The sequence below is a fragment of the Macaca fascicularis genome, chromosome X (genome assembly GCF_037993035.2).
Source record: "Macaca fascicularis isolate 582-1 chromosome X, T2T-MFA8v1.1".
Taxonomy (NCBI): Eukaryota; Metazoa; Chordata; class Mammalia; order Primates; family Cercopithecidae; genus Macaca; species Macaca fascicularis.
In genome coordinates this window covers 54160239-54416604 of record NC_088395.1, presented here as the reverse complement: position 1 = coordinate 54416604, position 256366 = coordinate 54160239, and the positions used below count along the sequence as shown (strand labels likewise).

General features: G+C 41.6%; 1 protein-coding gene, 1 non-coding gene and 1 pseudogene across 11 annotated transcripts; 1 reads left to right on the top strand and 2 right to left on the bottom strand.

The window, feature by feature from the left end:
• Positions 1–43531: 43531 nt before the first annotated feature.
• Positions 43532–43675, bottom strand: LOC123571541 (U2 spliceosomal RNA; annotated as a pseudogene).
• Positions 43676–75757: 32082 nt separating this feature from the next.
• WNK3 (WNK lysine deficient protein kinase 3) lies at positions 75758–247884 on the top strand. Of its 10 annotated transcripts, none has more exons than XM_074029851.1 (23): positions 75758–75956; positions 99832–100487; positions 122848–123020; positions 124824–125044; positions 126065–126222; positions 132296–132384; positions 136095–136314; positions 139633–139927; positions 141165–141358; positions 141453–141602; positions 174169–174230; positions 177921–178068; positions 179724–179840; positions 189206–189361; positions 189443–189494; positions 190756–190893; positions 191254–192191; positions 201395–201485; positions 202020–202150; positions 202966–203576; positions 207785–207996; positions 238563–238765; positions 242084–242490. In XM_074029851.1, exons 2-23 carry the CDS (start codon positions 99951–99953, stop codon positions 242408–242410), a joined length of 5223 nt encoding a protein of 1740 aa, XP_073885952.1. In that variant the 5' UTR covers positions 75758–75956; positions 99832–99950; the 3' UTR covers positions 242411–242490. The 10 variants fall into 10 exon arrangements, with proteins under 10 accessions (XP_073885952.1, XP_015299021.3, XP_065394086.1 ...); XM_015443535.4 differs by having other exon boundaries at positions 201395–201626; XM_065538014.2 differs by lacking the exon at positions 75758–75956 and adding an exon at positions 75981–76084 and having other exon boundaries at positions 201395–201626.
• On the bottom strand, positions 90044–90150 carry LOC123571560 (U6 spliceosomal RNA). The gene has a single exon (XR_006695696.1). It is a non-coding gene; the product is annotated as a U6 spliceosomal RNA (small nuclear RNA).
• Positions 247885–256366: the final 8482 nt, after the last annotated feature.

Below are 256366 nucleotides of genomic sequence, written 5' to 3'. Positions count from 1 at the left end.
AAGAAAGGAGATAATAAATATTAGAACAGAAATAAATGAAATAGAGAATTGAAAAACAATAGAGAAAAGAAAAAACAGTGAAAGCAAAAGTCAGTTGTTGTTTTTGTTTGTTTGTTTGTTTGTTTTTAGATGGAGTCTGGCACTGTCACCCAGGCTGAAGTGCAGTGGTGCAATCTCAGCTCACTACAACCTCCCCCACGTTCAAAAGAGTCTCCTGCCTCAACCTCCAGAGTCGCTGGGATTACAGGCACATGCCACCATGCCCCTCTACTAAAAATTTTTGTATTTTTAGTAGAGACAGGGTTACACCATGTTGACCAGGCTGGTCTCGAACTCCTGACCTCAAGTGATCTGCCCACCTCAGCCTTCCCAAGTGTTTGGATTAGAGGCGTGAGTCACCGGACCTGGGTGGTTATTGTTTTTTAGAGATGAAGTCTTTTTTTGTTGCCCAGGCTGGAATGCAATGGCACAAACATTGCTCACTGCAGCCTCAAACTCCTGGGCTCAAAGGACCCTCCTGCCTCCGCCTCCTGATTAGCTGGGACTACAGGAATAGGCCACCCTGCCTGGGTAGTGTGTGTGTGTGTGTGTGTGTGTGTGTGTGTGTGTGTTGGGAGGAGGTGTCTCACTTTGTTGCCCAGGCTGGTCTTGAACTCCTGGTTTCAAGCGATCCACCTGCCTCGCCTCTCAAAATCCTGGGATTACAGGCGTGAGCAACTGCACCTGGCCAAGTCAGTTATTTGAAAAGATCAACAAAATTTACAAACCTTTAGCTAGACTGAGGAAGAAATAAAAGAAAGAAGACTCAAATTACTGAAATCAGGAATGAAAGAGGACGTATAATTACCGACCAGTCAAAAAAGACCACATATTGTATGATACCATTTATATGAAATATACAGAATAGGTAAATCTATAGAGACAGAAAACAGATGAATGGTTGCCCAGGGCTTGGATGGGGAAAGAATAGAGTGTGACTTCTGAATGGCTTCAGGGCTACTTTTGGGGGTGTTGAAAGTGTTCTAAAAATTAGATGAGGTAATGGTTGCTGTTATGAGCTAAATTGTGTCCACCACCCCCCAAATTCATATGTAGAAACCCTAATCCCCAGTACCTCAGAATGTGACCGTATTGGGAGATAGAGCCTTTAAAAAGGTGATTAAGGTAAAATGAGGTTGTATGGGTGGACCCTAATCCATTATGACTGATGTCCTTATAAAGAAAGGGAGATTAGAACTCGGTGCAATGGCTCAGATTGCTTGAGGCCAGGAGTTCAAGACCATCCTGTGCAACGAAGCAAGACCCCCATCTCTACAAAAAAAAAAAAAAAATTTTTAATTAGCTGGGTATGATGGCTATAGTCCCAGTTTCTCAGGAGGCTGAGGAGGGAGGATCACTTGAGTCCAGGAGATTGAGGCTGCCGTGAGCCATGATTGTACCACTGCACTCCAGCATGAACGACAGAACAAGCCCCGTCTCAAAAACAAAAAAACAACAAAATATAATAATAAGAGGAGATGAGGACACAGGCAAAGAGGGACACCAGAGAGGTGTATACACTGGGACAACTATGTGAACACACAGTGAGAAAGCTAAGGAGAAAGCCAAGGAGCAAATCAGAAGAAACTATACTAAAAGCCATTGAATTGCACACTTTACTTATTTGTTGATTTATTGATGAAAGTATTTCCTTAAAATTAGAAATCTAATTTACAAATTACAAATTTTTAAAAACTGACAAATGTCACAAACATCTTCTAACCCAGAAAAATAAAATGTTATTTTGTTTTTGTTTTGTAGAGGCAAGGTTTCACCATGTTGGCTAGGTTGTTCTCAAACTCCTGACCTCAGGTGAGCCGCCTGCCTCAGCATCCCAAAGTGCTGGGATTACAGGCGTGAGCCACCATGCCCGGCCAAAATAAAATACTCTTATTAATTACCTGATTCACCTCTCTACTAATTTTTCTACATTTTTTGATATCAAAGAGTTTATAGAACTCTTCATATGACAAGTATTTTATATTTTCTAGAGAGAACACAAAGAATTCAATTGATTTCAATTCAGTTGGGTAAAATTTTTTATTATTGGTATTTTAGAAAAGTTTCAATTTCACAACTCATTATTAGTAATGTACATTTTAAGCTTTTTGTCAAACTTGGGAAAATTTCTAGTTTCTTTTACATGTGAGCTGTAAGATTTCAGGTTATTTTAACTTCTCTTGCGCAGTGACAACTCTTAAACGCTCTTTAAATAGACCAGGCTCAATAACCAAAGACCTGGAAGTGGCCTGTGCAAGTGTGGGGCCCTGAGGCTTAAGACTGATTAGTTCTACAATAAATCTATCTCTGTGCAATGCCCAGGGAGAAAGGAGCACAGGGACTCATGGGAGTTCAGCAGAGGGTCCCTGACCCAGCCTTGGGGGTTGTGGCAGGCCTCTCGGAGGAGATGACACATGTGCTGATTTTTAAAGTTTGAGTAGAATTTTGCTGGGTGATGGGGAGTGTGTGTGTATGGGGGTGGAAGGTGTTACTGAAAGGAGGAAAGAGCCTTCTGTGCAGGGGAAAAAATGTGTGCAAATACACAGAGGCAGGAAGCAACATGGTATGTGATGATAATTAGAGTAGTTCCAGACTGAGAACCTCAGGGGCATAGCCTCCTCAGTAGCTCCAGAGACTCAATTTTTGTAGAGTCAGCAACATAGATTGAGTTCAGAGAGGCCCAAATGAAGATATTGAAAACCTCAGTTCAAGTTCCCACAGTCTGAGGCCTCAAACATACACAGAGAGAATAGGCCTGCTAGATATCCCCACACTTGGAGTCCCTCTCCGGGTTGTAACAAACCAAGGCCTCTGAATGAACCCTGAGATTTAGCTTTGAGACTGAAGTCCAAGGCCGAGTATCCTAAGTACCAAACGTCTTCACCTTTTTTGTGACTTGAACTCCCATTGGCAATCTGGTAAAGTCAATATAACTCTTCACAGAATGTTTTTATTTTATTTTAAAATTTCTGAGGCAGGAGAATCGCTTGAACTCGGGAGGTGGAGGTTTCAGTGAGCCGAGATCGTGCCACTGCACTCCAGCCTGGGCCACAGAGCCAGATTCCGTCTCAAAAAAAAAAAAAAAAAAATTCTTTTGCAGAGACCAGGTTCTTACTATGTTGCTCAGGCTGGTCTCAAACTCCTGGGCTTAAGTAATCCTCCCTCAGCCTCCGAAAGTGCTGGGAATACAGGCATGAGCCTAGCCCAGAATAATGTTTCTAAATGCATACAATAAAATATAGGTTCACAAAGGAAGTCAAGTATGGTAAAATACAGTTATCAAAATATTACAAAAACACCATTCCAAATTGCATATTTGTTTCCCAATTTTAAAATTGCAATCAGGCCAGGTACGGTGGCTCACGCCTGTACTTCCAGCACTTCAGGAGGCCAAGGCAGGCGATCACCTGAGGTCAGGAGTGCGAGACCAGCCTGACTAAAATGCTGAAACCCTGTCTCTACTAAAAATACAGAAATTAGTCGGGCATGGTGGTGCACAGCTGTAGTCCCAGCTACTCTACTCAGGAGGCTGAAGCAGGGGAATTTCTTGAACTCGGAGGCAGAGGTTGCAGTGAGCTGACATGGCATCACTGCACTCCAGCCTGGGCAACAGAGTGAGAATCCATAAAAATTAAAAAATAAAAAATAAGGAAGGAAGGGAGGGAGGGAGGGAAGAAAGATACAGACACCCCAAAATTCTATGCATAATGCTTTATAAGTCCATGTATCCCAAACTCAGCTCTCAGTATGACACCTCAGGCTGAGCTACAAGATTAAAATGCAGGTTGAACCACCACATTGAATGTGCAGAGGATGCTTCCAGATAGAAAATTTCAGCCGGGTGCAGTGGCTCACGCCTGTAATCCCAGCACTTTGGGAGGCCAAGGCGGGTAGATCACGGGGTCAGGAGTTCAAGACCAGCCTGGCCAACATAGTGAAACCCTGTCTCTACTAAAAATACAAAAATTAGCCGGGCGTGGTGGTGCGTGCCTGTAGTTCCAGCTACTCAGGAGGCTGAGGCAGGAGAATCTCTTGAACCTGGGAGGTGGAGGTTGCAGTAAGCCGAGATCACACCACTGCACTCTAGCTTGGGCAACAGAGTGAGACTTTGTCTCAAAAAAGAAAAGAAAAGAAAATTTCAGATTAGGACCAAGCCTGGGATCCCAAGACAGAGCCCACCAGACAGACATCCCTAGGTGAGGCCATCACATCCATATCTCCTAGGCTTGACCTCAGGCTAAAATCTCCAGACTGGGCTTCTAGTACCTGAGCAGACTGAGCTCTGAAACTGGCACTTACTCAGTGAGAGGCTTAGTCATATGTCAGACAAAATATCAGGCTCCCATATCAAATCTTCTCCCAACTGAAACACTAGAATGAGTGTCTCAAGAGCGAACCATCTGGGCAGATTCCTTGAGTCCAGGAGTTTGAGACGAGCCTGGGCAACATGGCAAAACCCTGTCTCTGAAAAAAATACAAAAATTAGCAGGACATGGTGGGACATGCCTGCGGTCTCCAAGCTACCCTGGAGGCTGAGGTTGGAGGATCAGCTTGACCCCAGGAGGCGGAGGTTGCAGTGAGCAGAGGTGGCAGCACTGCACTCCAGCATGGGTGACAGAGCCAGATCCCTGTCTCAAAAAAAAAAAAAAAAGAGTGAACCATCAACATGCAAACCCTCAACCTTAAAGTCATGTCCCCATAATGCCCATAATGAGCCTCTAGGTAGAGCCATGGGACTGAGTCCCCAAACTTAGCTCCTTGAAGGAGTATGGGGACTGGGACTGATATCCTGCAAGTGGGCCCAGGGTGAGTTCCCAGAAGGACCCATCACATACTAAAGCCACAAACTCGTCCTCCCCGCTGAAAGTGTAGACTGAGCCCATGTTCTGAAACAGCTTCCCTCAGACTGAAAACCTAATGTCTGAACTTGGAAATAACATGCCCAAGGTCGGGCGCAGTGGCTCATGCCTGTAATCCGAGCACTTTGCGAGGCCGAGGCGGGCAGATCACTTGAGGTCAGGAGTTCGAGACCAGCCTGGCCAACATGGTGAAAACCCATCTCTACTAAAAATACAAAACTTAGCCAGGCGTGGTGGCAGGCGCCTGTAGTTCCAGCTACTTGGGAGGCTGAGGCAGGAGAATTGCTTGAACCTGGGAGGCAGAGGTTGCAGTGAGTTGAGGTCACGCCACTGCACTCCAGCCTGGGCGACACAGCGAGACTCTGTCTAAAAAAAAAAAAAAAAAAAAAAAAAAAGTGAAAACATTATCCAGACGTGGTGGCGCTTGCCTGTAGTCCCAGCTACTCGGCAGGCTGAGGCAGGAGAATCGCTTGAACCCGGGAGGCAGAGGTTGCAGTGAGCCGAGATCGTGCCACTGCACTCCAGCCTGGGTGACAGAGTGAGACTCCATCTCAAAAAAAAAAAAAAAAAAAAGCCCAAAATGAGCCCTAGACGGAATCCTCAGAGAGAACCGCCGGTATGCACCTATGGTAGCCATGAGATTTCATCTCACAGACCTTAAGCTACAGGGAATGAAATTAATCAAGGGCCCCAGCTGCTGTACTGAAATCCACCCCCGTATTTGCGCAGACATTGCTTGCCATCATCAGCTGAGTGCCAAAAACTACCAATAACTGAGTGTAGCAGGGATACTTTGGCAACTTTGGCTCAAAGAATCCTGGATAATTGCTTGAGCCCAGGAGTTCAAAACCAGCCTGGGCAACGTGGTGGGACCCTGTCTACAGAAAATCAAAAAATTAGCTGGGCATGGTGGCGCACTCCTATAGTCCCAGCTACACTTGGGAGGCTGAGGTGGAAGGAGTGCTTGAGTCAGGGAGTTCGAGGCTGCAGTGAGTCGTGATCTTGCCACTGCACTCCAGCCTGGGCAACAGAGTGAGACCCTATCTGAAAAAAAATTCTTTTTAATGGAAGAAAGGAGCAGTTTCTTAGGACTGCTTTTTTTTTTTTTTTTTCCCAAGACAGAGTCTCACTCTGTTGCCAGGCTGGAGTGCAGTGGCGTAATCCGGGCTCACTGCAACCTCCACCTCCTGGGTTCAAGTGATTCTCCTGCCTCAGCCTCCTAAGTAGCTGATATTACAGGCACATGCCACCACACCCGGCTAATTTTTGTATTTGTAGTAGAGACGGGGTTTCACCATATTAGCCAAGATGGTCTCGATCTCTTGACCTTGTGATCCACCCCCGCCTTGGCCTGCCAAAGTGCTGGGATTACAGGTGTGAGCCACCACGCCCGGCCAGGACTGCTTTCACATAAGAGAAATAAAAGGTTTGAGCCAGATTCGATGGCTCACACCTGTAATCCCAGCACTCTGGGAGGCCAAGGTGGGAGGATCACTTGAGCCCAGGAGTTTGAGACCAGCCTGGGCAACAGGGAGACCCTGTCTCTACAAAAAATAAAAATAAAAATAATAAGCAGATATGACTAATTTACTGGCATGGCACATGGTTATAGTCCCAGCTACTCTGGAGGCTGAGGTGGGAGGATTGCTTGAGCCCAGGAGGTCTAGGCTGCAGAGAGCAATGATCGAAACAGAGTGAAACTCTGTCTCAAACAAAAAAAAAAAAAAAGAAAAGAAAAGAAAAGAAAAATAGAAAAATAGAGGTTTCTATCTTGTTTAAGCCATCATTATTTGTTGTCTCTTTGTTATGTGCCATCACATCTGATGCCAGCTGAGCCCTCTTGAGTGAGTCAATGCCTGAGCTCACTCAGAACTCACTCGGAACTCCCAGACTTCTCTGAGGAGTTTGAGTGCCGCTGGGCGCGGTGGCTCACGCCTGTAATCCCAGCACTTTGGGAGGCCGAGGCGGGCAGATCATTTGTGGTCCGGAGTTCAAGCCAGCCTGGCCAGCATGGTGAAACCCCGTCTCTACTAAAAATACAAAAATTAGCCAGGCGTGGTAGTGTGCACCTGTAATCCCAGCTACTTAAGAGGCTGAGGCGGGAGAATCACTTGAACCTGGGAGGCGGGGGTTGCTGTGAGCCAAGATCGTTCCACTGCACTCCAGCCTGGGCGACAGAGCGAGACTCCGTCTCAAAACAAAACAAAACAAAAAAGTCTGAATGCCTATGCTGAGCATCCAACAGTGAGTGATCTAGACAGAGCTCCTGATTGACTAATACAATGAGATTGATCTCAGGTATACCAGTGCCTGAGCCTCTGAACAGACTACCAAAAAGCAGGTGGCCCAAACAGTTTCTAGACCAAACCCCTAAAATGATTTCCCCAGAGTTCCCTGAAGAAGCTCCCCAAGCTGAGTATAACAGACTCAGTTTGCAGAATTAAGTTTCAGATCCCCATACTAAAGCAATACTCTGAGCTCTGCAGAAGAAAGTCATACTACCAACCTTAGAATGAACCTTGGATGGAGCACCAACCTGTCATATCCAGAATGAGCCCCTTGACTGTGCCTAGCAGATAGAGTACCCCTCGCAGTCAGAGCCTCCAAACTGAGTTCTACAGACTAAAATTCCCAGGTAGAGTTCTCTGAAACTGATCTGCCAAACTGAAGTCACAAATTGAGTCCTTCAGGCTAGGACCTCAGACTAACTGATCTACAATAACAGCCCTTAGTGGTCACTCAGGTTGCTCAGATTGAACCCAAGTATAGGCCTCCAGAGTGAGTGCCTAGAATAGGCCCCCAAACTGATACCCCAGGTTGAAATCTCTAGAAGAAGCCCCTATCGGGAAACTGAGATAACCACTGACAATGTTGAAACTTATCTGAACCCTGTATTCCTGGAAATCAGCCATGGTCAAAAAATTCCCCAACCCTTCTATAGGTCTGTATCTGAAAACAAAACAAAACAAAACAAAACAAAGATAAATGATTAATAAAAATAAAAAATAGGTTGGGCATGGTGGCTGACGCCTGTAATCCCAACACTTTGGGAGGCTGAGGCAGGCGATCACTTGAGGTTCGAGATCAGCCTGGCCAACATGGTGAAACCCCATCTCTACTAAAAATAGAAAAAATTAGCTGGGCCTGGTGGCATGCACCTGCAGTCCTAGCTACTCGAAAGGCTGAGGCAGGAGAATCACTTGAACCAGAGAGGTGGAGGCTGCAGTGAGCCAAGATCATGCCACTGCACTCCAGCTTGGGTGACAGAGTGAGACTCTGTCTCAAAAAATAAAAATAAAATAAAATAAGAAAAAAATAAGAAAAATCCCCCACCCTTTTGCTCTCCAGAAAGGGCTCACCACAGAGGACCTCTCTACTCCCACATAGGCCAAGATAAGACTCACCTTCACCTTTCCTCAATGACTCAGAAAAGACCTGTCTTTATCCTTCCTCATTGCCCCAAAAGACTCCTAGACTGTCAACCCTTGTCTACTTGCCTCCATAAAATTCCAGTCCCCTTCCTTTTCTTTGAGATGCTTCTCAATAGTGTATGGTCTCCCTATTGCAATAGCCTGAATAAAATAATCTCAATTGTCCACTGCATTTTACCTTTTACACCACCAGACTCCATCTTTACACCTAGATATGTTGTACTCAGATCCTCAGAGAAACTACCTAATTTATTCACTCATTCTTTAAATATTGATTGAATGCTGACTATGTGCTAAGCACTGGGGAGCCAATAAGACAGACAAAGGCTCTGCTTCCATAGGACTTATATTTGAGTGAGGATAAAGGTGGAGGGAGGGTGGTCAGGGAAGGCACTTCTGAGGATGTAACATTTAAGGTAGGCCAGGCGCAGTGGCTCACGCCTGTAATCCCAACACTTTGGGAGGCCAAGGTGGGTGGATCGTATGAGGTCAGGAGTTTGAGACCAACCTAGCCGACATGGTGAAACCCCATCTCTACTAAAAATACAAAAATTAGCCAGGCATGGTGGCCTGTGCCTGTAATCTCAGCTACTGGGAAGGCTGAGGCGGGAGAATCACTTGAACCTGGGAGGCAGAGGTTGCAGTGAGCCAGGATCAAGCCACTGCACTCCAGCCTGGGTGACAGAACAAGAGTCCATCTCAAAACAAACAAACAAACAAAAACATTTAAGGTGTGCTCAGATGTAGAGCCAGAGAAAGAAGGTTCCAAGAAAAGGAAAGAGCAAACACAAAGGCCAGGGTGATAGTGCTTAGTATGAGAGGGAAAGAGCTACAGGAGATGAGGCGAATGCCACAGGCAGGCAAGAAGTTTGAATTTTATTTTAAATACAATGGAAAATCTTCTATGCCAGGGAATGAAGACATCTGACTTTTATTTTTGAAAGATCACTTTGTCTATTATATGGAGAAGGAATTATAGAAGGGCGTAAGTAGAAGCAGAGAGACCACTGGGAAGCTACTATAATAGTTGAAACAAGCCAGGCACAGTGACTCATGCCCATAATCACAGCACTTCGGGAGGCTGAGGCGGGTGGATCACCTGAGGTCAGGAGTTTGAAACCAGCCTGGCCAAAATGGTGAAACCCCATCTCTACTAAAAATACAAAAAAAAAAAAAAATTAGCCAGGAGTAGTGGTGCACACCTGTAATCCCAGCTACTCAGGAGCCTGAGGCAGGAGAATCGCTTGAACCTGGGAGGCAGAGGTTGCAGTGAGCCGAGATTGCGCCACTGCACTCCAGCCTGGGCAACAGAGTGAGACCCCATCTCAAAAAAAAAAAAAAAAGTTCAAACAAGAGACAATGGTGGTTTGGTGTAGATTAGAGATAGTGGAGACAGAGAGATATGGACAAATTCAGGATAAATTTTAGAGGTAGAACCAATAGCACTCTATAATAAGTTGAGTGTAAAGGAGGTGATAGAAGAGATGATTCTCAGTTTTCTAGTTCAGTAACTACTGGTTATACAGATGGGAGAAGGTGAGAGGAGGGAAGGACTTGGGGAAGAATATCAAGATTTCTGCTCTAGACATGTTCAATTTGAGGTGCTTGTGAGATAATCCAGTGGAGATAGATGATAAGGAGGCAGTTCGTTCTACAAGCTCAGAGAACTTCAACATTTAGATGTCAGCAAAGGAGACTGAGAAGAAACACGTGTTTCTAGGAGGGATTGTTGATTGCCAGATGCTACTGAAAGGACAAGTAGGATGAGGAAAAAAAAAACAAAAACCTGTCTGTTGGATTTGACATGACATCTTTGGTGACTTTGACAAGAATAGGTTCTATGGAGTGGTATGAAGCTAGGCTGCAGTTGGTTGAAGAGTGGGAGATGAAGTGGAGAGAGTAATATGTAGCTTACATCTGGAGAAGGTTTGCATGAGAGGAGCAGAGAAATAGGCAGTAGTAGGAAGAGCTCATGGTATTCAAGGGAGCTCTTAAAGATGGTATATCGACCAGGCCCGGTGGCTCACACCTGTAATCCCAGCACTTTGGGAGGCCAAGGCGGGGGGTGGATCACCTGAGGTCAGAAGTTCGAGACAAGCCTGGCCAACATGGTGAAATCCCATCTCTACTAAAAATACAAAAATTAGCCGGGCGTGTTGGCAGGTGCCTATAATCCCATCTTGGGAGGCTGAGGCAGAAGAATCGCTTGAATCCAGGAGGTGGAGGTTGCAGTGAGCCAAGACCGCACCATTGCACTCCAGCCTAGGCAACAAGAGCAAAACTCCATCTCCAAAAAAAAAGAGATGATACATAATAGAGCACATGCATGTGATGATGAGAATGGGCTCAAAGAGGAGAAACTGGTGATGCAGGAGACATGAGAGTCACCTAAGGAGCAAAGATTTTGGGTAGATGAGGAGTGCCAAATGCCAAAATAGAGGGACTGGTCTTTAATATTAGGAGGGACAGTTCCTCCATGTGAGAAGTCAGAAGAAGAGGAGGTTGCGTGCAGAGAGGATTGTAGATTTCATGGTGAGAGAAGGAAATTCCCATTTGAATGTTGTGTCTACCTACCTTCTTTTTTTTTTTTTTTTTTGAGACAGGGTCTCACTTTGTCACCCAGGCTAGAGTTCAGTGGCACCATCATAGCTCACTGTAAGCTCGAACTCCTGGGCTTAAGTGATCCTCACAAGCTCACCTTAGCCTCCCAAGTAGCTAGGACTACAGGTGTGTGTCACTGTGCCCAACTCTACCTTCTTTTTTTTTTTTGAGACGGAGTCTCGGACTGTCGCCTGGGCTGGAGTGCAATAGGGCAATCTCGGCTCACTGCAATCTCCGTCTCCTGGGTTCAAGCGATTCCCCTGCCTCAGTCTCCTGAATAACTGGGATTATAGGCGCACACCACCACACCCGGCTAATTTTTGGTATTTTTAATAGAGATGGGGTTTCACTTTTTTGGCCAGAGTGGTCTCGAACTCCTGACCTCGTGATACTCCCGCCTTGGCCTAACCAAAGTACTGGGATTACAGGCGTAAGCCACCGTGTCCAGCCCAGCTCTACCTTCTTAATGAAGGGTGTTGTGAGGCCATCAACTGAAAGTGAGGACAGAGCCTGGGATGAGCACAGTTTGGGAGGAGAGGAGGAGGTATGAAATAGTTATACCTGGCCGGGTGCGGTGGCTCACGCCTGTAATCCCAGCACTTTGGGAAGCCAAGGTGGGCAGATCACCTGAGGTCAGGAACTCGAGACCAGCCATGATCAACATGGTGAAACCCCATCTCAACTGAAAATAGAAAAATTAGTCAGGCGTGGTGGTGCACACCTGTAGTCCCAGCTACTTGGGAGACTGAGGCAGGAGAATCACCTCAACCCAGGAGGCAGAGGTTGCAGTGAGCTGAGATTGCACCACTGCACTCCAGCCTGGGCAACAGAGCAGGACCCTGTCTCAAAAAAAAAAAAAAAAAAAAAATAGTTATCTCTGAGAGTGGAGAGGTGATCATAGCAGGATTGCTATGAGTCCCGGGTACTAATACTTATTTGAGGTCTGCAATCAATACTTTATAGTGGAAATCATTGGCTTGTGTTGGTTTTTTGTTTGTTTGTTTGTTTGTTTGTTTCGTTTTCTCTAACAGCATTCAGCTGCTCTCTTGTAGAGGTAGAGAGTAACCTGGGTTGTGTTTGGCCAGATGAGTATAAAGATGAGACAGATGGGCTGTGTTTGTTTTCTATGCTGTGTAACAAGTTACCACAAAGTTAGAGACATAAAACAACACACATGTGTTACCTCACAGTTTCTGTGTGTCAAGAGTCAGAGAACAAATTATCTGGGTCCTCTTTTTCAGGGTCTAACTAGGCTGCATCGTGGGTGTCAACTGGGGCTACAGTCTCATCAGAGGCTTAACTAGGGAAAATATCTGCTTCCAAGCTCCCTCAGACTGTTGGAATAATTCATCTTTTGTTTCTTTAATATCTCCTGTATCATATCAAGGAAGAATTAATCTTGAAGCTATAGGACCGAGGTCCTCATTTTCTTGCTAGCTTTCATCCAGAGTTTGCCTCTCAACAGCAAGTAATGAGTTTCTTGCCACGTGGCCCTCTGATAACTTGGCAGCTTATTTTTTCAAAGCTGACAAAAGAGAGTCTCTGTAACTCCAGTATACCAAGATGGAGTCTCAGCAAACTGACATCCCATCACCTTTGCCATATTCTATTGTTTTTTATTTGTTTATTTATTTTGTAAAAACAGAGTCTTGCTATGTTTTCCAGGCTGGTGTTAAACTCCTGGGCTCAAAAGATCCTCCCACCTCAGCCTCCCAAAGCGCTGGGATTACAGGTATGAGCCACTGCACCTGGCCTGCCATATTCTAGAAGGCTAGAAACAAGTCACAGGTTCTGCTGACACTCCAGAAGATAAGATTACATAGGACATAAGCACCAGGTGGTGGGGATTACTGGAGGTCACTTTAGCATCTGTTGGCCACAAGGGCTAGAATAGTAAGGATGTTTGCAAGAGAGTGATTATAATGATGAATAATGAAATCTAAGCTGAGTGTATTAGTTTTCTATTGCCACATAACCAATTACCACAAATTTAACAGCTGTAAAAAAAACACACATATTGTCTCCCAGTTTCCATGGGTTAGAAATCCGTGCACAGCTTAACTGAATTCTCTGTTCAGGGTCACACAGGCTGCAATCAAGATGTTGTCCAGGACTACAGCGTCATATGAGGTTTGGGTCCTCTTTCAAACTCACATGGTTGTTGGCAGAATTTAGCTCTTCGTGGTTGTAGAACTAAGGCCCTCAGACCCTAGGAGCCGCCTGCCATGTGGCCATCTCCATAGGTAGTACACAATAGCATAGCAGCTTCTCGCTCTTCAAGGCCATCAGTTTGAGTTCTTTGCATGCTAGCAAGATGGAGCCATAGCTGTATCTAGAGAGAGAGAGAGAGAGAGGTAGGGGCAGGGCAAATCAGAGGAGTGAAATCTTATCATCCTGGCCATATTCTATCGGTTAGAAGCAAGTCACAATGCCCACCCCCTTCAAGGGAAGGGGGATTATACAGGGCATAATAACGGGGTAGAGATACTATGGGGGTCATCAGATAATTCTGCCCACCATACTGGGTAAGGAGGGAAGTGAGGACATGAGGGGACTGAGGGGCAGTTAGTTAAAAGGTGATGGGACCTGCCTTTTACAGGCTCACGCCTGTAATCACAGCACTTTGGGAGGCTGAGGCGGGCGGATCAGGGCGTCAGGAGATCGAGATCATCCTGGCCAACATGGTGAAACCCCGCCTCTACTAAAAATAAATAAATAAAAGAAATAGCCAGGGGTGGTGGTGCATGCCTGTAGTCGCAGCTACTCGGGAGGCTGAGGCAGGAGAATTGCTTGAACCCAGGAGGCAGAGGTTGCAGTGAGCTGAGATGGTGCCACTGCACTCCAGCCTGGCGACAGAGCGAGACTCCATCTGAAAAAAAAAAAAAAAAAAAAAGTCCATTCATTCATTTCAGGAGTGGTGTCTGGGAAAACTCATTAATAAGTCTCACTATTATCAAGTTCCCTTGGTAGTTGAATGGCTTCTGTCTGTCCAACCTTCCTTTTAATCTTGTGAGTTCTCCTTGTAGCCTTGAAATAATTCCCTTCTTCCTTAAGGTAGACAGGGCCATTTTCTGTTACTTGCAAACAAAGAATCCTGACTAAACCCCACAGTTACAAATATGGAGATGAGGCTGGGCTGGACTTCTGCTAAGCTTGCCGGAATGATTTGGAGGGAAGCTTCCCAGAATAACATGCTGAATTCTAATTAATGAAGTGTTACAGGTTCAAGTTTTGCTATGAGTGGATGTATTAAATTACTATGTGGGCCGGCAATGGCAAATGGCAGCTCACCCCTGTAATTCCAGCACTTCGGGAGGCTGCGGTGAGCGGATCACTTGAGCTCAGGAGTTTGAGAAGAGGCCTAAGCAACATGGCGAGACCCCATCTCTAAAAAAAAAAAAAAAATAGATAGATAGATAGATAGATAGATAGATAGATAGATAGATAGATAGAAATATCGCTCTCTATATATAAAATTAGCCAGGCCTGGTGACATGTGCTTATAATCTCAGCTACCTGAGAGGCTGAGGTGGGAGGATCACTTGAACTTTGGGCGTGGGTGGGTGTCAAGGCTGCAGTGAGCCATGATTGTGGTACTGCAGTCCAACTGGGTGACAGAGCAAGACCCTGTCTCCAAAAAATAAACATAAAAAATAATTTTTTTGGCCAGGCGTGGTGGCTCACGCTTGTAATCCCAGCACCTTGGGAAGTCGAGGCAGGAAGATCACTTGAGGTCAGGAGTTTGAGACCAGCCTGGCCAACATGGAGAAACCCCGTCTCTACTAAAAATACAAAAAATTAGCCAGGCGTGGTGGCGCATGCCTGTAATCCCAGCTACTCAGGAGGCTGAGGCAGGAGATTCGGTTGAACCCAGGAGGCAGAGATTGTGGTGAGCCAAGATCGTGCCATTGCACTCCAACCTGGGCAATAAGAGCAAAACTCCGTCTCAAAAAAAATAAATAATAATAATAATTTTTTGAGATTAAGGGAGGAGACCACTCCTCATATTGTCTTATGCCCAATTTCTGCCTCCAAAGAAAGAAAAAGTAAAAACTAAAAGGCAGAAATGAAATCCACAAGCAGGCAGCCCAGCGCCACACCCTGGGCCTGGTAAAGATCGACCCCTGACCTAATGGGTTATGTTATCTATAGATTACAGACATTGTATAGAAAAGCACTGTGAAAATCCCTAACTTATTTTGTTCCGATCTAATTACTGGTGCATGCAGCCCCCAGTCACGTACCCCCTGCTTGCTCAATCGATCATGACCCTCTCACGCGCACCCCCTTAGAGTTGTGAACCCTTAAAAGGGACAGAAATTGCTCACTCGGGGAGCTTGGCTCTTGAGACAGGAGTCTTGCTGATGCCCCCGGCCGAATAAACCCCTTCCTTCTTTAACTCGGTGTCTGAGGAGTTTTGTCTGCGGCTCGTCCTGCTACAAGATGGAGTCTCGCTCTGTCAACCAGGCTAGAGTGCAGTGGCATAATCTCGACTCACTGCAACCTCCATCTCCTGGGTTCAAGTGATTCTCCTGCCTCAGCCTCCCAAGTAGCTGGGATTACAGGTGCCCACCACCACACCCGGCTAATTTTTGTATTTTTAGTAAAGATGGGGTTTCACCATGTTTGCCAGGCTGGTCTCAAACTCCTGACCTCAAGTGATCCACCTGCCTTGGCCTCCCAAAGTGCTGGGATTTACAGGTGTAGGCCACCATGCCTGGCCAAAAATAAAAAAATAAATTACTATGTGATATGGAATAATAAGCCCATTGTAAACCAAAGTTTGAGTGGACATAATATACTATTTGCTATCAGAAAATTTTTGGAGCCTTGGAGACAAAGCCATTTGGATAACACGTTGGCCAGCCTGGGAGCACCTATTATGAGAACAGTGGGGGCAAGCAAAGCGCACCCAGATTTTTGTTTCCTCCACTATGTAATCTGCTTCATACCCAATAAGGCCCCAGTTGGAAACTCCTTGAGTGTTCTGTTACCTTGCCTGGGAGAAATAGGAGCTCAACAGTTCCTGAAATTCTCAGCTGCTGGCCTCATCCACAATGATGCCCGTGTCTCCACGCATTCGTTCCATTTCTGAGAACCAGGGCCTTCATGTAGATTAACCCTCACAGAGATGTTAAGTCTGCTTTTGTTTTGTTTGATGAATCCCTAGGGAATGGAAAGAGGGATGTTCTATGATGGGCAAACAATTGCCTTAATCTGAACCTAGTGCCTTTGAGACAGTGAGATCTCTGAGAAGAGCTGAGTGTATGCCCAGAAAGACTGGTCACTCAGGGTCATTCATCCCAAAGATTTAGAGGCCTTCCGTTTTAAACCCCTGAACTTCACTTTCTTGGGGAACCTGTGAAGGACCTCACTGATCTGTACTGGAAGGTGGGGGTCAGCAAAGCTTTGCTCTGTGGTAGACCAGCAGTACCAGATAGAAGCGGACTGGTGTTCAATAGCGACATTTTGTGGCAATGGGGCAAAATGGCAGGCATGGCAGTGGCAGCCTTACCCCACCCCCCACCCACCACCCCCAACCCCTGACCCCACCTCCCCGTGCAGCGCTGAGGGTTAGACATCAAGGCGACCTCCTTTGCAGATTGTGTAAATTCCTGGATAAACCAGAGGAAGAGAAGAGCCAAAGAAAGTGGTACTAAACTTTTTTTTTTTTTTAAGACGGAGTCTCATTCTGTCGCCCAGGCTGGAGTGCAGTGACGCAATCTTCGCCTTCCGGTTCACGCCATTCTCCCGCCTCAGCCTCCCGAGTAGCTGGGACTACAGGTGCCCGCCACCATGTCCGGCTAATGTTTTTTGTATTTTTAGTAGAGACGGAGTTTCACCGTGTTAGCCAGGATGGTCTTGATCTCCTGACCTCGTGATCCGCCTGCCTCGGCCTCCCAAAGTGCTGGGATTACAGGCGTGAGCCACCTCACCCGGGCAGAAAGTGGTACTAAACTTATTACTACACTGGCCTCTGAAGGCTCAAGCCAGTTTTCATTTAATTCAGAGAATTAGAAAATATGTAACTGGGCTGGGCGCGGTGGCCACCGTGCCCTACTAATTTTTCTATCTGTAGTAGAGATGGGGTTTCACCATGTTGGCCAGGCTGATCTCGAACCCCTGAGCTCAAATGATCTGCCTACCTTGGCCTCCCAAAGTGCTGGGATTACAGGTGTGAGCCACTGTGCCCGGCCAGGATTTCTCTTTTGCACAAAGTACGTTTTGTGCAACAACTTTTGTTCAAAAGCCTAAGTTAGAAGCAAAACAAAACAAAAGCTGAACATTATCTACATCTTTCTCTTACGTTCCTTTTCTAACAATCCTTGTTGGCCGGGCGCGGTGGCTCAAGCCTGTAATCCCAGCACTTTGGGAGGCCGAGACGGGCGGATCACGAGGTCAGGAGATCGAGACCATCCTGGCGAACACGGTGAAACCCCGTCTCTACTAAAAAATACAAAAAAAAAAAAAACTAGCCGGGCGAGGTGGCGGGCGCCTGTGGTCCCAGCTACTCGGGAGGCTGAGGCAGGAGAATGGTGTAAACCCGGGAGGCGGAGCTTGCAGTGAGCTGAGATCCGGCCACTGCACTCCAGCCTGGGCGACAGAGCGAGACTCCGTCTCAAAAAAAAAAAAAAAAAAAAAAAAAAATCCTTGTTGTAGAAGCAACAGTGTACTATTGTGTTGAATAGTGACCCCTCCAAATGTGTGTCTACCCAGAACCTGTGAATTTGACCTCATTCGGAAATATGTATTCAAGTTAAGATGAGGTCACATTGGATTAGGGTGAGTCATAAATCCAATGATCGGTGTCCTTGTAAGAAGAGTGGATTTTGTTCAGCTTTGCCCTGGACTGAGAAAGAAAAAAAAGAGTAAATTTTGGACAAGATACAAGAAAACAGGCAGGGCACGGTCGTTCTTGCCTGTAATCCCAGCACTTTGGGAGGCCGAGGCGGATCACTTGAGGTCAGGAGTTTGAGACCAGCCTGGCCAACAGGGTGAAACCCCATTTCTACTAAAAAATACAAAATTAGCGGGGTGTGGTGGCACGCACCTGTAACCCCACTTACTCAGGAGCCTGAGGCAGAAGAATGGCTTGAACCCAGGAGGCAGAGGTTGCAGTGAGCCGAGATTACACCACTGCACTCCAGCCTGAATGACAGAGCAAGACTCCATCTCAAAAAGAAAAAGAAAAAAAAGATAAAAGAAAAAAGACACACAGGGAGATAGCCATGTGAAGATGGAGGCAATGATTGGAGTAATGCATGTAGAAGCCAAGGATTGCTGGAAACCACCAGAAGCTGGGAAAAAGGTATGGAGCAGACTCTCCCTCAGAGCCTCCTTAAGTCACAAACTCTGCCAACACCTTGATTTTGGACTTCTGGTTTTCTGAACTATGGGGAATACATTTCTGGGTTTTTGTTTGTTTTGGTTTTTTTTTTTTAATTATTATTATTATTATTATTTTTAGATGGAGTTTCACTCTTGTTGCCCAGGCTCTGGAGTGCAATAGCGTGGTCTCAGCTCACTGCAACCTCTGCCTCCCAGGTTCAAGCCATTCTCCTGCCTAGGCCTCCTGAGTGGCTGGGATTACAGGCATGTGCCACCACGCCCAGCTAATTTTTTTGTGTTTTTAGCAGAGACAGGGTTTCTCCATGTTGGTCAGGCTGGTCTCGAACTCCCGACCTCAGGTGATCCGCCCACCTTGGCCTCCAAAGTGCTGGGATTACAGGCATGAGCCACTGTGCCAGGCCTAAATTTCTATTGTTTTAAGCCACCCAGTTTGTGATACCTTTTTTTTAATGCCCACTCCTGCCCCAGAATTGTATACTTCTTTTTATGACAGCCCTAGGAAATGAGTACAAACATGGATGCCCTTGTTTCCTGATTGAAGAACCAGGAAAGGTAAGGCAGAAAAGGACAGCACAAAGATTAAGATTTCAAAATCTCATCCTGAGATTCTTAGCATGGCCTACCACCTTGTTAATCAGGGTAGGTCTGAGGAAGCGACAACATTACAGTTTAGGAAGGGCTGGCCCACCAGTCCCAGTGGCTCATGCCTGTAATCCCAGCATTTTGGGAGGCTGAGGTGGGAGGATAGCTTGAGGTCAAGAGTTGGAGACCAGCCTGGGCAACATGGCAAAACCCTGTCTCTACAAAAAAAAAAAAATGCAAACATTAGCTGAGTGTGGTGGCTTCTGCCTGTAGTTCCAGTTACTCGGGAGGCTGAGGTGGGAGGATTGCTTGAGCCCGGGAGGTGGATGCTGCAGTGAGCCATGATCACACCACTGCACTGCAGTCTGGGCAACAGAGTAATACTCTGTCTCAAATTAAAAAAAATGTAAAAAAAGAAATAAAAGAGTGGCCCAAAGGAAATTTTAACATGTGCTACAACATGAGCGAACTTTGAGGACGTCATGGTAAATGAAATAAGCCAGTAACAAAAAGAGAAAGACTAAGTCAAGCAGGGTGGTTCATGCTTGTAATACCAGTATTTTGGGAAGCCAAGGCGGGAGGATCCCTTGAGGCCAGGAGTTCGAGACGGGCCTGGGCAACATAGAGACTTCATCTCTTTTTTTTTTTTTTTTTTTTTGAGGCGGAGTCTCGCTCTGCCGCCCAGGCTGGAGTGCAGTGGCGCGATCTCGGCTCACTGCAAGCTCCGCCTCCCGGGTTCCCGCCATTCTCCTGCCTCAGCCTCCCGAGTAGCTGGGACTACAGGCGCCACCACCACGCCCGGCTAATTTTTTTGTATTTTTAGTGGAGACGGGGTTTCATTGTGTTAGCCAGGATGGTCTCGATCTCCTGACCTCGTGATCCGCCCGTCTCGGCCTCCCAAAGTGCTGGGATTACAGGCTTGAGCCACCGCGCCCGGCCGAGACTTCATCTCTTAAAAAAAAAACAAAATAAAAGTCAAAGACTGCATATTCCACATATATGAGGTACGTAGAATAATCAAAATCATAGAGATAGAAAGTAGAATGGTGGTTACCAGGGACTAGGGGGAGGGAAGAATGGGGAGTTGTTTAATGGGCACAAAATTTCAGTTTTATAAGAGGAAGATAGTTCTGGAGATGGTTGCACAACAATGTGAATGCACTTAATGCCATTAAACTGTACACTTAAAAATGGTTAAGCGGGGGAGTATATATTCAGGACAATTTGAATCTATGCTTCTATAAAAAAAATTTACAGAAAAAATTGTTAAAATGGTAGCTTTTATATTATGTGTATTTTATCACAATTTTAAAAAGTTTTAAAGAAGCCTGGCCTACACAGCCACTTCTGGCCCTTGCCACCTCTGTAGCCTCATTTGGCCTCCTCCCCCTCACTTTGTTCCCCAACAATCAGGGAACAATCTGTTCCCCTGGGCGTACTGTTCACCTCTGGACCTTGATAAGATGTTCTTTCTGCCTCAAATGTTCCTCCCACCCTTTTGCCTAATGTCAAATGTCCCTTTCTCAGGGCAAACCTTTCCTGACACTGAAGACCAGCTTGTGGCCCAACTGTACATTCTCATGGTATCCTGTACTTTTTCTTCCTAGCATTTATTGCAGTTAAATACTTGTACAATTGATTATTTAATGTTTATATCTCCAACTAGAATGTCAGTTCCACAAAGACAGGGACTGTGTCTATTTTGTTTACTGCTATATTCTGTTAGAACAGTTAGATACTCAGTAAACATTTGCTGACTGTCTGAATAGATGACCTACTTATTGCTGGTGCAAGCTCCTCACATTCTACAATCCAGAGCCTGTGAGCCTCAGCCTTGTGGATCCAGAAACCTGACTTTGAAGAACACACAGAGCTGATTCAACTCAGAGCTGGGCCACACAAGCAAACTGTACACTTGATTACTCCACAAAGAATATGCCATTAAATTAATTATGGAGTGGCTCCCTGGTTGAGTAGAGGAACAGAGCCAAGAGAGAGCTCATAGCTCACTGTAGCCTCAAACCCCCAAGCTCAAGCAATCCTCCCACCTCAGCCTCCCAAAGTGTTGGTATTACAGGCATGAGCCACCATGCCCAACCAAGATGGAGAGTCTTGAGTGCTATTTGCTTGATGAAACAAAATGAAACAGTGGTGATTGGAATATTCCTGTTTCTGACCCTGCATCTCCATTAAGGTTGTTGGTTGTGAACAGCAGAAATCAACTCTGGCTAGAGAATTATTGGATGGCTATTAAGTGCTTGTAGAACCCATGTGTGGCTGGAGGAGCAGGCTTCAGACTGGGGAGGAAATAAAGGGAGCTGCAGGAATAAAGAATGAACAATTTGGACGTGGCACGGTGGCTCACACCTGTAATCCCAGCACTATTGGGAAGCCGAAGTGGGTGGATCACTTGAGCCCAGGAGTTCAAGACCAGCTTAGGCAACATAGTGAGACCCCATCTCTACAAAAAATTTTAAAAATCAGCTGGGTGTGGTGGCGTGTGCCTGTAATCTTAGCTACTTGGGAGGCTGAGTGGGAGGATCACCTGAGCCCGGGAAATCGAGGCTGCAGTGAGCTGAGATCATGCCACTTCACTCCAGCCTGGGTGACAGAGCAAGACCCTGTGAAAGAGAGAGAGAGAGAAGAAAGAAAGAGAGAGAGAGAAGAAAGAAAGAAAGAAAGAAAGAAAGAAAGAAAGAAAGAAAGAAAGAAAGAAAGAAAGAAAGAGAGAGGAAGGAAAGAAAGAGAGAGAGAAGGAGGGAAGGAGGGAAAGGAAGAAGGAAAAGAAAGAAAGAGAAAGGAAGAAAAAGAAAGAAAGAAAGAAAAGAAAGAAAGAAGGAAAGAGGGAAGAGTGAACAACTTAACACCTTTCCCTCCATCCTTGTATCCTTTGCTCACGATTCAAAGATAGCATCTGGTTGGCTAACCTTAGGTTATATGCCTGCTCCTCTCAACACACCAGGAAGAGAAGAGGTAAGATCTTGCCTCTTGCCTACTCAGGGTTTTCCTTTTTTTTTTTTTTTTTTTTTTTTTTTTTTTTTTTTTTTTGAGACAGGGTCTGACTCTGTCGCCCCAAGCTGGAGTCCAGTGGCACAATCTCGGCTCACTGCAGTCTCAATCTCCTGGGCTCAAGGAATCCTCCTGCCTCAGCCTCTCGAGTAGCTGGGACTACAGGCACATGCCACTATGCCCAGCTATTTTTTCTATTTTTTGTAAAGATGGGGTTTCACCATGTTGCCCAGGCTGGTCTTGAAATCCTGAGTTCAAGTGATCTGCCTGCCTCAGCCTCCCAAAATGCTGGGATTACAGGCATGAGCCACTGTGCCTGGCCCTGTGTGTTTCTTTTTAACATCAAGGACACATTTCCCAGAACACCATCCCCCAGAGGAACCTATTTCTGTCTCATGAGTCAGGACAGTGTCACATTCCCCCACAGGAATGGGACCCCCATAATTTGCTTAAGCCAATAATTCTCAAACTTCTTGGCTTTAGGACATCTTTATACTCTTAAAAATTATTGAGGACCTAAAAGAGCTTTTGTGTGTGTGAGTGATAGCTGCCAGTTTTTATATTGTAATAAACTAAGAATGAGAAATTTAGGCCAAGCACAACAGCTCATGTCTGTAATCCCACAGTTTTGGAGGCTGAGGCAGGAAGATCATGTGGGACCAGGAGTTTGAGACCAGCCTAGGCAACATAGTGAGACCCTATCTCTACAAAAAAATTATTTAAAAATAGCCAGGCATGGTGGTGTGTGCCTGTAGTCCCAGCTACTTGGGAGACTGAGGTAGGAGGATTGCTTGGGCCCTGGGAGATCAAGGCTGCAGTGAGCTGTCATTGCACCACTTTATTCCAGCCTGGCTGACAGAGCAAGACCCTAGCTCAAACAAATAAAAATTCAGGGAGTACATGTGCAGGTTCCTTACCTGGGTATATTTAGTGATGCTGAGATTTGGGATATGATTGATCCTGTCACCCAGGTACTGAGCATAGCATCCCATAGTTAGTTTTTCAACCCTTGCCCCCTCCCTCCCCCCTCTAGTAGTCCCCAGTGTCTATTGTTGCCATCTTTATGTCCATGAATATCCATCATTTAGCTCCCATTTATAACTGGGAACGTGTGGTATTTGTTTTTCTGTTCCTGTATTAATTAGCTTAGGACAATGTCCTTCAGTTGCATTCATATTGCTGCAAAGGATATGATTTCATTCTTTTTTATGGCCGTGTAGTATTCCATGGTGTATATGTACCGCATTTTTTTAATCCAATCCACTGTTGATGGGCACACAGGTTGATTCCATGTCTTTGCTATTGTGAATAAAAGCACACATTCTATTAATGTCAGAGTGATGACATCATATGTCATGTAACCTCTGAAAAACTCCATATACTTGTGAAAGAATGAGAGTGAAAATTCAAGACAAACAATGTCATGAGAAGAGTTTTGAATTCACAGTCTGAAAAAGTCTTGTAGATCCCCAAGGATTCCCAGATCATACTTGGAGAACTACTGGTTTAAATCAATTAGGACTTAGTCCTGAATCCCACAGGGGAAGGGTGGGCACTGGAACCAAAGCAGGATGCTGACAGCTTAGAAGAAGGGAGTAACTTACAAGGCCTGCTACAGTGGGGTCAGAAAGAATTCTACAAAGGCAACCACGGTACGGTTAGGAAGAGGGAGAAGTGAATCTGGGCAAACAACAATCAACAAGCAATGTTATCAAATCCCTTTCGCCTGGATAGGCCTACCCACACTCTACTGATTCAGTGTCTCTCCTTTTCAAGGCTGGGCACAGCTGGGAGCAGAGGCTCATGCCTGTAATCCCAGCACTTTGAGAAGCCAAAGTAGAAGACTGACTTGAGTCTAGGCGTTCCAGACCACCCTGTGCAACATAGCGAGACACCATCTCCACCAAAAATAAAAAATAATTTGAAAAATCAAGGCTGGCCACACTTGTTTGTGGAACTATCCTTCCTTCAGATGTGTTTATAGTTCTGATGAATCTGTGCAGGCATTTGCCCCCCTCACATTACATATTGATTTCATTAGACCAGTGTTTCCTAACTAGCAGCCAGCGAAGAACCACCTTAGAATGTTTTCCAAGACCAAGTGCCACCTTGGCTATTATTTACTTAATCTTCATCTTTAAATCAACTTTATTCATTTCAAAAAGAACATTTTATTCACCACCTACCCCGCTGATTGAAAGCCTCTTTAAGCTTCTTCAAGGAGTTGCAGGAAAAATGATCCACCAGACTATTGACTCTTCATTAGAATCACATTTGTGTGTGGGTTAAATTGGCTTTAAAAGCTTTTCTGTTTTCATTGTCTTATCAGATGCTGTGGTCCACAGCAAACCAAGTGTTTAAAAGATGCGGTTTCTTAGAACAGTTTTCATTCCTAGAAAGTCAAACCAAGCTCTTAGACCATCATTAGTTGCATCTGGGGCAGGACAAAAGAGGAAGTTTTAAATTCCTTTGTTTCACTTTTCCCCTCCAAAATGAATGGCCAAAAAGAAAGCTGCAAGTGTAACGCCCCTTTTTCCTGCTACCCCTCCCTCTCGGTCCCTCCAGAGGGTCGGCCTTTTTCCGGCCCCAGTGGTGGGAGGCCCCAGCATCTCAGAACAGCTGCGGGACTTCCAGACTCTGAGAGGTTGCTCATCCTTAAACGTGGGGTCGGGGAGGAAAGGTACAGTGGGAATGAGGAGGACACGGAACCATAGGGCACTGGAGGCAGGGCAGGTGGGGCAAGGGGACAAGAGAGGAGAGGAGCAGGCAGAACCAAAAACCAACCCATCAAAGGGAGGGAGAAGAGAGACAGCAAAGCAGTAATCTGCATCACACAGAGAGAGAAAGGGGACAGCACAGAAGGAGGCGAGGAAGGAGGAAAGGTTAGAGAAAAACAAAGGGAAGGAGAGACAGAAGAAAAAAGAAGAAAAGAAAGGGGAAAGAAAAGTGGATGGAACAGTCTCCTCTAACCCTGCTGGGGAAGGATCACAGTGGTTTGAGTACCACCCAAATGAACTTTCTTAGGACAACATCTTTTCTGTTCTGTCCACATCCTTGCAATGCACCTAGCTGTTGCCTCCTCCTATAAATCCGGGGGGCTCGGCCGGGCGCGGTGGCTCACGTCTGTAATCCCAGCACTTTGGGAGGCTGAGGCGGTTGGATCACCTGAGGTCAGGAGTTCGAGACCAGCCTGGCCAATATGGCGAAACCCCCTCTCTACTAAAAATACAAAAATCAGCCGGGCGTGGCGGCACACACCTGTAGTCTCAACTACTTGGGAGGCTGAGACAGGAGAATCGCTTCAACCCAGGAGGTGGAGGTTGCAGTGAGCTGAGATCAGGCCATTGCACTCCAGAGCCTGGGTGACAGAGCGAGACTCTGTCTCAAAAAAAAAAAAAAAAAAAAAAAATTCTGGGGGGCTCTGGGGGAGCCATGCAGGTTTTGAGCAAGAGAAGAACGTATTTAAAGCTTCAGGAGGCCGGGCGTGGTGGCTCACACTTGTAATCCCAGCACTTTGAGAGTCCGAGGCGGGCGGATCACTAGGTCAGGAGATTAAGACCATCCTGGTTAACACGGTGAAACCCTGTCTCTACTAAAAACACAAAAATTAGCCGGGCATGGTGGCGGGCACCTGTAGTCCCAGCTACTGGGTAGGCTGGAGGCGGGAGAATGGCGTGAACCCGGGAGGCCGAGCTTGCAGTGAGCGGAGTCGCGCCACTGCACTCCAGCCTGGGCGACAGAGCAAGACTCCGTCTCAAAAAAAAAAAAAAAAAAAAAAAAAACACAGAAATTAGCTGGACATGGTGGTGGTACATGCCTGTAGTCCCAGCTACTCAGGAGGCTGAGGCAGGAGAATCGCTTGAACCGGGAGGCGGAGGTTGCAGTGAGCCGAGATTGCGCCACTGCACTCCAGCCTGGGCAACAAAGCGAGACTCAGTCTCAAACACACACACACACAAAACACCAAAAAAAATTTTTTTTTCAGGAAATTTAAGGTTCAGGAAGACTAGGTCAGGCAACAAGGAGACCAAAGGCAGAGCAACAAGCTGGGAGCTCTTCTAGAAGTCCTGGCAAAAAGGATGAGAACTGGACTAAGGGGACAGTTAGGAGAGAAAGGCACTGCAACATCACCATACCCGCAATTATATGGCCAGCTTTCCAACAGTTTCCCTCACATCCACGGTTTCATTCCATTTGATCCAAAAACCTTTTATCTGCAGGGAACATTACTCATATGGTACAAATGAAGAAACTATGTCTCAGAAAGGAAACAATTTGTCTAAGATTCCTCAGTGAGTCCACGGAGGAACTTGGGCTAGGGCTGAAGAATTCTGTGTGTCCACTAACTGCCAAGCCCAATCTAGCTGCTTGGAACATATATTTGATCATTACGACAAATTAATATCCTCATATTGCACAGTTTACACAGAAGCACAACTGCTCCCAGACTCCCTTGAGAGCTCAGCCTATTGGCTGCCAACCTTCCTGGGAGCCAAAGCTTCCTGGGGGCTATAGCATCTTTCCAAGAGAAGAGAAACCCTCTCCACAATTCCCAGAGTAGCCACCCCAACTTCTCCCTTGGGTGAATTGCTTAGGGCCAGAATGAGTCTGAGCCCACATGTTTGGTGGACGTTACAGCTGTTCTCAGAGAAGCAATAACACTCCATTTTCCCAGGGCTAGGACTGAGCCCCAGGGCTAAGTATATTCTCAGCATTTCCCTTGTGCATTTGCCTCCCTCCACCCCGCTACCACCCTGATCCAAGCCATCATCTCTCGTCTGCATTGCCACAACAGCCTTCTACCAGTCTCTGTGATCAAGGCTGTAGATAGTTCTGTGGTTTGTGCATATCTGGTTAAGGGCCCCAGTAGGGGCTGAAATCCAGTCTGCACTCTGGTGCCAAGCCATGAACCTCGGTGTGGGGCTACATCTGCAGGAGGAAGAGGTATCTTTCTCTTTAGACAAGGGCCCTTCTTTTTTTTTTTTTTTTTTTTTTTTGAGACAGAATCTTGCTCTGTCACCAGGCTGGAGTGCAGTGGCGCGATCTCGGCTCACCACAACCTCTGACTCCCTGGTTCAAGCGATTCTCCTGCCTCAGCCTCCCAAGTAGCTGGGATTATAGGTGCATGCCACCAGGCCCAGCTAATTTTTTTTTTTTTTTTTTTTTTTTTTTTGTATTTTTAGTAGAGACGGGGTTTCACCATGTTGGTCAGGCTGGTCTTGAACTCCTGGCCTCGTGATCCGCCCACCTTGGCATCCCAAAGTGCTGGGATTACAGGTGTGAGCCACTGCCCCTGGCAACAAGGGCCCTTCTTTCCAAGCCAAGTACCATGGGGCTATGTCCACCCAGAGGAAGCACCTTTTCAAAGTCACACAATGATAGACAAATAGCACTTAAAGCAACCCTGCTCCCGCTTCCACCTTTGCTCCCTATAGTTTAGTAGGCAACCAAAGGTGTCCTGTGTAAAGCAAAGTCGATCAAATCCCTCCCCTGTTAAAAATCCTCCTATGGCTCCCACCTCACTCAGAGTCAAAATCAAAGTCCTGGCCAGACTCAGTGGTTCATGCCTGTCATCCCAACACTTTGGGAGGTGGAGGCAAGCAGATCACCTGAAGTCAGGAGTTTGAAACCCGCCTGGCCAACATGGCGAAACCCTGTCTCTATTAAAAATACAAAAAAAAAAAAAAAATTAGCAAGGCGTGGTGGTGGGCGCCTGTAATCCCAGCTACTCGGGAGGCTGAGGCAAGAGAATTGCTTGAACCTGGGAGGCAGAGGTTGCAGTGAGCTGAGATTGCACCACTGCACTCCAGCCTGGATGACAGAGTGAGACTGCATTTCAAAAGAAAAGAAAAGAAATCAAAGTCCTTATAGTAGTCTGTAAGATCACACATGATCTGGCCTCCCAATAACTCTCTGAACTTTTCTTTTTTCTTTAATGTGTTCCCATCGTTAAGCAATCTCTCCAATACGACTTCCTATCCCAGTCACACCGGCCTTGTTTCTGTTTCTTAAACATATTAAACTCATCCCATCTAGGGTTTTTATACTTGCTTTTCCTTTTGCCTGGAATTATTTTCCTCCAGATATCCACAGCACTGATGCCTTATGCTTCAGGTCTCAGCTCAAATGTCATCTCTTTAAATAGGCCTTCCCCAACTTCTTTATTTAATGCTGTGTTCCCCACTCCACCCACAATGTACCACTCCATTACTTTGTCATGTTTTATTTTCTTCATATAACTTATTACTCTCTGAGTGTGTTTATTTATTATCTGTCTTGCCCAGTGAAATGTAAGCTCATGAGAGCCAAGAATATGTCTGTCTTGTAGAGTATTGTGTCACAGTATCTAGAACAGTGCCTGACCCAAAGCAGGTACTGAAGAAGTTTTTGTTGAATGAATGAATCTATGACTTTTCTCTGATAACCAGAAGTGCAACCTCAGCTAGGGGGTCCCCTACAATAAACTCACACACACTGGGGAATAAAGCTGATACTTAGGGAACAGACTTAGGATATCCTAGGTTCTATGAGTCCCACAATAGAGCCCAGAGCACAAGTTCTTTTGATTCTTTATCTGTAGGAATGGGTAGGAAAAAGTGTTTGTGATACCATTGAAATTGCAGGGAACAGTCTTACTTCCAAAATTTCTTCCATCATTGCATCAAAGTCCTAAGAGTGAGCCAAATTTGGGTCAAGTGCCCATACCATGTCTATACCAGGGATCAGGTAAATAAAAGATCTGGCCCCTTCAGCTTTTGTAATGGGAGCCAGCAGCGGGAAGCAGGTGTTAGGAATTCCCCTCTTGCCAAGACTACACACAGTGGAAAGTATGAAATTGGATAGCCCCAAAAAGAACAACTGTCATGTTTTTAGGCGATGAACTGGGAGCCTCAGTCTGAAGCAACGACTTGACAATTTCCATGAGGAAGTAGAAGGGGGATGCTTAAAGGTATTGGCTGGTATAGCCATCTCTGCAGGAAATGCAAAGCCAAAGCCACATTGAGTGTTAAAGCTGGTCAAGTAATATTTACTTTTATTTACTTATTTTTTTACTTAAATACCTAATACAATGTAAGGTTAAGTAATGTTTATGTCCTTTGTGGGAAGCAGGAAGGCTATAGAGTTCATCTGCTACCAAGTTGAAGATGAATCTCTTCTGGGGGGATTTTTCTTTAAAGCTCTTTCATTTAAAAAATCATTTAGGCCAGTCGCAGTGGCTCATGCCTGTAATCCTAGCACTTTGGGAGGCCGAGGCAGGCGAATCATGGGGTCAGGAGTTTGAGACCATCCTGGCTAACACGGTGAAACTCCATCTCTACTCGGGAGGCTGAGGCAGGAGAATCGCTTGAACCCGGGAAGCAGAGGTTACAGTGAGTCAAGATTGTGCCACTATACTCCAGCCTGGGCGACAGAGTGAGACTCCATCTCAAAAAAAAAAAAACCTTTAGATTTGTTTAAAATCCTGGCTGGGCACGGTGGCTCACATCTGTAATCCCGGCACTTTGGGAGGCCGAGGCAGGCGGATCACGAAATCAGGAGATCGAGACCATCCTGGCTAACACGGTGAAACCCCGTCTCTACTAAAAACACAAAAATTAGCCGGGTGTGGTGGCAGGCGCCTGTGGTCCCAACTACTCAGGAGTCTGAGGCAGGAGAATGGCATCAACCTGGGAGGTGGAGCTTGCAGTGAACCGAGATCTCACCACTGCACTCCAGCCTGGGCAATAGAGCAAGACTCCGTCTCAAAAAAAAAAATTAAAAAATAATTGTTTAAAATCCTGAATCTCTTTGGGCAGAGCACTTAAAAAACAATAAAAATGAAAGATTTTTTTTTTTCTTTTTTGAGATAGGGGCTGGCTCTGTCACTCAGTCTGGAGTGCAGTGGTGCAATCTTGGCTCACTGCCACCTCTGCCTCCCAGGTTCAAGCCATCCCCCCACCTCAGCCTCCCACATAACTGAGGGACCACAGCCTCATGCCACCACACCCAGCTAATTTTTGAATTTTTTGTAGAGATGGGGTTTTTTTCCCTGTTGCCAAGGCTGGTCTTAAACTCCTGAGCTCAAGCAATCTGCCTGCCTTGGCCTTCCAAGTGCTGGGATTACAGGCATGAACCACCATGCCCGGCCAGAAAATGTTTTTAAAATGAAAAGAAAGAAAAAAAAGAAATTTTTTAAAAATCCTGAATCTCAGGGACCCAGAATTAAATTGTTTCACTCAATCATTGTGGCAGACAGACCCTAAGGATGACCTCCAAAGATTCCCACCTCCTGACGTCTGTGCTTTTGTATCACTTCTTTTTGAATATAGGCAGACTTGCTTCTCACCAATAGAACATGGAAACGCTGATGGGTTGTCACTGCTTTCATTAGGTAACATAATATGGCAAAGGTGATGGGATGTCACTTAAAACATAACATTATATTATATATGACTCCACCTTAGAAGACTGGGATTAGAGACCTCTTCCTTGAGCCAGCAACTGTAGTGCAGCCTCATGAGACTCTAGAGAATCCAGCTAAGTTGTGCCCAGAACCTTGACCCACAGAAACAGACAATAAATGTGTGTTGTCTTAAGCCACAAACTTCATGGTAGTTTGTTACACAGCAGTAGAAAACTAATACAATTAGGCCGGGTACGGTGGCTCATGCCTATAATCCCAGCATTTTGGGAGGCCGAGGTGGGCAGATCACTTGAGGTCAAGAGTTCGAGACCAGCCTGGCCAACATGGCAAAACCCCATCTCTACTAAAAATACTAAAATTATCCGGGCATGGTGGTGCACACCTGTAATCCCAGATACTTGGGAGGCTGAGGCAGGAGAATCACTTGACCCCAGGAGGCAGAGGTTGCAGTGAGCTGAGCTCGCAACACTGCACTGCACTCCAGCCTGGGCGACAGAGTGAGCCTCCATCTCAAAAAAAAAAAGGAAGAAAGAAAGCTAAAACAATCATACTCCTTAGCTAGTGGTCTCATCATCAACCTAGACATGGTACCACAAGGGAATAATAATAGCACCTTCCTTATAAGGCTATTATAGCGATACCATTAGTTTAATCTTGCAAATGACTTAGAACAGTCTGTGGTACATACATCAGTGTTTTTAAGCTGTTTTCCGCAAGACCCTTTTATTTACTTCTGTCTCTTTTTTTCCATCTTTTGTGATAAAATACACATAACACAAAATTTACCATTTCAAAGTATTCAGGTCAGTGATGTTATGTACAACCGTTATCATGTTCATCACCTCAAACAGAAACCTCATGCCCATTAAGCAATCACTCCCCACTCCCTCCTCCCCTCAGCTGCTAAAACCAGAAATATGCTTTCTGTCTCTATGAGTTTGCCTATTCTGGATATTTCATATAAATGGAATCATATAATACGTGGCCTTTCATGGCTGTTTTCTTTCATGTCACACGTTTTCAAGGTTCATCCATGTTGTAGCATGTGTCAGTGCTTCATTCCCTTTTATGGCTGAATTATATTCTATTGTATGGACATAAATTTTGTTTATCCATTCATCCGTTCATAGACATTTGAGATGTTTCTACCTTTTGGCTTTTGTGAATAGTGCTGCTGTGAATATTCATGCGCAACACTTACTTTCAATTATTTTGGGTACGTACCTAGGAGTGGAATTGCTGGGACATATGATAATTCTTTTTAACCTGTTGAGGAACCCAAACTGTTTTCCACAGTGGCTGCGCCATTTTACATTCCCACCAGCAACGTACAAGTGTTCCAGTTTCTCCACATCATCACCAAAAATTGTTGCTTTCTGTTTTGTTTGTTTGTTTGTTTTTATGGTCATCCTAGTAGGTAGGAAGTAATATTTCATTGTGGTTCTGATTTACATTTCCCTATGCCTGATGATGTTGAGCATTTTTTCATGTGCTCATTGGCCATTTATATATCTTATTTGGAGAACTGTCTATTCGAACCTGTTGCCCATTTTTAGGTGGATGATGATGATGATTATTATTATTATTATTTGAGACAGGGTCTTGCTCTGTTGCCCAGACTGGAGTGCAGTGGTGTAATCATAGCTGACTGCAGCCTCAACCTCCTGGACTCAAGTGATCTTCCCACCTCAGCCTCCTGAGTAGTTGGGATCACAGGTGCATGCCACCACACCCAGCTTTAAAAAAAAAAATGTAGATATGAGGTCTCATTATGTTGCCTGGGCTGGTCTTGAACTCCTGGGCTCAAGCAATTCTCCTGCCTCAGCCTCCCAAAATGCTGGGATTACAGGCAGGAACTACCGTGCCGGCCCATTTTTAGTTGGATTGTTTATCTTTCTGCTGTTGAGCTGTAGGAGTTTGTTATATATTCTGGATGCTAGTCCCTTATCAGATATGTGATTTAAAAGTATTTTCTCCCACTCTGTGGGTTGTCTTTTTACTTCCTTTTTTACTGTAATAGAGATAGGGTCTCACTCTGTCACTGAGGCTGGAATGCAGTGGTGCAATCACAGCTCACTGCAGCCTTGAGCTCCTGGGCTCAAACATCCTGCCTCAGCCTCCCAAGTAGATGGGACTACAGGCATTTCTAGGCTCAAGCGATCCTTCCACTTTGTCCTCCCAAAGTGCTGGGATTATGGGTGTCAGCCATGGTGCATGACTTCCACCTCTCCTTGATTATAGCATTTGCCTCTCTCCAGTTTCCTCTTCCAGTCCACCTGATACAATGGCCACTGCCAGCTGTGTCCTGGTAAATGTTTAATAAACTCTCTAGAAAAAAAGAAACCCTGATTTGTAGCATTTGCTGATTTCCATGGTGTAAATATTCCCATTATGACCAATTTCAAGCCACTAACATGATGTCAGTTAGCTTGCAAAATTCCTGACATTCTAACAAATGTCTTTCTTGGGAGTCGGTAGAAGCCAGCTCCAAAAAATCACTGACACAGTTGAATTATTGTAGCATGCAAATTTACCAGATCACTTCACTGATTAAAACCTTTCCATTTTCGGCCGGGCGCGGTGGCTCAAGCCTGTAATCCCAGCACTTTGGGAGGCCGAGACGGGCGGATCACGAGGTCAGCAGATCGAGACCATCCTGGCTAACACGGTGAAACCCCGTCTCTACTAAAAAATACAAAAAACTAGCCGGGCGAGGTGGCGGGCGCCTGTAGTCCCAGCTACTCGGGAGGCTGAGGCAGGAGAATGGCGTGAACCCGGGAGGCGGAGCTTGCAGTGAGCTGAGATCCGGCCACTGCACTCCAGCCTGGGCGACAGAGCGAGACTCCATCTCAAAAAAAAAAAAAAAAAAAAAAAAAAAACCTTTCCATTTTCATCTGTGGAATGAAACTGGAAAAAAAAAAATGCAAAACCTTTCAATAACTCTACCTCTCCCACAGGATAAATACCCAAGTTGTTCAGCCCGGCATTCACATTTCTTTGGGATTTACCCATTATGGATTTCACCATCCTCATCTCATAAACCACCCAAACTACCACCCTGATGCCCCACCACTTTTGAATGGCTCAACATTCTGGGTTTTTGTTTTGTTTTGTTTTTTTTGAAACTGAGTCTCTCTCTGTCGCCCAGGCTGGAGTGTAGTGGTGCAATCTCTGCTCACTGCAACCTCCGCCTCCTGGGTTCAAGCGATTCTCTTGCCTCAGCCTCCCAAGTAGCTGGGACTACAGGTGTGCGCCACCATGCCCGGCTAATTTTTGTATTTTTAGGAGAGGCAGGGTTTTGCTATGTTGGCCAGGCTGGTCTCGAACTCCTGACCTCGTGATCTGCCCGCCTCAGCCTCCCAAAATGCTGGGATTACAGGTGTGAGCCACTGTGCCCAGCCAGCTCAACATTCTTATATTCACTAGGTTGTTTTTGTTTTTCTTTCACACCTTTGTATCTTTTCTCTTGCTTCTTTCTGTACCTGGTGAACACCTATTTATTTTTCCAGACTCATCTGATGCCCTCAGGTAGAACTAGACATTTCCATGTTGAAATCCATTGAGGCCTCTATCATAGCACCTGTAACTTCTTGCACCATCTGTTCCTTTATATTTCTTTCTCTGAGACCAGCCTGTGAAGCTACTTGAGAATGGACAGTCTCATTCATCTCCCTAACACCTCAGACCACAGCCTGGTCTATAGGTACCATTTAATAAGTAGTTATCAGAGGAATGTAGATCTGGACTAAGACTTGAGGAGGAGTTAAGAGTTGGCTAAACAGACAAGAGGGAATTGCAGGTGAGAGAACAATGTGTGCAAATATACAAAGGTATAAGCACACACTCCAGCTCCTTGGAAGGCAAGGAGTGTGTATGCCCTTGAGGAGTTTTTATTTTTATTTTTTTAATTTTTAATTTTTTTGAGGCAGAGTCTTGCTCTGTTGCCCAGTCTGGAGTGCAGCCGCATGATAGCTCACTGCAACCTCCGCCTCCCAGGTTCAAGGGATCCTCCTGCCTCAGCCCCAATAGTAGCTGGGATTACAGGCACGCGTCACCATGCCTGGCTAGTTTTTGTATTTTTAGTAGAGACGGGGTTTCACCATGTTGGCCAAGCTGGTCTCGAACTCCTAACCTCAGGTGATCCACCTGCCTCGGCCTCCCAAAGTGTTGGGATTACAGGCATGAGCCACTGTGCCTGGCCTTGAAGAGTTTTTAAAATCTTACTTTGAATAAGTAGATGAAAAAGTGAATTGTGAGTCTATCACACTGTGGACTTCAATGGTTAATAGTAACAAGTACTGCGATACTTTTCCTCCCAACCCCCTGTCTGATCTGCCAAGGGTACAGGAAGAGTGCTGTTTCATTTCTTTCTTTCTTTATTTTTTGGAGACAGAGTCTCACTCTGTCACCCAGGCTGGAGTGCAGTGGTGCCATCTTGTCTCACTGCAACCTCCGCCTCCCAGGTTCAGGTGATTCTCCTGCCTCAGCCTCCTGAGTAGCTGGGACTACAGGTGCCTGCCACCACGCCCAGCTAATGTTTTGTATTTTAGTAGAGATGGGGTTTCACCATATTAGCCAAGATGGTCTCGATCTTCTGACCTTGTGATCCACCCGCCTGGCCTCCCAAAGTGCTGGGATTACAGGCGTGAGCCACCACACCTGGCTGTATTTTTTTTTTTTTTTTTTTTTTTTGATACAGGGTCTCACTCTGTCGCCAGGCTGGAGTGCAGTGGCAAGATCATGGCTCACTGTAGCCTCGACCTCCCAGCCTCAAGCAATCCTCCCACCTCAGCCTCCTAAGTAGCTGGGACTACAGTCACATGCCACCACGCCTGGCTAATTTTACTGTTTGTAAAGACAGTGTCGCCATATTGCCCAGCTGGTCTCGAACTCCTGAGCTTAAGCAATCCTCTCATCTCGGCCTCCCGAAGTGCAGGGATTACAGGCATCAGCCACCTTGCCAGGCTCTTGCTGTTCTCTTGATTTGGGAAAGTACAAATGTTCCTTCTCCTCTTGCTTTTCTTAGTAGTGATTCCCAAGATTTCTTAGTGTAGATGGTGAGAAGTGGACAGACTTAGGATATATTTTGGAGATGAGGGTAAGAGGCTTTAATAACAGACTTGAGTCCAAAGGACAGAGAAGTATTAAGGATGACTCTTAGGGTTTTAGTTCAAACAACTGAAAGGATGGAGTTGCCATTAACCTGGTTGGGTAAGACTGAAGGAGGAATAGGTTTGTGGTAGTAGGAAGATCAGGACTCTATTTTAGACATGCTAAATTAGGGAAGCCTATGAGACATCCAAGTGGAAAGTTCCAGCAGGCAGTTGAACATACAAGTGTGAGGTGGTTCACACCCATAATCCCAGCACTTCGGGAGGCCAAGGCAGGCGGATCACCTGAGGTCAGGACTTTGAGACCAGCCTGGTCAACATGGTGAAATCCCATCTCTACTAAAAGTACAAAAATTAGTCAGGCGTGGTAGTGGGCACCTGTAATCCCAGCTACTCAGGAAAATTGCTTGAACCCGGGAGGCGGAGGTCGCGGTGAGCCGAGATCGTGCCATTGCACTCCAGCCTGGGCAACAAGTGCTAGACTCTGTCTCAAAAAATTAGAAAATAAAATAAAATTAAAAAAAAATAATAAAATAACAAAAATAACAAAAATAAAATAAAATAACAAATAAAAAAGCCAAAACCCTGTCCCTACTAAAAGTTTTTAAAAATTAGCCACACAAGAATCGCTTGAACCTGGGAAACAGAGATTGCAGTGAGCCGAGAGAGAGATATATATGTGTGTGTGTGTGTGTATATATATGTGTATGTGTGTGTGTGTGTATATGTATGTATGTGTGTGTATAAATGTATGTATGTGTGTGTGTGTATGTATGTGTATGTATATATATGTATGTATATATACATATATATACATACACATACATACACACAGACACACGTGTGGCATTCAGTCAAAGCTAGGAGTGCCTATTTGGGAGTAATCAGCATATAGATGGTAGTTAAAGTCCTAGGATTGCAGGAGATTACCTGGAAAATTTTATGTTTAAGGACTGAGCCCTAAACACTCCAAAGTTCAGAGGCTGATTAAAGGAACCAGAATCAGCATAAGACGGTGTAAAGGAACAGCCAGTTGAGATAAGACAAACACCATGAGGCCAGGCTCGGTGGCTCATACCTTAATCCCAGCACTTTGGGAGGCTGAGGCAGGATCCGATTGCTTGAGCCTAGGAGTTGGAGACCAGCCTGAGCAGCATGGCAAAACCCCATCTCTACAACAAATACAAAAAATTAGCCGGTATAGTGGTATGCACGCCTGTAGTCCCAGCTACTCGGGAGGCTGTGGTGGGAGAATTGCTTGAACTCAGGAGGTGGAGGTTGCAGTGAGCCGAGATCACACCACTAAACTCCAGCCTGGGCAACAGAGCAAGACCCTGTCTCAAAAAAAAAAAAAAAAAAAAAAAGACAAACCCCATGAGCTTTCAGTGTCATGTAGACTAAGAGAAGAAAGTATTCTAAGACTGAAATAATCAACTCTGCTGAATGTTTGTAAATTGTTGAGTAAAATGAGGATAAAGAAGCAGTGAATGTAGCTGGCAACCTAGAGATCACTGGTGAATTTGCCAAGAAAAATTGCAGTGAAGGGATGGGGGCCAACATCTACTTAGCATGAGCTGAGGAAAAAAAGGAATGTGACATCAATCCTACAACCCCACCTGGAACTACGGTATGTTAGTGTATATTAGCCAAGATCTTTGTTTCTTCTTGGGTGGCAGTGTAGAATATCATACAGATTGAGAGTACAGACTTTATTTTATTTATTTTATTTTATTTTTTAAGTCAGGGTCTTGTTCCGTGCAGGGGTGTGATCCTAGCTCACTGCAGCCTCAACCTCCCAGGCTCAAGTGATCCTCCCACCTCAGCCTCCCGAGTAGCTTCGACTACAGACACACGCCACCGCATCTGGCTAATTTTTGTAGAGATGGGGTCTGGCTATGTTCGCCAGGCTGGTCTCAAACTCCTGGGCTCAAACATCCCATCTTGGCCTCCCAAAGTGCTGGGATTAAGGGTGTGAGCCACCACACCTGGCAAGAGAGCACAGACTTCAGAGTCAGACTGTCTGGTTCTAGTTCTGACTTAGTACTTGTAAGTATGTACTTAGTAGTATGATCTTGGGAAAATAACTTCCCCTCTCTGTGCACCAGTTTCTTAATTTATAAAGTCAACATAGGTTATTGTGAGATATACATAAATTAGTCTGTATGACATACTTAGAACAGTGCCTGGCTCTTTTTTTTTTTTTTTTTTGAGTCAGAGTCTTGCTCTTTCACCCAGGCTGAAGTGCAGTGGTGTGATCTCAGCTCACTGCAACCTCTGCCTCCCAGGTTGAAGCGATTCTCCTGCCTCAGCCTCCTGAGTAGCTGGGACTTCAGGCACGCACCACCATGCTCAGCTAATTTTTGTATTTTTTAGTAGAGACAGGGTTTCACCATATTGGCCAGGTTGGTCTTGAACTCCTGACCTCGTGATCCGCCCACCTCAGCCTCCCAAAGTGCTGGGATTGCAGGCATGAGCCACTTCTCCCGGCCCAGTGCCTGGCTCTTAATATGTGCTTTTTAAAAAGGTAAATCTGATTAGAATTTTATTTTTACCTTTCAGATAGGTCTCTGGATTGAGGTCCTGGAGGCAGGCTTCTAGTCCTACTTCTACCACAGACGCCCTGAATGATCATGGGTAATTTACTTAACAAAAAAGCAGGCCGGGCACAGTGGCTCATGCCTATAATCCCAGCACTTTGGGAAGTCAAGGCAGGAGGATCACTTGAGCTCAGGAATTCAAGACCAGCCTGGGCAACATAGTGAAAACTCGTCTTTACTAAAAATCAAGATAAAATACATAAAAATAAATAAACATTATAAAGAGGGTGAGTGGAAGATTTTAGAGATGACGGATAGGTTTATGGCATAGATTGCAGTAGTGGCTTCACAGGTGTATACTTACCTCCAAATTCATCAAATTGTATACATTAAATATGCATAGCTTTTTGTGCGTCAATTACACTTCAATAAAGTAGTTAAAAAATAAAATGATTTTTTAAAAAAGTCAAAAACGAAAGATTTTTAGAAATCTAAGAACATAGACTAAATTTCAAGCTATCTAAATGGCAACTTACAGTAAATTCAGATTCTTTATATTTGACCTACATCTGTCTAAAACTATTCTTATAACCCTTTCTATGATGTTTTGTCCTCCCTCCCCACCATTTAGTCCTTCAGTATTAAAAATACTACGTAAACATTTATTATGGAACCAGATATCTAGGTAATTCAATCATTCTCCTGTTTTCATTTATCTTTCTTTCTTTTTTTTTTTTTTTTTTTTTTTTTGAGATGAAGTCTTTCTCTTTCGCCCAGGCTGGAGTGCAGTGGCACGATCTCAGCTCACTGCAACCTCCACCTCCCAGGTTCAAGCAATCCTCCTGCCTCAGCCCCGCTAGTAGCTGGGATTATAGGCATGCACCACCATGCCTGGGTAATTTTTGTATTTTTAGTAGAGATAAAATTCCTCACCTGAGGTAAGGAATTCAAGACCAGCCTGGCCAACATGGTGAAACCCCATCTCTACTAAAAATACAAAATTTAGCTTGTAATCCCAGCACTTTGGGAGGCCGAGAAGGGTGGATCACTTGAGGTCAGGAGTTTGAGACTAGCCTGGCCAACACGGCGAAACCCTGTCTCCACTAAAAATACAAAAATTAGCCAGGTTTGGTGGTGGGCGCCTGTAATCCCAGCTACTTGGGAGGCTGAGGCATGAGAATCGCTTGAACCCGAGAGGTGGAGGTTGTAGTGAACCAGGATCATGCCACTGCACTCCAGCCTGGATGACGGAGCGAGACTCTATCTTGGAAAAAAAAAAAAGAGAGAAATCAGATTTCATCCTTACACTAACTATATCATGTCGTTCAAAAATCCAACTCCATGCTTCTTAATCACTTAAAAATAAAGGCAAAACTTTGAAAAAGAAACAAAAAATAGCAGCCCCTGATATTCAGAAACTGGCTTAACACTCAGAGGTAGGCTATGTTATTCTCCTATTTAGACATAAACAATCTCACAGAATATCAACCTCAAACAAGTTTATTCTGAGACCATGAAAAAAATGAGACAAATCAAGGTCACTTCATAATTTTGTCTAAGCACTGTGCCACCCACAGTGAGTGGAGACCGCACCACTGCACTCCAACCTGGGCGACAGAGTGAGACCTCATCTCAAAAAAAAAAAAAAAGACAGATGCAAGTTAATAGTAATTTTCTAGTTTTTAAATGGGCGCAGTGGCTCACGCCTGTAATCCCAGCACTTTGGGAGGCAGAGGCGGGCGGATCACGTCTCTACTAAAAATACAAAACAAACAAACAAACAAACAAACAAACAAATTAGCCGGGCGTGGTGGCGGGCACCTGTAGTCCCAGCTACTCAGGAGGCTGAGGCAGTAGGATGGCGTGAATCCAGGAGGCGGAGCTTGCAATGAGCCGAGATGGGGCCACAGCACTCCAGTCTGGGCGACAGAGCGAGACTCCATCTCAAAAAAAAAAAAAAAAAAAAAAAATGGTGTTTATTATTAAGCTTTATAATTTAAATAACGAATTACAAATATTCTTTCATATACGTCAAATATTATTTTATTTTAAACATTTTAAAAAGTAGGCCAGGTTGGTCGGGTATGGTGGCTCACGCCTGTAATCCCAGCACTTTGGGAGGCCGAGGCGGGCGGATCACGAGGTCAGGAAATCGAGACGATCTGGCTAACGTGGTGAAACCCTGTCTCTACTAAAAATACAAAAAAATTAGCCGGGCGTGGTGGCGGGCGCCTGTAGTCCCAGCTACTCGGGAGGCTGAGACAGGAGAATGGTGTGAACCCGGGAGGCGGAGCTTGCAGTGAGCCGAGATCAGGCCACTGCACTCCAGCCTGGGAGATAGAATGAGGCTCCATCTCAAAAAAAAAGCAGGCCAGGCATGGTGGCTCACACCTGTAATTCCAGCACTTCCAGACACCTAGGTGGGAGGAGGATTGCTTGAGTTTGGGAGTTCAAGACCAGTCTGGGCAACATAGTGAGACCCCATCTCAAAAAAATAAATTAAAAAATAAAGAAAAAATTGTTTTAGGCCAGGCGAGGTGGCTCATGCCTGTAATCCTAGCACTTTGGGAGGCCAAGGCAGGTGGATCACCTGAGGTCAGGAGTTCAAGACCAGCCTGTCCAACATTGTGAAACCCCATCTCTACTAAAATACAGAAATTAGCCGGGCATGATGTTGGGTGCCTGTAATCCCAGCTACTCGGGAGGCTGAGACGGGAGAATCACTTGAGCCGGGGAGACGGCGGTTGCAGTGAGCCAAGATCGTACCACTGCACTCCAGCCTGGGCAGCTAAGCGACACTCCGTCTCAAAAAAAAAAAAGTTTTTAATTAGCTGGCCTTGGTGGTACACACTTCTAGTTCCAGCTACTCAGGAGGCTGAGGTGGGACTGCTGAGGTGGTCTGAGGTTCATTTGAACCTGGAAGGTCGAGGCTGCAGTAAGCTGTGTTCATGCTACTGCACTCCAGCCTGGGCAAGAGAGTGAGACCCGGTCTCAAATAAATAAAATAAAAAAAAAAAAAAATTACGAGTATTTTAAACTTCATATTATAAAAATTAAGAGCATTTTTTAGATCTAATGAAAGCAACAAAGTTCATTTAGTTTTAATGGAAAGGAAAAATACAGAAGGAAGAAAAGTTTGGTGAGCTCCTAAGAGGATCAAGAAAAGGAATACAATTCAAGGGGGAAAAAAAAAACCTTCCATTTTAAACCATGTTATTATTTTAATCCTAGATCATTCAGGAAGCTATGCTGGCTGAAACTGGAATTTATTAAGAAGATTACACTTTCACCTGCAGTTCACATCAAGTCATTTCCATCCGTGTTCCATGATTACATCTTTAAATAGGTTTTAATGATCCCCCTTCTCAATTCAATCTCAAAAGCCAGAAACTGCCACATAAAGAAGTAGATACAGGCTGGCCACGGTGGCTCACGCCTGTAATCTCAGCACTTTGGGAGGCCGAGGCTGGCGGATCACCTGAGGTCAGGAGTTCGAGACCAGCCTGCCCAACATAGTGAAACCCTGTCTCTACTAAAAATACAAAAATTAGCTGGGCATGGTGGCAGGCGCCTGTAATTTCAGCTACTAAGGAGGCTGAGGCAGGAGAATCGCTTGAACCTAGGAGGTGGAGGTTGCAGTAAGCTGAGATCGCACCATTGTACTCTAGCCTAGGTGACAGAGTGAGACTCCATCTCAAAAAAAAAAAAAAAAAAAAAAGAAGAAGAAGAAGTTTACACAGCTACTTCTGCTGGGGCAGGAGCCTGGAATCAATCTTCGTTAAATTCTTGGGGCTTCCCTAAATGGTTCTGGGGTCTTATGTAATGCCAAACCTTGGAAAGGTGTTGAGGAGGATCGTTTATCCTCACAGGTTATCACTGAGGTACATTGTTCACTGGCATTTTTAGATTGGTAGGCTCTCTGTGGCTTCTGCGCCATGCTTGGGACACAGAAATTTCTTACAATACATGTCAACACGGGCCTTGCATTCCTAGTCCCCACATTCATTAAGCAGCTATTCCTCTGTGAGCCCTTACTAAGAATCTGTGAGAAGTCAGGTCCAGTTCCCCAGCTGACATTTCTCCCCTTCACCCAGCAACCCAAGGGACATCTCTTTATAATCTGATGAGAGCCCCATTCTCCTTCAAACCCAATTCTCCTTAAAGTGCTTGGGCTTTTAGAAAAGAGATTGGGCTGGGCGCGGTGGCTCATGCCTGTAATCTCAGCACTTTGGAAGGCCGAGGCGGGAGGTTCACCTGAGGTCAGGAGTTTGAGACCAGCCTGGGCAACAGGGTGAAACTCTGTCTCTACTAAAAACACAAAAATTAGCTACGCCTGGTGGTGTGTGCCTATAATCCCAACTACCCAGGAGGCTGATGCAGGAGAGAATTGCTGGAACCCGGGAGGCAGAGGCTGTGGTGAGCCGAGATTGCGCCACTGTACTCCAGCCTGGGAGACAGAGCAAGACCCTGTCTCAAAAAAAAAAAAAAAAGAAAAAAAGAAAAGAAAAGAAAAAGAAAGCTCAGGCCGGGCACAGTGGCTCACACCTGTAATCCCAGCACTTTGGGAGGCCGAGGTGGGTGGATCACTTGAGGTCAGGAGTTCAAGACTAGCCTGGCCAACATGGCGAAACCCTGTCTCTAATAAAAATACAAAAATTAGCCAGGCACAGTGGTAGGTGCCTGTAATCCCAGTTACTTGGGAGGCTGAGGCAGGAGAATCACTTGAGCCTAGGAGGCGGAGGTTGCAGTAAGCCGAGACCATGCCATTGCACTCCAGCCTCCCAGAGCGAGACTCTGTCATTAAAAAAAAAAAGAAAAGAAAAGAAAGCTCAAATATCCTGCAAGCTAATCTGCTTTCAGCTGGGTCACATACTTCCTAGAAGGTAATAAAACACAGAGCCTGCTACTTGCTAGAAAGGGAGAAAGAAAGGGTAAAATACAGGGAGGAGAAAAGCCTAATATTTAAAAATATTATCTGCAAATTGGCAAAGATTTTTTAAACAGGACAAAAAAAGTGCTAACCATTGAAGGAACAAATGATAAATTGGACTTGATTGAAATGAATAACTGCTCTTCCTCCTGCTTTGGCCATGTAAAACATATCTCCTTCCTTGGCCGGGTGCAGTGGCTCACGCCTGTAATCCCAGCACTTTGGGAGGCCGAGGCGGGCGGATCATGAGGTCAGGAGATCAAGACCATCCTGGCTAACACGATGAAACCCGGTCTCTACTAAAAATATAAAAATTAGCTGGGCGTGGTGGTGGGCGCCTGTAGTCCCAGCTACTCAGGAGGCTGAAGCAGGAGAATGGTGTGAACCCGGGAGGCGGAGGTTGCAGTGAGCCGAGATCTCACCACTGCACTCCAGCCTGGGCGACAGAGCGAGACTCCGTCTCAAAAAAAAAAGAAAACACACACACACACACTACCTCCTTCCTCTTCACCTTCCACCATGATCGTAAGTTTCCTGAGGCCTCCCCAGTTGTGCTTCCTGTACAGTGTACAGAACTGTGAGCCAATTAAACCTTCTTTCTTCATAAATTAAAAGAAAGAACTGCTATTTAACAAAATACACTATTTAACAAAAGAGAGTGAAAAGGCAAGACAGAGAGGGAGATGTTTCAAATACATATATCCAAGGAAGGATCTGTATCCAGAATACAAAAATGAAAGTGAAGATAATCCAATCAAAACGACTTAAAACCAATGCTTCATATTTCTACACTTGATCTTAGCCAAAAGGCTGAGAAGCAAACTATTTCAACACACAACAACATGGAAGACTTACAAACACAACGTTGAGTTAAAGAAGCCAGACAGGCCAGGCGCAGTGGCTCATGCCTGCAATCCCAGCACTTTGGGAGGCCGAGGCAGGCAAATCACCTGAGGTCGGGAGTTCAAGACCAGCCTGACCAACATGGAGAAACCCCATCTCTACTAAAAATATAAAATTAGCTGTGCGTGGTGGCACATGCCTGTAATCCCGGCTACGAGAGAGGCTGAGGCAGGAGAATCGCTTGAACCCGGGAGGCAGAGGTTGTGGTGAGCCAAGATCATGCCATTGCACTCCAGCCTGGGCAACAAGAGCAAAATTCTGTCTCAAAAAAAAGCCAGACATAAGAGTACATACTGTACATACTGTATGATTCCGTTCATATAAAATTCTAAAAGAGGGAAAATTAAGCTTTGGTCAGGATAGTGGTTACTTTTGAGATGAGCAGTGACTGGGAGGACACATGATGAGAAGGGCTTCTGGGGGATTGGTCACTACTCATCCATGTTGTTAACTGGAATTCTGAGCACATATGTAGGTTTTTTTCGTTTTTTTGTTTGTTTGTTTGTTTGTTTTTTGAGACAGAGTCTTGCTCTGTCGCCCAGGCTGGAGTGCCGTGGCAAGATCTCGGCTCACTGCAACCACTGCATCCTGGGTTCAAGTGATTCTCCTGCCTCAGCCTCCTGAGTAGCTAGGATTACAGGCGTGCACCACCATACCCGGCTGATTTTTGTATCTTTAGTAGAGACGGGGTTTCACCACATTGATCCGGCTGTTACCGAGCTCCTGACCTCGTGATCCACGTGCCTCGGCCTCCCAAAATGCTGGGATTACAGGCATGAGCCACTGCGCCGGGCCACATATGTAGGTTTTTATGAAATGTGGCGGCCTGCCACTCACTGGGAAACTTGCTCCATCCCTACATCAGCTGGAAGTGAGAGACAGCAATTGGTTTCAGTCTCCTTACCAAACTTCGCTTGATTCCCAATCCCACCCTCCTCCAAGCAAATTGCAAATAAATTTTTTCTTTTCTTTCTTTTCTCATTCTCCAGATTCTCAATTCACACCTCCAACTAAACAGGAAATGCTGACTTCATTGCTTTTAAAAAATCAAATATGCTTTTTATAGAAAAGTCAATCAACAAAGAACAAACAAAGCAACAAGAACCCCAAAATCCCACATCCAGGAGTAACCAGAGTTAACAATTGGTGAAGTTTATTTTTATTTTTTTTGAGATGGAGTCTCACTCTGTCACCCAGGCTGGAGTGCAGTGGTGCGATCTCAGGTCACTGCAACCTCTGCCTCCCAGGTTAAAGCGATTGTCCTACCTCGGCCTCCCAAGTAGCTGGGACTACAGGCGTGCGCCATCAAGCCTGGCTACTTTTTTTGTATTTTTAGTAGAGACGGGGTTTCACCATGTTGGCCAGGTTGGTTTCAAACTCCTGACCTCAGGTGATCTGCCCTCCTTGGCCTCCCATTTTGGGATTACAGGCATGAGCCACTGTGCCCGGCCTTGGTGAAGTTTCTATTGGATATAATCTTTTTTTTTTCTTTTTTTACATCTGTGTTCATGATCTTATAGGATATATTCTAACATATATGTATTATTTTATATATATATATATATTTTTAGTATATATATAGGATATATTCTAATAGCCAGAAGGATATAGATGAGTGGATGGATCATAGCTGTATGGGGGAAAATTTTATTAAAAAATTAAGATGGGCATGGTGGTTCATGCCTGTAATTCCAGCACTTTGGGAGTCTGGGCAGGAGGATTGCTTGAGTCCAGGAGTTTGCCAGCCTGGGCAACATAGCATAAACCAAAAAGTATTTGAGACAAGTCACAATCAATTTAGACGTTTATTTTGCTAAGGTTAAGGACATGCCATAATATAACCTCAGGAGGTCCTGAGAACATGTGCCCAAGGTGGTTGAGCTACACAACTTGGTTTTATACATTTTAGGGAGACATAAGACATCAATCAATACATGTAAGATGTACATTGGTTGGGTCCAGAAAGGCAGGACAAGTCGAAGGTCCAGGTCATAGATGGATTCAAAGATTTCCTGATTGGTAATTCCTTGAAAGAGTTTATCTAAAGACCTGGAATCAATAGATGGGAGTGTCTGGGTTATGATAAGGGGTTATGGAGACCAAGGTTTTTATTATGCAGATGAAGCCTCCAGGTAGCAGGCTTCAGAGATAATAGACTATAAATGTTTCTTATTAGACTTAAAGAGGTGCCATACTCTTAGTTAATTGTCTCCTGGATGGGCGGGAGAAGATCTAGAAAGGGTAGAGGATTCACTACAGTATGTAGATTGTCCCCACAAGAAGCAGCTTTGCAGGGCCATGCCATTTCAAAATATGTCAAATAAATATATTGGTGGGGAAATACTTTGATTTCTTTTAGAGCCTGCTATCTGTCATGTTGGTATCTTATTGCTATAAAGAGTCTGCTTTGTCAGTCTTAAGGCCTCTGTTGTTGTTTTTCTTTTTTTTTTTCTTTTTTCTTTTTTTTTTGAGACAGAGTCTTGCTTTGTTGCCCAGGCTGGAGTGCAGTGGAGTGATCTCCACTCACTGCAAGCTCCACCTCCCGGGTTCACGCCATTCTCCTGCCTCAGCCTCTGGAGTAGCTGGAACTACAGGTGCCCACCACCACGCCCGGCTAATTTTTTGTATTTTTAGTAGAGACAGGGTTTCACTATGTTAGCCAGGATGGTCTCGATCTCCTGACCTCGTGATGCACCTGCCTCGGCCTCCCAAAGTGCTGGGATTACAGGCGTGAGCCACCGCAGGCATGGCTGGTGGGTGCCTGTAATCCCAGCTACTCAGGAGGCTGAGGCAGGAGAATGGCATGAACCCAGGAGGTGGAGTTTGCAGTGAGTGGAGATCACGCCACTGCACTCTCAGACTGGGTGACAGTGTGAGACTCCGTCTCAAAAAAAAAAAAGCCAGGCATGGTGGCATATGCCTGTAGTCCCAGCTACTTGGGAGACTGAGTTGGGAGGATCACTTAAGCCCAGAAGGCCAAGGCTGCAGTGAGCTGAGATTGAGTCACTGCACTCCAGCCTGGGTAACAGACCAAGACCCTGTCTAAAAAGAGTGGGAAAATTATATGAACAGATAATGCACACAGAATGAAACACAAAAGAGCCAATAAACATATGAAAAGATGGTAAATCTTACTAGTAATCAGGAAAATTAAAAGTAGAATGACACAGAGTAAAGGAGATGGGACTTATTCTCACTTCAAAGCAATTTGATTGGTAATATTTCACAACCATCATATTGGCAAAATTAATTTTTTTTTTTTTTTTGAGACAGAGTTTCGCTCTCGTTGCCCAGGCTGGAATGCAATGGCACAATCTTGGCTCACTGCAACCTCTGCCTCCCAGGTTCAAACGATTCTCCTGCCTCAGCTTCCCGGGTAGCTGGGATTACAGGCATGCGCCACCACACCCAGCTAATTTTGTATTTTTAGTAGAGATGGGGTTTCTCCATATTGGTCAGGCTGGTCTCATACTCCTGACCTCAGATGATCCACCCGCCTTGGCCTCCCAAAGTGCTGGGATTACAGGCATGAGCCACTGTGCCTAGCCTAATTTTTTTTTTTTTTTTTTTTTTTGAGACAGGGTCTCACTCTGTCACCCAGGCTGAAGCGCAGCGGCACGATCTTGGCTCACTGCAACCTCCGCCTCCCCTGTTCAAGCAATTCTCCTGCCTCAGCCTCCTGAGTAGCTGGGACTACAGACGCGTGCTACCATGCCTGGCTAATTTTCATATTTTTTGGTGGATACAGGGTTTCCCTGTGTTGGCTTGGCTGGTCTCAAACTCCTGGCCTCAAGTGATCCACCCGCCTTGGCCTCCCAAAGCTCTGGGATTACAGACGCGATCCACTGAGCCCAGTCAAAATTAATAAAATTAGACCGGGCGCGGTGGCTCAAGCCTGTAATCCCAGCACTTTGGGAGGCCGAGGCGGGCGGATCATGAGGTCAGGAGATCGAGACTATCCTGGCTAACATGGTGAAACCCCGTCTTTACTAAAAATACAAAAAACTAGCCGGGCGTGGTGGCGGGCGCCTGTAGTCTCAGCTACTTGGGAGGCTGAGGCGGGAGAATGGCGTGAACCCGGGAGGCGGAGCTTGCAGTGAGCCGAGATCACGCCACTGCACTCCAGCCTGGGAGACACAGCGAGACTCCGTTTCAAAAAAAAAAAAAAAAAAAATTAATAAAATTAAAAAAAAATTAATTAACTCTGGTAATACCAAGTATTTGTGAGAAAGTGAAGAAAAGGGAACTCAGATGTTAATGTTGGGAGTATAAATTGGTACAACCATTCTGGAGATTAATTCAGCAATACCTAGTAAAATTAGATCCATGGCAAGATAAATTAAAACACATGTCCAGAAAAAGACTTATAAGAATGTTCATAGCTGTTGTATTATCCACTGCTACATAACAAATTACCCCAAAACTTAGCAGCTTAAAACAACAAATATTTATATTATCTCACAGTTTCTGTGGATCCAGACATGACTGAGCTGAATACCTGTGCTTCAAGGTGTCTCGGGGTTGCAATCAAGGCATCATCTGGGATTATGGGCTGATCTGAAGGCATGAAGGGGTGGATCTACAAGGCCATACATACCAGGGGGCGGGAATCATTTGGGGCCACTTTGAAGGTTGCCTACCACACAGCTTTATTCATAACAGCGCCAAACTGGAAACAGCTTAGATGTCCATCAATATGAGAACAGATAAACAAACTATGGTATATTCATATAACAAAATACTATCCAATAGTATAAAGGTTGAATGGGCCAGACACAGTGGCTCACGCCTGTAATCCCAGCACTTTGGGAGGCCAAGGTAGGTGATTCGCTTGAGTCCAGGGGTTTGAGACCAGCCTGGGTGACACGACGAAACCTCGCCTCTACAAAAAATACAAAAATTAGCCAGGCGTCATGAGGCGCATTTGTAGGCCCAGCTACTTGGGAGGCTGAGGCAGGACGATCATTCAAGCCCAGGAGATGGAGGTTGCAGTGAGCCAAGATCGCACCACTATACTTCAAGCCTGGGTGACAGAGCAAGACCCTGTCTCAAAGAAAAAAAAAAAAAAAAAAAAGACTGAGAACAAGAAGTTTACACTAAATAAATAATACATAGTATATGATTCGATTTATATGAAGTTCTATAACAGACAAAACTGCTAATTTCTTGTGGGAAAAAAATCAGAATAGTGGTTGCCCACAGTGTCTGGGGGCTGGAGGCGGAGGCTGGATAATTTTTCTTTTTTTGATACAGAATTTTGCTCTGTCACCCAGGTTGTAGTGCAGTGGCACAAACACCTCATTGCAGCCTCAAGCTCCTCAGATCAAGCAGGCCTCCCACCTCAGCCTCTTGAGTAGCTAGGACTACAGGCATACTCCACCATACCCCAATAATTCTTTTTTTTTTTTTTTTTGGCCAGGCATGGTGACTCACGCCTGTAATCCCAGCACTCTGGGCAACCGAGGCGGGCAGATCACCTGAGGTCAGGAACTCAAGACCAGCCTGGCCAACACAGTGAAACCCGTCTCTATTAAAAAAAATACAAAAATTAGCCAGGCATGATGGTGTACGCCTGTAATCCCAGTTACTTGGGAGGCTGAGGCACAAGAATTGCTTGAACCTGGGAGATGGAGGTTGCAGTGAGCCGAGATTGCATCACTGCACTCCAGCCTGGGCAACAGAGCTAGACTCTGTCTTTAAAAAAACAATTATTATTATTATTATTATTATTATTGTAGAGGCAAAGTCTCACTATGTTTCTCAGCCTGGCCTCTAACTCCTGGGCTCAAACAATCCTCCCACCTCGCCTCCCAAAGTGGTGGGATTACAGGCATGAGCCACCATGCCTGGCTAGGGATGGATGATTGAGAAGAGGTGTGAAATAACTTTCTGGGTTGATGTTAATGTTCTGTGTCTTGATAGGGGTTTGGTAAATTCAGGTACATTTATTCAAGTTCACTGAATCAATCACCACTTAAGATTTGTGCTTTTTTTTTTTTTTTTTTTTTTTTTGAGATGGAGTCTCACTCTGTTGTCCAGGCCAGTGTGTGCAGTGGTGTGATCTTGGCTCACTGCAACCTCTGCCTCCCGGTTTCAAGCCATTCTCCTGCCTCAGCCTCCCGAGTAGCTGGGATTACGGTGCCCACCACCACGCCTGGGTAATTTTTGTATTTTTAGTAGAGACAGGGGTTTCACCATGTTGGCCAGGCTGGTCTCGAACTCCTGACCTCAGGTGATCTGCCTACCTCGGCCTCCCAAAGTGCTGGGATTACAGGTGTGAGCCACTGTGCCCTGCCTCAACTTTCAATATAAGGAGTCTAAGGCTTAAGATTAAATAGTTTAACAAATATTGTATATGCTAGTAGATCCAAAAGGTCTAACAGCAGAGCTCACACTCTTGACCACTCTGCTTTAGAGTTTGTTGTTTTTGTTTTGTTTTGTTTTGAGACAGGGTCTCACTCTGTCACCCACGCTGGAGTGCAGTGGCACGATGTTGGCTCACTGCAACCTCTGCCTCCTGGGTTCAAGCAGTTCTCATGCCTCAGCCTTCCAAGTAGCTGGGATCACAGGCACATGCCACCACGCCTGATCTGCTTTAGATATTGTCTGTCACCTCATTAGCCTTGTGGATTGGTGTCTGAACCCTGTAGAGAAAGAGGTTTCAGGCAGAATATGAGGAGCTGATTTTACAAGGGACGCTATAAGGCACAGGGGGACAAAAGTGGAGGAGGTGGAACTTCTATACAGAAGACGGCGTAATTCTAGCAGCTCAAACATTGAAAGCAGGAAGAGATATAACCCTTGACAAAATGCTGGTGTTTAGTGAGTGTTGGCCTCTGTTGTGAGTTGAATTGTGCGCTGCAAAAAGACAGGTTGGAATCCTAACCCCCTCTCTGTCTTTACCTGTGAATGTGACCTTATTTGGACACAGGGCCTTTGCAGATGTAATCAAGTTAAGATGAGGTCAAACTGGATACTCCTCTCTCTTGCCCTTACATGTTGTTAGGTAATTCAGGGGATAGATGAGATGACCCAAATCCTTGGCCTATAACCTCTGCAGATTCCTGAAAGAGGTATGTCTCAAAAAAAAAAAAAAAGAAAGAAAGAAAAGAAAAGAAAAGAAAAAATAAAAGAAAAATCATTTGGCTAGTTCTCTTAGTTATATAAATTGAAGGCAAGAAGGCACTCTCAGGCAAGGAATAACTGTAATTTTTTCTTTTGTTTTCTTTTTATTTTTGAGACAGAGTCTCGCTCTGTTGCCCAGGCTAGAGTGCAGTGGCGTGATGTTGGCTCACTGCAACCTCTGCCTCCTGGGTTCAAGCGATCCTTCCATCTCAGCCTCCTGAGTAGTCGAGATTACAGGTATGAGTCACCTTACCTGGCCCTTTTTCCTTTGTATAGCAATTTTCAGAGTTCTGGAGAGTCTTGGGGAGAGAGTGGGTGAATTTGCATAAGAAAGCAAGAGGATTTCTGAGAAGGAAGGGGCCAAGAATCCAATCTCTTCTTCCATAAGACATAAAGTTTTGAAAATCTGTTGGGGTGGCAATAAAGGACACTAGTGGTCTCAAAGAAGAAATTACCTTAGGCCGAGTGCAGTTACTCACATCTGTAATCCCAGCATTTTGGGAGGCCGAGGTGGGAGGACATAGTGAAACTCCATCTCAAAAAAAGAAAAGAAAGAAGGAAAAGAGGCAAGGCGAGGGCTGAGGTGGGAGGACATAGTGAAACTCCATCTCAAAAAAAACAAGAAGGAAAGAGGCGCAGCGTGGCGAGAGAGGCCGAGGTAGGCAGATCACTTGAGGCCAGGAGTTCGAGACCAGCCTGGCAAACATGGCAAAACCCCATCTCTACTAAAAATACGAAAATTAGGCAGCCATGGTAGCACAAGCCAGTAGTCCCAGCTACTCGGGAAGCTGAGGCAGGAGAATCGCTTGAACCCAGGAGGCAGAGGTTGCAGTGAGCCAAGACTGTGCCACTGCACTCCAGCTTGGGTGACAGAGTGAGAGTCTGTCTGAAAGAAAGAGAGAGAGAAGAAAGAGAGAAAAATAAAGAAAGAAAGAAAAAGAAAGAAAAGAAAAGAAGGCAGAAAAGAAAAGAAAAGATTACCTTGAAGGCAGCAAGAATCTGGGCTAATTATCTGAGCTCAACACTAGAGCCTAAGGGCTCTTGGGGGGTTGGGATGTTTCTGTTTAAAGCACCAGGACAGAACCTGGCAGGTACAGTGGTGTATTTTGAGGATCAACAACAGCTGAGCATGAAGAATTAACTTAAAGAGCTGTAACCTTGGTATTCTAAACCCTTGCACTGTGCAGGACCTGTAGGAAAAGCAGCAGTGCTAGTGGAATGACTGGACTTTCTCACAAGACTTTATAAACTCTGTATAGAGTTTATAAATAAGACTCATTATCCTGGAATGAATAAGTACCTACAGTTCTTTACCAAGTTAAGAGGAATAGAGGCCTCAAAAGGAAAACAACTTCCTATTAATAAAAGCCAACGCATGCTTAAACAATTAATAGGAAAAAGGAGACAAACAGCCATTATTTATATTCTTAAGTGGTGACACTGATCAAAATTTCACTCAATTAATATTATTAAGTGCCTATATGCATCAGGCATTGTACCAGACTCTAGAACTATGGTGGTGTGCAAAAGAGACATGATTCCTGTGCTCTTTGAACTTACTATCTTGTAGGGAAGACAGACATCAAACAGACTGGATGAAAACTTGGTTTCTTATTAGCTGATTCAGTTCATGTGGCCCAAACATGGTCCCCCAAACTCCAACTTTATATCCTTATCAGTTCTGTACCTGTAGCTAGCTAACTGGAGTGTGTCTGAGTCCTCTTCCAAATTCTTAGGGAAGAGAAGATGATTTCCTCAGCTTACGTTGGGTGTCTACCCTGGTCCATTCAGCTGTAGCCTGGGAATGAGGTAACAACGAAGGCCCGTTACCCACTCAGTGGGGTTATGCGAAGGCTCTGTGAGAAGTGAATATAGGGGAGGGCAATTGAAAACAATGGACCTGCTATCTAACCCAGCTCTACATACTGGATTTCACAATGTGTCTCAAGTAACTACAATGACTTATCACAATCAATAACCAATAACATTTAATAATATCGTCTTTTCCATGAGCAAGTTAATCTTTTCTTCCCAAGAAAAAATTAAAGCTCCAGGCCGGGCACAGTGCTCACATCTGTAATCCCAGCACTTTGGGAGGCCGAGGCAGGTGGATCACTTGAGGCCAGGAGATCAAGACTAGCCTGGGCAACATGGTGAAACCCCGTCTCTACTAAAAATACAAAAATTAGCCAGGTGTGCTGGTGCACACATGTAGTCCCAGCTACTCAGGAGGCTGAGGCACGAGAATTGCTTGAACTCGGGAGGTGGAGGTTGCAGTGAGCCGAGATGGCACCAAGATCGTGCCACTGCACTCCAGCCTGAGTGACAGAGCGAGACTCTGTCTCAGAAAAGAAAAGAAAAGAAAGAAAGAGAGAAAGAAAGAAAGAAAGAAAGAAAGAAAGAAAAAGAAAGAAAGAAAGAAAGAAAGAAAAGAAAAGAAAAGAAAATGAAAGCTCCAAATGTATCCAGGCATCTTATCTCTCATCTGGTTGCCTGATGGTGGCCTAAATTCCTAATTCTGTTGCTATGGTGTGGGCTATCTTCCACCACTGCTGTTTTGTTTGGCCTTGGGAAGTTCTTAGGAAGGGGAGAGGCCTAGCTCTTGCTGAGATAAAGCTGAGGGTTGCCTTGGTTTTCCCCACCCTGAGATGTGTCAGATAGCAACATCCACAAACTGGCAGATATCTCCCTAAGCACAAAAGAGATCATTAGGCCCCTTTCCATGATCTTTGCCCAGCCACCAAACCTCCACGAAATATTGAGAGACATTCACTATCATATTTCAGATAGTAAGCAGAGGTATTGGCATCACCATATTATGTGTGCCTATAACAGGCTGTTGAGCTACAATAAATATTAATTGTGTTGAGGAAAAACATTGCAATGCAGGATCAGGAAGATCTTCAAATCTTAACCCAGGAAGAGGAGCTAAAGCATATATGCACCACAGGGAGCCTAAAAAGAATGAATCTTTCCAGCTCAAGGTCTAAACTAGAGACTGGCCAGCAGGGTGCGGTGGCTCACATCTGTAATCCCAGCACTTTGGGAGGCTGAGGCAGGCAGGTCACTTGAGGTCAGGAGTTTGAGATCAGCCTGGCCAACACGGTGAAATCCCATCTCTACTGAAAATACAAAAATCAGTTGGGCGTGGTGGTGGACACCTGTAATCCCAGCTACTCAGGAGGCTGAGGCAGGAGAATCTCTTTAACCTGGGAGGCGGAGGTTGCAGTGAGCTGAGATTGCACCACTGTACTCTATTGCCTGGGCAATAGAGAGAGACTCAGACTCAAATAAATAAATAAATAAAAAGATTTTAAAAAATAGAGACTGGACAATTGAGCTCCTTGGTACTTCCCTCTGGGCTCATAACCTGGGTTCTGTCCCTCTTGATTGTACTACCCAGACTATGGTGGTAGGAGGCATAGAGAAAACCAAACCCAAATAACAGAGCTCCTTTTCATAAGGCTTAGAGCAGTGGTTCTCAACCAGGAGGGATTTTGTCCCCTTCCTCCTATGCCCAGAGGACATTTGGCAATGCTTGGAGGCATTTTCTGTTGTCACAACTCTGTGTGTGTGTGTGTGTGTGTGTGTGTGTGTTGCAGGGGGTGCTATTGGCATCTACTTGGTAGAGGCCAGAGATGCTGCTAAACACCCTGTAATGCACAGGGAAGCCCCACAACAAAAATATCAATAGTATTGAGGTTGAGAAAGCTTGGCTTAGAGGGCTTAGAGAAGAACATGCCTTACTCTCACCCCTCAATTCCAGGCTTCCAATCTTTTGGACTCCCTTGAAGTTCCCACTTAGTCTGCTCAGTGAAGAATGATGGTCTAGAGGTGGACATTTCTACTCCTCCACCTGCACAGGAGGAAAGGCACAATCCAACAAGTTAGAGAACGATGTCCAAGCAAGGGGAAGGCCAAGATTGCCAATAGAGATATGCCAATGAGCTTCAAATCGGTGACATGAAAAAAAAGAAAGAAAATACAGATATGCCAAAATAGAGATCCCCATAGCAACAGCTTTTTAACTCTCAGTTATTACCTGATAAAGCTCTACTGCCAAGAAAGTGGTTCAATTATGCGTCCTCAAACCCTATCACAATACCTCCATTTTGACAGCAGATGGGAATAAGGAAAACTTGAATTCTTAAAAAAACAATTTAGGTCTCACTATGTTGCCCAGGCTGGTCTTGAGATCCTGAGCTCAAAGGATCCTCCCTTTTCATCCTCCCAAAGTGCTGGGATTACAGGCATGAGCCACCGCACCTAACCAAGTTGAACTCTTCCTACTAACCCAAGTAAGTTCAAGCTTCCAAAGTTTGCCTCCACTTAGTCCCAGCTACTCAGGAGGCTGAGGCAGGAGAATGGCGTGGAACCTGGGAGGTGGAGCTTGCAGTGAGCCCAGATCGCCCCACTGCACTCCAGCCTGAGCGACAAAGTGAGACTCCGTCTCAAAAAAATAAAATAAAATAAAATAAAAAATAAAAAAATTAGCCCAGCATGGTGGTGTACACCTATAATCCCAGCTACTCAGGAGGCTGAGGCACAAGAATTGCTTGAACCTGGGAGGTGGAGGTTGCAGTGAGCCGAGATCGCACCACTGCACTCCAGCCTGGGTGGCAGAGTGAGACTCTGTCTCAAAAAAATAAAGCAAGAAAAAGGTACAATGTAATGGTGAAAGAAATGGAGAAAATGTTTACATTTTGGACTGAGAATCAGTAGGTTGCTGATATATACAGGCTTCCAGAATCAAAGATGAGTTCACAGCTCCACAGAGCTATTGATTGGGGCAGAGCTTCTTACACACAATGCTATCAAACAAAAAAGAAGGCTGGTGTTTAATTTCATTTGGACAAATTTGTCAAGAGAGTGAAAAAGACACCTCAAAGTCCGCATGAAGAGTCCCTGCTCAATCCTTTGAGAATAATTATCACCAAGTCCTTCTTCTAAACATTAAAACCAAAAATGTTTGAAGAACTGCTGGCCGAAAATTTTCAAAATCTGTTAAACATTACAAAACCACACATCTTTTTCTGAGCTCCTGTGAGTTCAAGCATTGGGACTAGGGCTAACCCTCTATCCTAGGTTCCCATATCAAGTTGAAAAATTAATAAGTTTAAGGAATAAATGAACCTTATTATTTTCCAAATATCCAACAAATATTTGCTGAGGTCCATAGGAGAAATAACAGTTATTTATTTATTGTTATTTTTTTTGAGACAGAGTCTCACTCTGTTGCCCAGGCTGGAGTGCGGTGGTGCGATCTCAGTTCACTGCAACCTCTGCCTCCCGGGTTCAAGTGATTCTCCTGCCTCAGCCTCCTGAGTAGCTGGGATTACAGGCACACGCCACCACACCCGGCTAATTTTGTATTTTTAGTAGAGCAGGGTTTCATCATGTTAGCCAGGCTGGTCTGGAACTCTCGACCTCAGGTGATCAGCCCACCTCAGCCCTCCCGAAATGCTGGGATTATAGGCCTGAGCCACCGTGGCTGGCAAGTGTAAGGCTTACTTGTGAAGGCAGCTTCTGTAACCAATAGGTTATATTATTGTTTCCAACAAGAAGTCTGCTATCATCCTTATTATTATTCTATACAGAAAGTGTCTTTTTTCACAAACTGCTTTCAAATTTTTCTCTTTATCATTGATTTTAGGCAATTTGATTATGCCATGCTGTTATATGTAAAATGTTTATTTAGAAACAGAATGCTTGCTCCCTGGTGCTGCAAAGAAATAGCACTTGAACATAAATTTAATTTTCTTAGCAAGGCAATTTTTACTTAGCAAGGCAAAATTTTCAACAAATTTGAAAAAATTTCAGCCATTAGTTCTTTAAATAATTTTATGATCCCTTCTATCTTTCTGGGACTCCAATAACATGTATATTAGGCCCCATGAAATTGTCTCACAGCTCACTGATGCTCTGTTTATTTTTTTCAGCCTTTCTTCTCTGGGTGTTTCACTTTCAATAGTTTCTATTACTAGGTCTTCAAGTTCACAATCTTTTTTACTGCAACATATAATTTTCTGTTAATTTCCCCAGTATATTTTTCATCTCAGACAATTAATTTTTCATCTCTAGAAGTTCAGTTTGGGTCTTTAAAAAATATATTCCATGTTTCTCCTTTAACATGCTCACTCTTTGACTGGACATGGTGGCTCACACCTGTAGTCCCAGCACTTTGGGAGGCTGAGGCGGGCGGATCACCTGACAATAGGGGTTTGAGTCCAGCCTGGCCAATATGGTGAAACCCTGTCTCTACTAAAAATAGAAAAATTAGGTGGGCGTGGTGGTGGGCACCTGTAATCCCAGCTACTCAGGAGGCTGAGATGGGAGGATCACTTGAACTTGGGAGGCGGAGGTTGCAGTGAGCCGAGATCATGCCATTGCACTCCAGCCTGGGCAATAGAGTAAGACTCCATCTCAAAAACAAAAACAAAAACAAAAAAACACCTCACTCCTCTTCTACTTTTTTCAACATGTAAAATATATTTATAACAGCTATTTAAATACTTTTTTTAAGGTGTCATTTCTTGGTCTGTTTATATTGATTGGTTTTTCTGGAGTATTGGTTGCATTTTCCTGCTATTGTGCATGCCTGATAATTTTTTTTTTTTTTTTTTTTTTTTGAGACAGAGTTTTGCTCTTGTTGCCCAGGCTGGAGTACAGTGGCACGATCAGCTCACTGCAACTTCCACCTCCCAGGTTCAAGTGATTATCCTGCTTTAGCCTCCCAAGTAGCTGGGATTACAGGCACCTGCCACTACACCCGGCTAATTTTTTGTATTTTTAGTAGAGACGGGGTTTCATCATGTTGGTCTGACTGGTCTCAAACTCCTGACCTCAGGTGATCCACCTGCCTAGGCCTCCCAAAGTGCTGGGATTACAGGGATGAGACACTGTGCCCGCCCAATTTGTTGTTTTTTGAGACAGGGTTTCATTCTGTTGCCCAGGCTGGTCTTGAATTCCTGGCTCAAGCAATCCTCCCATCTCAGCCTCCTGAGTAGCTGAGATTATAGGTATGCACTACCACACCCAGCTGCCTGATACTTTTTATTTAATTATTATATTTTATTTTATTATTACTCTTATTTTTGAGACAGAGTCTCGCTCTGTAGCCCAGGCTGGAGTACAGTGGCGCCATCTCGGCTCACTGCAAGCTCTGCCTCCTGGGTTCACGCCATTCTCCCACCTCAGCCTCCCGAGTAGCTGGGACTACAGGCGCCCACCACCATGCCCGGCTAACTTTTTGTATTTTTAGTAGAGACAGGGTTTCACCATGTTAGCCAGGATGGTCTCGATCTTCTGACCTTGTGATCCGCCTGCCTCAGCCTCCCAAAGTGCTGGGATTACAGGTGTGAGCCACCGCGCCTGGCCCTAATTATTATATTTTATTTTATTTTAATTAATTAATTAATTAATTTTTTTTTTTTTGAGACAGAGTCTCACTCTGTCACCCAGGCTGGAGTGCAGTGGCTGGATCTCGGTTCACTGCAAGCTCTGCCTCCCGGGTTTACGCCATTCTCCTGCCTCAGCCTCCCGAGTAGCTGGGACTACAGGCACCCGCCACCTCGCTTGGCTAGTTTTTTTGTATTTTTTAGTAGAGACGGAGTTTCACCGTGTTAGCCAGGATGGTCTGGATCTCCTGACCTCGTGATCCGCCCGTCTCGGCCTCCCAAAGTGCTGGGATTACAGGCTTGAGCCACCGCGCCTGGCCAATTATTATATTTTAAAGGTGTCAAGGGCTGACTTTCAACAGCTCACGACAAGAGAGCTGCTCTGCTACATATATAAAACCCCAACCCAGACTTGATAATTTTTAAAAAAATGTTTATTCATTCAAAGACTCTCACATCATTTTTCTTACTTTTTTTGCCCTCTAGTTATATTGGCTTTGAGTTCTTTTTTTTTTATTTTTTATTTTTTTTGAGACAGAGTCTTGCTCTGTTGCCCAGGCTGGAGTGCAGTGGCAGGATCTCGGCTCACTGCAACCTCCGCATCCTGGGTTCAAGCGATTCTCTTGCCTTAGCCTCCGGAGTAGCTGGGATTACAGGTGCCTGCCACCACGCCCGGCTAATTTTTTGTATTTTTAGTAGAGTTGGAGTTTCACCATGTTGGCCAGGATGGTCTTGATCTCCTGACCTTGTGATCCACCCGCCTCAACCTCCTAAAGTGCTGGGATTACAGGTGTGAGCCACCGCGCCCGGCTCCAGACCTGATAATCTTTTTTTTTTTTTTTTTTTTGAGACGGAGTCTCGCTCTGTCGCCCAGGCTGGAGTGCAGTGACGCAATCTTGGCTCACTGCAAGCTCCACCTCCGGGGTTCACGCCATTCTCCTGCCTCAGCCTCCCCAGTAGCTGGGACTACAGGCGCCCGCCACCATGCCCAGCTAATTTGTTTTGTATTTTTAGTAGAGTCGAGGTTTCACCTGTGTTAGCCAGGATGGTCTCGATCTCCTGACGTCATGATCCGCCCACCTTGGCCTCCCAAAGTGCTGGGATTACAGGTGTGAGCCACCGCGCCCGGCCAGACCTGATAATTTTTTACTGGACACCAGACATGAATTTTATGAATTTTATGAATTTTACCATGTTGGGTTCTGGCTTTTAGTTATTTTTATTCCTTTAAATTATTTTGAGCTTGTTTTTGGATACCATTAAGTACTTTAAAACAATTTATCCATTTGAGCCTTGTTTTCAAGCATTGTAGATGGACCAGAGTAGTCTTTAGGACTAATTTTGCCTTACTGCTGAAGCAATACCTCCTCTGAGTACTTTTCCTGATGCCCCATGTTATTACAAGGTTTTTCTACTCTGACTCTTGGAAATAATAATTATCCCAGCTCTGCATCACCCCCAATAATTTTTATCAATTTTTTTCAGGGATCTTTTTCCTCTGCCTTGGATAAGATCCTCATACACATGTGCTGATCAGTACACTGCTGGAGACTCCGTGCAGGTCTTTGGAGCTCTTCCTCTGTTCAGCTCTCTACTTTCCATGCAGTTCTTCCTTCTTTGGTATTCTACTTTATGAATTCTAGCAATTGTGGCTTCTCTGAATCCTTAGCTCCATCTCCTCAACTTAGGGAGCTCCATTAAGATTTCCCCTTGGCCAGGTGTGGTGTCTCACGCCTGTTATCCCAGCACTTTGGGAGGCTGAGGTGGAAGTGGGAAGATCATTTGAACCCAGGAGTTCTAGACCAGCCTGGGCAACATTGGGAGACCCTGTCTCTGCAAAGAAAAAAAAAAGCCAGATATGGTGGCACACACTTTTGTAATCTCAGCTACTCAGGAGGCTGAGGCAGGAGGATTGCTTGAGCCCAGGCTTAAGGCTTAAGCCTTGAGTTGAGGCTGCAGTGAACCATGATTTCGCCACTGCACTCCAGCCTGGGTGACAGAGCAAAACCCTGTCTTACAAAATAAAAATAAAAAGGATTCCCCCTATCTGCACTGTGGCCTGTAAACTCTCTCCAAGGGTAAGCAGGGCCAATCATAGAACTACTTCACTTGTGGCCGGGCAGGGTGGCTCACGCCTATAGTCCCAGCACTTTGGGAGGCCGTAGGCGAGCAGATCACGAGGTCACGACTTTGAGACCAGCCTGGCCAACATGGTGAAACCCTGTCTCTACTAAAAATACAAAAATTAGCCGGGCGCAGTCACAAGTGCCTGTAATCCTAGCTAGTTGGGAGGCTACGGTAGGAGAATCGTTTGAACCCGAGAGGCAGAGGTTGCAGTGAGCTGAGATTGTGCCACTGCACTCCAGCCTGGGCGACAGGGTAAGACTCCATCTCAAAAAAAAAAAAAAAAAAAAAAAAAGCAGCACTCAAGCCTTATGGTGTAGTTTATTTATTTATTTAGTTGTTGTTGTTGTTGTTGTTTGAGACAAAGTCTCACCCTGTTGCCCAGGCTGGAGTGCAGTGGCGCAATCTCGGCTCACTGCAACCTCCACCTCCGGGGTTGAAGCGATTCTCCTGCCTCAGCCTCCTGAGTAGCTGGGATTACAGGCGCTTGCCACCACGTCTGGGTAATTGTTTTTTTTGAGACGGAATTTCGTTCTTGTTGCTCAGGCTGGAGTGCAATGGTGTAATCTCCACTCACCGCAACCTCCATCTCCCAGGTTCAAGTGATTCTCCTGCCTCAGCCTCCCTAGTAGCTGGGATTACAGATATGTGCCACCACATCCAGCTAATTTTGTATTTTTAGTAGAGACAAGGTTTCCCCATGTTGGTCAGGCTGGTCTCGAACTCCCGACCTCAGGTGATCTGCCCGCCCTGGCCTCCCAAAGTGCTGGGATTATAGGCATGAGCCACCACGCCTGGCCCGGCTAATTTTTCTATTTTTAGTGGAGACAGGGTTTCGCTGTGTTGGCCAGGCTGGTGGCGAACTTGTGACCTCAGGTGATCCACTCATCTCAGTCTCCCAAAGTGCCAGGATTACAGGTGTGAGCCACGGTGCCCGGCTTTTATGGTGTGGTTTAGATCTATGTAAGCAACATCATAGAGATCTGGCAGCAAGAAGCACAAACTCATCTAATTCCAGAACAGATTTCAGGACTGGTCTCTGAGAAGGAGGGGGACAGGTAAGAGAAAGGCTGAGCCCACAGTTCAATGCATAGAACAGATTATATAGATGATAACAAGCCAGTAGATCACCAAAACTGGGAAACCAGATGAGAAATAAATTTTAGACACCAATTTTGAGAAAGGAGGATGCAAAGATATTAGACCCTGCCTGGGTCTAACATCTTAGCTTATGCACTAATACCCTATGAATGAATGAATAAATTCCTGAGTGCCTGTAGCACTTACTGTCAGCAACATGCATGTGATAATTAGATGTTCAGTACCTTATGATCATTCTTGATTTATTATTCACTTATTTGTTCCTTATCTCTTTATCTGCATTCTAAGTCCACCAAAGGCATAAACTGTAATTGCGTGCTTCTCTCTTTCTTTCTTTCCTTCCTTCCTTCCTTCCTTCCTTTCTTCCTTCCTTCCTTTCTCTCTCTCTCTCTCTCTCTCTCTCTTTTTTCTTTTTTGACACCGAGTTTCGCTCTTGTTGCCCAGGCTGGAGTGCAATGCCACAATCTCGGCTCATGGCAACCTCTGCCTCCCAGGTTCAAGTGATTATCCTGCCTCAGCCTCCCGAGTAGCTGGGATGACAGTAATACGCCACCACACCCAGCTAATTTTTTTGTATTTTTGGTAGAGACGGGGTTTCTCCATGTTGGTCAGGCTGGTCTTGAGCTCCCGACCTCAGGTGATCCACCTTCCTCAGCCTCCCAAAGGGCTGGGATTACAGGTGTGAGCCACCATGCCCAGCTTGTGTGCTTCTCTTTCTTATAAGTAGCAGCATTAGTATAATTATTTTGCCCAGGTTTCCTGATTCTCAGTTCAATACTTTTTAAAAACTGTATTACTTAACCAGCACTCTTTTTTTTTTTTTAAACATACCCCTAACATGAAGCTCATTAACCAGCATTCTTGACAGAAATAGTTTACCGAGGTAATGTACACGTATTCCTTGGCATATGCAAGGATGTATTCTTGAAAAGGCATGCATGGCTTAAAACCGTGCAAATCAAAAGCAATTTTCTCTCAAGAAATTATGGTAAAAGACTTCATTATGCCATTTCCATTTTGGCTAGGTAAAATTTTTGCTACAGAAGTAACATGTGCAAACCATGAGTTAACCATTATTTAAATTATTCTGTGGACTCTCAAAATTTTCCTCAGGTCAACAGGTATAACAGGTATAAATATAACTCATTATTAAAAAAAAATTTTTTTTTTTGAGACGGAGTCTTGCTCTGTCGCCCAGGCTGGAGTGCAGTGGCAACATCTCGGCTCACTGCAAGCTCCACTTCCCTGGTTCACGCCATTCTCCTGCCTCAGCTTCCTGAGTAGCTGGGACTACAGGTGCCCGCCACCACGCCCGACTAATTTTTTTGTATTTTTAGTAGAGACGGGGTTTCACTGTGTTAGCCAGATGGTCTCGATCTCCTGACATCGTGATCTGCCTGCCTCAGCCTCCCAAAGTGCTGGGATTACAGGCGTGAGCCACCGCACCTGGCCTATTTAAAAAAATTTTAAGCGTATTTTATATGCTTTAATGTGGATGTACCACAATTTATTCAACCATTTCCCTCTTGATGGGCATGCAGGTTTCTTGGTACTTTTATTTTTCATTTTGTTTTATTATTATTGTTTTTTGAGACGGAGTCTTGCTCTGTTGCCCAGGCTGGAATGCAGTGGCATGATCTCAGCTCACGTCAACCTCCACCTCCTGGGTTTAAGCAATTCTCCTGCTTCAGCCTCCTGAGTAGCTGGGACTACAGGCATGCACCACCACGCCCAGCTAATTTTTGTATTTCTAGTGGAGACGGGGTTTCACCATTTGGCTAGACTGGTCTCGAACTCCTGACCTCAGGTGATCCGTGCGCCTCGGCCTCCCAAGGTGCTGCGATCACAGGCATGAGCCACCACGCCTGGCCTCTTAGTACTTTTATTCCTTACTCCGAACAGCTCAGTCAGAGGGTAAATATATGTAGCAGACACAGTGGTTGTCTAATCAGCTGGCATTCTCACCCTCCTTTCCTGCTAACAGAATGCTAATTTTGTTCAGGTATTAGGCAGAGAACCCTGATCTTGAGAAAGGTGGTCTTACTCCCTGGCCTAATGTCATCAGTTATGGCAAAGGAGATATATAGGTAAGTGTCTTTTTTTTTTTTTTTTGACAGACTCTTACTCTGTTGCCCAGGCTAGAGTGCAGTGGCACGATCTTGGCTCACTACAACCTCCACTTCCGGGGTTTAAGCAATTCTCCAGTCTCAGTCCCCTGAGTAGCTGGGACTACAGGCATGTGCCACCATGTCTGGCTAATTTTTGTATTTTTAGTAGAGACGGGGTTTCACCATGTTGGCTAGGCTGGCCTCAAACTCCTGACCTCAGGTTATCCACCTGTCTTGGCCTCCCAAAGTGCTGGGATTATAGGCATGAGCCACGGCACCCGGCCAGTTTCTTGAGGGATACCTGGAAAAAAGGGCTTTCCCTGAAAACAGGAGAGTGGCATCTCTCTTGCTTCCCTGGCCACTGCCATACCTTCACCCACTTTACTGCCTTTGAATGCGGTTATGATCTCCAGATTCAGCAGCCCATCTTGCAAGCATGAAGCAAAAAGCCTAGGGACAAGTACCCTGAAAAGGACTTTAAAAAATAAAAAGTAAAAAGCCTAAGGACAAAAAGGCAACATGCCGGACTAGATTCAGAGAGCTTCCAGACAGCTTCAGCACTTGGAGTTTCATGGAAGGTGGCAAAGGGAGAGGGCATGGAAGTTCTGGGCCCCTTCTGATACCTCACCCTATGCATCTCTTCATCTGTATCACTCATAAATCTTGAAGCCTAAAATATCCACGGTGTCTTAAGTGAAGTCAAAGAAACACTGTAACGGGGATGGCAATATCCAGAAGAGTTCCATAATGAAATGGAAATGGCTTACACAGGATGATGCTACCTGGGGAATGCAAGGAGGAGACACTCAGGAGCAGGGAGCCTCTTTTCCCCTAGGGAAGACTCTGGAACTGTGTAAGAAGCAGATGGATTCTTCAGTGCCCTATATACAGCTCCCAACTGACTGACAAAGAGCTGCTGGGTTTGTGGATGACAGTTCCAAGGTGAACAGACAACATCCTATTTGGGAGGATGCCACGATCGAAGAAGGTAAAAACAAACCAGTATGTGGGCTGAATTGCATGCTATTTTCCTAGCAGTGATGGAAGAATTGAACATTGATAAAAGCCCCTGTGTTTGGATTTTTACTCACTCCTGGGCAGTGTCCAATGGCCTGGTTATATACTCAGGCAGGAGGGCAATGGAAATGTGGCCTATTAAGGGGATGCCCACATGGGGCACAGCCCTGTGGAAATTTGAGGGGTGCATTAAAGTAGAACATGTCGCCAGGCGTGCATTAAAGTAGAACATGTCGCCAGGCGTGGTGACTCATGCCTGTAATCCCAGCACTTTGGGAGGCTGAGGCGGGCAGATCACTTGAGGTCAGGAGTTTGAGACCCGCCTGGCCAACATGATGAAACCCCATCTCTACTAAAAATACAAAAATTAGCCGGGCGGGGTACTGGGCGCCTGTAGTTCCAGCTACTTGAGAGGCTGAGGCATGAAAATCACTTGAGCCTGGGAGGCGGAGGTTGTAGTGAGCCGAGATCGCACCACTGCACTCCAGCCTGGGCGACAGAATGAGACTCTGTCTAAAAAAATAAATTAATTAAATTAAATTTAAACAAGATTTTAAAAAGTAGAACATGTCAATGGCCATCACAATAACTCCCTTTTGTTTTGGAACGTGATTAGAATCATCAAGCAGCTATCCTTATGTGCTCATTTAAGGCGAACACCTGGGTCAAGAAATGATTGGATATCAGGATTCTATAGCAATGCAGAAATGGGCTGAATTGAGACATATTCCTTTTGCACCCTCTCAGGCACATAATGCCAATTAAGAACTGTTCTGTATGCCACAAAAGAGACAGAGACTGCCAATGACTATGTGGCAGATTCCCTGGTGAAAAGGCCCTGAACATAGTTGACAAGTCAGACTAATGCTGGTAGCCCTGGAGGGCTACAAATGGATCCTGATAGGTTGGACTTTGCTTACTTGGTAGAATATGCAAATGCCCAGAGTGCTATGGAAAAACCAGGACAGAAGGTATTGCATGGATTTCGATGGCCATCCATCATTTCTTCAGCCCAAGGAACACTGTACAGCCCATAATGCCCAACAATGGGCACAGAGACACCCTCCTCTGAGTAGTAGTTTGATAGAGTCAAAAACAAAGTCACTAGAAGAAAAAATAATTTCATAGAGATGGAGAACTGGCAATCGAAAGATTGGTTATCTAAAAGGGAGAGGGATAAAGGCATGAGGGGCTGACTTACACGCCTTTCATGAGTGTGTGCTCACACTCAGCATGAATGGAACTAAAGGAGTGTCCGCACTAGAGATTCTTCTGTTTTTCTGGTAGATCCGGGGAAGAGGGGATGGGAAAGGATCCCAGTATGACGATGCAATTCTTGCCAAGGGAGGAGTACAGTGGTATAACAACTATATATTTTTTTTTCTTCCGCATATCACCTCAACTTTAAAAAAAAATTTCCTCTCCTTGATGCAGTGGTCATAGGACCAGGTCTGCAACTATAAATGCTAGAAGTAGGGATGATTCCTAAGAAACCTCATGTTTGGCCAGGCATGGTGGCTCATGCCTGTAATCCCAGCACTTTGGGAGGCTGAGGCAGGAGGATCACTTGAGGTCAGGAGTTTGAGGTTGCAATTAACCATGGTCATGCAAAAATAAATAAATAAAAATGAGCTGTTGTTGATCTGAAGCGAGAAAATAAATTAAGTAAAAAGAAAATAGCTGGGCTGGGCATGGTGGCTCACGCCTGTAATCCCAGCACTTTGGGAGGCTGAGGCGGGCAGGTCACCTGAGGTTAGGAGTTAGAGACCAGCCTGGCCAACATGGTGAAACCCCATTTCTACTAAGAATACAAAAAAATTAGCCAGGTGTGGTGGCAGACGCCTATAATCCCAGCTACTTGGGAGGCTGAGGCATGAGAATTGCTTGAACTTGGGAGGCAGAGGTTACAGTGGGCCAAGATCGTGCCACTGCACTCCAGCCTGGGTGACAGAGACTCTGTCTCAAAAAAAAAGAAAGAAAGAAAAAAGAAAATAACTGAAAAAACACAAAGGTGGAAAAATTTGGGAATAAGTGAAGAGAAAGATAAATAGTAGCTGGGGCTAAAAGAATAAATAAATGGGTTATATAATGAGGGAAATCCAATACTACATTAACACCTTGACACCTTGATTGTCACATACAAGACCAACAACAACAAAAAAGAGATACATTAGCACTTTGAAGGACAAGAGATGACATTGTCTCCTAGCTCACTTACCCCAGATGCCTGAAACAGTTATGTTTGCCAAGACCACTCCTGCTTTTGGAACCTAACAAGATCGAATGGAAGCCTGCAAACCTGAGTGAGCTCACCCTAGAAGACATATTTATACAATATGATGAACTAGACTGACTATTAATGATTGAATGAGATTCTAGTAATATGGCAGTATCTTTTGAATTATATATCCCTTTTTTTTTCCTTTTTGACACAGTCTCCCTCTGTCACCCAGGCTGGAGTACGGTGGTGCCATCTTAGCTCACTGCAATCTCCGCCTACCAGGTTCAAGCGATTCTCCTGCCTCAGTTACCCGAACAACTGGGATCCTCCCGCCTCAGCCTCCCAAAGTCCTGGGATTACAGGCGTGAGCCACCACACCAGGCTGGGTTTCCTGTTTTTTTTAAGGAAGAATACTATTCCATTGTGTATATACTACATTTTCTTTATCCACTCATCCATTGATGGGCACTTAGATTGATTCCATGTCTTGACTATTGTAAATAATGCTGCAATGAACATGGGAATGCAGATATCTCTTTGATACACTGATTTCATTTTCTTTGGATATATACTTGGTAATGGGATTACAGAATCATATAATAATCCTGCTTTTAACTTTTTAAAGATTTTTTTTTTTTGCCTCTATAAGAGATTGGGTCTTGCTATGTTGCCCAGGCTGGTCTTGTACTCCTAGGCTCAAGCAGTCTTCCTGCTTTGGCCTCCCAAAGTGCTAGAATTACAGGCATGAGCCACTGTGCTTGGCCCTATTTTTAATTTTTTGAGAAACCTCCCTACCATTTTCCATAATGTCTGTACTAATTTACATTTCCACTAACAGTGTGCAAAGGGTTCCTTTTCTCTACATCTTCTCCAACACTTGCTATCTTTCATTTTGTTGATTATAGCCATTCTAACAGGTATGAGGTGAAGCCTAGGTTCTTTTATTTATTTATTTTTAAAAATGGGATACATGTGCAGAACGTGCAAGTCTGTTACATAGGTATACGTGTGCCATGGTGGTTTGCCGCACCTATTGACCCGTCCTCTAAGTTCCCTCACCTCACTGCCTACCCCGCAACAGGCCCTGGTGTGTGTTGTTCCCCTCTCTGTGTCCATGTGTTCTCAGTGTTCAACTCCCACTTATGAGTGAGAACATGCAGTGTTCGGTTTTCTGTTTCTGTGTTAGTTTGCTGAGGATGATGGCTTCCAGCTTCATCCATGTCCCTGCAAAGGACATGATCTCATTCCTTTGTATGGCTGCATAGTATTCCATGGTGTGTGTGTACCACATTTCCTTTATGCAGTCTATCACTGATAGGCATTTGGGTTGGTCCCATGTCTTTGCTATTGTAAATAGTGCTGCAATAAACATACGAGGGCATGTGTCTTTACAGTACAATGACTTATATTCCTTTGGGTATGCATGTGTCTTTATGGTACAATGATTTATATTCCTTTGGGTATATACCCAGTAATGGGATTGCTGGGTCAAATGGTATTTCTGGTTCTAGATCCTTGAGGAATCGCCATACTGTCTTCCACAATGGTTGAATCAATTTACATTCCCACCAACAGTGTAAAAACATTCCTATTTCTCCACAGCCTCACCAGCATCTATTGTTTCCTGACTTGTTAATAATTGCCATTCTGACTGGCGTGAGATGGCATCTCATTGTGGTTTTGATTTGCATTTCTCTGATGATCAGTGATGTTGAGTTTTTTTCATATGTTTGTTGGCTGTGTGAATGTCTTCTTTTGAGAAGTGTCTATTCATATCCTTTGCCCACTTTTTGATGCGGTTTTTTGTTCTTTTCTTGTAAATGTGTTTATGTGCCTTGTAAATTCTGGATGTTAGACCTTTTCTCAGATGGGTAGATTGCAAACATTTTCTCCCATTCCATAGGTTGCCTGTTCATTCTCATAATGGTTTCTTTTGCTGTGCAGAAGCTCTTTAGTTTAATTAGATCCCATTTGTCAATTTTGGCTTTTGTTGCAACTGCTTTTGGCATTTTTGTCATGAAGTCTTTGCCCATGCCTATGTCCTGAATGGTATTGTCTAGGTTTTCTTCTAGGGGTTCTATGGTTTTGGGTTTTACATTTGAGTCTTTAACCCATCTTGAGTTAATTTTTGTGTAAAGTGTAAGGAAGGGGTCCAGTTTCAGTTTTCTGCATATGGCTAGCTAGTTTTCCCAGCAGCATTGACTAAATAGGAGATCCTTTCCCTATTGCTTGTTTTTGTCAGGCTTGTTGAAGATGGTTGTAGATGTGTGGTGTTATTTCTGAGGTCTCTGTTCTGCTCCATTGGTCTATATGTCTGTTTTGGTTACTGTAGTACTGTAGCCTTGTAGTATAGTTTTTTTTTTTTTTTTTTTTTTAAGGCAGAGCCTTGCTCTGTTGCCCAGGCTGGAGTACAATGGTGAGATCTTGGCTCACTGCAACCTCCGCCTCCCTCAAGCAATTCTTCTGCCTCCCAGAAGCAATTCTTCTGCCTCTGCCTCCTGAGTAGTTGGGACCACAGGCATGCACCACCATGCCTGACTAATTTTTGTATTTTTAGTAGAGACAAGGTTTCACTACATTGGCCATGCTGGTCTTGAACTCTTGACCTCAGGTGATCCGCATGCCCCGGGGCCTCCCAAAGTGCTGGGATTACAGGTGTGAGCCACCACACCCAGCCAACCTTATAGTACAGTTTGAAGTCAGGTAGCATGATGTCTCCAGCTTTGTTCTTTTTGCTTAGGATTGTCTTGTGAAGCCCAGGTTCTTAATGAACTTGTTGAACAGCTGATCCAATGTTAGCATTGGGACATAGAATGTCCCTCTAGATTTCTTATTATGTGAGAAAGAAAACAAACCTCTATTTGTTTAAGCTACTATTAGTCAGATTTTCTGTTGCTTGCAGCCCAAACCATTCTGAACTAATACTATAGATTTTAAATTTTATTAGATTCTTCCAGATTACTTTGCAAACAACAAAAAAAGATAATAGTGATTCATACTCCTAGCAGTAATGGATGCATGCAGGAAAATGGACATTCATCAGGATTTTTTTTTTTTTTTTTTTTTTTGAGACAGAGCCCCCCTCTCTGTTGCCCAAGCTGGAGTGCAGTGACATGAATACAGCTCACTGCAGTCTCGACCTCCTGGGCTCAAGCAATCCTTCCACCTCAGCCACCCAAGCACCACCACAACCAGCTAATTTTTTTTTTTTTTTTTTTTGTAGAGATGGGGTTCTCAGTATGTCACCCAGGCTGGTCTTGAACTCCTGTTCCTGGCCTCATCTGGAGTTTAATTTGTATATAGTATAAGGTAGGAACCTAGTTTTGCTTACTTCTTGCTGGATAACCAATTTTTAAAGCACCATTTATTAAATAAGCTGTCTTTTTGCACATAATTGAAATTGAGATTTATTTATATTTTCTGTAGTTATTATTTTTATTTATTTTTTGACGAAGTGTCACTCTGTAGCCCAGGCTGGAGTGCAGTGGTGCGATCTCGGCTTACTGCAACCTCCGCCTCCCGGGTTCAAGCAATTCTCCTGCCTCAGCCTCCTGAGTAGCTGGGATTACAGCCACGCATCCGCGTGCCACTGCACCTGGCTAATTTTTTGTATATTTAGTAGAGACGGGGTTTCACCATGGTGGCCAGGCTGGTCTTGAACTCCCAACCTCAGGTAATCCACCCGCCTCGGCCTCCCAAACTGCTAGGATTACAGGCATGAACCACTGTGCCCAGCCTATTGCTTTTAATTTCTCTATCTTCCTCACCCTCTTCCCCAACCCCAACCCAGGTTTTATTGTTTTAGGGGAAGGGATGTGGCAAGAGACTAAGAGCAGATTTTACTTGCCCATCTCTGTTTTTGTGTTTCGAAAGCCCAAGTCCTTAGGGGAAGAGGGTTAGTGTGTAGTCAAATTGTCTTGGCCAGAAAATATAAAGGGAGAATGATTTTATCCACCCTAAAGAGAGATTCTAGCCCCTCCTACCTGCTAGGTCTGAGGATAATATAATGCTATCAGGGAGATCCTTGGGTTCCAGGTAGAAAGGACCTGTGTCCTGCTTCCTGGCATCATCCCTGGGTAGACAGCAAAACGTGAGAGAAAAGAGGCTGTTCTAGGCAACTTTAACAAAAATTCCCAAGCCACTGGGAGGGACCCAGTGTAACAAGGGCCTGCCATACCATAAAGGAACACTATGGGATAAGGCAATGAACCTCTGACTGCTAACCTGTGTGGCCACATAGCCAAAATTTTTTTTTTTCATTTCGCAGCCTGGTCTTGAACACCTGAGCTCAAGCAATCCTCCTGCCTCAGCCTCTCAAAGTGCTGAGATGACAGGCTTGAGCCACAGTGCCTGGCTATGATTAAGGATTTAATGGACCTCTGTTCCCAGGTCTTAGCACCGTGGCTTGAACCTGAGATGGAGGAACATCAAGAATAATACAGGTTATTTTCCAACCCCAAGGAATCGGGGATATTGGAGTCAAAAGTTAAATGGAATCATAGACAAGAAAGATGCAACAAAAAATGTTTAAGAGCATGGACTCTGAACTAAACTAACTGGTTTAGTTCTAGCTCTGAAACTTACTTGCTGTGTTACTGTGAGCAAGTTATTTAATTTCTTTGTGCCTTGGTTTACTAATTTGAAAACTGATGTTAATAATGGCACTTACCTCATAGGATTCAATGGGCTTGTATAAAGCACATAGTAAATGCTATTGGATTATTAGCTGACATCATTATTATTATTATTACTATTATTATTATTATACACCTTAGTGGGTAGACTACAATTCATACCTGCTACATGAGGGATTTGTGACAAGACTGTTTTGAAAGACTATTACAGACTATTGGAATAGATGCAGAGAGTCCGTAGAAGGAATGGAGAGAGGGAGAGAGGAAGAAAGGCAGGTCAGCAAATGAAGCCTGGTTAGTTAGCCCAGCAGACTGAAGTTTCTGATTCTCAAAAGAATATACTATGTCAGATTGTACATTTCTTAAAGAACTGATCTTCTTCTGGAGAGGGAGGGGCTGTTACAGCAACCCCAACTCAGGCTCTGTAGTCTGGCCACATGGGAATTTTGCAGAGGAGTTAAGATCTTGGACACTTTGCAAGTTTTGGAGAAGTGATGTGGGCTTAGTCATCTGTAGGCATTCTGAGAGTCAGTTGTCAAGGCAAAGGCATTTACCTTAAGATTGCCCCCTGATGGCTCAGCGCGGTGGCTCAAGCCTGTAATCCCAGCCTCAGTTCGAGATCGTCAGGAATTTGAGACCAGCCTGACCAACAAGGTGAAACCCCGTCTCCACTAATACAAAACTTAGCCGGGGGTGGTGGCGCGTGCCTGTAATCCCAGCTACTCTGGAGGCTGAGGCAGGAGAATCGCTTGAACCCAGGAGGCGGAAGTTGCAGTGAGCCAAGATTGCGCCACTGAACGCCAGCCTGGACGATAGAGCAAGACTCCGTCTCAAAAAAAAAAAAAAGATTGCCCCCTGATATATGCTCTGGGCACATGTGGAAAGATTGCATCTAGGAAGAAGAGACTAGACTAATAGCAAGGCTGGAGAAATTGCACTATCCAGCCTGAAATGTGGAGTGTTTCTAAGTCAGTCACTAAGACAAAGATAGCTGTTCACTTCTGAGTATGCCCTTACTCAAGGGATACCCAACTTGTTCTGGGAGGAAAGAGAACCTTCTGGGAGGATATTAATAACCCTAAGATGATCCTGGTGAGAAATTCCCCTAGTGGAAAGACTTGCCTGGAGAAAAGATCACCCAGACATCCAAGCCCTGGGAATTACTGCCTTGAACACAGGCACCTGGATGAGAAGTACACTTTCCCTTGCTGGGATGCTAAGATTTAATAGAGGGAGAATGTGGCTCAGTATTATTTAGATAATATAGATAGATTTTTTTTCTTTCCTGTATTTTTCTTTTTCTCTACCTGTCCCTTCCCCCAAAATAACATCGCTTTGTGGTGTACCTCAGGGGAGGGAGGTGGCAAGGCAGGAAAACAAATACTCTGTCACTCTTTCTGGTTTCTGTGTTCCCAAAACATAAGTCCTTAAGGAAGGGGTATTAGGGTGTAGGGGCAGAGACCAAGTATCTGGACCAGAAAACTAGAAGAAAGAGTTGCACAAACCTAAAAAATGATTCTTCTCTTCCTCACTCCCCTCTCCTTGGGAGGAAGAGACAACAAGAGCAGAGAGAGATATCTGTGAGAGCACAAGCAGCATTGATTAGCCTCAGCTTCCCAGGAGCAACAACTAGATAATGGGGAAGACTCAAGAGAGGAAGGGCTGTGTGGAATGTCTAGGTAGATGGCCCAATACCTATTGGGACTTCGTGAAAAATTCTGTGCCCCAAGTGTGGCAGAGACATTGGAGAGGACCACAGCACTGGAAAGGACCCATGTGGGCAGAGGGCTCAGCACAAACTGCCAGGATCTAAATAACTAGAGGCAGATATCCTTACTCCACTTACACTTACACTCATGCCTGGGCACTACCTAAGATCCCCAAACTGTGGCATCACTTGGGTTAAGGGAAATGAACATCAAGAATGATGGACATTGTTTACCTCCCCGCCCCAATAACCTGGTTAAAAAGAGGTCACGGGGTCAGAAATTAAGTTCCAGAAACAGTCACAACTCTACCCATGGTTGCAGTAGTCAGCTAACTACAAACTTTGAGGTTCATTTCAGCTCCATCTTGTTGACTGCAAAAGTTACCATCCTGTGTGGTAGGAAAGAGACCAACAGATAGTAGGACCATAAAACTAGCCTCCTACCCCCACTCTTGTGGGATTCCGGGGTTTAAAAAAGATTCCAGTGAAATCTTTTGTAATTTATTGGCACCAGAGCCTCTAGAAAAAAATGAATTAGATTATTGAAAGGATGCTTTCCTGGAACAATGTAAAACCAAATTACAAATAGTTAATATAAATCAAAATTTCTGTTTGATGAGTAGGAACATTGCAAACGTCACTTGAGAGTCAGTGGAAACCAGTAGGTAGGAAAGGAATGTTCCCTGTCATACCTTGGTGATTAGCTAGAATTGCCCGCTCCCCTTTCTGCCTACAGTGGCATTTGTGCTGAGTTACAGACCAGATTGTCCCAAATAGAAAAGCACATATGTCAATAAAAGGTCTAAATTGAGAAGGACCTGTATTTGGATGGGGAGCTGACTTCTTTGATTTTCAGATTTCTAAAGGTCATAAAAGTCACTCTACTCAATAGTTTTTTTTTTTTTTTTAACAAGTATTCAACTATCAAAGAGGTACTGCTCAAAAGAATTAACATCTAAGCAGATTGAAGGGCTAACATTTCCAAGTATTGAATTTATTCAGTACCTACATCATCAGGCTCAGAGACAAGAGAAGAGGAGCAGGTCACAACTGAGCTAGATGCCTTGCTTTTCATAAAGGTGATGTGTGTGGTAGTGGTGGGAATAGGGTGACACTGAGAAATACAAATGGTGGCCACAAGTTTCTAGTCGCCATCTCATGGGAGTCAGGACCTACAAAGACTTGGGATAAATTGGTAACCTTTGAAACTTTGAAACTGCCCCTTAGTGGTGGTTCAGCTACTCTTTCCTCTGTTTTTGGTTGACACTAGTCAACCAATCAACAGGAAAAAGAGACTATCTTCAGGGACAGTGAGGAAAGGAGCGTGGGAGACCCCATCCATTTTTCAGCTAATTGAGACTTCAGAGACCCTTAAGGTAGAATGGTGAAGCTATTTGGAGAAACCACACCTTGCTCTTTCAAATCGGCCAGGAAGAAAGATCTCCACCGGTCTAGTGGCTGGACTCCATAGCCCTATTGTTTCCTCAGCGTCTCCCTTCATTGTCAAAATGGAAAGATGGGAGTTTAAATGTATTAAGGGCATGGTCCGGTTTCCTTACATGTTCTGGCAATATTGAAATTAGTAAGGAAGGGGCAGAGGCAAGAGACAGGGCTACAAGGCCTCCCACCATTATACTCAACACCGCCCCCCCCTTACAAAGTCAAACCATTACACTTTATTTGGACTTTGGAAACCTGAGTTAAATTTATTGATTGTGCTGTTTTAAAGAGCTGAAAAAGACTGAGATTTCTGAGGCCTACGGCAAGAAAAGAAAAATAGGTAGTGGAGAGGGGATAACTCAGTGATAGGGCCGAGGCTGGAGGGCTGAAAGCATTAGTCTGATATTTCCCACACAGCCTCCCAGCTTGAGGGGCATTCAAAAAGAATGCCCTGCCCTTTAGCTGCGCCACCAGATGACTCCCGGGAGATTGAAAAATGTCTCGGCTCTGGAAAGAGCACACCTAGGTTCAAGTTCTAACTCCACAAATAGTATTAACTTGAGCAATTCATGTCCATTTCCCCTCCTGAGCCTCAGTTTCCTCCTCTGTCGGGCCGGGGTTATTCATGGGAGAATGACAGAAACAATTCTATACTGCTCCTGGCATAGCACAGGAAGCAGTTTGAAGCCGCTGCGCCGAGGCTAACATGTATCGAAAGCTCGAAGGAAGCAGCATTCACTACCAGCTAGACGATCTGTGAGTTTTTCAAGGAGGTGGCGGGTGGGAGACAGAGAGAGCCAGTCTCAGTTGGAGGCAGCCTTTCCGCATGCGCGCGGTCTAGAAGCCTGGCGGCGGCGAGGGGGCGGGACCAGGTTTCTGAAGGGGTTGCTATGGCACCGAGGGGCCGGGGAGGTTCACCGAACCCTTAAAAGCATTGCTCCCTCCCCCACCTGCCACCATCAGGGCCGAGGGCCATTGTTCCGGGCAAAATGGCGTCGGTAATCCCCCTCCCGGTCAGAGGCCTGAGTAAAACTGAGGGTGGGAGTCTGACCATAGGTGGGAAGAAAAACTACAATTCCCAGGGTACATCGCACCGGCCTGCGAGGCGCAGGGCACGTGCCCAGGCCTAGCGGTTACATGCCGTCAAAAATCAGTTTCATAGCTTCCCTTTCTCATCCCTGCTTTGGTCGTTTCCCAGCCCCCCCGCGCGCGCACTGCGGTCCTGGGGGTCGGGGGGAACATGCCGTGGCTGTTGCCCCCGCAACGTAACTGGGAGGCCAGTATTTGTAAATCTGTGCTTCGACTTCTAATCCCAAAGCCGGCAGGTATGGGTCTCGCGAGAAAGCCCGGGAGTTGGAAAAAGGGAGTTAGGGGTGGCGGACGAAAAGGTGCCGGCGGGTATCACCTCCTAACAGCGGTGCTACCGCATTCAGAGGCTCGCGAAGACCCAAGGGTGGGCAGTGGGGGGCTAGGAAGTAGTGTGTGCTTGGACTTTTCTTCTTCTTCTCTGAGGGGAGAGGGTAGAGCAGCTGAGAGAGCGAGAGGGCTTCGGAACACACAGGAGGTGTCGCGCGTGCTTCCTCTAAGAGGTTTTCTCTTTGCAAGGGGGAGAAGCCTTTCTCCTCGACGCGCATCCCTGTCTCCCGCGGCGCCGAGGGGGCGGGAGGCGTGCGCGCGCACTCGTTGGCTGGCCACTCGGCACCTCGCCGCGATAGAGGCGGTTCCGAGTTGGGGCTGCTCCGTTGGCTTTCTCCGCCCCTCCCCCTCTGCTGTTCTCCCCTCCCTTCCCCGCCCCCCTCCGCCCCTCTCTCCTACCCGTCCGAATTCCCTGGCTGGAGTACGCGTGCGTCTGCTCAGCTCCGGGCCGAGCGCGAGCTTGGGCTCGTACCCTGCTCCCCTCTCTCCGCCCGCTCTTTACCTACCGGCCGTAGCTGGCCCGGTGGGCTTGCGGGGAGACGCTCGCGCGCGCAAGCGCACACGACGCGGAGCGGAGCTCGAGACATCGAGGAGAGGAGTAAGAAGCATCGGAGGAGGCGATCGAGGAGGAGGCGGTGTGTGTGTATGTTTCTGTTCTACGGTGTGGCTCGTCGTGGGGCGAGAGGAGGCTCAAGAGAGGGCGAGGGAGAAGCGAAAAGAGTCAGAGTCTCCTCCTCTGCGAGAGCCTCTAATCTGGTGAGGGTCCCGGGCCGGCCGGGGCGCTAGGAGAGAGGGAGGAGGCCGGGGGGCGTGTCTGGGATCGGGCTGAGAGATGAATGGGCCAGGGATGAATGGAGGGAGGCAGCGGCGGCCAAGAGTCTGTTAGGAGTAAGCGCCCTAGCGGGGGGCGGCTTGACCGAGGCAGGGTGAGTGCGTTCACCAGTCGGTACCGGACGAGGTCGGGCTCGGGGCTAAGGGGCTGTCGAAACCGCTGAATAGGCGGAGAGGAAAATGAAAAGGGGGAAAGTGGGGAAGGGCAGGTTTGAGGCTGAGGTGCGGTTTTTGTTTTGTTTTGTTTTTTGTTTTTGATTTTTTTTTTTTTTGGTTGTTGTTGAGGGGTGACAACTTTGGGAGCTGATGGAAGACCAGGGGACGGGGAAGGTGAGGAGGATACAGGAGGGGGACCAGGATACGGTTGACAAAGGACTGAGTGATCACTTAAGTGAGATTGAAGCTACTGAAAGGGAAGATCGCTTCGGGTGTGGGAAGTTCAGTTGTATTGATGGGAATAGGATGAAGGAAAGAGTAGATTTAATTAAGAGGTTCAGCTAATGTGTGAGGGACTGGATGGGGTGAGGAATATTGCTGGCTTGTTGTGTAAATGTGTTAGGTTCAAGGAGATTCTGAGGTGTTATTTGGGAAGGGGTAGTGTGTGTTGTGTGACTGACAGGTTGGGGATGGGGAGGAGATGGTATGATAGGTGAGGATGAAAGTGGTGAGGTGGCTTCACTGTACTGAAAGAGGTTTTGTTTGACTAGTTAAGAGTGGTGAAACATTTATATAATGAGGTGTGGGTGGAAATCCTGCACGTGTGTATCTCCGTATCTTGGGAGTTGAGAGACTTTGTTAAAATGAGACTGAACCCTCAAAACAGATGCGAGTAGTATGGCTATTTTTTCTTAAGAGTTACTGTTGATTGAGACAATTATATGAATAAAACAGCCTTTGAGTTGTGAAAATCTTCTGCATAGTAGTGATTATATCCAATTTTTGGAGATATCGTTGTCTGTTTTTCATCTATAGTAAGTTGTAATACCAAGAGAACTTTTGAAGAGGTCTTAGTATGTGACAGAGCAGCAGGTGTCTTTTAGAGTTTCTATCCTTTGGATTGATGTGTTTAAAAATTGTTTAAACTCGACAGCTCAAGGGAAAGATACCTTGCATTAAAGGATAGCAAAAATGCACTAAAGCTTAGCCGGGCGTGGTGGAGCATGCCTGTAATCCCAGCTACTTGGGAGGCTGAGGCAGAAGAATCTGTTGAACCCGGGAGGCAGAGGTTGCAGCTAGCCAAGATTGTGCCACTGCACTCTAGCCTGGGCGACAGAGTGAGACTCTGTCTTAAAAAATCCACTAAAGCTGACTTTGAACTAAAATAATTGTACATGATTTTTTTGGTCATTCCGAATTTATCTTGTTTGAAAATTGGCATTCGCTTTTTGGTGTGAGTTTAAATTACAACAGATTACGTGAACATTTTGTTCTGTGAATACTTATCTTCTGATAAGGATGTCTTGTCCTGGTCTCATTCTGTTCTGGGTCAAGATTAATGGTTATGGATTTTAATGTTTTGTGATTATTTTTTACAAATTTTACTGATATATATTTAGTTTTCTTGGAAATGTTGCAAACTTGAGAACATTCCCATGCTGTTTTTCTTTTATTCTGCTTTGATATTGGAAAGAGTGTAATCCTTGTTTAGGCTACCCACAGTTCGAATACAGAAGGTCATATTCTGTTCATAGTCTCTCAGATTGAGATGAATACTTAATGTATTAAATAGTACAGTAGAAGTATAAAGGCACTATAAAAGCCTGGAAATGTTGCACTAACTCAACCAGGCAAGGCGATCTCCCAGTTTTTTGAACTCGATGTTTCTAGAGTGAAGGGCATTCACATTTTGGGTCTTGAAAGTGTAAGCATGGTATATTTGGAGAATGGAATGAGATAAGGCTGGAATCTTAGGTTGAGGCTGGGGTGAATTAGGAACTCTTGATTGTTTAAGAAGGGGAATAACAAACAGATTTATGGTGTTTCTGCCTTTGCTTCTGATGTCCCCCTCTACCTGGAATGCTTTCTCTCCCCCTTCTCTTGAATTTGAACTCATGCTTTTAAAACTTAACATCTGTCACCAGCTATTCCTGAAAGCCTTTCCTGGTTTCCCTTTCTTCCTTTTCAAAAACTCCACCAAGCTACGTTAGGTCTCCCTCTTTAGAGTTCTGTCATACCTTGTACATAATTTTATTACGGCACTTCGGTTGGGAGGCAGGTAGGAAAGGCATTTTTCTCCTTCTATCTGAAAGAGAAATGAAGCCCAGAAAAACAAGACTTGCCCTAGTAACTGGTGGGCCCCGGAATTCTGACTTCTAGACCATTGTTGATCTTCATATCACAGGTTTACGTTTGCTTATATAATTATAGTTTTAAGAGTTAGATTTCTGTAGCGTTGACTTAACTTTCTTCCATAGAGTTTCTGTTTTTACTGTATTGTTCATTGCTGAGCCAGTAAATGATAAAGCCAGTGGCTGCAAAGAACCAGAGTAGACAGAAGTAAGGAAAATAATGGTTATTATTATTATTTTTTAGAGAGAGTCTCGCTCTGTCACCCAGGCTGGAGTGCAGCAGCGTGATCTTGGCTTACTGCAACCCCCGCCTCCCAGGTTCAAGCAATTCTCCTGCCTCAGCCTCCCTAGTAGCTGGGATTACAGGCACGTGCCACCATGCCTGGCTTATTTTTGTATTTTTAGTAGAGATGGGGTTTCCCCATGTTGGCCAGACTGGTCTCAAACTCCTGACCTCAAGTGATCCGCCCACTTCAGCCTCTCAGAGTGCTGGGATTACAGGCATGAGTCACCGCGCCCGGCCGCTATCAGATTTCTAGTCAGATAATTGAAATAAAAATAATTAACAGAGGGCTTAATTTTTTTTTATTTTTAAATAATACTTATTAGTATATTTAACTGATTTTTAAAAAAATAATTATTTTATTATTTTTTAAGTTCTGGGGTACATGTGCAGGATGTGCAGGTTTGTTACATAGATAAACGTGTGCCATGGTGGTTTGCTGCACCTATCAACCCATCACCCAGGTATTAAGCCCAGCATGAGGTGGCTCTTTTCCCTAGTACTCTCCCCTCCTTCCGCCTCCCCGACAGGCCACAGTTAACTGTTGTTCCTGGAGGGCTTACATTTTTGTGTATGTTTTTGTGGTGAAGGAATTGTGTATAAGAAAAAAAAAGACCCTCCTTTCTCAGTCTCTCAATATAAGTAGACGAGCTCTATTTACAGATATACTTGATTTTGTCTCTTGGCCAAAAGCCAGAATTCTTTCAAACGAGTGGGTCTTTTCCATCTTTGTTTGAGATCATAACATTTATGATGCCGTTAGGAGACATTTGATGACTAAAAAACATCTATAAGACATTCATTCAGAAATTTTAAAGCTTCAAAAGTAGAATTGATACAATTTTTAATTGTTTTGATAGAGCTTGTTATGAGATTTGGTTTGGCAAATGTTGAGATTGACTCACTGCAGAAATGAGTTTAAATGCCCTTTTAGGGATATATTTTTCTCATTAACTTTTTTTTTTTTTTTTTTTTTGAGACAGTTTTGCTCTGTCACCCAGGCTGGAGTGCAGTGGTGCGATCTCGGCTCACTGCAACCTCTGCCTCCCAGGTTCAAGCTATTCTCCTGCCTCAGCCTCCCAAGGAGCTGGGATTATAGGTGCATGCCACCATGCCTGGCTAATTTTTGTATTTTTAGTATAGACGGGGTTTCATCATATTGGCCAGGCTGGTCTCGAACTCTTGACCTTGTGATCCACCTTCCTTGGCCTCCCAAAGTGCTGGGATTACAAGCGTGAGCCCCTGTGCCCGGCCGAAAGAAATGAAGTACATTGTTTTCTGTGTTTTAGCATGGTGACTTTTCTTTTTGAGACGGAGTCTCCGTCACCCAGGCTGGAGTGCAATAGTGCCATCTCAGCTCACTGCAACCTCTGCCTCCAGAGTTCAAACGATTCTCCTGCCTCAGCCTCCTGAGTATTTGGGATTACAGGTGCCTGCCACTACACCTGGCTAATTTTTGTATTTTTAGAAGAGACAGGGTTTCACAATGTTAGCCAGGCTGTTAGCATAGTAACTTTAAAAAATTGTGATAAAATTAATGTAACATAAATTTACCATTTTAACCGTTTTATTTTATTTTATTTTATTTATTTTGAGACGGAGTCTCTCTCTGTCACCCAGGCTGGAGTGCAGTGGCATGATCTTGGCTCACTGCAACCTCTGCCTCCTGTGTTCAAGTGATTCTCCTGCCTCAGCCTCCCAAATAGCTGGGATTACAGATATGCACCACCACGCCTGGCTAATTTTTGTATTTTTAGTAGAGACAGGGTTTCTCCATGTTGGTCAGGCTGGTCTCCAACTCCTCACCTCAGGTGATCTGCCTGTCTTGACTTCCCAAAGAGCTGGGATTACAGGCATGAGCCACTGTGCCTGGCCCCATTTTAACCATTTTAAAGTGTACAGTTGTACAGTGGCATTAGGTAACTTCATGATGTTGTGCAGCTAACACCACCTCAAAAGGAAATTCTGTACCCAGTAAGCAGTCACTCCCTATTCTCCCTTCCTCCAAGTCCCAGGTTACCATTAATATTTGCCTATTCTGGATATTTCACGTAAATGGAATCATATAATATATGACCTTTTGTGTCTGGCTTTCATTCAGCATGTTTTTGAGATTCATCTGTGTTGTGGCATGTAGCATTACTTTATTCCCTTTTATGGCTGAGTATTATTCCTTTCTATGGATATATCATATTTTGTTTATCCATTTATCAGTTCATGGATATTTGGGATGTTTCTACCTTTTGGCTTTTATGAATAGTGCTGCTATGAATATCTGCCTGCAAGTTTTTGTTTGAATACCTGTTTTCATTTATTTTGGGTATACCTAGGAGCACAACTGCTAGGTCTTATGTAATCCTATGTTATGTTTTGTTTTGAGACAGGGCTCTGTTGCCCAGGCTGGAGTACAGTGGCATGATCATGGCTTAGTGCAGTTTCAACCACCCAGGCTGAGGCAGTCCTCCCACCTCAGCCTCCTGAGTAGCTGGGACTATAGGTGTGTGCCACCATGCCCCACACCAGGCTAATTTTTTACTTTTGGTAGAGACAAGGTCTCCCTACGTTGCCCAGGCTGGTCATAAACTGAACTCAAGTGATCCTCCTGCCTTAGCCTCTCAAAATACTGGGGTTACAGGCATGAACCACTGTCCCCGGCCCTATGTTTAACTTGTTGAGAAACCACCAAACTGTTTTCCATAACAGTTGCACCAATTATCATTGCCATCAGCCATGTATGAGGGTTCCATTTCTCCACATCCTCACCAACACTTACTTGTTGCTTTCTGTTTTTTACTTGTTTTTTAAAAAAATATTTTTATTTATTTTTCTTTCTAAATAGCCATCATAATGGGTATGAACTGGTATCTCATTGTGGTTTTGAATTGTATTTCCCTAATGATATTGGGCAGCTTCTCATGGCTTGTTGACTATTTGTATTTCTTCTTTTTTTTTTTTGAGACGGAGTCTCGCTCTGTCACCCAGGCTGGAGTGCAGTGGCCGGATCTCAGCTCACTGCAAGCTCCGCCTCCCGGATTTACGCCATTCTCCTGCCTCAGCCTCCCGAGTAGCTGGGACTACAGGCGCCTGCCACCTCGCCCGGCTAAGTTTTTGTATTTTTAGTAGAGACGGGGTTTCACTGTGTTAGCCAGGATGGTCTCGATCTCCTGACCTCGTGATCCGCCCGTCTCAGCCTCCCAAAGTGCTGGTATTACAGGCTTGAGCCACCGCGCCCGGCCGACTATTTGTATTTCTTCTTTGGAGAGATGTCTATTTAAGTTCTTTGCCCATTAAAAAATGTGGTTGGTTGTCTTTTTATTGTTGAGTTGTAAGAATTTTTTAAAAAATATATAGTCTAGATACTAGACCCTAATCAGATATGTGATTTGCAAACAGTTTCTTCCATTCCGTGAGTTGTCTTTCTGCTTTATTTTATTGTTTTGTTTTGTTTTGTTTTGTTTTTGAGACGCAGTCTCACTCTGTCACCCAGGCTGGAGTGCAGTGGTGAGATCTCAGCTCATTGCAACATCTGCCTCCCAGGTTCAGGCAATTCTTGTGCCTCAGCCTCCCGAGTTGCTGGGACTACAGGTGCATGCCACCACGCCCAGCTAGTTTTTGTATTTTTGGTAGAGGTGGGGTTTTGCCATGTTAGCCAGGCTGGTCTCGAACTCCTGACCTCAGATGATCCACCCGCCTTGGCCTCCCAAAGTGCTAGAATTACAGGTGTGAGCCACCGCATCCAGCCAGTATTTTGTTTTATTGTAAAAATAGAGATGAGATTTTGCTATGTTGCCCAAACAGGTCTCAAACTCCTGAGCTCAAGCGATCCTCCTGCCTCAGCCTCCCAAAGTGTTGGGATTACAGGTATGAGCCACCGCGCCTGGCCTTTTTAACTGATTCTTTTGTACAGATTGTTAATGGGCAACTCTTCTTTAAAGAATTAAAGTAATACAGCATTAGATTAAAACACCTTTTAACCAAACTTCCTGCCCTCCCGTAGATAACCATTGGTTAAGAGTTGGTTCCATGGTTGCCAAAATAAGGATGAAAGAAAAAAAAAAAGAGTTGGTTGTGGAATATAGTCTTTTTTTCTCTGTATTTACATGCATATGTTTGTACATATACAAATAACAAGTATGTGATATATATTTTATGATTTTTCTCCCAAAGATTGTCACTTAGGGCTCTTTTCGTATCAGTGTTTATATATATGTTCACGTCATTATTTTTGATTAATACATAGTATTTCTTCCTATGTGCTTCTCTAGCTTTGACTAGTAGGATCAGTTTAGAGTATATCTTTCTAGTCTTTTTTATATGCATTCACCCATATGTGAGTACCTTTAGAAATACAGTTTTGTGGTTTTTTTTTTTAACACAAATAGTATGTAGATGTAATATACGTGTTGTACTACAACTTACTTTTCTCACCTTATAGTATACATATGTAGGAGATTTTTATATATCAGTATATATATATATCCATCTTGAATTTTTTAAACAGATGCTTATTATTTCACAGTATGGATGTACCATGTTTATTTCACCATTCTCCTATAGATGGATATTTAAGTTCTTTTCAGGTTGATTTTGTTTGTTTGTTTGTTTTGCTATTTAAAACAATGTTTCAGTTTTAAAAAGCCCTGTACCTACATATTTGTTCACATGCAGGAATATTTCTCAAGCGATACTACTAAGGATTGGAATTGCTGGGTGACAGTTATGCACTAGGTACTCGGAATTTGCCCTATGAAAAGGCTATTCCAGTTTAGCTGCCAACAGTGCATGGAATACCAAATTTCTTATACAATTCTCAAATTTAACAGATATTTTATTTTTTGCATCCTGATAGATGAAAAATGATACTGAATCATTTGAGTTTGTACCCCTGTGTTTACTAATGAGTTTGAGCAATCCCCTTACCGTACATGTATTGGCCACTTGTACTTACTTTTTTTTTTTTTTTTTTGAGACAGAGTCTCACTCTGTCACCCAGGCCAGAGTGCAGTGGCACAATCTCGGCTCATTGCAAGCTCCGCCTCCTGGGTTCACGCAATTCTCCTGCCTCAGCCTCCCCAGTAGCTGGGACTACAGGCGACCGGCACCACGCCCGTCTAATTTTTGTATTTTTAGTAGAGACGGGGTTTCACCATGTTGGCCAGGCTGGCCTTGAACTCCTGACCTCAGGTGATCCACCCGTCTGGGCCTCCCAGCGCGCTGGGATTACAGGCATGAGCCACTGCGCCTGGTCGATAGTCGTTTTTTAAAATTACATTTTGTAATGATTACTGAGATATATGGCAGATTTCTGTATGTTGATTTTGTCTTTGGCCTGTTTTCTGAGCTCTTGTTAGTTCCTTGTTAGTTATAGTTTTTTAGTTGATTTTCTTGGATTTTCTAGATAGATAAACATGTAGTCTGTAAGTTTTGAGTTTTGTCTCCTACTTTCTAACATTTGTAGGTCTTGTTTTATTTCCTCAGTTGGTAGTAGGAAATCTTGGCTTATTCCTGACTTTAACGATTATTTATGTGAAAGATGCTTGCCCTCGTGTGTAGGATAAATGCTAATTGAAACCACACTGAGATTCCTTGCTTAAACTTATCAGAGTGTTAAAAATAAAAATGTTTGATAACACTCTTTGTTGTCAAGACTGTGGGGTAAGAGACACTCACACGTTGGAGGTAGGAGTTTAAATTGGTACATTGCCCATGGAAGGTAATTTGGCAGCATTATATAAAGATACACATGTATTACATACGTTATTCTGAATATATTAGTATACTTAAATAAATAAAAGTTTAAAAAATAAATATGCAAATTTTCTTTGATCTTGACAGGGCACAGTGGCTCACACCTGTAATCCCAGCACTTTGGGAGGCTGAGGTGGGCAGATCACCTGAGCCCAGGAGTTCGAGACCAGCCTGGCCAACATGGTGAAACCTTGTCTGTACTGAAAATACAAAAATTAGCCAGGCATGGTGGCGTGCGCCTGTAATCCCAGCTACTACGGAGGCCGAGGCAGGAGAATTGCTTGAACCCGGAAGGTGGAGGTTGCAGTAAGCTGAGATCGCACCACTGCACTCCAGCCTGGGCGACAGAGCGAGACTGTCTTAAAAAAAAAAAATTTCCTTTGATCTAGCAATTCTAGTTCAGGGATACACACACATACACACACACATATGTACAATGAAATCTACAATGTTATTTATAATAGCAAACAATTGAATACTACAAAATAAGAATGAGAAACTTATATGTACTGAAAAGGAAAAACATGTATCTTAAGTTACTATGACTATAAAAAGAGCTTGGTGTGTACTGTGTTACTTTTTGTGTAGATAGGGAAGGAGAGAACATATATTTGTTAATTTGCCTGAAGAGATTCTGGAGGAATACACAAGAATCTGTTGAGTGGTTACCTGTTGGTGGGGCGAATGGAATTGAATGGAAGGGAGATAGAGTTGGGAATAAGCCTGCCCTTTATAAACTTCTTTATTTGATATTTGAGCCATATGATTGTATTATATGTATGTATATGTGTGTGTATATATATATAAATATATTACATATATTGTATTTTATATATGTATATATATGTCTTTTATTTTTTTGAGACGGGGTCTCAGTCACCCAGACTGGAGTGTAGTGGCACAATCACTACTAACTGCAGCCTCAACCTCCCAGGCTTAAGCAAACTCCTACTTCAGCCTCCCAAGTAGCTGGGAGTACAGGCACATACTACATGCCTGGCTTTTTTTTTTTTTTTTTTTTGAGATGGAGTCTCGCTCTATTGCCCAGGCTGGAGTGCAGTGGCGCGATCTTGGCTTACTGTAACCTCTGCCTCCAGGGTTCAAGCAGTTCTCATGCCTCAGCCTCCTCAGTAGCTGGGATCACAGGCACGTGCCACCATGCCTAGCTAATTTTTGTATTTTTAGTAGAGACGAGGTTTCGCCATGTTGGTCAGGCTGGTGTCGAACACTTGACCTCAGGTGATCCACTTACCTTGGCCTCCCAAAGTGCTGGGATTACAGGCGTGAGCCACTGTGCCCAGCCACAGTTGTCTTTATATATATTCCTAGAGCTTAGATAAGTGTATTTATCATTTTATGAAGGAAAAATGGCTACATGTAGGTAATTATATGTAACTGTGAACTTAGTAAGAGATTCCAGGTTTGAGGCCTGATTTTTGTAAACTTTCTCACTAGGCCATGTTTCTACATTGCTGAATGTAGAAGAGATACTATCCTGGTCACTGGAGCATATCCCTTTGGCAATGCCAACATGGTTCATTACTGAAAAACTTTAGAAAATATATGGTTTTCTGCCTTCCTAAGCAGAGTCTCCTGAAAATCATTTAATGTTTTCTGGAGTATTGTTGAATAGTACTTTAATATAGTGCTGTCCCTAGGGGTTATTGAGACGTAGAAAATAAAAGCTTGCATTTATTGATTATTATGTTGTGCCTGGCACTGTGCTAAATATTTTATATGTGTATTTTCATATTGGTCCTGTGAGATTTCACAGATGCAATCAAGAATTATTGAGGTTAAATAATTTGCCCGAAATCTCTTCCAAAGGTTGAAAGGCAGAACCAATATTTGATTCCAGATTTCTCCCACTTCAGAGCATGTGTTCCTTTTTTTTTTTTTTTTTTTTTTTCTGAGACAGAGTCTCACTCTGTGATCCAGGCTGGAGTACAGCGGTGTGATCACAGCTCACTGCAGCCTCAATCTCCCTGGGCTCAGGTGATCATCCCTACCTCAGCCTCTCAAGTAGCGAGGACTACAGGCGCACAATACCACAACCAGCTAATATTTTATTTTTTGTAGAGGCAGGGTTTTGCCATGTTGTCCAGGCTGGTTTTGAACTCCTGAGCTCAAGCAATCTGCCAGCCTCAGTCTCCCCAGGTGTTGGGGTTATTACAGGCGTGAGCCACCGCTCCCAGCCAAGCTTGTGTTCTTTTTTTTTTTTTTTGTGGATCAGCTAATTTTGAATTTCAAAATAAGTTCACAAAAGCTATTATTAATGAAAATATTCAATACCCAAGGTGATTTACAAAGTTTAGCTGAGATACTATCTTGTTCCCAGAACATTTATAAACACAACGTACATATATATACACACACATATATGTATATATATATCACTGAGTTAAATTTATATATTGAAAATAGGGGCCGGGCGCGGTGGCTCAAGCCTGTAATCCCAGCACTTTGGGAGGCCGAGACGGGCGGATCGCAAGGTCAGGAGATCGAGACCATCCTGGCTAACACGGCGAAACCCCGTCTCTGCTAAAAACACAAAAAATTAGCCGGGCGAGGTGGCGGCGCCTGTGGTCCCAGCTACTCGGGAGGCTGAGGCAGGAGAATGGTGGGAACCCGGGAGGCGGAGCTTGCAGTGAGCTGAGATCTGGCCACTGCACTCCAGCCTGGGCGACAGAGCGAGACTCCGTCTCAAAAAAAAAAAAAAAAGAAAATAGGAATATAAGATATAAAAATAAAAAACAAAGGTTTAACTGAAAGTTTTTGTAATTATATACTTATATTGGGATTGCAAGATGAATACAATGCTATTTATTTTTTTCTTTTCTTTCTGAATTTATAGGGCTTGGAAGTATTTTGCACAGAAGACGATCTGTGTTCCAACATCTACCTAAAGTTCTTTGAACCTCAAGAAAGAGATGATCTCTATTTTTATATTGCCACGTATCTGGGTTTGGTGCTCAGCCCTCATTGTTTTCTTTTCTTTTCTTTCTTTTTTTTTTTTTTTTTTTTTTTTTGATGCTGAGTCTCATTCTGTCGCCCAGGCTGGAGTGTGGTGGCGTGATCTCGGCTCATTGCAACCTCTGCCACCTGGGCTCAAGCAATTCTTGTGCCTCAGCCTCCCAAGTAGCTGGGACTACAGGCGTGTGCCACCATGCCCGGCTAATTTTTATTTTTGTATTTTTAGTAGAGATGGGGTTTCTGTTCATATGAAGGTAGTTCAACTCCTAAGGATCTGGGATAGGAAATAAGAGAAGAAAAATGCTGTTTCTAGACTCGCCTCTTTGTGGTTCTAATTTCTTCTCATCAGTACCTATAATTGCCAAAATAATATTTTTAAAACTCCGGGAAATATAAATTCACTTTGGTAATAGCTCATTCCGAGTGTGTTTTAATAACTCTAGATAAATATATTTAAATACTCTTATATTTTAACGTCCTCCAAATTGAATGGATTTTGAAGAATCCCCTCAAATATATTTATTTATATATATATTTTTATATTTATATATATTTATATATTGTTTATATATTTTTTATATATATATATTTTTTTGAGACGGAGCCTCGCTTTGTTCCCCAGGCTGGAGTGCAGTGGTGCCATCTCGGCTCACTGCAAGCTCTGCCTCCCGGGTTCACGCCATTCTCCTGCCTCAGCCTCCAGAGTAGCTGGGACTACAGGCGCCCACCACCATGCCCGGCTAATTTTTTGTATTTTTAGTAGAGTCGGGATTTCACTGTGTTAGCCAGGATGGTCTCGATCTCCTGACCTCGTGATCCACCCGCCTTGGCCTCCCAAAGTGCTGGGATTACAGGCATGAGCCACCGCACCCGGCCTCAAATATTTTTATGTTCAGTCAGGTCTTATATTAGTTTATGAGAACCAAGACTCAGTTTTTTACTGTGAGGCAGTGAGTTATTCATATGTTTGTGATCATTGATTGTGGTCAGAACCACAAAGCTGAAAGACTGCAAAAGGAACATGTGAATCTTCTATGGTCAATATACTGACTTTGGAGTGGAATTTGCTTTTTTTTTTTTTTTCTTTTGAGATGGAGTCTCAGTCTGTGGCCCAGGCTGGAGTGCAGTGGCGCGATCTGGGCTCACTGCAAGCTCTGCCTCCCGGGTTCATGCCATTCTCCTGCTTCAGCCTCCAGAGTAGCTGGGACTACAGGCGCCCGCCACCACGCCCGGCTAATTTTTTGTATTTTTAGTAGAGACGGGGTTTCATCGTGTTAGCCAGGATGGTCTTGACCTCCTGACCTCGTGATCCGCTTGCCTCAGTCTCCCAAAGTGCTGGGAATACAGGTGTGAGCCACCACGCCCGCCCAGAATTCAGTTTTAATTAATGTTATTTCCTCAGTTTTTCATGGAAAATGTGAATTTTTCCACCTTTGCCAGAGAAAATACTTATATTTTTATGTTGAAGCCCAAAGTCGTTTCTATTAAGTTGCGAGGCTAAATTAAATTAGTCTAATTTACAAAGTTGCTGGATAACTGGAATGGAATTATCTTTAAAAATGGATTTTGGGGACAGGCATGGTGGCCCACGACTGTCATCCCAGCACTTTGGGAGGCCAAGGAGGGAGAATCTCTTGAGCCCAGGAGTTTGAGACCAGCCGGGGCAACATGGCTTGACCTCATGTCTGCAAAAAACGTTTAAAATTAGCTGAGTCTGGTGGCATGTGCCTGTAATCCCAGCTACTTGAAAGGCTGAAGTCGGAGGATCGCTTGAGCCTGGGAGGTCAAGGCTGCAGTGAACTGTGATCACACCACTGCAATTAAGCCTAGGCGACAGAGTCTAAAAAAAAAGAAAAAATGGATATTGGGATTTAAAAATATGGAACGCTTCACGAATTTGCATGTCATCCTTGTGCAGGGGCCGTGCTAATCTTCTCTGTATCGTTCCAATTTTAGTATATGTGCTGCCAAAGCGAGCACAAGCCTGAGTTTTGTTTTGTTTTGTTTTGTTTGAGACGGAGTCTTGCTCTGTTGCCCAGGCTGGAGTGCAGTGGTGTGATCTTGGCTCTCTGCAACCTCCACCTCCTGGGTTCAAGCAATTACCTGCCTCAGCCCCCCGAGTAGTTGGGATTACAGGCTCCTGCCACCATGCCCGGCTAATTTTTGTATTTTTAGTAAAGACAGAGTTTCATCATCTTGGCCAGGCTGGTCTTGAACTCCTGACCTTGTGATCCAAGTGCTCGGCCTCCCAAAGTGCTGGAATTACAGGCATGAGCCACCACGCCCAGCTGAGCTATGTTCTTAAACTGTTTTATGGTCAAGATCCACGATGGCCCCACATATACTATAGTCAAGAAGCTATTGAGGCCTGGCATGGTGGCTCATGCCTATAATCCCAGCACTTTGGGAGGCTGATGAGGGCAGATTGCTTGAGCCCAGGAGTTTGAGACTAGCCTGTGCAACGTGGCAAAACCTTGTCTCTACAAAAAAATACAAGTTAGATAGGTGTGGTGGTTCACGCCTGTAGTCCCAGCTACTCGGGAGGCTGAGGTGGGAGGATTACTTGATCCTAGGGAGGTCAAGGCTGCAGGGAGCCATGATTGCACTGCTGCACTCCATCCTGGGTAACAGAGTGAGGTCTTATCTAAAAAAAAAAAAAAAAAAAAAAAAAAAGCCATTGAATCCATGATGGCCCCAGATACGTTATACTTAGTGAAGTTCTTGGCCTAGTTTTTCTTACTTGTTGTTTACCTTTAGGTCACCAGCTATTACATCTTATTGTTGTCAGGCCTTTACTTTCCTCCTGGGATTCTTAACCCAGGAGGCCAGGCTAAAGATAAGAGTGGACACAATGAGGGGTGGGAGGGTAGTATAGTTTTTAATAGGCATATTTGATAATGTGATGGTTTTGATTTTCATCAAAATGTTTTACTTTCAGAATTTTTTTTTTTTTTGAGACAGAGTTTCACTCTTGTCACCCAGGCTGGAGTGCAATGGCACGATCTTGGCTCACTGCAACCTCTGCCTCCCGGGTTCAAGTGCTTCTCCTGCCTCAGCCTCCCGAGTAGCTGGGATTACAGGTGCCCGCCACCATGCCCGGCTAATTTTTTGTATTTTTAGTAGAGACAGGGTTTCACCATGTTGGCTATGCTGGTCTGGAACTCCTGACCACAGGTGATCACCCACCTTGGCCTCCCAGAGTTCTGGGATTATAGGCATGTACCACCGCACCCAGCCATATTTAAAAAAATTTTTTTTGGAGGCAGAATCTCTCTCTGTCGCCCAGGCTGGAGTGCACTGTTGCAATCATGGCTCACTGTAGCCTCCTGGGATCAAGTGATCCTCCCACCTCTGCCTCCCTAGTAGCTGGAACTATAGGCGTAGACCACCATGCTCAGCTTATATTTTTAAATTTTATTTTTTGTAGAGACAGGGTCTCCCTCTGCTGCCCAGGCTGGTCTCAAACTCTTGGGCTCAAGCTATCCTTCTGCCTCGGCCCCCCTCCCCGCCCAAGTACTGGGAGTACAAGTGTTAGCCACTGGCCCCGGCCAGGACATCATATTTTATTGAGATACAATTTATATAACAGAATTTACAAATATAATATAAAAGTCAATGCTTTTCAGTAAATTTATAGAGTTGTAAAATCTTGATTACAACTCAATTTTAGTTCATTACCATCATCCCCGAAAGATTGCTTGTGTTTATTTGCAGTCGATCCTGTTCCTGTGCCCCAGCTCCACCCACCAATCTATTTTCTGTTTCTGTAGCTTTGTATTTTCTGGACATTTCATATAAATGAAATCATATAGTATGCAGTCTTTTCCTCTGACGTCTTTCACTTAGCATAATGTCTTCATGGTTCATCCTTGTTGTAGCGTATATCAATACTCCATTCTTTTTTTTTTTTTTTAATTTTTTAGAGATGGGACCTCGCTATGTTACGCAGGCTAGCAGGCAGTGGCTATTCATGGGTGTGATCATAGCGCACTGCAGCCTTGAACTTCTGGGCTCAAGTGATCCTGCCACCTCAGCCTCCTGGGTAACTGAGATTATAGGTGTGTGCCACCACACCTGACACCATTCGTTTTTATTGCCCAGTAATATTCTTTTTTTTTTTTTTTTTGAGATGGAGCTTCACTCTTTTGCCCAGGCTGGAGTGAAGTGGCTCCATCTTGGCTCACTGCAACCTCTGCCCCCTGGGTTCAAGCAATTCTCCTGCCTCAGCCTCCTGAGTAGCTGAGATTATAGGTACCCACTACCACGCCTGGCTAATTTTTACATTTTTAGTAGAGATGGGGTTTCACCACGTTGGCCAGGCTGGTCTTGAACTCCTGATCTCAAATGATCCACCCGCCTTGGCCTCCCAGAGTGCTGGGATTACAGGCGTGAGCCACTGTGCCCGGCCATTATCGAGTTCTTAATATAGTTTGATACCATCCCCTATCACATATATGATTTGCACATACTTTCTTCTGCCCTGTAGGTTGTCTTCACCACTTTCTTGAAGGTATCCTTTGAAGCACAAAAGTTTAAAATTTTGATGAGGTGAAGCTTCTCTGTTTTTTTGGGTTTGTTTTTTTTTTTTTTTTGAGACCGAGTCTTACTCTGTTGCCCAGGCTGGAGTGCAGAGGCGTGATCTTGGCTCACTGTAACCTCTGCTTCCCAGGTTCAAGTGATTCTCGTGCCTCAGCCTCCTGAGTAGCTGGGATTATGGGCACATGCCACCATGCCCGGCTAATTTTTGTATTTTTAGTAGTGATTGGGTTTCACCATGTTGGCCAGGCTGGTCTCAAACTCCTGACCTCAAGTGATCCACCTGCCTTGGCTTCCCAAAGTGCTGGGATTAGAGGCGTGAGCCACCGTGCCCAGCTGAGGCGCAGCTTCTTAATTTTCTCTTTTATGCTTGTGGTTCTAGTGTTGTGGCTGGGAATTCATTGTCTGACCCGAGTCACTGAGATTTACTCTAATGTTTTCTTCTAAAAGTTTTATAGTTTTAGCTTTTGTATTTAGGACTATGATCCACTTTTAAATTTCTGTGTATCGTATGAGGTCGGGTTCCAGCTTCATTCTTTTGCATGTGGATTGCAGTTGTGCTAGCAAGTTTTGTTGAAATAACTCTTCTTTTCCCATTGAATGGTCTTGACCTCCATATTGAAAATCAATTGACTGTAAATGTTAGGGCTTCTAGACTCTCAGTTCCGTTGACCTATATGTCTATCCTTACCCTGTTGTTCATTTCTAATTTATTCATTTTTGGTAGGAGAGCGTGCTTTGTATGATTTCAGTCTCTTTAAATTTGTTGAGATTTGTTTTATTGCATAGCATATGATTTTGTTTTTTCAGAGAATGTTCTATGCGTGCTTGAAAAGAATGTCTATTTTGCTATTGTTGGGTGAAGTGTTCTGTAGATGTCACTTAGGTCAAGTTGATTGATAGTATTGACCAAGTTTTCCATATACTTGTTGGTTTTCTGTCTAGTTACTCTCTCCATTATTGAGAGTGGGGTATTGAAATCTTTTGCTATTATTGAATTATCTATTCTCCAATTTTGTCCGTTTTTATTAAATGTATTTTGGGACTCTGTTGTTAGATGTGTATTTGGTATATTGTCTTGATGAATTAACTCTTTTATCCATGTAAAATGCCCCTCCTTGTCTCTAGTGACACATTTTTGTCTTAGGGTACTGGTTTTTAAGACTGAGGGAAGATTTCTTTCTTCATTCTTCTTACTTGCTTTTTTTTTTTTTTTTTTTTTTTTTGGAGGCAGAGTCTTTCTCTGTCACCCAGGCTGGAGTGCAGTGGCATGGTCTTGGCTCACTGCCAGCCTCTGCCTCCCAGGTTCAAGCTATTCTCATGCCTCAGCCTCTGAGCAGCTGGGATTATAAGCACGTACCACCACACCTGGATAATTTTTGCATTTTTAATATAAATGGGGTTTCACCATGTTGGTCAGGCTGGTCTCAAACTCCTGACCTCAGGTGATCCACCCACCTTGACCTCCCAAAGTGCTGGGTTTACAAGTGTGAGCCACAGCACCCAGCTCTTACTTGCTTCTTATCCTATACTTTGGGAAGCCAGGTGTTAGAATTATTATACCAGAGCACCAGTACTTGCCACTCCTCTATTATATTAGGGGTCTGAATAAGGTTTTATTTTGTTTTTTATTTTAATTAATTAAATTTTTTGAGACAGGGTCTCACTCTGTCACCCAGGTTGGACCGTAGTGGCTCACTGCAGCCTCAACCTCCCAGGCTCAGGTGATCCTCCCACCTCAGCCTCCCCAGTAGCTAAGACTACAGGTGCATGCCACCATGCCTGGCTAAGTTTTGTTTGTTTTTTTTTTTTTTTTTTTGAGACGGGTTCTTGCTCTGTCGCCCAGGCTGGAATGCGGTGACGTAATTTTGGCTCACTGCAACCTCTGCATTCTGGGTTCAAGTGATTCTTGAGCTTCAGCCTCCCAAGTAGTTGGGATTACAGGCATGAGCAACCACACCTGGCTAATTTTTGTATTTTTCAGTAGAAATGGGGTTTCGCCATGTTGGCCAGGCTGGTCTGGAACTCCTGACCTCAGGTAATCGGCCTGCCCTGGCCTCCCAAAATGCTGGGATTATAGGTGTGAGCCACCATGCCCAGCCCAGCCAGTTGTTTTTAAATTAAAAAAAAATTTTCCCAACATCATGGACCTGAAGGCAAAGTTTTGTTTTGTTTTGTTTTTGTTTTTGTTTTTGAGACAAGGTCTCTGTCACCCAGGCTAGAGTGCAGTGGCTCTGTCAGTCTTACTACAATCTTGTCCTCCTGGGCTCAAGGGATCCTCCTGCCTCAACCTCCTGGTGTTTGGACTACAGGCACATGCCAACATACCCAGCTAATTTTGTAATTTTTTTTGTAGAGATGGGGTCTTGCCATGTTGCCCAGGCTGGTCTCAAACTCCTGGGCTCAAGCGATCCTCCCTCCTTCGCCTCCCAAATTCCTGGGATTATATGCATGAACTACTGTGTCTGGCGAAAGATTTTATTTTATTTTATTTATTTTTGAGACAAGGTCTCACTCTGTCATCCAGTCTGGAGTACAGTGGTGTGATCTCGGCTCACTACAACCTCTGCCTCCTGGGTTCAAGAAATTCTTGTGCCTCAGCCTCCTGAGTACCTGGGATTGCCGGCGTAATCCACTGCACCTGGCCTCAAATATTTTATTTATTTATTTATTTGAGACGAGTCTTGCTCTGTCGCCCAGGCTAGAGTGCAGTGGCGTGATCTTGGCTCACTGCATCCTCCGCCTCCTGGGTTCAAGCAGTTCTCTGCCTCAGCCTCTGAGTAGCTGGGATTACAGGCACCCGCCACCACACTCGGCTAATTTTTGTATTTTTAGTAGAGATGAGGTTTCACCATCTTGGCCAGGCTGGTCTTGGAACTCCTGACTTCATGATCCACCCGACTCGGCCTCCCAAAGTGCTGAGATTACAGGCATGAGCCACTGCACCCAGCCAAAGATTTTATTTTTTGAAAAATAGGTTCTGTAGTAAAAAATTTTGAAGGCTTTCCAACTTAAATTATCTGACTTAACTATTTTTGGCTCCTTGCTTAGATGTCTTTTTGTGTTACTTGTGGAGTTTTGCTCTTGAGGTTTAAAATCTCACCTAAAATGTTTAACATTTGGGGAATGTCGGTGAATACTGGATTCTTTTTATGCTGTTGTAGGTTTTTTTTTTTTTCCCAAGTCAAAAATTATTTCAAAATAAAGAGTTAAACTAGTTGTCTTTTTTTACTTGCATGCAACACTAGTCTTATTAAGTGACTTTGGAAGTATATTGATTTGACAGTGTAACCTCATAGAGACTTTCATGAGTTCAATTCTTAGCTTTGGTATTGACATAGATATGTCCTAGTAATGTCATCTGGCTGGCAAATTTCTGTGAGTCACCGTAAGACTCTTTCTTTTCCCTCACAGCCATATTCATTCAGACAGTAGATTTTCTTGCATTTAGTAGTTCCTTAATGTGTCGGGAACCTATCCCTCCAGCCACTATTTTCATTCAAACCTCATCATCTCTTCTGGATTGTTGCAGTAGCTTTTTAATGGGTCTCCTTGTTTTACATTGTATGGCATAGAAGTCCTTGGTGTCTCTCTGCCTCTCTGCCCTCATTTGCCTGCTTCTTCTAATATGCATGTAAACAACTGCTCGTGATACCACTCATACACTTACTCCATACTGTTTAATGCCTTTGCTTGTGATTTTCCCTCTGCCTGGATCAGCTAATTATCTTTCTTTCTTTTTTTTTTTATTATACTTTAAGTTGTAGGGTACATGTGCACAACGTGCAGGTTTGTTACATATGTATACATGTGCATGTTGGTGTGCTCCACCCATTAGCTCATCTTTTACATTAGGTATATCTCCTAATGCTATCCCTCCCCATCCTCCCTCCCCACAATAGGCCACGACGTGTGATGTTCCCCTTCCTGTGTCCAAGTGATCTCATTGTTCAATTCCCACCTATGAGTGAGAACATGCGGTGTTTGGTTTTCTGTTCTTGCGATAGTTTGCTGAGAATGACTGTTTCCAACTGCATCCATGTCCCTACAAAGGACACAAACTCATCCTTTTTTATGGCTGCATAGTATTCCATGGTGTATATGTGCCACATTTTCTTAATCCAGTCTGTCACTGATGGACATTTGGGTTGATTCCAAGTCTTTGCTATTGTGAATAGTGCCGCAATAAACATACGTGTGCATGTGTCTTTATAGCAGCATGACTTATAATCCTTTGGGTATATCCCCAGTAATGGGATGGCTGGGTCAAATGGTATTTCTAGTTCTAGATCCTTGAGGAATCGCCACATTGTTTTCCACAATGGTTGAACTAGTTTACAGTCACACCAACAGTGTAAAAGTGTTCCTATTTCTCCAATGGCAATCATTAAAAAGCCAGGAAACAACAGCTAATTATCTTTCTTTGAGACTCAACTCAGCCTTTTTTTTTTTCCAGAAAAACTTACTAAAGGATCTGACTTCATTCTTTTGCATGTGGATATCCAGTTGTCCCAGCACCATTTGTTGGAAAAACTATTCTTTCCCCCATTGAATTTTCTTGGCAACCTTGTGGGTTTTTTTGGGGGGTGGGGAGGGTGGGGCGGGGGTGAGACAGAGTCTCACTCTGTCACCTAGGCTGGAGTGCAGTGGTGAGATCTCGGCTCACTGCAACCTCCACCTCCCAGGTTTAAGTGATTCACAGCCTTCACTGCCCAGGTTCAAGTGATTCTTCTGCCTCAGCCTCCCGAGTAGCTGGGACTACAGGCACCTGCCATCACGCCTGGCTAATGTGTTGTATTTTATAGAGACGGGGTCTCAGCATGTTGCCCAGGATGGTCTCGAACTCCTGAGCTCCCACCTTGGCCTCCCAAAGTGCTAGGATTGCAGGCGTGAGCCACTGCCCACCGCCATTCTGGTTGAAAATCAATTAACCATAAATAATATGGCTTTATTTCTGAACTCAATTTTTATTCCATTTATCTATACATCTATTCTTATGCCAGGACTATACTGTCTTAATACTGTACCTTTGTAGTAGGTTTTTGAATCAAAAAGTATGGATCCTCCAAATTTGTTCTTTTTCAAGATTGTATAAGCTTTAATTATTATGGGTCCCTTGAAATTCTATATGCATTTTAGGATTAGCTTGATGTTTTCCACAAAGAAACCAGCTGGAATTTTGATGAAGTGAGTTGAATGTGTAGAACAACTTGGAGTATTTGTCTCTATTTTGTTTATTTTTATTTTTATTTTGTTTATTTTAGTTCAGGGTTTTTTTCCTTCAGTTTTTCAAATTTTATATTTCTGTGCATTTTTGGTTTGACATAATTCTTAACAAATCTTTGTGACAAACTGTGCCCTTCGAGGTGCCTAACATAGTAAGAAGTATACAGGCTTAACTTCGCGGTGCGTGATTGTGGTGAGAAGGGAAGCATTTTCTTATTGGTGGTTTGACCACTCACTTGAAAAACTTTACCCCACATATTTTCACATGTTTATTGTGCAAAGTTCTAGAAAATACCAAAAAGCAGAAAGAAAAATCCATAATTTCAGAGTTACCTCTGTAAGCTTGTATGTATTCCTTTTTACATTTAACCATATAATATATAGGGAACATCTTTTATCTCACTGAAGACTACAGTGTTTTGTTGTTGTTGTTTTGTTTTTTGAGACAGAGTCTCTGTCGCCCAGGCTGGAGTGCAGTGGCGCAACCTCAGCCTTCCGGGTTCGAGTGATTCTCCTGCTTCAGTCTCTTGAGTAGCTGGGATTACAGGCGCCCGCCACCACACCCTGCTAATTTTTTTTGTGTTTTTAGTAGAGTCAGGGTTTCACTAAACCAGGCTGGTTTGGTCTCAAACTCCTGACCTCAAGTGATCCGCCTGCCTCGGCCTCCCAAAGTGCTGGGATTACAGGTGTGAGCCACCGCGCCCAGCCTACAGTGTTATTTTTAATGCTGTGGCTTACCTCATTTTGAGATACTTAATTAAACACCAATTAGGCTTATGTTTAGTTTTTTCCATAAGTGCTAGAATGAACATCTTTATAGTTAAATCTTTGCACGGATTCTTGACTATTTTCTAAGGCAAGTTCCTATAAGTAGAATTGCTAATTTAAAAGAATACATGGTTTTGAGTCTTTCTTGCTATTGTTTTAGGATAGTATATTAATATTTGACAATAGTTTCTGTTAAAATCTGAAGGCAAGCTTATAAATATTTGCATTATTTCAAATTACTGTTGGATGTTTATAGCAGCAACATTCACAATAGTCAAAAGGTGGAAACAGTCCAATCCATTGGCAAATGAATGGGACGAACAAAATGTGGTCTATAATATATGACGGAATATTATTCAGCCTTAAAAAGGAATGAAATTCTGATACACGCTACAACATCAGTGGACTTTGAAAATATTATACTAAGTGAAATAAGCCAGACACAAAAGGACAAATGTTGTCTGATTCCATTTATATGAATTACCTAGAATAAGCAAATTCATAGAGACAGAAAGTAGAATAGAAGTTACCAGGGGTGGGTGAGGGCTGATAGGGAATCATTGTTTAATGGGTACAGAGTTTCAATTTGGGATGATTAAAAAGCTCTGGGCGTGGATAGTAGTGATGATTACAGAACACTGTGAATGTACTTAACACCACTGAATTATACACTTAAAAATGGTTAAAATGGTAAATTTGACTATGTATATTTTAGTACAGTAAAAGAAACTACTATTGATGAATTCCAGAATTTTAGACAAAAACCACCTAGAAACCATGTGGTTGTTTTACTTATTGTGTTTGTCACATTGTGGCTAAGTGAACTCAGGGTTTGGGTACTCGTTTTGAGTTTGATGGATTGACAGATGGAGCTGAGAACTAGGTTTCTAACCAATATTCATGCAATATGAAGACAGATTGAGCCATATACTAAGTAGTCTGCTAGGCACTGAGGACTAATGGTAAACAAGATAAGACACAGTCCCTAGAGTCTGCTGGTTCCTAAGATTGGACAGAAAAAAGAATAAACTTCTTATTAAGGAAAAAGGGATTAAAAAATCAGGTGATTTGTTTTCTCCTTAATGATTTCCTTTGTAGGGTGATTTTAAAATATCCTTTCCCCTCCTTCAGGTTGCCATGGAAATACATGACCACGCAAAAGGAAGTCCATTCTGATAATTCTGATACCTGAGATGTAACTGGACTGAAGAGTAGAAACAGGAAAAATTTTAGTGCCAACTTTAATTACAATGGCCACTGATTCAGGGGATCCAGCCAGCACAGAAGATTCTGAGAAACCTGATGGAATTTCATTTGAAAACAGAGTTCCCCAGGTTGCTGCAACTTTGACAGTAGAAGCTAGACTAAAGGAGAAAAACAGCACCTTCTCTGCTTCTGGGGAAACTGTAGAAAGGAAGAGATTTTTCCGAAAGAGTGTTGAAATGACGGAAGATGACAAAGTTGCCGAATCATCCCCCAAAGATGAGAGAATTAAGGCTGCAACGAATATTCCAAGAGTAGATAAACTTCCTTCAAATGTGCTGAGAGGTGGACAAGAAGTTAAATATGAACAGTGTTCAAAGTCAACCTCGGAAATCTCAAAAGATTGTTTCAAGGAGAAAAATGAAAAGGAAATGGAAGAAGAAGCAGAAATGAAGGCTGTAGCTACTTCTCCTAGTGGCAGATTCCTGAAATTTGACATAGAACTAGGAAGAGGAGCATTTAAAACAGTATATAAAGGACTGGACACTGAAACATGGGTTGAGGTTGCTTGGTGTGAGCTGCAGGTAGGTATATAATCTTCTTGGTTATAATAAATTCAAGTTTTAGCTGGCCTGGCCTTCTGTGTGATCCATGATTAAAATGTATCATGGATTAAAATAAAATGAAGGGCTTGTCCTCCACATCCTAGAAATTATGGTCCTTTCCTATGTCCTCTTAGGAGCTCACTCCAAACTTTTTTTTCCTCCTGTTGTTTTCTTTTCTGTTTTAAAGGGGAAGAAAAAAATCTATCATGGCTTTCTTTCTTTTTTCTTTTCTTTTTTTTTTTTTTTGAGGCGGAATCTTGATCTGTCACCCAGGCTGGAGTGCAGTGGCGCAATCTCAGCTCACTGCAACCTCCGCCGCCTCAGCCTCCCAAATAGCTGGGATTACAGGCGCGTGCCAATATGCCCCACTGATTTTTTGGTTTTTTAGTAGAGACAGGGTTTCACCATGTTGAGCAGGCTGGTCTTGAACTCCTGACCTCAGGTGGTCCTCCCGCCTCGGCCTCCCGAAGTGTTGGGATTACAGGCGTGAGTCATGGCTCCCAGCCTATCATGACTTTCTTTTGGAAAAATTGTTTTAATTTGTTAGCTTTAGGAAAGTCCCCAAACTCTTAATGTCTCCTTTTGAAAACTTTTCATAAATATATGACTTATGAGTTGATTATTATACTAAGTACTTGATAGGGAAATACATTCAGTGTGGCATATACCTTTTCTCTTTTTCTTTCATCAAAATCTTAGGGGTTCATGTGGTATTTTTCACAACAGGAAAGGTTTTACTTGATTCTTTGAGGACCTTCACTGATAGAAGCTCATGAAGCCTTTGAGTTTACCTCAGAGAGTATCACTGAAAGAAATAATCACCAGAATCTATTGAAGTTATTCAACTACAATGTATTTAGAAAGGAGAAATGAAAGCAACAGGAGAATGATTGAATTGCCTACATATTTGGTTCCATAATAAATGTTCATGTAGTACTTTTAATTAATGAAGAACTAAATAGGGACAGAACATCATAGAAGGGGTTATAATGAGAAGTTTTAGACAGATGTGGGTCAAATATAAGGAAAACCTTTGTGACCTCTGTCAGCCCATGGGAAATGGTTATTGATCACATGGGATGCTTAAGATTAAGATGGAATAAAGCCAGTTGCTAAGAACAGGTTTCTGTTGATTAAATTCCAGTGGTCTCTGTGAGTGTAAGTGTATATGTATGGAAACACCATTATTTCACTCATTCTGAATTTGCCGTAGGTTGCTGTTCAGATAGGTTGGAATTTAGTCCAGGTTTCTGCATTTCTAGGAAGCTTTTTATTTAATGCCATGATTTCCAAACTTTACTGTTTATAAGAGTCAGTATTTGCTTCATATGCAAACTCTAGGGCCCATTGGTACAAATTCTGATTCAATAAATCTGGATTGGGGTGCAAGACTGCAATTTTTAAAAACTTTCTAAGTGCTTCTAATTTAGGGAGTACCTTGAACACTCTTTGGAAAGCAAGTTACTTATCAGTCAGATCCATTCCAGTGGGTCTTGAAACGTATGTGCATGTGTGGAGTTTGCTTGGTTTTCTTCTCACCTGCTTTTTACCCTGTAAGAATTTTATATGGTATACATTGTAGTAGAAATATTAGATAATGCAGGCAAGCAAGCATCAGAATCATCTAAAATTCCAGTACTTTGAGTACAATGTTTTAAACGTTTTAGTATATACATCTTTTTGATATATATATATATGCACACACATATCTTTCTATAAAATTTTATAATCTTTATTTTCACTTATCTTGAATGTCTTTTCATTATCTGTAAGTGTATATTTATTTATTTATTTTTGTTAGTATATATTTACATAATGTTTTTCTTTTTAAATTTTATTTTTTGATTTCCAAATTTTATTTTAAGTTCAGAGGTACACGTGCAGAATGTACCAGTTTGTTACATAGGTAAACATGTGCCATGGTGGTTTGCTGCATAAATCATCCTATCACCTAGGTTTTTAGCCCAGCATCCATTAGCTGTTCTTCCTGATGCTCTCCCTCCTACCACCCCCCCATTTTTAATTTTTTATTTATTTTATTAATTTATTTTATTTTATTTTTTGAGACAGGGTCTCACTCTATTGCCCAGGCTGGAGTGCAGTGGCATGATCTCGGCTCATTGTAACCTCTGCCTCCCAGGCTGAAGCAGTTCTCCCACCTCAGCGTCTCGAGTAGCTGGGACTACAGGTGTGTGCCACCACTCCTGACTAATTTTGTTTTTGTATTTTTAGTAGAGATGGGGTTTTGCCATGTTGCCCCAGTTGGTCTCAAACTCCTGGGGTCAAGCCATCTGCCTGCCTTGGCCTCCACAGTGCTGGGATTACAGGTGTGAGCCACTTTGCCTGGCCTACATAATTTTTAAAAAATAGATGCTTAGTATTTCATTATAAGGTTCTTCTAGGTTATTTAAGCAGTCCCCTATTGTTGGATATGTAGGGCCTTTTTTTCAGGGGGAGATGTAATCTAATCTCACACTGTCATCTAGGCTGGAATGCAGTGACGTTGTCTTGGCTCACTGAAGCCTTAACCTCCTGGGCTCAAGCAATCCTCCCACCTCAGCCTCCCTAGTAGCTGGGACTACAGATGTGTGCCACCACACTCAGCTAATAGTGTTTTTTGTTTGTGTGTTTGTTTGTTTGTTTTAGATGGAGTCTTGCTCTGTTGCCCAGGCTAGAGTGCAGTGGCACAATCTCGGCTCACTGCAACTTCTGCCTCCCAGGTTCAAGCGATTATTCTGCCTCAGCCTCCCTAGTAGCTGGGACTACAGGTGCACGCCACCACGCCTGGCTAATTTTTATATTTTTAGTAGAGTTGGGGGTTTCACCATATTGGCCAGGCTGGTCTCGAACTCCTGACCTTGTGATCTGCCCGCCTCGGCCTCCCAAAGTGCTGGGATTACAGGCGTGAGCCACCACGCCTGGCTGTGTTTTTATTTTTTGTAGAAATGAGGTCTTACTATTTTGCCCAAGCTGGTCTCACACTACTGGGCTCAAGTGCTCCTTCTGCTTTGGCTTCTCAAAGTGCTGGGATTATAGGCATGAGCCACTGTAGCCTGCCGAGGTTTTTCTCTCTACTATTTTACTATTATAACCATGGCTATGATGAACATCCTTGTGTATAATATTGAAAGTTATGTACATTTTAACTTCATCTCTGCATTCTGACATCAGTAGCCCTCAACTTTTCGTGATACCATCTGTAAATGAGAGAAATAATTTCCATTCACTTGGTAGTAGGGTACATAGTAAAGATAAGTCAATCATTCTGCAAGCTGTATACTCTAGTTGTGTTAAAGGATGTTTAGGTAAAACTTGAAAATATTTCAGTGGGAGAAACTGCCTAGAATACTGACTTCCTTTTTTTTTTTTTTTTTTTTTTTTGAGACAGTCTTACTCTGTTGCCCAGGCTTGAGTGCTGTGGTGTAATTTCGGCTCACTGCAACCTCCTGGGTTCCAGCCTCCTGTGTTCAAGTGATTCTCTTGCCTCAGCCTCCCAAGTAGCTGAGATTACAGGCATGCACCACCATGCCTGGCTAATTTTTATATTTTTAGTAGAGGCAGGGTTTCAACATACTGGCCAGGCTGGTCTTGAACTCCTGACCTCAGGTGACCTGCCCGTCTTGGCCTTCCAAAGTGCTGAGATTACAGGCATGAGCCACCGCACCTGGCTGTAGGATACTGACTTCTATCATTCACCTGTGGAAAGGTTTAAAAATCTCATAAGGTCTTACTACTCGAAGTGTGGTCCCTGGACCAGCAGCATGGACATCACCTGGGAGGTTGTCAGAACTGCATATTCCCAGGCCTCATTCCAGACCTTCTGAATCAGAATCTGACTTTTAGTAACACCTCCAAGTAATTTGTATGCACAGTTAAGTAGAGTTTGGAAAGCACTTGAAATATGGGACCAAACCCAACAGCTAGCTGAATCACAGTAGGCATTCCTTTAATACACTAACATTAACTTTATATTATATTATATAATGTATTCTGATTTCTGGCTTCCAGTCCAGACTTCTCAAATTGGAATCTTTAGGCGATGGGCTCCAGGAACTTACTGTTTAAAAGTTCCCAAGGTGCCGGGCATGGTGGTGCTTACCTATAGTCCTAGCTACTCAGAAGGTTGAGGCAAGAGAGTCACTTGAGCCCCAGAGTTTGAGGCTGCAGTGAGTCGTGATTGTGCCCCACTGCACTCCACCCTGGGTGATAGAATGAGACCCTGTCTCAAAAAAAAGTTCCCCAGGTGATTGGATACATAGCCAGATTTGAGAATCTCTAATGTGGAGGAAATGTAATAAATATATAAAGTACATTTTAATTTACACAGAGAACAACAATTTTAATTTTCTGTTATAAAAGGAATGTCAAAATTAGTGGACTTATTTAATCAGTTTTTGGATATTACTTCATCTTCTGCATTTTTTTTTTTTAAGACAAAGTCTTGCTCTGTTATCCAGGCTAGAGTACAGTGGCGTGATCATAGCTCACTGTAACCTCGAAAGCCTGGGCTCAAAGGATCCTCCCGAATAGCCAGGACTACAGGCATAGGCCACCACCCCCAGCTATTTTTTTTTATTATTTTTGAAATATTTTGTAGAGATGCCTTAGCCTCCCAAAGTGCTGGGATTACAGGCATGAGCCACCGTGCCCAGCCTGCATGTTTGAAATTAAGAAAAACTAGCTTATTTATAATCCCAGGAGAATAAGGGGCATCATCTTTGAATTGCTTCCTGAGTACAGTGCCGTTCGTAATGTACAATTTCTCATTCTTCTTCTATAGTCTTATTTATTATATAATTAAACAATTCTGTAGAAAAAGACCCCAGTGAGCAGTTTAAATGTCTAAATTATTCTAGATTCTTTTTCATTCGTTTTTTTATATGTGTGTGAGATTGTATTTATAATATGTATATATAATTGATATGTCCATACTTTTGTCTTATCAATTTGATATATGTTCTATTTATTCACATTATTAAAATGTGTAAACTATAGCATTGACACTACCTCTTACTTAGTTTTCTCCCCTAATGTTAGGTAATTCTTTTCTTTTTTTTTCTTTTTTATTTTTTGAGACAGGTTCTCACTCTGTCACCCAGGCTGGAGTGTAGTGGTATGATCACAGCTTACTGTAGCCTTGACCTTGTGGGCTTAATTGATTCTCCCACTTCAGCCTCCCTAGTAGCTGGGACCACAGATATGTGTCACCATGCCTGGCTAATTTTTGTATTTTTTGTAGAGACGAGGTTTTGCCATGTTGCCCAGGCTGGCCTCAAGTGATCCGCCCATCTTGGCCTCCCAAAGTGCTGGGATTACAGGCGTGAACCACCACCACCTGGCCTTTTTATTTTTAGAGACAGAGTCTCACTCTGTCTCCCAGATTGGTCTTCAAGTCCTGGGTTCAAGTGATCCTCCTGCCTTGGCCAACCAAGTAGCTGGGACTACAGGCACAAGCCACTGTACCTGGTACATTTCTTTTTTTAAAATTTTATTTTTGCGTGTTTGATTTGAAATTTATAGCTCAACAATAGGTTTTAATACCTTTTTCTCTTGATGGCATTCCCTTCTTCCCCATTGTAGATATTTGAGTCTTGTGAAATAATTCTGTTTGTTTGCTTTTTGTAGAGACAGTCTCATTATGTTGTCCAGGCTGGTCTCGAACTCCTGGCTTCTAGAGGTCCTCCTGTCTCTGCCTCTCAGAGTGCTGAGATTATAGACATGAGCCACCATGCCCAACCTAATTCTGTCTTTTTTATCACCAACAAAGCAAAGGCAAATTGTGTAATAATTCTTAACAGCCCCACTCCATTTGTTTAGAATACATTGACCTTATGGTGCTGCAAAGAACTGGGAGTGATAAATTTTACTGCTGATATTTGACTTTGAGGATGTTGAAAACAAACTCTCAGATTTAGGATTTGGCTATAAACACCTGCACTTCAAGTTTCTCATATTTTATGGTTTATATAACATGATTTTTTAAAGAGATAAGGTCTTGCTCTGTTGCCGAGGCTGGGATGCAATGGCATGTCGTAGCTCACTGCAACCTCAAACTCCTAGGCTCTAGCAATCTTCCCCCCTCAGATTTCCTAGTGGCATGGTCTCGGCTCACTGCAACCTCCACCTCCTGAGTTCAAGCAATTCTCCTGTCACAGCCTCCCGAGTAGCTGGGATTACAGGTGCACACCACCACGCCCAGCTAATTTTTTTGGGAGACGGAGTCTTGTTCTGTCATCAGGCTGGAATGCAGTGGTGCGATCTTGACTCACTGCAACCTCTGCCTCCTGGGTTCAAGTGATTATCGTGCCTCAGCCTCCCCAGTAGCGGGACTATAGGCAACTGCCACCACACCTAGTTTATTTTTTGTATTTTTAGTAGAGACGGGGTTTCACTGCATTAGCCAGGATGTTCTCAATCTCCTGAGCTCGTGATCTGCCTGCCTTGGCCCCCCAAAGTGCTGGGATTACAGGCGTGAGCCACTGTACCCGGCCTAAGTTTTGTATTTTTAGTAGAGACAGGGTTTCACCATGTTGGCCAGGCTGGTCTAAAACTCCTGACCTCAAGTGATCTGCCTGCCTCAGCCTCTCAAAGTACGGGATTATGGGTGTGAGCCACTGCACCCAGCTATAATTTCTTTCATTTTAATTTTATTATTATTTTTTTAGAGGCAGGGTCTCACTATGTTCAGCTCGGACTGGTCTCTAACTCCTGGGCTCAAGTGATTCTCCTGCCTTGGCCTCCCAAAGTGCTGGAATTACAGGCATGAGCCACTGCACCCAGTCTTTAATTTTTGTAGAGATGGCGTTTTACTATGTTGCTCAGGCTAGTCTTGAACTCCTGGATTCAAGTGATCCTCCTGCCTTGGCCTCCAAAAACACCAGGATTACAGGCATGAGCCACTGTACCTGGCCCCCATAACTTGATTTAAAAAATACATTAATGGGGCCTGGCGCGGTGGCTCACGCCTCTAATACCAGCACTTTGGGAGGCCGAGGCAGGCGGATCACGAGGTCAGGAGATCAAGACCATCCTGGCTAACACGGTGAAATCCCATCTCTACTAAAAATACAAAAAACTAGCCGGGTGTAGTGGCGGGCGCCTATAGCCCCACCTGCTCGGGAGGCTGAGGCAGGAGAATGGCGTGAACCCAGGAGGTGGAGTTTGCAGTGAGCCGAGATTGCGCCACTGCACTCTAGCCTGGGCGACAGAGCGAGACTCCATCTCAAAAATAAAAATAAGAAATCAAACAAACAAAAATTAATGGAAAGACTTTGACCTATTGTTCTTTGTAAAAACTTTGGTAAATTACTTGGTAATTTACTTGATAAATTAGTAAATTACTGTGAGTGAGGGCTATCAGTCATAAGTGCTATTTAGAAGACTGTATTTTAGTTTATGATGTTGAAATACTTGGTCACATGTTACTGAAAGACCAGTTTAGCAACTCTCAGAAAGAATCAATCACAGGAGTTTGTAATAGTGTCTTCCTCCACTAACAGTTTGAAAATTAACATCACTTAGCTTTTACACATGGAAATACAACCAGTTTTTGCTCTATGATGAGTTGGAAAATACTTACACCAGTGTATTTATCGTTTGTTTTCTTCATATAATGGAACTATTTCCTTTTTTTTTTTTTTTTTGAGAGGGAGTCTCACTCTGTTGCCCAGGCTGGAGTGCAATGGCATGATCTTGGCTCACTGCAACCTCCGCCTCCTGGGTTCAAGCGATTCTCCTGCCTCAACCTCCTGAGTAGCTAGGATTACAGGCATGTGCTACCGTGTCCAGCTGATTTTTGTGTTTTTAGTAGAGACTGGGTTTCACCATGTTGGCCAGGCTAGTCTTGAACTTCTGACTTCAGGTGATCCACCCGTCTCGGCCTTCCAAAGTGCTGGGATTACAGGCGTGAGCCACAACGCCCAGCCAGTGGAACTTTTTTCTAAATATAGAAACATCATAGATATCTGAAATATGTTTTATTGACTTTTTCTAAAATGTATTTGAGTGTGCTTGTAATAAGCCTCACTCTGTGGTCAGATAGGTGATTGTGTACTTTGGAGGGTAAACAGACCTTTGAATAGCACTTAGATATCTAACAACTTGAGCTATAGTCTGTGAACCGAACCAAACATGACACTGAAAAGAAATACCAAAAGGAAAAAAATGGCACAATAGAGTATAGCAGGTTGACATGTTGAGTGAGCATTCTAATATACTTTCATTATAATAATGAATATACTCAAAGCAATGCAGTGGAAGTAACAGCTTAAAAATCCATACTTCCACACCTGAAGCATCTATCAAAATTGTGGAAGAACTTACTTCTATTTTATTTTCATTCATCATCTAAGTATACTTTGGGGAAAACTATATTTTGAGACATCAGCCCTATTACATTTGATTGTGAAATTAGAATTAGATATGAAAACAGTTGAATTTCCAATAAAGGAAAAAGTAATTTAAAAAATAGATGCTAGAATTTCTGTTCCTGAATATAGTTGTTTACAGTATTCGCGCTGGGACACTTAATTTTGCTCCCAAAATATTTTTATGACCCTCTTGGAAATGTTTCTGGATTCCCTTTTAGCCGTACACAAAGTACTTCATTACATTATAGGCACATGCCAAATAGTCTGATTCAGTTTGATTTCCCACTCTCTTCATCAGATCCAGCCCTAAAAGTAGAATTCACTCATGGACAAAGCGTGATTACATTGAAGGGAGGAGGGATAGAGCTTGCTTAAATATACGTGTTCTCATCTCTGTTTAAAAACTAGTCATGGACTTTATTAAATACAAACCAAAGGCAAATGCTTTTACAAAATGACAAAGGGTAGGAGTAGCAGGAGATAGCCTTTGTCTGGGAAATAGCATTAATTTCCCCGGTTAGTTGAGTGAGTTTGTTTTGAGCTAATTATTTGCTTGATAGATTTAAAAAATTGATACAAGTGGTAAGCTGAAAATAGCCCCCCAAAGATGTCCATGTCCTAATTCCTGGAACCTGTGAATATGTCATCTTACATTACAAAAAGAACTTTGAAGATGAGATTAACTTAAAGATCTGGGGATTGGAAGACTACCCTGGATTATCTGGGTAGACCCAGTGTAATCACAAGGGTCCTTATAAGAGGGAGGCAGAATGGCCATAGTCAGAGGAGGAGATATGACGATGGAAGCAGAGGCTGGAGTGATGCAGTTGCTGACAATGACCCAACGAATGTGGACAGTCTCCTGAAGCTGGAAAAGGTAAGGAAACATTCTTCTCTAGAGCCTTCAGAAGGAATGCAGCCCTCCTGATACCTTGATTTTAGTCTAGAGAGACTCAATTTGGATTTCTTGATCCCTACAACTAGCGGATAATACATTTCTGTTTTAAGCCACTATGTTTGTTGTAGTTTGTTACAGTAGCAATAGGAAATGAATACAATAGACTGTAGCTGCCATTTGTTCATTCATTCAACAAATAAATAGTACCTGCAATGTGCCAGACACATGCCAAATGCTAGGTACATAATGGGGATAAAAAGCAGACACAGGCCTCATTTTCACAAAGCTTACAGTAGAAAGAGTTTATAGTTATAAGAAGGCTTAGAAATTGTAGTTAGTGAAATGATGAAAGGGCTGTTTAATATAAGTTTGTTTAAAGGAAATGGTAGGGTTGAGAGTAGGGGGCAACAGGGATATCACTCCTTTATTACATAGTTTTCTTTCTTAAAAACTTTTTATTTCGATATATTTTCTACTCGCAGAAGAGTTGCAAAAAGAGTATAGAAAGTTCCTGTATACCCATCACCCAGACTCCCTTTATGTTAATATCTTGTATTTTTATTTTTGGTAGAGATGGGGTCTTGCTGTGCTGAACAGGCTGATCTCTAACTCCTGGCCTCAAGCAGTCCTCCTGCCTCGGCCTTCCAAAGTGCTGGGATTACAGGTGTGAGCCACCTTGCTTGGCCCTTAGTTGTTTTTTAGATTGCCCTTTAATTTGACTTTGTCTTATGTTTTCTCATGATTAGATTTAGACTATGCATTTTTGGCAGGAATACCACAGAAGTGATGCACCATCCTCGGTGCATCATAACTGGGGGTACATGGTGTTGTTTTGTATTACTGGTGATAATAATCTTGATCACTTGATTAAGGTGATATCTGCCAGGCTTTCTCTACTATAAAGTTACTATTTTTCCTGTTGTATATTAGTAAATATCTTGGGGGTAGATCTTTGAGACTATGCAAATATACTGTTTTCTTTTAAACTTTTGCCCGCTGATTTTAGCATCCATTGGTGTATCTTGCATGTCATCATTATAACTGTAGTGTTCTAATGATTTTTTTCCTCACATTCCTTCTGCATTTATTAATTGGCATTACCTGTTAGTTTTATGTGATTTCTCCCCAGTATACCTGTTAAGTTTTTGGAAACCCAACAATAGGAGAATTTATGGTTGAGATATTTGATATAGTTAGTAATAGCAGCTATCATATATTTTCCATTTATCAAAAGTAACATTAATGGAACATTTATACTGGTACTTAATTTGAATATTTTATTTAATCCTTAGAATAGGTATATGAGATAAGGATTATTAGTTTTCAGATGGTGGAACTGAAATTTAGATATATTAACCAATTTTTCCAATGGAGCAGAGTCAGGATTTATATTCCATCAATGATATATGTGTGTGTGTGTGTGTGTGTGTGTGTATTATGTGTATATATATAAAACATTTGCATAGATGATTGAATAATTTCCTACTCACTAGTTACTTGGGCAGATCATTCTTTTATGTCTTTAACCATTTTAGAACAAATGATTTCTCAAATGGATCCTGTTTAAAATAAGATTCTTAACTTTGAACTGCTGAAACTCAAGGGATGTCCGTTAATGGTGTCATTGAAGGGCACCTGAGGAATAGTTTCATGATTAGATTGTTATGGTTCAGTATCTGGCCTTCACCTTTTGTCAGTGTCCAGAGGTTGGGAAGACTGACTTATGTTCACTCCAGCTCCTAAATCTAGGACACAAGTTTATTATTTTAAAATGAGAAATATAGTTGTTAGGTAAAATGTTCTATGTAGTCTTTAGGCTAGATACATGGGGAGCTAAATTATAATCAGAAGCTGGCTTGGTGCTTATAGAGTCGGAACAAAGGATCTAGATGTTCCTGTATGTCCTCCTGCTAAGGCAAGAGCCTGACCAAATGAACCGAATGCTCACATTCTGATTGGACGAGGACATCTTTGATCAGCAGTTCTGGAAGATAAGTGAACCTGATTCTGTGCATGGTTTATTGCCTTTTGATTTATTACCTTGACTACCATTTGTGAGCAATTTTCTTTTTTCTTTTTGTTTTTTGTTGAGATGGAGTCTTGCTCTGTCACTCAGGCTGGAGTGCAATGGCGTGATTTCGGCTCACTGCAACCTCTGCCTCCCAGGTCAAGCAAATCTCCTGCCTCAGCCTCCCGAGTAGCTGGGATTATAGGCATGTGCCGCCACGCCCAGCTAATTTTTGTGTTTTTAGTAGAGATGGGATTTTGCCATGTTGGCCAGGCTGGTCTCGAACTCCTGACCTCAGATGATCCACCTGCTTCAGCCTCCCAAAGTGTTGGGATTACAAGTGTGAGCCACCATACCCAGCCAAGCACTTTTCTTTAGGTATTAATACCATTGCTATCTCAAAGTTTTAGTATGGTAATATTGCCAGATTATGACTATTATACCGTGATTTCTTAATTGATACGTTGATGTCACCATTTACAAATTATCATTATCCTCAGTGTCTGTTTATTTCTTAGCATGAGTTCTGGGGTACAACACCATCTCTCCATGGAAAGTGGTTTGTGAATGAGATATCTGCACTCATTGCTATGACTGCCATTTCTGAGAGGCAGAGTAGTGAACTAGAAAGTGCTTCGGATTCAGAATTCAACGTACGGGGTTCCAGTGTTGCCTGTGCCAGTTAGTTACCTTGGGTAAGCCAGATAGCTTAACTGGAATCTTAATTTTTTACTTTTCTTTTAAAGAAAAATATGATAAATACTTTGGATGTACCAAAAAGAATAAAGAGTAACGTAATGGAAACTGTGTACCTACTGCCCAGTTTAAGAAATAAAACATTGACTGGGCACGGTGGCTCACGCCTGTAATCCCAGCACTGTGGGAGGCCGAGGTGGGTGGATCACGTGAGGTCAGGCATTAGAGACCAGCCTGGCCAACATGGCGAACCTCCTGCTCTACGAAAAATACAAAAATTAGCGGGGCATGGTGGCGCGTTCCTGTAATCCCAGCTACTCAGAAGGCTGAGGCAGGAGAATTGCTTGAACCCAAGAGGTAGAGGTTGCAGGGAGCCCAGATCATGCCATTGCACTCCAGCCTGGGCCACAGAGCAAGACTCCATCTCAAAAAAAAAAAAAAAAAAGAAAGAAAGAAAGAAAAGAAAAGAAAACATTGATGATTAGAGAGAATACTTGGAAAGAATGTAACACATTTTAGTGTTCAATAAATGGTAGTGTTAAAATACTGAGCAACCTCATGTTTATCAAGAATGTTCGAGCTGAGGCAGGAGAATAGCTTGAGGATAGGAATTCAAGACCAGCCTGGTCAACATAGCAAGACCTCATCTCCACAAAAGAAAAAAAAAAAAAAAGCTGAGCATAGGCATAGTGGCATGTCCCAGTAGTGTCTTGGGTATTTGGAGAGTGAGGCAAGAGGATCATGTGAACCCAGGAGTTCAGGGCTGCAGTGAACTATGATCGTGCCACTGCACTCCAGCCTGGGCAACACAGAGTGAGACCCTGTCTCTCTGAAAAGAAAAAAATAATTCATTGATAGAGTGCTTTATAAGCTAAGCATCATTTTGAAGCCTTTGTAATATTCATCCTTACTTGATTAGGTTATTTTGTAGTATAGATTTTGTATCATTGTTAATAATTTCTCCTTTCACATTTGCAGAAACAGATCCATGTAGCCTCTGACTTGGTTCTGTAGAGCATTGTTGGTGTTTGCATTAAGAGACATAGCTGATAAGGACATAGTTTACTTTTTGGAAATGAAATGCTTCTTATCTTGAATAAATATATATGCAGGTTGGTCATACTGGTATTGTGCCATGTCTCAGGAAAGGTATTGTGTACATTTTTAGCATTCCATATGTTATAATAGATTGAATGTTTAGTTAGCATTTATAAAAGGATAATATTTCTTTTTAGAGTAGTCTGGAGTAGTTGAAATCTATTTGATAAATTTGTATTTGACTCCTATTTACCAGCCATGTAAATGAACATTTATAACACTGATATTTGATATAAAATTGATATTTGATGCTTTCTTCTTGGTGTCCTTACCTTGAGACAGCAAGATTTAGGGATCATTTTCATAGACTAGAATTTTCCCGGCATTTGACTATGTCACCTTCATTAGCTAGTGCTGTTCTCTAGTTTGTCTTTTTTTTTTTTTTTTTGAGACGGAGTCTTGCTCTGTCGCCCAGGCTGGAGTGCAGTGGCCGGATCTCAGCTCACTGCAAGCTCCGCCTCCTGGGTTTACGCCATTCTCCTGCCTCAGCCTCCCGAGTAGCTGGGACTACAGGCGCCTGCCACCTCGCCCGGCTAGTTTTTTGTATTTTTAGTAGAGACGGGGTTTCACCGTGTTAGCCAGGATGGTCTCGATATCTTGACCTCGTGATCCGCCCGTCTCGGCCTCCCAAAGTGCTGGGATTACAGGCTTGAGCCACCGCACCCGGCCTCTAGTTTGTCTTTTGTGGCTCATCATTCCTTTCTTGTGTAAGAATTCTTATTGATGATGTGTGAAAGTTTCTCTACCAAAGTGGTTGTCATTAATACAACAATGCACGTAGGGGTATGTGTGTTTAAAGGATGTTACTGTGGTAGCTGAAAGCTCTAAGTATTTCTCTCTGGATTTTGGTGCTACTTTAACAGGTTTACTTTCCCCTTGCTAAATCTGAAGTGGAGTTTTGAAGATCGTGGTTCTACATTTTTAGTAGATTTCACCTCCAGCAGTATATCTGGGAAAACAGTTGTAATTTTGTAAAGTTGTTTATTCCTAATGCTGACTACTTTCAATCTGTAGAATCAAAGGATGAAGTAGGGTAGTTTAGTCTGGCACATGAAAGACTTGGCATTCTGCTAATTTAATCAGAAGGCATCAAAGTGTATTCATTATTCTGGCCAGGTACGGTGACTCATGCCTATAATCCTAGCACTTTGGGAGGCTAAGGCAGGTGGATCACTTGAGGTCAGGAGTTTGAGACCAACCTGGGCAACATGGTGAAATCCCATCTCTACAAAAAATACAAAAATCAGCTGGGTGTGGTGGCACGTGCTTGTAGTCCCAGCTACTCGGTAGGCTGAGGTGGGAGGATCGCTTGAACCTGGGAGGTGGAAGTTGCAGTGAGCTGAGATCGCGCCACTGCACTCCAGCCTAGGTGACTGAGTGACACCCTGTCTCAAAAAAGAATTACTCTTTATACTTCAGAGTAGATCTGCTGTCTATCGTGAGTAGAGGACTTGTAGCCAATTATAGGGGCATTTAAGACGTATTAGTTGGCCGGGCGCGGTGGCTCAAGCCTGTAATCCCAGCACTTTGGGAGGCCGAGACGGGCGGATCACGAGGTCAGGAGATCGAGACCATCCTGGCTAATATGGTGAAACCCCGTCTCTACTAAAAATACAAAAAACTAGCCGGGCGAGGTGGTGGGCGCCTGTAGTCCCAGCTACTCGGGAGGCTGAGGCAGGAGAATGGCGTAAACCCGGGAGGCGGAGCTTGCAGTGAGCTGAGATCCGGCCACTGCACTCCAGCCTGGGCGACAAAGCGAGACTCCGTCTCAAAAAAAAAAAAAAAAAAAAAAAAAAAAAAAAAGACGTATTAGTCATGTTGGGCCGGGGGCAGTGACTCACACCTGTAATCCCAGCACTTTGGGAGGCCGAGGTGGGCAGATCACCTGAGGTCAGGAGTTCAAAACCAGCCTGGCCAACATGGCAAAACCCCGTCTCTACTAAAAATACAAAAATTAGTCAGGTGTGATGGCGAGCACCTGTAATCCCAGCTACTGTGGGAGGCTGAGGCACAAGAATTGCTTGAACCAGGGAAGCGGAGGTTGCAGTGAGCCGAGATCGCACCACTCACTCCAGCCTGGATGACAGAGCAAGACTCCATCTCAAAAAAAAAAGAAAAGACTTATTAGTCAGGTCAGATAGTAAAACATAAAGACTCTACTTGTTTCCTTGCTTTTGTTCTCTGAGTTCCTTATTTTTTTTTTTTTCAAGACAAGGTCTTGCTGTCTTGCCCAGGCTGGAGTGCAGTGGCGTGACCATAGTTCACTGCAGCCTCAAATGCCTGGGCTCAAGTGATCCTCCTGCCTCAACCTCCCAAGTAGCTAGGACTATAGGTGCGTGCCTCCATGTCCGGCTATTTTGTAGAGACGGGGTCTTGTTTTGTTGCCCAAGCTGGTCTTGAACTCCTTCCTAGCCTCCCTAAGTGCTAGACTTACAGATGTGAACCACTGTGCCCAGCTGACTTCCTTAACTTTCTAAAAATAGTTTTTATTGTGGCAAAATGTCTAATATATAACATAAGAGTTACCATCTTAATCTTTTTTTGTTTGTTTGTTTGTTTGAGACAGAGTCTCACTCTGTTGTCCAGGCTGGAGTGAAGTGGCATGATATCAGCTCACTGCAACCCCTGCCTCCTGGGTTCAAGCAATTCTCATGCCTCAGCCTCCCGAGTTGCTGGGATCACAGGCACATGCCACCACATCCGACTAATTTTTGTATTTTTGGTAGAGAATGGGGTTTCACCATGTTGGCCAGGCTGGTCTCGAACTCCTGGTCTCAAGTTATCCACCCGCCTTGGCCTCCAAAGTGCTGGGAATACAGGCGTGAGCCACTGTGCCCAGCCATCTTAACCATTTTTAAGTGTGCAATTTTTCAGTGGCATTAAGTATATTTACATCATTGTACATAGCAGTGTCCATCTCCAGTATTTTATCATTCCTAATAGAAACTCTGTACTCATTAAACAATTTAACTTCCCATTTCCCATTCTGCCTAGCTCCTGTTAACTACTATTCTACTTTTTGTCTCTATGAATTTGCCTATTGTAGGTACCTTATATAAGTGGAATCAAGCAATGTTTGTCTTTCCTGTCTCGTTTATTTCACTTACCATAACGTTTTCAAGATTCATCCATGTTGGCCGGGTGCGGTGGCTCACGCCTGTAATCCCAGCACTTTGGGAAGCCGAGGTGGGCGGATCACAAGGTCAAGAGTTCGAGACCAGCCTGGCCAACATGGTGAAACCCTGTCTCTACTAAGAATACAAAAATTAGCTAGGCATGGTGACATGTGCCTGTAATCCTAGCTACTCAGGAGGCTGAGGCAGGAGAATTGCTTGAACCAGGCAGGCGGAGGTTGCAGTGAGCTGAGATTGTGCCTCTGCACTCAAGACTGGGTGACAGATTAAGACTCCGTCTCGGGGGGAAAAAAAAAAGATTCAGCCATGTTTTGTAGCATGTATCAGAATTTCCTTTCTCTTTAAGGCTAAACAGTATTCCATTGTATGTATATACCATATACCATATTTTGTTTATTCATGTGTTGGTGGGCATTTGAGTTGTTTCTGCGTTTTGGCTGTTGTGAATAATGCTGCTATGAACATGGTTCTACAAATGTCTGTTTGTGTCTCTGCTTTCAATTCTTTTGGGCATATACCTAGAATACCTAAAAGTAGAATTGCTGCAGCGTATGGTAATTCTATGTTTAATATGGTGAGGAACCATCATGTTGCTTTCCACAATGACTATACCATTTTACATTCCCCAGCAATGTGCAAGGTTTCTCCATATACTTGCCAACACTTCTTAATTATTTATATATTTATTTACTTAGATAGTAGCCATCCTAATGGGTGTGAAGTGGTATTTTACTGTGGTTTTGGTTTGCATTACCCTGATAACTAATGATATTGAGCATCTTTTCTCAAAGTTGTAGAGATTATAAGTCCTAGATCAAGTTCTAGCTTGGTGGGTTTCTGGTGAGGGCTCTCTTCCTGGCTTGGTGAGGAGAGTTGGCAGTGAGCTTTCTCTTGACTCCTTGTCTTTTTTTTTTTTTTTTGAAATGGAGTCTCGCTCTATTGCCCAGGCTGGAGTGTGGTGGCGTAATCTCAGCTCACTGCAACCTCCGCCTCCTGGGTTCAAGCGATTCTCCTGCCTCAGCCTCCAGAGTAGCTGGGATTACAGGTGCCCGCCACCACGCCTGGCTACTTCTTTATATTTTTAGTAGAGGCGGGGTTTCACCATGTTGGACAGGCTGGTGAGCTCCTGACCTCAGGTGATCCACCCACCTCGGCCTTCCAAAGTGCTGGGATTACGGGCATGAGCCACCGCGCCCCGCCTCTGTTGTCTCTTTTTATAAGAATACTAATCCTATTGGATCAAGGACCCACCCTTATGAGGCCCTGTCACCAAATACAGTCACATAGGGGGTTGGGGTTTTAACTTACAAATTTTGACAGAGGAGAGAGGACACAAACATTCCACCTATAATACAGGGGAAGATCTGCTGATCTCTTTGTATAGTTATGCCCCCTCAAAAGTGTGAGCAGAGCTAAAAGACTAGTGGGCTGACCAGTCTTTTAGTCTTGAGGGTCTAGAGGGTAGACGGGGTCATTTATCATCTACAGAGTAGGAGAGAGAGTTAGCTTTTGCATTCTAGGAAAATAAGGAGCAAACACACTTCCTCGATGTCTAACAAGATGTTAGTTGTTACAGAGCAGCCCTCAGGGGAGAGACTGCTATAGCTCCATCACTCATGGGACTACATAAGGTATCCCAGGGCCCCTCTGAGTAAATCAAGGACTCAGAAGAGGAGGATTGAATATGAGGGGAAAAGAATCACTTTTCTGATTGAATTAGTAGTCTCGATAATCAAAAAGTAGTAGTATCTAAAAGTAGATATCTAGGTAAAATCTGGTAGATAACTAGACTAACCAAGAAAAAAGAATCTTACATGCACCTTTCTTCTTATCTTCAATGCTAGAAGCTAAAAGATGGTAGACCATTAAGGGGAAAAGGCTACATCATCCAAGAATCTCTAATCAGCTAAGATATCATCTCCCAGGGTGAAAAAGATATTCATGGACCATAGTGCAGAAAACTATGTAATAGTTAAAAAGATGAAGCTAGATCTGTGAAAATAACATATGTTGACATTGAATGAATGGAATATTTGATGAAAGTGCTAAGTAAAGACTCTACAGCTAGAACAGAAGTCTGTGAGGGGGAGGGGCAATCATATAGGAGTAGACAGTGTAGGGGTGATTAAGTTTTGTTTTGTTTTGTTTTGTTTTGTTTTTTGAGACAAGGTCTTCCTCTGTTGCCCAGGCTGGAGTGCAGTAGCGGAATCTTGACTCACTGCAACCTCCACCTCCCAGGCTCAAGTGATCCTCCCACCTCAGCCTCCCAAGTAGCTAGGACTACAGCTATTGGGATGTGCCACCATGCTCAACTAATTTTTTTTATTTTTAGTAGAGACGAGGTTTTGCCATGTTGCCCAGGATGATTTCGAACTCCTGAGCTTGAACAATTCACCTGCCTCAGCCTCCCAAAGTACTGAGATTACAGGCATAAGCCATCGTGCCTGACCAGTGATTAAGTCTTCTACATGTATTGTCTATGTGGTATGATAGAAAGGGGGGGAAGTATTAGTATTTTAGATTATTTTTGGTGAGTGGGGGCTAGGTGAAGTAGGGAGAACGAGTAGATGAGTTACTTAATTTCTTATAACAGATAAATATGTTTGATATAGAGTGGAAAGGGAGGCTATCCACTAGTAAAAAAGGAAAAATGTTATGTACCTCTTTGTTTTTTGAGATAGAGTCTCACTTCGTCACTCAGGTTAGAGTGCAGTGTGGTGCAAACATGGCTCACTATAGTCTCGACCTCCCGGGTTCAAGCGATCCTCCAGTCTCAGCCCCCTAAGTAGCTGGGACTACAGACATACACCACAATGCCTGGCTAGTTTTTGTATTTTTTGTAGAGACAGGGTTTCGTCATGTTGCTCAGGCTGCTCTTAAACTCCTGAGCCTAAGCAATGCACCCACTTTGACCTCCCAAAGTGTTGGGATTACAAATGTGAGCCACTGTGCCTGGCCTGATACATCTCTTAGTTAATAATAGAAAACAATAAAGTAAAATAAATAAATAACATAAAATAAGATTGAAGGAGTAAAATTAAGTATAGTATTTGGTAAAATTAAGTATAGTATGTGGACATGTTGCATTTGCTTATTAAGAAACTCAGACTGTCAGGTGGAGTTAAAAGACAAAACTCACATGTGTTGTTTACTAAAATAATACTTAAAGCAGTGATAAAGAAAAGGTAAAGATATAAACAAGCAAAGAGAAAGCAAGAGTGGCAATGTTTTTTGTTTTGTTTTGTTTGTTTTTGTTTTTTTGAGACAGAGTCTCACTCTGTCTCCCAGGCTGGAGTGCAGTGGCATGGTCTTGGCTCACTGCAACCTCTGCCTCTTGGGCTCAAGCGATTCTTATGTCTCAGCCTCCCGGGTAGCTGGGATTACACACACGTGCCACCACACCCGCCTAATTTTTTGTGTTTTTAGTAGAGATGTGGTTTCGCCATGTCAGCAAGGCTGGTCTCGAGCTCCTGACCTCAGGTGATCTGCCTGCCTCGGCCTCCCAAAGTGTTGGGATTACAGGCGTGAGCCACCACGCCTGTCCCCAAAGTGGCAATGTTAATGTACATCAGAAAAGGAGAAAAACAAGGTTGAAACATTAGACAGGATATTATGAAATTATATACTTTATAGTTTAAGAAATTGTATGAAAAACTTGTAGACACCAAAAATATTTTGGCTGAATAACCTCTAATAGCATTTTCAAAAAAGACAAACATGTATTTGTAGTGGGAAATTTCATGTTCATTTCTTTCAGAATAGGAGACATCTAGTACACAAAAAGTGAGTAAATACAGAGGAGTTGTGCTGGGCACCGTGGCTCAGGCCTGTAATCCCAGCACTTTGGGAGGCCGAGGTGGGTGGATCACCTGAGGTCGGGAGTTCAAGATCAGCCTGACCAACGTGGAGAAACCCCGTCTCTACTAAAAATACAAAATTAGCCAGACTGGTGGCGCATGCCTGTAATCCCAGCTACTCGGGAGGCTGAGGCAGGAGAATAGCTTGGACCTGGGAGACAGAGGTTGTCGTGAGCCAAGATTGCGCCATTGCACTTCAGCCTGGGCAACAAGAGCGGAACTCCATCTCAAAAAAATAAAAAAATAAAAAAATACAGAGGAGTTGAATAATATAATCCACAATCCACAAACTTTATTCGATGGATGTATAGAACTTTATATCTTTCAAACAGGAAATATACATTGTTATATGTGGCCCCCAGAAAACCTTAAGTTAAGGAAGAGAGATTTTGTACTTGCATTACTCAATAAGATTGGAAATAAATAATGAAATAAATAACCAAAAGATTCTTAACTAATTAGAGAGCAGAAATCACATTCCTAGATAAATTTTGAATCACAGAGAAAATCAAAACTGAGATTATAAACTAGAAAGCAATAAAAAAGAGAAGACATTACAACGAAACCTGTGGGTCACTGCAAAAGTTATACCTGTTAGAAAATTTATAGCCTAAAATATCTTCATTATTATTGAACAATAACTAAAGGAATTTAGTACTCATGCTATGAAGTTAGGAAAATAACATTAAAAGAAAGGAAGAGGGAATTCAGAAAAACTGAAATTAATTTAAAATTTACGTACATAAAAATAGGATAACTATATTTTATTATTTTGGGCTTTCTGCAAAATGATTAAGGAAACTGGTGAAGAAAATAGGGGAGAAATAACACAAGGAAAGGAATGAGAAGGCCAGGTTCGTGATAGCTCATGCCTGTAATCCCAGCACTTTGGGAGGCCGATGCAGGGGGATCACTTCAGGTCCAAGAGTTCAAGACCAGACTGGTCAACATGGTGAAACCCCATCTCTACTAAAAATACAAAAATTAGCCGGGCCTGGTGGTGGACACCTGTAATCCCAGCTACTCAAGAGGCTGAGGCAGGAGAATCACTTGATCCTGGGAAGCAGAGGTTGCAGTAAGCTGAGATCGCACCACTGCATTCCAGCCTGGGTGACAGAGTGAGACTTTGTCTAGAAAAAAAGGAATGAGAAATAAAACATAGCATGCTATGAAAAAGAATAAAACAAATTAGAAGATGATGTCATGTACAACTTTGATAACAAAATTTTTCCAACATTTTATTTTTGTAATACAATTTTTTTGAGACAGGGGCTTACTCCGTCACCAAGGTTGGAGTGCAGTGGCATGATCTTGGCCCACTGCAACCTCTGCCTCCCAGGTTCAAACAATCCTCCCACCTTACCCTCTCAAGTAGTTGGGGACTACAAACATGCACCACCACACCCATCTGTTTATTATTATTATTATTATTTTGTAGAGACGGGGATCTCACTGTGTTAGCCAGGCTGGTTATCCCACCTTGGCCTCCCAAAGTGCTAGGATTATAGGTGTGAACCACCGTGCCCAGCCCATGCCTTCCTTTTCTAACTTTTTATGGCCACATTTTTATTGAAGTTCTTTGAGTGATATGGTCAGAGACAGTGTACGGGGTGGTGTACTGTCTGTGTCCCTGTTGTCTAGAAATGTAGGATTTTTTCCCTTTTAAACTTGATGGATAGCTTGTCTGGGATCAGAATTTTAGGGCCATAGTTCTCCCTCAGAATTCTGTAAAATTGCTCCTTTGACTTCTAGCAGTTAATGTAGCAGATCAGAGGTCCAATGCCTATTTGAATGTCTTTCACTGGTTCATAACCTAATATTTCTCTATGGAAACCTAGAGCACTTTTATTTTGGCAATTCAGAAATTTAATTAGATTAAATGTCTAGATGTTTAACATTTTGGTTGTTTCTGTTCTGACATTACAGATGTTTTAGATATGGAAACTCAGGGATTTCTTAGGGAAACTTTCCTGTCTGCTTTATTGCTTTTTCTCAATGCATTTTGAGATACTATTTTTCAAGATACTGATTTATTACCCAGGTGGGTTTATAATGTACTTATGAAATATAACAGTAGCTGCATTGCCATGTTGGAGGAGTCAAAGTAACTAATAAAGGATATCTGTGATGATACAAGTCTTGAGAAAAGCATTGACAGGCAAAAATAAATAAATATACACATACATGCATAAATGCAATAAAGCATTCAGTTGAGTGGTATTAGAAATGTGCATGAGAATTTTCATGACTTTATTTTGGAACTTGTTATTCCTTTTCAGGACCGAAAGTTAACCAAAGCTGAGCAGCAAAGATTCAAGGAAGAAGCAGAGATGCTGAAGGGTCTCCAGCACCCCAATATAGTTCGATTTTATGATTCCTGGGAATCTATATTAAAAGGAAAGAAATGTATTGTATTAGTGACTGAACTAATGACATCTGGAACCTTAAAGACGTAAGTTGACCCTGATAGTGCCAATGTAGTTTTATTTGGAAATAATTTTTAGGAGTCATAACACTTTTTATAAAATAAAACTACTCAAAGAATTTTTAGAATCTGGCCAGGCGCAGTGGCTATACCTGTAATCCCAGCACTTTGGGAGACTGAGGAGGGTGGATCTCAAGACTAGCCTGGGCAACATGGTGAAACCTTGTCTCTACCAAAAAAATAAAAAAATTAGCCAGATGTGGCAGCACACACCTGTAGTCCCAGCTACTCAGGAGGCTGAGGTTGGAGGATGGCTTGAGCCTGGGAGGTGGAGGTTGCAGTGAGCCATGATCGTGCCACTGTATTCCAGCCTGGTTGACAAAACCAGATCCTGTCTCAAAAAAAAAAAGAGAATTTGTAGATTCAAATCTAGTGACTGTTTTAAGTTAGGTTAAAAAATTGAGATGTTAATGAAGTTTGTTAAAACATACAGTACTGAGAAGTTAATATTTGTGGGATATTATAGAATTTTAGAATTAAAAATCATTGTAGAGAATATTATTTTATTTTATTTTATTTTATTATTTCTTGGGACAGGGTCTCATTCTGTCACCCAGACTGGAGTGGTGCAGTGGCATGATCATGGCTAACTGCAGCTTCGACCTCCTTGGGCTCAAGTGACCCTCCCATCTCAGCCTCCTGAGTAGCTGGAACCACAAGCATGCGGCAACTTGCCTGGCTAATTTTTTAAAATAATTTTTGTAGAGATGGAATTTCGCCATGTTGCCCAGGGTGGTCTTGAATTCCTGGGCTAAAGCAATCTGCCTACCTCAGCCTCCCAAAGTGCTAGGGTTATAGGTGAGGCACCATGCCCGGCCATAATTTTATTTTGTAGAAGATAGTGGAAGGTTGAAAGGGCTTCGTCAAGTTCAAATATCTAGTGAGCGATACTATTATGGTATTGTAGTATTATAGTATATTATTATAGTATTATAATATATAGTATAATATGTAGTATTGTATAGTATAATATTATAGTATTATAGACTATTATGGTCTTTTATTTCTAACCATAATTATTCATTTGGTGAATAATGACTTGTAAATATTAAATGTGGTTTAATCACTTGCAAGTATTAAATATGGTGTAAACTTTTTGTTTCCTAACATTTGTGTATATACTAAAATTTTACATAGTTTAACCCTCTAGTGACTTTATATAAGCAGTTATTAGGTAGTAGAGAAGGACTTTCTTTTTAAAATTGTGCTGCCATTCTACAAAAGGCCACTGTGGAATGATTCTTAGTTTGAAGTAAAAATGCTACACTTGGCTAGGCGTGGTGGCTGATGCCTGTAATCCTAGCACTTTGGGAGGCCGAGACAGGCAGATCACCTGAGGTGAGGAGTTCAAGACCAGCCTGGCCCACATGGTGAAACCCTGTCTATGCTAAAATACAAAAATGAACTCAGCATGGTGGTGCACGCCTGTAGTCCCAGTTACTTGGGAGGCTGAGGCATGAGAATCACATGAACCTGGGGGGCGGAGGCTGCAGTGCGCTGAGATTGCACCACTGCCCTCCAGCCTGGGAGACAGAGTGAGACTTCATCTTAAAAAAAAAAAAAAAGGCTATGCTTGGTAGGATGTCTTATCTAAGAATGAAGTATTAGATTAAAAAAACCTCTTTTTTTTGCCATAACAGACAATAGAAAACAACTCAGTGATGGAAATCATAGTGCATAAGTTGTTTGCTTATGTAACTTACCTTAATAGTGTTCATATAATAAGCTGGATATGTTTGTTTACACATGGTCTTTTGTTTCTTTGTATAGGTACTTAAAACGATTTAAAGTCATGAAACCAAAGGTCTTAAGGAGCTGGTGCAGGCAAATTTTAAAGGGGTTGCAGTTCTTGCACACTAGGACTCCTCCTATTATTCACCGGGATCTGAAGTGTGACAATATTTTCATCACGGGACCCACTGGATCTGTGAAGATTGGTGATCTAGGATTAGCCACCTTAATGCGCACCTCATTTGCTAAGAGTGTCATTGGTGATTAATGTTTTAAAGTTTACTGGTTGGGTAAAGAGAGATTTTTCAATTGTATAGGTCTAGAAAAGGGATCAGCCAGCTATGGCCAGTGGGGTGAATGTGGCTCACTGCCTGTTTTTGTAAATCAAATTTTATTAGAACACAGCCACACTCACTCATTTACAGATTGTCTAGGGCTGCTTTTGCACCTATAAGTGACAGAGTTGAGTAGTTGTGTGACAGAGACCATACAAACTGCAAAGCCTAAACAGTTTACTATCTGGCCCTTAACAGAAACGTTTGCCAACACTGGGCTTAGACTGAATTTGCTTTGAAATACCTATTATATATTGGCTTATTTCAGAGACATCCTAATGTATTTTTTGTGGGATTATATTTATATTTAGGATTATTGAAAGGTTCTAAGGACGTAAGTAAGAGAATTTACTGAGTTAATTCAGAAAAATTTAAGTAAAAAGGATAGAAATAAAAACATTTTATTAATCATTACCTAATCTTGAGCATTACAAATTATACTCTATCAGTATGGAAAATTAAATACATTATTTCAGTGCTTTATGTAGATATAGCAAATATTCAACAAATTGTATACTTAAAAATTTGCGGCCAGACACGGCGGCTCACGCCTGTAATCCCAGCACTTTGGGAGCCTGAGGCGGGTGGATAACGAGGTCAGGAGTTCGAGACCAGCCTGGCCAACATGGTGAAACCCCGTCTCTACTAAAAATACAAAAATTAGCCAGGCGTGGTGGCAGGCGCTTGCAATCCCAGCTACCTGGGAGGCTAAGGCAGGAGAATTGCTTGAACCCAGGAGGCAAAGGTTGCAGTGAGCTGAGATCGCACCACTGTACTCCAGCCTGGGCAACAGAGCAAGACTCCATCTCAAAAAAAAAAAAGAAAAGAAATTTGCTTTGGGGGAGTAGAAATTAACACAGATAATCCTTATGGGAAAGGGGATGTGATCTTGGTGGATACTTTTTTCTCTTTCATAAAAAATGTGGTGGTGGTGTTATTTTGTAGGAACTCCTGAGTTTATGGCTCCAGAGATGTATGAAGAACACTATGATGAATCTGTAGATGTTTATGCTTTTGGAATGTGTATGCTGGAAATGGCCACGTCGGAGTATCCTTATTCTGAGTGTCAGAATGCAGCTCAAATATACCGGAAAGTAACTAGTGTAGGTATAACTTTTTTCTTTTTACTTTATCTGTTGCCACATTTCATGTTGAAATTAGTTAAGTTTGACTTACTCAAAACTAATTTTGGTTTAGCTCTAGGTAACAGTATTAAAATTAACAATTGTAATGCAACAAGCCTTAGATTTATACCATATGACTATGCTTCATTGGAGTCATATAAAATGCTTTGTATTAGTGTCTTTGGGAAAACGTACAGGTATATCATCTATATATATTTGTTCATAAGGAATTTTTAGTTATCTGTTAGATGGATCTTATTTTTCAAAGCTGAATAATAGAAACTGACTACATAGTTTCTTCTAGGTCTAAAAGCCCTTTTATGAAAGGGCATTCAAAATATAGTTCAATAGATACAGTATTTGAGTCCTGCTATGAGTAAATTTTTGTGTTAGAAATTGTAAGGAATGCAAAGATGAGTAAGAAGTGTTTGCTACCCTCAAAGAGCTTACATTTTAAATAAGGGAATAATATAAATTCCCAAATGACTATAAAATAAGAGGATGAGAGTATAGTAAGGGACATAAGGAAGGTAGAAGCAAAGTGTTATGCTTATTCAAAAGAGGACTACTTCATATCCAGTTGGGCAGCTCAAGACGGGCTGTGAAAGATTGTTTAGGTAGCTTAACATTAGTAGGTACCAGTTTTTAAAATTTTTTTAAAATTAATATCTTTTTTTTTTTTTTTTTTTTTTTTTTTTGAGACACAGTCTGTCACCAGGCTGGAGTGCAGTGGCGGGATCTCGGCTCACTGCAACCTCCACCTCCCCGGTTCAAGCAATTCTCCTGCCTCAGCCTCCCAAGTAGCTGGGACTACAGGCGTGCACCACCATGCCCAGCTAATTTTGTGTTTTTAGTTGAGACAGGGTTTCACCATGTTGGCCAGCATAGTCTTTATCTCTTGACCTTGTGATCCACTACCCACCTCAGCCTCCCAAAGTGCTGGGATTACAGGTGTGAGCCACTGCGCCCAGCCAAAATTAATATCATTTTTAGTTGACAAATTGTTATTGTACACATTTAAGGGGTACCATGTGATGTTTTGAGATACACAGACACACACACACAAATGTGGAATGATTAAATCAGGCTAATTAACATATCTGTCACCCCACTTATTATTTTATGTGGTAAGACATTTGAAATTTACTAAGTTATTTTGAAATTTACAGTATATTGTTATTATTATCAACTGTAGTTACCCTGCTGTACAGTAGATCTCAAAACTTACTCCTCCTAACTGCAACTTACACCTTTTGACCGATAGATAGCTCCCCATTTCCTCCCCCACAACTCCCAGTCTCTGGTAACCATCGTTCTACTCTTCTATGAGTTCATCTTTTTTAGGTTCCATGTGCAAATTAGATCATGTTATATTTGTCTTTCTGTGCTGCTTTATTTCACTTAACATAATGTCTTCTAGGTTCATCCACATTGTCACAAATGATAGAATTTTCTTCTTTTTTAAGGCTGAATCGTATTCCATTGTGTATATATACCATATTTTCTTTATTCATTCACTGATGAACATTTAGGTCATCCATATCTTGGCTATTGTGTATAGTGACGCAATGAACATAGGCGTGCATGTATCTGTTTGACATACTAATTTCAATTCCTTTGGGTATCTACCAAGAAGTAGAATTGCTATGGTGGTTCTATTTTTAGTTTTCTTGAGGAAATTCCATACCATTTTCCATAACAGCTGTACCATTTATATTCCCATCAACAACGTACAAGCGTTCCTTTTTCTCTGCATCCTCGCCAACACTTATCTTTCATCTTTTTGATAATAGTCATTCTAACAGATGTGAGGAGATACTGTTTTTTAATGCATGCGGTTTACCACATACTTTATTTATTTATTTTTTGAGACCGAATCTCACCCTGTCACCTAGGCTGGAGTGCAATGGCACGATCTTGGCTCACTGCATCCTCCATCTCCTGGGTTCAAGTGATTCTCCTGCCTCAGCCTCCCAAGTAGCTGGGATTACAGGCACGCACCACCACGCCTGGCTAATTTTTTGTATCTTTAGTAGAGACAGTGTTTCACCATGTTGACCAGGATGGTCTTGAACTCCTGACCTCGTGATCCGCCTACCTTGGCCTCCAAAGTTCTGGGATCACAGGCGTGAGCCACTGCACCTGGCCACCACATACTTTAGTCTTTATCCCCTACGAGATAGGTGCAATCCTCAGTTTACAGATGATGAAACTGAGAATCAGAGGTTGTACCTTGCCCAACTTCCCGCAGCTACTGATAATGGTGGGTTTTGACCCCAAGTCTGTCTGACTCTAGAAGTTTGTGTAAGGAGACAATAAGAAATAAGGCTACAATCCAGAATGTGGGACATTCTATAGGACAAATGACCTAGTTTCTCCAACAAATACATTTTATAAAAGAAACAGGAAGGGAGGCTTTTATAGAATACAAGAGACTTAATTAAGAGTAGTGGTGAGCTGGTAAATGTTTAACACCTGATTCTCTGAAGAAAGAAAGAATGCTGACTTCTAGTATTTGCTGATTTTTGTGGTATAAGTACTCCCACCATGGCTGATTTCAAGTTACCAGTGTGACCTCACTGAATGAAGAGTTGGGAAGAGATGCACTGTTGCACTCATTGTATGTTTATTTCTACCATGCAGATAGAGTAACTAAATAACCGCAAACGCATAAATAATAGTAAACTGTAGTAAAATAGTTAGGGAGTGATGTTTTCAGTTTTTATTACTTTGGCTTTTTTTTTGCTTTCTTTTTTTTTTTTTTAAAGACAGGGTCTCACTCTGTCACCCAGGCTGAAGTGCAGTGGCATGATCACAGCTCACTGCAGCCTCAACCTCCCAGGCTCAAGTGATCTTCCCACCTCAGCCTCCAGAGTAGCTGGGACTACAGGCACGTGCCACCAAACTCGGCTAATTTTTTTTTTTTTTTTTTTTTTTGTAGAGACAAGATCTTGCTGTATTGCGCAGTCTGGTCTTGAATTCCTGGGCTCAAACAGTCCTCCTGCCTCAGCTTCCCAAAATGCTAGGATTATAGGCATGAGCCACTGCACCCAGCCCAATTCAATATATTTCAGTCTTCTAGAATGGCTAGAAGCAAGGAGCAATCAGTAGATACATATGTGTATGTATGTGTATATATGTATATATATGAACATATATACCTATATATTAATCTGTATTGTTTTTATCCTTAAGCAATAATAAAATACTGAGAGCACGTACCTCAAGCTAATTATCAGGTTCTAGGAATTCAATAACAAATAAATGAAGTCCAGACAACTCAAAATGTTTTCATAATAAACATATTATAAAAAGCCAACATATTGGCTTTCTGAATCTGCTTATTTTATATTCTATTATCTTTTATTTAAGCATTTTAGATTTAAAAAATAACCCAAGTAAGATCATTGGAGTCATTTAATAGAAAATTCCAAATTAAGCTGGAAGCAGAAAGATACAATGGAAAGAATAATTGTTATGGAATGAGGCAATCTAACATATACTTCTACGCCTGTCATGCTACCTCAAAGGACACAGAATCAGAAAGCCCAATATTACATGGTAGATAAATCTGATGAAATTAGGAGTTAATTTAGTTCCTAAAATGTAGAAGCTTAAGACAGATGGAAATCTGAATTGTGATATGGCATTTTTAATGACTTTAATATAAAATAATAAAGTCACTATTCAAAAAATAGATGTATTAAAACAGCAACTCAAAGTACAATAAAAAATTAAAAATAAAAATAAATTTTAAAAAATAAATAAATTTTAAAAATTAAAAAAAATTGACCTGTTATTCTACCTATGGAAAAAGCCCTCTTTGACCTTCCCACTGGTATATTCATTTCTCAGCTCTGGGTAAATTATTGCCTTTCTCTGCTCCTACGTAAAAACAGTTCAGGAGCTGTAACTTAGAAAATCTTAACACAAAATTCTTTTCTATTTATGGCCTTCCAAAATATGGGCCAAAACTAAAAACACATTCTAGCCTTATCTCTTTTTCTGAGCTCTTATAGAAATTTTCAAACATACTTGAAAGTAGAATAGCATAATGAAGCCCCGTGTAACCATCACCAGTTTCAACAACAAACATTTTGTCAACCTTGTTTCAGCTATCTGCCCCCATACATATTGTATCCTGGAATATTTTAAAGCAAATCTCAGGCATCATGTCATTTCACCCATGAATTTTCCAGTTTACATCTCTAACAGATAAGAACCTTTAAAAAAAAAAAAAAAATCATGTAGCTCAGGCATGGTGGCTCATGCCTGTAATCCTAGTACTTTGGGAGCCCCAGGTGGGCAGATTGCTTGAGCCCAGTAGTTCAAGACCAGTCTGGGCAACATGGTGAAACCCCATCTCTACACAAAAATACAAAAAAAAAAAAAAAAAAAATAGCTGGGTGTGGTGGTGTGTACCTGTGGTCCCAGCTACTAAGGTGGCTGAGGTGAGAGGATTGCCTGAGCCCAGGAAGTCAAGGCTATAGTGAGCCGAGATCGTGCCACTATACTCAAGCCTGGGTGACAGCAAACTCTGTCTCCAAAAAAAAAAAATCATGTAATCGTCCCCCCTAAAATACTCATGAATAATTCCTTAATATCAAATATCTGAAACCCAGTCCATACTCAAATTTTCAAAATTGTCTAAATGATGCCTTTTTACAGTTGGTTTGTTCAAATCAGGATCCAAACAAGGTCCATAGGGTAGGATGTGCATGAGCTGGCTCATACCAGCTCACAAATGCTATTACGTTTTCAGAAATTCTGCAATCCAATTGTTAAACATAGCCATTGAAAATAAAACTAAATTATAAAAATTTGCAATTAGATTACATTAAAAGCCAAGGTAGGCTGGGCACAGTGGCCCACACCTGTAATCCCAGTACCTTGGGAGGCCGAGGTGGGCGGATCACCTGAGGTCAGGAGTTTGAGACCAGCCTGGCCAGCATGGCAAAACCACATCTTTATTAAAAAAAAAAAAAAACTAGCCAGGTATGGAGGCGCATGCCTGTAATCCCAGCTACTTGGGAGGCTGAAACATGAGAATCGCTTGAACCCAGGAGGCAGTGGTTGCAGTGAGCTGAGATCGTACCACTGCACTCTAGCCTGGGTGACAGAGTGAGACTCTGTCTCAAAAACAAAACAAAATATATGTCTCAAAAACAAAACAAACAAACAATTATATATATATATATATAGACAGAGAGAGAATTGGAATGTAGAGAAGCCTTTATTTTGAATTTTCAAAAGTTTTTAAAACTAGCATTAATTATTTTCTGATTTCAAAAAAATACTTGTTTATGGCTGGGCGCGGTGGCTTACGCCTGTAATCCCAGCACTTTGGGAGGCTGAGGCAGGCGGATTGCCTGAGATCGGGAGTTCAAGACCAGTCAGGCCAACATGGTGAAACCCCATCTCTACTAAAAATACAGAAAAATTAGCCGGGCGTGGTTGTGTGCGCCTATAATCCCAGCTACTCAGGAGGCTGAGACAGGGGAATTGCTTGAACCAGGGAGGTGGGAAGTTGCAGTGAGCCAAGATCGCGCTGCTGCACTCCATCCTGGGTGACACAGTGAGACTCCATCTCAAAAAAATAATAATAATAAACTTGTTTATTATATTTTGTTAATTGGGATTATACTATATGTAGATTTTGGGATCCTATTTTTCCCTACTTAATAGTACATTATGATAATTTCCATGTCATTAATTATTCTGAGAACATTTTTAATTTCTGTATATTGTCATATATACCTGCAGGTCTAGATTTGAAAAACATGGTATATATATAACATAATATGTGTAACTTTGCCTCTGTTGTCAGAGGTTTAGATTATTTACAGTTTTTTACTGTTATTTGTAGACAACATCCTTGCCAAAAGGTTATTAAACTTATGTTCTCTCTCTATATATATACATATATATTTACAAATACTTCATTTAAAATTTGACTATGGTTTAGTGATAAAAATAATGTTTAATAAATGTCATGTTGACTTGGGCTTTCAGTTGCATCATTTGTTACTAGAAACCATTTTTTTTCTCCTAGGGCATAAAACCAGCCAGCTTCAATAAAGTCACTGATCCTGAAGTCAAAGAAATCATTGAAGGATGTATTCGTCAAAACAAATCTGAAAGGTGGGTGCAATTGTAGCAAAATGACATAACTAAAAGATGCATTTTTCTCTTATCTTGCATTGGGTCGTTTTCTGACCTTTCAGTCATGCTGAGTTTGACTTTTGAGTAGAAGCCAAACCATACTCTAGATTGAATTGTGTCAGTGCATGTTGTTTACCATTTTAGACTTGGATATCATGTGCTGAATTTTTCTTGAACTGACGTTTGGGTTGTGTTTGTGTGTGTGTGTGCCTTTGACAAGCTTTCATCACCTTCAGCCATCAGCTTAACAGTCAGTAGGCCCCCACGGGTTAATTTGCTTCTAACAGTTGAGAGTGGACAAAGTTTTAAAAATTTGATTCTATATCCTTAGTGTCACGGTAATGATAAAGCTAATATGGATAGAAGAAATATGTATTCAAGAAATTGTATTCCACATTTATTTGTGTCACAATTTGCCTTATAGACAACTCCCATTACTCTTAGCTTTTGCCTCCCTTTAGGTTTTATTTCTTATTTTATTTTTAATTTATTATTATTATTATTATTTTGAGACGGAGTATCACTCTGTTACCCAGGCTGAAGTGTAGTGGTACGATCTTGACCCACTGCAACCTCTGCCTCCCAGGTTCTAGCGATTCTCCTGCCTCAGCCTCCTGAGTAGCTGGGATTGCAGGCTCATGCCATCACACCTGGCTAATTTTTGTATTTTTAGTAGAGACGGGGTTTTACCGTCTTGGCCAGGCTGGTCTCCAACTCCTGGCCTCAAGTGATCCACCCGTCTCAGCCTCCCAAAGTGCTGTCATTACAGGTGTGAACCACTGCATCCGGCCTGCCACCCTTTAGTTTCAGCTTTGGACAGTTGCTGACTTTAAATTGGTAGGTTTGTCTTTTGATTTTTACTTCGTTATTGATGATTATTAGTAAAGGTGATATATCCTTAGTAGAAATTTTCATGGGATTATTGGCCATTTGTATATCTTTGCAGAAATATCTATTCAACTCTTTTGCCCATTTTTAATTGGCTTGTTTGGTTTTTTGTTGTTGAGATAAGAGCTTAGGCATGCTTTTAAACATGAGGCTAAAAACACTATAGAAGTAGCTATTTTAGTTCGGATTCTGATTATTGTTTGTACAGCCTTTAAATATGTTCTATTACCAAAGAGCATTGGAGTATTGAAAAGGATTTATAGCATATTAGTATATTGGAAAAAGCAGAGGCTTCATCATCAGACTTAAAGTCAAATCTGGACTCACACTTAGCCTGTGTGACCTTGAGCCAAGTTAGTAATTACATAAAACAAGTATTATTTTGATGACTAAAAGGATAATAGGCTGAGGGTGGTGGCTTACCCCTGTAATCCTAGTGCTTTGGGAGGCTGAGGCAGGAGGATCACTTGAGGCCAGGAGTTCAAGAACAGCCTGGGAAGCAAAATGAGACCCTTGTCTCTACAAAATATTAAAATGAAAAAATTAGCCAGGCATAGTGGCACACGCCTGTAGTCCCAGCCCCTGGGGAGGCTGAAGTGGGAGGATTGCTTGAGCCCAGGAGTTGGAGGCTACAATGAACTATGATTGTACTCTAGCCTGGATGACAGAGTAAGACCCTGTCTTAAAAACAAACAGGCTGGGTGCGGTGGCTCACACCTGTAATACCAGCACTTTGGGAGGCTGAGGCGGACAGATCACTTGAGGTCAGGAGTTTGAGACCAGCCTGGCCAACATGATGAAACCCCAGCTCTACAAGAAATACAAAAATTAGCTGGGTGTGGTGGTGGGTGCCTATACTCCCAGCTACTCTGGGGGCTGAGGCAGGAGAATTGCTTGAACCTGGGAGGTGGAGGTTGCAGTGAGCCGAGATCTTGCGACTGCACTCCAGCCTGGGCAACAGAGTGAGACGCCATCCCAAAACAAGCAAGCAAACAAGCAAACTAATAAACCAAAATAATGTTACTGTAAATAATAAACATTTTACAGTAAAAATTCACTATAAAACAGTAAAAATTTTTATTGGGAGGCAGAGGCTTTACTTGGTTGTGCCTCCTTAAACACATTTCACTTTAGTCTTAGGGACGGGCACAGTGGCTCACGCCTGAGGCTGAGGCGGGCGGATCACAAAATCAAGAGATTGAGACCATCCTGGCCAACATGGTGAAACCACGTTTCTACTAAAAAATACAAAAATTAGCTGGGCGTGGTGGCACACATCTGTAGTCCCAGCTACTTGGGAGGCTGAGGCAGGAAAATCGCTTGAACCCGGGAAGTAGAGGTTGCAGTGAGTCAAGATCACATGACTGCACTCCGTCTCAAAAACACACACACACACACACACACACACACACACACACACACACACATCTCGCGTTAGTCTTAAAAGTAATTCATTTGAGCAGCTTTATCTTTTTTTTTAAAAAAATCAACTTTGTATGGAATTATGGCTTGTTCTATTTATGACACTGTCTTAGTTAAGTATATGTCACTTGTTCACTAAAAATGTAGGGGGTTGAAAATCCTCAACTTACAGGATATCATGCTGTGTATATACTTTTTCTCTTTAAGTAGTATAGGAAGAGGTCTCTGTAGACATTATGCAGTATATCAGTTTCAGCTCTCCCTGACCTGTAATACAGAGAGTTTAAATATTATGTATCTTTTTTAAAAGTTAGTAAAAGAAAACTAAATTAACTTATCCAGCTTGTAAACAAATCTTTTGAAGCTATGTCCTTTGTTTCTCTTCAGAGATGGTTAATCCCTAATACTAGGCTAGGGTTGTATCCATTATATGTATACTCTGGTCTAAAACCAGAGTTAAGTACGAAAACCACTGGACTTTGCGGAACCACATTAGCTTCACCCATGGCATTCTGTAAAGTACACTGACTAGATTATTGATGGAGACAGTGACTTCTATTTATAACATTCGTAAAAAGAGTTTGAATTTTTAATGTACTTTAGAGTTTATAAATCTGCAAGAGTTTTTGGTTCCCTTTGCTGAGAATCTACTGTTTGAGTCTGAGTAACTTAAGCCAGTGGCTTAGGGAAATTTGCCTAACATGTACTAAGCTACTTCTCCAATTCTCACTAGGCATAATTTTGTGTATGTTAAACTTTGTTATTTAGATGTATTACTGGTTAATAATTCGGTTTTTTTTTTTTTTTTTTTGAGACGGAGTCTCGCTCTGTCGCCCAGGCTGGAGTGCAGTGGCACAGTCTCGGCTCACTGCAAGCTCCGCTCCGCCTCCCGGGTTCACGCCATTCTCCTGCCTCAGCTTCCCAAGTAGCTGGGACTACAGGTGCATGCCACCACGCCCGGCTAATTTTTTGTAATTTTAGTAGAGACGGGGTTTCACCATGTTAGCCAGGATGGTCTCGAACTCCTGACCTCATGATCCACCCGCCTCGGCCTCCCAAAGTGCTGGGATTACAGACGTGAGCCACCGCGCCCGGCCAATAATTCGTTTTTAATTGAAGTCACTCCGTATGCATGTTAGTTGGGATTTCTTTGCATCCCTGGTAATAAGTTGGATATAAGATTTTTTGTTGTTTTTGCTTCCACAGGATCTGTTAAAGAAAGAGATGTGGTTTTTATAACAAGGCAGATTAATGATTAAATTGATAGAAAATTTCAAATAAGTTTTTTGCTTTTATACAATTAATTTTTAGTAATTAAAGGGTCTACATCTTGCTATGATTGGAAGAACTGATAATGAGATATGTGTTTCGTTTATTAGGTTGTCTATCAGGGACCTATTAAACCATGCATTTTTTGCTGAGGATACAGGACTGAGGGTGGAGTTAGCAGAAGAAGATGATTGCTCAAATTCATCCCTGGCTTTAAGACTCTGGGTTGAAGACCCTAAAAAATTGAAAGGCAAACACAAAGACAATGAAGCTATTGAATTTAGTTTCAATTTAGAAACAGATACACCTGAGGAAGTAGCATATGAAATGGTAAGTTAATCATACCACTATTCCCCTCACCTCTTATTTTATCAGGGTTCATTCCTTTCTCCTTTTCATTGCTTTCTTTCCTCTCATTTTCTCCTTTTTTTTTTTTTTTTTTTTTTTTTTTTTTGTGAGATGGAGTCTCACTCTGTCACCCAGGCTGGAGTGCAGTGGCGCGATCTTGGCTCACTGCAAGCTCTGCCTCCTGAGTTCACGCCATTCTCCTGCATCAGCCTCCCAAGTAGCTGGAACTACAGGCACCCGCCACCACGCCCGGCTAATTTTTTGTATTTTTAGTAGAGACGGGGTTTCACCGTGTTAGCCAGGCTGGTCTTGAACTCCTGACCTTGTGATCCACCTGCCTCGGCCTCCCAAAGTGCTGGGATTACAGGCGTGAGCCACTGAGCCCGGCCTTCTCCTTTTTTCTTTAAATTGTTATGTGGTTGTGAACTATATCACTATGACACAGTATATTAAATTTGTATGTAGAGTGTAAAGAATAATAAAGCTCTACATTTATTAAGAAATAGAACATTACCATTACCTTAAAAGCCATCTGAGTGCCTCTCTCATTTGCATTTTCCTCCCTCATCACCATGAGTAATATCTACCTAGACTTTTTTTTGTTTTGTTTTGAAATGGAGTCTCGCTCTGTCGCCCAGGTTGGAGTGCGGTGGCACAATCTCGGCTCACTGCGACCTCCACCTCCCAGGTTCAAGCAGTTCTCCTGTCTCAGCCTCCCGAGTTACTGGGATTACAGGTGCCTGCCACTACTCCCAGCGGAGATGTGGTTTTACCATGTTAGCCATGTTAGCCAGGCTAGTCTCCAACTCCTGACCTTAAGTGATCCTCTCCCCTCGGCTTCCCAAAGTGTTGGAATTACAGGTGTGAGCCACTGTGCCCGGCCCTCTACCCAGAGTTTTGTGTTACTCATTTCTTTGTTTTTCATCATAGTTTACCTATGTAATGTATTGTTTTGTTTTGAAGACTGAATGGCAAGCATGCACCTAGCTGGTGGGAAGGGGCAGTATTGGTACAATTAGGTGAAGAGTCCCAGAAGAGGATAAGCTGAAGAGAATTTCTCAGTCATAGCAAGTGTGGCTTCAGTTTCCCTAAGAGTTTACAAGAGCTACTTCTGGGGAAGTGAGAGGGTAAGGTTCTAAATGAGGCCAGGAAAATACACCTATGCCTCAGCATAGTCAGGTCACCGGCAGGGCTATTGTGCAGACCAGAAATTAGTTGTCTGGTTACCATATGGTTTGATGGGAAGTGGGCCACTCTGACTCTTTGCTTCCAATCTCTCTGTGACTAGCCCCCACCCTCAATAGATCACAGCAGGCAACTTCTGTGGGGTGAAATGCATGTCCACACCTGCTCCAGGCAGCTGCAGTGCTGGTAGGAGGGTGTGCAGGAGCCACAGCAGTATGTACTCAAAACCAGCCGAGGCTCACCTGGGCATTCTGACCTCAGGTTAAAAAGAAGGATGGGGCAATGACAGTGGGAACTTGGAAATGATAACCTTTAACATGTCTTTCTGATCATACTGTTCTAAACTGGAATGATTATTTTGGACATCTGGTACACAACTATCACCCTGGCATTTCCCATTACCACCTTCCTTGACTTCTCTGCTTCACTCCTGTATTTAATTTTGAATTTCCTAAATTCCATGTCTTCAGGGGACATGGGAGTGGTTGGGTCCACTTTCAGCTCCTGGAAGCCACTCTTCAGTCCTTTCACATGTCTCCACCCCATCTTCAAAGCCAGCAATGGCATATTGAATCCTTCTAGTGTCAGCAGCTGGTAAAAGATTCACTGAGATAATCTCCCTAGATTAAGGCCAATTGTGCTATGTATTATAGCAAACACAGTGATGGGAGTGATATAAGCACAGGTTTGGGGATTAAGAGGGAGCATCTTAAAGCAGATTGCAGGACTGAGAATGATATGTCATGGTACCTCCTCAAATGATCTTCTCTACTGTTCAGCCTTGTTCCTCTGAGATGAGAAGGCAGAACCTTCTCTTCTTTTCTCCTCTAATGCCTAGTAAGACGTAGTACTTTGCTGTTAGCATACTTGCCTCTGCCTAGAATGTTGGTCTCCACTCTAAACTTCTGCACATCCGTCAATAGTGTGCATGTTCCTTTTTTGGCTTTAATTCAGGTCAGAATTTACCTTCCAGGCTGGATGCGGTGGCTCATGCCTGTCATCCCAGCATTTTGGGGAGGCCGAGGTGAGAGGATTGCTTGAACCCAGGAGTTCGAGACCAAAGCCCGAGCAATATAGGGAGACCCTGTCTCTACAAAAAATTAAAAATTAGCCAGGTGTGGTGGTGCATGCCTGTGATCCCAGCTACTCGGGAGGCTGAGGTGAGAGGATCACTTGAGCCTGGGAGGTTGAGGCTGCATTGACCTATCATGGTACCACTGCATTGTAGCCTGGGCAACAGAGTGAGACCCTGTCTCTCAGAAACAAATCAAATAAAATAGAATTCTTCTGTGAAAACACTTACTCTATTACCTCCAGAGATGCAATGTGCTCCTACTTAAAGACTTTTACAGCAGCTCATTTCAAGTTAAGTTATGTCCATTTCACACCACCCGATAGTGTGCTCATACAGGACAAAGGACCAACTTAGTCACCTGTATCTGGTGCCTAGTACTGCGCATATTGTAGACACTTAATGTTGCTGAATGAGAAAACCTTTTTAATCCTTCAAAAAACGTAATGGCAGTTCTAAATTACCTGTGATAAGACTGCATATTCTGAAACATCAAGTTTTGTTTGTTTTTGTTTAAAGCCTGAATTTATTTTAACAATGCTTGGTAATACTATTGATATTTCTCATGCCAATTAGAGGCTCTGGCATTTATGTATGTCTTTGTTTAAGAGAGAATATAGAAACAGATTAACTGTTAATTTGGAATTTGGGGGCATAAAATAACTGCTAGTGAAAATAAAAGAAAAAGTTAAAATTGGCCAGGCGTGGTGGCTCATGCTTGTAATCCTAGCACTTTGGGAGGCTGAGGCGGTGGATCACGAGGTCAGGAATTCAAGACCAGCCTGGGCAACACAGTGAAACCCCGTCTCTACTAAAAATACAAAAAAATTAGCTGGGCGTGGTGGCGGGCACCTGTAATCCCAGCTACTTGGGAGGCCGAGGCAGGAGAATCACTTGAACCTGATTCAAGTTGTGGTGAGCCGAGATCGTGCCACTGCACTCCAGCCTGGGCAATAGAGCTAGACTCTGTCTCAAAAAAAAAAAAAAAGTTAAAATCTTAAATGTTAAAGAAGTAGTTTTTGCTTACTGTGTTTTGTTTGTAGGTCAAGTCTGGGTTCTTCCATGAAAGTGATTCCAAAGCTGTTGCTAAATCCATTAGAGACCGGGTGACACCGATAAAGAAGACAAGAGAGAAGAAGCCTGCTGGCTGTTTGGAAGAACGCAGGGATTCTCAGTGCAAGTCTATGGGGAATGTATTCCCTCAGCCCCAGAATATAACTTTGCCCCCTGCTCCCACTCAGCAAACTGGGGCTGAATGTGAAGAAACTGAAGTTGATCAACATGTTAGACAACAGCTTCTACAAAGAAAACCACAGCAGCACTGCTCCTCTGTTGCAGGTAACACAGTTACAGGTCGTAAAAGCAAACACATGTGCAATTATATTCCCTAATCTTTATTTATTTTGAAGGGCAGTGGTCAATGGCGCATTCTGTTTCTTTTCTTTTTTGTGTATTTGCTTGTCTTTAAATAGCACTTCTGTGTTTTTCAGAGCATTCTGTTATCTATCATTTTATCAAGCCTTCAGAAAACCCCCAAAATAGACAAGCCAGCTAGTTTCCTTATTTTAAAATTAAGAAACTGTTCTGTTAAGTGATTCTTCTAAGGTGCTAGTTGCAGAAGGATTATAATCTATCATGTGGTTTAGTTTGGGGTATAAATAACCTTATTGTCATTTTTGAGGGTCTAACATAAATCTTTTTTTTTTTTTTTTTTTGAGACAGGGCCTTGCTCTGTCACCCAGGCTGGAGTGCAGTGGTGCGATCATGACTCACTGCAGCCTCAACCTCCCCAGGCTCAAGTGATCCTCCCACCTCAGCCACCTGAGTAGTTGGGACTACAAGTGCATGCCACTACACCTGGCTAATTTTTGTATTTTCTTTTGGTAGAGATGGGGTTTCACCATATTGGCCAGGCTGGTCTCAAACTCCTGGGCTCAAGCCATCTGCCCGCCTCAGCCTCCCAAAGTGTTGGGTTTGTAGGCATGAGCCACCACGCCCAGCCACATAAATCTTTTAATAAAGAAAATTTAGAACTAAAGATAAAATTTATTCCTCAAGAAGGAATTTTCTAGTCTTTAAGATCCTTTGTATTTTAGAAGGGACCCTCAAGTATAACATTAACACAATTCCTCTAATTTTCTGCTGTAATGCATTTTCTTTTCCAGAAGGACACAGTATTTGCATAGTAATAACCTATTGTTCTACAAAGACAGTATTCTAGGTTATAGGAGAAAGAGAATATGACATATTTTACTGAAATCCTTATGTCAAGAGTAGATTAGTTAGGGATATATGTGACATGGCCAGCAAATGGAGTTGATTTTTGTCTGATTCTCTGTTTTTAGGTTTGCTTTACTAAGAAAATTTTAGTTATACTACAATGTCAACATTTCATTGCTTGATAAGAGTTTACATGCCGGTTTTTGATTAATGCTGTAGTGTAAATATTTTATTTGAAGCTATGTCAGGTTCTCAGAGTAAAAAAGCTGTTAAAGAAACACCATTACCTATACCATTTGGACATTTTGTGCTTCAAGTTTTCCCTTCTACTTGTTACTTATTTTCTTTGTTATAGGTGACAATTTGTCTGAGGCAGGAGCTGCATCAGTTATACATTCAGATACTTCAAGTCAGCCCAGTGTAGCCTATTCCTCAAATCAAACGATGGGCTCTCAAATGGTTTCTAACATCCCGCAGGCTGAAATAAATGTCCCAGGACAAATTTATTCATCTCAGCAACTAGTAGGACATTACCAGCAAGTTTCAGGGGTGAGGTGAACTGTTATATTTAAATATATAATCAGTGTACTTACTGTAAATGGGAAAGTTTATCTTTAATCTTTTTTTTCCCTTATTTTAACAGTTACAGAAGCAGCCAAAGCTGACTCAGCCGCAGATTTTGCCTTTGGTACAAGGTCAGTCCACTGTTTTACCTGTACATGTGCTTGGACCAACAGTTGTTTCACAACCCCAGGTTTCCCCATTAACTGTTCAGAAGGTCCCACAGATAAAGGTAAGACACATTTTAGAGGTTCTGTATTCATTTAAATAAATTTAATACTGCCTAGATTTTCTGACAGGCAAAGGTTCTCTTTTATAAATTCATTATAGTTTAGAGAAAGGTCACCAAAAGCTAAAAGTTGTTTATGCTTTCCTTCACCCAAGACATTCCTCTTTTTGTGTGTGTGTGTGTGACGGAGTTTCACTCTTGCTGCCCAGGCTGGAGTGCAATGGTGCAATCTCGGCTCACTGCAACCTCCACCTCCGAGGTTCAAGCGATTCTCCTGCCTCAGCCTCCCAAGTAGCTGGGATTACAGGCATTAGCCACCATGCCCAGCTAATTTTTTGTATTTTTAGTAGAAACGGGGTTTCTCCATGTTGGTCAGGCTGGTCTCAAACTCCCGACCTCAGGTGATCCGCCTGCCTTGGCCTCCTGAAGTGCTAGGATTACAGGCATGAGCCACAGCACCTGGCCCAAGACATTCCTCTTAATGTGCCTAACATTGTGTAACTAGAATCTTGAGATACTGCTTGTATAATTGGAGAAGAAACAGAGAAGTCAGTATATGTGAACAAAAGATTTATTTAGGACTGATCTCTTCCTCTTATTAATGATTATTTGTTCTTTGTATTAAACTTTTCCAACCTGATTTGAACATAGAGGGATGTATGTTGCAGTTAATTAGAAATAGTATTTCATAGATTTTCATAATTTTTAGCATGTTCATCTAAACTCTTGTTTTGGTTCATGTTTATTTCTGTAGGAGAAATAAGAAGTGTTTTTGTCTTTCAGACTCTTAAAGTCAGCATTATTCATTTCTGACAATGAGTTAACAGTCTTTGTGTGAGTTTATATATTAAGACTGTATCCTGGTTCCCTAGGTTATGGATTCTGGATGCATGGTTGCATTTTTCTTTGCCATTACCCCATTTTCTCCCCTCACTTCCTACCATACCTTGCATTTGTCTTCCCTCTCTAGGAGTGAGATGATCTGATAGCTACTAGCTAACAGAGAGTGCCTGGTTTAGCTAGCTGCTGGTGCATCTTTTAAGAAATTAGTATATTATCAGTTCATCATCAGACTTTTAATGATTACCACCTTCTGGGGATATGAAATAAAATAAACATGATCCTTGCCCTCAAAGAGCCCAGTCTTATAGGGGAAAGCATGCATGTACTTGACAAATGCCAGATGCATTTAAAATCTGCTAGGGGTAGATTTGATTTGATATAGTTGAAGGTGCCAGATATTTGACTAGTATTTATAAGTGATATGGTGCCTATTTGTAATTGAGCTCGTGTGGGAGTTTGATTTGCCTCTTTCTAATCCTATAATGCAAAGTGTGTTGAATCGGTGTTTAAATTTAACTTAGGTTCAATTTACATAAGCATACAGGTATGTGTATTTTAAAATGTGTTCCAAAAATTTAATTATCAATGTGTTATTTGCTTATTTTAAAATAAAGCCCATAAAGTTATGAAAAAGAAAGTGAAAAATTACTTGTTATTTCTCCAGCTAGAGACAGCTCATTGTTTTTTTGTTTTGTTTTGTTTTGTTTTTTTGAGATGGAGTCTCACTCTGTCGCCCAGGATGGAGTGCAGTGGCGCGATCTCGGCTCACTGCCACCTCCGCCTCCCAGGTTCAAGCGATTCTTCTGCCTCAGCCTCCCGAGTGCTGGGACTACAGGCACGTGCCACTATGCCCGGCTAATTTTTTGTATTTTTAGTAGAGACAGGGTTTCACCGTGTTAGCCAGGATTGTCTTGATCTCCTGACCTCGTGATCCGCCCGCCTCGGCCTCCCAAAGTGCTGGGATTACAGGCGTGAGCCACCGCGCCCGGCCGACAACTTATTGTTTATGTTTGAGGTATAGCCTTTAGATTTATCTTTTTTTCTATGTACACATGTATAACTTTGTTTATATATATACGTGTATATCACATACATAACGATTTTTTGTAGCCTGCCCTTTTCACCTAATATATAGAAGCCACATAAGCAATAACTTTGATTATATGGGTCTTTTTATGAGCATGGTAACCCAAATTCTAGGAATTATTGCAGCCAATCGGTATTTATTTCTGCCAATTCTCTCCTTTCTTCCTGAGAGAGTATCTATATTCATTTTAGGAATGATACTGAAATCCTTTGAGCTTTCTCATGGGACTTCCACTGTCAGGTGTGTGACGATGTCAGATTCGGATACTCAGAATCTCTGCCAGGGTTTGAATGAGTTACACAGTAAATGCAATAAATAAGAAACCATGAGTGTTATACTGCTGTCACTGGTCTCAACCCCTTAGTGTATTCAGTTAACTAGCATTTACTCATGGTATTAAGATTTTTATAGGACTAATGCTATACCTAGCACCTTTTTGATAATTTGCTGAAATTTTTGAAACATAGCATTATTTTCTCTATCAGTATGTCTGGGAAAGTCCCATTAAAATGGGCATAGTATATGCATTTATAATTTGAATTCTCCTTGTACCTGTAGCTGGCCTTTGGAGCAGATAGAAAAACTTTAGCCCAACCTATGACTTTAGACTTGTCAGTTACTGGAGTTCCACAACCAATCCTTTCTTTCTTTTTTTTTTTAGACAGAGTCTCACTCTGTCACCCAGGCTGGAGTGAAGTGGTGTGATCTCAGCTCACTGCAACCTCTGCCTCCTGGGTTCAAGCAATTCTCCCACCGCAGCCTCCCGAGTAGCTGGGACTACAGGAGCATACCAGCATGCCCAGCCAATTTTTGTATTTTTAGTAGAGATGGGGTTTTGTCATGTTGGCCAGGCTGGTCTTGAACTCCTGGTCTCAAGACATCTGCCCGTCTGGGCCTCCCAAAATGTTGGGATTACAGGTGTGAGCCACCATTCCCGGCCACAACCAATTCTTTCTGCAGTTTCTCCTCAGATATTGTCTGCTTCACAGATGACTTCCCAGCATCCAACAGTTGGTCTTCAACTTGAGTGTGATCCTAGAAGTGGGAATTAGGCATTAACCAAAGCACCAGCTGCCAAACTTCTAGTTTCTTACCGGTTAATCACCCTCAAGCTTTGTTGAATCATTCTTCTGTCCAACATGTGAGCAGTGCACAGAATGCTGCTGGTACAGCTCAGCTCCCTTCTAATTCCATTGGGGGGCATTCTTCCCAAAAGATACATTCAGTATCACAGCCATACCCATCGGAAGTCTCTAACTTCAGATTCTTCAATGCCACAAAGCCAGACTGTGCGTTTGAAGGAGCATTGTTTCCAAGCCTCTATTCAGCAACAGTTATTAATTTTACAACCTAAGATTTTGGCATCTCTACAGAAAAATTTTCAGCAGGATTATATTCTGCAAGAGTCTGAAGCTCTTGCAAGTCAGCAACAGCCAAAGAGTGGTATTGAAAATGTGATTCAGTCCCTGGAACAGCCTTCTTATTCTGTTCAACACACTTATCCAGGGCCACCTGCAGGATTATCATCCTTCCCATTGAAGACTCCTGAGCAGCTGCCCTTTGTGATATGTCCCCAGGAACAAACTTCTTACTCATCACAGCCAACTTACTCAATTCAGGCTCCACTACATAAACAGCCTGTTTATTCACTGCCAGTCCTGGAGCATCCTCTTTACACTGTACAACCACCGAGATCACAGCCAGCCTATTCTATGCAGACTTCTTATCCAGTCCCAGCTGCAGTACAGCCCTCATATTTGGCAAAGACTCACGTGCAGCCTGCTTATCTAGTGCAACCTCCACTTCAGTCACCTTTTCCAGACCAGGCAGCATATGTAATCCAGGCAGCTTACCTTGTGCAACCTATGGAACAGCCTGCTTATCAGGCACTGTCTCTTGAGCATGTATCTTATTTAGGACAAACTGCTTACACTATCCAGACAGCTGAACATGCAATCTTCATAACCCAGCAGGCATACACAATAAGCCCTCCTGATAGCAAGCAAGTACACATGACAGACAAACTCTGCAGATCAGAAGTTATACTCTGTACCACCATTTGTAGCACAGACTTTTGAGCAACAAGCCTGTTTAACACAACCCCAAGGTAGTTCTTCTTCAACATTGGAACAAAGGATGTATTTAATATCAACCTTAGATACACGGACACGTTCTACTGAGCCTTTATTTAATATCCAGCTTTCAGCGACTCCATCCCAAGCAGATGTCAGTTTTGGACACCAGGAGCTAAAAGCTCAGGCCCAGTCAACTAGCATTATATCTCAGAGGGCAGTGGAAGGACAGCTTCAAAACCCTGAGCAGGTGTCCATTCAGCAGGCCTCTTCACAGGCACAGATATAGCCCCCACATTTCTCAGCAGTTTTCCCAATCACATCTAGCACCAAGCCAGGTTTCTCACTTAGCTTTCATTCAGCAGCAGCAGATGACTCATTCATCTCATAGACAAGCACAGGAAACCCATCAGTTGTCTACTCAGGAAGGCCCCATAAATCAACAGCAATCTTTGTTTAGTCAACATGCTGCTGTCCAGCAGCAGGTACCTCATTCACAGGCACCTAAGCAAGTTCAGCCGTTAACCAGGTATTCCAAACACCATTACACACATGGTCCAGATTATACATCCGTTGCAAGAACAGTTGCAACTGGCAGCCCTGGAACAACAATATATAATACGGCCTTTAGAGCAGCCTCAAGTACTTCAGGCACTAGACAACAGTCAGACTTTTCCCCTACAGAAAAGCCTAGCACAATACCAGCCAGCATACATCCAGCAGCAGTCTGCTGACCAGCCACAGTGGTAGCCATCTTACAGCTTAGCACCTGTTTCTGGGTCATCAGAGCCACAATTACAACAGCAGACCCTCTGTCAAAGCTCTGGGATAGCCCTTCCAAATCAGCAATCTTCAGTTCATCTCCTGACACTTAGCATTCTGGTAGACGCTTCCACTGCTTTTCAGAGCATTTCTATGTTACACACACAGCAGCATTTACAAGGCCAAGAAATTCCAAAGGTAAATCCTTGTGGGGGAAAATGAGGATGATTGTGATTTTTCTGTGATATTTAAGGGTCAGGATGATAGTCAACTATAATAGATATAGCACTTCAGTGGAAATCACAGTCCGTGTTCCTGACTCTTTTCCTTACTTACTGGGTGACCTTGATTCAGGTCTTTTCTAAATGTTCTCATCTGTAAAGTGTAGGGATTAGACCAGATGACTACAATTAAAAAAAAAAATTTGAGGACCTACTTAGGATATAACAGTGAATAAAATACAAAAACCCCTTCTGTCATTGAGGTTTGTTGTCTAATGGGGAAAGATTGTCAATAACCATTATAAAAAGGAAATTATATAGTACAAGGTGCTTTGGGGAAAATGTAGAGCAGGAAAAGGAGGAAAGTGGGTGGCAGTTTTAAGGAAGATGGCCATCAGATTAGGTCTCATTGAGAAGGTAACATTTGAGCAGACACTTGAAGGAAGTGAGGGAGTCAGTAATGTATATTTCAGACAGAGGGAATAACAGGTGCAAAGGCCCTAAGGGAGAAGTTTATCTGGCATGTTTGGAAAACAGCAAGGAGGCAAGTGTAGCTTTCCAAGATCCTTTAGTCCTAAAACGTTTGGAACCTATGGTTCTCTTATTGTTCTACATTTATAATAAAGCATTTGCCTTTGTGAGATAATACTGTTGAGTGATTCTTATTGCCAAATACTATTCCAAAGACATTACATGTACATCCTCACACCAACCCTAGGAATCCCATTATTTATAAAATCTCCTCTTCATCAATACATTATAAATTTATAATGGATTTCAGTATGTGTGTGCTGACTCCTAACAGGACTGAGTGAGAATAAATAAAGATCTTTGCAGCTGAAGTTTCTTCAGACAGGGGCATGCTATTCTGGGATTTATGATTTTAGATTAAGGGGTTTAACAAACCATTTTTTCTTCTTCCTTTTTTTTTTTTGTTTTTGTTTTTGTTTTTGTTTTTGTTTTCCTGCACTACACAGATGTAATTAACAAAGTATTTTGGACTTTAATGTTCATTCTGTGGGCAGATTGCATGTGTTGTATACTTTCCTTACCTAATTAAAAAGTTTTCCCCGACATCTTACTAAGAAAAATTTGAAATATACAGAATATTGGAAAAAATTGTAGCAGTGAAAAATTACTTGTTATTTCTAGAGACAACTTAATTGTTTTTTGTTTTGTTTTGTTTTATTTTTTTGAGATGGAGTCTCACTCTTTCGCCCAGGATGGAGTGCAGTGGCGCACCTAACACCTAAATTATACAGTTAACTTTTGCTCTATTTGCTCTATCACATACCTATTTATCCCTTTATCCCTTTATTAATCCATTTTATTTTTCTGGTGCATTTCAAAGTTTAAAGGAAGTTGCTAACATCAGTATACATCATCCATAAATACGTATCATTGACTAGAACTCAGTATTTATATTTTTTAGTTTATATACAGTAAAATGCATAAATCATAATTCATGAGTTTCGACAAATGCTTACACCTGTGTAACCCCAACCATTATCAAGACATAGAAGAGGTGTTGACAGCCTTTTTCTGTAAATGTCTAGATAGTAAATATTGTAGGCTTTGCAGACTATATAATCTCTGTTGCAGCTACTCAGTTCTGCTGTTCTATGCATGAAAACAACCATAAATATGTAAACAAATAGGCGCGACTGTGTTCCAATAAACCTTTGCTCACAAAAACAGGTGATGTGCCAGATTTGGCCTGAAGCCTTGCCCACCTAATAGAGAATACTGCCATTACTCCAGAGAAAGTTCCCTCATGCCCCTTCCCAGTCAGTCTTCTCCACACCCATTAGAGTCAACCGCTGTTGATTATTTCTTGTTGTTTTTTGAGACAAGGTCTTGCTCTTTTGCAAAGGCTGGAGTGTAGTGGTGCAAACACAGCTCACTGCAGCCCTGACCTCCTGGTTCAAGCCATCCTTGCACCTCAGCCTCCCGAGTAGCTGGGACCACAGGTATGCACCACTCCGCCTGGCTAAGTTTTTAATTTTTTTGTAGAGATGGGGTCTTGCCATGTTGTCCAGGCTGGTCTTGAACTCCTAGGCTCATAGAGTCTTCCCACGTTGGCTTCCCAAAGTGCTGGAATTACAGATGTAAGTCACCATGCCTAGCTAATTTTTTCACCATAGATTAGCTTAGCCCATTCTAGACCTTCATATAAATGGAACAATATAATATACATTCTTGTGTAAGGCTTCTGTCATTCAACATGTTTTTGAGATTGATCCATGTTGTGTATGTAACAGTAGCTCTTTTTTTTTTTTTTTTTTTTGAGATGGAGCTTCGCTCTTGTTGCCCAGGCTGGAGTGCAATGGCGCGATCTCGGCTCATTGCAACCTCTGCCTCCCGGGTTCAAGTGATTCTCCTGCCTCAGCCTCCCGAGTAGCTGTGGTTACAGTCTTGCACCACCACGCCCAGCTAATTTTGTATTTTTAGTAGAGACGGGGTTTCTCCACGTTGGTCAGGCTGGTCTGGAACTCCTGACCTCAGGTGATCCGCCCAGCCAGCTCTTTCTTTTTTTTAACTGCAGGATAATATTCCATTTTATGAATATACCAAATTTGTTTATCTATTTTACTATTCACCAACAGCTAAATGATTTCTAGTTTTGGGTTACTGTGAATAAAGCTGCAACGAACATCCCTATATAAGTTTTTTTTTTTTGTAAACATGTTTTCATTTCTCTTGAATTATACCTAGAAGTAGAATTGCAGGGTCATAGAATAAGTGTTTGACTTTTTAAGAAATGGAAGTTTTCCAAATTGGCTGCACTAACACCAGCAATGTATGAGAGCTCCACACCCTCACCAGCATTTTTAATTTTAGTTATTCTAGCGTCTGTATAGTGGCATCTCATCGTGGTTTTAATCGGTATTTCCCTGATGACTATGATGTTGAGTACCTTTTCATGTATTTGTTGGCCTTTGTATATCTTTCTTTGTGAAGTGCCTGTTCAAGTCATTTGCCCATTTTATTTGCCCTTTTTATTATGGACTTACAGAAATTCTTTATATATTCTGGATTATACAAGTCCCTTCTCAGATACATGTTTTATAAATATATTCTCCAGTCTGTATATTGCCATTCATTTTTGTAATGGTCTCATTTAATGAGACAAAGTATTTAATTTTGATGAAGTCTGATTCATCAAAGTTTTTCTATTGTAGTTACCACTTTCTGTGGCCCATGAAACCTTTGCCTACACCCAAGTTACAAGGAAACTTTCATATGGTTTATAGTTTTATGTTTAAGTCCATGGTTCATCTTGAATTAATTTTTATGAATGCTGTGAAGTAAGGGGTCAAGGTTCTTTTTTCTTTCCTCTAGGAATATCCTAACAGCTTCATCTGTTGAAAAGACTTCCCTTTCTCCACATCTCTACCAACACTTGTTATCTGTCTTTTTTATTGTAGACATCCTGGTGGGTGTGATGTGGTATCTCATTGTGGTTTTGATTTGCATTTTTCTGAAGACTAATATTGTTGAGCATCTTTTTATATGCCTATAGGTCCTTCATGTATCTTCTTTTATTGTCTTTGGAGAAATAGCTATTGAAATCCTTTGCTCAGTTTTTGTTTTATTATTTTATTTTTTGTAGAGTTGAGGTCTCGCCATATTGCCCTGGCTGGTTTTGAACTCCTGGTCTCAAGCAGTCCTCCCACCTTGGCCTCCCAAAGTGCCAGGATTATAGGCATGAGCCACTGCGCCTAACCCTTTTACCCAGTTTTTAATTGGGTATCTTTTTGTCTTTTTATTGTTGAGTTATGAGTTCTTTATATATTCTGGATACTTAGACCATTATCAGATGTATGATTTACAAATATTTTCTTCCATTCTGTGCGTTGTCTTTTCACATTCTTGATGGTGTCCTTTGTGGCATAATTTTTTTTTAAATTTGATAAAGTCCAATTTCTCAATGTTTTCTTTGGTTACTTTGTGCTTTTTGTGTCATATCTAAGAAACTATTGCTTAATCCAAGGTCATAAAGATTTTCTCCTATATTTTCTTCTAAGAGTTTTAAATTTTAGCTCTTAAATTTGGGTCTTTGATCCATTTTGAGTTAATTTTTGTATATAGTTTGAGGTAGGGGGCCAATTTCATTCTTTCCACGTGGACATCCAGTTTTTCTAGTGCCATTTATTCAAAAGACTATTCGCCCATTGAATAGCCTTGGCACCCTTGTTGACAATAAATTCACCATAAAAATATGAGTCTTCCAACTTAGTTTTCCTTTCTCAAGATTATTTTGGTTCCTCTGAGTCCTTTGCATTTCCACATGAATTTTAGGATCAGCTTGTCAAGTTGGGTCCAAAAAGCCAGCTGGGATTTTGATAGGCATTGTGTTAACTTTGTATATTGCTTGGGTAGTATTGTCTCTTAATAATATGAAGTCTTCGAGTCCAAGAACATGGATGTCCTTTCATTAAATTAGGTGTTCTTTAAGTGTTGGCAAAGGTGTGGAGAAAAGGGAACCCTTGTACACTGTTGATGGGAATGTAAATTGGTGTAGCCATTATGGAAAACAGTATGAGGCCAGGTGCAGTGACTCACACCTGTGATCCCAATGCTTTGGGAGGCTGATCCTCACACGAGGATCACTTTAGCCCAGGAGTTCAAGACCAACCTGGACAACATAGTGAGACCTCCTTGTTTCTACAAAAAAATTTAAAAATTAACTAGGTGTGGTGGCATGTATCCCATAGTCCCAGCTACTCTGGAGGCTGAGGCAGAAGGATCCCTTGAACCCAGGAGGTCAAGGCTGCAGTGAGCCCTGATTGCACCACTGCACTCCAGCCTGGGCAGCAGAGCAAGACCCTGTCTCAAAAACAAACAAAAACAGTATGAAAGTTCCTCAAAAAATTAAAAAAAAAAAAACAAAAACAAACCAAAAAAAACAAAAACCTACCTTACAATCCAGCCATTCCACTTCTGGGCATATATCCAAACGAAAAGAAATCAGTATCTTGGCATACCTGCACCCTCGTGTTCATTGCAGCTTTATTCACAATAGCCAAGATATGGAAACAGCTTAAGTGTTGACAGATGAATGGATAACAAAAATGTGGTGTGTGTGCATATACATGTATATGTATGTGTATATATATGTATATCAAGAAGGAAATTCAGGAAATCAGCCACTGAAAAAGAAGGAAATCCTGCTATTTGTGACAACATGGATGAACCAGGAGGACATTATACTAAGTGAAGCCAGATACATAAAGATACTGTATGATCTTACTTATATGTGGAATCTATAAATATCAAACTCATAGAAGCAGAGAATAGAACAGTAGTTGCCAAGGTCTGAGAAGTAGGAGAAATGGAGAGACTTGGTTAAAGGGTGTAAACTTTTACTTATAAGATGAATAAGTTCTAGGGATGCAACATACTGTTTACTTGAAATTTTTTTTTTTTTTTTTTTTGAGTCAGTGTCTCACTCTGTTCTTCAGGCTGGAGTGCAGGGGTGCAGTCTCGGCTCATACAACCTCTGCCTCCTGGGTTCAAGTGATTCTCATGCCTGAGCCTCCCAGGTAGCTGAGACTACAGGCGTATGCCACCATACCCAGCTAATTTTTGTATTTTTAGTAGAGACGGGGTTTCGCCATGTTGTCCAGACTGGTCTCGAACTCCTGGCCTCAAGTGATCCGCCCACTTCAGCCTACCAAAGTGCTGGGATTACAGGCGTGAGCCACTGCGCCCAGCCTTAAAAGAGATCTTAAGTATCCTCACCACACATACATGTACAAAGGGTAACTTTGTGTTGTGGTCGATATGTTAATTTTATTGTGGTGATCATTTCACAGTGTATATGTATAGCAAATCATCACATTGTACATCTTGAATATATACAGTTTTTATTTGTCAATTATACCTCAATAAAGCTGGGGAAAAATAGTTAGTTTTTAATTTCAGCAGTATTTTGTAGTTCTCAGCAAGCAAATCTTTTTTTTTTTTATTTTTCAACTTTTATTTTAGAATCAGGGAGTACGTGTGCAGGATTGTCACAGAGGTATATTGCATGATGCTGAGGTCTGGGGTATGACTGAACTCATTACTCAGATGTGGAGCATGATACCCAATGGTTAGTTTTTCAGCTTTTTTCCCCATCCCTTTCTCTCCCCTCTATTAGTCCCCAGTGTTTACTCTTTTCATCTTTATGTCCACATGTACCCAGTGTTTAGCTCCCACTTATATGTGAGAACATGTGATATTTGGCTTTCTGTGTCTGTGTTAGTTCGCCTAGGATAGCTACATCCTTGTTGCTGCAAAGGACATGATTTCATTCTTTTTTATGGCTGCATAATGTTCCACAAGTCTTTACAATTCCTTGTAAAGTTTTTTCCTAAGTTATTATTTTTGTTGTTATTATAAATGGAGTTGTTTTCTTAATTTCCATTTTGGATTGTTAATTGCTAGGGCATACAAATACAACTGATTTTTGTGAGTTGCTCTTATATCCTATAATTTTGCTAAATTTGTTTATCAGCTCTAATAGTTTTTTTGTAGATTCTATAGGAATTTCTATAATAAGATCATGTCATCTGGGAATAGAGATAGTTTTAATTTTGCTTTCCAATTTAGATTTTTTTTTTTTTTTTGAGACATAGTCTTACTCTGTCACCCAGGCTGGAGTGCAGTGGTGCAATCTTGGCTCTCTGCAATCTCCGCCCCCCGAGTTCAAGCAATTCTCCTGCCTTAGCCTCCCGAGTAGCTGGGATTACAGTTGCCTGCCACCGTGCCCAGCTAATTTTTGTATTTTTAGGAGAGACAGGGTTTCACCATCTTGGCCAGGCTGGTCTTGAACTTCTGACCTCCTGATCCACCCGCCTCGGTCTCCAGAAGTGCTGGGATTACAGGTGTGAGCTACCACGCCCGGCCTAGATGTTTGTTTTTTAAAAAATTGTTCTTGCTGGAACTTCTAGTATAATGTTGAGTAGGAGTTGAGAGCAAATATCGTACTTTTCCTAATCTTAGTGAGAAAATTTTCAGTCTTTCACCCATTAAGTATGATGTTATCTGTGTGTCTTTTTACTTTTAAAGAACTTTATTCAGGCTTAGTTTATGTACAGTAAACTGCATGTATTTATAGTGTACAGTTAAATGAGTTGACAGATATATGCCATAATCAAGATACAGAACATTTCCAGAACACCCAAAAGTTTCTTGTGTCCCTTTTCAGTATTTGTATGTGTGTGTTTACTCTAGGGATTTTAATTTACATTCTAAATTCTTCACAGTTTTTACATAGATTTAATATATCATAAAATGTAAGGACCATGCAACTATTTATTTCCTGTAGGCTTTAAGCTATAATTATTTTTGTTTATTTGTTTGTTGAGGTAGGGTGTCCTTCTGTAGCCCAGGCAGGAGTACAGTGGTTCAGTCACAGCTCACTGTAGCCTCGACCTCCCAGGTCCAGGCAATCCTCCCACCTCAGCCTCCCAAGTAGTTGAGACCATAGGCATGCACCACCATACCTGGCTACTTTTTTTTATCTGGATAGAGATGGGTCTCCCTGTGTTACCCAGGCTGGTTATAATTGTTATATATATTACATCTACATACATTATAAGCTGCACAATGCAATGTTATAGATTTTGCCTTATATAAACATATGCCTTTTCCAAGAAATTACGAAGAGAAAAAGTTTTAAATTTTGATGAGGTCCAGTTTTTTCTTTTCTTTTTTTTTTTTTTGTTTTGGATTGTGCTTTTTGTGTGAAGTCTAAGAATTCTTTGCCTAGCCTTAGAACTGGAGATATTCTTCTACTTTTACATTTTTCATTTCAGTGTGTGATCTATGTTAATTAATTAATTTATTTTATTTTATTTATTTATTTATTTTTTGAGATGGAGTTTCGCTCTTGTCGCCCAGGCTAGAATGCCGTGGCGCGATCTTGGCTCACTGCAACCTCTGCCTCCCGGGTTCAAGTGATTCTCCTGCCTCAGCCTCCCAAGTAGCTAGGATTACAAGCGCTCACCACCACCGCTGGCTAATTTTTGTATTTTTAGTAGAGACATGGTTTCACCATGTTGGCCAGGCTGGTCTCAAACTCCTGACCTCAGGTGATCCACCCGCCTTAGCCTCCCAGAGTGCTGGGATTACAGGCATGAACCACCATGCCCAGCCTATGTTAATGTTTTTTAAATTAGAGGCATTCACACGGTGACATGTTAATCTTGTATATGGTTTTGAGATTTAGATTCAGGGTTTTTTTGGGGGGAGGGAGGTTCCCTGTAGATGTTTAATTGCTGTAGCATCATTGAAAAGACTGCTTGTCTTCCATTCAATTGCTTTTATATTTCTGTCAAAAATCAGTTTGGCATATTTGTGTGGGTCTTTTCTTCTGGGTTCTCTATTCTGTTTAATTCATTTATGTTTTAAGTTGTTTTTTTTTGTTTGTTTGTTTTTTATAGCTCTTCTGGATTTCTATTTTTCCATATAAATTTTAGAATAATCTAGTCTATGTCCACAGAAAACCTTGCTGGGATTTTGATAGTATTAGTCCTATATATGAATTTGGGGAAAATTGACGTCTTTACTATGTTGGGCCTTCAAGTTCAGGAACATGATATGTCTCTTCATTTATTTAGGTCTTCTTTGATTTCTTTCATCAGCATTTTGTAATTTTCAGCATGCAAATCCTAAGGCTCTTTTGCTAAGTTTGTGCCTAAGTATTTGGTTTAATTTTGAAGGGTTATAAATAATTGTACTTTTTTTTTTGTTTGTTTGTTCGAGGCAGAGTCTCACTCTGTCACCTAGGCTGGAGTTCAGTGGTGTGATCTCAGCTCACTGCAGCCTCTACTTCCCAGGCTCCAGCAATCCTCCCACCACAGCCTCCCAAAGTAGCTGGGACTACAGGCGCGTGCCACCATGCCCGGCTAATTTTTGTACTTTTAGTGGAGATGAGGTTTCGCCATGTTGCCCAGGCTGATGTTGAATTCCCAGGCTCAAGCGATCCACCTGCCTCAGCCTCCCAAAGTACTAGGATTACAAGTGTGAGCCACTGCACCTGGCTAATATTGTAGTTTTTAATGTCGGTTTTCACATGTTCCTTGTTTGAGTATAGAAATGTGATTGTGTGTGTTGATCTTGAATTCAAAGACCTTGTTGAACTTATTTGTCCTAGGAGGATTTATTTTTTTGTTTTTTTGTTTTTGGTAGAATCCTTGGAAATTTTTTTAAATGTAGAAAATCATGGCCGGGCGCGTTGGCTCACGCCTGTAATCCCAGCACTTTGGGAGACTGAAGCAGGCGGATCATGAGGTCGAGAGATTGAGACTATCCTGTCCAACACGGTGAAACCCCATCTCTACTAAAAATACAAAAATTAGCTGGGCGTGATGGCACACTCCTGTAGTCCCAGCTACTTGGGAGGCTGAGGCAGGAGAATCCCTTGAACCCAGGAGGCGGAGGTTCCAGTGAGCCAAGATCGTGCCACTGCACTCCAGCCTGGCGATAGAGCAAGACTCTGTCTTAAAAAAAAAGAAAATCATATAATCTCCTAAAATAGAGAGAGTGTGATCTCTCCCTTTCTAGTCTATATGCTTTTTATTTCTTATTTTCCCTTTATTGTGCTGGCTAGAATTTCCAGTACTGTACTGGAATAAGAGTGGTGAGAATGTACTGTCTTGAATAAGAGTGGTGAGAATGAACTCCTTTGCTTTGTTCCGAGTCTTACGGGGAACAAGTCTTTCACCATTAGTATGATATGAGCTACAGACTTTTTATAGATGCTCTTTATCCAGTTGAGGTAGTTACCCTCTATTACCTGACTCACTGAGAATTTTTATTATGAATTAGTGTTGGCCGGGTGCGGTAGCTAACGCCTGTAATCCCAGCACTTTGGGAGGCTGAGACAGGTGGATCACCTGAGATCAGGAGTTCAAGAACAGCCTCACCAACATGGCGAAACCCTATCTCTACTAAAATACAAAAATTAGACAGGCGTGGTAGTGGGTGCCTGTAATCCCAGCCACTCGGGAGGTTGAGGCAGGGAGAATTGCTTGAACCCAGGAGGTGGAGGTTGTAGTGAGCTGAGATCGTGCCACTGTACTCCAGCCTGGGTGACAGAGCGAGACTCCATCTCAAAAATAAATAAATAAATAAAATAAATGTTGCCTTTTTCAGATGTTTCTTCTGTGTTAATGATATGATCATATGGGTTTTTTTTTTTTGTTGGTTTTTTTTTTACTTGTTGATATATAGTGGATGACATGGATTTCAAATATTGAAACAGCCTTATGTCCTTGGAATAAACTCATTTGGTCATGGCATATGATTCTTTGCATACATTGTTTGATTCACTTTACTAATACTTTGTTGAAGATTTTTGAATCTTAAGTTCATGACAGATACTGATTTGTAGTTCAGTTTTATGTCTTTGCTAATTTTGTATCTAGAGGTATTATCAATTGCTGAAAGTAAGGTGTTGAAGTTTCTAAGTATAATTGTAGATACATGTGTTTCTCCTTTTAACGAAGTAATTTGGTTTTTTTGTTTGTTTTTGAGACAGAGTCTCGCTCAGTCACCCAGGCTGGAGTGCAGTGGCACAGTCTTGGCTCACTGCAACCTCCGCCTCCTGAGTTCAAGCGATTCTTGTGTCTCAGCCTCCTGAGTAGCTGGGATTACAGGCGTGCACCACCATGCCCAGCTAATTTTTGTGTTTTTAGTAAGAGACGAGTTTTCACCATGTTGGCCAGGCTGGTCTTGAACTCCTGACCTCAGGTGATCCACCCGCCTCAGCCTCCCAAAGTGCTGGGATTATAGATGTGAGCCACCACACCCAGCCTACACGGTCATTTTTTTTTTTTTTTTTTTTTTTTTACTTCTGTTTTGAAGCTCTCTTATTTGGTGCATCCATGTTTAGGATGGCTATGTCTTTTTAGTGGATTGATCTTTTTATCATTATATTTTATCCCTCTTCATTTCTTGTAATTTTCTTTCATGTGAAGTCAACTTTATCTGATATTACATACTCCCTGCTGCTTTTTATTGCTTAATGTCAACATGATATATTTTTCCATCCTTTTACTTTCAGCCTATCCTGTGTTTGAAGTGAGTTTCTTGTAGAAAGTGTATAGTTAATGTTTATCCGTGTTTTTTATCCCTTCTGCCAATGTCTCTTAGTTGGCATATTTAGACTGTTTAGCATTCAAAGTCATTTTTTATATTCTAGGACTTAAGTCTACCATGTTAGTATTTGCATTTTGTTTCTTCTCTATGTTTCTCCTTCTTGTGTTTCTCTTTTCTTACCCACCTGTGGGTTATTTGAAAGTTTTTAGGATTCCTTCTTGGTTTTCTTTTGCTTTTTCTTTTTTTTTAAATGAGAGATGGGGTCTCGCTATATTGCCCAGGCTGGTCATGAACTTCTTGTTTTATTTATACTGTTTTGAGTATATTATACTGTACAGTTTTCTTAGTGGTTGCTTTAAGGTATCCATACACACACACACACACACACACACACGCACACACACGAACTTATACCCTACCGATACCGACATTTTACCACCTCTAGTAAAATATTGAAATCTGAGTTCCATTTATGTCTGTTTACCACTCCCACTTTTTTTTTTGAGCCAGAGTCTTGCTCTCTTGCCCAGGCTGGAGTTTAGTGGTGCAATCTCAGCTCACTGCAACCTCCGCCTCCCAGGTTCAAGCGAGTCTCCTGTCTCAGCCTCCCAAGTAGCTGGGATTACAGCCGCCTGCCACCACGCCTGGCTACTTTTTGTATTTTTAGTAGAGACAGGGTTTCGCCATGTTGGCCAGGCTGGTTTCAAACTCCTGGCCTCAAGGTGATCTTCCCCGCCTTGTTCTCCCAAAGTGCTGGGATTACAGACGTGAGCCACTGGGCCCGACCTTCTGACCTTTTTTTTTTTTTTTAGGTGACAGGGTCTTGCTTTGTCACCCAGGCTGGAGTGCAGTGGCTCAGTCATGGTCTACTGTAGCCTCAACCTCCTGAGCTCAAGCAATCCTCCTACCTAAGCCTCACAAGTAGCTGGGACTCTAGGTGTGCACCACCATGCCCGGCCTTTTGTTGTTGTTGTTTTCTCATAGATATGGAGTCTTGCTATATTGCCCAGGCTGGTCTCAAACTCCTGGTGTCAAGCAGTCCTCCTGCATCAGCCTCCCAAAGTGTTGGGATTATAGGCATCAGCCACCATCAGCTCCCATCATTCTTTGAACTTATCTGTACACAATAAGATGTTCCAGACCTATCCTATTCTTCCTTGCCTCAACTTTGTAATCAATCATTTCCAGTGAGCTCTGGTTGAGAGGGTTTGTTTTCATGGAGAAATAATCTCATTTATAGGAAGAATGATTTAGGAATGAGGGAAAATTTCTTGAAATAGGAAAGAAAAAATTATCATAGTGATGTCCTTGAGAAGGTGAGAGGAGATAACATTTAGTTTCTAAATAGAGGGGTTGGCCTTAGCATAGGAGTACAGTTGTCCATAATAATAAGTGTGAAGATAGAGATTATGGCCCTAAATGCTATTTAGGTGGGTAGATGTTATGGAAATTCTCTTTTTGTTGCCTTTTTTATTTTCTCAGTGAAATGGAAGCAATGTCATCAGCTGAGAATGAAGTTAGGGGAGGGATTGTGTATTAGAAGTTTAATGATGGAAGCAAAAGTATTAAATAGTTATATAGAAGAATGGTAGTAGAATGAATGAACAAGGGAAATGTAGTGAGATTGCCAGGCAGCATTAAGGATCCTCTTGAAGTTAATTATTCTAAAGAGTTAATCTCTTTCTTGAGTTTGGTGCTTCTTTTTTTCCTAAGTTTTAGTGTTTCTCAAGGATTTGGTGATTCTTGGCTTTTTGTTCAGTCATATTTAAGGATCCTGTTCACCTGTCTGATTTGTTTACTTACAGTAGCCTGCCTTGCTGCCAGTTATTGTAGAGGAGGGAAGAGTTGTGTTGGGAACACGTTTTCTTAGTAGTTTGTTACCTATAGATTTGTTCTTCCTCTCAGGCTCTACCTTGAGTTTTTGGGCAAATTTCCTTGCTGCTCACTATTCAGCATAATGAGAGGTTAGGAGAGGATAGGATTGCCTAGCCTACCTAGCTGCTCTTAATTCACCATATCATTTAATCTCCCAGATGAATTCCCCAAAGCCAGGCAATCTCTGGTGTCCATTGAGTAGTTTTAGAGCTTCCCCTAATCACTCCTAACTTTGCAGTAGTTTTCTCCTATATGTGTGTGTTTGAAGCTTTGGTTTCCATATATTTTGTTACCCATGGATGTGATCTATTGGTTTCTGTTCTTTTGGAAGGTTCTTTACCGTTTATGGTCTGTGGATGGCATTCTTTTTAGTTTTTCTGGGATGTTATGACTGTATTCTAGTTTTTGTTTTTGTTTTTTGCTTTGAGATGGGAGTCTTGCTCTGTTGCCCAGTCTGGAGTGCAGTGGCACGATCTTGGCTCACTGCAACCTCCGCCTTCTGAGTTCAAGCAATTCCCGGCTAATTTTTGTACTTTTAGTAGAGACAGGGTTTCATCATGTTGGCCAGGGTGGTCTCAAACTGCTGACCTGAAGTGATCTACCCGCCTTGGCCTCCCAAAGTGCTAGGATTACAGGCGTGAGCCACCGTACCTGGCCAATTCTAGTTTTTAAAGTAATCGTTTCTGTTGCTTTCTAGAGTATTAAGTAGTTGGTAAGACAGATGTATATGTTCACTGTTGCCATATTGATTCAGTCGCAGAATTTCTCTTATCTACATGAATAATGTGGATTGACATCAAAAGGGAAAATAACTTAGTGATTTTGTTGTTGCAAATATCTAGCATTGACAACTAGAAGCAGGGGTTTCATTCAGATTTTTGTTGATATTGTTTTCATAAGTACTGACTGGATTGGCCAGATTTCAGACTTTGAATGCATCAGGAGTCATTGAAATGTTATGTATTACTTGTTTTCATGGCTAAATCTGCATATTAGCGTAGCTGAGTTGTGTATTTGTAAGATTACTCTAGAAATTCTGGTTCTTATTAGCATTTTCTATTTTACTACTATTTCATAGCTTAGCCAATGGAATCATTTTCTTTGTTAATTCCAGTTTCTTAATCAGTGAAGGTAATGTCTTTATTTTAATTCTAGCCATGGTATGTTTTAGACCCATAAAGATGGTTACTGTGGTTATCAGTGGTTTTAAGAAATTGGCTTTGTTTCTGGTGACATTTCTATTCTTTCAGTGCTTACAAAACAGTACAGAAACTATATGAAGAATGGACTCTGTTGATGTGTGTAACACTGACATTAATTGGCAAAAGATTCTCTATGTTTGATTTGTTCGGAAATATCCATGGGCCTACTGTAAGTGAATATTATTAAAACGCTCCACACGTGTATTCTGGTAAAGACCATTTTATTATGTAACCAGTTTCTGAGACTAGCTAGCTGCCTTCGTTACTTCCTTCCTCCCTCCTTCCCTTCCTCCCACCCTCTTTTTTCATCTTTTTTTTTTTTTTTTTTTTTTTTTGAGATATGATTTCACTCTGTCACCTAGTGCAGTGGCACTGTCATAGCTTACTGCAGCCTTGAACTCCTGGGCTCAAATGATCCTCCTGCCTCAGCCTCCCGGGTAGCTGAGTCTGAGGCATTCTAATGGAGTGAAACTTATCAAGCAGTGTAATTTCATTTAATCTTCACTGTAACTTTGTAAAGTAGTTAATTCCATTACATGGAAATATTTGTGTAAAAATTGAGAAAGTTGTAACTGATTTTTCTAGAGAGAGATTCTAGTTTCCAAGGAATCAGACTATTTCTGTAAAAACACTATTTAGCACAGTATTGTATTTATGTGAAATTGCTTTATTCTAATTGAAGGGAAATCGGTTTAAACAGTGGGTGTGTTTGCTGAACATTGTCAAAAAGTGTTCCCAAAAGGCATGTATTGCTTTGTATCTATTCATATTATTGAAACTGGTAATAATAAGGACATTAGTCATTTGGATTGATTTCCAGTGACATTATTCAGCCCTCTCCCTTTTGTAATGTAAATCAGTTAGAATACTGAAGATGTTGAAGTGGGGAGAACCTTTCAGATTGATCTCATTTTTCCAGGAAGGAGCCAGCTTTGTAAATAGCAGCACAGTTGAACTTTTCAATTTGGGAGGTTGGTTGAATGAGCTAAAAAACTGATTATTTGTGGATTACCATGGTAAGGTATTTAAGAAAAAGGCAAACTATTGTTTTGGGAGGATAGCAATTATGAAAGCTTTTTAAAATAATTTTATCATATTATACATGTTATATTCTCGATTTATATGTGTACATTCAATTTTGAAGCTGTAATTCTAACAATTTGGACTTAATATTAACTATTGGTTTTAGTATAGATCACCAGTTTTTATACCACATATTCTCTATTCTTGATTTTTAAATTTTGCTAAGTGCCTATGTAGTTTGAAGACTGGCTTTGTGTAATTTTTCAAAGTTACTTGGGTTTGAAATTTCTGATTCTTTGGATACCCGAAACTGACCTTTCATTTATATTCACACATGAACAATAACTTGTTGGACATTAAAAAAAAAATCAGTTTACAATCTTTTTTTCCCATCTACATATTTTGTTCTTTTGTCTTCTTCTAGCTGATGCTTCAGAAGAGAAGCCTAGGCCTGTCTGATTTTTTTTGTTCCCTTTTCCTCCTAAGTGCTTATAGGTGGTATTCTTTATCTTTATAAGTAAAAAGTTTGGTGTATATATTTTGTTAATTTTCAGAATTCTTTGGGTATGGCATACATCTTTTATATGTCTTGGTATGGATCTTTTATTTCCTCACATGAAAATAGCTTTTTAGGCTGGGCGCAGTGGCTCATGCCTGTAATCCCAGCACTTTGGGAGGCCAAGGTGGGTGGATCAGCTGAGGTCGGGAGTTCAAGACCAGCATGACCAATATGGAGAAACCCCATCTCTACTAAAAAGACAAAATTAGCTGGGTGTGGTGGCACATGCCTGTAGTCCTAGCTACTCAGGAGGCTGAGGCAGGAGAATCGATTTGGGAGGCGGAGGTTGCGGTGAGCGAAGATCACGCTATTGCACTCCAGCCTGGGCAAGAAGAGTGAAACTCCATCTCACACACACACACAAAAGGAGCTTTTTAAAAATAACTTTCCTTCTCATAAATACTTTTTAAAGTACAGAAATGTATAAAGAAAGTTAAAGTTACCTATGCTCCTACCTCTCAAAAACAAAACTTTTGTAGTTTTTCTAGATGTTTTCCATGCTGTGTATGCATGAAAAACGTCTGGTATTTTATCAGGATTGAATCATACCAGCTATTTTTCAAATTTTTTTTAACAAGCTATATACATTAATTAAGGTATCCTAAATGTGCAGTTTGATAAGTGTTCACATATGTATACCTTCATGAAATGCAAATGAAGATACAGAACACTTCCAGCCCCCTAGAAAGTTCACCGAGATTCATCTACATTGTTGCATATATCAGTAGTTTGTTTCATTGCTGGTAGTTGTTCCATTGTAGAATATACCATGATTCAGTTATCCATTCTTCTATCCATGTACATTAGGATTGGTTCCAGTTTTTGGCTTTTATGGATAAAGCTGCTGTGAGCTTTCCTGTATATTTTTTGGTGAATATATGAATTCATTTCTCTTGTGTATATACTTAGGAATGGGATTGTTAGGTCACAGAATAAGGGTAGTTTTAGACATACCTTACATTGCCAGACAGTTTTCCAAAGCTGTTGTACCAAAATACGTTTCCGCTGGCAATGTATGAGACTTCCAGTTACTCTGCATCCTTATCTGTTGTCAGTTGTCTAAATTTTAGCTGTTCTGATGGGTTTGATGTGGTTATGTATTGTGGTTTTTAACTTGCATTTTCCTGATAAATAATGATGTTGAGCGTTTTTTTTGTATAATTATTAGAGATTCAGATACCTTCTTTGGTGAAGTGCCTATTCAAATCTTTTTTGTATTTAGTCTGTTTTAATTTTGAGCGATTCTTCAACCTTTCTCTCTTTCTTGACATTATTGCAATGCAGAGGCCAGTTTTTTTTTATAGAATGTCTCTTAGTTTGGGTTTGTTTGAAGTTTCCTCATGATTATATTCAGATAATGCATTCTTGGCAGGAATACTGTGTAAATGATGTTGTCTTCTTATCAGTGCATCATAATAGAAGTAATGCCAGTTTGTCCCAATATTGGTGAAGTTAACTTTTATTACTTGGTTCAAGTGGGGCCTGCCAAGCTTCTCTGCTGTGAGGTTATTGTTTCCTCCCTTATAGTTTATGAGTTATTTGTGGGGAGATATTTTGAAGCTATGTAAATATCCCTTTCACTCAGTAGTTTTAGCATCCATTTATGATTTGCTAGCTCCATCATTCCTCTTCATATTTATTAGCTGGCCGTTCTCCTTTATTTATTTATTTATTTATTTATTTATTTATGTTTGTATGAACTCATGGGGACCTTATTTTATTTACTAGGTTATAATATAATACTACTATTATTTATTTAGATGGTTAAAATACCCATTCATGGTAGCATTTGTGTCCTTTTGACATTTTCTCATCATTCTTTGAATACTTCCTTATTTTCTGGTTTTTTTTTTTTTTTTTGAGATGGAGTCTGGCTCTGTCGCCCAGGCTGGAGTGCAGTGGCCGGATCTCAGCTCACTGCAAGCTCCGCCCTCCGGGTTTACGCCATTCTCCTGCCTCAGCCTCCCGAGTAGCTGGGACTACAGGCGCCCACCACCTCGCCCGGCTAGTTTTTTTGTATTTTTTAGTAGAGACGGGGTTTCACCGTGTTCGCCAGGATGGTCTCGATCTCCTGACCTCGTGATCCGCCCGTCTCGGCCTCCCAAAGTGCTGGGATTACAGGCTTGAGCCACCGCGCCCGGCCTACTTCCTTATTTTCTAACCACAGCAAGACAGATATTACAGGCTCATTTTGTCTGTTCCCTGCTCCTACCCTGGAATCCAGCTATTTCTCCATGGAGCTCTGATTCCTTTAATTAATTTATTTATTTACACTTAAAAAGGTTTTTCTGAGGCAGGGTCTTGCTCTGTCACTCAAGGTGGAGTGCCAGTAGCAAGATCATGGCTCACTGCAGCCTCAACCTGGCTCCTAGGCTCAAACAATCCTCCCATCTCAGCCTCCCAAATAGCTGGGACTATATGCATGTGCCACCATGCCCAGTTAATTTTTTTAGTTTTTATTTTTTGTAGAGGTGAGGTCTCGCTCAGTTGCCCAGTCTGGTCATCAACTCCTGGGCTCAAGCAATACCCTCGCCTCAGGCTCCCCCTGATTCCTTTTAGTGGGTAATGTAATTTAGAAAAAAGCCTGAGTATTGGGTGTGTTTGCTGCTACTGGGGAGTTATTGCTTCTAGAGTTCTCAGCAGACAGACTAGGAAATTGTGCGTGTGTGTGTGTGTGTGTGTGTGCATGCACACGCGCGCATTCACATACCTTAGGTGACTTTGCTTTTGACTTTGTGTTCTAGGAGAGAATTTATATTATTTTTTGCCATGTATCTCAAGTGTACACGCAAGATCTCCACTTGGTTGTATAATGATGTTTGAAATTAAATATATCCGAAATCGAACACTTATATTTGCACTTGTCACCACCCCAAGCCGGCTCTTTTCACTGTCATCCCCATCTCAACAAATAGCAACTCTGTCTTCCCTCACTCAAGCCATATGGCTATGTTTTTTTGTTTGTTTGTTGAGAGAGTCTCGCTCTGTCCCCCAGGCTGGAGTGCAGTGTTGCTGTCTTGGCTCACTGCAACCTCCACCTCCCGGGTTCAAGTGATTCTCTTGCCTAAGCCTCCCAAGTAGCTGGGATTACAGGCACTTACAGGTGCACACCACCATGCCCGCCTAATTTTTGTACTTTTAGTAGAGATGGGGTTTCACCATGTTGGCCAGGCTGGTCTCAAACTCCTGACTTCAAGTGATCCCCCGACCTCGACCTCCCAAAGTGCTGGGATTATAGGTGTGAGCCACCACACTCGATCAGCTCTGGTCATCTTTTATTCTTTGCTTTCTCTCATATTTTACTTCAAACTATCAGCATGTCTTTTGACTCGTTTTACAAATTTTTGTGGGTAAATAGCAGGTGCATATATTTATGGGGTACATGAGATATTTTAGGCTTGGGGATGGTGGCTCTCCCCTGTAATCCCGGCACTTTGAGAGGCCGAGGCAGGAGGATCACTTAAGCCGAGAAGTTTGAGATCAGCCAAGGCAACATGGCGAAATCCTGTCTCTATAAATAATAAAAAATTCTTTTCTATGGCTTCATAGTATTCCATGGTGTATACGTGCCACATTTTCTTTATCCAGTCTATCATTGATGGACATTTGGGTTGGTTCCAAGTCTTTGGTATTGTAAATAGTGCTGCAGTAAACATACGTGTGCATGTGTCTTCACAGTAGAATGATTTATAATCCTTTGAGTAGATACCCACATGTATGAAGCTGGAAACCATCATCCTTAGCAAACTAACACAGGAACAGAAAACCAAACACTGCATGTTCTCACTCATAAGTGGGAGTTGAACAGTGAGAACACACGGACACAGGGAGGGGACATCATACACTGGGACCTGTCGGGGGATGTGGGGAAAGGGGAGGGAGAGCATTAGGACAAATACCTAATGCATGTGGAGCTTAAAACCTAGATGACAGGTTGATAGGTGCAGCAAACCACCATGGCACATGTATACCTGTGTAACAAACCTGCATGTTCGGCACATGTATCCCAGAACTTAAAAACTTAAAGTAAGTATATGTATAAAAAGTTAGCTGGGCATGGTGGCCCATGCCTGTAGTCTCAGCGACTCAGGAGGCTGAATGGGAGTATTGCTTGAGCCTGAGACATCAAGGCTGCAGTGAGTCTTAATCACGTTACTGCACTTCAGCCTGGCTGACAGAGCAAGACCTTGTCTCAAAAGAATAAAAAGAGATACTTTGATACAGGCATACAATGCATAATAATCACATCAAGGTAAATGGGGTATCTATCACCTCAAGCATTTATCCTTTGTGTTACAATCTAATTATACTTTTAATTATTTTTAAATGTACAATTAAATTATCGACTATAGTTGACTTGTGCTATTAAATACTAGATCTTATTCAGCTTTTCTAATTAATTTTTGTACCCATTAACCTTCCCCACTCCCCTCCTGACTCTCCCCACTACCCTTCCCAGCCTCTGGTAACCATCCTTCTACTTTCTATCTCCATGAGTTCAATTGTTATAATTTTTAGCTCCCACGCATAAGTGAGAACATGCCAAGTTCGTCTTTCTGTGCCTGGCTTATTGTTCACTTCATATAATGACCTCCAGTTCCATCCATGACAATATCTCATTCTTGTTTATTGCTGCATAGTGCTCCATTGTGTATATTTGATTTGACTCTTACTTTAACATATATCTGCATCCTGACTTCTCAACGCCTTCACCATTGTCGTGCTGGTCTAATTCACCTCTTTTTTTTTTTTTTTTTTTTGCTGTCTTGTCCAGGCTGGAGTGCAGTGGCACGATCTCAGCTCACTGCAGCCTCTGCCTCCCAGGTAGCTGGGAGTACAGGCACCCGCCACCACATCTGGCTAATTTTTGTATTTTTGGTAGAGACCAGGTTTCACCATGTTGGCCAGGCTGATCTCGAACTCCTCACCTCAAGTGATCTGCCTGCCTTGGCCTTCCAAAGTGTTGGGATTACTGGCGTGAGCCACTGTGCCCAGCCTTATCTCTTACTTGAATAATTGTAGTAGTCTCCTAATTGTTCTTGCTTTTGCTTTTGTTCTTTTATAACCTTTTTCTTATTGTAGGAAGCAGTGATAATTTTAAAATGCAGGTCACAACATGTCTCAGAGACCCAAAACCTCTCATTGCTCATCTCTCTCACAGTAAAAGCCACAATAATGTACTAATGGCCTATAAAGCCCTGCAGGATCTGGACTCCCCTGCACAACTCTCTGACCTCATGTAGATTTTATTTGACTTCCGTTTTCCTCTTTTTTTTCAGACAGTCTCGCTCTGTCACCCAGGCTGGAGTGCAGTTGTGCAATCTCAGCTCACCGCAACCTCTGCCTCCCAGGTTCAAGCGATTCTCCTGCCTTAGCCTCCCAAGTAGCTGGAATTATAGGCACATGCCACCACACCCGGCTAATTTTTGTACTTTCACTAGAGATGGGGTTTTACCATATTGGCTAGGCTAGTCTTGAACTCCTCACCTCAAATGATTCGCCTGCCTCGGCCTCCCAAAGTGCTGGCATTACAAGCATGAGCCACCACACCCTGCCTAATTCTTCTCTTGAATGATGATTAAACCCTTTCATAGGCCTATAGCTTGAGGGCAAGGAGATGCACACTTTCTGTATATTAGTGAGCGTTGGTTTATTCTGGTTCGTCTGTACTGAAGTGTGGTTTACTTTTTTTACTCCCATAATGAATTATCCAATGTTCTGAAATAATAAAATACATTAAAGACTATGATCTCCAACATGCAGGGCTGGCAAAATGTTTCCTGTCTGTATCCTTGCTCATTTGACTTTACTTATAAGGTCTCTATCTTCCAGACTGCAAAATGGCTCAGTCTGTCTTCTCCTTTTCTTCTCCAGTGTGCATTCTTATTCTTGCCATTAAAAAAAAAAAAAATGTTAGTTACTTTTTCCAAATATCTGTAGAAAGCTTTGTGGGGCTGAGGCAATACCAGTGCCTGATCAGTTTGCTAGTTCTTACAGACCTTTGATCACTTAACAGGGGGCAGTATTAGAATAAGTTTGGAATTTAAGTCTGCTTTCATGAAGTTAGGCTCCCCTCAATTCAGTTCTGTCTGCCTTACAGTTAATGGAACTTCTTCCTAATTCCTATCACTTTCATCTCTCATAGTTCCTGTCACTCTTTTATGTGTCAGTCTTTGTAGTGCTGGTATGTTTTCATCATTTTGGCCTGTGTAATAGCCTGAATGTCATTATGTGAGTTTTATCCCAGGAACTGTGCTTTTGGTTCAGTTTTTTAACTTAGGGTAAATTTCATTGTTCAGGCCTGGCACGGTGGCTCGTACCTGTAATCCCATCACTCTGGAAGGTCAAGGCAGGAGGATAACTTGGGCCCAGGAGTTCGAGACCAGCCTGGGCAACACACTGAGACCCCCATCTCTACAAAAAAAAAAAAATTTTTTTTTTTGAGACAGTCTCACTCTGTCACCCAGGCTGGAGTGCAGTGGCACAATCATGGCTCACTGCAACCTCCACCTCCTGGGTTCAAGCAATTCCCATGCCTCCGCCTCCCGAGTAACTGGGATTACAGGCATGCGCCACCACATCTGGCTAATTTTTGTATTTTTAGTACAGACAGGGCTTCATCTGTTGAAGGCTGGTCTCCAACTCCTGACCTCAGGTGATCCGCCTGCCTCAGCCTCCCAAAGTGCTGGGATTATAGGCATGAGCCGCCACACCTGGCCCAAATTTTTTTAAAAAAATTAGCCAGGTGTGGTGGCATGTGCCTGTAAGTCTCAGCTGCTCAGGAGGCTGAAGTGGAAGAATCACTTTGAGCCTGGGAGGTTGAGGCTATACTCCAGCCTGGGCAACAGAGTGAGACCCTGTCTCAAAAAAAAAAAAAAATGTTTAGAATCTTGCCTTCACCAACGATTGGGCTTATGTAAGACAACGTCTTTATAGATGAAGAATTCTATATAAATATAAAAATATGGAAGTGGGCATCATGCACAGTGATAATTTTCTTTAATTAAATAAGCAAAAATTCCACTGTTAACCAGGTATATACAGCATACACATAGGCTTGAGTCAATTTGTGTCTTTGGTTACACCTGGATTTCAACTCTGGCTCTTTGAACTCACTGTGTGACTTGAGGAAAGTTATTTAATCTCACCCAGCTTTGGTTCTTTTTGGTGTGAAATGCTTTTAAATGGTTGTAAAAGTTTTAAAATGCCTATCTTGCGTTTGCAACCTACTTTGAAATATATGGGATAATGTACCTATAGTAAAATCCCATAGACTATGAGTGGTGTTGGATATATAGTTTTTCACAGAACAATTCCACTTTTCTATGTGTTGGAAAATTTTTATAATGTTATAAAAAATGCCTGTATTGCAGGCTTATTAGGATTAGGTGATATAAAATATGAGAAGCATCTGGCATGTAATAAGTGCTCAACAAATAGTGGTTGTTAAAAGTACTTCAGGGGAGAGAGATATGCTTTGTAACATCAATAATACAATAAAGCAATTTATGAAATGTTTAAAAGTATATCCCAGTTTTACTGGTCTCCTTCACTCCATAATAACTGAGTAAGAATCTCTGGGATGTTGTACGTGGTCTTAGCTTTTTATCTCTTTGGTCTTTCCATCTCCCCTTCTGGGGCTGAGAACCACCAATGGGAGGAGGAAAGGTGTGGTGGAGCAAGTAAAGGAGAAGGATCCTCCTCAACACCTTCCCAAGGTTTGGCGTTACATAAGACCTCAGAACCAGTTAGGGGAGCCTCAAGAATATAACAAGATTGATTCCCTGCTCCTGCCCCAGCAGAAGTAGCTGTATCTACTTTTTTTTTTTTTTCTTTTCTTTTCGGTTTTTTTTTTTTTTTTTTTTTTTTTTTTTTTTTGAGACAGAGTTTCGCTCTTGTCACCCAGGCTAGAGTACGATGGTACAATCTCGGCTCACTGGAACCTCCACCTCCCAGGTTCAAGCAGTTCTCCTGCCTCAGCCTCCTGAGTAGCTGGGACAGGTGCATACCACCACGCCCGGCTAATTTTTGTATTTTTAGTAGAGATGGGATTTCTCCATATTGGTCAGGCTGGTCTCAAACTTCTGACCTCAGGTGATCCACTCGCCTTAGCCTCCCAAAGTGCAGCCTTCCAATGTGAGCCATTGTGCCCAGCCCACTCTTTATTATATATGTTTAATATTTGACTCCAAGGCTCCATCAGATTCATTTTGTATTCTCACTGCCTCTTAGCACAGTGCCTGCTACACACTAGGTTTCCAATAAATGTGTGAAGGTAGAAATAAGAAAGGAAAGGGTAGGCCGGGCGCGGTGGCTCAAGCCTGTAATCCCAGCACTTTGGGAGGCCGAGACGGGCGGATCACGAGGTCAGGAGATCGAGACCATCCTGGCTAACACGGTGAAACCCCGTCTCTACTAAAAAATACAAAAAACTAGCCGGGCGCGGTGGCGGGCGCCTGTAGTCCCAACTACTCGGGAGGCTGAGGCAGGAGAATGGCGTGAACCCGGGAGGCGGAGCTTGCAGTGAGCTGAGATCCGGCCACTGCACTCCAGCCTGGGCGGCAGAGCGAGACTCCGTCTCAAAAAAAAAAAAAAAAAAAAAAAAGAAAGGAAAGGGTGACATAGGAAGAAAAACTGTGCCATAAAAATGTTCATGATCTGATATTGCCAATCCTAGAAATTAATCTGAAGAAAATAAAAAGGAAGCAAAAAGCACATACTACGATGCTTGTTTCATAGTGAATGTTAGCTATGGTAGCTATCTCTGTATTTTTACTGTATTTTTATGTATATGTAATAAAAACTGGCAGTAAGTTAGTTATCTAGGAATAGGGGAGGAGTTAGATAAATATGAATACTTATTGTCCTATCATGTGCCTATTAAAAACTGGAATAATGCAGGCCAATAAAGGTAAGGAAAAATACTTAATACATTTTAAAAAGCAGAAAAAAACTGTATAATTGCAACCATTTATACACATGAAAAAAGCCTATAATATTATAGCAAATATTATAATCACAGCCATGTTAGGAAAACAGCATTCTAGGTGATTTTTCCCATTTTCCTACATTTTATAATGTTATATACATTTAATAATTAAACATTTTTATAGGATAGCAAATACCAAATGTAGAGGAAAATGGATACTTTCACAAACATCTAGTAGGACTGTAAACTGGTTAGACCTTTCTGAAGAGCAATTTGGCAATATATATCAAGCCTTAAAAATGTCTAGCAATTCCATTTTTAGAAAGGCTTCCAAAGAAATAATTAAGAATGCATACAAAGATTTGGCTACAAGAATGTTCCTCACAATATGAAATACAGTTGCAAATAGCAAAAAAATTAGATGTTTGTCTCCCTTACTTGCGCCATTAAATAAATAATGGTATGTTTATACTAAAGGATATTATGTAGCCCTTAACATGTGCTTAAACACTTAAGATGTTTTAAGTAAAAAGAAGATTATAAAAGAGTACATACATTATGATTACATTAAAAACATGTGTGTGTGTGTGTGTGTGTGTGTGTGTGTGTACAGAAAATGGTCTCAAAGAATATACACCAAGGTGTTAAACAAGCTTATCTATATTCATCTTGCTTTGGTAATAAGAAAAAAATAAATTCAACTTTGTACAAACAGACTTACCAAGCCTCAAATCTGATAATCTTAGGGTAGGTCACCATTATATCAATATGCAACACTACAGTACAATCGTCCCTTGGTATCTGTAGGGGATTGGTTCCAGGACTTTTCTTGGATACCAAAATCCAAGGATGCTAAGCCCTACAGTTGGCCCTGTGGAATCACACACATGAAGTCAGCCCTCCATATCCAAGGGTTCTGAATCCTGAAAATACTGTCTTGTCTTTTTCTTTTTCTTTTTTTAAGACAGGGTCTTGCTCTGTTGCCCAGGCTGGGCTACAGTGGTGTAATCATAGGTCGCTGTAACTTCAAACTCCTGGGCTCAAGCAGTCCTCTTGTCTTGGCCTCCCAAAGTGCTGGGATTACAGGTGTGAGCCACCATGCCCAGCCAGAATATTACATTTTCAATCCAAGATTGGCTGAATCCATGGATGGGGAATCCACGGATGCGGAATCCACAGATAAAAAGGACTGACTGCAGTTTTAAACAAAAGTAAAAATGGGGCAGGCGTGGTGGCTCACGGTTGTAATCCCAGCACTTTGGGAGACCAAGGCAGGTGGATCACTTGAAGTCAGGAGTTCGAGACCAGCCTGGCCAACATGGTGAAACCCCATCTCTACTAAAAATACAAGAAAAAAAAAATACAGGTGTGGTGGTACGCACCTGTAGTCCCAGCTACTTGGCGGCTCAGACAGGAGAATCGCTTGAACCTAGGAGGTGGAGGTTGCAGTGAGCTGAGATCACACCACTGCACTCCAGCCTGGGTGACAGAGCGAGCCTCCATCTCAAAACATAAAACAAACAAATGAAAGTAAAAATGAAACATTTCATTAAATTTGAAAGACATCTGCAAAAATGGCCCAGCACCTATTTGTAAATATTAATTTTGAAACCCTTAGAAATATTATGACAGAGCTTGACTTGTAGCTATCAGATATGATGGCGGATAAACCAAACATTAGCCATGATTCTGAGCACTAGCACAAAGTAGCATTAATAACCCCATTAATAATTGCAAGTGATTATAAAATATGATTCCATATTGTTATATAATAACTATGTTTTGTTTCTCTTTGCTTAGTACATACACTTGTCTCTGGATTTATGCATTAGGATGCCATGTTACTGTTCCAACTTACTGGGACTATACAAACATTAGTTAAATCACATACATTTTGTTGAATCTTAAGTATACAAAAAAAACTATTTGCTGAAATATTTGCTCTCAGTGTTTAAACAGTGATTATGTTAAAGAGCTAATTATCTAATCTATAATTAGAAGCTAGTCTAATTTATCCAGGAAAAAATTTCTCAGTATGGGTTCATTAGAATGATGAAATAGTTTGAAATAGTTTAGGGAAGTGGAGGAATATAAGTAGAGTCACAGTATGCAGAAGAGCCTAATTTATACAGAGGAGCTACAGTTTAGTGTGGCTTCAAACAGAGAGATAAGGCTGGATAATCAGGTACAGGCCAGTTCATTGAGAACATTATTTGCCATCTGAAGGACCTTAATCTTACAGAAGATAAGGAGCCATCATATAGGGTATAAACTGGGTAAGGAAATTATCAATTTTGTTAGATTTGCATTCTAAGATCACTCTGCTATCACTAGTGGCAGTGCGTAGAGGATGGATTAGGTAAATGTAAAATTATTTTCCAGTAGAATTGGTGTTTGTCCTATTAAGAGCTTAAACACTTTTCTCCTGGAAGCCAATGTTGCAGCTGCTGAATACTAATTCCTTGAAGGGATAGTTGAAATCATCTAGAGAAAAGAGATGCGAGACAGACAGACTACACATTAAGTTAATGCCTGAGTCATTGATTTATCTTCTTGTAGAGTGGTAGTAACTCTTCTCTTAAGTAGTAGTTTTACAACTAGGACTGGAAGCTCAGTAGTAGTGTCTTCCATTGAAAAATAACTCAAACAAAAGTACATATAACAGCGCTAACTTTTTCAAATGAAAAATCTTCATTTATAAGATGTACTTGGTGTATTGTTAAATTTTATTTATCTTTGGTAATAATGTTAATAATAGGATTGATGCAGACATCCAATAACATAGATATTCTACCAGGTTTGCAAGGTAACCAAAACTATCATGTTTTCTGAATAGTAACAAATTGTATATTTAGCTTGAATTTTACTGTTATCATAGCAAGTTTTTTGTCTGTACTGTTTACAGCCTGTATCCCAACCAGTTGGAGTTGAACAAGCAGCTCTTCTAAAACCAGATTTAGTTCGAAGGTAAGTATCTTCAAATTAGTACCATGAGAACAATGAGGATATGCTGAAGTTTGTGTACTCATTAGGTGCTTAGTGCATCCTGACTAGAGAAGCTTCTGTATTCTTGTACTTGTGTGAATGTTTAATAAAGATGTTTAATAAAAATATTACTAGATTTGTGTTTTGCTTTTTTATGTTAGTAGGGATCATATGGATTGTGAAATTAATTGTTCATTTTCTTATTGTGTTTATTTATACCCTTCTGTTCTAGGAAAAGCTGGTAAAGGGTTAAGGAAGGAAGAAACAATAGAGTTTAGAGTAGAATTCTAGCTAATCTAAAGAAATAAATTACAACTAGATATTTAATTGTATTATTATTTAGTACTTGAAAACTAGTATTTTTCTGTATAAAATATTGATTGGATAGTTTTTATTGTTCTATCTTCAAGTTCATTGATTGTTTCCTTTGTCCTATTCATTCTACTATTATGCCTATTTAGTGAGGTTTTTTTTTTTTTTCTGTGATTGTTTGGTGCTATACTTTCTATGTGGTTCTTCTTAAAATCTTCTATTTCTTTTATAAGATTTTGGTTTTTTCATTTGCCTCAAGATTATTCGTGATTGCTTATTGAAGCATTTTGATGATAGCTGCTTTAAAATTCTTGTCAGAGTCCGGGTACAATGGCTCACACCTGTAATCCTAGCACTTTGGGAGGCCAAGACAGGCAGATCACTTGAGGTCAGGAGTTCAAGACCAGCCCAGCCAACATGGTGAAACCCTGTCTCTACTAAAAATACAAAATTTAGCCAGGTATGGTGGTGCACACCTGTAATCCCAGCTACTTGGGAGGCTGGGGCTGGGGGATTGCTTGAATCCAGGAGGCAGAGGTTGCAGTGAGCTAACATTACACCACTGTACTCCAACCCGGGTGACAAAGTGAGACTCTGTCTAAATAAATAAATAAAATTCTTGTTAGATAATTCCAATATCTGATTCATCTTATTCTTTTTTTTTTTTTTTTTTTTTGAGATGGAGTCTCACTCTATTGCCCAGGCTGGAGTGCAGTGGCAAGATTTCGGCTCACTGCAACCTCCACCTCCTGGGTTCCAGTGATTCTTGTGCCTCAGCCTCCCAAGTAGCTGGGATTACAGTCTCCCACCACCACGCCTGGCTAATTTTTGTATTTTTAGTAGATATGGGGTTTCACCATGTTGGCCAGGCTGGTCTCGAACTCCTGACCTCAAATGATCTACCCGCCTCGGCCTCCCGAGTGCTGGGATTATAGGCGTGCGCCACAGTGCCTGGCCTCATCGTATTCTTTTTTTTTTTTTTTTTTGAGACGGAGTCTCGCTGTGTCTCCCAGGCTGGAGTGCAGTGGCGTGATCTCGGCTCACTGCAAGCTCCGCCTCCCGGGTTCACGCCATTCTCCCGCCTCAGCCTCCCAAGTAGCTGAGACTACAGGCGCCCGCCACCACGCCCGGCTAGTTTTTTGTATTTTTAGTAGAGACGGGGTTTCACCATGTTAGCCAGGATAGTCTCGATCTCCTGACCTCGTGATCCACCCGCCTCGGCCTCCCAAAGTGCTGGGATTACAGGCTTGAGCCACTGCGCCCGGCCCATCGTATTCTTATTAGATGATTTCAATAACTGACTCATCTTGGTGTTGGCATCTGTTGATTACCTTTTTGCATTCAAGTTGTAATTTTTCTAGTTTTTGGGGTATGACAAAGGAGTTTATTTTCATTTGTCTCCTGGGCATTTGGATATTATGTCAGGTGACTGTAGATCCTATTTAAGTCTTTTTTTTTTTTTTTTTTTTTGAGATGGAGTCTTACTCTGTTGCCCAGACTGGAATGCAGTGGAGTGATCTTGGCTCACTGCAGCCTCCGCCTCCCGGGTTCAAGCGATTCTCCTACCTCAGCCTCCTGAGTAGCTGGGATTACAGGCACATGCCACCATGCCCAGCTAACTTACTTTAGTAGAGACAGGGTTTCGCCATGTTGGCCAGGCTGGTCTCAAACTCCTGACCTCAGGTGATCTGCCCACCTCAGCCTCTCAAAGTGTTGGGATTATAGGCATGAGCCACCATGCCCGGCCTATTGAAATTTTCTATGTTAGCAAGCAATCACTCTTGTTTAGATGCATAGGTTCTGGCCTGCTTTTGTGGGCCATGATTCTGATGACAATTTAGTTTTCAAAATCCTTACAGTGCTGCTATTCTGGTTTGTTTTGTTCACCTGGACCCCCTGGCCCCCACTGCTGGGCCAAGAGGTGGAGAGTGCTTCCCTAGGCCTGCTCCCCCAGGTCTGCTCTACAGGCTATGCTCTACTTACTGGTGGGGCCCCTACCAGTGCCACTGGGGAAGGACAGGGCCTACTTAAGTCCGCTTCTGTTGCTGGGTTGGGGATCAGGAGACACTGGGCTTGGGCTGCCTTTGCCTCTGGACTGGGAATTGGGAGACACTGCCTGTACTGCCTTTATTCACTGGGTGGGTAATTGGAAGATACCAAGTTGCTATGATATTCCTCAAGTCCTGGGGGTCCCTAGCCAGTCCACTTTCATCTTTTCACTCTTCTGTGCCCTCCTGTCATTGTCCACTACATTATTTCTAGAACTTTTAGCTGTACTTAGAGGGGAGGAGCAGGGAAAGTTGAGTTTCTGCCATCTTGTCCCAAACCCTAAACTGGTGTGTTAAGTAACTTTGGAATGTGAATGATATAGCCCATTGGCTAAAATTATATTCCTTTTATCCTCTGATTACTTGTTACTGCCATTTCTCTGTGTATTTAAAAATCTCTTAAGGGCAGTATTAATGTATCTTCTTCCACTACTTACATTTATGCAAATTCTTTGTCATATGGACATAAAAAATTTAGGAGTTATTTTTATCTCTTCTTGTACATTTATATATAGATGCTTCATGAGTTGTTTTTAGGAGAAATAACTTGCTTAAATTAATTTGAAAGATACCTGTTTCAAAAAGATATCTGAAACTTAGAGCTTGTAATTTAAATTCCAAATGTGTTTATTGAAATTTTTTTATTGAAATATGTTTGAGTTTAAAGAAAAACCTGAAAAATGCCTTTGACACAGATAAACTAAAAGGTAGCCTCCCCTTTCATAATAATATTGATGTAGACCTGTAAAATGTAACTAATTAGAATGAATAATGTTGAGCTCTTTTTATATCATTCATTTTCATTTCTTGTTCTGCCTCCTGCAGAACACTATTCTTGTCTCCCATACCTGGTCTACCCTGTTGAGTTCATTACATAAACAGGTATATTTTGAGTGATAATTTGTTTTGGTTTTAGAAGTTTTATTTGAAGATATAAATAAAGTAACCCCTAAACAAACAAGATAAAACCGATCAAGAGCACCCCATGATAAAAGGTTTCACAGAGGTCTATCACTGGCAGTGTTTTTCTTTCATTCTCATCACTGAGATGTTTGCTAAATAAATACAGTGTGATCTTAATTTTTCAGCTTTTTGAAAAAGCTTTATTGAAATATAAATCATACACCATTTAAAGTGCGTAATTTAATGGCTTTTAGTATATTCACAGAGTTGTGCAGTCATAACTTTTAAAAAGATTGTAGTATTTATTAATTTTTCTTAAACTCATTATTTATGGTTTTATAATTGGGAGTTTTTCTTAGAATTTTACTGTCAAGACTGGAATGAGTTACTTTTTTAAAAATATTGCTAGCTTGAATCAAGATGTGGCAACTATGAAGGAAAACATCAGTAGCCCTGATAACCCAAGTGGAAATGGCAAACAGGATCGGATCAAACAGAGAAGAGCTTCCTGTCCCCGACCAGAGAAGGGGACTAAATTTCAGCTTACCGTCCTTCAGGTCAGTTTGTAAATATGGTTTGGTTAAGAGTACATATAGAGGTCTGGAGGGTCAGAGAGGGGCAGTGCTACAGAAGTGAGTTGTAGAATATTGTGAAACCCTCTCTAAACTAACCTTCTCTCCGTTACAGACTTTCCAATACGAGTATTATGTGTTCATTGTTAAACTTAGGAAATATAAGAAAGAAAATAAAATCCACTTGTAACCACCATTCAGAGATAGCTCCTATTAATGTTTTAGTTTGTTTTTCTCTCTTTTTCCTGTATGTACATGTAGTGTTTTACATTATTAAGGTTGTAATAGCACTAGTAATCGCAGCAAAAATCTACTGAGTTCTTTTGTGGTAGGCACCCTAAATGTTATCCATGCATTTTATCATTTAATCCTTCAATAACCCTGTATGATAGGTCGTAGTGTATACTCATCTTTACAAATGAAGATACTAAAGATCAGAGGAGTGGGCCGGGCACAGTGGCTCACTCCTGTAATCCCAGCACTTTGGGAGGCCGAGGCCGGTGGATCATCTGAGGCCAGGAGTTTGAGACCAGCCTGACCAATATGATAAAATCCCATCTCTATTAAAAATACAAAAATTAGCTGGGCATGGTGGTGCATGCCTGTAATCCCAGCTACTCGGGAGGCTGAGACAGGATGTTGTGGTGAACCGAGATGGTGCCATTGCACTCCAGCCTGGACAACAAGAACAAAACTCCATCTGAAAAAAAAACAAAAAAAATCAGAGGAGCAAAGTAATTTGCCTAAGATCACTCAACTAGCAAGTGATAATGTCAGATCTGAACCTAAATCAGACTTTAAAGCCCATATCTCTAACCAACATGATGTACATTTCAGTTGACTGCTTCAACCTATATATAATTTTATATCCTGTATTTTTAAAAACCTAATATATCATGTATGCTTTTCTGTATCATTAATTTTTCGATAACATGACATTTTAAATGGCTATATTAAATAGCTGCTTATACAGAGAAATAACTTAATCATTCCCTATGTTCTTGGTTTATGTTCTTTCTTTCCATCTTTTTCCCAGTCTGTCCTTTTTCTAACTTGCTGTCTTTTACTCTTTTTGGCTGTCTGTATATCTTTGCAACAAAATCCTTGAACATACATCTTTGTATCTATTCCTGATTATTTCCTTATTAGATCCATAGGAGTCGGACTCATGGGTCAAAATATGAAGATTTTTAAAATTTCAAGATATATGTTGCTAGATTGCTGTCCATAAAGATTGATCCAGTTTACATTTCCATTCGCAGTGCCTCTTCTTTTGCTTAGTCAATTTATAGATTAAGAGAATTTTGGAAATGAATTATTAAATTTAAATCTTTGCATTGCAGATAGCTCTAGTGACTTATAACTTTTTTTTGCTTTCTTATAAAAGTTGTATTGTTTTCTTTACCACAGGATCACATTTATAACTTATTTTTTACTGAGTAACTTGAACCTGTTAGATTGGTCATAGAATGGCTGTTTAGATGGTATTCCACCAAGGGAAAACATAGTCTTTTTAGATTCTGAACTATTTAAGCCATTTTCCACATATATTGTATGTGAACTAGTGTAGATGTTCCCTGCACAATTTGCAAAGAAAAGACAGTGACTGACTCTTAAACCAGTGAAATGTTTGTACTCAGGTATCAACCTCTGGAGATAACATGGTAGAGTGTCAGCTGGAGACACACAACAACAAGATGGTCACCTTCAAGTTTGATGTTGATGGTGATGTGCCAGAGGATATTGCAGACTATATGGTAAGTATAGTAAGACTAAATTATCTTCCCTTCAGCATTCTGTCTTTTTTCCCCTATAATTCTGTCTCCATTTATTTTGAGCCATCATTTTTTAAAGAGTACGATTAGTTTTAAAAGTTTGTACAGATCTAAATTGGGTTATCATCAAGTGTAAATCACTGCATCTCCTCCGGTTTCAGTATATTTATCTGGAAAATATGCGGAGGTTTCATTTAGAGATAATATAGATAAATGGTTCTTATCTCTGAGTGCATGTGAAAATCACTTGACAAGCTTTTTAAAAACAATTGTATTGCCTGGTCCCTTGATTAAATCAGAATATTTGCAGGTGAGGCCCAAGCATCAATAGTTTGTAAAGCTCCCCAGGTAATTTTTTTTTTTTTTCAGTTTATTTTTTGCTGGGCACAGTGGCTCATGCCTGTAATCCCAGCACTTTGGGAGGCCTAGGCAGGAGGATCACTTGAGCCCAGGAGTTCAAGAACAGCCTAGGCAATGTAGTGAGTGAGACCTTGTCTTTACAAAAAATTTAAAAATGCCAGATGTGGTGGTCACACTTGTAATCCCAGCACTTTGGGAGGCTGGGTGGGGAGGATTGCTTGAGCCCAGGGGATTGAGGCTGTAGTGAGCTATGATCATGTCACTGCATTCCAGCCTGGGCAGCAGAGCAAGACCCTGTCCCAAAAAAAAGTTATCTTTTATTATCTTTTTGTTTTTTAATTATACTTTAAGTTCTAGGGTACATGTGCATAATGTGCAGGTTTGTTACATATGTATACTTGTGCCATGTTGGTGTGCTGCACCCATCAACTCGTCAGCACCCATCAACTCATCATTTACATCAGGTATAACTCCCAATGCAGTCCCTCCCCACTCCCCCATCCCCATGATAGGCCATGGTGTGTAATGTTCCCCTTCCCGAGTCCAAGTGATCTCATTGTTCAGTTCCCACCTATGAGTGAGAACATGTGGTGTTTGGTTTTCTGTTCTTGTGATACTTTGCTGAGAATGATGGTTTCCAGCTGCATCCATGTCCCTACAAAGGACACAAACTCATCCTTTTTTATGGCTGCATAGTATTCCATGGTGTATATGTGCCACATTTTCTTAATCCAGTCTGTCACTGATGGACATTTGGGTTGATTCCAAGTCTTTGCTATTGTGAATAGTGCCGCAATAAACATACGTGTGCATGTGTCTTTAAAGCAGCATGATTTATAATCCTTTGTGTATATCCCCAGTAATGGGATGGCTGGGTCATATGGTACTTCTAGTTCTAGATCCTTGAGGAATCGCCATACTGTTTTCCATAATGGTTGAACTAATTTACAATCCCACCAACAGTGTAAAAGTGTTCCTCTTTCTCCACATCCTCTCCAGCACCTGTTGTTTCCTGATTTTTTAATGATTGGCATTCTAACTGGTGTGAGATGGTATCTCATTGTGGTTTTGATTTGCATTTCTCTGATGGCCAGTGATGATGAGCATTTTTTCATGTGTCTGTTGGCTGTATGAATGTCTTCTTTTGAGAAATGTCTGTTCATATCCTTTGCCCACTTTTTGATGGGGTGGTTTGTTTTTTTCTTGTAAATTTGTTTGAGTTCTTTGTAGGTTCTGGATATTAGCCCTTTGTCAGATGAGTAGATTGCAAAACTTTTCTCCCATTCTGTAGGTTGCCTGTTCACTTTGATGGTAGTTTCTTTTGCTGTGCAGAAGCTCTTTAGTTTAATTAGGTCCCATTTTTCAATTTTGGCTTTTGTTGCCGTTGCTTTTGGTGTTTTAGACATGAAGTCCTCGCCCATGCTTATGTCCTGAATGGTATTACCTAGGTTTTCTTCTAGGGTTTTTATGGTATTAGGTCTAACATTTAAGTCTCTAATCCATCTTGAATTAATTTTCGTATAAGGAGTAAGGAAAGGATCCAGTTTCAGCTTTCTACTTATGGCTAGCCAATTTTCCCAGCACCATTTATTAAATAGGGAATCCTTTCCCCATTTCTTGTTTCTCTCAGGTTTATCAAAGATTAGATGGCTGTAGATGTGTGGTATTATTTCTGAGGACTCTGTTCTATTCCATTGGTCTATATCTCTGTTTTGGTACCAGTACCATGCTGTTTTGGTTACTGTAGCCTTGTAGTATAGTTTGAAGTCAGGTAGTGTGATGCCTCCAGCTTTGTTCTTTTGACTTAGGATTGTCTTGGAGATGCCGGCTCTTTTTTGGTTCCATATGAACTTTAAAGCAGTTTTTTCCAATTCTGTGAAGAAACTCATTGGTAGCTTGATGGGGATGGCATTGAATCTATAAATAACCTTGGGCAGTATGGCCATTTTTACGATATTGATTCTTCCTATCCATGAGCATGGTATGTTCTTCCATTTGTTTGTGTCCTCTTTTATTTCACTGAGCAGTGGTTTGTAGTTCTCCTTGAAGAGGTCCTTTACATCCCTTGTAAGTTGGATTCCTAGGTATTTTATTCTCTTTGAAGCAATTGTGAATGGAAGTTCATTCATGATTTGGCTCTCTGTCTGTCTGTTACTGGTGTATAAGAATGCTTGTGATTTTTGCACATTAATTTTGTATCCTGAGACTTTGCTGAAGTTGCTTATCAGCTTAAGGAGATTTTGGGCTAAGACAATGGGGTTTTCTAAATATACAATCATGTCATCTGCAAACAGGGACAATTTGACTTCTTCTTTTCCTAACTGAATACCCTTGATTTCTTTCTCTTGCCTGATTGCCCTAGCCAGAACTTCCAACACTATGTTGAATAGGAGTGGTGAGAGAGGGCATCCCTCTCTTGTGCCAGTTTTCAAAGGGAATGCTTCCAGTTTTTGCCCATTCAGTGTGATATTGGCTGTGGGTTTGTCATAAATAGTTCTTATGATTTTGAGATACATTCCATCAATACCGAATTTATTGAGAGTTTTTAGCATGAAGGGCTGTTGAATTTTGTCAAAGGCCTTTTCTGCATCTATTGAGATAATCATATGGTTCTTGTCTTTGGTTCTGTTTATATGCTGGATTACGTTTATTGATTTGCGTATGTTGAACCAGCCTTGCATCCCAGGGATGAAGCCCACTTGATCATGGTGGATAAGCTTTTTGATGTGCTGCTGGATCCAGTTTGCCAGTATTTTATTGAGGATTTTTGCATCGATGTTCATCAGGGATATTATCTAAAATTCTCTTTTTTTGTTGTGTCTCTGCCAGGCTTTGGTATCAGGATGATGTTGGCCTCATAAAATGAGTTAGGGAGGATTCCCTCTTTTTCTATTGATTGGAATAGTTTCAGAAGGAATGGTACCAGCTCCTCCTTGTACCTCTGGTAGAATTCAGCTGTGAATCCATCTGGTCCTGGACTTTTTTTGGTTGGTAGGTTATTAATTATTGCCTCAATTTCAGAGCCTGCTATTGGTCTATTCAGGGATTCAGCTTCTTCCTGGTTTAGTCTTGGGAGAGTGTAAGTGTCCAGGAAATTATCCATTTCTTCTAGATTTTCTAGTTTATTTGCGTAGAGGTGTTTATAGTATTCTCTGATGGTAGTTTATATTTCTGTGGGGTCGGTGGTGATATCCCCTTTATCATTTTTTATTGCGTCTATTTGATTCTTCTCTCTTTTCTTCTTTATTAGTCTTGCTAGTGGTCTATCAATTTTGTTGATCTTTTCAAAAAAACCAACTCCTGGATTCATTGATTTTTTGGAGGGTTTTTTGTGTCTCTATCTCCTTCAGTTCTGCTCTGATCTTAGTTATTTCTTGCCTTCTGCTAGCTTTTGAATGTGTTTGCTCTTGCTTCTCTAGTTCTTTTAATTGTGATGTTAGAGTGTCAATTTTAGATCTTTCCAGCTTTCTCTTGTGGGCATTTAGTGCTATAAATTTCCCTGTACACACTGCTTTAAATGTGTCCCAGAGATTCTGGTATGTTGTATCTTTGTTCTCATTGGTTTCAAAGAACATCTTTATTTCTGCCTTCATTTCGTTGTGTACCCAGTAGTCATTCAGGAGCAGGTTATTCAGTTTCCATGTAGTTGAGCGGTTTTGATTGAGTTTCTTAATCCTGAGTTCTAGTTTGATTGCACTGTGGTCTGAGAGACAGTTTGTTATAATTTCTGTTCTTGTACATTTGCTGAGGAGTGCTTTACTTCCAATTATGTGGTCAATTTTGGAATAAGTGTGATGTGGTGCTGAGAAGAATGTATATTCTGTTGATTTGGGGTGGAGAGTTCTGTAGATGTCTATTAGGTCTGCTTGCTGCAGAGATGAGTTCAATTCCTGGATATCCTTGTTAACTTTCTGTCTCGTTGATCTGTCTAATGTTGACAGTGGGGTGTTGAAGTCTCCCATTAGTATTGTATGGGAGTCTAAGTCTCTTTGTAAGTCTCTAAGGACTTGCTTGATGAATCTGGGTGCTCCTGTATTGGGCGCATATATATTTAGGATAGTTAGCTCTTCCTGTTGAATTGATCCCTTTACCATTATGTAATGGCCTTCTTTGTCTCTTTTGATCTTTGATGGTTTAAAATCTGTTTTATCAGAGACTAGTATTGCAACCCCTGCTTTTTTTTGTTCTCCATTTGCTTGGTAGATCTTCCTCCATCCCTTTATTTTGAGCCTATGTATGTCTCTGCATGTGAGATGGGTCTCCTGAATATAGCAGACTGATGGATCTTGACTCTTTATCCAGTTTGCCAGTCTGTGTCTTTTAATTGGAGCATTTAGTCCATTTACATTTAAGGTTAATATTGTTATGTATGAACTTGATCCTGCCATTATAATATTAACTGGTTATTTTGCTCGTTAGTTGATGCAGTTTCTTCCTAGCCTCGATGGTCATTACATTTTGGCATGTTTTTGCAATGGCTGGTACCGGTTGTTCCTTTCCATGTTTAGTGCTTCCTTCAGGGTCTCTTGTAAGGCAGGCCTAGTGGTGACAAAATCTCTAAGCATTTGCTTATCTGTAAAGGATTTTATTTCTCCTTCACTTATGAAACTTAGTTTGGCTGGATATGAAATTCTGGGTTTAAAATTCTTTTCTTTAAGAATGTTGAATATTAGCCCCCACTCTCTTCTGGCTTGGAGAGTTTCTGCCGAGAGATCTGCTGTTAGTCTGATGGGCTTCCCTTTGTGGGTAACCCGACCTTTCTCTCTGGCTGCCCTTAAGATTTTTTCCTTCATTTCAACTTTGGTGAATCTGGCAATTATGTGTCTTGGAGTTGCTCTTCTCGAGGAGTATCTTTGTGGCATTCTCTGTATTTCCTGGATTTGAATGTTGGCCTGCCCTACTAGGTTGGGGAAGTTCTCCTGGATGATATCCTGAAGAGTGTTTTCCAACTTGGTTCCATTTTCCCCCTCACTTTCAGGCACCCCAATCAGACGTAGATTTGGTCTTTTTACATAATCCCATACTTCTTGCAGGCTTTGTTCATTTCTTTTTCTTCTTTTTTCTTTAGATTTCTCTTCTCGCTTCACTTCATTCATTTGATCCTCAATCGCTGATACTCTTTCTTCCAGTTGATCGAGTTGGTTACTGAAGCTTGTGCATTTGTCACGTATTTCTCGTGTCATGGTTTTCGTCTCTGCCCGTTCATTTGTGGCCTTCTCTGCATTAATTATTCTGGTTATCAATTCTTCCACTCTTTTTTCAAGCTTTTTAGTTTCTTTGCGCTGGGTACGTAATTCCTCCTTTAGCTCTGAGAAGTTTGATGGACTGAAGCCTTCTTCTCTCATCTCGTCAAAGTCATTCTCCGTCCAGCTTTGATCCGTTGCTGGCGATGAGCTGCGTTCCTTTGGAGGGGGAAGATGCGCTCTTATTTTTTGAATTTCCAGCTTTTCTGCCCTGCTTTTTCCCCATCTTTGTGGTTTTATCTGCCTCTGGTCTTTGATGATGGTGATGTACTGATGGGGTTTTGGTGTGGGTGTCCTTCCTGTTTGTTAGTTTTCCTTCTAACAGTCAGGACTCTCAGCTGTAGGTCTGTTGGAGATTGCTTGAGGTCCACTCCAGACCCTGTTTGCCTGGGTGTCAGCAGCAGAGGCTGCAGAAGATAGAATACTGCTGAACAGCGAGTGTACCTGTCTGATTCTTGCTTTGGAAGCTTCCTCTCAGGGGTGTACTCCACCATGTGAGGTGTGGGGTGTCGGTCTGCCCCTAGTGGGGGATGTCTCCCAGTTAGGCTACTCAGGGGTCAGGGACCCACTTGAGCAGGCAGTCTGTCCGTTCTCAGATCTCAACCTCCGTGTTGGGAGATCCACTGCTATCTTCAAAGCTGTCAGACAGAGTTGCTTGCGTCTGCAGAGGTTTCTGCTGCTTTTTGTTGTTGTTGTTGTTGTTGTTTACCTGTGCCCTGTCCCCAGAGGTGGAGTCTACAGAGACTGGCAGGCCTCCTTGAGCTCCACCCAGTTCGATCTTCCCAGGGCTTTGTTTACCTACTTAAGCTTCAGCAATGGCGGGCGCCCCTCCCCCAGCCTCACCGCTGCCTTGCGGTTAGATCGCAGACTGCTGGGCTAGCAATGAGGAAGGTTCCGTGGCTGTGGGACCCTCCCGGCCAGGTGTAGGATATAATCTTCTGGTGTGCCCGTTTGCTTAAAGCGCAGTATTGGGGTGGGAGTTACCCGATTTTCCAGGTGTTGTGTGTCTCTGTTCCCCTGGCTAGGAAAAGGGATTCCCTTCCCCCTTGCGCTTCCCAGGTGACGCGATGCCTCGCCCTGCTTCAGCTCTCGCTGGTCGGGCTGCAACAGCTGACCAGCACCGACTGTCCGGCACTCCCCAGTGAGATGAACCTAGTACCTCAGTTGATAATGCAGAAATCACCTGTCTTCCGTGTCGCTCGCGCTGGGAGCTGGAGACTGGAGCTGATCCTGTTTGGCCATCTTGCTCCGCCCCCACCCCCCCATTATCTTTATTTTTGATAACAGGCTTTGAAAAAGCTAAACTCCCAGGTAATTCTTTTTTTTTTTTTCTGTTTTTTTTTTTAAATTTTTGTGGGTACATAGAAAGTTTATATATTTATGAGGTATATGAGATATTTTGATGTAGGTATACAATGTGTAAGAATGATGTAAAGGTAAATGGGGTATCCCTCCCCTTGTAATTCTTTTTTTTTTTTTTTTGAAATGGGGTCTCGCTGTCTCTCCCAGTCTGGAGTGCAGTGGTGCAATCTCGGCTCACTGCAGGCTCCGCCTCCCAGGTTCACGCCATTCTCCTTCTTCAGCCTCCCAAGTAGCTGGGACTACTGGTGCCCGCCACCACACCCGGCTAATTTTTTGTATTTTTAGTAGAGACGGGGTTTCACAGTATTAGCCAGGTTGGCCTCCCCTTGTAATTCTAATGTGTTAGCCACTGATCTAACATCTTGTATGTAATTGTTTCATTTAGTTTTTTTTTTTTTTTTTTTTTTTTTTTTTTTTGAGACGGAGTCTCGCTCTGCCGCCCAGGCTGGAGTGCAGTGGCCGGATCTCAGCTCACTGCAAGCTCCGCCTCCCGGGTTCACGCCATTCTCCTGCCTCAGCCTCCCGAGTAGCTGGGACTACAGGCGTCCGCCACATCGCCCGGCTAGTTTTTTGTATTTTTTTTAGTAGAGACGGGGTTTCACCGTGTTAGCCAGGATAGTCTCGATCTCCTGACCTCGTGATCCACCCGTCTCGGCCTCCCAGAGTGCTGGGATTACAGGCTTGAGCCACCGCGCCCGGCCTCATTTAGTTTTTAATATTTTCTTTGAATTTTTAGGCTTAAGTTAGTATTTCTTCCCCCTTCATTTTATTTATTTTATATTATTTTCTAGGTTACTTTTGCATCTTCCCCTTTTGTGATGGGGATAGGGCTAGAATGGCAGGAAGAGTTCATATAATGCTTTTTGTTTCTGTCAGCTTTCTTTGTATATGCATTTCTAGCCAAGCAGAATTAAACATTTTAAAAGTCAATTATTTCATCAGTTCTGTTCTTGTTTAACGTAATATTTTCTGAACTGTCTCTTCTTTCATTCTTTTCAGGAATGTTTAACCTAATTAGTGGTCTTCCGAGCTATTTTTGGTTTTTGTTTTTTTTTTTTTTTTTTTTGAGACAGAGTCTCCCTCTGTTGCCCAGGCTGGAGTGCAATGGCATGATATTGGCTCACTGCAACCTCCGCCTCCTGGGATCAAGCGATTCTCCTGTCTCAGCCTCCCAAGTAGCTGGGATTACAGGTGCATGCCACCACACCTGGCTAATTTTTGGTTTTTTTTTTTTTTTTTTTTTTTTTTGAGACGGAGTCTTGCTCTGTCGCCCAGGCTGGAGTGCAGTGGCGTGATCTGGGCTCACTGCAAGGTCCGCCTCCCGGGTTCACGCCATTCTCCTGCCTCAGCCTCCCGAGTAGCTGGGACTACAGGTGCCCGCCACCTCGCCCGGCTAGTTTTGTATTCTTTTTAGTAGAGACGGGGTTTCACCGTGTTAGCCAGGATGGTCTCGATCTCCTGAGCTCGTGATCCGCCCATCTTGGCCTCCCAAAGTGCTGGGATTATAGGCATGAGCCACCGTGCCCAGCCTTCCAAGCTATTCTTTATTTTCTTTGAAGATGTTTCATTTGTGGTTTGTGATTTAAAAGCTTTTGGGTTTGGACATCTTAGTTTTAAACATTGCCTCAGTTATATTCTTCAAATAACCAATTTATAGAATGACATATTTTTTTAAATGCTGGTTCCTTCTCTGGTAGGTAGTGCCAATCTGAGAAATGTTGGTAGTCTCAAATAGAATTATTTAATGTATTCTTTGGCATTTGTTGCTGGTCTTTGTGAATTCTATTGTTATACTTGGATTTAGATACTTAATTTTAATTTTCTTCTTTTTTTTTTCTTTTTCTTTTTTTTTCTTTTTTTTTTTTTTGAGACTGAGTTTTGCTCTTGTTGCCCAGGCTGTAGTGCAATGGCGTGATGTCAGCTCACCGTAACCTCCGCCTCCCGGGCTCAAGCAATTATCCTGCCTCAGCCTCCCAAGTAGCCGGGATTACAGGCACCCGCCACCCCACCCAGTTAATTTTGTATTTTTAGTAGAAACAGGGTTTCACCATGTTGGTCAGGCTGGTCTCGAACTCCTGACTTCAGGTGATCCACCCGCCTCAGCCTCCCAAAGTGCTGGAATTACAGGCATGAGCCACCGGACCTGGCTAATTTTGTATTTTTAATAGAGACAGGGTTTCTCCATGTTGGTCAGGCTGGTCTCGAACTCCCGACCTCACGTGATCTGCCCGCTTCGGTCTCCCAAAGTGGGATTACAGGCATTAGCCACTGTGCCTGGCCCAATTTTCTTTCTTTACGTGGTAGTCACTATTTATATAATATTATAACTTTGAATAAACTACATTCACTCTCATGAATAGACTTACTTTTACTTTTGGGCAGGTTGAAGATAACTTTGTGCTGGAAAGTGAGAAAGAAAAGTTTGTAGAAGAATTGAGAGCTATTGTAGGTCAAGCCCAGGAGATCGTTCATGTCCACTCTGCCACAGAAAGAGCCATTGGAGTTGATTCTATTACTGTGGACTCCAGCAGTAGCCAGGTGAGAACAATTGTTTAGCAAACAGATCTTCTCAGATATGAATCAGGAACATTTTAATTTATCTATTCATTTTTAATTCAGACAGGGTCATCTGAACAAGTACAGATAAATTCTACATCTACTCAAACCAGCAGTAAGTATATTTAGTAAAATTTACCATTTGGTTTTTGAAGCAAGACATTTGAAAACTTTTAACACACCTTCATTGGGAAAGATGTTAGCCAATAAATTAATTTGGTAACTTATTAGTATAGGTTTTCTCACACCTTGAAAGGCCGAGAGGTAATAATCCATCCCCTGACTTTTCCTCAAGTGTTGGTTCTTTATCTGATTGATTTATTTTTGAGTTGTTGGGTGGTAATGTTACCAGAAAAGCAGTCACAGTACTGATGACCTTAAATGGCATAACTGTTTGAAACTTAAGTAGTAAGTTATTTTTTTCTGATTTGAGATGGATAGAAACTTTTTAACAAAAGTCATCATTTTCTAAGTTTGCCTCATGTTTCAATAGTCATTCATATCTTGATTTTATTCTACTAACGATGAATGATGTGCTTCTACTTGCTCTGGTCACTGATAACTTTTAGTAAATCAGATGCCAGATAAACCTCCAGAAACGAAAACTAGGGTCTTCTGTTTTCTTTTCTGATGACTTTATCTTTCCATTCTTCTCAGGTATATTAAAGAGTGTCTGGGAGGGGGATAAGAGCCATAGACAAATGAGCACCCCTGAAGAAATTACAGGAACATAAAGAAGCAAAAGGTGGTGTGGGAGTAATAGAAGCAGATACCATTATCCTGAAATTTAGTTTGACTGTGTTATGATGCAGAGTCCTCCTATATCTTATTTTTCTGGTTAGCCAAGATCTGAGTAGGTTTCTGACTAACAAAGTTGGGTAAAGTTTAAAAGAGAATTACTTATTTGAGTACGTTTACAAAGTAGCAGTTAAGATGTAGGGGTTTATTTTACTTTATTTTCTAAAATGTCATACAGTAAAACTGACTCCTTTTTCTTTTGGTGTACACTTCTGTAAATTTTAATACATATATAGATTTATGTAAGCACTATCATAATTAGGATACAGAATAGGAGATACAGGTTTTAATGGGAAAAGTGCTGTCAGTTTTTTCAAAGAGTACCCTGTTTCTAATTACTATTGATGCAATATTTGTTTCAGTAGAATCTAAAATCCTTCTCTAAAGATATTGTGTGCTTAGTACTTCAGACTTTTTGTCAGTATTGAGAGGGCTGGTCTTATCAATTACATATATTCTAGTACTATTAGAAATGGAGATACAAGGCAAATTGTTTATTTAACCTGGCTTCTTCAGTCAATAAGGTAAATAAATTGAAAATCGCTTAGCATATTATTTTTTGCTAATTATTTCTGCAGATGAATCTGCTCCTCAGTCATCCCCGGTTGGTCGGTGGCGATTCTGTATCAATCAGACGATAAGAAACCGTGAGACTCAGTCTCCTCCTTCTCTTCAGCATTCCATGTCTTCGGTTCCTGGCCTATATCCACTTCCTAGTAAGCTTTTCTTCTCTGCCACTTTGTCCAGACTCAAAGGATGGGATGCAAAATACATATGATATCTTTAACTGGTTTCCATGGGAATTTTATGCTTATGAGAATTTTCATAAGCTTTTTTGAAGACATTACTATTAGGATACAACTTAAGCCATTTCCTATTTAATATTTATGAGAAAAAAGGAAAATATTATTTTCCTTGCCAGGTTGAATTCTGTGTGTTTTGAGTCTTATTTACAAGAGTACTTTCACACAGGTTCTCATTTGCCTCTTTCTCCTCCTGTTCCTTTTGACTTAGGGCACTAGTCTATGCTTTGTACTTATCAGTACATGCTTAGCCATTCTTTATTATTGTTCCAGGTCCAAAAAACACAAGTAATAAGGAGATACCACGGGACACACTGCTCACTATAGAAAATAATCCATGCCACCGTGCACTTTTCACCTCCAAATCAGAACACAAGGATGTGGTTGATGGTAAGATTTCTGAATGTGCTAGCGTAGAAACCAAGCAGCCAGCTATACTTTATCAAGTGGAAGATAACAGGCAGATAATGGCACCAGTTACTAATAGTTGCAGTTACTCTACTACTTCAGTTCATGCAGTTCGAGCTGAATGTGAGGGACTCACCAAACAAGCAAGCATATTCATACCTGTGTATCCATGTCACCAAACTGCCAGTCAGGCTGATGCACTTATGTCCCATCCTGGCGAATCAACTCAGACTGCTGGTAACTCTCTTACAACTCTGGCATTTGATCAAAAGCCTCAAACCTTATCAGTACAGCAGCCAGCTATGGATGCAGAGTGTATTTCCCAAGAAGGAGAAACTACAGTGAACACTGAAGCAAGTTCTCCAAAGACAGTCATTCCCACTCAGACCCCTGGCCTTGAACCACCTACCCTTCAACCCACTACTGTCCTGGAATCAGATGGAGAAAGACCTCCAAAACTGGAGTTTGCAGACAACCGAATTAAAACTCTGGATGAAAAATTAAGAAACTTGCTCTATCAGGAGCACAGCATCTCTAGCATCTATCCCGAGAGTCAGAAGGATACCCAAAGCATAGACTCTCCATTTTCTTCCTCTGCTGAAGATACCCTCTCCTGTCCAGTGACAGAAGTCATAGCCATCAGTCACTGTGGAATTCAAGATAGCCCTGTACAATCCCCTAATTTCCAACAGACAGGCTCTAAGCTTCTGTCTAATGTGGCTGCAAGTCAGCCTACTAATATATCAGTGTTCAAAAGGGACCTGAATGTGATAACTTCTGTACTCAGCGAATTGTGTTTACATGTAAGTATCGTTCTTTCTAACCAATTCCTTATTGTTTTAAAGAAATGCCTTCTCTTCTAAAATTCTGTCCTTTGAAATGAAATGGTCTATGTCACAAGATTCTGAGGTCACAGGTATTTAAGAAGGCCATGACTTAGGCTGCAGTGTTCAGAACCTCTCAGTAGAGATAACAAACTATCTTTGGTAAGAGAGCCCTCTGGTGAATTAGCTAAGAACCTGCAAGCAGTGTCTATATTTGTATTAATGACAGAATGAAAACTGACTCATGGATTGTTTTAGTGGGTAGGAAGAACTTTTAGATTTTCACTTAAAATGCCTGTTATCAGTTTCCTTCTTAAAAAAAAAAAAGTTACGGTTTTTAATTTAATCATGTTTGGGGGGATTTAATTTGACAAAAAAAGAAAAGAAAGTAAAATCATCATTAATACCATGACTTTTTTTTTTTTTTTTTTTTTTCCAACCCTAGACGGAGTCTTGCTCTGTCTCCTAGGCTGGAGTGCAGTGGCACGATCTCGGTCTGCCTCCCGGGTTCAAGCAGTTCTCCTGCCTCAGCCTCCTGAGTAGCTGGGATTACAGACACGTGCCACCATGCCTGGCTAATTGTATTAGTAGAGACGGGATTTCACCATGTTGGCCAGGCGGGTCTCAAACTCTTGACCTCGTGATCCACCCGCCTTGGCCTCCAAAGTGCTGGGATTACAGGCGTGAGACACTGTGCCTGACCTGACTTATTTTTTGAGTTATATAATGTGGGAACTTTAATTTTCCTTTTCTGCCCCTTCAAATTACAGAAGTAACCACTAATAATTCGGTGCTTATCCTTCTTGACTTTTCTTAAGCTTATACAGATCTATTTACATACATATAACATTTTATTCATAAAAATACTGTGCTGTATACATACTGGTCTGCAACTTAATTTTTTCATTTTACAGTAGATCATGGACATCTTTCTAAATCTTTATCATTATCTTTTTGTCATTTTTGTTATTATATAAGTAATAATATATACTTGTACATAGTATATATGTACTATGTACAAGTAAAATCCACCCCATCCCCAAACCTATAGACACAGCTGTTAGCAAATCTTTCCAGACATGATTTTAATTAATATACAAATATTTATAAAGATATACTTTTTATATATGATATATTGTATCTTTATATAGATATATAGATACATGTTAATATTTATATACATATATTTACATATATGCTAGTCTGCATTTTTTTCATTTATGGGTATCCATGTCAGTACACATAGTTCCATCTTACTCAACTTTTTGAAACAACTGCATAATATTCCACTGATATAATTTAAATATCTTTTAAATTTTTAAATTATTTTAAATAATAAATAAATATCACATAATGTGATGTGAATCTTAAGAAATGAACTGTTATTTCTGTCATTTAAACTTTGTTGCTTGAAGGAGACTCTCCCAAGTGTCAAGGTCAAATGGATTCTTTTATTTGTTTCAAGTGTCTGTTGCTATATCTGGATCATACTTAGCTGCCACTGTTTCTGGTGTTGTGGAATCCTTTTTTCCCCTAAAATACTTCTATGAGTAATATTTTCAAATATATTGCATGGAGATCCTATTTGGTATTCTTTTGCCTGTCTAAAAATGTCTTTATATTGCTTCACACTTGATTGACTAAGTACAGATGGTAGGATCAGAATTTTTTCTTCTCAATTGAGAATACATTGTTTTATTGTCTTTTATTAGCCTTGCTGATGAGAGTGATTTCAGTTGTTTATCATTCACTTGTAGGTAACCTGTTTTTACTCTAGACCACTGCAATGCTCTAGTACTTTTTACAATGTGGAAATGTTCTGTATCTGCACTATCCAATACAGTAACCACTAACCAGATATGACTATTGAGCACTTGAAATGTGGCTAGTGCAACTGAGGGCCTGAATTTTTAATTTAATTTGATTTAATTAATTTAAATTTAGACAGCCACATGTGATTAGTGGCTGCTGTATTCAGTTAGCACAGGTCTAGTTGCTTTTAGGAAACTATCTTAGAGTTCTGATTATCAGACTCTATCTTGGTATATTGCTTTTCCATTCATTTTGTATATCACTTTTGTGGATGTTTTGAATTTGAAGATGTGTGTCTTTTTTCAGCTCCAGTAACTTTATTTTCATTTCTTATTTTTCTTCCCCTTCATTGTCTTGCTTATTTCCATTTGGAAATCGTAGGAGATATATGGCCTCTTGGATTATTCCCCATGTTTCTTAACAGCTTGCTCTCACTTTTAATTTCATTTTTTAAAACCTTATGTTCTCAGATATGTCTTCAGTTTTTTTTTTTCTTTTTAAATTTCAGATCACTCTCTTGGTATTCAGCTGTATCCAGTTAATTTTTCATTTGGCAGTCATGAATTGGATTTTTTAAATCGTTCTTATTCTTGGCTCCATTTTCATAGCAACCTATTTTTGCATGTATTTTTCTTCCAAGCTTTTTTCTCAGAAAACTGACAAAATATTAACTCTAAAATATATAAAGAATGCTTACAAATCATTGAGAAAAGATCAGACAACTCAGTGGAAGAATAGCCAAAGCATGTGAACGTGCATTTCACAGAAGTGGAAATGCCTGCTAAACATGTGAAAAGATTTTCAACTTTCTTAGTAATGAGAGAAAGGCAAAACTTTACAGAAAAATAGTTTTTGCTAATTAGACTAGCAAATATTAAAGAAATTGATGGCCAGGCGCGGTAATTTTCATTTTATGTTGGTAGGAATAAAATCAGTACAGCCTACTTGGAGGGCAGGTTAGCACTGTGAAAGTTAGAAATGTGTACATTCCTGTGACTGAGCTATGTCAGTGTCAAATTCTACCTGAGAGAAGCATTTGCACATATGAACAAAGGAACATGTATAAGAATGTTCAGTGTAACATTGTTTGTTTATTTGTAACAGGAAAGGATTCACAAACAAGTTTAAATATTTATAAATAGAAATTGAGGGACATTGATACTATGAAGCAATTTAAAAGCATGAAGTAGACCTATAAATATATGTTAGCTCTTATCATCTTTATTTTATCATGGACATATCTCCAGGAAAAATCATCAGGAAAAATATATGCAGAATAATTCAGACAGGATGATGAGGTGTGTGTATGTGTGTGTGTCTGTGTGTGTGTTTGTATGTATGTGTATGTGTGTGTGTGTTTTTGAGACAGGGTCTCTGTTAGCCAGGCTGGAGTGCAGTGGCATGATCGTGGCGCACTGTAACCTCAACCTCCTGAGTTTAGGTGATCCCCTTGCCTCAGCCTGCCAAGTAGCTGGGACTACAAGTGCATGCTACCATGCTTGGCTCATTTTTAAACTTTTTGTAGAGACGTGGGCTTGCAATGTTGCCCAGGCTGGTTTTGAACTCCTGGCCTCAAGCGATGCTCCTGCCTTGGTCTCACAAAACAGTGGGATTACAGGTATAAGCCACCACACCTGGCCTGTATTTTTAAAAAGGAACACACACACACACATATATATGTACATAAATTTACAAAAAAGTTCTGAAAAGATAAATTGATATTAGTGGATGTCTTCCAGGGGGGACTGGGAAGGAGGATTGTTACAGAGATTTTTGTTTTATCTAATGGCTTAGATCTTTTACAGAAAACAGTCATTCATGTTATAAACCAAAAAGTATCTAAGGCAGATCTCAATCAATTTAGAATTTTATTTTGCCAAGGTTAGGGACATGTCTAGAAGAGAGAAAACATGGAATCACAGATACAGTCTATAGTCTGTGCCTTTCTCCAAAGATGATTTTGAGGGCTTCAATATTTAAAGGGGAAAAGCAAGCTGGAGGGGAAAGAGGGAGGTTATGGTAATCCACATGTTGCAAGAGAAAAGGAGCAGGTAGGAGAATAATCAATTATGTATTCATCTCACAATTTTGCTCAGTAAATCAGCACTTTACATAAGATAAGGTGAACATAGGGTAGCTACCTCTGGAGATATTTAACCTTTTATTTGTAGCTGTTTGCTTAGGAACAAAATGAAATGCAGTTTCTTGCATGACTCACATTTCAGCTTAACTTTTTTCTTTTTGGCATAGTGAATTAGGGTCCTGAGTTTTTGTTTGCCTTTCACAATGTATTACTTGTGATATTTTTTAAAATGAAAACATTCTTATTGAAACACAGCGTTAGAAAGAAAACAGCTTTTGAACCCCACAAACCAGTTTCAAAATCTTGCTTTGCCATTTACTATGTAATACTAGGCAAATTATCTACACCCTTTACCCAGCCTTAATTTCCTCATCTGTAAAATCAAGATAATAGTACCTACTTAAAGGGCTACTGGATGCCTTTGGTATATTCTCCTTATTGTTTATTCATCTTATTTCATATTCTTTGTGCTCTATAAATATGGAAACTTGTCTTGTGATTTCTTAGAATTTTAACTATTTTACAGTGTTCGATCCAGTGACATTAAATATATTCACAAGGTTGTGTATCCATCACCGTTATCTAGTTCCAGAACTTTTTCATCACCCCAACAAAAGAAACTTCATACCCATTAAGCAGTCATTATTCATTCTCCCTTCCCCCTTGCCCCTTGCAACCACAAATCTGCTTTCTGTCAGTATAGATTTGCTTATGCTAGATATTTCATATAAATGGAACCATACAGTATATGGCCTTTGTGTCTGGTTTCTTTCACTTAGCATAGTGTTTCAAGGTTCATATTCCATTTTATGGCTATACTGCACTTTGTTTATCCATTCATTGGTTGATGGACATTAGGTTGTTTCTACCTTTTGGCTGTTGTGAATAGTGCTGCTATGAACATTCATATAAAGTATTCATATGAGTTCCTGTTTTCAGTTCTCTGGGGCATATGGTAATTCTACATTTAACTTTTTGAAGAACCACCAAACTCTTTTCTAAAGTAGCCACACCATTTTACATTCCCACCAGCAGAATGTGAGGGTTCCAATTTGTCTACATGCTTACCAACACTTGTTTTCCAATTTTTTGTTCATAGCCATCTTGGTGAGTATAAAGTGGTATTCTTATTGTGGTCTTGATTTGCATTTGCTTAATAGCTAGTGGTGTTGAGAATCTTTTCATGTGCTTGTTGGCCATCTGTATATCTTCTTAGGAGAAATGTCTATTTGAGTCCTTTGCCTATTTTTTAATTGGTTTGTTGTTTGTGGTGTTGAATTGTAAGAATTCTTTATATGTGTGGCTGGGCGTGGTGGCTCAAGCCTGTAATCCCAAAACAGGGAAGCCAAGGCAGTAAGGTCGCTTGAGGCCAGGAGCTGAAGACCAGCCTGGTCAACATAGTGAGATCCCAATCTCTATAAAATAAAATAAAAAAATCTTTATATATTCTGGATGCTATGTCTTTATTAAATATTTTATTTGTGAATATTTTCTCCCATTCTGTAGGGTTGTCTTTTCACTCTCTTGATAGTATCCTTTAATGCACAAAAGTTTTTTATTTTGTTGAAGTCTGATTATCTACTTTTTCTTGTATTGCTTTGTTAGCTCTTATAATTAGGTATTTGATATATGTTGAGTTAATTTTTGTATATGTACGAGACAAGGGTCCAGCTTCATTCTTTTGCATTTGGATATCCAGTTGTTCAGCACCATTTGGTGAAGAAACTATTCTTTCCCCCATTGAATGGTCTTGGCAGTCTTGTAAATATCAATTGACTATAGATGTATGGATTTATTTCTGGACTCTTAATTCTATTTGTCAATCCCAATATCTATGCTTATGCCAGTAGCAAAAGGACAGTGTTTTGATTACTGTAGTTTTATAGTATATTTGGAAATCAGGAAATGCGAGTCCTCCAATTTTGTTCTTTTTAAATATTTTTTGGCTATTCAGGGTCCCCTGTGATTCCATAGAAATTTTAGTATAAGCTTTTCTATTCCTGTGAAAAAGGCCATTGGGGTTTTGATAGGGATTGCATTGAATCTGTAGGTCACTTTGTGGACTGTTGACAGATTAAGTCTTCCTATTCATGAACTTTCTATTTATTTCAGTATTCTTGAATTTCTTTCATTAATGTTTTGTAGTTTTCAGTGTATAAGACTGTCACTCCTTGGTTAAATATATTCCTAAGTATTTTCTTACTGTTATTAGAAATGGAATTGTTTTCTTAATTTCTGTTTTGGATTCTTCATTGCTAGTATATAAAAATACAACTGATTTTTATGTGTTGATGTATCCTCCAACTTTACTGAGTTTGTTTATTAGCTCCAATAACTTTTGGTGGATTATTTTGGATTTTCTATATATAAGATCATGTCAACTGTGAATAGAGATAGTTTTATTTTTTCATTTCCTATTTTTCTTATATACAAACTTTTTTTTTTCTTTTTTGAGACAGAGTCTTACTGTGTCACCCAGGTTGGAGTGCAATGGGATGATTTCAGCTCACTGCAACCTCCGCTTCCACTTCCCAGGTTCAAGCAATTCTCCTGCCTCAGCCTCCCAGGTAGCTGGGATTATAGGCGCTCACCACCACGCCCAGCTAATTTTCATATTTTTAGTAGAGATGAGGTTTCACCATGTTGACCAGGCTGGTCTGGAACTCCTGACCTCAGATGATCCACCCGCCTCAGCCTCCAAAGGGCTGGGATTATAGGCATACGCCACCATGCCCAGCTCTTATCTATAAACTTCTCATGCTTTCCATTTGTTTGTCCTTTTGCTTTTTGTACTGGCATAATTTCTCAATTTTTAAGCTGTTGCATCACCTATTCAGCTATTTTTTGTGTCAAGTATTATATTGTTTTAATTTCTAGTAACTGTAGTTCATTCCTTTCTTTATAGATGTAGTATATTCACACATCTCTCTGAATATATTAGTCTTATTCTATGTTATTAATGCTATTTCCTTGGCTATCCTGTTTGCCAAGTTTAGTATTTTCTTATAATGTTAGTTTTCCCTTGGTGTTTAGTGATTCTTAGTTGTGTTCTCGTCTTTTTCACTCATGAGATTCCTTGTTCATCTGTCTGTGTTTTATGTAATTACTGTAACCTTCCTTCAGTAATTGTGGGAAAGGTATGGGACATCCTCCCTGGCACTGTATTTTGTAACTTATCTCTAATGCTGCCTGGAGGGTGGCCCAGTAGCTAGTCTCCAAAGGTAGGAGGGCTTACCTTTCTTCCTGGATGTTGTCTCCTCCCTACGTTGTTGACCTCTCTCTTGGCCACAAACCTTTTCCTCTTACTACTCTTATTTGGGGGCACGTGCCTCTGCTGCCCTTTGCTTGGTGTGGAGGTGGGGACAGAACTGCCTGCCTGTTCCTTCTTTGTTATTCCCAATCAGTTCATTCTTCCATTCAGTGAATCTCTTTAGCAGTGAATAAGTCAAAACCTCTGTTTTTGTGGAGCTCACATCTAGTAGAAGAAAATGGGATACTGAAACTATATATGGTAGTCAGGGAAGGACTTGTATGTGGTGGTGATAGTCATAGATAGAGAACTGTTCAGGGAACCAAAAGAAGGCCAGCAAACAGGAGAACATTAAGAGATAACGTTGAAAGAGACAGAAGGTAGATCTGATAGAGTTTTGTAAGCATTCTAGCCTACTACTCATCTTTTTGGTTGGCCAGGGTTCTCTCCTGCTGCCCGTATCAGCCACCCAAGTTTGCAGCATTTTGAAACAATTCCTACATATGTCATGGTCTGCTTTTTCCTCTCTCAGTCATGTATGCATGTGTCTATGTCTATTTTCCTGTCGTGTCTGTAAATTTGGATTGATAAGGAAGGCTAGAACAAATATTTAATTTGCCATCTTGATCCGGTTACTACATATTAAAATTCTTTTCTGTAATTTCAGTGGGACCAATGTAACATTTTCTAAATTGTAATACTAATTTTTTTCTCATCATGAAACTTATTGTTACTAGTTTAAAATGAGACTGCAGAAAATAAAAACTGATTGCTTACAATTTATGCCCTGACCAGCCGTAAGTTTGTTTTTGTTTTTTTGTTTTTTTGTTTTGAGACAAGAGTTTCGTTCTTGTTGCCCAGGCTGGAGTGCAGTGGTGCGATCTTGGCTCATTGCAACCTCTGCCTCTGGGTTCTAGCGATTCTCCTGCCTCAGCCTCCCAAGTAGCTGGGATTACAGGCACGCACCACCACGACAGGCTAATTTTGTATATTTAGTAGAGACGGGGTTTTACCATGTTGGCCAGGCTGGTCTCGAACTCCTGACCTCAGGTTATCTGCCTGCCTCAGCCTCCCAAAATGCTGGCATTACAGGCATAAGCCACTGCACCCGGCCCTGCCCTAAGTATTAATAATGCTTACCCAACACATCATACTTCCTGCCAGTAGGCTATCTTCCTTCAGGCAAATGCTAAATCCCATTCTTTGTGCTTTTATATATTTTTTTAATCTTCTAGATTAGTAGTGACCCTTCTCATGTTTCCCAAAGTATTTGTGGTTGTCTGTGCTAACTTTTCATATTAATTATTATAGAGGATTTATCTTTAAAGCACTCATTTAGATACAACAGTTCTATCTGGGGCCCTTTTTGGTGGGGGAGTAGGAGGACAAGAAGAGGGGAGTGATTTTGTAGCCAGGATAGCCTGATGTTAACAAGAATTTTTAGAGCATGATTTTGAAGTAATTTTGATGTCCTTTATAAATTTCCGTATGCTTTCATAAAGTAATAAACTTGATTTCCTCATACTTCTCTGTAAATCTAAGTGCCTCGATATCTTGTTTTTCTCTGTTTGTGTGTTTCAAGCATCTTTAACTGAGTCTCTTAAATAATATAGGCATAAATGAAAAATTTCATGGTAATAGCTTGGAGTTTTAGTAACCTTTTTAGTAAACTGGCACATATGAAGGAAATTTTAATTTGATTTTCAGTTTTCAAAGTTTGTATAATGATGAAAAATATTCTGGGGTAGAAGATTAATATTCTCTTTTATTTACTAAAGTCTAAATAATATTTTTAAAGAAACAAGAAGGCTTAATTTTTGTAAATGGAGTACCTTGGGTTCAGTCTAATATGCTACTATTAATGCAACTAATACATAATACCCTATTTTGGGTTAAAGATCAGTCTGTACAAGAAATTCCGGTGTTATTTTTTTTAAAAAAAGCTTCACCTTACCTAAATTATTACCACTTTGGTTTTTCTCGGTTGTTTTGTTTTGTTTTGTTTTGTTTTGTTTTGTTTTGTCTTGTCTCCATTAGGAGATGTCCTCAGATGCTTCACTTCCAGGGGATCCAGAGGCCTATCCTGCTGCTGTGTCAAGCGGTGGAGCCATTCATCTGCAGACAGGAGGTGGATATTTTGGCCTAAGCTTTACTTGTCCTAGTCTCAAAAATCCTATTAGCAAGAAATCCTGGACTCGCAAATTAAAAAGCTGGGCATACAGGCTACGGCAGTCAACCAGCTTTTTCAAGAGATCAAAAGTCCGTCAAGGTAGTGTGCTTACAGTCAGGGACATAGACTAGGTAACATCACTTTTCATTTACTTATTTTTTTGTTGTTCATATACAAATCTTGCCACTTTTTCCACGTAGCCCATGTATGTGACATGTCCCATTAATGTCATTGCCGTTTTATTTTTTCCTTTTGTAACTAATTTGGTTTTCCAGTTATTCATTTCATATAGATACTAAGTCTTGGGATAAATCCTGCAATGTCTGATTTAGACTTAGGGACTTATACGATGTTGCTTATTACATTAACACCTTTTAATTGTCTAGCAGGAGTTAAGCTTTTTCTACTTTTCTTCATTTTTGGTAATGTAAACAAATTTAGTCTTAACAAACAATTTTCTCTTTTCTACTTACAATTTGGCAAAACTTGCAGTGGAAACAGAAGAGATGAGATCAGCAATTGCTCCTGATCCCATTCCTCTGACACGGGACTCTACAGCTGATACTAGGGCTTTGAATAGATGTAAAGCGATGAGTGGATCATTTCAGCGGGGTCGGTTCCAGGTTTGTGTCTTTGATTGAATCCTTATCTACAAGGGCATTATAAAACATAACAGCCACTGGAGATCTTGGTCTGTAGATGATACTTCCATTTTTGTTTTTTGTTTTTTTGTTTACTGAGATGGAGTTTCACTCTTGTTGCCCAAGTTGGAGTGCAATGGCATGATCTTAGCTCACTGCAACCTCTGTCTCCTTGGTTCAAGCGATTCTACTGCCTCAGCCTCCCGAGTAGCTGGGATTACAAGTGCACGCCACCACGCCTGGCTAATTTTTTGTATTTTTATTAGAAACGGGGTTTCACCTTGTTAGCCAGGCTGGTCTTGAACTCCTGACCTCAGGTGATCCACCCGCCTCAGCCTCCCAAAGTACTGAGATTATAGGCGTGAGCCACCATGCCCGGCTGATGATACTTACTTTAAATGTAGATCATTGTCATATTTAATTTGTTCACCTTCCATGCATCCCCTCACCTTTTGAAACCATCAGTAAAGATGAGTCTACAGAAATGGATAGTAGCTGGTAGAGAGCACAGAAATAGTTTTTTTTTTTTCTTTTTTTTTTTTTTTTTTTTGGCGGGTGGGTGGGTCCTCTTTTATAAATGTAATTTCACGTCTTTTAGAATCTCAGCAACTCTAATTGTGGAATTTTATTTGAGCAATATGATGCCCACTCTCTTTACCCAAGGGGCCTGTTTGAAAGAGTGAATTTGAGGGTATAGATTAAATTTTTAAGTTTTGCTAGTATCAATACATATACATCACAGCAGACCATCTACTTGTCTGTGCTATGCTAACCACTTTTACATTTTTATATCTCAGGTGATTACAATTCCTCAGCAGTCAGCAAAAGTGACATCTTTTGGAGTAGAACACATATCAGTGTTCAGTGAGACAAACCATTCTAGTGAAGAAGCCTTTATTGAAGCAGCAAAGTCTCAGTTGGTAGAAATAGAACCTGCCACACAAAATCCCAAAACTTCGTTTTCTTCTGAGAAGTTACAAGCTCTTCAGGAAACCTGTAAAGAAAATAAAGGAGTTCCCAAACAAGGTGACAACTTCTTATCTTTCAGTGCAGCTTGTGAGACTGATGTATCTTCAGTGACCCCAGAAAAGGAATTGGAAGAAACTTCAGCCACAGGAAGTAGCATGCAGTCTGGATCTGAACTGTTGCTTAAAGAGAGAGAGATATTGACTGCTGGGAAACAGCCTAGCTCTGATAGTGAATTTTCAGCCAGTCTTGCTGGCAGTGGAAAGTCAGTGGCAAAGACTGGTCCAGAGAGTGATCAGTGCTTACCACACCATGAAGAACAAGCTTATGCTCAAACACAGAGTTCACTCTTCTATTCGCCATCTTCCCCAATGAGCAGTGATGATGAATCAGAAATAGAGGATGAGGACTTGAAGGTGGAGCTTCAAAGATTACGAGAAAAGTAAGGACTGTTTCTCTTTTGTCACAAATCTGGTTGCCCTGGATTTTATAGAACTTAGTATTTGATTGGTAACTAATTTAGGATTGTTGACATTTTAATGATTGAAAACTACAAAGAATGCTAATGCTAAACATTTATGAATGAGAAAAAGTTCTTATATATAAAATGTTTTCATAGTCTCAAGACTATTACAGTTGCTTATTTACCAATATGATTTAATTACTCCTTTTGTTAACCTTTACAGTCCTTATTCTTAAGGACTTTTGGTTTTAGATTTTACAACTATTCTTATATAATTTCACATTTGATAAGTAAACAGCTGATTTATTATAATCAGAGATAGTGGTTCATCTTCTTTAGGAAAAGGTAAGATACTTTCAAGATCAAGCTTATTATTTGGTGACTGAGGTAATCAACCTTCACTAGTGAGATTATGATAATATATTTTGTCAATAGAATGCTGTTTTGTATTTAGTTTTATAAAATAGGTCATTTTAAAAAAAGAAATTCAAGCCAGCTGGGCATGGTGGCTCATGCCTGTAATCTCAGCACTTTAGGAGGCAGAGGCAGGTGGATCACCTGAGGTCAGGAGTTCGAGACTGGCCTGGCCAACATTTTGAAACCTTGTCTCTACTTAAAAAAAAAAAAAACCATACAAAAATTAGCCAGGCATAGTAGCAGATGCCTGTACTCCCAGCTACTTGGGAGGCTGAGGCAGGAGAATTGCTTGAGCCTGGGAGGTGCAGGTTGCAGTGAGCCCAGATTGTGCGCCACTGCACTCCAGCCTGGGTAACAGAGCAAGACTTTGTCTAAAAAAAAAAAAAAGAAAGAAAAAAAAGAAATTCATATTAAGTTGCTGAATTCTAATTCTATCCACATGGTTCAAAATTCAAAAGGTACAAAAGGGTAACCAGTAGTCTCCCTCCTAGCACTGCAGCTGAACTACCCAGGTTCTCTCCTTACACACAATAAATATTACCTGTTTCTTGTATATCCAGTTAGTCTATAACCGTACAAACAAATATGCATATTTCATTCTTTGTTCCCCCAAATAGTAACTTACACTGCAAGACTGTTCTTATATCTTGGTTTTCTTTACCATTTCATGGTATCTTGGATATATACCTGTATCATTATATTTTTGACTGTTTCAAAGTATTCCAGTATATGCATATACTCATAAGTTAATTACTAGCCTCCTATTGATGACCCCATGCCATTACTTTGAAAAGTTGAAACCAACTCTAGCAATTTTTTAATGTATCTTATGCTTTAGAGAATTCCTGCACTGTTCTGGAACTTAATTTGTAAAGCAGAGAGAACCAGGGAGGACTAAAAATATAGGCATGTAAAAAGCTGGATTTGGCTGGGCGCAGTGGCTCATGTCTGTAATCCCAGCACTTTAGGAGGCCGACGTGGGTGGATCACCTGAGGTCAGGAGTTTGAGACCAGCCTAGCCAACATGGCAAAACCCCGTCTCTACTAAAAATACAAAAATTAGCCGGACGTGGTGGCGCCTGTAATCCCAGCGACTCAGGAGGCTGAGGCAGGGAGAACTACTTGAATCTTGGAGGCGGAGGTTGCAGTGAGCTGAGATCACACCACTGCACTCTAGCCTGGGTGACAGAGCGAGACTCCATCTCAAAAAATAAAATAAAAATCTGGATTTTAGTCAAGTTCTTACAAGCTTGAATAATGCTCCATTTGGATGCTGTGTTTGAGTGCTTCAAGAATTAAAGCAGGTTAAAATCCTTGGAAATTTCTTAGTTTCTAAGGCCTTGCCTCGAGGAGGAAAAAAACCCAAAACTGTCATTCCAGTGATAGATAATTATAATATATTCTCTCTAACTTGTTTCAGTGTTTTTGACTTGAGCTTGCAAGAAAATTGTGAATATATACTTTAAATATTCATCACCAGAAGGCTGATATTCCACTTTAAAATATATATACAGGCTTGACATTACATTATGTATATGTCAACTTATATATTAAGTACTATACAGTATATGTACACTGATACTTTTTATAATAAAAGTTATTAAAGCAGTTTCATATTTGTGATGTAAGTATTCTACTGCTGGTTTTTTGTTTGTTTGTTTTTCTGTTTGTTTTTTGTTTTTTTTGGTTTTTTGAGACGGAGTTTTGCTCTGTCGCCCTGGCTGGAGTGCAGTGGCGCGATCTCAGCTCACTGCAAGCTCTGCCTCCCAGGTTCATGCCATTCTCCTGCCTCAGCCTCCTGAGTAGCTGGGACTACAGGCGCCCGCCACCATGCCCAGCTAATTTTTTGTATTTTTAGTAGAGATGGGGTTTCACCGTGTTAGCCAGGATGGTCTTAATCTCCTGGTCTCGTGACCCGCCTGCCTCGGCCTCCCAAAGTGCTGGGATTACAGGCATGAGCCATTGTGCCCGGCCTTCTATTGCTGTTTTTAATGGTTCTTTTAAACCATTGTCAAATGACTGGTAGCTTTTGTAGCTGGCTAGTTTTTTGTAACTGGCTGGTTGTGAATATGTGCTTAATTTTGAATGTGAGACATGAATTCTCATAACCTCATATAACACAAGACCTGGAAAGGATCTTTTATTTTGAGACAGAGTCTTGCTGTGTTGCCCAGGCTGGAGTGCAGTGGTGCAGTTGCGGATCATTGCAGCCTCTACCTCCTGGGCTCAAACCATCCTCCCACCTCAGCCTCCCAAGTGTCTGGGCCTACAGACATGTAACACATCCAGCTAATATTTAAATTTTTTTGTAGAGATGAGGTCTCCCTGTGTTGCCCAGGCTGGTCTCAGACTTCTAGCCTCAGGCCATCCTCCTGTCTCAGCCTCCCAGAGTGCTGGGATTACAGGCATGAGACACCACGCCTGGCCTAGAAGGGATCTTAAAAAATAATTTATTCTGGCCGGGCGCGGTGGCTCACGCCTGTAATCCCAGCACTTTGGGAGGCCGAGGCGGGCGGATCACAAGGTCAGGAGATCGAGACCACGGTGAAACCCCGTCTCTACTAAAAATACAAAAAATTAGCCGGGCGTGGTTGTGGGCGCCTGTAGTCCCAGCTACTCGGGAGGCTGAGGCAGGAGAATGGCGTGAACCCGGGAGGCGGAGCTTGCAGTGAGCCGAGATCATGCCACTGCACTCCAGCCTGGGCGACAGAGCGAGACTCCGTCTCAAAAAAAAACAAACAAACAAAAAATAATAATAATAATAATAATTTATTCTGCCTTCAGTGTTCTTTTAGCATTATGGTTTCTTCACCGATTTTTATTTATTCTTTCTTTTATTACTATTACAATTATTATTATTAAGACGAGGTCTTGCTCTGTCGCCCAGGCTGGAGTGCAGTGGTGCTGTCATGGCTCACTGAAGCCTCTACCTTTGGCTCAAGAGATCTACCTGCCTCAGCATCCCAAGATGCTTGTACTACAGGCACATGCCACCATACCTGGCTGATTTTTTTTTTTTTTTTTTTTTTTTCAGAGAGATAGGGTCTCACTATGTTGTCTAGGCTGGTATCAAACTCCTGGGCTCAAGCGATCCTCCTGCCTTAGCCTCCCACAGGCGTGAGCCACTGCGTCTGGCAAAAATGTTAATATTATTAATACTATTTGACTTTACATTTTGTTTTACTGACTTTCACTGTATTTCAGTTTTAGAAATTTGTTCATCTTTTTCTTCATGAGTGATTCTTATAGTTTAATGTTATGTTTAGGAAGGCATTTCCCGCTTCCCCTCTGGAAATTGTGAAAATACTCTGTGTTTCCCCCATTCTTTCCTCCCTCCCTCCCTCCCTTCCTTCCTTCCTCTTTGACAGGGTCTCTGTCACCCAGTCTGGAGTGCAGTGGTGTGATCTTGGCTCACTGCAGCCTTGAATTCCTGGGCTCAAGTGATCCTCCCACCTCAGCCTTTTGAGTAACTGGGACTACAGGCATGCACCACCATGCCCAGCTAATTTTTTTTTTATTTTTTTTTTTAAGAGAGATAGGGTCTCCCTACGTTACCCAGGCTTGTCTCGAATTTCTAGCCTCAAACAATACTCCTGCCTTGGCTCCCCAAAGTGCTGGGATTATGGACGTAAGCCATTGTGCCCAGTCTCTATTTCCCCATTCTTAATCTAAATTCCTTGTTAAACTTTACTTATACTGGTGTAGAGTTTCTTGGCTCATCTTTATGGAGCCAGTGCCATTAAAATGCTTTTTGCATGATTTTCATTCAGACACATTCAGGAGGTGGTAAATCTTCAAACCCAGCAGAATAAGGAGCTGCAGGAGCTCTATGAACGCCTTCGGTCAATTAAAGATAGCAAAACCCAATCTACTGAGATTCCTTTGCCACCTGCATCACCACGTCGACCAAGATCTTTCAAAAGCAAACTTCGAAGCCGCCCCCAGTCCTTGACACATGTGGACAATGGCATAGTTGCTACAGGTAAATCGGTCATAAAAGTAATTTTTTAAAAATCTAGTCCAAGATTAGCAAAATGAGAAAAATGATTATAATACAATTTATTTTTAATTAGGCTAAAATAATTTAAAGAAGTACACATTATTCTGAGATTATTTTCTGTTTTTGGTGTTAAATGTCCTTTTATGTAATAATGATTAGGATAATTGATAGACTGTAGAGAGAAGCTGAGTGTGCTTCATGCTTTTATTTGGAAAACCAGCAGCTGGAAGCCCAATGCCAATCCCCACAGTAATTTTTGAAATGTTATCAGTCAGTGGGAACTTCTGGTCTAGCATTTAGAGTTTGTTGGAGAGTTTGTTGGTAACAAGATAATCTTAAAAATACACTTGGCCGGGCACAGTGGCGCACGCCTGTAATCCTCACACTTTGGGAGGCTGAGGTGGGCCTATCGCCTGAGGTCAGGAGTTCAAGACCAGCCTAGCTAACATGGCGAAACCCCATCTCTACCTAAAATACAAAAATTAGCTGGGTGTGGTGGTAGGCGCCTGTAATCCCAACTACTCAGGAGGCTGAAGCGGGAGAATTGCTTGAACCCAGGAAGCGGAGGTTGCAGTGAGCCGAGATTGCGCCATTGCACTCCAGCCTGGGTGACAAGTGCGAAACCCCATCTAAAATACATATATATATATATTTTCTCTGGCCAGGCGCGGTGGCTCACACCTGTAATCCCAGCACTTTGGGACTGTAATCCCAGCACTTTGGGAGGCTCAGGCAAGTGGATCACCTGAGGTCAGGAGTTCGAGACTAGCCTGACCAACATGGTGAAACCCCATGTCTACTAAAAATACAAAATTAGCTGGGCGTGGTGGCTTGTTCCTATAATCCCAGCTACTTGGGAGGCTGAGACAGGAGAATCGCTTGAACCTGGGAGATAGAGGTTGCAGTGAGCCGAGATCATGCCATTGCACTCTAGCCTGTGCAACAAGAATGAAACTCCGTGTCAAAAAAAGAAATGTATACATGTATCTACACTCATGCTCTTATCTGAAGAGATCTTCATTTATTAGTTATAAGAATATTAGTAAAATATACTTCTTTGACTTTGAAAAGTAAGAGCATCAGTCTCTACTTAACTAATAAAGAAGTTGTTAATCAGGTCAGGCCTCTTTGGTTATATGTGCATAGTCAAGGTGGGGGTTAAGGATGTATTGTAAGGACATAAGTGAAATCCCAGCAGAACTTGTCGTAGGCAAAATAATTCCCCCACAAAACGTCCATGTGCAAATCCCTGAAACTTGTGACCATGGTAGGATATATGGCAAAGTCTCGAGAATTAAGCTTGCAGGTGGGATTAAAGTTGCTAATCTGCTGACTCTAAGATAGGGAGATTATCCTGGATTATCCAGGTAGGTCCAGTGTAATCACTAGGATCTTTAAAAGTAGAAGAGAAGAAACACAGAAGAGTCAGAGAAAAGGGAAACAGTGTCAGAAAGGTGCAACATTGCTGGCTTTGAAGATGGAGGAAGAGTGCCACAGACCAAGGAATGGAGGCAACTTCTGGAAGCTGGAAAGGCCAGGGAACAGACCTCTGCTTTAGCCTTCAGAAGGAACACAGCCCTGGCAACACCTTGATTTTAGGCCAGTGAGGACCATGTTAGGCTTGTAACCTAGAGAACTATAAGATCAATCAATTTGTGTTGTTTGAAGCCACTAAGTTTTTGGCAATTAGTTACAACAACAATAGACAACTAATACAGAACCCAAGAACAGGAACTGTACTTGGATGATCTTGTAAAGACAGAATTAAAGGGTAAACTTAGATTGAAGGCAGCTCTGGGGATTTAATAGCAGAAGTACATGAACCTTCAGTCTGATACAGTATCACTAATAGCTATACTTTATTTTATTCTGTTGCATTCCCAAATGGCTTCATTTTATGCATAATTTCTGCTTTCCCAAAACTGGTTGTTAGATAACATTGGTTACTCGTGATCCCAAAGCATTCTTTCACTTTCAGGTCCTTATTTAACTGACCTTTGTTAGATTCCAGGGACAGAAAATTTGACTGTCCCTGCTCATCTTTTTCATGCGAAGAAATGGGTCAGAGCCATTGCCTGGCCTATAGTTGGGCTGTTCTACAGTCAGGTGTCCACCTGTTTCTAAGTAAGCATGGCCAGAGAAGTACGATCTCATGGTAAAAACATGTCTCTGGAGACTGTCTTTGGGATTCCGCAACTTATTTTGTGTTATAATGGATGTACCACAGTTTGTTTATCCATTCACCAGTTGGAGGACATTTGGGTTGTTTGTAGTTTGGGGTTTTACAAATAAAGCTCCCGTAAATAGTCACATACAGCTTTCTGGGTGAACGTAAGTTTTCAGATCACTTGGATGAAATACCCAGAAATGAGATTGCTGCATCATATGGTATGCATATTTTACATTTTTAAAAAACAAACCATTTTCCCAAGCAGCTGTATCATTTTACATTTTGTCAGCAATGTGCGAGACTTCCAGTTTTTCTGATGTTCTTCAGCACTTGGTGTTACTAGTATTCTTTTTTTTAGCCAATCGAATAGGTATTTGGTGATATAAAGTGGTTATTTTATTATAATTTTCATTCCCCTAATGGTTAGTGATGTTGAGCATTTTTTTCTTGTACTTATTTGTGTTCTGTGGTAAACTGTTTGTTCAAGTCTGTTGCTATTTTTTTGTATCCTGTTTTATTTTTAATTGAAATTTTCATTGAGATAATTGTCGATTTACATGCAGTTAAATAATACAGAGGAATCCTATGTACCTGTGTACCCTTCACTCAGTTTATCCCAGAGGCAACAATTTTTGTCATTTTAGAAAATTAGGTTGTTAGTTTTCATACGGTTGATTTTTGAGAGTTTTTTTCTATATTTTTGATAAAAATCCTTTGTAGGACATATGATTTACAAATATATTATTTGAGTCTGTAGCTTGTCTTTTCATTCTTTTTTTTTTTCTTTGGAGACAAAGTCTTTCTCTGTTTTCCAGGCTGGAGTGCAGTGGTGCAATCTCGGCTCACTGTAAGCTCCGCCTCCCAGGTTCACGCCGTTCTCCTGCCTCAGCCTCCCAAGTAGCTGGGACTACAGGTGCCCGCCACTATGTCCGGCTAATTTTTTGTGTTTTTAGTAGAGAGGGGGTTTCACTGCGTTAGCCAGGATGGTCTTGATCTCCTGACCTCGTAATCCACCCACCTCGGCCTCCCAAAGTGCTGGGATTACAGGCATGAGCCACCGCGCCCGGCCTCTTTTCATTCTCTTAACAGTATCATTGGCAGAGCAAAAGTTTATGATTTTAATAAAGTATACTTTATCAAATTTTTTAAAACTTGTGATTTTGGTGTAATATTTAAGAACTCTGGCTAAACACAGGTCACAAAGATTTTCCTCTGTGTTTTCTCCTAAAAGTTTAATAGTTTTATGTTTACATTTAGATTTATGACACATTTGGAATTACTTTTTGTATAAGGTGTGAGGTTTTGGGTGAGGTTCTTTTTTGCATACTGATATTCAATTATTACATTACCATTTGTGGAAGAGACCGTCCTTTCTCCATTGAATAGCTTTTCTACCTTTTTGAAAAATCAATTAGCCATATATGTGTCAATCTTTTTCTGCACTCTTTATTCTGTTCCAGTTAATCTATATGTCTGTCCTTTCACCAATACCACACTATTTTGATTATTGTAGTTTTATAGCAACTTTTAAAATTATTATTGTCAAAATTAGATATTATGTTTCCTGAAACTTTGTTTTTTTCAAAACTGTTTTAGCTACTCTACTTCCTCTTCCTTTTCTTATAAATTTTAGAATCAACTTGACTAAATCTAAACAAATCCTGTTGTGATTTTGATTGGAATTATGTTAAATCTATATATCAATTTGGGGAGAATTGACACTTTTACTGTGCTGAGTCTTCCAATCAATAAATGTAGGATATCTCTCCTTTTTTTGTCTTTTTTTAACTCTTATTTTAGGCTGAGGGGTACATATGCAGGTTTGTTATATAGGCACATTGCATGTCATGGGGCTTTGGTGTACAGTTTATTTCTCCAGGTCTTCTTAGATATGTTTTATCTGCTTTTTATAGTTTTCGGCTTACAGATCCTATATGTGTTTTGTTTTATTTATACCTAAGGATTTCTTTTATTTCTACAGAGTTTTCAATCATATATTGGTAGAGAAATATGATTAATTTTTGTATATCGACCTTACATCTGAAGATTTTGCTAAACATATTTGTTCTAGAAGTTTTCTTATAAATTATTTGGGATTTTATGAGTGAGCAATTATGTCCTCTGCGAATACAGACTTTTTTGTTTCTCCCTTTTCAATCTTTATGCCTTTTATTTCTTCTTCTTATTGTACTAGCTAAAACTTTATATTGGACATCCTTGCCTTGTTCTTCCAAGGAGAAAGCCTTCTGTCTTTTGCCATAAATTACAATGTTAACTGTAAGTTTTTGTAGATGCCTTTTATTAATTTAAGTTCAATAAGTATATTGGTTTACAATTTTCATCTTTTTTTATATTTTGAAAATTTTGATCTTATCTTTTTCTGGTTTGATATCAGGGAAAACCTGCCTTATAAATGAGTTGGAAAGTAAGTATTTCTGTTGCTTCTTTACTTTTAATTTTTTTTAAAAATTACAGTTTTATTGAGATATTTCACATATCATAATGTTCACTCATTAAACTTATACAATTTACAGACTTGTGCAGCTATTATCACAATTTGATTTTGGAATATTTTCAACATTCCACAAAGAAACATGTACATATTCATAGTCATCCCTCATTGTAGCTCCACTACCCCAAACCCCCAACCACAGGCCCCAGGCAACCACAAATCTGCTTTCTGTTTCTATAGATTTGCCTATGCTGAAACATTTCGTATCAATACAGTTACACGATATGTGGTTTTGTGACTGGCTTCTTATACTTATAATGTTTTTGGGGGGTCAAACATTTTATAACATGTATCAGTACTTCATTTTTTATTGCTGCATAATACTAAAATGTATGTTTATCCATTAGAACACTTTCATCACCTCAAAAAGAAACCCCTTTTCTATGAGTAGTAGCTCCCCCATTTATTCCCTCTTCCCCCATTCTCCAGCCTCATCAATCACTAAAGTATTTTTTGTCTCTATAGATTTGCCTGCTCTTTTTTGGGAGGCCAAGGCAGGAGGATTGCTTGAGCCCAGGAGTTTGAGACCAGCCTAGGCAACTAAGTGAGACCCTGTCTCTATAAAAAAATTAGCCAGGCATGGTGGCGCACGCCCGTAGTCCCAGCTACTCAGAAGGCTGAGACAGGAGGACTACTTGAGCCTAAGAGGCTAAGGCTGCAGTGATCCATGTTCACGCCATTACACTCCAGCCTGGGCAACAGAGCAAGACCTGTCTCAAAAAAATAAAATAAATAAAATAAATAAAATAAAATAAGATTTGCCTACTCTGGACAGTTCATGTAAATGGAATCATACATTATGTGGTCTTTTGTGACTTTTTTCACTTAGCATAGTATTTACAAAGTTTAACCGTGTTGTAACATGTATTGGTACTTCATTTCTTTTTGTTGCCAAATAATACTCCATTGTATGGATATGCCACATTTTATTCATTCATCAGTGGTTAGACATTTGTGTTGTTTTCTATTTTTTTTTTTTTTTTTGCTATTATGAATAATGCTGCTATGAACAGTTGTGTTCAAATGTTTATGTGGACATAACGTTTTCATTTCTCTTGGATAGATATGTAGGAGTGGAATTGCTGGATGACATGGGAACTCTATGTTTAATCTTTTGAGGAATTACCAGACTATTTTTCCAAAATAGCTGCACCATTTTACAGTCCCACCAGCAGGGCATGAGGGTTCAACAACTCAACAATAAAAGATTCAAAAATCCAATTTTAAAATGGGCAAAAGATTCAAATAGGCATTTTTCTAAAGGAGATATATGAATGACTGATAAATACATGAAAAGATGTTCCATAACATTAGTTATTAAGGAAATGTAAATCAAAGGCACAATGAGATGTAACTTTATACCCACTTAAAATGGCTGAAATTTAAAAAGGCAATCCCCAAGGACATAGGACATATGAGGCAAAAAAAAAAAAAAAAAAAAATTGTTTTAAGACAGGAACAAGTGTTGGAGAGAATGTAGAGAAATTGTTGAGTTGTGAGTGTTTATATGTTCCAGGGACTAGAGCCTTACTGGATACGATTTTGCAAATATTATCTCCTATTCTTGGATTGTCTTTTCACTTTCTTGATAGTGTCTTTTGAAGCACAAAAAGTTTTTAACGGTTTTAAAATCTAATCTGTTTATTTTCTTTTGTTGCTTGTGCTTTTACTGTCATATCTAAAATTCCATTGGCTCACCATTGACTCTATAATAATTGAAAAGAAAGAGAAAAAAGAAAAAAACTTATTGCCTAATTTAAGGTCATGAATTATTTCTATAATTTCTTTTTTGTTTGTTTTGTTTTGTTTTGAGATAGAGTCTCACTGTGTTGCCCAGGCTCGAGTGCAGTTGTGCTATCTTGGCTCACTGCAACCTCCGCCTCCTGGGTTCAAGCGATTCTCCTGCCTCAGCCTCCTAAGTAGCTGGGAATACAGGCGCATGCCACCACACCCCACTAATTTTTTATTTTTAGTAGAGATGGGGTTTCACCATGTTGGCCAGGCTGGTCTCAAAATCCTGACCTCAGGTGATCCGCCCACCTCGGCCTCCCAAAGTGCTGGGATTACAGGCGTGAGCCACTGTGCCCGGCCTATTTCTGTAATCTTAATTCTATTCCATTGATTTCTGTGTCTGTCCTTACGCCAATCCCATACTGTCTTGATTCCTATAGCTTATCATGTGTTTTGAAAGTGTAAATTGAGTTCTCTAAATTTGTTCTCTTTCATGATTGTTTTGACTATTCTGGGTAATTTGAATTTTCATATAAATTTTAGAATCAGCTTGTCAATTTCTGGGAAAAAAACAGTTGGAATTTAGATAGGGTATTGAATCTATATATCAATTTGGGGAGTATTGTTATCTTTAAAATGTTGTCTTCCAATCCGTGAACATGGGATATATTTCTGTTTATTTAGATTGTCTTTAAATATCTTTCTTTTCTCTTTTCTTTTCTTTTCCTTTCTTTTCCTTTCTTTTCTTTTCTTTCTGAAACAGAGTCTCTCTCTGTCGCCCAGACTGGAGTGCAGTGGCATGATCTCAGCTTACTGCAAGCTGGGATTACAGATGTGCACTACCACACCTGGCTAGTTTTTCTATTTTTAGTAGAGACAGGGTTTTGCCATATTGGCCAGGCTGGTCTTGAACTCCTGGCCTCATGTGATCCACCCGCCTCAGCCTCCCAAAGTGCTGAGATTACAGTCGTGAGCCAGCACACCCAGCCAGGTTGTCTTTAAATTTCTTTCAGCAATCATCTTTAGTTTTTAGTGTACAGGTCTTATGCTTCTTTATTATTATTATTTTATTATAATAATTTATTATTCTATTATAATTTATTATTTTATTATAATAATTTATATTTTTATATTATATATTATATATATTATATATTTTTATATTATATATTATATAATATATATTATATAAATTATATTATAATAATTTATTATTTTATAATAATAATAATAATTATTATTATTATTTTGAGACAAGGTCTCACTCTGTTGTCCAGGGTTGAGTGTAGTGGCATGATCATGGTTCACTGCAGCCTCAACCTCCTGGTCTCACTCAAGTGATATTTCTGCCTCAGACTCCCCAAGTAGCTGGGACTATAGACACATGCCACCATGTCCTGCTATTTTTTTTTTTTTTTAATTTGTTTTAGAGACAATGTCTTCTTATGTTGCCCAGGCTGGTCTTGAACTCATGTATGCTTAAGAAAAGTATGTATTCTGCTGTTGTTGGGTAGAATGTTCCATATATGTCTGTTAGGCCTCGTTGGTTTAGAGGGCTGTTCAAGTCTTCTATTTCTCTGTTGATCATCTGCCTAGTTCTATCAGTTATTAAAAGTGAGTCGTAGAAGTCTCCAACTGGCAGGGCGTGGTGGCTCACGCCTGTAATCCCAGCACTTTGGGAGGCCGAGGTGGGCAGATCACAAGGTCAGGAGATCAAGACCCTCCTGGCTAACATGGTAAAACCCCATCTATACTAACAATACAAAAAATCAGCCGGGTGTGGTGGCAGGTGCCTGTAGTCCCAGCTGCTCAGGAGGCTGAAGCAGGAGAATGGTGTGAACCCAGGAGGTGGAGTTTGCAGTGAGCCGAGATCTTGCCACTGCACTCCAGCCTGGACGACAGAGCTGAGACTCTGTCTCAAAAAAAAAAAAAAGTCTCCAACCATTGTTGAATTTCTCTCCTCAATTCTGTCAGTTTTGCTTTGTGTATTTTGGAATGCAGTTACACATATGTTTATAATTGTTATGTCTTAATTTATATTTCATTTTCTTTGGCTGAAGGAGAATTATTATTATTTGTCCAGAAAACTCAACAGTCTACATTTAACCCAGCTTAATGGGAAGGTTTTTTTTTTTTTTTTTTTTTGCTCTTGTTGCCCAGGCTGGAGTGCAATGACACGATCTCGGCTCACCGCAACCTCCGCCTCCCAGGTTCAAGTGATTCTCCTGCCTTAGCCTCCCTAGTAGCTGGGATTACAGGCATGTAATCCCGCCGTGCCCAGCCCATGGGAAGTTCTTAAGCCTTTGCCTTTTCCAGCTTGGCAATGAGAGCCAGAGATTTTGGACCCAGGATATTGCCTCCCTAGTGACAGTGGATCTCATCCTGTCTGTCATTGTCATTGGTTCTGATGACTTCCACCAGCTTAGCCAAAGCTCCTTTGTCTGCCACGTTAATCTGTGTGAACGCAACAGTGGTGCAAGTCTTCCTGTGGACTATACAACCCAGTCTTGTCTTCCCTTTGTATTTTATGATGCAGGGCAGGCAGGAAGACAGCTAGCTCTATGAGATCCATTGTCATGTGCAGTTACCACCAGCTGAGCTTTCTTGTCCTCCACCAAGGTGGTGACAGCCTTAATCCCTGCTCAAAGGCCTCTTAGTGGAGACATCCCTCTGGCAACTTTCTTCTCAGTCTGGGCCAATGATCTTCTTTGTCTCTGGTCTGTCCTTATAGGTCAGCTTAAGCAGTTGTGTAGCTGTTTGGCAGTCCAAGGCCTAGGTAAACTGGTTATTTGGAGGAGGCACTTTCAGCCGCTTACAGAAGATAGATAGCTCCTTGCTGCTGCAACCTGATATAGCAGGGCCATTTGACAAAGTGGGTGAGGTCCCTTTAGGGCTGAATGTCCTGTCCAGTGCCAAAATTCTTAGGCCTTTTCTCAAACGGGATTCATCACCTTCTTGGCCTTCTGCTTCCTCACAATAGCAGGAGAGGGGGCCATCTTCTTCCACTTAGCCTTCATTCCTTTTGGCATTTTGAATGGCTAGAGGAGAGATTATTTCTGATATTAGTACAACCAATCCAGCTTTCTTTTGGTTACTGCTTGCATGCCATATCTTTTTATATTCTTTTACTTTGAATTCATTTCTGTCTTTAAATCAGAATTCTGTCTTTAAATCATGTTTTTTATTCCTTCAATCTCTGTCTTTTGATTGGGGCATTTAAATCATTTCCATTTAATGTAAGGTAGGATTTATGCCTATCATTTTGTTATCTTTGTTTTCTATACATCTTTGATTTTTTTCTTTTTTTCCTCATCCTCTGACTCTCCGTATTGCTGCCTTCTTTTATGTTAAATAGATATTTTCCAATGTAGCATTTAAATTCTATTGTGTCTTTATATATATGTGTGTATATATATATAAAATTATTATTATTATACTATCCTTTTTTTGTTTTTGTTTTTGAGATGGAGTCTCACTCTGTCACCCAGACTAGAGTGCAGTGGTGCAGTCTCTGTTCACTGCAACCTCCACCTCCCAGGTTCAAGCGATTCTTCTGCTCAGCCTCCCAAGTAGCTGGGACTACAGGTGCGTACCACCATACCCGGCTAATTTTTGTATTTTTAGTAGAGACGGGGTTTTGCCACATTGGCCAGTTTGGCCTCAAACTCCTGACTTCAGGTGATCCGCCCACCTCAGCCTCCCAGAGTGCTCGAATTATAGGCATGAGCCACCATGACCGGCCTATTATACTATACTTTTCATTTTTCTTCTTTTTTGAGACAGGGTCTCGCCCTGTCACCCAGGCTGGAGTGCAGTGGTGCAGTCACAGCTCACTGTAACCTTAACCTCCCAGGGTCAAGTTATCCTCCCACATCAGCCTTCTGAGTAGCCGGGACCACAGGGGCATGGCACCATGCCCAGCTAATTAAAAAACAAAATTTTTTTTTTTTCCAGTACAGGCTCTCATTGTATTGTCCAGGCTGGCCTCCAGCACCTGGGCTTAAGCAATCCTCCTACCCAGCCTCCCAAATTGCTGGTATTACAGGTGTGAGCCAAAGTACCTGGCCCTATATTATTCTTTTCTTATATTTTTCAGTTATTTTCTTGTGGTAGCCACAATGAGCTTCTTAATTTAAAAGCAATCTAGTTCAGTTTTGTTCTGTGTTTTTTGTTTGTTTGTTTTGGGACGAAGTTTTGCTCTTGTCACCCAGGCTGGTGTGCAATGGTGCAACCTTGGCTCACTGCAACCTCCACCTCCCAAGTTCAAGGGATTCTCCTGCCTCAGCCTCCTGAGTAGCTGGGATTACAGGTACCTGCCACAACGCTCAGCTAATTTTTGTATTTTTAATAGAGACAGGGTTTCACCATGTTAGCCAGGCTGGTCTTGAACTCCTGACCTCAGGTGATCCACCCGCCTCAGCCTCCCAAAGTGTTGGGATTATAGGCGTGAGCCACCGCACCTGGTCATGTTTTTTTGTTTGTTTGTTTGGTTGGTTGGTTGGTTGGTTTTTTTAAGATGGGGTTTTGCTCTGTCGCCCAGGCTGGAGTTCAGTGGCGCAATCTCAGCTCACTGCAACCTCCGCCTCTGGGTTCAAGCGATTATCCTGCCTCAGCTTCCTGAGCAGCCGGGATTGCAGGAATGTGTCACCACGCCCGGCTCATTTTTTTTTGTATTTTTAGTAGAGATGGGGTTTCACCATGTTGGCCAGACTGGTCTCAAACTCCTAACCTCAGGTGATCCGCCCGCTTCAGCCTCCCAAAATGCTGGATTACAGGCGTGAGCCACCTCGCCCGGCCTCTAGTTCAGTTTAATACTAAATTAACTTCAATGGTACACAAAACATTTCTCTAATATATATGTGTGTGATACATACACACACACATTCCCTCACTTCTTTGTACTATTATTGTTATACACATCTTTACATGTTATAAGCTCATTGACACAATTTTATAGTTATTGCTTTATGCAGTTGACTTTGAAATCAGATAGGAAAAGTAAAGAGTTATAAACACAAAGTACATTTATACTGAATATTATATTTACCTATGTAGTTCTCTTCAGCAGTGTGCTTTATTTTTTTCATGTGGATTTGAGTAACTAGCATTCTTTTATTTCATCCTGAAGGACTCACTTTAATATTTCTTGTAAGTTAGGTCAGCTAGCAATGAATTTTCAGTTTTTTATTAGAAGTGTTTCTATTTTTATTTTTTTTCCATTTATGGAATTTGTTTTTAAAAAACAAGGACATAAAGGACTAGCTTAACTTGGATCAAAGGCTGTTAAAGGGCCTGGTACAATTCAACTTACAAAACATAAGGTATGAAAAAGCATGCCTGTGTTTTGTTTGGTGACTAGAAAATAAGAAGGAAATTTTGGTGATTTCCAATTCAAGTGTGTCACTGCTGTGACAGCTTCCAGCTCACAGAAACATCTGGTATTCTTAACACCTTCTGTTCTGGCCCAGGTTAAATTTCTTTAACTAAATATAACAAGTAGAATCCTATTTTAATAGGAACGCTAAAATAGCTAGCTATTTAAAACTCTTCTCTTTAAGAAAATAGATGCTTCCTTTTCTGCCATAAAGTTGATAGAAAAAATACTGAAAAGTACAAAATTGAAAAAAATTATTTTGCTTAATAAGTCTATTAATAAAGTTTTATCTTATGCAATAAGACACCTAAAAATTTGAAAAGACAAAATCATTCTTGTAAAAGAAATCAGAACCATTTGGATTTAGACTTTCTAGGGTTTTGGGGAATAATGTAAAATAATAACGATTCCATTCCAATCTTTTTTGTTTTGTGTTTGAGACAGGGTCTCTCTCTGTCCCTCAGGCTGAAGTGCAATGGCGCCATCACAGCTTACTGCAGCCTCGACCTCCCGGGCTCAAGTGATCCTCCCACCTCAGCCTCCCAAGTAGCTGGGACTACAGGTGCACACTACCATGCCCAGCTGATTTTTTTTTTTAATAGAGATGGAGTCTCCTTATGTTGCCCAGGCTGATCTACAGCTTCTGAGCTCAAGTGATCTGCCCACATTGGCCTCCCAAAGTGCTGGGATTATTCAGGAAAGGTCTTATTCTAAAAATGCTTGGTTCGATTTAAATTCAGATTGTTTAGTATTCTTTGTATTCCAGTCATCAAGAAGAACTAGTTATTAGAATGAGCATTGAAAGCATAAAGTTCCTTTTGCATGTTCCCAAGCATTAGTCATCTTCCATTATTTCAAATCTTTTTCACAACAAATATTTTGCTTTTGATACTTAACATTAGGTCTCTGAGATAAAGAATAGGTAAACAAGAGAGTAAATCTAGAGGCATGGCTACTTTACTGTTATAACTGGTTATTTCCAAATCTCAGTCATATTTACCTTATCCACTTCTCCCCTGGTATATAGACTAGCTTTTGTCCACCTTTGAACACTCACAACTGAACAGTTGGCTCCCAAAAGACAGTGCACAGTTTGGTGCCCTGAACTGTATTACATACTTTTCACAAGACACATTTCTTTTTCTATAGATTAAAATTCACCTATAGAAAACTGTTACTCACTTTCTTAAAACATAACAATCTCCAACTACATGCAAAGTAAAGCATGATATCTATTACTATGAGAAGGTCAACCTTTTCAAGGAGTTTATAGCACAGTGTTATGTGGATCTCCTTTTTTTTTTTTTGGAGATGGAGTCTCGTTTTGTTGCCCAGGCTGGAGTGCAGTGGTGCGATCTCAGCTCACTGCAACCTCTGCCTCCCAGGTTCAAGTGATTCTCCTGCCTCAGCCTCCCGAGTAGCTGGGATTACAGGCTCCCACCACTATGCTTGGCTAATTTTTCTATTTTTAGTAGAAACGTGGTGCCACCATGTTGGCCAGGCTGGTCTCGAACTTCTGACCTCAAGTGATCTGCCTGCTTCAGCCTCCCAAAGTACTGGGATTACAGGTGTGAGCCACTGTGCCTGGCCGGGTCTCCTTCATTTTTGAAAGATTTAGGTGAATTCTTCTTTGATAGTCTTACTCTTTCAACACTTTGACAATGTCATCTCATTGTCTTTTGGCCTATATGGTTTCCGATGAGAAGTCAGCTCTTAATTTTAATGAGGTCCCTTATACATGACAAGTCTATTTTTTGTCTTCTTTAAAGATTTTCTTTTTGTTTTTGATTTTCATCAATTTGATTATGAGTGTCTAGGTAAGGATCTCATTAAATTTACTTTAGTTATAGTTCACTGAGCTTCTTGAATGTGTAAATTAATATTTGTCATTCAGTTTTGGAAATTTAGAGTTATTATTTATTCTGATATTTTTTCTGACCCTTTCTTTTCTATTTTTGGAACTCCTATTATGCATATTTATCATGCTTGATGGTGTCCAACAGGTCTGTGAGGCTCTTTCACTTTTTTAAATTTTTAAATTTTTTATTTTATCTATTTATTTATTCATTTATGAGACAGAGTCTTGCTTTGTCACCCAGGCTAGAGTGCAGTCGTGTGATCTTGGCTCACTGCAACCTCCACTTCCCAGGTTCAAGCAATTCTCGTGCCTCAGCCCCCCAAGTAGCTGGGATTACAGACAAGCACCACCACACCCAGCTAATTTTTGTATTTTTAGTAGAGGCGGGGTTTCACCATGTTGGCCAGGCTGATCTTGAACTCCTAACCTCAAGTGATTTTCCTGCCTTGGCCTCCCACAGTGCTGGAATTACAGGCGTACCCACCACTCCCGGCCTCTTTTTTTTTTTTTGAGACGGAGTCTCGCTCTGTTGCCCAGGCTGGAGTGCAGTGGCGCGATCTCGGCTCGCTGCAAGCTCCGCCTCCCGGGTTCCGGCCATTCTCCTGGCTCAGCCTCCCTAGTAGCTGGGACTACAGGCGCCCGCAACCGCGCCCGGCTAATTTTTTGTATTTTTAGTAGAGACGGGGTTTCACCGTGGTCTCGATCTCCTAACCTTGTGATCCGCCCGCCTCGGCCTCCCAAAGTGCTGGGATTACAGGCGTGAGCCACGGCGCCCGACCTTTTTTTTTTTTTTAATTCTTTTTTCTTTCTGTTCTTCAAAGTGGATTTATTAACCTGTTTTCTTGTTGGTTGATTATTTCTTTTGATTGGTTGATTATTTTCCCACTAAAATCTCTTAATGGAACCCTCTATTTAATTTTTCACTTCAGATACTGTACTTTTAAGCTCTAGAATTTGCTTTTTAAAAACAACTTCCATCTCTATTTGGTGTGAGATATTGTTGTCACACTTTAATTTTTTTAGGCATAGTTTCCTTAAGTTTGAATATACGGTTTGTCCCTTGGTATATGTGGAGATCGGTCCCAGGACTCCTGCGTATGGTAAAATCCACACAGTCAAGTTCCACAGGTGGCCCTGAGGAATGCACATATATACAAAATGTCAGCCCTCCATATATGCAGGTTTCACTTCCCAGAATACTGTATTTTCTATCCATATTTGGTTGAAAACAATCCACATATAAGTGGACCTGCACAGTTCAAACCTGTTTTGTTCAAGGGTCAGCTGTATTTATAATAGCTGATATAAAAGCTTTGCCTACTAAATCCAAAATATAGGCCCCCTCCAGGATGTTTTTGTTGGGTCCCCCTTTTTCCTGCATGTGTGTCATACTTTCCTGTTTCTTTGGTGTCTCTTAATTTTGTGGTGCAAACTGGACATTTTAAATCATATATTAAAGAACTCTAGTATCAGATTCTTCTACCCTCAAGGGTTGTTGTTGTTTTTCTTGTTGCTATTTAGTGATTTTCCTGGACAAATTTTACATTCCCTGCAGTGTATGGCCATTGAATTCCCTGCTAGATTTTCTTTTTCAAAGAGACATAGTCTTGCTCTGTTGCCCAGGCTGGAGTATAGTGGCAGGATCTAGTTCACTGCAGCCTCAAACTCCTGGGCTCAAGCAATCTTCCCACCTCAGCTTCCCTAGTACCTGGGCAATTTTGTTTTTTTGTGTGTGTTTTTGTTTTTGTTTTTGTTTTTGTTTTTTAAGAGACCAAGCCGGCCTGGCGCGGTGGCTCAAGCCTGTAATCTCAGCACTTTGGGAGGCCGAGATGGGCGGATCACGAGGTCAGGAAATCGAGACCATCCTGGCTAACACGGTGAAACCCCGTCTCTACTAAAAAATACAAAAAACTAGCCGGGCGAGGTGGCGGGCGCCTGTAGTCCCAGCTACTCGGGAGGCTGAGGCAGGAGAATGGCGTAAAACCCGGGAGGCGGAGCTTGCAGTGAGCTGAGATCCGGCCACTGCACTCCAGCCAGGGCGACAGAACGAGACTCTGTCTCAAAAAAAAAAAAAAAAAAAGAGAGAGACCGAGCCTTGCTCTGTCACCAGGCTGGAGTGCAGTGGTGCGATCTCGGCTCACTGCAACCTCCGCCTCCGGGGTCAAGTGATTCCCCGCCTCAGCCTTATGAGTAGTTGAGATCACAGGCACGCACCACCACGCCCGTCTAATTTTCTTTGTATATTAGTGGAGCCAGGGTTTTACCATGTTGGCCAGGATAGTCTTGATCTCCTGACCTCATGATCCACCTGCCCCAAAGTGCTGGGATTACAGGCATGAGCCACCGCGCCTGGCCCACATGGCTAATTTTATTTTATTTTATTTTATTTTATTTTATTTTATTTATTTATTTTTTGAGATGGACTCTCGCTCTGTCACCCAGGCTGGAGTGCAGTGGCGCGATCTTGGCTCAATGCAAGCTCTGCCTCCTGGGTTCATGACATTCTCCTGCCTCAACCTCCCCAGTAGCTGGGACTACAGGCGCCTGCCACCACGCCTGGCTAATTTTTTGTATTTTTAGTAGAGATGGGGTTTCACCGTGTTAGCCAGGATGGTCTCGATCTCCTGACCTCGTGATCCACCCGGCTCAGCCTCCCAAGGTGCTGGGATTACAGGTGTGAGCCACCGTGCCCGGGCCCACATGGCTAATTTTTTAAATTTTTGTAAAGATGGGGTCTTGCTCTGTTGTCCAGGCTGGTCTCAAACTCCTGGCCTTAAGCGATACTCTTACCTCAGCCTCCTAAAGTTCTGGGATTACAGGCATGAGCCAATACACCTGGCCTCCCTGTTGGAATTGTTTTTATTTATTTATTTTTTAATTTTTAAGCCTGGTTTCCCAAGGTTCACATCTGAGCCAGTACCGTTTAGTGATGAGCCATGATTGGTCAGAAGAATTCACTAAGTGCCTTGCCTGGATATCTTTTCCAAAGGGATCTCTGTTAAGAGATCAAACTTCAGGCTGGGCGCGGTGGCTCAAGCCTGTAATCCCAGCACTTTGGGAGGCCGAGACGGGTGGATCACGAGGTCAGGAGATCGAGACCATCCTGGCTAACACGGTGAAACCCCGTCTCTACTAAAAAAATACAAAAAAATAGCCGGGCGAGGTGGTGGGCGCCTGTAGTCCCAGCTACTCGGGAGGCTGAGGCAGGAGAATGGCGTGAACCCGGGAGGCGGAGCTTGCAGTGAGCTGAGATCCGGCCACTGCACTCCAGCCTGGGCGACAGAGCGAGACTCCGTCTCAAAAAAAAAAAAAAAAAAAAAGAGATCAAACTTCAGACAGTTTACAACAGTTTACAAGACAAGACAACCTTTGATTTACTTCATGCTTGCCTAGGAACTCAAGGTCAACCAGAAGTGAGTGATTGGCACCTTCTCCTTTCTTAGGTCTTTTGTGGGCATGTCAGACTTTTATATTCCCAAGAATATGTTAGAGGTTTTCAAAGTTTCTTATGGTCATCTAGTTCTCCCAGAATTCCCTTTTAATTCTAGTCTAGGTTCTTATTTGCCCCAACTGAAATCTCAGCCTTAGGCAGCTGAGTTGTTACCTGCACTTTCCCATAGTCTCAGTAATGCCTTGCAGGTAGCCCCCTACTCTCTATTCCACTATGCTCTTCCACTGCCAGGTGAGCAGAGCTTTGAGTGAAATCAAATATCCACCACACTTGGGAAATAGAAATCTTTCCAGGGTGCTGCAAAATATTGACTGTGCACTGGAAATGGTGTTTTTAAGGGAGCTCAAAAAGAGGTCTGATTGCTCCATGGTGTGCAGTGCTGCTGTTTGTTGGCTACCACAACCCTGAGCTGGGGAGCAAGGGGGAATGAGAATTGCCCCAAGTCAAAATGTCACAGATGCCAGTAGTTTCCACAGTTTATCTTTCATAGAGGTTTTTAGTTTTGTTCTATGGCTTTGGATAATTGTCAGGGGTGGTTGGTTCTAGCTGTTTTGCCTATATTTTTATTGTTTTTGAAGGCAAGAAAGTTTCCCCAGGCCCTTATTCTGCATTTTTAGAAGTCCATCTTCTCCTTCCTTTTCTATTTTCTGAAGAGTTTGTCTTGAGTTGGTATTATTTCTTCTTTAAATATCTGGGAAATTTTTCCAATGAAACCATCTGGGCTCAGAGATTTCTTTTTTGGGAGGTTTTTAACTACAAACTTTTCAAACTTTTGGTCAGGCGTGGTGGCTCATGCCTGTAATCCCAGCACTTTGGGAGGCCAAGGCGGGAGGATCATCTGAGGTCAGGAGTTTGAGACCAGCCTGGCCAACATGGCAAAACCCCATGTCTACTAAAAATACAAAAATTAGCCAGGCGTGGTAGCGGTGGCACGCGCCTGTAATCCCAGCTACCAGAGAGGCTGAGACAGGAGAAGCGCTTGAACCCAGGAGGTAGAGGTGGCAGTGAGCTGAGATCGCGCCACTGCCCTTCAGCCTGGGTGACAGAGTGAGACTCCATCCCCCAAAAAAATCACACTCTTCAATAGTAGTTATAGGATTATTTAGATTACATATTTCATGTTGGGTGAGTTTCAGTAGTTTGTGGTTTTGGGGGGGACTTGTTCCATTTTGTCTATGCTGTTGAATTTTTGTGTTTACAGATAATATGAACATTATGTTTAATATCTGGGGAATGATATTACCTTTCATTCCTGATATTTAATTTGTCTTCTTTTTTTCTTTGTGATTCTTAATAGTTTATCAGTTTTATCTTTACAAAAGATCCAGTATTTGCTTTTATTGATTTTTTTCTCTATTGTTTTCCGATTTTAAATTGTATGGATTTCTGCTCTTTATTATTTTCTGCCTTCTACATGCCTTGTGTTTATTTTGATCATTTTTTTCCCCTAGTTTCTTTTTTTTTTCTTTTTTTTTTGAGACGGAGTCTCACTCTGTCGCCCTGGCTGGAGTGCAGTGGCGCCATCTCGGCTCACTGCAACCTCCGCCTCCCGGTTTCAAGAGATTCTCCTGCCTCAGCCTCCCGAGTAGCAGAGATTACAGGCCCCCGCCACTACGCCCAGCTAATTTTTTGTATTTTTAGTAGAGACTCGGTTTCACCATGTTGACCAGGCTGGTCTTGATCTTCTGACCTTGTGATCCGCCCACCTCAGCCTCCCAAAGTGCTGGGATTACAGGTGTGAGCCACTGCTCATTATCTCTTATTTTTGCCCTTTAAAATCATTTGGGAGGCCGAGGCAGCGGGATTACTTGAGGCCAGGATTTCAAGACCGCCCCTGGCAACACAGTGACACCTCATATCTACAGAAAATTTTTTAAAACATTAGCCAGTCATGGTAGCGCATGCCTGTAGTCCCAGCTACACAGGAGGCTGAGGTAGGAGGATTGCTTAATCCTGGGAGGTCGAGGCTGCAGTGAACAGTGATTGCAACACTGCACTCCATCCTGGGTGACGGAGTGAGACCCTTTTTAACAAAAAAGAAACCAAGATTTGAGTGCTTGAGGTATCATTGCTTCTAGGCCCTCTTAGCTGATAAAGAACTATACATATGTATACTAATATATATATATACACACACACCCCTACCTATGAATATTTCTATAGGTAATCATCCGTATCTATATTAAGGTAAATTTGCATTCATATTGATGTCTCCAACTCTACTCCATTGCCACATGGATCATTCTGCCCTTACCGACTTATCTATTTGCTTATCTGTAACCTCCCACTCCAGAAGTGAGAAACCTGGCTCCCACCATCCTCCAGCCATTTACTTGTTTAATTCCAGTAAACAAGTATTGTAGTTTCAGAATTTTAACCCAAACCCTAGTGGGAAACACTTTCATCAAGCAGAATACAATGCTTATGTACAGTTTCTTTTGCCTTCAGTATTACATGTGCCACTCATTTCCAAAGTTATATAGTTCAGCATCTGTTCTTCTACCCCCTTATATGAGGTTGCTTCATACATTTTCAATATAGTTAGATGCTTTTGTCATATTCTACATTCCCTTCTGGGATTCCCTGACCCCCTAAATTACTTTTTAAATTTGCATATATTAAGGTTCATTCTTTGTGCCTTTTCTGTGCATTTTGACAAATACATTCTATCCTGGGATCTCATGACCTCCTAAATGATTTTTTTTTTTTTTACCTTTGCATACATTGAAGTTTATTTTTTGTACTCCAGTATTCCCTAGGTTTTGATATATTATATTTTCTGTTGTTGCTGTTGTTGCTGTTGCTAAGACGGAGTTTGGCTCTGTCCCACAGGCTGGAGTGTAGTGGCGCAATCTCCACTCACTGTAAGCTCCGCCTCCCGGTTTCACGTAATTCTCCTGCCTCAGCCTCCTGAGTAGGTGGGACTACAGGCACTTGCCACCACACCCAGCTAATTTTTTGTATTTTTAGTAGAGATGGGGTTTCACTGTGTTAGCCAGGATGGTCTCCATCTCCTGACCTCATGATCCACCGGCCTCGGCCTCCCAAAGTGCTGGGATTACAGGCGTAAGCCACCGCGCCCGGCCGTATATTTTCTTTTTTTTTTTTAAGTTCTAAATGTTTTCTAATTTCCCTTGAGACTTCCTCTTTGATCCATGGATTATTGGTAGTGTGTTGTTTAATTTTGACGAGTTTGAAGATTTTTCTCATTATCTCTCTCTTTTTGTTTTGTTGTTGTTGTTGTTGTTTTTGAGATGGGGAGTCTCGCCCTGTTGCCCAGGCTGGAGTGCAGTGGAGCAGTCTTGGGTCACTGCTACCTCCGCCTTCCAGGATCAAGCAATTCTCTTGCATCAGCCTCCCGAGTAGCTGGGACTACAGGCACCCGCCACCACGCCTGGCTAATTTTTGTATTTTTAGTAGAGACGATGTTTCACCATATTGGCCAGGCTTGTCTTGATCTCCTGACCTTGTGATCCTCCCGCCTCAGCCTTCCAAAGTGCTGGGATTACAGGTGTGTGCCACCACTCATTATCTCTTATTTTTGTACTTTAAAATCATTATGGTTAGAGAACCATCCAGTCAGCCTGAGATGTGTGGAGTTTTTTTTTTTTTTTTTCTTTTTTTTCTTTTTTTTCTTTTTTTTTTTGAGACAGAGTCTAGTTCTGTTCCCCGGGCTGTATTGCAGTGGCGTGATCTCAACTCACTGCAACCTCTGCCTCCCAGGTTCAAGCGATCCTCCCACCTCAGCCTCCCGAGTAGCTGGGATTACAGGTGTGCATCACCACACCTGGCTAATTTTACTATTTTTAGTAGAGACAAGGTTTCACTATGTTGGTCAGGCTGGTCTCAAACTCCTGACCTCAGGTGATCCACCTGCCTTGGCCTCCCAAAGTGCTGGGATTATAGGTGTGAGACACCACACTCAGCCTGACGTGGAGAATTTATCAAGTCCCCATGGCTATCTCACTTCTCAGATCTCCCTGTTAAGCTCAGGCTAATGGAGTACCTGCTTCGAAAGTTCCAAATCAAGTGAATCCCCTATGGTAGCAGCAACAGCAGCCAAACTTATTGTTTTCTCAGAATGCCCCACTTCAGTAGAATTGCTGGGCAACAGAACTGGGTGGGGGTGATGGGAACAGCCTTATGCAAAAACACCACGGATTGCACAGTTCTTACCTGAAAAGTTCAGTAGTTTTCACGAATAAATGCTTCTGATTTTGTTGTATTCCTTAGGACAAATTCTGGAGTACTAAAATGGTTGTTTTTGAATTTTGTCCAATTTTAGGATTGCTTTTGAGGGAGGTTTCTTAACATCCTCACTCTGTCATGCTGGAAGCCAGAAATTATCTTTTTTAGTAGGCAGGAAGGAGAGTATGTGATTATTGTACTTCTGTTAAATTAACTTGTTTATTAAAATATTTAGATGGTTTCCAAACCAGGCTTTGTTATTTATGTGTTTATTTTTTAGAGACAGGGTCTTGCTTTGTCACCCAGGCTAGAGTACAGTGGCTCAGTCATAGCTCACTGTAACCTCAAACTCTTGGACCCAAGCAGTCCTCCTGCCTCAGCCTTCCAAGTAGCTAGGGCTATAGGCGTGTACCACTGTGCCTGGCTAATCTTTTTTTAAATATTTTTTTAGAGATGGGGTCTTGCTATGTTGCCCAGGCTGATTTCAAACTCCTGACCTCAAGCAGTCCTCCTGCCTCTGCCTCCAGAGTCATTGGGATTACAGGTGTGAGCCACTGTGCCAGGCCCTCGAACCAGATTTAGTATAAAAATGGTCATGTCTTCTTAAGTAGGAACTAAATTATCTTCATTTTCTCTTTCTTTTTATAACTCATAGAGGCCAAGTTCACAAAGACAGGGTGCTCCACACGTACCTTCCAGTAGTTTTGTTACTTTATTGCCTCTCAAAGGAACAGGTGATTTCATATTTCTAGCTCTAATAGTGCTCTTTCAAAACTTGCTGACATTTCATCTTTTCCCATTTGGCCAAGATTGGTGAACACATTTGTTGGCCTTAGCACAGCATTTCATAAGTTGTCAGCAGGGAGTTAATAGGTGTTACATGGTCAAATGCGAAATGTGTTATTAAGTAATATAAATACCAGTCTCTCCACTGTAGAATTTCTTAGGTCCTTTAATGTGCTAATATGAACTGAGAATGTCCAAGAAAGGAAATAATATACAAAATCTCCCAAAACCATTTTACCAGGGAACCCATTTTAAGAAGCAGTGCTTGGCCAGGTGCAGTGGCTCATGCTTGTAATCCCTATACTTGGGGAGGCTGAAGTGAGCAGATCACCTGAGGTCAGGAGTTCGAAACCAGCCTGGCCATCATGGCAAAACCCTGTCTCTACCAAAAATACAAAAATTAGCCAGGCGTGGTGGCAGGCACCTGTAATGCCACCTACTCGGGAGGCTCAGACAGGAGAATAGCTTAAATCCAGGAGGCGGAAGTTGCAGTGAGCTGAGTTCACGCCACTGCACTCCAACCTGGGTGACGGAGCAAGACTCCGTCTCAAAAAAAAAAAAAAAAAAAAAAGGCACTGCTTAACATGTATATATCCTTCCCTGCCCACAATTATACATGTTTTGTTGGAAACATGAGTTGATACGTGGTTTTGCAATGTTTATTTATTATTTTTTTTTAGACAGAGTCTCACTCTGTCACCCAGGCTGGGGTGCAGTGGTGTGGTCTCGGCCCACTGCAACTTCTGCCTCCCAGGTTCGAGTGATTCTCTTGCCTCAGCTCCTGAGTAGCTGGGACTACAGGTGCATGCCAACATGCCTGACTAATTATGGTATTGCAATGTAATGGTATCTACAATGTATTTGTGTAGTTAACTTATAATATGAGCATTATGGTAAACTGTACAGAATAGAGCCAACATAACAGACATGAGACTGCTATCTTTAGAGAGGCCTGCCGGCAAGATTGGCCCTTGGCTGGTATGTGGAAACTTGGTTTCCCTCTGTTCCCTAACCGGTAAGTAGTTCACTTTGCCTGGTTTGTTGGTACAAATAATGTGATTTATGCTGAACACATGTTTTCCTCCTCAGAGTCTGGAATTTTGGTATGTGCCTCTGAGACCAGGCCCCAGTGAAAACTGTGGTCACTAAGTCTCTAATGGGCTTTCCTGGGTAGAAATGTGTACACCTGTTGCTGTATTTTTTTTGTTGCTGTAGAAAGGATAGGGAGAGAACATATGGAAGTCTGATCATGAATTTCTCTAGACTCCTGTCTTTTCCCTTTGCTGACCATAATGTGTATCTTTCACTGTAATAAACCTTAGCTATGAATCTGAGTCCCTGGAGACCTGGTGAATCACGGAATGTGTGGGTGGTCTGGGAGATCCCAAGACATAATAAAAATATTGCATGTATTAGGCTGGGCATGTGGCTCATGCCTGTACTCCCAGCACTTTGGGAAGCCAAGGCAGGCAGATCACTTGAGCTCAGGAGTTTGAGACCAGCCTGGGCAATATGTCGAAATCCCATCTCTACAAAAAATACAAAAATTAGTTGGGCATGGTGGCACACGCCTGTAATCACAGCTACTCAAGAGGCTGAGGTGGGAGGACTGCTTGAGTCCAGGAGTGTGACAGAGCCAGACCCTGTCTAAAAACGTATATATTGGGCCAGATGTGGTGGCGCACACCTGTAATACTAGCACTTTGGGAGGCCAAGGCGGGTGGATCACGAGGTCAGGAGATGGAGACCATCCTGGCTAACACAGTGAAACTCCGTCTCTACTAAAAATAAAAAAATTAGCCAGGTGTGGTGGCGGGCACCTGTAGTCCCAGCTACTTGTGAGGCTGAGGCAGGAGAATGGCGTGAACCCGGGAGGTGGAGCTTGCAGTGAGCCGAGGTCACACCACTGCACTCCAGCCTGGGCGACAGAGCCAGACTCCATCTCAAAAAAAAAAAGTATATATTACATATATTATCTTAATCCTCAGAACATCTCTGTAAGGTAGATAAATATTAATGTTTGTCTTTTTTAGGTGAAGAGACTGAGGTTAGTGAGGTTAAGTAACTTCTTTTGGGTCTCAGTTAATAGGTGAGAGAATCCAAATCTGTCTGACTTCAAAGCCTTGGCTCTTAACTATTATACTGCATTGCTTCCCAAAACCATAAATTGTACCTGTAGTGGGTTGAGGCGAATGAATGATGATAGTGGTCTGAGAATACTTCATGCAGAAGATGGGATTTGAGTTGGTCTCAAAGGATAAATGGGCTGGCCAGGTGCGGTGGCTCAGGCCTGTAATCCCAGCACTTTGGGAAGCTGGGGCGGGTGGATCACCTGAGGTCAGGAGTTTGAGACCAGCCCGACCAACATGGTGATACCCCATCTCTCATAAAAATGCAAAAAATAGCCGGGTGTTGTGGTGCACACTTGCAATCCCAGCTACTCGGGAGGCTGAGGCAGGAGAATTGCCTGAACCTGGGAGGCAGAGGTTGCAGTGAGCCGAGATTGTGCCATTGCACTCTAGGCTGGGCAACAAGAGCAAAACTCCATCTCGCCAAAAAAAAGAAGAAAAAAAAAAAGAAGGATAAATGGGCAGAATTGAAATTAAGGGAAGTGGAAAGAGTATTGTCAGTAGATACAATTTCATGATATTAAGGCATGTAAATGGTAAAAATGCAAGATTTGCGAGAAAGACATATAACTTTCAAATAGTTGGGTGAAATGGAGGATTTACAGTAAAAAGTTTTCCTTCTATACTTAAAAAAATTTGGGCCGGGCGCGGTGGCTCACACCTATAATTCCAGCACTTTGGGAGGCCGAGGAGGGTGGATCATGAGGTCAGGATATCGAGACCATCCTGGCTAACACAGTGAAACCCCATCTCTACCAAAAATACAAAAAATTAGCCAGTCGTGGTGGCAAGCGCCTGTAGTCCCAGCTACTCGGGAGGCTGAGGCAGGAGAATGGCGAGAACCCGGGAGGCGGAGCTTGCAGTGAGCAGAGATCGCACCACTGCACCCCAGCCTGGGTGACAGAGCAAGACTCTGTCTCAAAAAAAAAAAAAATTTGGCAGCTGCTACAGCATGTTTATGTTAGTGTTTAGTGTAAGATAATCTGATCTAAAACAATTATATATTTAAGCTTAATAAGTGATACATGTTAGTTTAAGGATAATAAATAAAATAATGTACTTGTTCTGCAAGGACAACCATGATTTCCCAGGTCTTTGCCACCTAAACAAGTGGGAATCCTGGTGGTGTTAGCAGTAAAGAACTGTGGAAGCTTTTTTTTTTTTTTTTTTAAGCAGCATTTTAGCTGAAAACAGCATTTCACTCATATTATTTTTTACTTATTTACTGTTTTGAGACATGGTCTTGCTCTGTTGCCCAGGCTGGAGTGCAGTGGTGCGATCTTGGCTCACTGCAACCTCCACCTCATAGGTTCAAGTGATTCTCCTGCCTCAGCCTCCCAAGTAGCTGGGATTACAGGTGCGTGCCACCATGCCCAGCTAATTTTTGTATTTTTAGTAGAGACAGGGTTTAACCATGTTGGTCAGGCTGGTATCGAACTCCTGACCTCATGTGATCCCCCCACCTCGGCCTCCCAAAGTGCTGGGATTACAGGCGTGAGTCACCGTGCCCAGCCTTCATTCATATTAATCTGGTGGTAGTTTGAAGAATATATTGGCTAGAGCCAAAGAGTGAGTCCATTTAGATCATTGCAATCATAGTAGTCTATGCATGAAATAATTAAGAGCTTATAGAATGGTAGAAATGAAAGTGGACAAAAGACATTGTATAGGAGGTATTTCATGACGTAGCGATGGACTGGATATGTGTGTATTGGTGGGGAGATCCAAAGGATATGAGTTTGAGTGGTTTGGAAAAAAATTCAGTATCTTTAACAGAAGTATGACATTTAAGCCAATTGTCATGTCAGGATTGTGATAGGTTTGACCCCAGGTGTATTGACTTGAATTATTTATTTATTTTTTAATTTAATTTTTTTTTGAGACAGGGTCTCACTGTCACCCAGGTTGGAATGTAGTAGCGTGATCATAGGTCACTGTAACCCTGCACTCTTGGGCTCAATCAAGCCTCCCACCTTAACCTCCCAAGTAGCTGGGACTACTGGTGTGTGCCACCATGCCCAGCAAGTTTTTTTTGAGATGAGATCCTCCTATGTTGCCCAGGCTGGTCTTGAACTCCTGGCCTCAAGCAATCCTCCTGTGTCAGCCTCCTAAAGTGCTAGGATTACAGGTGTGAGTCACTGTGCCTGGCCTGAATTGAATAATTTATTAACATCCAAGTAGAAAAATACATTTGGGAGTTGGTTGTGAGATTGTGATTGAAGAGAGAAATCAAGGGATAGGATAAGAGATAGAAATAATGCAGTGGAGTGATCACTGAAACTGTCTGAATATAGGCATCACCTTGGGGGAAAGAACAAAAAAGAACATCAAGGACTGAACTCTGGTTTTATTCTTTTCATCAATAAGAAATGAATATTAAAGAGCACGTTTAAAGTTAATATGTTATTACTACCTATCATAAACCACGTTTGCATAGTACTTATTTTAATATGCATTGATTGGGTACTTTCTGGCTTGTGAGCTTTGAATTAAGTGGTCTTTTATATTATGATATGAATAACTTTTAGATGAAATCAATAAATAAATGATCCTGCCTTATGTAAACCATAGTTAGATACTGAATAACATTCAAATAGCATTTTTTTCCTTTTCATATGGCACATTGTTCTTGATAACTTTGTGTGTGTGTGTAGTTGTTCTTTCTATTGCCTGCTTAAGAGACACAGTCTCGCTTTGTCGCCCAGGCTGGAGTGCAGTGGTTGTTGCCCTAGCCCCTGTTTCATTTAAATACTTGCTTCGGTTTGTTAATTATTTTTTCCTCCACTTGTTGGCTATTGTGCCACTAGTGCAGCAGCCTTAACTTACTGCCAATTGAGTATTTAAGATAACTTGTTAGACCAGAGTTATACACAAGAAGAGTCCTAACATTGTATTTCCCTTACTGGAGAAATGTTCTTTTTCTCCCTCCCACCCAGAAATGTTCTTTTTTTTTTTTTTTTTTTTTTGAGATGGAATCTCACTCTGTCCCCCAGGCTGGAGTGCAATAGCATGATCTCAGCTCACTGCAACCTCCGCCACCCAGGTTCAAGCAATTCTCCTGCCTCAGCCTCCTGAGTAGCTGGGATTACAGGCACCCACTACCGTGGCCGCCTAATTTTGTATTTTTGGTAGAGACAGGGTTTCACCATGTTGGCCAAGCTGCTCTCAAACTCCTGACCTCAGGTGATCCACCCACCTTGGCCTCCCAAAATGATTGGATTACAGGCGTGAGCCACTGTGCCAGCCCCAGAAATTTTCTTAAATTAATGACATTTAGACCTAATCTCTCTGCAACAAATGTTTTAGAAGCTGAAGGGATTGGGCGCAAAAATATTTCTAAGAGAAGATGGATAGGCAAAACTGTGGGCATTGATATGTTCCTGTTTCTGGCTATCTTCTCTTTTTAATCCCACCTGCTGACATTCTTCTAGGTTGAGAACACAGTCTATAAAAGCTTCAGCTCCAGAGTCTTCCCCAACTTTGTTGTGCTCTTTGCTCCCTCGCTGGAATAAGCAGAGAATTAGTTGAGTGTGCAAAGGAATAACAAGAAGAAATGATGCTTTTATTATAGACTGACTTTTGGGTCTCAGGATTTTATGTCCTAGAAAAATTGGGATTCCAACAAGTTGGTATGTCATTTTGATATATCATGGTTGCCCCACATTAGTAAATGTTGTTATAAAACTCTTGTATATGTGAATGTTCTGATTAATTCATTAAACTCTTCTTATACAACATTATTGTGTTTCCCTTTAATATTTAAGGCTGGGAGCAGTGACTCACACCTGTAATCCCAGCACTTTGGGAGGCAGAGGCAGGGAGATCACTTGAGGTCAGAGGATTGAGACCAGCCTGGCCAACATGGTGAAACCCATCTCTACCAAAAATACAAAAATTAGCCGGGCGTGGTAGCGCATGCCTTGATTCCAGCTACTCGGGAGGCTGAGGTGTGAGAATCGCTTGAACCCAGGAGGCAGAGGTTGCAGTGAGCCAGGATCGCGCCACTGCACTCCAGCTTGGGTGACAAAGCAAGACTCTGTCTAAAACAAACAAACAAAAAATCACCTTTGAATCTAAATTTTCAGTAGCACAGAGTTCATAGAAAATCACAGACTATGCATATGCAATCATTGAGATTGTCATGTTTCCCTTTTTAAGAAATATCTTCTTCCATTTCCTACTTTATTATATCAGTTGGCATTTATTTTATTGTATTATTATTTTTTGAGACAGAGTCTTGCTCTGTTGCCCAGGCTGGAATACAATGGTGTGATCTCGGCACACTGCAACCTCCGCCTCCTGGGTTCAAGCAATTCTCCTGCCTCAGCCTCCCGAGTAGCTGGGATTACAGGCGCACCCCCACACCCAGCTAATTTTTGTATTTTTAGTAGAGATGGGGTTTCATCATGTTGGCCAGCCTGGTCTCGAACCCCTGACCTCAGGTGATCCACCCACCTCGGCAGTTGGCATTTATGATGGAGTACAACGTAAAGCCCACTGACCTGACAGTCAGGATATCTGGATTCTAGCCCCAGCATGTAACTCCAGTTGTTAATCTTCTGGGTCCCAGTTTCTCCGTCTATAAAACAGAGTGATACTTGTGTATATCACAGGCCTGTTATAAGTTTCAAAAAGTATTAATATGGAAGCTTCTTACATTACCTCTTGCAATTTTTTTTTGTATTTTTTTGTGATTAAAAGAAGTACCATAACAAATGTGTAAGACATCTTCACATGCTTGTTAAATCCCTGGAACTGTTATTATGCTTAAATTCACAACTGTATTTCCTAAAATTAATTTTAGACCCACTCTGTTAAGTTTTTGGCTTATAATTCAGTCAGAGGAATTGGAACTCTCTGAATATTTTCTATGAGAATGATATCGTAAGCATGAGTAATAGTACTCAATTATGATGTAAAGACTTAGTGTGATGTTCAGATTAGGAAGGTATACTTATGGAATTCTCTATAATTGATTTCTTTCATTTATTTGAACATCTTATGCTCCACAACTCATGAGGTTCATCAAACCATCTGTGCCTTCATTTCTGCTATTCTGGATACACATTCATCTTTTTAAATCCTAGACAGAAATATCGGTAAAAAATAAAATAAGATTCTAGTTTTCTGAAGCTTCTTGAAAGTCAGTATGGTATATTGAAAAGATAGAGTGTCTTTGTCTAGGCTTTAGAGTTCCAGGCCTGTCTCTGCTGGTAATTAGTTGCAAGAACTTGGGCATGTCAATTTACTTATTCTGGGCCTTGTTTTCCCATTATAAAAGTGGCTTGCACTAGACCTTTTTTTTTTGTTTTTAACATTCTGTGATTCTTTGTTAACTCTTCTAAGTATCTATCTGAGGGAGCTGATGAAAAGATTAGAGTTTATACTAATTTTTATGAGTACTATTTATTACACTTGATTTATTTTTTTATTTTTTTTATTTTTTTTTTTTTTGAGACGGAGTCTCGCTCTGTCGCCCAGGCTGGAGTGCAGTGGCCGGATCTCAGCTCACTGCAAGCTCCGCCTCCCGGGTTCACGCCATTCTCCTGCCTCAGCCTCCTGAGTAGCTGGGACTACAGGCGCCCGCCACCTCGCCCGGCTAGTTTTTTGTATTTTTTTTTTAGTAGAGACGGGGTTTCACCGTGTTAGCCAGGATGGTCTCGATCTCCTGACCTCGTGATCCACCCGTCTCGGCCTCCCAAAGTGCTGGGATTACAGGCTTGAGCCACCGCGCCCGGCCGACACTTGATTTATACCTAAGGTAACCATATAATTTGCTGTCCAAACAAGAGGAAACTTTCTTTTTGTTTTTGTGTGTGTGTGTGGTTTTTTTTTTTTTTTTTTTTTTAGACGGAGTCTCACTCTGTCCCAGGCTGGAGTGCAATGGCATGATCTCAGCTCACTGCAACCTCCGCCTCCCAGGTTCAAGCTATTCTGCCTCAGCCTCCCGAATAGCTGGGATTACAGGCGCCCACCACCACGCCTGGCTAATTTTTGTATTTTTAGTAGAGATGAGGTTTCACCATGTTGGCCAGGCTGGTCTTGAACTCCTGACCTCGTGATCCACCCGCCTCAGCCTCCCAAAGTGTTGAGATTACAGGCGTGAGCCACTGCGCCCAGCCAAGAAGAAACTTTTGAGAGTGAAAGGGTGTACTGTTAGCAATTACTCCAGGACAACAGCTTTAAACCAGGATGTCTCAGGTAAACTAGAGTGTGTGTTCACCCTAATTGCACCCCATGTGTGGTTCTGTTAACGGCATTGTTGGCCAAAGAGCTATCTGATTATCCATTTTAATTCCTTTTCATGGTTTCCCTGTTTTTTGTTTTTTGTTTTTTTTTTTCCTTATAGATCCACTGTGTGTGGAGAGTAATGCAGCATCATGCCAACAGTCTCCAGCCAGTAAAAAAGGGATGTTCACAGATGACTTACACAAGCTGGTGGATGACTGGACAAAGGAAGCAGTAGGAAATTCTCTTATTAAGCCAAGTTTAAACCAACTTAAACAAAGTCAACACAAACTAGAGACAGAAAACTGGAACAAAGTATATGAAGTAAGTTGTTTATACCCGATTTACTTTATTTACAAGAACTAAAACCATAAAAATTGATGCACTTAGGCCTATAGTTACAGTCACTATGAGAGGGTGGTATGACTTGATAACATAGAGACTTTTATCGTTTTTTAGATTCATTATGTCTTTGAGCAAATTATATTTTAGACCATGAGTCAGTAAACTTTTGGGGGGAAGGAGCCAGTTAGTTAATATTTTAGGCTTTTCAAGCTATACTATTACAACCACTCAACTCTGTTACAGTGCAAAAGCAGCCATAGAGAATATATAACCAAATGGGCATGACTTTGTTCCACTAAAACCTTATTTACAAAAAGACGTGGTAGGCTGTGGTTCGCTGACCCTTGTTTTAGACTGTTCTGTTTAAAAAAAAAAAAAAAAATCCAGCAAGGATCAAAGAAGAAAGCATCTGGAATGAAGGTTAATTAAGTACAGTGTTCCAAGAAGAGTTTGGGTTTTAAGGAAAAGTTTTCCTATGTTTCACATCAATATTCTTAGATCTGATAAGTTATTTGTTCATTATGAAAAAGAATTTTAAAGTTCTTTAAGCTAGAATATTATAGGAGGTGTTTTAAAGAAAAGATGCCTAGTTATTGCATGTGCCCTTAGTCAGGTGTACATGCAATGAAATGAAGAAAGATGCCCACAGTGCATTCTGGAGTAGGAAGAAGTCAGGCTTAGAGAACAGCATACATAGTATAATATAATTTATGCAAAATTATATACATTAGATATGCATAAATATGAAAAGCCATGAAAAATATGCTGGATGGTGGAATTTAGGCCTTATTTTACCTCGTACATTTCTGTGTTTTTGTATTTTTAAAGTAAGTGACTTTTTTTTTTCAAAATGAGTAAACCTATTAAAATGGAATCAGGGCTTAGAATTTTAACCCCTTTAATTGAAAGAGATTTATCTCTGTGTGTTATATTTGTGTACATGTATTTTTATACATATATCGTCATATAGTTTGTTAAAGGAATAATGCATTTATTGTTAATATTGAATAGAAATTTTCAAAATCCTCGATTTCCCAAATTAGTGAGCAGTATATCTCCTTGGGAGCTCTGTATATTTATCTTACTTGTGGCACCAATTTACACACAGATAGCATCACCATTGTGAAAATTGGAAGCCTTTAGAGGCAAATTTCAAGACATAAATGCATTTGTACTGCCAGTGAGAGAACCTCTGAGTACTGTGTGAATGGAGGCTTTTGTTGACTAGTTGGAGGGCTGTTTACTGGAGTATAATGGAGGATGTTTGGAGGAAGGGTGAGTAGAAAATGGTGTGTGAATAAAAGTAGTGAAGGTCATTTAACAGACTTGGGTTCTAATGTCAGCTCAGTCACTTACTAGTTGTGTGACTTTAGAAAAGTCATTTGATCTATCTCTGCCTCAGTTTTCATGTCTTTCAAACAGAATACCTGCCTTACAGGATTGGTATGAGGATTAAATGAGATAACACCTATGAAGCTATACCTTTATAGGTGCTACATAGTAGGTACCCTATATATAGTAACTGTTTTTATATTTGTAGGTTCAGTTGGTTATATCTTTTGTGTGGCAAGCCCATCTCACTAATGCTCTGACATTTTACTGCTCTGTATCCTTACTTAGAAATACTTGTTTGCTTAACAGTTACGTACCAAGCCCTCCGCTAGACGTGGGTTTGGTGAGTAAAAACAAGTGTGATCCCTACCCTCATGGAATTTATGCTCTGCTAAGACAGTTAGTTAGACATAACAGAATTGCATATACAAATATAAAATTGCAACTGTAATAACTACAAAAGAAAGATATAGGCTACAATAAGGGAAATTTGACCTCTTAAAGGAAAGTCAAGGAAAGCTTCACTGAGCAAGTGATGATTAAGCAGAGATCTGAAGGATGAATAGGTGTTAACTAGGTGAAAAGAGGAGGGAATAATGATTCCATGTGGAAAGGATCACATATGCAAAAGCCCTGTATGAGGAAAGGAGCATGAAGGGATTGAAAGTAGGCCAGTTTGGCTGAAGTGAAGTTAGTTAGCAAAGAGGAGTTAGTGCACAATGGATCTAAGGTAGATGGAGTCTTAAAAGTGTAATGATAAGGAACTTTGTATTTTTTGTTAGTTAGTTTGTTTGTTTTTATTTTTTTGAGATGGAGTTTCACTCTTGTTGCCCAGGCTGGAGTGCAATGGTGCGATCTCCACTCACTGCAACCTACGCCTCCCAGGTTCAACAATTCTCCTGCCTCAGCCTCCTGAGTAGCCGGGATTACAGGCGCTCACCACCATACCCGGCTAATTTTTGAGTTTTTAGTAGAGACAGGGTTTCATCATGTTGGCCAGGCTGGTCTCGAACTCCTGACCTCAGGTGATCCACCCACCTTGGCCTCCCAAAGTGCTGGGATTACAGGCGTGAGCCACCGCGCCCAGCTGTCTGTATTTTAAGAAAGATGAATAGCCATTTAAGCCCTAGGGTTGACATGATCAGACTTGTTTTTTGAAAAAATGACTCTGACTCAAGCAAGAGAAAAGGATTATTTATTGGAGGTAAGGGTAGATGTTGGCAGACCAGTTAAGAGTTAGTCTTAACTGGTCTGGAAAATGGGAAAAGTTGAGTTGAAAAGAAGTGAACAGATTCCAAAAAATGCTTAAGAGATTAAATGGACAAGATTTGGTGATGGAATGGATGTATGGTGAAGGGGAGGTATGAAGGCTAGGTTTCTGGCTCACATAACTAGATACTATGCTAGTGTACCAATCACCGAGATGGGGAATGTGAGCAGTGTGCTTTGGTAGGGAAAGATCACACATTTGATTTCCACGCATGTGTTTCTGAGATGCCTTTGAAATATCCAAGAGAAAATGTATAACCTCTCCAATTTGTCTTCTTTAAAAAATCAGGTTATCTGTAAACTAATAATGTTCATTATATAATTTAATCAGTGCAGAAAAGTACAAATTTTAAAATATCACCTTCAAATCCCACCACCCAGAAATAATTTTCATTAACTTCAGATAAACATCATGTCAAATATCTTTCTATGTACATATGCATGGAAATAACTATAAAAATGTAAGGCAGGGAAGATGGCATTAATTAAGGTACATAATTATGGTTAGCACACGGAAAGGTACTCCAAAAATGGTAGTCCCTGATAGTAATAATAGGAATAGTATGCCAAAAAGACTAGGAAGGAATATTAATTTGTGCAGCAGCAATAGGAAAAAAAAGAATAGGAAGGAATATAGACTGATAAAAGCATATACCAAATAAACTGATCTTTTGTTTTTATTTTTGTTTTTGTTAGAACACTCCATCTACTATGGGCTACACATCAACATGGATTTCTTCTCTGTCCCAAATCCGTGGAGCTGTCCCAACTTCCTTGCCACAAGGACTCTCACTCCCTTCATTTCCTGGGCCATTATCATCATATGGAATGCCTCATGTTTGTCAGTATAATGCTGTGGGTGGGGCGGGGTATCCAGTACAGTGGGTAGGAATTTCAGGAACAACACAACAGTCTGTAGTAATTCCCACCCAATCTGGGGGACCATTCCAGCCAGGGAATATGCAGGCATTTCCAACTTCATCAGTGCAGAATCCTGCCACAATCCCTCCTGGTCCTAAATGAATCAGAGTAGATTATGATAAGGGAGGTTTTTTCAGAATTATTTTCAGGACACCTAAGATATTAAAGTTTCTTCTTCTTGGGTTCTGTCATATTTTCCCTCATTTGAGTTTACTTTAGACTATATATTTTTTGTTCCAGTGTGGTATTTGATACAGCTCATCATTCTGTAGAAATGTGCAGTTTGCACATAGAACACTGCACACAGAAATGTTTTTTCACTTCAAATTCTATCCTCTTTGATACTTGATTTTTTAAAAATACTGTTCAGAATGCTTTAATAAGCTCAGCTTGAGCATTACCATTTCCAGGACACTTTCCATGAATTGTTGAGAAGCTCCCCAGCCCCACCTTTTTTTTTACTGCTGCTATCTGCAGCTGGATACTTTTCTTTAAAAATGTTTAAAAATTATTTAGATTGATTCTTCCCAAATGTGGATGAACTGAGACCCTCCATCAGCCAGAGTCTTATGGGATCTTCACATGTTTGTCTTAGGTTTACCTTTCACAGAAGGCAGGGTAACTTGCTGCAGGAAACATTTTGGTGTATAAAATTAGAGTAACTTTTTTTTTTTTTTTTTTTGAAATGGACTCTCTCTGTCGCCCAGGCTGGAGTGCAGTGGTGTGATCTCGGCTCACTGCTGCAACCTCTGCCTCCTGGGTTCAAGTGATTCTCCTGCCTCAGCCTCCTGAGTAGCTGAGACTACAGGCGCCAGCCACCATGCCTGGCTAATTTTTGTATTTTCAGTAGAGATGAGGTTTCACTATGTTGGCCAGACTGGTCTCGAACTCCTAACCTTGTGATCCGCCCTCCTTGGCCCCCCAAAAAATTACAATTTTGTCAACCAATACAGAACATGAGCCCTTTTTAAATTTGATTTCCCGTCATCACAGCAGTAGGATGAAGCCTTGTTTTGGATGAGACAGAGGGAAAGGAAAAAAACAGAACTGTAACAGTTCCTTGATTCTGCAGATACTGCTGTTGTTTTAGGATTTCAGTAATAATTCAAAGCAGCTGTCTCCTTGTTTCTCACATGCATACTACACATTGGTTTTGAACATCTGAGAGGTATTGGTTTGGCTTGCATTCTTTTGCAAAGCATATATTGCAGCTGATATGAATCTCATTTGGGGGGAATCCTTGTATTCCTAACAAGGGGGATTAAAGCTACACCTCAGTCCATTCTTCTGAAGTGAAATTTACTTGACACAGTAGGTTTTGAGACTTATATATGAAACACTGGCTTTACAGGGTTCTCAGAGATGTGGGATATACACTGTCCTGCAGTGAGATAGTAGACCCTAGAAGGATACTATTTAAGTTGTCCTTAGCTCTTTTTTTAATTACCATTTTTAGATGTTAGAATTTCTCTTTAGTATCTATAGTATCTTAGATGATTTTAGATCTTAAATGAGTTTGGCAGCCTCTTTAGAATCTGAGAGAGATCACTGTCAAGTTGCACTTTACTGGGTTTTATCCAGTTTTAGGAGGAGGGGAGGCAATGTCAAAATGTACACCTTTGGTTTTTAAGAAGGTTAACTATAATAATGTTAAAGGCTAGTCACAGGGTTACCTAATGCTCAGTCTGTGAAACCCAAATAGAATTCTTAAAATGGTATTTACCAACTAAGTATTCATGTTCAAATTACTTACCTTCCACTCTGAAGACTTCGAGGTCGTTTCTAAATACACATTTACCTAATTAGGAGTTCTGTCTACTAGTAAACATTCCAAATTGTTACCCAACATTACTGTTAACAGATTTTCCTCCGTATTCTTCTAAAAATTGTACCCCATGGGCTTGCCAGGTAATGAGGAAAACTTAATGGGTGTACTTTTTTTTTTTTTTTTTTTGCACAGTCTACTTTGTGACATTCAGTACCTCTTTTCCAAAAAAAAAAAAAAAAAAGTGTCTTATGTTGCTTACCTGAGGATCACATCCATTATCAAGAAGATTCTGTCACTATAATTTGAGGCATCTAGGGCAGCATTTTGAGAATTGCTGTTGATAAGATCCACTGTTTCTTTTCATAGAACATGCTCTGTTTTGTATGAGTCTTTCCAAATGTTAAGTACAGATTCTTCAAATTTCTTGTACAGTATTGGTTTGCAATTTGAAGTGATTTTAGGACATTTGTGTAATGCAAATGCTTGCATTGCACTGTTTTCCATATGTATAAAAACAGTGCTCCTAAAATCCCTAATTCTTTAAAATGCTTGTGTTTCATTATAAAAAGTTGGCTTTGTGTAATTACACTGAGACATACCACCTATAAAGTGAAAATACTGCAGATTTTAGGACCCCTTCTTCTCTAGTCACAATCATTTTAAACAGTGTACCCCAGGATGAAAAAAGCTCCATGGCTGACATGTACAATTACATGAATTAATGACTGCTCTACATCATATGTTCTGCCTTTGGCCACCACCTGTATTCCACATATAATTCATCATTCTTGTTTGCCTGCAGACTCTTGCAGTGCCTTGTAATATTTACAATCTTTTCAGGTTTTTGCTGGAAAGAAAAGTAGTCTTCCAAAGTTTGAAGATGGTGAATAGTGTACTGCTGTCTCCATGCTGACTGCAGTAACTGGGTTATCATATATGTTATGTATAACGTGTACATTTAAAAATACAGAAAAAAAAGTGAGCTTGTGCAGAAGTGGAGAAAACAATGTTATTCTCATCACTGTGGGGTTTTATTAAAATTATTTTTTCCCATGACTTACATGTTTGGTTCAGATTATAGTCACTTTGACTGTAAATACTGGCTAGTTTTCTATCCAGGGGTTTTGCATTATGTCATAATTTTGCTAAATGATGTAATAGTGCTATTTTCATCCTTGTCTGAGATACTTTTCTGCCCCAGAAATAATTAACTTGAGATAAAGCTCAGAAATTCCCTTCTTAACAAAGAGCCTACTATATAAAAAGGGCCTTCCTTTCCAAAAAACATACAAACCTTTCCTTTTCATTTTCCTTCTTGTAGAGGAGAAAATGGTTGTACTTAACCATCCTGCTTGTAAAGTTTATTCAGAGGATAGTCTGTATGTCCAGCCACCATGTTTACTTCTCAAAGTGCAAGTCTGATGAATAGTACTGTATCTCCATATGTGGCAATGTGAGCATTTCATCATGAAGTACCTGCTGCTATGTCTGTGAAGTTGGGTGTAACATCATAAGAATATGAAACCAGTATTGGTGTAAATCTAATGAAAATAACCCTATGTATATTTGTAGCAGTCTTGAATCACTATTTAAGGTAATTTGCTGTAATATAACAAATATTCATTCTGTTTTTCATCCCTTCCTTGCCAGTTTTATATCAAGCATGAATTCTAATGGTTTGACTGCAAAATTATCTGTGAAAGTTTAAAAGGCACTTTTCTGCTGTGATTTTTTGATTGAGCGTGGAGTGTTATGTACAGTTTGATGGGATGTATCATTTTAGAACCCCAGATTTAATTCTAGTCCAATTAATTTTGTTTAACTACCTCGTTTTCAGTGCTGTTTTGGGTGCACAAGTAAACACTGCCTGTGAAACTTGCTTTTTTGCCTTGATTCTCAGTATTCTTTCAGATTATAAATCTGGTCTGCCTCTTTTTCCCAGTGCTAGCCAACAGTTTGAGATGAGAGGGATCATCACTCTGCCACCAATCTGTGTTTAAGTGGACAGCCATGTGCTTCTGTGAAATATGCTTTGGGGATTTGGGGGTGGAGAGCAGAATAATAATTGAAATTGGTGGCAATATAGGACTTAGGTGTAGGAGTTAGTTATAAAATAAACAAATGGTAAGAAAGTACCTGAATTAGACAATCCAGTGCCTATAACTTTGCATTTTTTATTAGAGATGCATTTCTCGTCTGTGTGCCTAAAGGGCAATGGGTTGAAATTGCTTTAACTACCACAGTGAAATATTTGACAAATCCTTCAGCAATGGCCTATCATTCAACATATATTAGCACAGTGCTAGGTATTTGCAGTGATATTTGGTTACCTTAAAACGGCCAAATGCATTTAGTTGAAATGTAGTTGATAGTAAGGGTTTTATATAACTTTATCCAATCTCTAAAGTTTATGGAAGCATTGACTTCCTTCTTTGCTGTCTTTTCTGAGTGAAAATGATGCATTCCTTTTTTTTTCCTTGAAAACTCAGCAAATGTTTGTAACCAGATGTTCCTTGTTTCACATGTTTACTGTGTAACACTACAGCATATTTAATATTGGTAAATACTGTATTTCAGTCATTATGCATAAGTACATTCCTGAGGTATATTTGCCATCATTTTGGGATTCAGTTATTTTATCTTGTTTGGGTCAGAAAAACTTGAACTATTTGAGGTAGTATGCAGGCCATTTTCTAGAATAGATTGTTTTTGGAATCTGTAGTTTATCAAGGACTTGTTCCACCCTTCCCTTTGTTTAGAAGAGGAATCAGAAAAGGGGGGTGGTGTGTAGAAAAGGCCTTTGATTTGATAGGTATAATTTCTAAGATTGAAATTTTTTAAAATGCAGATTGTAAGATAGTAACACTCAAACTTGATAAAATCCTTTGAATTGAAATTAGTATGAAATTTTTATGGAGCCAAATGCCTTCAGGTCACCCTGGAAATAGTCTTTGTATGTGAAAGATGAACACAAACATTGGGCAGGAACCCTGACAGCCAATATATGAAGGAGCCTGGGATAGTAACTAGGTTACACTAAAGTTATTTTCAACTAAGATAGCTAGACAAGTGTACAAACCAACAGCTCCTATTCTGGAAGGTTTTCTTTTAATTAAAAAAATTCAAACAAGGCTAAAAGTCAAGCAAGAAGGGAAGAGAGAAACTGGGTTCTGAGAAAAAAATGTGCCATTGTAAACTAAACTCCTAAATGCGTGCTTGTCATCCTCTAGGTTTTTTTTAAGTTGAATTTCTTTTCCACTATAACTCAAGATTTGAGATTGAGGTTTGTGGTCCAGAACATACCCTCAGCAGATATAGTGACTAACTGGAAAGTGCAGTTGTTCAAGGTCTGTCATGCTCAATCACCTAAAGCTATAATTTGTTTCATATATTAAGCATGTAGACCTAGTGCAGCATGGGAGCCACTCAGGAAGTTTATGCAATTAATAAACTTTCAGCATAATTTACTATGAAGTATGCAGAATTTCACCCTCTTCTCCACACTTAACATTTAGTTGTATATGTGAACTCTCCTTTCTTAATTGGGGAATGTAGCATTATATAGAATGTTGTTAAACTTAATTTTAATCCTTTTTGACATTAACCTTTTTTTTGGGTAAACCAAGTGATCTGCCTTTCAGCAACTGTCTGATTTTGGTTCTTTGAAACTGTGATTTTTATTTCATTTGTACCCAGCCATTGTAAGTATTTTGTTTTGTTTCCTGGAAATTCTGTTTTGAAACAGAAAATAAAGGCTGTGTTAAAATGAGTATGTTATCTTATTAAAATGCTGCCATAGTCACTGCAATCATCTGGCTAAAACTGGTTCTTCATTTACCAAATGTAATTTAGCAGATTTAGAACATTTAGTCCTGTAAACTATGCTGGCCTAAAAAAACTAACCAAGCTGCGTGTTACCTCTTGATTTACAGTTCCAACAAATTGGGTTGGACTTCATTTTCACACTTGTACTTGAGCCATAATTGTAACAGTCGCTCTTATTTACTGAACACATACTGTGTTAGCTAGGCTTTTACCTGCGATATTTTTAATTCACACAAAATCCTATAAGATAGGTCTGTTACTATTTCCACTTACAATGCAAATTTGAGGATCAGAGAGATTAAAGAATTTGCTAGGGCCACATACTTAGTCAGTGGTGAAGCCTGGATCCAAACCCAGGTCTGTCTGTCTGCACAGCTCATGGGAAAAACCCTAGGCCACACTGATTCTCAGGTGTACTACATGCATAATAATTCAGATACATTTAGAGTAGGCCCTTATCTAATAGGATTTGTATGTACACACTTTTTTTTTTTTTTTTAAGACGGAATCTCTCTGTCGCCCAGGCTGGAGTGCAATGGTGCAGTCTCAGCTTACTGCATCCTCTACCTCCCGGATTCCAGCGATTCTTCTGCCTCAGCCTCCCAAGTAGCTAGGACTACAGGCGTGCGCCACCACCATGCCCGACTAATTTTTGTATTTTTAGTAGAGATGGGATGTCACCATATTGGCCAGGCTGGTCTTGAACTCCTGACCTCGTGATCTACCCGCCTTGGCCTTCCAAAGTGCTGGGATTACAGGCGTGAGCCACCTTGCCCGGCCCACTGGTCTTTTTTTTTTTTTTTTTTTTTTTTTGAGACAAAGTCTCATTCTGTCACCCAGGCTAGAGTGCAGTGGCACAATTATGGCTCACTGCAGCCTCAACATCCTGGGTTCAAATGATCCTCCCACCTCAGTTCCCCAAGTAGCTGGGAGCACAGGCACGCGCCACCACACCCGGCTAATTTTTGTATTTTTCGTAGAGATGGGTTTTCAGCATGTTGCCCAGGCTGGTCTTGATCTCCTAGGCTCAAGCAATCCTCCCATCTCGGCCTTCCAAAGTGCTGGGATTACAGGCATGAGCCACTGCCCCCAGCCCGTATGAACACTTTTTACAATGTCTTTCATGAAGTTGTATCCAGTGCTTATTTCATAGTTTCAGAAGGAGGTTTTTATGGCCCAAGCAAGGATTCAAAGTGTTCCCTATGCACAAACTTATTAAGGAGTATTTCCTTTCATGTTGATAATGTGTATGGTCCACCTTTAGAACAACACATATTTGGAAATCTCCTTTCCACACTTATCATTCGTCACTCTGACTTGAGAAACTCAGACTGGGTCAGATCACTTGCTCATCTGGTAACTTAGGGAGAAGGACATACATATGCTTATGCAAACAACCCTGGATGAAGAGTAATAGGCCTATCAGAAATATTCAAGATTAGATGAGTATTTTAAAAGTGTTTTTAAATATATGTTATCTTGATTTGCTGACCCAATGGCTGTGAGTCATTCTATATTAGGTGATCCCTAAAGGGAGGCAACAAGGTACATGTGGAATAAGCATGTGTTTTTTTTTTTTTATTCACAGACCTCTCAAACTTATATTTCCTCACTTGTAAAATGAAGTGGTTATGAGTATTAAATGAGACGTGTTAAGGCAACCAACACTGTCTCTAATTTACTAATTGCACTTATTGTTACATATCACTGGTGACTTTCATAGTAAACTTGCACTTGGGAAATTAAACTGGTTTGGAAATGGCCCCTGATTCTGATTATAGTTAATACAGATACCTTTGGGAGTCAAGCAGACCTGTAGTTGTATTCTATCTTATGGACTTGGGAAAATTGCTTAACTTTTTAGCTTCAATTTCCTTACCTGTAAAAAGGATAATTCCCTCAGTGAGGTTGTTTTGAGGTTGAATGAAAAAGCACATAAAGGGCTTATCACCGTGCCTGATACATAGTAGGTTTGCTCAAATAACTTACACAAGGGACTTACAGATCATTATTTTAAATGAGGACAAAACAGAGGTGACAAAAAAACTGAACTCGTTCCGTGGGTCAACATAAGTCTGTTGGTGGGACAAATTGGGTGTTGGCCCAAAAGGGGCAAGATGATATAATAAAGTGAGGTGTAGAGGTGAGAGTGTTTAAGTCAGGGAATAAGACCAGCATACACCCTTTTAAAATATGCCATCATTAATGAGCACCACTTGGTAAGAGTGAGATAATAGGCCAGGCGCAGTGGCTCACACCTGTAATCCCAGCACTTTTCGGACCTGAGGTGGGCGGATCACAAGGTCAAGAGATCGAGACCATCCTGGCCAACATGGTGAAACCCTGTCTCTGCTAAAAATACAAAAATTAGCCAGACATGGTGGCACACGCCTGCAGTCCCAGCTACTCAGGAGGCTGAGGCAGGAGAATCGCTTGAACCCGGGAGGTGGAGGTTGCAGTGAACCAAGATCGCACCACTGCACTCCAGCCTGGCAACAGAGTGAGACTCCGTCACACACACACAGAATGACATAACAGAATTACATCTGTGACTAGAGTTTAGAAAGAGGTGAAGTAGTTGGGGAGTAGGGAGAAGATGGATATTGTAACAGGAGCTCAAGACAGGAGTGAAGTATAGCATAAATGATGGTCTAGATAGGAGCAAGACCTTGGGCTAGGTGGAGAAAAGACTATCATAAGATTTTGGAATTGGAAAGGACTAGCTCACATGCATGTTACAAATGAGGAAGTAGGCTTAGGAATTTAACCAGTATTTATAAACATTCTCCATTCAAGCTCAGTGGTTCTCAACCCTGACTGCATATTAGAATCACCTTGGGAACTATTTTTAAAAATGTTTTAGTTGCACAACAATATGAATATACTTAATATTACTGAACCATATACTTAAAAATGGTTATGATGGTAAATTTTATGTGTATTTTACAATTAAAAATAAAATTTTTAAATTTAGTGTCTGGGCCCCATCTCTAGAATCACCATCATCTTAAAAAGCTTCCCAGGTGACACTGATAAGTGACTTGGGTTGAGAACCACTGTCATTGTTTACTAATCAAATAAATGACTTCCCTACTATCAGCCAGTTGCTGATTCAAGTAACACAAGCAATATGGCAACCTCATTAGACCTTCTGATGAATTATTTTCTATAACTCTATGACCTCATAGCCTCTCAAAGAGGCCCCAAGGATTTGGGCAATAGGGAAACCTAAGTGGACCTCTTTCGGAAACTGAACAGCTAGTTCCTACTTCGGTGGAATGGTAACATAAGATTGAGTTTGATGTGAACTCTCCATATAACCTCTTTATGCTTCTCCCCACCCTTCATAAGAGTTAACATTTATTAGGTGCTTATTGTGCCAGTTATTATGCTAGTGCTCTACAATGTCATTTAATTTTCACAAGCTCCTAAGTGATCATTAGTTATCACCTTTCTGTGCTCCTTGACTGTCTTTAAAACTGTTTTCTTCCAGTGCCCAGCTTTATTCCTGGCATGTAGTAGGTATTAAATAAATCTGTTGAATAAATTAATGAGCCCCCACTTCACAGATACAGGAAGGGTACAAGAGGCTAAGCAACATGTTAAAACTATACAGCTAATAACAAGTTGAACTGGTATGGGAAACCAGTTCTTGGCTCCAAAGCACACATTCTGAAATACTATTCTATGACTTCCGTCCTGTATAGTTTCTCCTGTACTATTTATGGTAGGAATCTTGTGTTTAAGTAGTACAAACACAATTTGAACAAGTTTAAGCAAAAATGGGAATTTACAAAGATAGCGTTGCCTCATAGAACCCAGGGATAATACAGGTGGGCCTTAGGAACAAATGAACCAGGTGTCTGAGTACAGCCAGGATTTTTCACGTCTTCTCCTCCAGCTCAGTCAAATTCTCTGGGAACGTCCCTAAAGGATGGCTCCTGCTGCAACCATGAGGATAAGGTAGATAAGGTGGTAGAAAAGGGGTGCTGCAGAGACAGTCTAATAAATTTTGACCTATAAACCTCCTCTTGGCTGTCCTATAAACATGCTATTTTCCCCATACCTACAATTCCCAAAATGCTAGCACCTAACATTAGCCATGTACAACTGCTGGTCTTATTCAACTACTGCATTCAGAAGCAATGGTATGGCAAGGACATATTCTTTCCTCCTCTAGTTTGGTAACAATCTAAATACGGCTGCTCTTGCTCTTGATCTCACAACCTCTGATAAACTTAATTGCCACCAATAGATCTAATATGCAAGAGTAGAGAAATAATTAGATAACCACAGTCAGAATGCCCTTTTAGGGGCCAGCACGGTAGCTCACGCCTATGATGCCAGCACTTTGGGAGGCAAAGGCGGGCAGATCACTTGAGGCCAACAGTTAGAGACCAGCTTGGCCAACATGGTGAAACACCATCTCTACTAAAACTACAAAAATTAGCCAGGCATGGTGGCGTGTACCTGTAATCCCAGCTACTGGGGAGGCTGAGGCACAAGAATTGCTTAAGCCTGAGAGGCGGAGGTTGCAGTGAGCCCAGATCCCACCACTGCACTCCAGCTTGGGCGACAAAAAAGTCCATTAGGCCAGGCACAGTGGCTCACGCCTGTAATCCCAGCATTCTGGGAGGCCAAGAGACTGAGGCCATCCTGGCCAACGTGGTGAAACTCCGTCTCTACTAAAAATACAAAAATTAGCTGGGTGTGGTGCCACATGCCTGTAGTCCCAGCTACTAGGGAAGATGAGGCAGGAGAATCACTTGAACCCAGAAGGCGGAGGTTGCAGTGAGCCAAGATCGCACCACTGCACTCCAGCCTGGCGACAGAACGAGACTTCATCTAAAAAAAAAAGCCTATTTAGGAAAGGAGGGGTCACACCATTATCAGCCACCAGGTCCATTTCCACCTGGATTGGAATAAAAGAAATTACAGGCATATAAAAAATGGTAACCAATTTACTGATGTACCTCTTTGCTTAACCAGTCTGGACATGGGGCTAAGAGTATGTTCTAGAAAAGCGGTGATTCTCAAACTCAAGAGTTCACCTAAAGGGCTATTAAGTAAGACCTGCAAAAACTCAGCAGGTACACTCAATTCAAACCCCTGCACTGAGACTTCACCAAACATTAGCATGGTTTCTGACAGTCTAAGATTGAATCCCTGAGAAGACCCAGCTCACTTTTTGCTTTGTTTTTTGAGACGGAGTCTCACTCTACTGAGCAGGCTGCAGTGCAGAGGCACAATCTCAGCTCACTGCAACCTCCACCTCCCAGGCTCAAGTGATTCTCGTGCCTCAGCCTCCCAAGTAGCTGGGATTACAGGCGTGCGCCACCAGGCCCGGCTAATTTTTGTGTTTTGAGTAGAGATGGGGTTTCGCCATGTTGGCCAGGCTGATCTCGAACTCTGACCTCGAGTGATCTGCCCGCCTCAGCCTCCCAAAGCGTGGGATTAACAGGCATGAGCCACTGTACCCAGCCCTAGCTCACTTTTGAATTCCCTGTCAGGAAAAACTTTCAGTTTGTTCTAGTCCACACCTGAGGATAGGCCTCAGCTTCTCTTTATTTTATTTATTTATTTATTTATTTTTATTTTTATTTATTTTTTGAGATGGAGTCTCTCTCCGTCACCCAGGCTGGAGTACCGTGGTACAATCTCAGCTCACTGCAACCTCCACCTCCTGGGTTCAAGCAATTCACCTGCTTCAGCCTGCCCAGTAGCTGGGATTACAAGTTTGTGCCACCATGCCCAGCTAACTTTTTTGTATTTTTAATAGAGAAGGGGTTTCACCATGTTGGCCTGGCTGGTCTCCAACTCCTGACCTCAGGTGATCCACCTGCCTGGGCCTCCCAAAGTGCTGGGATTACAGGCGTGGGCCACCAAACCTGGCCTGCTTCCCTTTCTTAGGGCATTTAGTAAAAAGGGGCTTAGAATTGTAAATCCTTCCTCTGTTCCTTTGAGATGTTTATGTATTTCCTACAAACTACAGAGTGTCTGTTTCTCAAGGGCCTAGAAGCCAGTCCTTTGAAATGTAGGGTAGGGCCTCTGTCTCCCAGCCCCTGGGAGGATAAAAATCTAACTTCAGTAATTGCCAGGTAGCAGACACAGCTGGCCTAATCACATTTACACCGACAAACCCTCTGTAATTTTTCACTTCCATGACTCTACTGAGTCCCTGCTTGCTTTCCCTCCCTACTCCCTCATTTTCCCTCTAAAATGCCCAGTAACCTCTGTGCAAATCAGAATGAAGCTCAGCTCTTTCCTCTTCTGTCAGTAGTTACTGAATAAAATCTGTCTTCACTGCTTTAACTAATGTTACTTAAACCACAGATTTCTGGCCCCACACTCAGAGTTTCTGATCCTGGAGGTCTGAGGTGAAGCCTGAAAATGTACATTTCTAATAGTTTGCAGGTGATGCTGATGTGCTTGCTCCAGAGACATACTTTTGAGAATCACTGCTCTGGTCGGGCACGGTGGCTCATGCCTGTAATCCCAGCGCTTTGGGAGGCCAAGGTGGGCAGATTACTTGAGGCCAGGAGTTCAAGACCACCCTGGCCAACATGGTGAAACCCCGTCTGTACTAAAAATACAAAAATTAGCCAGGTGTGCTGGCGCATGCCTGTAGTCCCAGCTACTCGGGAGGCTGAGGCAGAAGAATCGCTTGATTGCTTGAACCTGGGAGGTGTAGGTTGCGGTGAGCTGAGATCACGCCACTGTACTCCAGCCTAGGCGACAGAGTGAGACTCCATTTCAAAAAAAAAAAAAAAGAGAATCACTGCTCTGGCTGATCAATTATGGCCCCTATTCACAGATTTGATTTTCTAGTGATAGAGCTTCTTTAAAACCTTATTGGACTGCCTGCTGGTTTCATTTGAGGAGACTCAGAATGCTAAAAACAAGTGCCAAGAATCTTGCCAAGTTAGGCTCTTTGAAGCTTCAGATATGCTAAAGGGAATAGCCTGGATCATCCTGTTGTGGCTTCTATTCGTCACATTTAGGAGAGCTGGAGAACAAGGAGTACTACTTAGGAGGCAGATATAGATAACTTCATTCCAATTGCCTTGATGCCAGTTTCCTAACTGGTGAAACCTTTGAGGCAAGATTGAGATTCTGCTGTAATTCAGCAAGGCCAATGAATATCTGACCCTCAGCAAATGCAGATCTCTTGATACAAGCAAAGGGGCTGCTGTTTTGAGTCCCAAGAGCAATAAGCAAATGCTTCACTGCCAAATAACACAGAATACCAACTTCCTTCCCATCAACTGATGCAGAGGTCTCTGATCTTATCTGTTCCACATTTTAGGGTCTCTACCAAAAATAAAGCCGAGGCTGCAGTGAGCTGTAATCACACTACTGCATTATCTGGAACCTGGGACTTGAACACAATGCAGACTCTATTTCTCACCTCTGCTCTTCTCAGAAAGTCTGTATTTTTTCTCTCTTTCTGCAGACCAGCATCTTTCACTTCTGTCCCTCTGGTGGGAAAATTAGTTGACAGCTTCCAAGCTTTACACTTAGAGAAAAGCTGATATATCTGGTCCAATTCCAAATTTCTAGAAAATGAGATTTTGATTGCCCCAGGTTGGATTAGGTGCCCACCTCTGACCCAATAAGCTATGGTTATAGGAACATGGCAGTTTTTGTCATAACCCTATAAATGCGGGAAGGGGAGGGTCAATTCCCGGAAAAGAGGGCCTGGGCAGACAGTCCCACAGGTGTCCATTATACTAAAAAACCTCCATTCCTTCCATCCTTCATCCCTTCAAGCCACTGCTCTCTCCTTTCACTGCTTGCTTTCAAGAGTTAACTATGTACACTGCCTTGCCATCTACTTATTCTTTGACAATCTGGCTTGTTCCATCTCCACTATTTTAGAATTTCTTTTATGTAGCTTGGAGCTTTTTTGCTTTTGCATCCTAATAGAGTATTCCCCTATTTCATTTATCCTGATAACTCTTGGGTTCTGCACTTCTGCATTCTAACTCTGCCTGCCATTATCTCCTACCTTCCAGTAAGTTCCAAGCCAGATCTGGCTACTACTCATTTCAGATCTTGTTTTCTGCTCTATTCCTGCTGAAAGAGTGGGCCGGCCCTAAAAGCCAGAAAGAAGACAGGCACTGCATCTGTTTCATCTCAGTATGTTGAAAATACATTTTTCAAAAGATTATGACTCTATACACCTGAAATTAGAGCCCTTGCAGCTATTTAGAAAAGCTCCCGACAAACTAAAACACAATGAAGTTTGGAAACCAAAGGCCCTAACCATAGGACATAGATCTGGGAGTACCAAAAAGGGACAACTTGTAATGTAATTTGTGTTGGTAATTATCTCCCTGCCCAAAGAGATGCTTAGGGCAAGGATATTCGATTTTATTTTGTCTCTGCATTGCCTTAGGCAAGTAAATAATGTAAGTTTTTCTTTTTCTTTATTTTTTTTGAGATGGAGTCTGGCTCTGTCACCA

Excerpts from the sequence above, each read along its gene's own strand:
- WNK3 (XM_015443535.4), top strand. The coding sequence starts at position 99,951 with ATGGCCACTGATTCAGGGGATCCAGCCAGCACAGAAGATTCTGAGAAA. Across the intron at positions 139,928-141,164 it reads GCACTGCTCCTCTGTTGCAG|GTGACAATTTGTCTGAGGCA; the intron begins GTAACACAGTTA and ends TCTTTGTTATAG. Across the intron at positions 141,359-141,452 it reads ATTACCAGCAAGTTTCAGGG|TTACAGAAGCAGCCAAAGCT; the intron begins GTGAGGTGAACT and ends TTATTTTAACAG.